This window comes from Microtus oregoni, unplaced genomic scaffold (genome assembly GCF_018167655.1).
Source record: "Microtus oregoni isolate MIOR12 unplaced genomic scaffold, Mior012 000012F_ref0000307, whole genome shotgun sequence".
Taxonomy (NCBI): domain Eukaryota; kingdom Metazoa; phylum Chordata; class Mammalia; order Rodentia; family Cricetidae; genus Microtus; species Microtus oregoni.
In genome coordinates this window covers 51,833,320-52,106,454 of record NW_024543071.1, presented here as the reverse complement: position 1 = coordinate 52,106,454, position 273,135 = coordinate 51,833,320, and the positions used below count along the sequence as shown (strand labels likewise).

At 49.6% G+C, this 273,135-nt stretch overlaps 24 protein-coding genes across 42 annotated transcripts in view; 10 read left to right on the top strand and 14 right to left on the bottom strand.

Annotated features, from left to right (window-relative positions):
* The window catches only part of Catsper1 (cation channel sperm associated 1), an 8,049-nt gene extending 3,042 nt beyond the window's left edge, over positions 1-5,007 (top strand). Inside the window, exons 5-14 of the mRNA XM_041662192.1 lie at positions 415-528; positions 639-792; positions 1,111-1,202; positions 1,353-1,496; positions 1,611-1,674; positions 1,828-1,900; positions 1,997-2,057; positions 2,952-3,027; positions 4,724-4,838; positions 4,981-5,007. Coding sequence (XP_041518126.1) covers positions 415-528; positions 639-792; positions 1,111-1,202; positions 1,353-1,496; positions 1,611-1,674; positions 1,828-1,900; positions 1,997-2,057; positions 2,952-3,027; positions 4,724-4,838; positions 4,981-5,007 — 920 coding nt within the window. The remainder of the gene's footprint in view (positions 1-414; positions 529-638; positions 793-1,110; positions 1,203-1,352; positions 1,497-1,610; positions 1,675-1,827; positions 1,901-1,996; positions 2,058-2,951; positions 3,028-4,723; positions 4,839-4,980) is intronic.
* A 4,067-nt stretch (positions 5,008-9,074) lies between these two features.
* On the bottom strand, positions 9,075-10,900 carry Cst6 (cystatin E/M). The gene is made up of 3 exons (XM_041662048.1): positions 10,252-10,900; positions 9,575-9,700; positions 9,075-9,229 (listed from the first exon to the last, which is right to left on the bottom strand). Exons 1-3 carry the CDS (start codon positions 10,489-10,491, stop codon positions 9,146-9,148), a joined length of 450 nt encoding a protein of 149 aa, XP_041517982.1. The 5' UTR covers positions 10,492-10,900; the 3' UTR covers positions 9,075-9,145.
* Positions 10,901-24,844: 13,944 nt separating this feature from the next.
* On the bottom strand, positions 24,845-27,645 carry Banf1 (BAF nuclear assembly factor 1). The gene is made up of 3 exons (XM_041660764.1): positions 27,504-27,645; positions 26,741-26,879; positions 24,845-26,234 (listed from the first exon to the last, which is right to left on the bottom strand). Exons 2-3 carry the CDS (start codon positions 26,861-26,863, stop codon positions 26,088-26,090), a joined length of 270 nt encoding a protein of 89 aa, XP_041516698.1. The 5' UTR covers positions 26,864-26,879; positions 27,504-27,645; the 3' UTR covers positions 24,845-26,087.
* Positions 27,646-27,714: 69 nt separating this feature from the next.
* On the top strand, positions 27,715-31,114 carry Eif1ad (eukaryotic translation initiation factor 1A domain containing). Of its 2 annotated transcripts, none has more exons than XM_041660763.1 (6): positions 27,715-28,080; positions 28,923-29,141; positions 29,241-29,349; positions 29,509-29,617; positions 29,777-29,824; positions 30,797-31,114. In XM_041660763.1, exons 2-6 carry the CDS (start codon positions 29,055-29,057, stop codon positions 30,948-30,950), a joined length of 507 nt encoding a protein of 168 aa, XP_041516697.1. In that variant the 5' UTR covers positions 27,715-28,080; positions 28,923-29,054; the 3' UTR covers positions 30,951-31,114. The 2 variants fall into 2 exon arrangements, with proteins under 2 accessions (XP_041516697.1, XP_041516696.1); XM_041660762.1 differs by having other exon boundaries at positions 27,717-28,149.
* A 3,515-nt stretch (positions 31,115-34,629) lies between these two features.
* Positions 34,630-43,598, bottom strand: Sart1 (spliceosome associated factor 1, recruiter of U4/U6.U5 tri-snRNP). Its single transcript, XM_041660760.1, has 20 exons — positions 43,221-43,598; positions 41,257-41,314; positions 40,837-40,892; positions 40,207-40,333; positions 39,996-40,101; positions 39,748-39,825; positions 39,541-39,640; positions 39,315-39,457; positions 38,997-39,203; positions 38,529-38,653; positions 38,318-38,448; positions 38,092-38,234; positions 37,561-37,734; positions 37,329-37,439; positions 37,063-37,150; positions 36,496-36,586; positions 36,235-36,370; positions 35,004-35,093; positions 34,792-34,913; positions 34,630-34,708 (listed from the first exon to the last, which is right to left on the bottom strand). The coding sequence occupies exons 1-20, from the start codon at positions 43,531-43,533 to the stop codon at positions 34,690-34,692; spliced, it is 2,418 nt and encodes an 805-aa protein (XP_041516694.1). The 5' UTR covers positions 43,534-43,598; the 3' UTR covers positions 34,630-34,689.
* Positions 43,599-45,294: 1,696 nt separating this feature from the next.
* Positions 45,295-58,308, bottom strand: LOC121453827 (testis specific 10 interacting protein). The gene is made up of 8 exons (XM_041660761.1): positions 58,180-58,308; positions 56,633-56,772; positions 55,839-56,551; positions 55,509-55,656; positions 51,257-51,427; positions 46,193-46,292; positions 45,877-45,995; positions 45,295-45,431 (listed from the first exon to the last, which is right to left on the bottom strand). The coding sequence occupies exons 1-8, from the start codon at positions 58,306-58,308 to the stop codon at positions 45,296-45,298; spliced, it is 1,656 nt and encodes a 551-aa protein (XP_041516695.1). The 3' UTR covers position 45,295.
* Positions 58,309-73,391: 15,083 nt separating this feature from the next.
* On the bottom strand, positions 73,392-75,581 carry Drap1 (DR1 associated protein 1). 2 transcript variants are annotated; one of them, XM_041661779.1, is made up of 7 exons: positions 75,322-75,581; positions 75,010-75,082; positions 74,829-74,922; positions 74,443-74,562; positions 74,230-74,344; positions 73,940-74,028; positions 73,392-73,617 (listed from the first exon to the last, which is right to left on the bottom strand). In XM_041661779.1, exons 1-7 carry the CDS (start codon positions 75,361-75,363, stop codon positions 73,509-73,511), a joined length of 642 nt encoding a protein of 213 aa, XP_041517713.1. In that variant the 5' UTR covers positions 75,364-75,581; the 3' UTR covers positions 73,392-73,508. The 2 variants fall into 2 exon arrangements, with proteins under 2 accessions (XP_041517713.1, XP_041517714.1); XM_041661780.1 differs by having other exon boundaries at positions 74,230-74,323.
* A 192-nt stretch (positions 75,582-75,773) lies between these two features.
* CUNH11orf68 (chromosome unknown C11orf68 homolog) lies at positions 75,774-77,911 on the top strand. Of its 2 annotated transcripts, none has more exons than XM_041661403.1 (2): positions 75,774-75,929; positions 76,567-77,911. In XM_041661403.1, exons 1-2 carry the CDS (start codon positions 75,808-75,810, stop codon positions 77,321-77,323), a joined length of 879 nt encoding a protein of 292 aa, XP_041517337.1. In that variant the 5' UTR covers positions 75,774-75,807; the 3' UTR covers positions 77,324-77,911. The 2 variants fall into 2 exon arrangements, with proteins under 2 accessions (XP_041517337.1, XP_041517338.1); XM_041661404.1 differs by having other exon boundaries at positions 75,774-75,928; positions 76,552-77,108.
* A 20,923-nt stretch (positions 77,912-98,834) lies between these two features.
* On the top strand, positions 98,835-107,213 carry Fosl1 (FOS like 1, AP-1 transcription factor subunit). Its single transcript, XM_041662034.1, has 4 exons — positions 98,835-99,223; positions 101,380-101,577; positions 105,384-105,491; positions 106,117-107,213. Exons 1-4 carry the CDS (start codon positions 99,119-99,121, stop codon positions 106,519-106,521), a joined length of 816 nt encoding a protein of 271 aa, XP_041517968.1. The 5' UTR covers positions 98,835-99,118; the 3' UTR covers positions 106,522-107,213.
* Positions 107,214-107,694: 481 nt separating this feature from the next.
* Ccdc85b (coiled-coil domain containing 85B) lies at positions 107,695-108,721 on the bottom strand. Its single transcript, XM_041662035.1, has one exon. It carries the CDS (start codon positions 108,543-108,545, stop codon positions 107,937-107,939), a length of 609 nt encoding a protein of 202 aa, XP_041517969.1. The 5' UTR covers positions 108,546-108,721; the 3' UTR covers positions 107,695-107,936.
* Positions 108,722-113,134: 4,413 nt separating this feature from the next.
* LOC121454387 (FGF1 intracellular binding protein) lies at positions 113,135-117,275 on the top strand. 2 transcript variants are annotated; one of them, XM_041661699.1, is made up of 10 exons: positions 113,135-113,288; positions 113,483-113,681; positions 113,870-113,996; positions 114,760-114,860; positions 115,371-115,504; positions 115,797-115,905; positions 115,981-116,044; positions 116,314-116,400; positions 116,492-116,589; positions 117,137-117,275. In XM_041661699.1, exons 1-10 carry the CDS (start codon positions 113,204-113,206, stop codon positions 117,204-117,206), a joined length of 1,074 nt encoding a protein of 357 aa, XP_041517633.1. In that variant the 5' UTR covers positions 113,135-113,203; the 3' UTR covers positions 117,207-117,275. The 2 variants fall into 2 exon arrangements, with proteins under 2 accessions (XP_041517633.1, XP_041517632.1); XM_041661698.1 differs by having other exon boundaries at positions 115,371-115,525.
* Positions 117,276-117,581: 306 nt separating this feature from the next.
* Ctsw (cathepsin W) lies at positions 117,582-121,054 on the bottom strand. Its single transcript, XM_041662119.1, has 10 exons — positions 120,977-121,054; positions 120,376-120,460; positions 119,293-119,406; positions 118,826-118,980; positions 118,647-118,743; positions 118,492-118,572; positions 118,282-118,407; positions 118,052-118,116; positions 117,770-117,973; positions 117,582-117,692 (listed from the first exon to the last, which is right to left on the bottom strand). The coding sequence occupies exons 1-10, from the start codon at positions 121,052-121,054 to the stop codon at positions 117,582-117,584; spliced, it is 1,116 nt and encodes a 371-aa protein (XP_041518053.1).
* A 4,655-nt stretch (positions 121,055-125,709) lies between these two features.
* Efemp2 (EGF containing fibulin extracellular matrix protein 2) lies at positions 125,710-133,731 on the top strand. Of its 4 annotated transcripts, none has more exons than XM_041661435.1 (11): positions 125,710-126,204; positions 126,888-126,914; positions 127,129-127,177; positions 127,808-128,014; positions 129,239-129,361; positions 129,570-129,686; positions 129,814-129,933; positions 131,666-131,785; positions 131,867-131,993; positions 132,168-132,363; positions 133,435-133,730. In XM_041661435.1, exons 4-11 carry the CDS (start codon positions 127,852-127,854, stop codon positions 133,594-133,596), a joined length of 1,128 nt encoding a protein of 375 aa, XP_041517369.1. In that variant the 5' UTR covers positions 125,710-126,204; positions 126,888-126,914; positions 127,129-127,177; positions 127,808-127,851; the 3' UTR covers positions 133,597-133,730. The 4 variants fall into 4 exon arrangements, with proteins under 4 accessions (XP_041517369.1, XP_041517370.1, XP_041517368.1 ...); XM_041661436.1 differs by having other exon boundaries at positions 126,877-126,914; positions 127,762-128,014; XM_041661434.1 differs by having other exon boundaries at positions 126,797-126,914.
* A 133-nt stretch (positions 133,732-133,864) lies between these two features.
* Mus81 (MUS81 structure-specific endonuclease subunit) lies at positions 133,865-140,533 on the bottom strand. Its single transcript, XM_041661432.1, has 16 exons — positions 140,203-140,533; positions 139,984-140,113; positions 139,107-139,192; positions 138,597-138,695; positions 138,392-138,460; positions 137,953-138,038; positions 137,399-137,539; positions 137,169-137,264; positions 136,947-137,071; positions 136,769-136,866; positions 135,864-135,980; positions 135,682-135,777; positions 135,401-135,529; positions 135,221-135,324; positions 134,867-134,950; positions 133,865-134,791 (listed from the first exon to the last, which is right to left on the bottom strand). Exons 1-16 carry the CDS (start codon positions 140,335-140,337, stop codon positions 134,725-134,727), a joined length of 1,662 nt encoding a protein of 553 aa, XP_041517366.1. The 5' UTR covers positions 140,338-140,533; the 3' UTR covers positions 133,865-134,724.
* A 1,868-nt stretch (positions 140,534-142,401) lies between these two features.
* Cfl1 (cofilin 1) lies at positions 142,402-145,878 on the top strand. The gene is made up of 4 exons (XM_041661280.1): positions 142,402-142,556; positions 144,484-144,791; positions 145,000-145,076; positions 145,229-145,878. The coding sequence occupies exons 1-4, from the start codon at positions 142,554-142,556 to the stop codon at positions 145,339-145,341; spliced, it is 501 nt and encodes a 166-aa protein (XP_041517214.1). The 5' UTR covers positions 142,402-142,553; the 3' UTR covers positions 145,342-145,878.
* Positions 145,879-146,881: 1,003 nt separating this feature from the next.
* Positions 146,882-163,715, bottom strand: Snx32 (sorting nexin 32). The gene is made up of 13 exons (XM_041661278.1): positions 163,555-163,715; positions 150,398-150,502; positions 150,038-150,148; positions 149,815-149,936; positions 149,543-149,666; positions 149,293-149,397; positions 149,053-149,158; positions 148,895-148,970; positions 148,662-148,701; positions 147,874-147,960; positions 147,619-147,778; positions 147,455-147,540; positions 146,882-147,246 (listed from the first exon to the last, which is right to left on the bottom strand). Exons 1-13 carry the CDS (start codon positions 163,591-163,593, stop codon positions 147,193-147,195), a joined length of 1,215 nt encoding a protein of 404 aa, XP_041517212.1. The 5' UTR covers positions 163,594-163,715; the 3' UTR covers positions 146,882-147,192.
* On the bottom strand, positions 154,817-163,669 carry LOC121454072 (non-structural maintenance of chromosomes element 3 homolog). Its single transcript, XM_041661279.1, has 2 exons — positions 163,555-163,669; positions 154,817-155,753 (listed from the first exon to the last, which is right to left on the bottom strand). Exon 2 carries the CDS (start codon positions 155,722-155,724, stop codon positions 154,870-154,872), a length of 855 nt encoding a protein of 284 aa, XP_041517213.1. The 5' UTR covers positions 155,725-155,753; positions 163,555-163,669; the 3' UTR covers positions 154,817-154,869.
* Positions 163,716-164,084: 369 nt separating the features above from the next.
* On the top strand, positions 164,085-214,370 carry LOC121453846 (micronuclear linker histone polyprotein-like). Of its 5 annotated transcripts, none has more exons than XM_041660790.1 (6): positions 164,085-166,130; positions 166,217-166,266; positions 176,839-176,955; positions 181,254-181,381; positions 213,610-213,719; positions 214,138-214,370. In XM_041660790.1, exon 1 carries the CDS (start codon positions 164,125-164,127, stop codon positions 165,649-165,651), a length of 1,527 nt encoding a protein of 508 aa, XP_041516724.1. In that variant the 5' UTR covers positions 164,085-164,124; the 3' UTR covers positions 165,652-166,130; positions 166,217-166,266; positions 176,839-176,955; positions 181,254-181,381; positions 213,610-213,719; positions 214,138-214,370. The 5 variants fall into 5 exon arrangements, with proteins under 5 accessions (XP_041516724.1, XP_041516722.1, XP_041516725.1 ...); XM_041660788.1 differs by lacking the exon at positions 181,254-181,381 and adding an exon at positions 205,608-205,734 and having other exon boundaries at positions 214,138-214,369; XM_041660791.1 differs by lacking the exon at positions 166,217-166,266 and having other exon boundaries at positions 214,138-214,369.
* Positions 177,747-178,002, bottom strand: LOC121453848 (small EDRK-rich factor 2-like). The gene has a single exon (XM_041660794.1). It carries the CDS (start codon positions 177,967-177,969, stop codon positions 177,832-177,834), a length of 138 nt encoding a protein of 45 aa, XP_041516728.1. The 5' UTR covers positions 177,970-178,002; the 3' UTR covers positions 177,747-177,831.
* Ovol1 (ovo like transcriptional repressor 1) lies at positions 206,864-216,352 on the bottom strand. 2 transcript variants are annotated; one of them, XM_041660792.1, is made up of 4 exons: positions 215,937-216,352; positions 209,483-209,700; positions 207,386-207,575; positions 206,864-207,165 (listed from the first exon to the last, which is right to left on the bottom strand). In XM_041660792.1, the coding sequence occupies exons 1-4, from the start codon at positions 216,034-216,036 to the stop codon at positions 206,870-206,872; spliced, it is 804 nt and encodes a 267-aa protein (XP_041516726.1). In that variant the 5' UTR covers positions 216,037-216,352; the 3' UTR covers positions 206,864-206,869. The 2 variants fall into 2 exon arrangements, with proteins under 2 accessions (XP_041516726.1, XP_041516727.1); XM_041660793.1 differs by having other exon boundaries at positions 209,483-209,696.
* Positions 215,952-228,289, top strand: Ap5b1 (adaptor related protein complex 5 subunit beta 1). Of its 2 annotated transcripts, none has more exons than XM_041660786.1 (3): positions 215,952-216,071; positions 225,447-225,618; positions 225,720-228,289. In XM_041660786.1, the coding sequence occupies exons 2-3, from the start codon at positions 225,469-225,471 to the stop codon at positions 228,201-228,203; spliced, it is 2,634 nt and encodes an 877-aa protein (XP_041516720.1). In that variant the 5' UTR covers positions 215,952-216,071; positions 225,447-225,468; the 3' UTR covers positions 228,204-228,289. The 2 variants fall into 2 exon arrangements, with proteins under 2 accessions (XP_041516720.1, XP_041516719.1); XM_041660785.1 differs by lacking the exon at positions 215,952-216,071 and adding an exon at positions 224,732-225,076.
* LOC121454775 (translation initiation factor IF-2-like) lies at positions 222,108-225,470 on the bottom strand. Its single transcript, XM_041662191.1, has 6 exons — positions 225,395-225,470; positions 225,178-225,281; positions 224,954-225,068; positions 224,784-224,863; positions 224,356-224,713; positions 222,108-223,422 (listed from the first exon to the last, which is right to left on the bottom strand). Exons 1-6 carry the CDS (start codon positions 225,468-225,470, stop codon positions 223,151-223,153), a joined length of 1,005 nt encoding a protein of 334 aa, XP_041518125.1. The 3' UTR covers positions 222,108-223,150.
* A 10,737-nt stretch (positions 228,290-239,026) lies between the features above and the next one.
* Positions 239,027-242,070, top strand: Rnaseh2c (ribonuclease H2 subunit C). 3 transcript variants are annotated; one of them, XM_041661956.1, is made up of 4 exons: positions 239,027-239,250; positions 239,374-239,552; positions 239,628-239,747; positions 241,765-242,070. In XM_041661956.1, exons 1-4 carry the CDS (start codon positions 239,079-239,081, stop codon positions 241,930-241,932), a joined length of 639 nt encoding a protein of 212 aa, XP_041517890.1. In that variant the 5' UTR covers positions 239,027-239,078; the 3' UTR covers positions 241,933-242,070. The 3 variants fall into 3 exon arrangements, with proteins under 3 accessions (XP_041517890.1, XP_041517891.1, XP_041517892.1); XM_041661957.1 differs by lacking the exon at positions 241,765-242,070 and adding an exon at positions 239,831-239,956; XM_041661958.1 differs by lacking the exon at positions 241,765-242,070 and adding an exon at positions 240,004-240,139 and having other exon boundaries at positions 239,030-239,250.
* Positions 240,213-248,238, bottom strand: Kat5 (lysine acetyltransferase 5). Of its 4 annotated transcripts, XM_041661953.1 has the most exons (14): positions 248,036-248,238; positions 247,870-247,936; positions 247,481-247,549; positions 247,257-247,393; positions 246,820-246,975; positions 246,656-246,730; positions 246,284-246,358; positions 245,559-245,807; positions 245,393-245,482; positions 242,798-242,938; positions 242,629-242,722; positions 240,999-241,158; positions 240,811-240,892; positions 240,213-240,723 (listed from the first exon to the last, which is right to left on the bottom strand). In XM_041661953.1, the coding sequence occupies exons 1-14, from the start codon at positions 248,045-248,047 to the stop codon at positions 240,589-240,591; spliced, it is 1,542 nt and encodes a 513-aa protein (XP_041517887.1). In that variant the 5' UTR covers positions 248,048-248,238; the 3' UTR covers positions 240,213-240,588. The 4 variants fall into 4 exon arrangements, with proteins under 4 accessions (XP_041517887.1, XP_041517889.1, XP_041517886.1 ...); XM_041661955.1 differs by lacking the exon at positions 246,820-246,975 and having other exon boundaries at positions 248,036-248,231; XM_041661952.1 differs by having other exon boundaries at positions 247,870-248,062.
* Between the last annotated feature and the right edge of the window lie 24,897 nt (positions 248,239-273,135).

Here is a 273,135-nt window from a genome sequence, read left to right as displayed (position 1 = left end):
ACCAGGTGGCGCATATGCCCTAAATATATTGCTCAGAGGGCGTGGTGGGAAAGTCCTGGGTCTAGGGGAAGAGCCTGGAGACCTCCACCATGAAGCCCTGGAAGGGTAAAAGCAGGAAGACTGAGAATGCTGGCCTCTAAAGCCCAGTAGAGCAAGATGAAGAAACCACAGGCCCACAGTCCAAGGCTGCAGTTTTAGGACACTTTAAATGCTTTTATGCTTACAATTTTCCAGGCCACCGGAGCTACCGAATAAGGCTTTGTCTAAATAAACAAAACCAAACCAAAAAAGAACCCAGCCAGGGACAGCCTGGGTGTTTGGCCTACATGAGGTTCTAGAGAGGAAGGAAAAAGCTGGGCTGTGGGGTCAGGATGTTGCAGATTGTCACTAAAAAAGCCTCTGGTGTCCCCACAGAATGGTACTTCATGGTCTTGGACTCCATTTTCCTCTCGATCTACGTAATAGAAGCCGTGCTCAAGCTAATTGCCCTGGGCCTGGAGTATTTTTATGACCCATGGAACAATCTGGGTGGGTGGGTAGGTTGTGGGAGGAAAGAGGGACAGAGATGGGACTCTGGCTTAGGAGAACTTGTGGGTCCCTTGTGCCCTTCCGCAACTCAAGCACTGGTCTACCCTCAGACTTCTTCATCATGGTCATGGCGGTGCTGGACTTTGTGCTTATCCAGATCAACTCCCTATCCTACTCGTTCTACAACCACAGCCTGTTCCGGATCCTCAAAGTCTTCAAGAGCATGCGGGCTCTGAGGGCCATCCGGGTCCTTCGGAGGCTCAGGTCATTGCCACCAAGGCTCCTTGTCCTGGCGTGGAAATTCTCAAGGGAAAGGGCACAGGGACCTGGATTTCCAGGGAGTCCACTGTGACCTGTTCCAGGGAGGATGGTGGGTTGGCACCGTGACCCCTTGCATGCTTGGGATGAGCCTCCCTCGTGTTCTTGCAAGGATAATAGCTCCATTTTCCAGGGGAGCATGGGGACAGGACTGAGTCCCCAGTGAAAAGGGACCCCCTAATTTTAGTATCCAGTCTGGTTTCAGGTGCAGCTTTCCACTTCCATCCCCACTAACTCAGACTCCGCCTTCACCACCACCCACAGCATCCTCACCAGTCTCCAGGAGGTGACAGGGACTCTGAGAAGATCTTTGCCGTCAATCACAGCCATCCTGACCCTCATGTTCACCTGCCTCTGTATCCTACGCAGTGGAGGTTGGGCGGCTGCTGACCTAGGGCAGATGGGAGCGGGGAGCAGCAGGTCTGGAAGGGACTAGGTGAAGCCTGGTGAGAGGTGGGTACAGTGGCCGGGGTTCTGATTCTGGTTTCACCCTGAGCAGTTGCTAGTCCTCTTCTCTGTGGTGCTCCGAGCGTTGTTCCGGCAATCGGACCCCAAGCGTTTCCAGAACATCTTCACCACCCTGTTCACCCTCTTCACTATGCTCACCTTGGATGACTGGTCCCTCATCTACATGGACAGCAGGGCCCAGGGTGGGCAGACGCTAGTGGTTCCCTTACATCTGCCATCTGGGGGCTGCTGATTCCTGCTGGAAAGGGTGGCGATTGGGGAATGCCTTTGGATTGACTGACGCTTTCCCTCCCCAGGGGCCTGGTATATCATCCCCATCCTCATGATCTACATCATCATCCAGTACTTCATTTTCCTCAAGTGAGGCACCTGTCTTACTGCCCAGCTTCACCATGGCTCTCTCCCTAATCCACCCCAGTCCTTACTCCACTTAGGCCGCACTGGACTCAGAGGCGAGTACGTGGCCTCTTCCCTGGTGTCCCCTTTCAGAGAACTTCACTGTCCCCTCTGCAGCCTGGTGATTGCTGTCCTGGTAGATAACTTCCAGATGGCGCTTCTCAAAGGCCTCGAGAAAGTGAAGCTGGAGGTACCACACATGGGGAGAGGGTGGGGATGGAGAGACAGTGTTCCCGGTGTGGGGGCCAGGGAAGAAACCCTGAGAGAACTGAGGCCTTTTATCTAGAAAGCTGCCCGGGTCCACGAGAAGTTGCTGGACGACTCTCTGACAGAGCTCAACAAAACAGGTACTGGCCAGTCCCTCCTTGGCATTCTTCCCGCTCCTGAGTAGCCAGGACGGTGAGTCTGAGATGTGAGAGGACTAATCAAGGTTAGGACTTCACTCCAAAGGCCTCTAGATTAGACTCTAAAAGTCAATTCAAAGGCCAGGCGGTGGTCGGGAGGCAGAGACAGGCGGATCTCTGTGAGTTCGAGGCCAGCCTGGTCTACAAGAGCTAGTTCCAGGACAGGAACCAAAAAGCTACGGAGAAACCCTGTCTCAAAAATCAAAAAAAAAAAAAAGTCAATTCAATTCAGTAATTTTGTTTTGTTTTATTTTGTTTTTTGAGACAGGGAAAATAGACACACAGAGAGAATAAAAATAAATACATTTTGGGGGGGGGGACAGAGAAAGAGAGAGGAAGAAAAAGAAATGAACACAGAACCTGAGCTTCAGGATCCTGCTCTGCGATCAGCAAAGCAGCCCCCCACCTATGACTGATAGGTTACCTTAAGTGGAAAAAATAAATGAATTGGAGCCAGGTAGCAAGTTAAGAACGCAGAGAATTTGGGGAGTGGCTTGACCAGTACTCGAGTGGCCATCAGAATCTGGAATCTGGTCTTCACTATCTCTCTTCTGTCCCCTTTTATATGGTTTGATATTTTTTTGGAGGGAGGAGTCAAGACAGGTTTTCCTCTGTGTAGCCCTGGCTGTCCTGGAACTTGCTCTGTAGACCAGGTTGGCCTCGAACTCACAGTGGTTTGCCTGCCTCTGCCTCCTGAGTGCTGGGGTCAAAGTAGTGTGCCACCACCACGTGGTTAAGATCTCCCTTGTACTGCCCTGACTGGTGGGATTTCCTCTGCCTTCTTGAATCAGTCGTTCGCCTGGACATCCTCCTGCCCACGCCCCTCTCTCCACACAGATGCTGAGGCCCAGATGAGCGACAGTGCCTTGCAGGTACAGTTTATTGAGAGGATGTTCAGCACCATGACAGAGAGGTGAGGGGATAGGAGGAAGGGGAGGCCTCGGGTCCAGGGCAAGAGGTCTGGAGGCCTGATGGTGGGTCTGAAGGAAAAAGAACATTGCCCACCTCTCCTGGGTAGCAGGAAGTGAGCAGACTAGACTTGTTTCCACACCCACAACTGGGACACGGGAACATAAGCTTCCCTGGGCAGTGAGGAGTGACACCCAGCTCTTAGAGAGACTCTTGTTGTCTGCACCGCAAGGACCACATCAGCAGCAGAGCTTTCTCCTCTCTCTGTTTTTGTTGTTTGTTTGTTTGTTTGTTTTTCGAGGCAGGGTTTCTCTGTGTAATTTTGGAGCCTGTCCTGGAACTAGCTCTTCTAGAGCAGGCTGGCCTCGAACTCACAGAGATCCACCTGCCTCTGCTCCTGAGTGCTGGGATTAAAGGCGTGCGCCACCACCGCCTGGCCTCTTTTCTCTTTATTAAAGAAGCACCCTGACCCTTGTCAGATTCAGGCTCCATGACAGTGCCAGGGACCCCATGAGAAGTCATACTGTATTACCGCCACTCAGCTCCACGCTCCAGAGTCTTTGCTGGTTCATTGGAGTCAGACAGGTTTCAGCCACGTGGAAGGTTGAAGGGGACTGATAAGCTCCAGTGGATGGAGGAGCAAGAGAGTAGTGAACATAGGTGGATAAAGTGGGTGGACAGATGGTTCTTTAGACTGAGTGGGTGGATCCCGGGGCGAACATGTAGCTACAGGGGTGGGTAAGTATGGCACGGTGCAATGGCTGGACAGACGAGTGATTGGCTGGGCACAGGATGGATAGGCAGGTGGTTGAGTGGGTCCATGTTTAGGCTTGTGTAGATGGATGGGCAAGAAGATGGGTATGAAAAATAAGTATATGGCAGGATGTGTGATTAAGAGGTAAACCGTGGCTGATGTCTTTATGACAGACAGGGATATTCTGGGGATTGGACAATAGGCAGACTCACTAAGTATAATGGTGTGCACTGGTAACCTCAGCTCCTTGGGAGGCTAAGGTGGAAGGATCACAAGTTCAAAGCCAGTCTGGACAACTCAGCGGGAACCCATCTCCAAATGTTAGGGGCAAGAAGAGATGGTGATGTTTGTAATGTGCTCTCCATGCAAGCGTGAGGACCAGAGGCAACACCCACGGATAACTATGGGTGTGGCAGTGCATTCCTGTACCTGCAATCCTGGTGGAGGCAGTAAAGTCAGCAGGATCCCTGTCTAGCCAATCAGTGAGCTCCAGATTCAATGGCAGACACCATCTTCAAAGATAAAGTGGAAGTCTGGCAGTGGTGGTGCACACCTTGACTCCTAGCACTCAGGAGGCAGAGGCAGGTGAATCTCTGTGAGTTCGAGGCCAGCCTAGTCTACAAAGCGAATTTCAGGACAGCCAGGGCTACACGGAGGAATTCCTGTCTTCAAAAACACAAAAAACAAAAAGAAAACAAACCCCAAACAACAGCAACGACAAAAGTGGAGAACTCTAGAGGAAGATAACCAAGGCTGACTTCTGGCCTCCACACACATGCACACATTCATGTGTGTCCACACGCACACATGTGCACAATAACATACACAAAATAATAATAAATAAAATCTATAAAAGAGGGGCACACTGGAGATAGAGGTCTAGGTCATGGCAAGCAGAGCCATGTTAGGGCCTAGGAACCCAGTCCTTGCCTCTGCCCGACTCCAGGCAGCGGGAGCTCCACTTCCAGTACCTACGGTTGGTGGCATCGGTGGAGCAGCACCAGCAGAAGTTTCGTTCCCAAGCATCTGTCATCGATGAGATTGTCGACACTGCATTTGAGGTGAACCAGGAAGGATGAGAGGGGGGAAGGTAGAGAGAGGGTTGGGGGAGGAGCTCTTACCCAGAGTGGTTCTGAGTAACAGGTGTGGCATTGGCAAAGGCTGGCCCTGGCTCTCTCACACACACCCTATCTGACCCCACAGGCTGGAGAAGAGGATTTCGGGAAATGACCCTGAGGAGTACCACCATATTGACTTGAGTCTTTGGCAAGTGGCAGACCAGGATGGGTTGGGACAAGTCCCTAACTCTGCTGGCATTCTTATCCAGAACCATGCTGGACTCAAGTCCCAACAGAGTTTTAAAAAGCCCAGGTGGCTCTGTGTCCTCACTGGTTAGCCTGAAGCAAAAGTAGGGGAGTTGGAGAGTGTGCTGCAGGCATACGTCAAGAGTTGCATGTGGAATTGGGGAGTGTGCTGCAGGCATACGTCAAGAGTTGCATGTGGAGTTGGAGAGTGTGCTGCAGGCATACGTCAAGAGTTGCATGTGGAGTTGGAGAGTGTGCTGCAGGCGTACGTCAAGAGTTGCATGTGGAGTTGGAGAGTGTGCTGCAGGCATACGTCAAGAGTTGCATGTGGAATTGGGGAGTGTGCTGCAGGCATACGTCAAGAGTTGCATGTGGAGTTGGAGAGTGTGCTGCAGGCATACGTCAAGAGTTACATGAAGAGTTTGAGTGTGCTGCAGGCATGTAAGAGTTGCATGCGGAGTTGGACAGTGTGCTGCAGGCATGTGTCTAAAGTTGCACACAGAAGGGCTCCTCTTGTATCTCTCCCAGCCTCACCAGGTCCCAGCCTCCCAGCTCAGAGCCACAATGCTTTCGAAGGGATCAAAAGGGTAACACAGAAAGAGGAGACTGTTGCTGGGTGGTGGTTCCAGGACAGCCAGACCATTACACAGAGAAACATGTGTCAAAAAAAACAAAAACAAAAAGCAAGAAAAAGAAAAAGAAAAAAAGGAGCCTGGGGTGGTGATGGAGGAGCAAATTCAAAGTCCTCTGCTAATTGGAGAAACGCCTGTCTGGCCTGAGGTCGGGAGAAAAAGAACAGACTGGAACATCCCAGAATCATCAGGATTTCATGAGACTCTAGACATGGGTGCCAGCACCCAGGAACTCAGGCTTACCAGGAGCCCCAGCATCTAACATAAGGGTACCTACCCAGTGGGAATATTAGGAACTCAAAAGGTCAATGGTGGCTCACGCCTTTAATCCCAGCACTCAGGAGGCAGAGGCAGGTTGACCTCTGAGTTCAAGGTCAGCCTGGTCTGACAGCCGGGGCTACCCAGAGAAACCCTGTCTTGAAAAACCAAAAATAAATAAAAATTAAAAAGAACCCAGAGGTTTGAAAAAAGTGGGGGAAGAGCTAGTGTGACAGCTGGGTGGTTAAGATCACTTGCTGATCTTCCAGAGGACCCTAGCTCAGCTCCCAGCACCCACATCAGACTGCTTACAACCACCTGTAATTCGGGTCTAAAGGACCTGACAGTTTCTTTTAGCCTCCATGGGCACTGTATTCACATGCCCAACCCACATACAGACACGCATGCATGCACATAAAATATTCCAAAAATCCCTAGAGGTTAAAGGTCACTGATATCCCCTTCCCCACCCGTGTGAGACTACAAAACCTAGTAAAGGGGTAGAGGAGACCTTTAACTTTCCTGGCCTCAGAGCCGATCAGGACAGGGCCGTGTGACATGGACCAACTACTGTTCAAAGAAGGACACAGAAAATGGCTGCTTCTGTCAGGCTGCTTTAGATGAGTCCTGAGCATGCATGGTCCGAGCCCCGGAAGGATGTCCAGAGAGAGCCCCTGTGTCCACATGGGACTGCCAGTGGGACACTTGTCTGTGCTAAGCATTGAGTAACGTGATGCTCACTCCTGGCCCAGGGTCTCCCCACCAAGGGTTAGCTGTCTTCCATCATTTATAGCAACCTTACTCTTAGTGGAGGCCAGTCCAGGGGTCACGTAGCCTGGAGGGACTCCAGAATGGGAGCTGGAGGGTGGTCAGACCAACACCAACCCTGACCACTGGCTTTTGCCAGGAAGCAGTGCAATCTCTGGGACTTTAAGACAAACATTGCTTGGTGGAAACTCTTCTCCTAAACTTGCTTAGTCACGCCTAGGCCCAGGAATACACCAAGCAGAGGAAATGTCATCTGGGATTTGGGCACAGGTTCCAGGGGTGGAGAAACCACTACATGGGCTTTCTGGAGTCCTGCCTCTCCCCAGACCTCACACACTGTACCGGCTCCAGCTCCATGCTGGTATCTCCTGCTTGGTAAACCCTGGGAAACCTTCCAAGCAGTGACTGCATAGCACAAACTGAACTGCTGTGGGTATCAGGTTCCAGCAGACGCAGGGCTGCAAGTGTCCCCTATGTCAGTATCAAATCTAGCCCCTCAGTGTGTCAGGCTTCCCAGGTGGCACTCTGTCTCCATTCTCTCCCTGATGTGGCCTTTGAGGGCTCTAGACAGGACCCTAGTTGTAACTGCTGCTCATGAAGCCATAGCGTGGGGAGGGAGGAGGGGGTCAGACAGGAACAAGAGAGGTGTGAGGCCTCTCTTAGCAAGGAGAAGGCATGAACTGTGACAAGCAGTGTCTGGTCACTCTCCACACCACCCTGTGACGCCAGCTTGAGCCTAGCACTTCCTAGTGCTCTCAAAGCAACCAGTGGCTATAGCCTGTCCCCAGGGTAGATGTGTGTTAGTGTATCTGAGCAAGACTTCCGGACACGGTTCAAGGGCTGACTTGCAGGGTTGGGGAGCTCATCTCTAGGTTACTTGCTGCACGTATTTTCTGCTTGTTGTCTCTACTTGTGTGTTTCTAGGTTGTGTTTCTAGCATTTTCAGGGCATGTCGCCTGAGTGGTTTATGTGACTGGCCCCACCTCTTTCATTTGACCATGTGTATGACAGGAATTGTAACCACAACGAAGCCCACAGAGAACGTAATACCTGTTTCCTCCAATCCAGCAGGACACTGGATGGACCCTGCCGCCTCCTGTGAAAGCCGCCCTCCAGGGTAGCAGGCTGGCTCTTGCTCCCTCCGGTGTTCCAGCGCCCAGGGCCCAGGTTTTTTTAGGAATCTTGCCCAAAGCAAAGCACTGAGAAAATCCCTCTGGGGAGGATGCGAGAGGCAGGTTCCTAACTTCACGGCCTCTTGGCCTATGGGGAGCTGATGGAGAGGAGGTCACTTCCTGCTACCAGTGTGCAGGAGAATATTTGTGACCTAGGAGCCAAGTGCCCTGGAGCCCACAGAGCTGAACATCGGTGCACGCCTTACACTACTCCCGAGTACTGAGAGTTTAGCGGGCTTGACTTCAAGTGTTTATAGTGTGGGCCTGACTGGATTGCAAACTGCCTGGAGGCCCCTCAATGTAGCCAGAATCATGTCCTGTAAGGCCAGCTCTGGACTAGTGCCAAGGCCTCAAAGGCTGAAGTTGGAACTTGACATTCCCCCTTATGTATGCGGTCAAACATTTCAGACACTGAGACATGAAGTGCTGTGTTTGCTGTCCCAGAATGTTCCTTGCTGAAGGGAGAAAAGATTATTGTGAGCTCCCTGTAATTCTGCTGTCGGACGCTCTGTACCACTCCCTCATGTGAGAACAATGAAAAGATCAACGTGCTGGCCTGGGTCATCAGCCCTTGCAGCCCTCCTGACGGCAGTTTCTGACTATCTTTTCTCATCTCCATCCACCCTGTCAGAGTTCCAGCATGAACCCAGGAAGAGATGCCAGTCCTGTTCACACAGACGTCCCTCTGTAACAGTCTCAGGGCTTCATCCTTTGTTTTTGTTTGATTGGTTTTGAGTTTTTTGTTTGTTGTTTGTTTTCGAACCTGGATTTCTCTATGTAACAGCCCTGGCTGTCTTGGAACTCACTTTGTAGACTAGGCTGGCCTCGAACTCCCAGAGATCTGCCTGCCTCTGCCCGCTGAGCACTGGCACTAAAGGTCTGTGCCACCACCACCTGGCCCATCATCCCTCTTCTGTGACATTCCTTCTCCCTTACTTCCAAGACTACTGGATGTGTCTGAAGAACCTCTTTCCTATTGAGGGACGCACCTTCAGTACTGCCTCAGGCCAGTCAGCAGGGGCTCTCTGGGGGTAAGGGCAGAGGGCCTGTCAGCTGAAGAGTTCTGAGAGTCACTAGGAGCTGAGTGAGAGCTGGGATGAGTGAATACACAGGAGAACTCAATGCAAGAAGCCATGCTAAGAATTTATTTCAGCAGATGGGGCCCATGGCCCTGAGGTCCCTCCACCACCGTGCTGGTTCCCATGGGAATCTCATCACTGTCCCCTGGGACAGATTACACCACCTTACAGTCATGCTTCAGAAGCTGAGTGGTGTTCTTCCAGGGGACTTCAAGGAGCTCAAAGTTGCAGCGCAGCTTCTGAGGAGAGAACACAGTGGCAAGGAAGGTGAGCTTGGTGCCAGCCTCCTCCTCCCAGCAGTCAGCCTCCTGCCTGCCACATCTCTCTGCATCCAGGGATAGATGACCAGTGATACCCAAACATGAAGTCAGATGTCAGGAGATGATCCCAGGTCTATCAGGCAACTCCCACCCCAAGAAGAAACCCCAATCTCTCCTCCCTGCACCCCACCCTGGCCTGAGTCACACAAAGACCAGACAGGACAGGTCCATCCAGGCCTTTGCCTGGCCAGATAGACAAGTCAGGATGGGCAAGCTAAGGGCCTCAGACGCTGCAGAGCGCTGGACTGGGGTCAATGTTGTTACCTCTTGCTGTACGCCTGCGGCCAGAGGGCAGGTGGTGAGGTCCATGTGATCTCCAGAGACTCTGGTCTTTCTGCACTCCGTGCTCTCTAAGTCCATAGTCAGATAGTACTTGAGGCCAGCCACCAGCTGGGAAAAGACAGGCGGGTCAGAGATACCTGGGAGCCCAACCGAGGTACGCGTCTACACTTTCTCTCCAAGTCTTCAACTTCCTCTGGCAAATGCAACACTCTGACCTAAGAATTCAGACCCGGAGTGGAGGTGGGGCTTCTAGGTGTAACCTGGGGTCGAGGCAAAGCTGCAGGCCTCGCAGGAGGTTGCAGAGCCCCTGTGTACACCTGTCTGTAACTGGGGCAGATGTGGAGAATGGCGGGCGGGTGATACCTGCTCTGCCTGGGGCCCCTCCCACTCCATCTAACACGGTTAGGGAAGTGAGGTTAGTGATGCCAAAAATGATTGAATCCTGAATTTTTTTTTATATTTAGATAACGCTGGTTGCCGTAGGTTTTGTCATTTGTCCGTTTTTGCTTGTTTTCAACTGTTTTGTAAAATGGGCTCGGCGTCATAGTTGTCTTAGTGCTGTTTGGTATCTGGCCATCAGCTCTCCGGCCTGTCCCTGTCCCTCTCCTTCTCCACAGCCACTCTGTCCCACTCTGTCCCACCACCAGCAGCCACTATACCTGATACGCTGCATCGACGATTTTGGTGTCTCGGAAGTAGTAAAGGCTGTTGCTGCCCATATTGTAGGTGCTCACAGCGACCTGTGCGGCCCTCTGCACCCGGGGATCGTTGGGAGACAGGTTTTGGCGTTCTCCGATCCTTCGGCTTCGCAGCTCGGCGCGGGCGTCCGGGGACAGAGTCAGGAGGCAGAGTGCGAGCAGGGCCAGGCCCATCGCCAGCTGGAAGTGAGGACGCTCCATAGCCACAGATGTCAGTGCCAGAGCTCCATCCTGCGCGGCTTTTACAGGCTCTCGGGGCCCCGCCCGGCTCCGCCCACCACCTGCCCTTTTCCCTTAGCAGGCCTGGGCCCGCTGCAGGTGCCTGGAGGCGGGTGTACCACCCCCACCTAAGTCCTGGAAGGACCAGGGGTGGCGCAGAAGTTCCAGAACCTCTACGTGTAAAGTTGCTGGCCTGTCATCCCTACCATCCAGGAAGGAGAGGACAGTGACAGTTCACCAGCGCCAAGGGCCACCCGCAGGGACAGGACCCTGAACCTGAAGTGTGAACTGCCAAAAGCAGCTATGGTTGAGATCTTGCTATGGCCGTCGCTTTCTTGCGCTGTAATTCTTAGAGAAATTGCAACCTCGGGCCTCCATTTCTTCTTCTGGAAAATAAACCTAAGGATTCAATGAACTGACATAAGCAAAGCGCCTCCAAGCAGCTGGGTGATGTGCAAACAGTAGGTGGGTAGACAGGAGTCCGTACTACCGAAGTCACACTACTGAATTCTCACAGCCACCACGACATGGGGCCACCAGAGCTTGCGCTTTGCAGAGGTGGGAACAACACAGAAGGGAGAACTAATTGCTTAAAGACATGAGCTGGTCCCCAGCAAGTGAGGACGTGTGTGTGTGTGTGTGTGTGTGTGTGTGTGCATCTGTGATAAAACAAGGTTTTCTATGTCCGAGGCTGACCTTGAACTTGTTGTGGAGTTCAGGATGACCTTGAACTCCTGATTTTTCTGGCCTCTACTTTCACATACTGGGATTACCATCATATTTTTACGTGGCACTGAAAAATTAATCCAGGGCTTCCCGCATGTTAGACAAGTGCTCTACCAAATGACGCTACAGCCCCATTTAGTTTTGTTGGGCTGGAACTTAGGATCTCGTGTCTGCTGGGCAAAACTTTACCACTGTGCTGTAATCTTCAGCCCTCTTTCTACTCCTTTTCAGACAGGGTCTTGTTCAGTCTCCCAGTTGACCTGACCTTGCTCTGTAGCCAGGCAGGCCTTCAATCTTTGACTCTCTAACTTCAGGTTAGGGATTACAAGCCTATGCCACCAGCACCAGCTCAAATCTGTGGTTTTGTTTTGTTTTGTTTTCCGAGACAGAGTTTCTCTGTGCTGCTTTGGAGCCTGTCCTGGAATTCGCTCTGTAGACCAGATTGGCCTCAAACTCAGAGATCCACCTGCCTCTGCCTCCCAAGTGCTGGGATTAAGGCTGTGTGCCTCCACTGCCTGGCTTCAAATCTGTGTTCTTGCCAGGCGGTGGTGGCTCATGCCTTTAATCCCAGCACTCGGGAGGCAGAGGCAGGTGGATCTCTGTGAGTTCGAGGCCAGGCTGGTTTACAGAGTGAGTTCCAGGACAGCTAGGACTATTATACAGAGAAACCCTGTCTTTAAAAAACAAAAACAAAACAAAACAAAATCTATGTTCTTAATCCAGAATGAATTTGAAAGGAGAGGGTGTCCTTCCAGTTGCCATCTTACTAACTGGGTGGCTTTGGATAAGTCACTCAGGCCTCAGTGTCCTGTGGGGAAAGGAGTGACAATTCTCACCTCCTAAAGCCGCTCTGACAACAGTGGTTCCAGGCCAGGGACACTGGGCATACCCTAGGAGTACTAGCAAATTCAGAAATCCTATAGTATTTTGGAAGAACCCCGTGACTGCTTGGGGATTTGGCACTGCTCCCTTCCCCAAGGGTCTTTTATTTTGTTTGTTTTTAACCAGTTCATTCCCTTTCTTGCCTCTTTTCTTTTTTTTTCCTGTTTTTGAGGAGGAGGAGGGGGGATGCTCATACCTCTCTGCATGGGGAGGAAGTGGACATATGCCATTGCATGTACATGTAGGTGGTCAAAGGTCAAGGTCATCTTTCCAGAGCTGGTTCCTCCTTCTATCATATGAGTTCTGATGTTTGAACCCAGGTTTTCAGCCTTGGTAGCAAACATCTTAACCCCCCCCCCCCCCCCCGAGCCATCTTACTGGCCCTCCTTGGCGATCTTAAATGGGATTTGGAAGGAGCAGGGCTTTCAGTTCCTGGCAGACGATTAGTATTTGACTAGAAACTCTGCTGTGGTAAGGATAACACACAGTACACCCTTCCCCCAATGCTAGACCCTCCGAATGCCAGGGTCAGGAGGCAGTGATTTCCCAGCCCAGAGTGCCATCTTCACCCCATCCAGCTACACGCTTGCTCCACCCGACAGCCCCTCACGAAAGACAAACTGCCAATGAGAGGCATGGTGTCTCCCACCTGTGATCCCAGCGCTGGGCAGCAGAAACAGGCAGATCTCTGTGAGTTCAAGGCCAGCCTGGTCTACAGAGTGAGTTTCAGGTCGGGGCTACATCGTAGACTTGTGAGGCTTTGTATCAAATATATATATGTATTTGATTCTTATAGTCTTAACCAGGCAGGGGCCCTGAGTTGAGGGACCCTGGTGAGGAAGTAGTACAAGAAACAGGACAACTCACAAGGGACTCACGAGTGAAGCAGCTCCAAGCGGCCAGGGAGCCTCCCAGCTCCGAGCTCACACAGCTCACCTGGCGTGGAGTCCAGTCTCAGTACCTCCTATGGCTCCCTCAAAAATCCCTCAGGTGGAGGGGCTGGGGAGATGGCTTGGTGCCCACCACACGAGCATGTGGATCCGAGTTCAGATCCGCAGCACCCACAAAGTAGATAGGGAGGTTCTTGGAGTTCATTGGCCAGCCAGGCTGGCAGAACTGTGCGCTTCCGATTTAGTGAGAGATTCTGTCCCAGAAAATAAGGAGAGCAAATGAAGAAACCACTACTGAGTTCTGGCTTCTACACGCGTTACTGACCCCTGAGAGTAGATGAGTCCCTAGTACTGACACCTATGCTACCTACCACTGCCAGTGAAGTCAGGGGGTCTTAGATACCACAATCTAGCAATTTCCAAGGACTTTTCAACACCCTGGCCTCTTCTTACAAGGTGGTTGGGCTTGTTTACAAATGCATGATTCAGAGAGTTTATCTGGGGTCATTTGACTAAACTTGAGTCCTGGAGGGAACGAAGGTGGGGGAACAGTGATTAACAATCCCGGGCTCTTGCTATATTCACCTGGCTAGCACCCGAGAGCTCATTCTTGGGGTGGCTCTGCAGGGCAGTGGCTATTGCTTCTTCCTACTAAGAAATGCACCCACAGGGGAAGGGTCGGTAGCGGGACCTGGGGTAGCATCCACATGCTAGCAGCATCCCGGTACATGAGCACCAGGCTGTTCCACAGGGATATGAGGTCCACTGCGTGGAGAACTGCTCCTAACGGGTACTGCCCCGTTCTGTGACCTCCCGTAAAGCTCATGATTGGCCTTCCTCACTGGCCACAGGACCCCCCAGAGACCCCCAACATAGGTTGTCTACAGCATTCTTCTCTAATACTAGCCCAGTAGATCTTGATACACCACATAGACCGTTCTTGCTGGGCTCAGACGCTCCAGGGCCTTACTGCTGTCCCTAGAATGCTCTTGCCTGGGCCTACAAGTAGGCGGAGGACTCTCCACCTGCCAGGCTCTGCTCCTTCTCTCTGTCACACCACATCCTGGAAAGAAAACTTTACAACAAGGACACCTGTGGCCCCACAGTGACTAAGGGACACCTGCGATCCAGCCGTGGCTTCACGAAGGAGTTCCCCTAAATGCCAGGGCCTTTCTCCCTTCTGCAGCTGGCTGAGGTTTCCCATCTGTGCTCTGTGGAACGGAAGAGATGCATCTCAGGGCAGTGGAGCAAATTGCTTCAGAACCCTGGGAGTAACGAGGGATTTGTTGAGCACAAGGCCTATCTCTTTATCCTGAGACAGCAGTGGCACACGGAGAGCCCTGATCTTTGTATGGCGGGGACACCTCGATCAGGATGGACACTGTCAGCTCCCACTGCGTGTGTCCAGTACTACTCAACTGCCACCTGGCAGGGTAAGGAAGGGGCTGTGGGTTATGTTCATCTAGGCAGCCCCTGCTCCTTCCTTCCCAGGGTGAAAGGAAAGATCCCCCAAGCCCTGGGATGCATGGGCTGGTTCACCAGAAGCTCCATGCCACAGCCGAGCACGAAAGACTGGAGGGGCTGAGGGGCTGAGTGCTGGCTGGGCACGAGGCTGAAGGAGAGGTTCACCCATGTCCTTAGGCCAGTGGGTGGGTAGGTCCAACCTGCAGGACACTGTATATAAATGCTAGACAACCTCCTCCTCTGCTCCCTGACCAGCATGTCAGCCTTGGTCTCTTTGGTAGGTCAACTGAGTTAGCTCTGGCCCTGTGAGAGGCCACTTCATTATTCTGTACACTCTAAAGGCTCTTTGTCCCCTGCTGCCCCAGCACTGATCCAGGAACTTATGTGGGTTGCAATACTGGGCGCTGATAAAAGGTTCATGACTTGCCAATCTGTCTCAGGCACAGCCCATGGCCCAAGGGATCCCTCAGAAACAAAGCCTGTGGGAGAGCCAGAAAGACAAATGATTAGGAAACAACCTGTCACACAGGGTCCCACCAGGGTCTAGGAGAGAGCCAGGAGGACAGAGCCAGGAGGACAGAGCCAGGAGGACAGAGCCAGGTAACCAATATAAACTGGAGCCAGGGAAGCGTTTGATAGAGGTCTTCACTGCTTGGCTCTGACTACAGGCTGGCAGAATTAGGGCTGCAGTGTGGACAGGCTATGGCTTAACCAAGGCCCTGCCTAGGCATACTGGGACTGTGTGACAGTGTCATGTATGCAGGTGAGGCAAGAGAGGAAGATAGGGAAAGTTCTAGACATGTAAAGGAAAAGGACTCCCTCATGCCAGCGTTAGATGAAGTCTTTGACCAGTTGAGGATCAAGGATTCTAACATAGTTAGCATCTTCTCAGGGCCTTTCTCCTTTCCTGGCTGTAAACTTACAGTTTTCTAGGAATTTCAGCAGAAATCCTATTTTAGTGACTTTCCCTGAAGAAGACCACACTCCTTCCCGAGAGACAACTCATAGGTAATGAGAACTTGTTTCTTTTCCAGGGACAGGGGTTTAGCTTCCACGCCCACGTGACAACTTACAACTTCCTGAAACTCCATTTCTAGCGCATGTAACACTCTCTTCTGGCACTGCACACATGTGGTACACAGACGTACATGCAGGTGAACACTCATACACATAAAAACTCATAAAGTAAAAACAGCTGGGTATAGTGGCATATGCCTTTAACCCCAACACTGTGGAGGCAAAGGCAGAAGGATATATCTGTGAGTTGGAGGCCAGCCTGATCTATATAGCCGAGTCCCAGGACAGCCAAAGAGACCCTGTCTCAAAAATCAAACACATAAAATAACAACAACTATTTTTATTTTATTTTGTTTTTGCTTTTTTGAGACAGGGCTTCTTTGTATAACAGCCCTAGCTATCCTGGAACTCACTCTGTAGATCAGGCTGGTCTCAAACTCACAGAGATCCTCCTGCCTCTGTCTCCTAAATGCTAGAATTAAAGTTGTGCACCACCACTGCCTGGTTTGTTTTTAATCTTTTTAAATTTATTTTATTTGTTCATTTATTTTTATACCCTGACCACCCTTCCCCCTCCCTCCTTTCCTCCCAATCCTTCCTCTCTTGTTTTTGATTTTTCTTCTGTGGCGACTATCTTCCAATAGCTCTCCACAATGACAAGACAATAGAAAGGGGAGAGGTACCCTATGTCCTCTAGGCCTTTTAGGAAACATGGAGCTGTTCCTTTGGCCACATCCTTGAGAATCCCCGAGAAGGGTGACACTGCAGATATCAAGAGCATGGCACTGACTGTTCATAAGGAAGCGGAGTGTCTAGGTCACTCAGCATACTGTTGGCCTCATTGTAAACAAGCAAGTGAAGGGCCAGAGTCTTGCCAAAAGAATTAATTTGAGGATTACGAAGGCAGCTTCCTGAAAATGGTGAAGGAAAACAATCAGGAGAAAAAAGGAAAGAGGAGGGAAAGGCCTTCAGGTTCAACTGCGGCACCAGCCTGCTCCACCCTAAATGAGGGCACTTAGTGAGGACCAGCAAAAGGAGCCTGAGCTGCGGAGAGGAGCTATTCCTCAAGTAAGACTGTGTTGCCTGCACACCACATGTGTGTCCAGTGACCTCAGAGGCCGGAAGAAGGCACTGGATCACCTGGGATTGGAGTTACAGATGGTTATAAGACACACGTGGGTGCTAGGGAAGAGAAACCAGTGCTCTTAGCTGCTGAACTATCTGATCAGCCCCCCAACACGGTATGCAAACACCAGGCATTCATGTAGCACACAGACATGCAGACAAAACACTCATACATAAAATAAAAATGAACAAAAAAACAAAAGTCAAACAAAGCCCCTACTCAACATTTAGGTGTGTCTTATCCTTTCCTTGAGCACCCACAACAGGCAGCTCCCCAATTCCTGTAACTCCAGCTCCAGGGGTTCTGAAGCACTCTTCTAGCCTCTCAGGACACCCACATAACGTGTGGCACAGAAACATAAATAAAAATAAATCTTCTTTAAAATTTTTTGTTTGTTTTTTGGGATAGGGTTTCTCTGTGTAACAGCTCTGGCTGTCCTGGAACTCACTCTGTAGACCAGCCTGGCTTCAAACTCACAGAGATCCACCTGCTTCTGCCTCCCGAGTGCTGGGATTAAAGGGACAACCACCCAGTTTATAAAAGTAACCGAATAAGCTTATTCTTTTTTTTTTTTTTTGATTTTTAGAGACAGGGTTTCTCCGTAGCTTTTGGTTCCTGTCCTGGAACTAGCTCTTGTAGACCAGGCTGGCCTCAAACTCACAGAGATCCGCCTGCCTCTGCCTCCCGAGTGCTGGGATTAAAGGTGTGCGCCACCGCCGCCCGGCTACACCTTATTCTTTCCCTGAGTGCCTTTTTATTTTTACTAAACTCCAAATCTACTTCATACTGGTTCCTTCTGAAATTCTTTTCCAAGTGGAAGCCAAAGCTACAGTTTTTTTCCCTGAGTTGATGTTCTAAAAGATTAGAGGACCTCTTCAGCCTGTTGGGCACCAGCATGGTGTGTCTGTCCCAGCCTCAGCTGATACCTGAACTGTGAAGGAAATGGCAGCCACATAAATGAAAGCCCAGAGAAGCTCATACCACCAGTTTGGACGCCAGGTGGCTGGGGACTGGAGGGTGGGGGGATCGGGGGTGGGGGTGGGGTCCTGTAGCCACAGCTGGTCTGGCTATGGCCACCTTCCAGGGTGAGCTGTACACACTGCCTGCTTCACTGAGCCTCACCTCCATGCAAGACAAGTGTTCCTGCTGTTTCTCCATAGTTTCTCTTTATACTTCTGTTGTTCCATGACAATGGCATAAAACATACGTTTCTCTTGACAAACAATTACAGATTCAACACAGATTTCTAGACTTCAGGCCAAGAAATGGAGCTGCTACAGCAGGTGTTTTTCAGCACACCTGTAATCCCAACACGCTGGACGTGGAGGATCAGAAGTTCAAGGTCATTCTCAGCTACAAAGCGAATGTGAAGCTAGCCTGGGCTCATGAGTCCTCTGAGTCAAAAGAAGAGGGAGGACAAGGGAAGAGAACAGAAGAGAAAAGGGAGGTGAGGAGAAAGGAGGGCAGAAGAGAAGGGAAAGAAAGGGAAGGGAAGGAAAGAGAAGGGACAAAAGGGGGGAAGAGAGAGGAAAGGAGAGGAGAGGAGAGGAGGGGAGGGGAGGGGAGGGGAGGGGAGGGGAGGAGAGGAGAGGAGAGGAGAGGAGAGACGAGACGAGAAGAGAAGGAAAAAGAGCTGGAGAGATGGCCAACCTTTAAGAGCACTGACTTTTACAGGACCCCATTTCAATTCCCAGCACCCACATGGCAACTCACAACTGTCTATAACTCCAGTTCCAGAGGATCCGACACCCTCACATGGACATACGTGTAGGGAAAACATGAACGCACATAAAATAATAAAAGGTAAATCATTTGGAGCTGGAGAGATGTCAGTGGTTAAGAGCACTGACTGCTCTTCCAGAGGACCTGGGTTCAATTCCCAGCATCTACAGAGTGGCTCACCACTGCCTGTATCTCCCCAGCTCCAGTTCTGATATCTGCAGCAAAGACACACATGCAGGCAAACACCAATGCACATAATATAAACAAATACATAATTTAAAAATAATATTTTTTAAAAATAATGAACAATCACATCTTTAAAAAAAAATGCTTGGGGCTGGAGAGATGGCTCAGTGGTTAAGAGCATTGCCTGCTCTTCCAAAGGTCCTGAGTTAAATTCCCAGCAACCACATGGTGGCTCACAATCATCTGTAATGAGGTCTGGTGCCCTATTCTGGCCTTCAGGCATACACACAGACAGAACATTGTATACATAACAAATACATACATACATACATGTCTTAATCCTAGCACTTGGGAGGAGAGGCTGGCAGATCTCTGTGAGTTTAAGGTCAGCCTGGTCTACAGAACAAGTTCCAGGACAGCCAGAGATGCTACACAGAGAAACCCTGTCTCGAAACAAAACAAATCAAACAAACAAACAAAAAAGTCACATGTAATGAATGACACAGGGACAAGAGGAGCCCAGGGCCTTGCTGGCCAGACAGCCTAACACAGTGGTTCTCAACCTTCCTAATGCTGTGACCCTTTAATACAGTTCCTCATGTTGCAGTGACCTCCAACCATAAAATTACTTTCATTGCTATCCCATAACTGTAATTTTGATACTACTATGAATTATAATGTAAATATCTGTATTTCCCAATGGTCTTAGGTGACCCCTGTGAAAGGGTCATTTGACTCCCACGGGTTGAGAACCACTGGTCTAAGAGAACCAGTGGTCTCTGAATTCAGTAAGAGACCTTATTTCAAAAGCTCTGTTGGAGAGTGATTGAGGATGACACATCACATTGATCTCTGGCCTTCCCAGAAATGTTCACGCACAGTAACACGGACACTTATCCACACAGGCACAGAAAGGGAAGACATGAGATCAGTCCTAGCCTATGCCTTTTTCCTCCTTGTACTTCCAAAAATAATAATGATGGATTTTTCTTCAATATTGACTTTTGTTTTGTTTAAACACTGTCTCCATATGTAGCCAAGCTAACCTGGTACTCTCTGTCCATCCCCTGCACCTGCTCCATGCATGCTGGGATTTCGGGCATGTGCAGCTATACCTGACACCGCTATTGGCTCTGCAATATGCATCGTCTTGCTTTTTATTGAGTTTTATCATACATGTTTGGATCACTAAGCAAGATTGAACTTCTTAACTTTGCGTGAAAGGAGCCATACTACTTTTCTTCATTTTCTCAATACTATCTCAATATTTACCTACTGTATTTGACTGCTAGGGCATTCCTCTCACAGCCTCTAGGATCCTAGCCTGGACCTGAAACTGTCAAAACCTAAGGCACCTGGTGACCGGGAGAGGACAGTTGGGGGATGGAAGCAGACAAAAGTGAGGTCAGAGGATTCTCTCAGGAGGAAGGGCATGGCCTGTGAAGAGGGAATGCTGTGGCATGATGCTCGGAGCCAAGTCTCTCACATTTTGAATCACACTCGCTGTTTAGCTGTGCTGAGCTGAACAGCCTTCTTGCCTCTTGGGGATCATTGCAATGCTGGCTGTGGTGGTCACAGAGTCCCCCGAAATAGGGTGCTTTTCATGCCACCCCTACACCACCAGCTTGGACAGACGTTACTGATGCTTAGTGCTCACAAAGCACTTACTCACTGTGTCCTGTCCCAAATGTGGCTGTGTGTCTGGGCAGCACACCTTTGGCAGGGGGCAAGAGGCTCGGGCTTTGAGCTTGGGAGCCATGCACCCATCTTTGGATTGTCTCTCTGGGGTGTGCCCTGTGGTGACTTTCCGTGGGTGTTGATTTGTTTGTTTCTTTGGGTTTTTGTTGTTGTTGTGATTTTTTTGTTTTTGTTTTGGGGTTGTTTTGTGTGTTTTGTTTGTTTTTGTTTTTTCACGACAGGGTTTCTCTATGTAGCCCTGGCTGTCCTGGAGCTCACTCTGTAGACCAGGCTGGCCTCAAACTCACAGAGATCCACCTGTCTCTGCCTCCTGAGTGCTGGGATTAAAGGTGTATGTTACCATACCTGGCTTGTGTTGATATTTTTGTGGCATGTCCATGGTGTCTCTCTCTCCGTCTGGGTCTGTGTGTGTCCACTTGTCTATCTATCTGTCTCTCTGTGTATCTGTCTGTCTGACTTTTGTGCTAAGGAATTCCTTTGGGAAAGGAATGAAGAAGGATTTCATCTGTCAAGTAAGGTGCTCACAAAATATTGCACTTGAGGGTAAAATGGCTCAGCAGGTAAAGATGCCGTCAGTCACCACTAAGAACTGAGCTTGATCCCGGGACTCACGTGGTGGAAGAAGAGAACTAACTCCCACAACCTGTCCTCTGACCTCTACATGAGCTTTGTCATGTGCCTGCCCTCCCTCACACTCAAATTGATAAACTGTACCTCTGAATGATATCTCTCCTGGGGACTCAGCCCACCCCTCCGGGTTCAGTAGATGTGATTTTATTCCTCTGGGGTTGTGTGTCCAGCTCCTGCCAGAGGTCTCTCCCAGGGCAAGACATTGTGCCTCTGAGGAGGATGGAAGGTGGACTGTCCTAGCCTTATGGCCTCCTGTGATTCTGAAGGACAGGCAGTCACCTCAAGCCATCAGCAGGCACAGGAGTGTTTATGGACTTCAGTGTCCTAGACCTACTGGGTTCATCCGGGACCAGGTGTACTCCTACGTGCTGAGATTATCAGGTACTGGTTCCCTTCAGAGTTCTCACAGATACCCAATGCCCGGGAAGTCTTAGAGCATCGTTGTCCCTCTGTGACTGTGTCTCTTTAGTCTCAACACATATGAAGGGCCCACTACATGGAGGTAGTCTGTGGCTCTGCTTAGAAGTGCTTGAGGGTGGTCCTCTCTGTGTGAGATTCTAGAATATTTGAGGGTCCATATCATAGGCTTGAACCCTGTATGTTCAGTACTGCTGGGGCCAGGACAGCAGACTGCCAGGGGTGACGTGGGTACCCTGTCAACTGTAGGGTCCTGGGAGTCACTGGGAGCAGAGTGAGGGTCGGGGTGAATGAAGCACACAGAATAAAGCAATGCAAGAAGCAGCGCTGGGCTGGGCGGGGCTGCCTAGCCTTCAGAATCTTGTGACTCTCTCAAGTCAGGCCCAGCCTGGTCCACAGAGCAAGTTCCAGGACAGTCAGGGCTACACAGAGAAACCCTGTCTCAAAGAAAAAGAAGAGGAGGAGAGAGGAAGGGGAAGGAGGAAGAAGAAGCCCATGACCTGAAGTGTCTCCACCACCACGCTTGCTCCCATGGGTCCTGCAGTCCCCCTGGAGTGGGTTACACGCGCACACAGTCAAGCCTTCTTTCACTGTTGTGCGCTCACTCGTGTCCAGAGTCAGTGCTTGATGCCACCACCAGCTGGCAACAAGGCAGGTTAGGTCAGGGGTATTTGGGAGTCCAGCCCGGTTGTCCACATCTCTCCCTTTAGCTTTTCCCACTCCCAGTCAAATATAGTAAGGGGGGTTCTTGTAGGGAGCTGCAGAGGAGCAGAGGCTTGGCCCCTGCAGGAAGCTGAGGCACCGATGCTCATCTTTCTGAAACAGGGGTGATGAAAGGCACCCACTATGCCTTCTGGCTCCCTACCCTCCTGGCAAGGAGAGGTGAGGTATTTGATTCAAGGCTGGAATCAGTTTTTAAAATTTAGGCAAGTTTTGGTCATTGATTTTGACAGTCATTTGACTTTGGAAAGATATTTTATGAAAAAAATTATTTTTCTTTTGAGACAGGGTCACAATAGGAAGTAGAAGTGTAGCCGCCTGCTGAGGGTACCTGAGACCCACTCCAGGGTGGGTTGGATACTTTGCCTTGACCCAGCTTTGAGTGAGCTCTCACCCATATCCACGTCAGAACAGTTTCTGACTGATCACCTGATTGGTCGAGCCTCAGATCGTGTTTTTGTTTCATGGTTTGTCTTGTCTTACTGTTTTATGAGACTATCTGATTATGGAGCCCAGGCGCGTCTCGAACTCTCAAACCCCGTTTCTGCTTCTCAGATGTTCAGATTACAGGCATGCCTGCCACACCTGCTACTCCTCGGGATGTCGTTTTTGTTTGCTTTTCTCCTATAGCTCTAAAATATCACCAATACACAGGACACCTGACACAGATGCTCGTTGTGTATGAGATGGTAGACATCGAACCCAGAATTTAACACACGCTAGGTAAGTAATAGTTCTACCATTTAGTTACACCTAAAAACCTGTTCAATTCAATAACTACAGACGATTTTATCACCTCAGAGATCAGAAAATGAGAACGCCCCCTATTTGCAAGGTCCTCCGTTATCACTGAACTGTTTTCTCCAAAGACGATGGCCATTATTGCTTTGGCGATTCCTCTCTCTTTCCTGCTGACAAACCCTTTGAGCCAGGGTTAAATCCAGGGTCTTGTGTGTGCTGAGCAAGCGCTACAGCAGCGCCACACTCCTAAGGCCATCACTAATTTTTTGCAATAAGCAGTTCCTTGGTTTTCTTTCTAGTCTTACCATCTACATAGAATTCCTAAGCAAGAATTTGCTTCTGATCGTGAACAGAAGCAGGTCAAGGTGTAGGACTGTACTCCTGGCATTCAGGAGGCTAAGGCAGAAATGCTGTGAGCTTAAGGCCATCTTGGGCTACACAGTGAGGACCAGGCTAGCCAAGACTACACAGCAAGATACAAACACAGAAATCCTAATAACAGAACAACATGGGGTTTTTGGTGCTTTTTTGCTTTTGTTGTGTTTTTTGTTTTGTTTTTGTTTGTTTTGCTTTGGCTGTTTGCTTTTTTAAGGGTTCTCAGTCAGGCAATGGCAGTGCATACCTTTAATCCCAGCACTTGGGAGGCAGAGGCAAGTGGATCTCTGTGAGTTCGAGGCTACTCTCACAACACCCCCCCCCTAAAAAAAAAGATAGGGTATATATAGTCTTGTCTGTCCTGAGACTTGCTCTATAGACCAGGCTAGCCTTGCACTCACATAGATCTGCCTGCCTCTGCCTCTTAAGTGCTGGGATTAAGGCATGCACTACCAAAGCATGGCAGACACATGGTTTTGTGTCCAATATCCCACACTGAGATTCTGAACTACTACTCTGGTTCACTTTCCCTGCCGTCCAGTTCCAAGAACTTACGCTCACACTGGGATCTGCCAGCCTACACTGCAGGGTCTCACAGACTAGGCAGCTGTGGGCATTTCTTGAAGTTCTGGTGCAGGTACTCAGGAGTCTTACAGGCACGGTCCTAAGAATGGAATCGATGGCTCACCGGGTGTGTCAGTTTTGCAAAATAACACTCAGCTGCTTTTCCACAGTGCTCATAGCAATTACTCCCACCAACTAGAGATCAGTTCCTGTTGCTCCATCTGCTCAACACTTGGTATTGTCTGACTTAGATTTTTGCCAATCAGCTAGGCGTTAATGGTACTTATTTTTCTGATTTCTGATGAAAGTGAACCCTTTCCACGTAGTTTTAAAATCCTCTCTTGTGGCTGCCTTTCAGATTTTCAACCAAGTTCCATACTATGCTGTCCTCTTCTTGCAATACTAGGGATTGAGTCCAGGGCCTCATGAATGCTAGGCATTCTACCACAAAGGTACATCCCCAGCCTGCGTTCCCCTTTTCCTTGTGTGTGTGGTGGGGGGTGATGCCTTTGTCTATGTATGTGGAGGTCAGAGGTCAGGCATTCTCCACTATCATTCTCCACCTCACTTGCTGAGAATTGAGCTGTCAGGCTAGAGGCCTCCTTGGATCCCCTGCTCTGCAATGATGACGGTGTTACGGGTATGTGCAGCCATGCCAGTTTTTATGTGGGTGCTATGGATTTGAACTTGAGCAAGTTTTACTCCCTGAGCTATCTCCACAGACTACTTTCTTTAGGAGATAGAATCTCATGGACCCTAGACTAGTTTGGGAACTTGTTCTGTAGGCGAGGATGACCTTGAACTTCAGATCCTCACACCTCCCAGTCTTGATTATAGAAGTATGCACCACCACAATCTACCAATCCCAGACATTCTGACAGCAGCTCTGGTATGTTATTAAAAATACTCTCACTCACTCTGTGCCCATCTCTTTATTCAAGTTTCAGATTAACTTTCTAGTATTTACAGAGACCATCTTATTAATATTCTCTTCACCATGAGATCATGAAGATTTTCTCGTCTGGTGCCGTCACCCTCGCTCTCCTGGGGGGTCAGCACTCGGATGAGCTGCATTTGTACTACCAAGTCACTGCTCAGGGATGTTTTATTTTTTTACATTTTTTCTTTTATTAAGAATCTTTAAATACAATTTTTTCTCATTTTACATAGTTATCCCCATTCCCACTCCCTCTCCACCCTTCCCTGCACTCCTCAGAAAGGGCAAGGCTTCCCATGGGGAGTCAACAAAGCCTGACACTTCACTTTGAGGCAGGATCCCCCCCCATCAGTGACACTTTCTGTTGGTGGAAAGAACACCAAGCAGGAGTGAGTGTAAGCAGGATTGTACCTGGTCCCCACAGCCCTCACCCATATGAGGAAGCTGAGCCTCAGAGATCATTGGTTCCATGACAGAACAGTCTACCAAATTACAATCTGAGTTCAAGTGGCTATTTTCTTGCAGCAAGTTCATGGGCAAATTTGCTTTTCTGAGCCCCAAATCTCTTCACCTCTCCAAAATGAAATAATTTAAAAATGCTTACAAAGATGTCAGTTTCAGGCTGTTCACATGAGCTTGACAACAGTGGGACAGGAATTTCGTTTTCACGTTTAACTATTTCATTGCTATGGTAGCTGGACAAACAGCAAGTGTCCCATCCGTTCTTCCCAGAGGCGGAGAGCACATGACATGATGACTGGCAGGAGACCTCTTACCTACATCCTATCCACCCTCTTCCTGGTAACTTTGACTCCTACTGACTTTTCCACCAGGTGCTGCTTGACCAACTGTTGACATCTGGAAGCCTACAGCCTACCTGGCTCCCAGGAAGAAATCAACCCACTGTCTCTCCCACATTATTTAGGAATTGGGACACCTAGGGCACCTGCCCAAGGCCCACATGGCTAGGGTGGCTCCCTCTTGGGAGGGGAAAGGGAAGCCACCAGTTTCGGTCTGCACTGATAAGAAGTGAGGTAGATGTGTTCAACCCTGGGGAAGACACAACTCCCAGTCCACCTGCTTTCCAACACAGAAGACCAACTAGGAAGGCCACTGACTTTATTAATCTAGAAATATTTAAGGAGAGTGACTATTTTTGCCAAAAAAAGGGGGGGGGGAGCCAAAGGACATCCAACAGATGGTGAAGGGAGGGAGAAAGGGGCCAGAAATCCATTCAGGAAAGCTGGTAGCTGTTGCCATCGACCTGCAGGGGGAGGAGGGGAAAGGCATGCAAGGGCAAGAATTCCAAAATGGATGAAAGGCTGTGGGGAAGAGAACTCCCAAAAGACCCCCGGAGTACAAAGGAGGTGACTGTGACAACAGCAATCTTTTCCTTCATGGGGACAGAGAGGAGCCCCACCCAGCGGCTGACTCTGGAGACTAGGTTCTGTGGCTGGGGGGACTGAGGAGTCCCCAGAGTGCACTACAAGAAGGCATCGCACCATTCTCGAAGGCACCCAAAGCAGTCCCGGGACTGCTTGGCATTGGCACCACACGTGTCTTTCAGCCATTCTCGGAAGAGGTCTTCGTCTTTCTTTAGCACCAGAAACTGGCCAAGAACCACATAAGCCTGCAAGACAGGAGGGCACACAGCTAAGTGCCTCGTGGGCTAAAAACAACACCCTAAGGGGGCCAGATCTCTGAAGCTAGGCAGGGCCAGCTGGTGAGTCCTTGGGAAGGCAAGGCCATTTTTAAGACAGTTCTTGCTTTGCTGCCTAGACTAGCATTAAATGCAATGCTCTTGTCTCAACCTCCCAAGTGCTGGGGTCAGAACCAGGACCCACTACACCTAGTTCCACTTTTGTGGCACTGAAAACACCCAAAAGATGGGACACAGTAGGGTACACCTTTAACCCCAGGAATTGTGAGGTAGAAGCCCTGTCTCAAAACAACAGCAAAAAACCTAACCACTAAAATGACCTTGTCTCCCAGATGCCCCCAAACCACTTCAAATTATCTACTACTGTCCGTGCCCTCCCCATACCCCTCTTTCCTCACTCCCAATTTTTTTGCTTGGAAACACCTGTTGCCAACTTTCACTCGGACCCCTCCCTGACGTTAGTGGCCATGCCACACCTTATCAAAGCCCCTTTCCTCCAGCTTCTTGCCCAGGACTTCACCAATCCCGGCCAGGCTCCCCACTGGCTTTTCCCCCATGGGCTCGGCCACGAAGTCTCGGTGCTTTTGGGAAGTTGTCATCTTGATCAGGTTTAACCTGGGAAATCCCCAAAAACAAAAACAAAAACAAAAACAAAAAAAAGCAGGTTAGGGCTGAAGACCACAACTCCCAAGGGCAATCTCCTAGGTCAGCTATTGTGGCTGCTTCCTCGATTCCTCTTATTTCACACCTGAGCAAACTGAGGGCCTGGGAAGTCTTTCCCCCGCTATTGGGGAATCTCCACTTTTTGGTTTGGGTACTGACCCGGTGGAGAGGACCAGCTTGCACTAACAGGTGGCGCACGCTGGGCACCGCAAAGATTCCCAGACACAGCGGCCAGGGCCTGCCCCGACGCTGTCCCTCTCGGTGACCTTGGCTAGGCACACGCCGACCCCGCTGCGACCACGTGGTAGGAATTGCAAACACGGAGTCTCGCGGGCCGTGCCGCCCTCCAGAGGCCAGCTAGCGCCGCGCACCCGCTCCGCCGGGCCGCAGGCTCCGCCCCGAGCGCGCCGCCCCGCCCCGCCCCGCCTCCTCCACGCGCCGCCGCACCGCCTCTCCCGCAGGGCCGGGCGGCTACGCTGCAACGGCGCGCCACGGCCATGAGTGCTCCTCGCCCTCCCGCCGCGGCGCGCCCCCTCCGCCCGGAGCCCAGAGCCCTGCCTCGCCGCTCACGCTCACCGGCAGCTCCGGCTCTGGTAACGGCTGCTCGCGCTACTCGGCAGCTCCCGCCGATACCTCAAGCTACTAGAACGTTCTTCGACTTCCGCTTCCGGGTCGCCTTATGAGCCGCCTTCCAAAAAATACCCAAATTGGGCGCGTCTAGCCACCCATAACCATAGAGTTGAGGCGCAACCGCTAAGCGCGACGCCCACAGGAATCGCTGTTTTCCGGTCCCTCACAGGAAGCCGCGCTGCTTTCTGCGGTCTTGTTTCTCCGGCCGCCCTTCCCACCTGGTGAGGCCGAGGAGACTACTACCACCTTTTTCCGGCCCGGCAACTGGAATGCAAAGACTTAGGTTTGCCTGACTAGCTCGAGGGACGAGTTAAAGGAACGGACAGCGAAGGGGCGGGGCATCCGGAGGGCTACTGAGAGCCCCGGAAGTGCAATTGTCGCGGGTTCCTCGGAGTCCGGGCTACCTCCAGCCTCCTGACGGAAGCTAAGGAACACCCGAAGTCTGAGGCCCGGCGTCCAGACCTGCGCCCCGTCGTGACCACCTGCAAGTCGCTCCCTCTGCTTCCGTCTAGCGAGGCTTGAAGTGAGTCGTGGACTAGCTGCTTCCAGCGTCACCCTGGAAAACCGAGCGAGCTTGTGTAACGCCGAGGGGGTGAGTGCTGCGATGGTCGCCGCGTCCGTCTGCTCCGCGGAGTGTTAGAGATCCGCTTGCCTCCGCCTCCGTGGGTTGGGATTAGAGTTTTGAGATTAAAAATTTGAGCCGGGCGGTAGTGGCGCACTCCTTTAATCCCAGCACTCGGGAGGCAGAGGCAGGCGGGTCTCTGAGTTCGAGGCCAGCCTGGTCTACAAAGCGAGTTTCAAGACAGCCGGGAGTGTTTCACAGAGAAACCATGTCTCAAAACAGCAAGACTGGACTGAGGTTAAAGGCTTGAGCCATCCCCACCTCCCAACTGAGACTATAAAACGTGTTTCGTGGTTTTGTTAAGATTTGCTGTGTGTGTGGCTACTCCAAGTGCCCTTGGAGGCCAGAAAAGGGCATTGGATTCCCCTAGAATTAGAGTTAGAGTGGGTTGTGAATCAGCTGATGTGGATGCTGGGTCATGTTTGCTCTTTTTGAGACAGGATCTCCCTATGTAGACCAGGCTGACCTCGAACTCAACAGTTGTCTGTCTGCCTCTACCTACCAAGTGCTAGGAATAACAGTGTACACCAGCATCTGGCTAAAGCTTGTGTTTGTTTTTTTGATTTTTTTTTTAAATGTGTATCAGTGTTTTTACCTGCATGATGTATGTCTCCAAAGGAGGGCGTTGGATCCCCTGGGGCTGGAGTCGGGGCAGTTGTAAGCCTGTGTGATTGCTGGGAACCGCATGTGGATTCTTTGCAAGAGCAAATTGTCCAGTACTGTAAAGCTCATGTTTTTAACAGGGCAAGGAGGTGCTTTCTCGCATAAGGCTGCTTCTCTTGAAAGCAGTCCTGGCTTCTAAGTGTGCCATCAGAATAACTCTGGAAGAAGAGCTGACCGTCTCGGCCCCCTAGCAGCCCTGGACAGAGCCCAGCATGTCTCAGGCCACCAAGAGAAAGCATGTGGTGCGGGAGGTGCTGGGGGAGCACGTGGTGCCCTCGGACCAGCAGCAGATAGTAAAGGTGAGTGGGCTGGAGCTGCGTGTGGGAGGGCTCGGTGCAGGGCAGTGTGTGCTTGCTCTAACTGATGACATGCCTAAGTCTTGGTCTTTCCTGGAGCAGGTCCTCAGGACTCCTGGGAACAATCTGCATGAGGTAGAGACAGCTGAAGGGCAGCGCTTCCTGGTGAGCATGCCCTCCAAATACCGCAAGAACATCTGGATCAAAAGAGGTTAGAAGCCATATCCCTCTGCAGTACAGGGCCAGGCCTTGGCTCTTGATTTTCTAATCAATCAAGAGAGGTTAGAAGCACCCCTCCACAGTACAGGGCCATGCTCGGCTCCTGATTTTCTCCCTCATGCAGGAACGCCTTTGTCTTTTTCACCTACAGGGGACTTCCTCATAGTTGACCCTATTGAAGAGGGAGAAAAAGTGAAGGCTGAGATTTCTTTTGTGCTCTGCAAGAACCACGTGCGCTCTCTGCAGAAGGAGGGGCACTGGTAGGATAATCTTGGGTTCTGGGGATAGTGACTTCCTTGCTAAGGAATGGGGCAGGGGTGGGGTGAGGTTATGCCTTCCCAAGAGGGACATTTGGAAACAGATGTTTGTTTGCTGAGAGTCTCTCTTTGTGTTCTGACCTGACTCTTCTCTTCTCACAGGCCTGAAGCGTTCTCTGAGGTAACTGAGAAACAAAGCAATATGAACAGGTGAGGAGCAAGCCCCAGCCCAGGGAAGACAAAAGTACAGGTTCACACCTTGGTGCCTGAAGGAAAAAGATGGTCCTGCTTTTCTCCTGTTGAGAACTTGAGCATACATAGTGGAGTGGGTAGCTGTGAGTGTGGCTTGACAGTCTCATGCTCCACGTTACAGGTTGGCTTACTAGGCAAGTGTCCTCAGGTGCGTTGTTTAATATCTTCAGACAGATTCCTAACTGGGTATGCTAGCACATGCCTGTAATTCTGGCAATTATAAGGTGGAAGCAGGAGTTTGAACCAGCGTGGTCTACATGTAACAGGTCCAAAAGCCAGCCTGAGCTACATGAAACTTTTTCTAAAAAAAAAAAAAAAATTAAAAAAAAAGACAACAAGTTCAACTAAGAGGATTATGTAGAGTAAGGAAGGCAATGCTGAGTGTATCAGTTCCCACCTGGAGGTCTCAGCCCCTTTGAGAGTCACATGTCAGATATCCTGCATATAAGACATTTACATTATGATCCATAAAAGGAAAATTAGTTATGAAGTAATTTTGTGATTTGGGTCATCACAGCATGCGAAACTGTGTGAAAGGGTCGGAGCATTAGGAAGTTGTGGACTTCTGGCTTAGCGCATCAGCTGTTGGAAATGGGGGCTCCCTGCGTCTCTGATGCTAGCAGAGTTAGTTTTTGCTTCCTTACTGAAACCAGTGATGGGGTGGGTAGGAGGTAATCCTTAGTGGGTTTTCCTGTTCCTCTTCTTCCAGAAGCCCCTCCTGTTTCCTTGTTTATTATGTAGCTCTCAAACTCATCGTCCTCAGCTTCCTACATCCCGGGCATGTGCTACCACATCAGCGTTTTGGACTCTTGGATTTTTCGAACCGTACCGGTTCCTGACAGTTTGAAATGCTGGTCCTGATTTTCAGAAACTCTGGGTCATAGGTCTGGTTTTCCCAGATGTTGCTTACTATGTCTTTCGCTCACACAGACAGAGTCAGCCAGAACTCCCCACTGAACCACAGCTGTCAGGAGAAGAGTCCAGTTCTGAAGATGATTCTGACCTCTTTGTCAACACCAATCACAGACAGTATCATGAGAGTGACGAGGAGAGTGACGAGGAGGAGGAAGAGGAGGCAGCCTGAGCCTAGGACTCACTTCTCTACTTGCTCAGGGACTACCCCTTGGCTTATCAGGGCTTGGACATTCCCAGGCTGCCCTGCAAGCCTTTTCTTTTGGATGGGGACAGGGCATGGCCCCTTTCTGAACTGACCTAGAAGAATTAAACCCCTGGTGGGTAATGACTTAACACTGGTGTCCGAGTGGCTCTGTGTTAGGGAAGCTCGTGGTGAAGCCCTCTTTCTTGGTGGAGGCCTTGGTCACCTGTGGGTAGAATGGAACTGGGGTTTGGCTGGAATCTGCACCGTGTGACTTGTTCATAGCACCTCTCTGGGCACTGGGTAGCTCACCCTGTGCTGTGCCTCCTTAACTAACAGCAGTCATTACCTGCTTACACTCAGTAGTGATCCAGTAGTTAAGGTTGCGGCCTAGGGCCTCTTAAGCACGGTTTAGGACAAATCCCATGGTGCCTTGTGAGCTGCTTCCCTTCCTTCCTAGTTACCCTTACTGTAGCACTGCTTACTGTCTGCTGCTGTGTAAATGACAGCCCGTGCACCTCTCTCCCTCAGCCACCTGTCATCTCCAAACGTGTCTGGTCAGGGTATCTCTGTCCTTGCCATGTCCTTGATTTTCAGAGTTTTGCTAATCTCCTGAGGCTATTAATTTTCCTATAGTCTTTTCTTGAGATGGTCTCTATAACCCAGGCTTGCTTGGGAATCATTGTGTAGCTTGGGCTCACCCACTCAACGGCTGTCCTGCCTCAATCTCCAAGAGCTGGGATTACGGGTATGAGCCACTGTCCCTGGCTGTTGTAGCATCCCCATTCCTTGTACCGCAGCATCAAAAGGCCTATTGTGCCTCATTCCTTTGCTCACAGCGGCCTCCCTTCATGTACTCATTTTAGAGTAGATCTCCTGTTACTTTAGCTAGAAGACCCTTCAGTGGTCCAGGCACTTGGCAAACTGCAAGCTGCCTCATGGGAGGCTTTTGCTTCTGGCTGTATACTGCTAGCATTAACCTAGCCTGCTGAAGACTGGGCTCACAGCTTAGTCTTCCCTCTGCTGGCCATCTGGCCATCCCACAGTAGAACCCTTCAGCCCTGTTGCCAACTCCTATAGTGCTTGTGTGCCGATTTCTGTTGTGAGCTAATGGGACTTATACTTTGGAGCTTTCCTCTTGTTTTCTGAGGATTTTTTTCTGTTGTGGATTGGTAGATGGTTGGTGGGGGTGTGGTCATTATGGGAGGTATACCTCAGGTATGCTATATAGAACCTCTTGTTTCCCAACAGGAAATCTTATGATCACGTCCTCCCCAACTCTGATCTGTCCATTCTTCGTGTTTATTTATTATGTATACAGTATTCTACCTGTGTGTATGCCTGCAGCCCAAAAGAGGGCACCAGACCTCATTACAGATGGTTGTAAGCCACCATGTGGTTGCTGGGAATTGAACTCAGGACCTTTGGAAGAACAGGCAATGTTCTTAACCACTGAGCCATCTTTCCAGCCCCTTCGTGTTTGTTTTTTATATTAAGTATCCTTGAGTATACATGTCTAAATATAGATGTATATATATGGAAAAATAGACCAGGTGGGTTAAAGCTAAATTTATCTTCTCTGAACTTTTGTTTTTTCAAGACAGGGTTTCTCTGCAGCTTTGGAGCCTGTCCTGGAACTAGCTCTTGTAGATATATATATGTAATTTAAATTTTAAAAACCATAATTCAAGCAACTCTGAGTTGTGTACATTTTGCTTTCTGAGTGTCTCTTAACCCTTATGCTTAAGATCTACATTTAAAATATCTTTTAATAAACTCTCTTTGGGGAGAGCTGAGAACTTGCTCAGCAGTTCTAAGCATTATCTACTCTTCCATAGAACCAGGGTTTCCATCCTCAGCAACAGTGTGGCAGCTCACATCTGTAACTCCAGTTCCAGTGGATCAACCCCTCTTCTGGCTTCTGCAGCCACCAGGCAAGAAATGTGGTAAACAGACACACACATGCGAGACACCCATCCCCATATAAAACAATAAAAACCCTCAATTCAAAAAAAAAAAGGAAGAAAAACTGTTAACAGAAAATAGAATAGAAACTATTAGTTCACATAGAAAGTGTTCAAGCAGAAAATATATTCTGTGGGTCATTTTAGGTCACAGAGGCATTTCTGGGGTCAGAGAACTAATCTGTTCCCTTTCAGAGCCCACCCCCAACTATTGTTGACTTTTATTTTTCAAGACAGGTTTCTATAGCCCTGACTGTCCTGGTGAACTCACTCTGTAGACCAGGTTGGCCTCGAACCCACAGAGATCCACTTGCCTCTGCCTCAAGTGCTGGGATTAAAGGCTGCACTACTACTACCCAGCCTGTTCTGACTCCTAATAGATATTAAATTTGCCCATTACATTGTAGATTGGAAGCAGGCACAATTCCACATCTGGTCACCTTCCATATGCATGAGATGCATACACATCCTTCATCCCGTCACAGAGATAACTATTTACCCATCTGTCAATGCCCGTGGATTATAGCATTGTTAGGTACATCCTTGCGCACTTTTTGTTGCTAAGCCAACATGTTTTTAGTTTAAAATGGAAATTTTCAAAATATCCAGAAACAGCAGAAAAACAGCCTCTCACACTTGCCACTGAGCCCTACACATTGTCAATTCATCAGTCATGCCTCATAACTGCTCCTTCTGGTTTTTATTTATGCTGGGATAATGTCATTGTCACATCCATCTATTTATTGGTGTGTATTACAGTAAATCTCTGTAACAGGTGGGCCAAAGCAGTAGGCAGAGCACCAGGCTGGAAGATGACCTTGGGACCTCAGAAGGATGCAGGCATATCTTGAAGGGACAAGGGCTCCAAACCAAGGAGCAAAGGTACAACTGGCACTGGACTTCTGGCCTGTGTTCCTGTCACCATACCCTGAGGGCCAAGATATACCTATGAAGCCTATCTGGATGGGGACACCCCTGCCTTCCCATGACATACCATGTTCAAAGAGACCTAGAGGTGACATGGCTTCTCAATGAAGCCTGAGCAGGATTCAGAGATCATGCCTTCCTCTTGCAGCTCAGAGCCCGAGACTCGGTAACTTCAGCTAAGTCACACAGCAGTAAACTGTGAAACTCAGAAGCCAAATCCAGTCCCTTGATGCTAGTGCCCTCCCTCCAGGTGACAGGAGGTGGCATCTCTGCCCTACCAGGAAAGGTAGGTAGTGCTGGGCACCCTAAAAACTATAACCAGGGAAATTACAGGGTAGTGGCTGGTCCAGCCCTAGCAACACCCATGTGACCAAGTCTCTACAAGTAACAACCACTTGGGATGACAAAGCCAACTCAGCCAAGGTGTAACAGGGACCGCACCATTAGGTGGAGGGGCTTCTTCTGTTCCCGCTCAGTCAGCTCCCATAGAGGAATGTCCTTTGAGGGCAGGGACTGGTTTCCCTTGTCACCTCTGCTACTTACTAGATTTCAAGTCACACAGTAAGGACCTGCCCCCATCTTGCTCCTCTATCTATAATCAGTGAGACTGTACTCACTGCAAGCTCATGTGGGAAGCAGGCATTCCCATTGTTCAAATGTCAGTACTGAGGCTAACGGAGGCTCAGGAACTCGCCAGGTCACAGAACCGACCATGACCTGAGGCACAGCCTGTCTTGCTTCTTAGGTTTGATCTTAGACTGAGCATGACCAGGAAGGAAAAAATAAGGAGGGGACTTTATTTAACATATCTGGGAGGGGAAGGAAGGAAGGTGGCTTCATTTGGTGATGGTGTTCCTGCAGGGGGAAGAGAGCAAAGGGGTGTGAGACTGGAGAGAAGGTATGCAGTGCCCCACCCCGCCACCAGGCCCTCTACTCACGCATTCATGCTCTTGCCACTGCCACTGAGCACGATGTATGGTGTCTTCTGGGCCTTCTGCTTCTCCTGGAGCAGTGCCACAGTGCCCAGGGGCGTATCACTGGAGCTCATCTTTTTCAGGAGCTGCGGAGCCAGAGTAAAGTCAGCACAGGGGTGCAGACAGAATATCCTACAGCAGCCAAAATGCAGAGCCCCCCACCTCCAGAGACCCACCGCCTCCTCATCCAGCTTCTTCATCCGCCGCTCAGTCTTCATCTTGCCTGAACCCTTCCCGTGGAAGCGGTGGGACAGTTGCCGGAAGGCCTGAGGATACAAAACACACAGGAACATCAGAAATGCCAGGCCAGGACACCAGAGACACACGCATCCACTAGGAGCTTTGCAACAGCAACTGCGAGTGCTGATTCCCCCAACCCAGGATTAGGCTCAAGTGTTAGGAAGAGAAGAGATGGGACAAGGACCTAGATCTGGGTATCATACGTGGGTTGTGTGCAACCCGGGTGCTAGGAATATAGGGTGAGACCTGTCTCTAGGAGCTGGGGCTGAGCCCAGCAAACGTGGAGCTAACATACATGATAGGGATGGGAGTCAGAAGCCTGGATACCGCCCCAAGGATGAACACCCTCAGGCTGGGGGCTTTGGGTACAGCAGGCAGCATGGGTGTCAAATCTTCCCAAGAGCCGTGGAAACAGCTGTGCTGTGCCCACCAAAGATAGCAATAGAAGCAAGGTTCTATCACCTCACTAGGTCCCCAACTGGTAGGCAGTCAGGCCCCCGGAATGTTTTTGCTCTTTCACTCTTTGGGCTTTGGGGGAGCCTACAATTCAGCTCCCAAATAAATCACACCCAGAGGCTTATTCTTTTTGCTGGTCTTGAACTCACAGAGATCCACCTGCCTCTGCTTCCCAAGTGCTGGAATTAAAGGTGTCTGCCACCACCACCAGGCCAGAGGCTTATTCTTAGTTATGAATGCCCAGCCTTAGCTTGGCTTGTTTCTTGCCAGTTTTTCTTAAATTATCCCATCTACTTTGGCCTTTGGGCTTTTATCTTTCTCTATTCCTGTATACCTTTTTTTCCTTCTTACTCTGTACTGGGCTGCGTAGCTAGATGGCTGACCCCTGAAGTTCTCTTCCCCTCATTCCCATATCCCTTTCTCCCAGATTTCACTTCATATTTATCCTGTGTGCCTACCAGCCCTGTCTAGTCCTCTCTCCTGCCTCGCTATGGGCCTCAGCTCTTTATTAGAGCATTGAGTGTTTTTTAGGCAAAGTACCACAGTTTCACAGAGTTAAACAAATGCAACAGAAACAAGAGTAACACACCTTAAAATAATATTCCCCAACACTGGAGTGTTGCCCTGCCTTGCTGGGGGTGAGGGTGTTTTTGGCTCCATCCTGACCTAGTCACCCTTGACGTGGCCCTGTCTTCACGGCACCCTGCTCACCTCCTTGGGAGTCAGTTTCCTGCCCGTCTCGTCCACGTACTCAATCTTAACATCAGGCTTGTAGCCGTCCTTCTCCTTGAAGTCCTGGGTGAAGCCCCTGTACTCCTCCCGCCGGCTGTACTTATCATCGATGGCCCTAGACCCAGGCAGAGGGGTGCCATGTGAGCTGCCTGCTGTCTACTGCGTGTTCAGAGCAGCCCAGCTTTGTGTCACAGACATGCTCACATCTGCCCCACTTCCTGCCCTCACTGCCACACTCACATCTTATCCTCGATGCAGTACACGGCTGAGGGCAGTGACTTATTGGGAGCCTTCACCCGGGCCACCTTTTGCACTGTGGTCTCCAGAAGCCCTGAGGACAGAGAAGTTGTGATACCCAGGAGGCCTACGCCTCAGGCAGACATAGCCAAGACAGCCTGAGTAAAGCAGGCCCCGGGGCCTCAGCTCACATGAGTGCTAACATCTCTCAGAGCCTTGCTCAGCATGTGAACATGTCACGTCTGGTTTACAGACCAAGAAAACAGACGTGAGAGACCGTCACCTCCCCAAGGAAACTGCAGAGCTGGGGTCTAGACCCTAGAGTATTGTCTAGCCCAGCGCACTTCTTCAAGGATCAGAGCCTTTAAGGCACAGAAGAGGAACAGGTGGTCCTACCCTGGACCACAGGCAAACCGAGGCTCAGGAGCTGGAGAGCTACTCAAAGCACTTAGTCTGAGAGGAAGAGGTAGCAGTGCAGACCCAAGGACATCATGCTGCAGCCATTGGCACCCACCCAGCCCTTCCCTACCATAGCACCCGACTGCCAAGGCTCCTAGCCTGAACCCACACCTTTGTTCTGACACAGGAGCAGGGCAGCAGCCAGCCCTCTGTTCACGATGGGTTCCTCATCCAGGATGGTGGTAGAAGAAGCGGAGAACTAGAGAGAGGAGAAATGTGGGGTAGAGGAACAGCCACCCCCACCAGGCCAGGCTATTATGACACCAGTTTTAACCAGCTGGCTCTTGGAGGTTTAGTGCCCTCCCCACAGGGGTGGAAGCTCTGGGACACTGGACAATGAGCCCGGGTCCCCACAGCCATGCCCCATCAGTGCTCACATCCTGTTGCTGCTTCTCCTCATCAAGGTTGACGGTGCTCCAGCCGATGTTCTCTTCCCCATCTGATTCAGAGCCACCATTGGCCGAGCGCTCTTCATCCCTTTCGAAGTCCTGGGACCAGAAGTTAGGGTCAGGAAGTTAGGGCAGCCCTAGCCCTCTCCTGCGACCTTTGAGCACTGGAGCAGAAGCTACCACTTTAAAGACACCAGGCCAGGGGAACAGCGGGACCCACCATGAGTTCCTCCTGCTCTTCCCGGTTGCCAGCCAACCCATAGGTGGGGATCTCCCCTAGCGTGCGGCAGAATTCAGAAGTGGCATTGAACACGATGGCCCCCTTCCGCTCAGGGTCCTCTTCCTCCTCCCAGCCACGCTGGCGAGACTCCAACTTCTTCACAATCTCCACCACCTGGGGGAGGGAGTGGCTGTGGGCAGACCCCAAGTTTCTGGGGTGATACCACATAGACTCAAGAGCCCACAGATCCTCCCTGGTGGCAATAACCCAGCTATTTCCACACACACACAATGGATCTTCTAACAGGGCTCCATGTCCCCTCTGGTTTCTGCAGACTTACTCTGTGCAAACGCAGCAATGGTTCCCTACAACCTAAGGAATCTACCACACTGGAGTTACCAAATCAAGAAACCTGGTCCTAACCAGATGTTACAAACACAGGAGACTCCTGAGGGAATGTGGGTGGCAGGCTCACATGCTCACAGGGAAAGGCCCCAAACCACACACATCAGCTTCCATGCTCAGCCTCACCTTCTCGCCGCTGTCTCGAAGCTGCTGTAGTTGCTGCAGCTGCCGCAGACGCCGCCCCTTCTCCAGCTGCTTCTGCAGCTCCAGCTCTGCTTCATCTTCTTCCAGCACCTCTGGGGACCCTGATGGAAGAGCTCCCCCATCCTCTGGTGGAAACATGGAGGACACCTGCTCACACCACCTCCTTGGCCCACAGACCCACCCCACTCCCTGCTAGCCAAACTCGAACCTTCATCACTGATATCCATGTTCTCTACTCTAGTATCATCTGATGGTGGGGGCTGGGCCACAGGGTCCTTCTCATCCTCCAGGGCCTCCTCCTCCACCTCAGGAACCCGACGCCGACCCCGGCCCCGAAGCCTAGGAGAACGGCACAGTTCAGTGAATGGTGTTCCCTAGGCTGGCCCAGCCCTCATACCCGCCACTGTGCAGAAGCACACCTGGATCCAAAGTCCCCATCCTGAGTCTGGTCCCCGAGAGGCAGTAAGTCATCTGCCCGCATTACAACTTCCTTCTCCTTCTTTCGGATTTTCTTCACCCTCCGCTTGGTCTTTTTGAAGGTTACCTTCAGAGAGGAGCACAGAGTAGTGGGATGGAGTCCTGGACACCACTACCTCCATTTTCCTATCACTCCTCACAGCAAGCCTCCAAAGACGGCTGCTGGCATCATCAGTCCACATGGGTGCCCAGGCTGTGAAGTGACTCACGCAAGGAACAAGCTGCTTTGGGGACAGAACTGGAACATAAACACAGGCCCACTGGCTCAGTGGTCCCTATTCATCAACACTAGCACTTCCGTGGGCTGCCATTCACTGCTCACCAGGAACCAAGTGCTATGCCAACACTCAGTTTCCCTCCCAAGATCATGTTGGCAGTGTATGACAAGAGGAGGAGAGAGAGAGACTCACCATCTCTTCAGGACTGAGATACTCAGAGGCAAGCCGGGGCCCTACAGAGCTCAGAGACTGAGCCTGCAGTCGTAGCTTAGCCCGGATCTCTTCCAGCTCGCGCTCCCTTAGTCCATCAGCCATGCCACCCTGCTCCAAACGGAAGGAATGTGGCCGCTCGCCCTCCAGCTCCTCATCGTATTTGGCCAGGATAGAGCGGGGCTTTTGCTGCAAGACAAGAGGGTGGCTGGGATCTAGGGTAACTCTTGGGAAGCCATGGAATTGTGGCTTTCTTAGCACCACACACCATCCGCCCCAGCTTCTGCCCCACAGGCAAACCTGTGCCAAATCATCCACACTCTCATCTTCTGCATAGGGCAGGTAGTCGGGCTTCTTCTTCCGCAGCTCCACATTCTTGTCTGCCCGCTCCTTGTCCACCATGTTCACATTCACCAGCACGTCCTCTCCCTCCTGCAGAACTCCTGAAACAGCACAGACGGCACAGTTCCCACCGCCCCAGCTTAACAGTGCCCACACCCCACATGGAGTAACCAGCTCAGCTCACCTTTGTCCTTTAAGGTGAGGACCACAGTCTCCCCTTCTCGAAAGGAATCGATAGCATGTTCCACAGTGAGGCCCTGCAAATCCCGGGCACTATACAAGTCCTACAGGCAAAGAACCAACCAAGTCAAAAGCCATAAGCCACCCAACCCTGGGATGCCCACATCAAGGCCAGCATCCACCAGAAAGTCTCTGGATGCTGCAGCTTCACCTGTCGCCTCTGCTCAAACTCCTCCTCCACTAGAGTGCTCACACCAAACTCTTGGTCCATCTCCTCCAGCAGCTTGGCCTGTGGGGAAAGGAAGGATGACCAGTAACCTCAACTCAGTGACCAAAAGGCACCCAGGACCCTAACAAGCTGCTGCACAGAAGGACAGGCTTTGCAGTGAAACTGGAGAACCCAAGTCCCTGAGCACAGCCCACCCCTGGCCACGCCCCCACACCGCCAGGGGTTCTCACCCGCTTCTCAGCCAGGTCCTTCTCCTTCTGAAGCTGCCGGCTCCTCTCGATCCAGGCTGCAGTGTCATCCAGCCAGGGGTCATCCTCCCCGAGAGTCTTTATTTTCCTGAGGTGGGAGGACACTTAGGATGGAACCCAAACGTGTTCTCCCAGTCTGACCCAGGGGCAAGGAAGCAAAGAGAGTCTTCCTGCTTGGCCAGAAAACCCTCACCCCAATTTTTGGTTCAGCAACCGCTTTTCCTTGGCAGCTGCCAGCTTCTCCCGTAGTTCTTCACGCTGTCGCAAGGCCATGGGGTTGATGACATCAGCTGCCACGGGCTCCTCCTTGGTGCCCGCCTCTGGAAGGGGGGCCCAGACGTGAGGCTATGCTTGCCCATGGCTGGTGGGGAGAGGAGGGAGCCACTCACCCTGCCCCTTCCAGCCCAGGGGCCAGAAGGGGCCAAGAGAGGGGAAGAACTTTCACCTCCCTATTCCTATCTCATCCCTTGTCCCCCTGTCACTCCACATAGTGTGACAGGAACCTCCCCTCTATGCCTTCCAAAGCTGCTCAGATCTTTTCCTGTCAGTTTGGTTTTTGGTGAGCATGCTTATTTTTATAAAAGCAAACCAACACCACTTAGACAGCCTACAGCAACTGTGCATGTCCCTTAGCCTGCCTAAAGCCAGGGTGAAGGTACCAAGACCACACAAGAAAAACATATCTCAGATTCCCCACTAAGACACAAAGGACAAGTCTTGGCCCTCTGACAAAACATACGGAAGGCTACTAAATGAAGTTGCCTCTGCATGCTAAGCCCCACTTCCTTCCCACTTAGATGCCCCAGTTCAGCCCGACACTCACCTTTCTTGACAGCATTGACCTCCAAGGGTTTCAGCCCCAACTTTGCACGGAGTTTACTGAAGACAAGAGACAGAAATATTAGGGTCTACCTGAGAAATGGGTAGCAAGTGCATTTATGGATAGGCAGGAGGTGAAAACAAGGCAAGAATGAGTGTCCCTAGGGAGACAAGCAGAGGCCCTAATCCCAGCAGCCTAAGGCGTGAAGACACAGGCTTCCAGATCAGGGAATGCCTAATTGGGGAAGGCCCTCCTTCCTCTTGGGTCTCAGTTTCCTCCACCGTAGCTCCCACGCTGGCTAACTGACTCATGCGGCTACCCCAACTCTAACTGGCTCCATTTGCAGTGCAAGGGTTTCTGTAGGTGACAGTGCCGGGTGTACCCGCTCTCAGAGGAAAACCAGACAGCACACGGGCTACTTACTTGGTCTCCTCGATGCTAAGTGATGAGGCATCTCCAGAGCTAGTTTTGGAGCTGACAGCTAGAACAATAAGGAGGATGGCTTAAGGGACCCATGAACATGGGACCAAGAAGCAACACCAAGGGCTCCAGCTGCAAGGTCGAAGACAAGGGCCCTTCACCAGCACCTGGGTAGATGACACCAGAAAACAGCAGCCTTCTTTCCCCAGATCCCCAGCAGCTGCTACCCTGTCTAGCAACACTGCCTCTTCCCTTTCTTTCTGACCCAAGTGGTTCAACCCTCTGCATCCTTCACTGCCCCTCCAAACCTCTGTACTCTACCTTCAGCCTCCACTGTCCCCTCTGCTCTTGTTCTCAGGAAATTCTATCAAAAGATCAAGCATCAGCTCCATGAAGCCGTGTTCAATTACAGACAGAATGAGAACTCCACCTTGAACTGCACAGCTCTCTCTGCTCACAGCAGCATGTGCAGTCAAGGAATACTGACTAGGGTGCCTTCCAGGTCAGATGTTGCAGACACAGGTAAATAAGCCCTCTGGACTTGCTCTACCACCCCACCAACAGGAGGGAACTTCAACAAACATCACACAGAGGAAGATGCCACCAAGACATCCAAGTCCCCTACCCCTCACTTCTTGCAGCTCATCTCCTGTTCTTTAAACCTAACAGGGCCTTCCTCCTCCACCTAGGCTCCGGATCCCATATTCTATATGGACTCGGGAAGTCCCAAATCTCCCTTTTTCCAATTAGATTATTTTCAAAAAGTTTCAATTTGGGGCTGGAGAGATGGCTCAGTGGATAACAGTACTTGAGGTTCTTACAGAGGATCCAGGTCTAGTTCCCAGAATCTATATGGCAGTTCACAACCTAACTCAGTTCAGGGGACCTAATGCCCTCTTGTGACCTCCATAAGCACCAAGTATGCACGAGGTACAGATCCACACATGATGGTTTAAAAGGTTTTTGTTTAATGCCCTGTGGTGTGTGGCGCTGTTAATCACTCAATCTTTTCAGCAATTATCTCTTTGCACAGGTCCTACGACCCAGCTTAGTTTTCCTCCCATTTGGCTACTCTTTATTTTTTAAGTATGATCCTTTCCCCACAACTGAGCTACTGGTATTTATCAAGTCCTATTTCTGACCCTAGTTCCCCCTCCACACATTCGAGGGCACTTCTTTGCTTTCCTGAATACACTCTGATCCAAATTCATTCTATCCCGCTTCAACTGCAGGTTTTCCCATGTGCACCAACCACAAAGCTCTCAGAAACTGTGCCATTCTCCCTTGCTTCAAATCTGCTAACCTTCTAAATGCAATTTCAACAGACGACCACACACAATTCAGCAGGCCGATGAGGTCAAAACTCAAGGGGACATTCCCTAATCCTCATCCCTCCCATCCTCGGTCCAGGCACTAAATTTAGTTCATTCCACGTCCTAAACACCTATATCAATCTGTCCACTCCTCTCTACCCCGCAGCATGGAGAAACATGCATACTCACTATAATCCTCACCTGGCTGGGCTGACCTCCCTCATCTCTCAGTCTCTACTATTTGTGACAAGCTTTCAGTTCAGTGATCCTTTTAATCATACAAAGTAAATCAACTCACTTCCCTACTCAAACCCTCGGCTCCCTGCCATCTTCACAAAGCGCAAATTTCTCAACAGTGTTTACAGCATAGGGTCCTTGGTGTTCAGACCCAGACGTATCTTACTGCTTCACGACGCTACCACAAGCCCAACACATTCGCCCACGGTCAGGTTTCCCTTGCCGCTGTGCATGCTCGTATCTCATGCACCCACCCAACACAGAAGACACAAATCTTCACGAAGCTTAACATGGGGAGTCAGTCTTTAATCCCCAACAACCAGAGGGAGTCTTTAGCACGAAAGGCAGAAGGCCCTCGGGGTCACCCTGCACCCTCCGTCCCGGGCACCCCAAGACCCTGCCCCGCCCCGCCCTCACCGGCCTCGTAGCCGTCATCGCGTTTCTCCCGCTTCACGCGCCGCTCCGAGGGCTCCGCTTGACTTCGTTCGCGACCGTGGGCGCCGCCGCGGGCCTCGGCTTCGGCCCCGCGCCTCCCGCTCCCGCGCTCGCCCCCACGCTCGCGGCTCCGCTTCCGTCGTTCGCCGCCGCTGCTGCCGCCGCCGCTGCTCCGGTGCTTATGTTTCTTATGCTCTCGATGCCGCGGCGGCTGCTCGGTGGCGCTCCCGGTACCGGCCGCCGCCGTCGTGCCGGCCGCCTCCTTCTCTCCGCGGTGCTTCTTTGACGACCCCATGATTAGCGCGTCGGTCTGGAGCCGGGCCGCCACCCGAGCCCAGGCGACGCAAAATGGGAACACTTCCGGGTCGCGCGGCTGCCGCCGACCTGTTGCCGGAAACTAAGAGCGGCTGCTTCCGGGGCCCGCCTTGGAACCTCCTAAGACGGCGCGTTCCCGGCTGCCAGGTATTGGTCTCTGCGCTTGTGCACTTGCCGAGGCTCCGGAACCGCTTCCTCTCTGTCGTGCTACCCCCGTGTTCTGTACCTCTAAGTCTCCGTGGGCGGCCCCTCTCCAGGATTGTCCTTCTAGTAGGCTCCGGGGCCGAGGTTGCATCCGGTGCTGGAAGATACCTCATGTTATCTTCATAAAGAAACCAGCTCCGAAGGCCCAGCCTTGCAACCCTAATAAACTAGTATTGCCAGCGAGCACTGCTGTCGTCCTTCGTTCCCTGGATTGCTGGTGGATTGGGCCTTTTTAACCTGCTCTCTGGACTGCTAAGGAACGCTCTATGAATTTGTGCCTGTGAACCCCACGAAACTGAGTGGGTTTTTTTTTTTTTTTTTTTTTTTTTCGAGACAGGGTTTCTCCGTAGCTTTTGGTTCCTGTCCTGGAACTAGCTCTTGTAGACCAGGCTGGCCTCGAACTCACAGAGATCCGCCTGCCTCTGCCTCCCGAGTGCTGGGATTAAAGGCGTGCGCCACCACCGCCCGGCCTGAGTGGGGTTTTGTTGTTGTTGCTTTGTTTCTAGTTTTTATTTTTCGTTTTTAAAGATTTATTGTGTACACCGTGTTCTGTCTGCATGTTTACCTGCAGGCCAGAAGAGGGCACCAGATCTCATTATAGATGGTTGTGAGCAGCCTTCTACCCGGGCCCATTTTTCTTTCTAAGATAGGGTCTGTATAGCTCTGATTGGCCTGGTAGCTGGTCTCAAACCCACCACAGTCCCTCTGTTTCAGCTTCCCTTGTGCTGAGAGTCCCTGGGATTTCAGGCGTGCACGCCCACACCGAGCTCGAGTGCAAATTTGGCACATCCGTATTTTTTTTAAGGCTGTCCAGTTAACTATGGCCCCAGTCTAGGATTACAAGCGCAAGCCACCATGTCTTGCTTTCCCGCCTTTTCTCTCTTCCTGGTCTTTTTGTTTGGTTTGGTTGCTTTGTTTTGGTCTTGAGGAGGACTTTAAAGTTCAGGGCTCACACACCCCTTCTGATAGTTGTTGTTCCTCTGGGGGCTTCCTGTATCGCACGTCTCGGCACGTTTTGGTGTGGTCTGTGTGCCCCTTTAAAGCTGTTCCTAGCCGGGCAGTGGTGGTGCACTTACGCCGATACACAGCACTCCAGAGACAGAGGCAGGCAGATCTCTGTAAGTTCAAGGCCAACCTGGTCTACAAGAGCTAGTTCCAGGAGAGGCTCCTCGGAAAACAAAGACATAAATAAGCAAGCAAGCTTCACTCCAAAACTATCTCAGAGAACAAAAAGATATCAATAAATAAAGCTCCAAGACCGGGCGTCCTCAGAGGCAGGGTCCTGTTCACTAGGATTTCTAGTCCCCAGGTATATGTGTATTGGAGAAAGCATGGGAAAGTCTCACCGATTCCTTTCCAGGTGTCCCACTGCTCAGTAGCAAAGACACAGCATGTGTTTGCTGAGGAACAGGGTGCAGCCAGGGTTCCCAACGGATGTGGGAAATAGCTAAGACGAGGCCACCCACTTGCCACTACCTCTCCCCCAACGCATAGCCAACTTTCCTCAGAAATCTCACACCGTACTTGCCATAAAGCATTTAATTTTTATCGCAGGGACCGTGTTCTGGGTCCAGGGTCGGGGAGGGAAGCCTTCCAGGTGGGCTGCTGGTGGGTTCTATCTTTGGAGGGCTCTGAGAAGAGGAATCCATTTCTACTCCAAATGACCGGTGGCTCCTTAAAGACACAGATGGAGGTCAATGGGCTCCACAGTGCCCTACCCCATGCTCAGTGCAGTCTTTCACCCCATGCGTCCAAATCTAACTCCTCTGCTTGGTGGCTGTGAGTCTCTGGGAAGTGACATCCCTCCTGCAGTCACGGGGTTATTTTGGACTGTTTTGTGTTTTACCATAAACTGAGTCTTATAATTCCTGCTCTATACCATATTATTTATTCTAAGGTGTCAGGGGCGGTATCGGGTGACAGTATGGCACCAGCTGCTTGGCGTCTTCTTGCTCAGGGTTGCAGACTAGCTTTAAGACTCATTTGTTCCTGTGTCCTGAGTAAGGCCCTACTCTGGTCTCATTGGGAGGTGGGAATAATAACCTCGGCCCCCCTTCCGGGTGACATGGAGAACACTGGGAGGACCAGCGGCTGGAGTGGCTGCCCTGTCCCGCCTCACCTGTGTTTCTGAGAGAGGCCCTGCACGTTGCCTGCCTCTGCCAGCAGCTGTTCCTCGTCTACTCCCAATGCTGACAGCACCTGGGAGAAGCGCCGATTCACTGTGAGTCTGGCGTTGGTCTGACAAGAGAAAAGAAAGGTTCCTCTTCTTCACCAAGGCTGTTGGGGCCACTGCGGGGCTCTGATCATTAAGAAGGGGGTCCCAAGTCTTCTGGGGGAATCCTCAGGGCCCCACTCCAATTTTGTTTCATTGCAAGGCAGCTCCTTTCGGGGAGCGAGGGAGGGGGCTGTCTGCCTACACAGGTGTTAGCCCTCACCTGCATGGCCTGCTGGAACAGGAAGGGCCGGGCCTGCACCCTGTGCTGGATGCCTTGCAGTTCTGCCTGGTACTCAGCAAAACGCTGTCGCTCCTTGCGCCTGTAAGAAAGGTGGGCCTCTGGGTAGCTGCCCATGGACACACCCCAGGCCAGAGGCTGCTGGTTCTCACTGGAGCTTAGTAATATAACGGTTCCTCCTGACGCTCACAAAACTATTCCATTCCCATTCTGGCCCTGTATTTCGTGGGTAGGATTATTAGGGTGGGACTTATTTGCCCCATTTTACTGATGGCTCAGGAAGGTCACATGAACTTGTCCAAGATTGTAGGATTGAGCACCTGTCCCAAGTTTAGGTTGTGCATCCGGGGCTTGCCCTACCTTCTGGCCACCGCCAAGGAGGGAACCAGTTCTGGCTTCTGAGCTCTTTCTTGCACAGCCTCCTCCAACCCCTTTTCTCCCCCTCTTGCAGGTCAGGAAATGATGAAGAGTATTGTGCAAAAGGAGCATCTCCCAGAGCTGGTGTCTAACATTTGGGAAGCCGAGCAGTAGAACTGCCTGAACTCAGAGCTAATCTGGGCTACAGAGTAAGCTCCAGGCCAGTCTGGATTGCAGAGTGTGATTCTATCAAAAACAAAAAAGATCTGGGCTGCATGAGAGAAAAACTTACTGTTTACAAAAATCAGCCTGAGAATGTTAAGATGGCGCAGCAGGTCATTGTACTCGCCACACTTAGGGCTGGCAGCTTTCGTTCAAGCTCCAGAGCCCAGAGTTGTCCTCTAACTGCCATATCTGTGCTTTGACAAGAGCTCCTTTTCCTTCCGTATGACCCACAACCCCGTAATTCCAGCATTCGTCAGGCAGAAGTGTTGGGATAATCTTTATGAACACTGTGTGAAAATGTGTCTGTGCCTAAGGCACCTTCTGATTGGTTTAATGAAGAGCGGAGTGGCCAGTAGTTAGGCAGGAGAGGGTAGGCGGGACTTCTAGGCAGAGATGGGAACTCTGGGACAGAATCTGAGGTGGGAGAGGCACTAGTCAGATGCAGAGGAAGTTGGACACACAGTACTGAGGTAACGAGCCACCTGGCAGAGTGTAGATGAATACAAATGAGTTATTTTAAGTTTTAAGAACTAGTTGGGAACAAGCTTAAGCTAAGGCCAAGCTTTCATAATTAGTAAGAAGTCTCTTGTCTTCAGGAGCTGGTGGTTCAAAGAAAGACCTGCTACACAGGAGTAGGAAGATATGAAATTCTGTCTGCTACATAGTTCTAGACCAACCTGGGCTAGCTGAGACTACAAGTCTGCTCCTCCAGCCCAGTGTTAACACTGCCTCTGACCTCACTCCTCAGAGGACTAGACATCTGTCAGTTAGTGCACATAGGACGTGCCCAGCATGGAGTGGCAGAATCCACAGATGGGATGAGAGGGATAAGCAGATAAGGCCTGAAACTTGTGCTAGGCTCTCAGGTATGTACATCAGACACCCAGGGAAGGCCCTCCCGTGCTAGGCCAGGGAGCTTCCTCACTGGAGGATGACAAAACAACATCTGCTAGGAAAACCATGCCAGGACCACAAGCTCCGACTAAGAAGAGCCTTCACCAATAAGAAGAGACTGAGAGGTTACAAGTGTGGAGGCATTAGAACTCTGCCTTTTGCTTGATGTCCTGTGAGCTGTTGTTCTTGTATAGTTTGGGGTTTTGTTTTTTGAGACAGGGCCTCACTATGTAAACCAGGCTAACCTGGAACTCATTCCCAAGAGCTGGGACTAAAGGCATGTGCCACTGTGGAGGCCATCTTCCTTTTTTAGATAGGGTCTCTCACGACGCTGGAGCTCACCGCCTAGGCTAGACTGGGGGCGGTCAGCAAGCTTCCGTGCCAAGCACTGGGGCTGTAGGGCCACACAGCTGCACCTGGGTTCACTTTGTTATTTTTTAATTAAAAAAAAAAAAAAAAAAAAAACATGAGTGCTAAGGATTCAGCCAGGCCTCATGCAGTAAGCACCTTGCTGGCTAAGCTGTCCCCCAGGCTTCTACTCATTCAGGTTCTAGAGACTGGATTGCACTTTGTAGTCTAGACTAACCTGAAGCACAATCCTCCTGTCTCAGCCTCCCAAATACTAGAATTACAGGCATATACCAACATGCCAAGCTTTTTTTGTCTTTGAGACAATCTGGCTATATTGCCCAGGCTGGACTCAAATTCCAGGCCGCAAGCTATCCTGCTTCATCCTTCTAAGTAGCAGGGTGAATCGTGTACGTCAGTACTTCTTGCTGGGTATCTACTGTCATTACCGTCAGAAAGGAAGTACATGTCTTAAAGTCCACACCAAAAGAAGAGAGGGAGAAAAAGGACAGAGAGAGAGAGAGAGAGAGAGAGAGAGAGAGAGAGAGAGAGCTGGTGCCAGTAGGTACCACCGCTGGGAAGCAACGAGTCTTGGCTGTAAAGCTGAACCACCTCACGGGGGAAAAGCGTTCCTTTGTGGCACTTGTCCCAGCCAGGCTGGAGGACTAGCAGGGAAGGTCTGTGCCTTCACCCTAAAGGGAGGAAGAAGGGTCTAGCACTCCTCTCGTGCACCTGTTGGCTGGAGAGCAGACCTTATTCTTACCGCTTACTCAAGAACAGATGCCAGCAGGGCATGGTGGCACAAGTGCTTGTCATCTCAGCTCCTGGGAGACGGAGGCAGGCAGATTGCCACAAATCTGAGAGCAGCCTGAACTACAGAACGAGACCTATCTCAAAAGAAAAATGGGTGGGGAGTGCAAGACGGCCTGAGGGCCTGAGTTCAGTCTCTGGGACCCGCATGGTAAAAGGAGAGAACCTGGGCTCCTGCAGGATGTCCTCTGACACGCTTTAAAAAAAAGTTGCTGGGCGGTGGTAGTGCACTCCTTTAATCCAGCACTTGGGAGGCAGAGGCAGGCAGATGTCTGTGAGTTCAAAAAAGCTCCTTATAAGGAGAAACGAGGCAGCACATGTCCCTAAAAGACACTCTGTCTATAGAGTTATCTATAAGGTTGAACTAGCCCGGTGCGGTGGCACACTCCATTAATCCCAGCACTAGGAAGGCTGAGACGGGGTTCTCTGTGTTTAAGGGCAGCCTGCTCTACACGGCAAGTTCCAGGCAGCTAGGACTACATAGAGAGATCCTGTCTCAAAGTAAAAATAATAATAATAATTAAAAAATGAAATTGACACAAGAAGACGGACTCAGCTTAGGTGACCTGAGCCCTGCCAAGTCCTTGGTGCCGTGCTGCAGCACCAGAACCCTCTTCCCACATCTCCTGAGCCAAAGAAAAGCAGGCCTGGAGAGGGCCCACAGGTGGTCAGGTCACGGGCTCAAACGACTGTATTCAGTCACGTTGTCTATGGCATGAGGTTGGGCCTTTGCAGGGACTCCCGTGTGTCCTGTCACTGAAGATCAAGTACTAAGGCACCCAGTGTAGCCAGGTAACTGGTGGCTATAAAGCAAATGGCCCTAAGAGAGACAAATATGGACCCGCCTAGGAAGGAGAAAAAGACGGGATCTCCTGAGTAAATCAGGAGCACGCGGGGCAGAAGGGAGGGTAGAAGGGGAGAGGGGAGGAAAGAAGCGGAGTGGGGGAAAATGTATAGCTCAATTAAAAACAATAAATATTTTAAAAAGAAAGAAAATGGTCCCCAAAGAGAGAGGCACTATTAGGAGGGATGGCCTTGTTGGGTAGGTGTGGTCTTGGAGGAAGTACATCACTATGGAGTCAGGCTTTGAGTTCTCAAGCCACGCCCAATGAGACAGTGCACTTCCTGTTGTCTGCACAAGATATAGAACTGTCAGCTACTTCTCCAAAACCATGTCTGCCTACCTGCCGCCAAGTCCCGCCATGGCGATAATGGACTAAACCTTTGAACTGTAAGCCACCCTCTTAAATATTTTCCTTTATAAGAGTTGCCATGGTCATGGTGTCTCTTCACAGCAATGCCAACCCTAAGACAGTAACCAAACAACTGCAGGGCTTCCTTCAGGCCTCTGTAGCACTGTGTGGGTACTGGCACTACCTAACTCATGGCCCATTAGGAAGAATGCCTGATTTGTGAAGTGGCTTCCTAGAAATATAGTCTAAGTTAGGTGGAATGATACAAGCCTTAATCCCAGCACTCAGGCACAGGAGGATTACTACATATTCAAGGCCAGCTTGGTCTAGATAGTGAGTTCTAAGACAGCCTGGGCCTCCAGGATGCAAAAGAGAAAGAGCTGGGCAGAGTGACACCTTTAATCCCTGTACTTAGGAGACAGTGGAAGGATTTCTGTGACGGCCAGGCCTGCATGTGTACCTGCATGGCTCCCAGGCCCACCAGGGGTACATAAGAGACCCTATCTCAAAAAGGGGGCAGCGAAAGCATGGAAAGACATTGAAGCTCATTATCCCAGCTGGCCATGCATACTGTCTCCAGGAGGGGAGCCCCTGGGACTATTTATCACATAACTATCTCTAAAATCTTCAACATTTTAAATATGTATATTTTATATGTATGAGTGTTTAGCCTGCATGTATATAAGTGTACCATATGTGTGCCTAGTGTTTGCAGAGGCCAGAAGAAGAGGGTGTTGGATTCCCTGGAACTGGAATGACAGACAGTTGTGAGTTACCATGTGGGTGCTAGGAACTGAACCCAGGACCTTTGTAAGGGCAGCAGACTCTTAACCACTGAGCCATCTCTCCAGCCACTCAACAATTTATTTTTGAGACAGGGTCTCCCTGGCTTTCCTATGATTCACTAGACCAGGCTGAGCTCAAATCCCAGCAATCTACCTGCCTCTGCCTCCAGAGTGCTGGAATTAAAGGTGTGAGCCACCATGTCCAAACATCCTGGACTTTTATAATAGGCGTGTCTGGCCCCAAGAAACCAAAACATAAGACTTGAAATCATGACTGTGCACAGAATTTGAGAATCTAATATTTGAAGGGGTTACTATTCACCCACCTCTTCTCCAGGGGCCTCAGCATCTCCATTTGTAAAATGCAGCTGAGGGGCCTGGCCCGCCCGCTGTGGGGTCCTGCAGCCTGCCGCCCAGCTCAGCCTCCCTCCTACCTCAGCTCCTCTAGTTTGCGCTGAGCGGTCAAGGCCCCTCGGCTCCCTCTGGGCGTGTAGGCTGCCAGACACCGCGCCACCTTCTGCTGCACCTGGTGCTCCCGCGCCCTGCGCATCTCAGCCTGCTGCCGCTCCTCCAGCTGCTGCCGTTCCCAGGCCTGCAGAAGGTTTCTGGGAAGGAAAGGGAGAGGTTCATGAAGTATCAGGAGATTCAAGGAAGATCAGGGAAGCATAGAGGAACACGTAAGCCTTGGAGTGGGAGGAAGTCTGTGTCCTGGGAAACAAATGGCATTTCATGGAAGCCAGGCTCCACGGAGCCTGCAGTCAGCTTAAAGCCTTTCCCTCTTCTTCAGCAGAGAGATCCGGTTCTTTTGTTTGTTTGTTTGTTTGTTTGTTTATTGTTTTGTTTTTTCAAGGCACAGTTTCTCTCTGTAGCCCTGGCTGTTCTGAAACTTGCTCTGTAGATCAGGCTGGCAGGCTGGACTCAAATTCAGAGATTTGCCTGCTCATGAGTGCTGGGATTAAAGGCATGCGCCACCACCATCCAGCTTTAGATCCAGTACTTAACTCTTGGCTCAGGCCTCCTGAGCACTGTAGAGCTCAGCCGAGGCTTCCTGGGTTGTGAGGAGCTCAGCCCACAGCCTAGGACCCTTTCTGCATCGCTCCATTACCTTGCCCAGCAGCTGTCTTTGAGAAGGGCAGGTCTCTAACCCTTTCCTCCACAGCAGCAAGGTTAGTCCCTAACAGCTCAAGGCACAGATGGATGGATAAATGTGTGGGAAAGAATAAAATTGTTGAAGGGATCAAGATGTGAACATGTGGGCAAAAAGTGTGGATAGCTGAACAGCAAGTAGACAAGCCTGGAACATTCTTTCCCAGATATTATGGACAGTTTGCTCTCATCAGCCTTGTCTGTAGTGAAATGTCATGGCTCCCAGAAAGACTTCCCCTTGGCTACTCTGTCTCCTTTCTAGGAATCTCCATCTCTAGCTACATACTTCGTTCTTTCATTTCTTATGTATCCCTGGCTGGCCTCAAACTCTTTCTATAGCTAAACCTCATGCCTCCACCCCCAGAGTGTTGGGATTACAGGCTGTGCCACCACCTGGGCTTTAAAGCTTTCTTAGCAGAAGAAAGGACTGGAAATATCATGTGTCCTGGTTTGATAAGAAACCATTAACTGCCAGGCGGTGGTGGGTCACACTTTTAATCCCAGCACTCGGGAGGCACAGACAGGAGGATCTCTAATCTGAAGCCAGCCTGGTCTACAGAGCAAGTTCTAGGACAGACAGGACTACACAGAGAAACCTTGTCTCAGAAAACCAAAATAAGAAAAAAAGAAAGGAAGGAAGGAAGGAAGAAAAGAAGAGAATGATCCTGCCTCAGAGTGGTAGGAGAGAACCAGGGAACCAGGTACTGCCACTATCCACACATGCCTACACTCACACAAAATAAATTTAAAAACAGTAAATAAAAAAAGGTCAAGCATTGTGATATACACCTATAATGCTAGAACACAGGAGGCTGCAGCAGGAGAATTACAGCGAGTTCAATGCCCTTTGGAATACATAGCTAGTACCAGACATGGCAGTTTGTGCCTAAATGGCAAGACTTCCTTCAAACAAAACATCTGACAAAAGAGCGTCACTGTCAGCAGGGGTCTACAGTAGGTGGGAATACAAAAATAGTACAGGGGGTGGGAGTGGTAGAGCACTGGCTTCTCTTCCAGGGGCCCCGCTCACAGCCATCCACAACACTCATTCACATGAAATAAATAAATCTTAGGGCTGGGGAGATTGCGCAGTAGGTAACAGAAGAGGTAGGTTCAATTCCTAGCACCCACACGCTAGCTACTTAATAACCAACTCCAGTCCCAGAAGATCCAGTGCCCTCTTCAGGCCTTCCTGTGCATGAAGCACATTCATGGTACATGCACCAGACATGTATGTGGTACACAGACATACATGCAGTCAAAATACCCACACACATAAAATAAAAATAAATTGTAGAGCACAATAAAAATCAATAAAATAAATAAAAATTAATTTAGAAATAGAAATATTTTTTAAAAAAATACTACAAAATCTTTGTGGTTTTTTTTTTAATTTATTTAACTTTCTTTTATGTGGATTGGTGTGATGGTATCAGATCCTGAAACTAGAGTTACAGACAGTTGTTAGCTGTCACGTGGGTGCTGGGAATTAAACCCGGGTCCTTTGGAAGAACAGCCAGTGCTCTTAACCGCTGAGCCATCTTTCCAGCCCCTTAAAAATAATTTTTGTTTTGTTTTTCTGGACAGGGTTTCTCTGTGTAGCTTTGGAGCCTGTCCTAGAACTCACTCTGTAGACCAGGCTGGCCTCGAACTCACAGAGATCCGCCTGCCTCTGCCTCCTGAGTGCTGGGATTAAAAGTGTGCGCTGCTACCACCTGGCACTAAAGAATAATTTTTTAAAATATTTTTTAAGATTTATTTATTATGTATAGCGTGTTCTGCCTTCATGTATGCTTACAGACCAGAAGAGGCCACCAGAGCTCATTACAAATGGTTGTCAGCCATGTGGTTGCTGGGAATTGAACTAACTGCTGAGTCATCTCATCAGCCATAAAAAATAATTCTTAAAAAAGTATAAAAACAAACCAGCCAGGTGTGATGGCACACACTTTAATCTCAGCACTTGAGAGACAGAGTCTGAAGCCAGTGTGGTCTACAGAATGAGTTCCAGGACAGCCAGGGCTACACAGAGAAACAAATCTACAATATAGTGGTTATGATTTTTCACAAGATTTACGGTGGATTTGAAAATCGCTAAGAGATTAAATTTTAAGTGTTCATTTTAGAAAATATGTATGCTAATACACATTTTAATTAGTTTGATGTAGCCATACATACACATAATTTTAAACTAACAAAGAGTAAATCTGTAAGAAAGGGTTATTAGGGTACTCTGAGACTCTGATGACCAAGGGTGGTGGTGTAGATCTGTAATCCCAGCACCAAGACAAAGGCAGAAGGATCCAGAAGGATCAGAAATTCAAGGTAGCTCTAGCTGCATGATAAATTCAAGGCCAGCCTGAGCTACATGAGACTGGGCTTCAATACTTCCTCTCATCAGAAAAAAAAAATGCTGAGAATATGAATTTGAATTTTCCCCAACCTCACATGTCACTTCTTTTTTTTTTTTCAGAATGAGTTTGGATATTTATTTAGTTATAGAGGGGAAGGGGAAGGGGAGAAGGGAAAAGAGCAGAGAGGCAGAGAGAGAGAAAGAGAAACAGAGGGACCTCACATGCCACTTCTAATCGGTCCCCAAGGCCCACTAAGTCAGGGTCTAAGAATCTCAGGGCTGGGCAGCAAGATGGCTCAGGTCAGGAACTTGCTGCCAATCCTGACAACGTAAATTCAATCCCCCAGGCTCACATGGTGGAAGGAGAGAGCTAAGTCCCTCAAGTTATCTTCTGACCTCCATATGCCTGCACATGTAGACAACAGACAAAATATAATAATTTTTTTTAGATTTCATGACTGATGATATAGCTCAATAGTAGAGCCTAGCATTCTCGAGACCCTACCCCTCAACACACACAAACTAGGTTTCTATAGAACTCTGGAGTGGGTCCTCTTCTCTCCATCCACACCAGCACATGGTTCTGGCCCTCATCATCCCTTGGCCAACAGTTGCCTCCAGGCTTCTCTGAGCCGGTAGTCTCTTGTTCTAGCCCAAGTGTAGCAACTGGAACTAAACACATTGGCCATCCATCTTCTTTTGTAGACCTTGGACTTGAGACTGGCCCAAGTCTTCCCTCCCTCCTGTCCTGAGGACTCACAAGAAGACAATATATGTTACATCAATAGGCTGAAGGATGGGGCTGGAGAGATGGCCCAGAGGTTAAGAGCACTGGCTGCTTTTCCAGAAGTCCTGAGTTCAATTCCCAGCAACCACATGGGGGCTCACAACTATCTGTAATAAGACCTAGTGCCCTCTTCTGACCCGCAGGCAGAACACTGTATATATAATAAATAAATCTTTTTAAAAAAAATATAGGCTGTCGGATGGATAGGAGAAAAGAAAGGCTGAAAAGTGGCGTGTGTCAATGCAGTAGGACAAGGAGACAGATGGACATTATCAAGAGAAGGCTGGGTGGATGATCAGGAAACCTGGTGAATGGGTGAACTAGGAAGAGACTCACATGTAAAACTGGTCTCTTCCTACCCTCGCCCTCAGTTCTTGCTCTCCTTCCTCTTTTCTCTCACCTGGTGGCCTCCTGCCGTTTATGGAAGGTGCGATTGGGGAAGTTGGTAGATAAGTAACTTTCATCATCTCCCAAGATAGGGGTCCTCCTACCCCTGGTAGAGGCCTGGACAGCTGCCCGCAATGCGTTCCAGGTCTGCTTTTGAGGACCTGTGAATGGGGAAATCAAATCAAGATCACGTCGTCTCCTGGGTCACTGGGAGTCCTATCCAGCAACCAGACAATCCCTAGCTCACCCCAGCCTCTACTACCTATCCCTACCACCACCCCAACCTTCCGAGTGCCGGTCTCCCACAGCTTCCAGGCACCTCAAGCCTCCTGGCTGCGCTCACCACAATCCAATTCCTCCTGTAACTGCCGGTGTAGCCGCTCTAGGTCCCAGGGCCCCCTCAGGTCCTTGGCCCTTGACTTCTTCTGCAGCTTTCGGAGGCCGTTGGAGCTGGAGCTGCTTCCCTGGCTGTGGCCCTGCAGCTCCCCTTCCGAAGCCTTTTCTCCAGAATTCCTCCCCTTATTATGAGAGCTGCCTTTCCTCCTGTGGGGGGCGCTGTGTTCCTCCCCCTCCTCGGTCACCTCTGAGATCCACTCCTCCTCCGAGATCAAGCCCCGCCCCAGGAGCTGGGGCAGTTCCCCAGGGCTCAGAATCTTCTCTGTCTCCTCTGTATCCTGGCCTTCCACCTCCGAGGCATCCTCACATTCTGACCCTGACCCTTTTCCTGGTGGCCAGAAGCCACCCTGGCTGCTTCGCTCCAGCCCTTGGCTCTCTGCTTTGCCAAGAGGGAGGGTATTGCTGCCCCAGGCCCCTATCTGATTTCTCCTCTCCAGGTTTTGTACTTCTGTCTTCTGGCAGAAGCCAAGGTCTTCTGAGAGGCTGCTTACTGACTTGCGCCTGGACTTGAGCTGGAGCCCAGCTGGGGGCAAAAGCAGGGCTCGGTAGCCATGGGCCACGCAGGAGCTTGGCTGAAGCAGAGCCTGACCATCTATGATGAAGCTCTCCCAGGCCCACTGGAAAGGAAAGGAAGGTTTCCGAGCAGGTGAACTGAACAGACTGAAGGAGAGGACAGAAGTCAGTGAGGGTCCCTAGTCCATCCACACACACCCCCACCCCAGTCCATCCCCAGTCACTTACTCCTCGGCCTCAGCTGAGCCTTGTCCTTTCTTGTTCCGCCTCCGGGTCTTGCGTTCTTTCTTTGTCCTCTGCCCTGCACTCTGAGACCTCTGCAGCTGGCAGCTCTGACTCTGAAGGCTATCGCCACTTCCAAGACTTGCCTGGGCAGGACCGGGGAGAGGACAGCTTCTGTACCACTCTGCACCTCCCCAGGGGCTTCCTCCTTTCCATGCTGTCCCTAAAACTCACTGCCTCTTCTGTTAAAATAGCAAAAGCTGCAGACAAAGCTGGGGAGGTGACTCACAAGGTAAAGGCAATTGTCACTACGCCTGACAAGTTTGATCCCTGAGACCCATGTGATAGGAGGGAACCAACACCTACCTGTTGTTCTCCGACCTCCACTTGCACACACACACACACACACACACATACACACACACACATACATACACACGTGCGCGCAAATAAAATAAAAAGCTGTAGCTGCTAAGGCACCACACCTTTAGGGAGTTACACATTTGACCTTTCCAAAAACACCCAAGGAAGTGGGGCTTGCTATTACCCATTTGCAGGCAGAGTTAGGCTCTTGCACTTCCAAGAGGAGAGACCACATGACTGGTGAGTGGTGGGGCTGGGACCAATACATGTTGTCACTGTTTCCAAATCCCAAATTTGTCACCATTGAACTCTGCTGTGAGAGAAGCGTCCAAATGTTCCCAGCACAGAGATAATAATTTACCTGACTTAATTATTGTGTATATAGGGTTATCATACTGATCCCCATCAATAGATCTTATATTGTTGTTGTTAGTTTTTGCTATTTTGTTGAGATAGGGGCTAAGGATGGTCTCAAACTCACTGTGTAGCTAAGGATAGCTTTTGTTTTGTTTTGTTGTTTGAGACAGTTTCTCTCCCTGTAGTCCTGGCTGTCCTGGAACTCGCTCTGTAGACCAGGCTAACCTCGCTTTCACAGCGATCTACCTGCCTCTGTCTCCTGAGTGCGGGCATTAGCAGGCATGTGCCACCCCTGCATGGCGGAGGGTAACTCTGACTACTGCTTCTCGGGCCTTCACCTCCCAAGTGCTGGAATGACAGGCTTAGGCTGCACCAGCATGTCTTCTTTAAATCTAGGAAACTGTCTGGGTGTGATGACACATGCCTGTAACCCCAGATACCAGGAAACTGAGATGGGAGGCTTGTGAGGTCTAGGACAGCCCAGATAATTTGGTGGGAGCCCACCAAACAAACAAATCCTCCACCACCACCTCCCAAACAAAACAACAACAGCCAAGGCTAGCATTTTTTTGGCTGTCACACAGGGCTCTGGACTTAGTGCAACAAAAGTGGAAGAAAGTGATTTATTTCCTAAAAGCCCTTTCTGTTCTGCCATGTTCCCAAATTGCTCCATCTGTCTGTCCTCTGTGTACCTGCCCCAGGCTTTCCTAACTGTTACCAGAATCTTAGCTCTAGTTTTATGTTTCCTCGAGACCTCAGGCAGCCCTAGCTTCTCTTGGCCGAAGATGCTGCTGAGCAGTTGGAAGTTCCCCAGCTGGGCCTGCCTCCCTCACCTGTTCCTCCGGGGAGATGCTTGATAGAAGTTTGAACAACCCTGTGGCCGTCCCTGGAGCCAAGGGCTCTGTGCTCTGCTTTGGTCTCTCCGATATGGTCCTGGTCAGCAATTGGTCAGGGTTTAGCATATTGGTACCCTGCCGTCTCCCACGTCCATCTGCCAGCTCTGGAACTGCCCTCTCTGCCATCTCCATGACAACCAGGCTATGACCAGTCTGAATGACTCTAGCAAGAGTACTAGGTAGGGGTCAGCCAGGATGTATGATGCTGACTTCCTTCCAGAGATGGCGTTCAACAGGACCCTGCACTCTGCCTCTGCCTCCTGGGCTGGTGTAAGCTCCCTACCTCTTTAGGCCTATGCTTGCCTATCTGTTGTGAAAGGAACATCAGAACTTGTCATCTCAAAGGGCCCTCAAGTCCTGTGAAGATGTCTACACAGTTGATACGTGAGGCATGTCATGTTCCTCAGCCTGCCTTCAGCTTGGTTGAGCCTCATCAGTGATGTAGGATTCCCCTCTGTATGCTGTGAATATGTTTTATTACCATTGGTTAATAAAGAAGCGGCCTCAGCCTATGGCAGGGCAGAATAAAGCCAGGTGGGAAATCCAAACAGATATATAGAGAGAGTAGATGGAGTCAGGGAGATGCCATGTAGCTGCCAAAGGAGAGAGACGCCACCAGAGCCTTTCTGGTAAGCCACAGCCTTGTGGCGATACGCAGATTAATAGAAATGGGTTAATTTAAGACATAAAAGTTAGCTAGAGGACACAGTCAACAAGACAAAACAACAGCCTACAGAATAGGAAAAGATCTTCACTAACCCCACATCAGACAGAGGGCTGATCTCCAAAATATACAAAGAACTCAAGAAATTGGACACCAAAAGAACACATAATCCAATAAAAAAATGGAGTACAGACCTAAACAGAGAACTCTCAACAGAGGAATCTAAAATGGCTGAAAGACACTTAAGTAAAATGTTCAACATCCTTAATCATCAGAGAAATACAAATCAAAACAACTCTGAGATTCCATCTTACACCTGTAAGAATGGCCAAGATCAAAATCACTGATGACAACTTATGCTGGAGAGGTTGTGGGGAAAAGGGAACACTTCTGCATTGCTGGCGGGAATGCAAGCTGGTACAACCCCTTTGGATGTCAGTGTGGCGATTTCTCAGAAAATTAGGAAACAACCTTCCTCAAGACTCAATAATACCACTTTTGGGTACATATTCCAAAGGATGCTCAATCTTGCCACAGGACATGTGCTTAACTATGTTCATAGCAGCTTTGTTTGTCATAACCAGAACCTGGAAACAACCTAAATGCCCCTCGACTGAAGAATGGATAAGGAAAATGTGGTACATTTACACAATGGACTACTACACAGCAGAAAAAAATGATGACAGCTTGAATTTTGCAGAAAAAATGGATGGAACTAGAAAACATCATTTTGAGTGAGGTAACCCAGACACAGGAAGACAGTTATCACACGTACTCACTCATAGGTGGTTTAAACATAAAGCGAGGAAAACCAGCCTATAAACCACAATCCCAGAGAACTTAGACAACAATGAGGACACTAAGATTATTTGGGTCTGGGCAGCCGAGAAAAGAATGAATGGTCTCCATTTACACATGAGATCTTATACAATTACTCTGCTCTCCAAGCCTCTGGCTGAGCCAGTCCACTGGATAGCATGCCCTCCAGAGGCAGCAAGTCAGAGCTGAGAATGGCTGTGCTTTGATCTTAGATTTTCTGGGTGTGCCTGTATGTATATGTGCTTTGCTTTTGTTTTTATTTTTCTATGGATTTTGTTTTTTTGTTTATATTTATTTTATCTTAGGCAGTGTCTCACATGTAGCCCTAGCTGGTTAAAAGTCACTATGTAGACCAGGCTCTCCTTGAACACACAAAGTTCTGTCTGCCTCTGCTTCAATAGCACTGGGATTAAAGTCTTGTGCTACCATGCCCCCAAATTCTCAGCTTTCTCTATGTGGATGCTGGGAATCTAACTCAGGTTCTTATGACTGGGTAGCCACTGAGGCATCACTGCAGCTTCATCCCCCTTTTTATTTGGTTTTAGGATTGGAACACAAAGCCTCATGAATCCTAAGTGCACACTCAGCCCTGAGCACAGCCACAGCCCCCCCACTGAGTGCACACTCACTCAATCCTGAGCACAACCACAGCCCCCCCACTGAGTACACACTCAGCCCTGAGCCCAGCCACAGCCCTCCCACTGAGTGCACACTCAACCCTGAGCACAGCCACAGCCCTCCCACTGAGTGCACACTCAGCCCTGAGCACAACCACAGCTCTCCCACTGAGTGCACACTCACTCAGCCCCTGAGCCCAGCCACAGCCCTCCCACTGAGTGCACACTCAGCCCTGAGCACAGCCACAGCCCCCCCCCTGAGTTTTTTGTCTTTTTCTTACTGTTTTGTAGGAGATTTTTGTTTGTTTCTTTAAGCAGTGTCCTGTATAGCCCAGTCTGGCCTCATGCTCTACGTGTAGCTGAGGATAGCTTTTTTTTTAAAATATGTATTTATTTATTTATTTGTTATGTATACAACATTCTGTCTGTGTATGCCTGCTGGCCAGAAGAGGGCACCAGACCCCATTACAGATGGTTGTGAGCCACCATGTGGTTGCCGGGAATTGAACTCAGGACCTTTGGAAGAGCAGGCAATGCTCTTAACCACTGAGCCATCTCTCCAGCCCCTGAGGATAGCTTTGAACTTGTTCTTCCCACTCCCTTCCTGAGTACTGAGATTACCAGCCAGCATCACCGAGTCCGGCCAGTATGGCCGTGTCTGGGTGGAGTCTTAGCCTATAACTTTCTTCATTGGTTTTGGAACAATTGAAGTTTGTATTATTTTGTGCCCAGTACTCTAGAAGAGCAGTCAGTGTTCTTATCCTCTGAGCTGTCTCTTCAGTCCTGTCAGTGTGACCCACATTTTGCCCCTTTTGAAGTCCTTGTCCTTGTCAGAAATATAAACAAATTAAAGTTGAACTTTTCTTCCTTTCCTTTTCCTTCCTTCCTTCCTCCCAGAAAGGGTCTCATATCTTCCTGGCTAGCTTTGAACTTCTTACACCGACAATGATAAACTTGAACTTCTGAACTTGCCTCTACCTCTCTGCTCCAGCTTACAGATGTGCACCACAACGCCTCATTTATTCGGTGCTGAACATTGAACCCACAGTTTTATACATTCTAGGCAAACATCCTACCTACTAAAACATGCCCCCAGCTCCAAGGGTAGATTTATTTATTTTTATATGATTGTGTATGTAGGGCGGGGTGTGTGCCCTGGGACACACGTGAACATAGAGGACTTACAGAAGCAGTCACCTCTCCCCTTCCACCGTGCAGATCTGGCAGTTAAACTTAGGTCATCAGGTTTGGTGGCAGACACCTTTGCCTGCTGAGTCATTTTGCCAGTCCCCTGTGGTGGATTTTGAGGGAGTAAGTTGGTAACAACATTGATTTGGAAAGAAATGGTATCCTGCTGAGATCCTAGGTCTGCCCTGCACTAGTGAACCATTGTCTCCGTTTTCTTCCTCCTCCTCTTCTTTTTTTTTTTTTAATGATTTTCCCAGCCAGGGTTTCTCTGTGTAGCCCTGACTGGCCCAGAACTCACTCTGTAGACCAGGCTGGTCTTGAACTCAGAGATCTGCCTGCCTCTGTGGAGTGCTGGGCTAATGGTATGTGTCACATGCCCTGCTGAATTGTCTGCTAATTCCAGATCCAGTACTGAATGCTTCAAGGAGACTCAAGAGGCTGCTGCTGTGGTGGTGGCCCAGGGGGTCAGCAGTGCAGATGACCTCCATGGAGGATGGGCCTAGCAGTGAGAACTGACTGGCTCTAGGGTGAAAATGAATGGACCCTACCAAGGGAGCCCAATAGGATGGGTCTGTGTGTGCCGCCAAGTGGAAGAAAAGCTAGCAGTCAAAGCAGAGGCGCTGCCCTTTGCTTGAGCTGAAGTTGGAGCTGATCTGTAAAGGTGGCCAGAAAGCCAGGCAGTACCTGCAGACAGGAGCAGCATTTTCTATTTTTCACTTTTGATATCTGTCTGGTTATTTTGTCTGAATGTACGTTTGTGCACCATGTGCCCAGGGAGGCCAGAGAGGATACCGGATTGCCGACACTGAAGTTACGGAGGGTCAGGAGCCACCATGTGGGCACCAGACACTGAACCCAGGTCCTCGACGAGAGCAGTGCATTCTGCTGGAATAGCTTTCCTCCACCGTCTGGAGCGGCTACTGCCGACTCCTTACCACTTTCCTGCTTCTATCCCTGTGCCCCACAACAACGGGATAGCAGAATGGGATGGGGGGGTAAGAACAGGGAAGCCTGGTTTTCCCACTCCTTGGGAGTAGGGGCTCCAGCACCAGGAGAGAAGCAACTGTTCAGAGAGGTGAAACACCAAATACAAGTGAGTCAAGCCCAGAGATCTGACTACTCATAACACCAGCCATTTCTTTCCAGTCATTCATTCACTTATTCTGTTTATTAATTATTGTTGTGTGTGAGTGATAAAGCTTCTGACAGAGCCTGTGTGTGGAGGTCAGAAGACAACTTTGTGGAGCCTCCTCTTGCTTGTCACCTTTATGTGGCTTCTGGGAATGCCGCTCAGATCGCCACACTTTCACAGAAAGATTCTACCCGTTGAGTCGTCTTCCTAGCCCCTATGTTGTGGTTTAGGTGGTTACCTCTACCATTTTATGTAAACGGAGGCTGCTCTTTCGTTCCTGAATAATCACAGAAACTATATTAATCGCAACACTGGCCTATAATAAGCTCAGAAGCTCGGGGGTTTTTTGTTTTTGTTTTTGTTTTGTTTTGTTTTGTTTTCTTGAGACAGGGTTTCTCTGTTGCTTTGGAGCCTGTCCTGAAACTAGTTCTTGTAGACCAGGCTGGCCTCGAATTTACAGAGATCTGCCTGCTCTGCCTCCCGAGTGCTGGGATTAAAGGCGTGCACCACCACCGCCTGGTTTAGCTAAGACTTCTTAATAACTAGATCTTACACCTTAAATTAACAAATTTCTATTCATCTGCGGTATTGCCATGAGGCTGTGGTCTATCGGGTAAGGTTCTTTTCTGGTGTCTTCTTGGGCAACTATATGGTGTCTCTTTGACTCCACCTACTCTTGCTCTATATCTCTTTCAGCCTGGCTGTATTCTACCCCGCCATAGGCCAAAACAGCTTCTTTATTAACCAGTAGTAATACAACATATTCACGGCATACAGAGTAGAATCCCACATCAGTCTCACTCTGGAGCCAGGCTAGCCTCAAATTTTCTTTCTTTTTTTTTTTTTAGATATTTATTTATTTATTATGTATACAATATTCTTTCTGTGTGTATGCCTGCAGGCCAGAAGAGGGCAGCAGACCTCATTACAGATGGTTGTGAGCCACCATGTGGTTGCTGGGAATTGAACTCAGGACCTTTGGAAGAGCAGGCAATGCTCTTAACTGCTGAGCCATCTCTCCAGCCCCCTCAAATTTTTTTTAATATTTATTTATTTACTTATTATGTATACAATATTCTTTCTGTGTGTATGCCTGCAGGCCAGAAGAGGGCAGCAGACCTCATTACAGATGGTTGTGAGCCACCATGTGGTTGCTGGGAATTGAACTCAGGACCTTTGGAAGAGCAGGCAATGCTCTTAACTGCTGAGCCATCTCTCCAGCCCCCTCAAATTTTCTTAAAGGTGTGAGCCTCCACACCAGCCTAGCAGAGATTTTTTTTTTTTTTTTTTTTTTTTTTTTTAGTGACTTCAGGTGACCACAAGACTAACTGCTAAGGGAAGTTAAGTGGGAGATTCAGGAAAGACACTTGTTAGGGAGACAATTAGGCACTTGAGCTGAGAGAAGGGATGGAGCAGAAGTCAGAATACTTCGGGGTCAGGAGAGGTCAGGGAGATAAGGCATGGAGACCAACAGATTAAAGTGGTCAGCAAGAACGAAGATTGTGATTGAGTGAGGTGCCACACATCTTTAATCCTGGCACTTGGGGGCAGAGGTGGGCAGATCTCCTTTATAAGTTCAAGGCCAGCCTGGTCTATATAGTGAATTCTAGAACACTCAGAGACTCTGTCTCAGAGACAAACAACCAAAAAAAGAGTGAAGATTGCTGAGTAAGAGAGAGCTCCTAGCCAGAGCCACAGAGAGATCAACCACAGCAAGGCCAAGGATTAGCAGGGAGCTTGGCAGCCTTCCTTGGTCCCTAGACTCATTCTCTAAGGAGGCAGGAGGAAGACGTATCACAGATTTCTGCAAGGCAGACTAGGGATGCAGCTGGGGCGGCTGAACAGCTCGGTTGGTAAGGGTGCTTGACCTGATTTTGATTCCTGCATGGAAGACAAAGGACCCACATAGTAGACGAGGACAGATGCATGCTCCTCTGATTTCCGAGTGCACCATGACATGTATCCTGCCTGCCTTCCTTTTGGTGGCACTAGGGTGTTGTAGGACATTATCTCTAAGGAATATAAAGAAACATCTTCTCATCCCAGACAGAGAACCAACACTAGTATGGATGTGGGTGAGGGGTTACTTACTGGAGCAGAAATGAGTCAGAGACAGCTGCATTAACAGAACCCACCCCAGCATGGGAGGCCACTCACAGAAGCTGCAAACCAGAGCTCACTGCACAGCCTGCAGGCAGCTCACATGTTAGAAACTGCTCTTTCAGGTAACTTGGGTGCTTTCAAACAGGGTCTCACTGTGTAGCCATGTCTGGCCTGGAACTTGTTACATAGACCAGGCTGGAACTCACAGATCCGTGTGCCTTTGCCTCTGGAGTGCTGGTTAAAGGCATGCATCAGGCAAAAATGTAACTCTTAACCAGAAGGGAAGGCATCTGTTCCTAAAACAAGCCCAGAGAGAAGCAATCTCCACAAAACAATTCTGCTAAGTCCCTGTCAAAATCTCAGCTGACGGGCTGGTGGGATGACTCAGTCATTAAAGGCTCTTGCAGACAAGCCTGCTGACTCAGACTCCATCCTGGGAACCCACGGGGTAGCAGAGACCTATGCATGCTGCACCACACCCCACACACGAAATACATAAGGTTTTAGAAAACAATACCTCAGTTGTCTTTCCAGGTCTTGATAAGCTGACTTTAAAATTCACATGGAAACCCAAAGGACTCAGGATAGCCAGTCTCGAAACAAAACCAACAACATATCAGATGACATATTTTACATTTTCTGATCTTAAAGTCTTGATAAAAACTTCATCCAACAGCCAGGCAGTGGTGGCACACGCCTTTAATTCCAGCACTCAGGAGAGGCAGAGGCAGGTGAATCTCTGTGAGTTTTCAAGGCCAACCTGGTCTATAGATCGAGTTCCAGGAGATCCAGGACCACACAGAGAAAAAGTGAGGACGGTGGTGGCATACATCTTTAATCCCAGCACTTGGGAGGTGGAGACAGGTGGATCTCTGTGAGTTCGAGGCCAGCCTGATCTACAGAACTAGTTCCAGGGCAACTAGGACTTTTACACAGAGAAACCCTGTCTTGAAAAAAAAAATCTTACCTTTTTCAAGTTGTCCCCAAGCCTTGTGCAGAATGCTAGGTCACCCTCTTCCTGCCCTAGGCACCCCCGCTCCTCCCTATGTCCCCACAATATGAATCGCCATCTGACTTGCTATTTCTGGGAGTCGTCAGCTGTGAGCTGTCTCTCCTCTTCAAACTCCAAGAACATTTTGTTTGCAGAATTACCACCATTTAGAACACTCCATGTGGCATAGATAGGTTCTTAGGTTCTTTTTTTTTATTATTGATATTTATTGAGCTCTACATTTTTCTATGCTCCTCTCCCCTCCCCACTTCAACCCTCCCCCAGGGTCCCCATGCTCCCAATTTACTTAGGAGATCTTGTCTTTTTCTACTTCCCATGTATATTATGTCTATGTAAGTCTCTCTTAGTGTCCTCATTGTTGTCTAAGTTCTCTGGGATTGTGGTTTGTAGGCTGGTTTTCCTCACTTTATGTTTAAAAACCACCTATGAGTGAGTACATGTGATAATTGTCTTTCTGTGTCTGGGTTACCTCACTCAAAATAATGTTTTCTAGTTCCATCCATTTTTCTGCAAAATTCAAGCTGTCATCATTTTTTTTCTGCTGTGTAGTAGTCCATTGTGTAAATGTACCACATTTTCCTTATCCATTCTTCAGTCGAGGGGCATTTAGGTTGTTTCCAGGTTCTGGCTATGAAAAACAAAGCTGCTATGAACATAGTTAAGCACATGTCCTTGTGGCACGATTAAGCATCCTTCTTTGGACATATACCCAAAAGTGGTATTATTGAGTCTTGAGGAGGGTTGTTTCCTAATTTTCTGAGAAATTGCCACACTGACATCCAAAGGGGTTGTACCAGCTTGCACTCCCACCAGCAATGCAGGAGTGTTCCCTTTTCCCCACAACCTCTCCAGCATAAGTTGTCATCAGTGTTTTTGATCTTGGCCATTCTTACAGGTGTAAGATGGAATCTCAGAGTTGTTTTGATTTGTATTTCTCTGATGATTAAGGATGTTGAACATTTTACTTAAGTGTCTTTCAGCCATTTTAGATTCCTCTGTTGAGAGTTCTCTGTTTAGGTCTGTACTCCATTTTTTTTATTGGATTATGTGTTCTTTTGGTGTCCAATTTCTTGAGTTCTTTGTATATTTTGGAGATCAGCCCTCTGTCTGATGTGGGGTTAGTGAAGATCTTTTCCTATTCTGTAGGTTGTCATTTTGTCTTGTTGACTGTGTCCTTTGCTTTACAGAAGCTTTTCAGTTTTAGGAGGTCCCATTTATTAATTGTTTCTCTCAGTGTCTGTGTTACTGGGGTTATATTTAGGAAGTGATTCTCTGTGTCAATGTGTTCAAGTGTACTTCCCACTTTCTCTTCTATAAGGTTCAGTGTGGCTGGCTTTATGTTGAGGTCTTTGATCCATTTGGACTTGAGTTTTGTGCATGGTGATAGATATGGGTCTATTTTCATTCTTCTACATGTTGATATCCAGTTATGCCAGCACCACTTGTTAAATATGCTTTCTTTTTTCCATTTGATTTTTTTGCTTCTTTATTAAAGATCAGGTGTTCAAAGATGTGTGGATTGATATCCAGGTCTTCTATTTGGTTCCATTGGTCCTCCTGTCTGCTCTTATGCCAATACCAGGCTGTTTTCAGTACTGTAGTTCTGTGGTAGAGTTTGAAGTCAGGGATTGTGATGCCTCCAGAAGTTCTTTCATTGTACAGGATTGTTTTGGCTATCCTGGGTTTTTTCTTTTCCATATGAAGTTGAGTACCATTCTTTCGAAGTCTTTGAAGAATTTTGCTGGGATTTTGATGGGCATTGGGTTAAATCTGTGAAATTTTATTTTTTAAAACTCCATTTAAGGGGTTGGAGAGATGTCTCAGAGGTTAAGAGCACTGGCTGCTCTTCTAGAGGTTCTGAATTCACTTCCCAGCAAACCACATGGTTGCTCACAACCATCTTTAATGAGATCTGGTGCCTTCATTTGCCTTGCAGGTATACATGCAGGCAGAACATTGGATACATAATAAATAAATCTTAAAAACAAAACAAAAAACTTTATTTAAAAGCATTACATCTCCTACTGTACTTGTTTGGCTCTTTAGGTTAGGTTACCATGATCTTTAAGATTTATCTGTTGTAACAAAGACTCTTTTTTTTTTTTTGAGATAGGGTCTCAATATGTGACTCTAACTGATCTCAAAATTGCTATATAGACCAGCCTTTCACTCACAGGAATCCTCCTGCCTCTGCCTCTGCCTCCTGAGTGCTGGAATTAAAGGTATGGCCATATCCAGAACTCTCCTCACTCTATTTCTCTGTTTTCCATGTTCTTGTCACATGCACTTACTACTGTGCATCCATGTGTTCACGGAAGACCTGGGAGCGGCATCAAGCTATTCCAGGGGAGACTATAGGCATCTTTTTCCTTTTTTTAATATTTAAGTTTTTGTGCATGAATGTTTTGCCTACATGTATGCTGGTGCCTGAGGATGACAGAGGAGGGCACCTGATCTGGAACTGGAGTTACAGACTGAAGTAATAAGGGCAGCAGGGCTGCGTCCCCAGCACCCCGGCCGCCTGCTCGGCTAGCTTATGCCCCAAAATAATTACACAGACACTGTATTCTTTTAGACACTGCTTGGCCCATTCTCTTCTAGGCTAATTCTCACATATTAATTTAGCCCATTTCTAATCATCTGTGTATGGCACCCCAAGGTGCGCTTACCGGGGAGATTCTAGCCTTTGTCCATCCTGGGTTGGAGCTTCATCCCGGGAGCGGGGCATGGCGTCTCTCTCAGGCATCTGCTCCCGAGAGGAGAGCTGTCGGGACTCTGACCTCACTTCCTCTTCCTCCCAGCATTTTGTTCTGTTTACTCCACCCACAGGGCCAAGCAGTTTCTTTATTGGCCAATGACCTTCCTCCATCAACAGACAATTGTGAGCCACTGTGTAGGTGCGAAGAATCAAACCAGGGTCCTCTGGAAAAACATCCAATGCTCTCAACTGCTGAGCTATTTCTCCAGTTCTTTGTCTGTTTTTACATCGTATCTCTTGAACTCCTGGTCCTCCTGCTCCCATTATCAAGTGTCAGAAATACCCTAGTCTCCCTCCTCTGGCTACCACGCCCAAATGTGAGTGTTATTGACTTAGTGAACACCAGCCTAGACCTCTCTTGGGAAGAAGTCTAAGGAGACCAGTGGATTATGGGTGAAAGAACCATGGCAACAGAGTAGATTTTTCAAAGCGGGTTCCCCACTGACGTACCCACCAGCAGGATATAATTTCTGTGCCCAGGAACCTTCTCCAGCAATGGGTGAGGTTAGACTTGCCCCTTAGGCTTCTTTCTGGTGGGGACTTAGAAGCCCATCTCTCTTCTATTTTGTAAGTTTGCTGAACAAATCTTGCAGTGAGCTGCAGGGGGCTTTCCAGTTGGCAGTGAGAGTCATAGCCTTTGGCTGACACTGGTTGTGCCACACCCAAGGCTGAAGCCTTCACACAGGTCTTTTCGCAAGGCTCTCAGATAGCTCAAGAACAGAGGGAAAAAACTGGACCGTGATGGCGGCACACGCCTTTCATCCCAGCCTTCAGGAGGTAGAGGCAGGCGCATTTCTGAGTTCAAGGCCAGCCTGGTCTACAAGAGCTAGTTCCAGGACAGGCTCCAAAGCTACAGAGAAACCCTGTCTTGAACAAAACAAAACAAAAGAACAAAGGGAAAAATGGTCAACAGACCAGTAAGATATAGACTGGCCCTTCTAGATATTACCCTGAGCTGTTTTATTCGTCCCCACTCTAGTAGGCATCCAAAGACCTGGCCCTGCTGGAAGCACTGCCCTTCTGAAGCCTCTGTCCTCTGACTCAGGAGGCTAGCCCTTTCCCATTGTTCTGAGGCCCTAAGATAGGAATTGGCTGATGTGGGGCTGGAAGGGTGGTTCAGCGGTTAAGAGCACGGACTGCTCTTCCACAGGACCCAAATTTGGTTCCCAGCACTTACAACAGACATCTTACTGCTGCCTGTATAGCCAGGTGGTGGTGGTGCACGCCTCTAATCCCAGTACTCAGGAGGCAGAGGCAGGTGGATTTCTGTGAGTTTGAGGCCAGCCTGGTCTACAGAGTAAGTTTCAGGGCAGGCTCCAAACCAAAGCTACACAGAGAAATCCTGTCTCGTAAACAATACAAAACAAAACTACCTATAACTCCAGTTCCAGAAAACCCAACACTTCCCATCTCTGAAAGCACCTGTGGGAATAACTCCCACTTTTTAAAACAAAGATTTATTTATTGTGTATACAGTATTCTGCCTGCATGTATGCCTGCATGCCAGAAGAGGGCACCAGATCTCATCACAGATGGTTGTGAGCCACCATGTGGGAATTGAACTCAGTACCTCTAGAAAAGCAGCCAGTGCTCTTAACTGCTGAGCCATCTCTCCAGCTCCCATAAACCCTACTTTTAAAATTATTTTTTTCTCATCCAGGTGTGGTGGTGCACACCTTTAATCCCAGCACTCTAGAGGAAGCGTGGATCTCCTGAGTTCAACCTGGTCTACATACATAGTGAATTCTAATATAGCCAGGGCGCATAGAGAACCCTGTCTCAGAAAACAAAATCCTTTTATTAATTCTTTGAAAAACATGTATCTTAAAAAATAGCTGATGGTCACCTAGGTTAAGTAGACTTTGTGTTCCAACACTTTTTTTTTTTTTGAGACAGGGTTTCTCTGTAGCTTTGGAGCCTGTCCTGGAACTAGCTCTTATAGGCCAGGCTGGCCTCGAACTCACAGAGCTCCGCCTGCCTCTGCCTCCCAAATATGTCACCACTGTCCGGCTCTGTGTCCCAACTTTACCCAGGAGTGGACAAGCACACCTGTGCTCCCATAGCTGGAGAGCTCGGGCAGGATTGTTACTATGAGCTCAGGCCTGGGCTACCAAGCTTCTATCAGACTAGTTGGGCTATGTATAAAGACCTTGTCTCAAAAAAGAAAAGTTTAATCCCACCAAAGCCAGGTCAGCCTGGTCTACAAATTTAATTCTAGACCAATCAGAGCTACATAGTGAGACCCTCTCAAAACTCAAACCTTCCAGGGGCTCTGAACTTCCCTGTTCCAGTGACCTTCAAAGTACTGAGGATGGTGGGGCCATAGGGCTAAGGCCCTAAAGTTATTAAAGACCAGGTAAAGCCCACCGTGAACCTTAGGTGGGCAGGAGACAAACTCTAGATTTGTGGCTGTTAAATCATTCCCCCAAATACAGGTAAATGTGTGTAGTACACACGGCTAGCACAGGTGAGCTCCGAATACAGGTAATCTGTGTAGTACACACAGCTAGCACAGGTGAGCACCAAATGCAGGAGGAAAATCAGGGCAGAGGCGCTGCAGACCTTGTGAAAGACAAGTGAGCGCAGGTGAGCCCAGGGCCCAGCTGCACAGGCTCCAGCTCCCAACCTAAAGGTGAGCTGCCAGTCCCAGAACAAAGGGGCAGGAGAACTTGCAGGCACGGTCACAGGCTCCTGTGCTTCCCCAGGTCTTCTGTCTAGAAGCAAGGGTTTTCCAGCACCCTGGTTTCCCTAACTTCTCATCCTATGAACCCTGAGCTCTTGGGAGACAAGAGTTGCATTATGCTGCCCAGGCCAGCCTCAAACTTGAGATCCTCCTGCCTCTACTGGGCCCAGAACCCACTTACTTTAACATTTTTATTTTATGTGTATGTTTGCCTGCATGAATGTATGAACATGTGTGTTGTGTTGCTGGAGGGCATTGGGTCTCCTGGAACCAAAGTTACAGATGGCTGTGAGCCTCCATGTGGGTTCTGGGAACCAAACCAGGGTCCTCTACAAGAGTGTCCGTGCTCTTAACTGCTGAGCCATCTCACCAGCCCCAGAATCCTCTACTTTGATGGATTCTACTTGACAGGCTCTCAGGGTCTTCTAACTCTTGCTTCTGTTAGGCATGGCCTTTGCTATGGTGTCCTGTGTGTTTACCTTCCCTGGGTTTGTCCCCATCTGCAGCTAAAAATCAGTGTTCCTATGACCCACACCCTCTTCACTCCTCATGCTCCCCAGGTGTGGGTGGAGTGGGAGGAGATCTCCTGGTTTATGTGCCTGGGAAATGTGGGCATGGCAGGCCCCTGATGGGACTGAGGTGTTCCAATGTCCTCGGGCCCAGCGCCTGTGCTGCTCTCGTTCTCAACCCTAGGAGTGGGCAAAGTAGTTCCCAGCAGCTCCCAGCAGCATCAGCAGCTCAGGTGCTGGGGGTCAGTGCCAGCTCTACAGCCGTCACCATACCCAGAGTGTTGCATTGACTGACCAGGCTGCACCATGCCCATTCAGTCCCAGAAGTGGGCTCAGCTGCCTACACCTCAGGTTGGGTGGAGGAGTTACAGGAACATTATAACCAAACTGGGAGTGGAGGAAAGACAGACAGCACCCAACCACTGTCGTCAAGTCCTCCCTCTTAAACCCTGCCCTAGCTTGTCTTCTCACACGGCACGGGTGACTTTGCCTCCCACTTCACAGTGCAGTCTCCATTAAGCTACTGGCTCTTCATGCTCCCTTCAAAACCCCATCCCCACCCTCTCTCCCTCAGGTTCTGCTATTCCCCCATCCTGTCCTGTGCCCCTTCCTCTCTGGAAACCTAAGGTTCTGTCAATTTTAAAATACATACATACATACATACATACATACATACATATATATATTAGTGCTGGGGATCTAACCCAGGGCTTTGTGAGCTTTAGGCAAGTTCATACACCTCTCTCTAGGCGTCTATAACATGGCCAACTCATCCTTTCTTCAGTGACCTCAAGAGCACCCCAAATTCATCACAGCCAAAATTGAGATCTTCAAGCCAAATCTTCTCTTTTCCTCCTGTGTCCTTCAGCTGGAAAAGGGTCCCGCCCTTGCCAAAGAGCTAAAGAAAGCTAGAAGAGGTGCTTACCAATACCCTCTGCAGCCTGTCTTCAAGCCTAAGGTCAAACAGGCCTGGGTCTCCTCTGCGGCCACCAGCAACCTCACCCACATGCCCAGCATGTCCCCAAGGTCCCCTGAATGTCTCCATCAGGAAGAAGCTTGTTAGTAGATGGACCTACCATCTCCCTCTAGGCTTCCTAGACTTCGGAACCCCAAGTGGCCACTACCTCCCGCTTTCCTCACCATTGCAGCTCTTGCAGGATGCAGCTCTTGCCTTTGGCACTGAAGCTGCTCCACAGGCCCTCGGCTAGCTATCTCTCATCTACCTGCAGAGCACCACCGTTTAAGGCCCAATCTCAGTCCTGGTCCCATCTGTCCCTTCTCAGCAGCTCAGAGAAGGGTCCACAGCACATGAGGAGTTAACCTTCAACTGTCTCAGCATGTGTCACTTGGTCCTTAGACACCTTCCTCTCTTCAGTGCCCCCCCTTTTACTCAGTCACTGGCTGGCCCACCACTGTCCCCGCCTGCCCCCACGTGGGGAGGTAAGTAGGGGGGGCAATAAGAATGCAGCCACAGCTGGGTGATGGTGACGCACACCTTTAATACCAGCACTCGGGAGGCAGAGACAGGTGAATCTCTGTGAGTTCAAGGCCAGCCTGGTCTACAAGAGCTAGTTCCAGGACAGGCTTCAAAGCTACAGAGAATAAATAAATAATGCAAGCCACAAATCCCTGGACACAAGCTGAAAAGAAACCAGAATCCTCTTCCTTTTTTTAATAAATGTATTTAATAAATTTAACAACAATTCCATCTTTCTTTTCTCCCCAGAGCAGCTAATACTAACTAAAAGGGGGCATATAGCCTGGGGTCAGGGCAGTGAGCGCTAGGAGTCATAGTCTTCTTCATCCTCTGCATCAGGTGCTGAGGGGCCAGGGGGCACTGGGGGCAAAGGCGGAGGAGGAGAGGTGAAGGGCATGAAGGGGGTTGGAGGGCTGTGGGACAGAAAATGGAGGAAATCAGGGCACGCTACTGCACTGCACACAACCCACAAGGCCTTCCACCATCCTCCAGCCCCCAGGAGGGAAGGGCCCAGTGAAGAGCACTATCCAGGTTCTCTCCCAAGGGTGGTGGGAACAAGACCATCTCAGAACAGGCTCTGTGTTTGTTTCCACCCCCGCCCCACTCCCTAAGTCAGCCACCGCCACCAACCACCACCACCGCCACCAACCACCACCACACCAAGTGGCTAGGAAAATAAACCGGGCGCTGAGGAGTTTGGCATTGCCTCCTGCTGGTGTCCCTGGGGTTGCTTACCTCTGAAAGTGGGCAGGGGGGTGACTGGCTTGGGGCGGAGGCTGTGGTGCCTCTTCTTCTCCATCAGTGTCTGTATCCTCAGACTCATCCTGTGAGGACAGCAGGGGTCAGGGTTAACGAGAGAAGGCCTGGGCCATCACTGGGAAGCCCAGACCCCTGGGAGAGCAACGGCAGATAGGTCTATGAGGATTTAGACATGCAGACAGGGGTACCAGGGGTCGTAAAGAGCAAGCCTCAGCCAGCTTTGCCTAGCACAGGCTGCCTTTCCCACAGTCCCCCCCCTCACTCACCTCCTGTTCCGAGTCTGTCCCAGACAGCTTCTTGTCTTTGCCTTTGCTTCCAGTGCCTCCGTTCTTCCTACCACTGCTGCCTGGTTTCCGGCCCCTTCGGGAAGGTACAGTCCATCTGCCCAGAGGACTCTCTCCTCCTAGTTCACCCCCCAGCCACCCCCAACCCTGTGGCCTTGGCCTTTCCCACCTATATACTTGGTCTTGGCTACCCACCTTCGAGGACCCTTGTCCCCATCCATGTGGTTGTCTTCCCCATCTCCCTGCATGTCGGGCACGGATGCCACCAAGTCTTTCAAGAAGTCAAACTGCTGCTCCAGCTCAATGCACTGTTTCCTGAAAAAGTGGGAGAGGAAGGCGTCCAAACGGACCCCAAACACTTAGGCGGGACCCTAAGGATAGCTTTTCATGTCACGGCACCCCTCCCCACTGACACCCGGTCTGGCGAGCTTGGCTCCGGTTATGCCCTCTACCTGGAACACCTAATCCCTCCTACAGCAGTCCAAACCCACCAAACTGGCTCAAACTCCCTCAGCCTCGCACCACTCCCCCATGGGGACACGGCCTCCCCAGAAGCCCTTCCCAGCTCTGCAGCCACTCACAGGTGGGACGTGGTCATGGTTTTGGCATTTCGAGACTGGGTCACCTGGCAAGCCTTCTTCAACAGGGACTCCAGGAAGAGCTCGAGCGCCCGGGCTGAGGGGCGTCAAGGAGAATCTGAGAAAGGGGAGTGCCGAAGTCCTGCCCCACGCCCCTCATCCCAGCCAGCCCCTAGCAGGATACAGATGATGACAGGCACAGCTGCCGCCACCTTCCCAATCTCTTCGTCTGTCTGCATGATCTTCTTGATCCGCGCCTGCCGAAGGAAGGGGACAGAGCTTGGACGCCGTGGCCTGCGACCCTGCAGGAGGGCTGGGGGCAGCCAGGGGGTACCCCGAGAGAAGGGGCGGGAGGCACCGAGCCAGTGTAGGGCATGGAAGGGGGCGGGGCGTCAGGCCGCGAACACCTAAAGGCACCCGCCCCCCCACAGCAGGACCAGGGCCCGAGCCTCCCGGGAGTCCAACCCGCCGAGGCCCAGCTTGGCCACGTGCTCACCGGCGGAAACCGCGCGTTGTACTTCTTCTTCTTGCTAGGCATCTCGGGGCCTCTCTCGCCGAGCCGGGCCCAGCGCCGCCGCCCGCAGCCTCCCGGCTCCGGGCCTGTTCGCCGCCGGCCCGCCGCGGTTCCCCCGGGTCCTGCTGCCGCCTGCTCCGCCCCCGCCGCTGCCCGCAGGGTCCTAGCGCCGCCAGTCGACAAGCAGCGCCCCAAACCCCGGCGCTCTGCTTTTGGAGCCTCCGGGGCGGTACGAGTCCTTCTCAGGGATCACCCGCCACTCCCACCCGCCCCCAAGGTAGAAGTACGAACGTTAGCTCCGCCCCGCGCAGGCCGGCTCCGCCCAGGAATCTCGAGCTGGCCCCGCCCCTGAACGCGTCCCGCCCCTTCCCCTGGAGCCCCCGCCCCCAGTCAGCCGGTTCCGCCTCTAGCCCCGCCCTGTGACTGCGTTTGTCTATAAAGTTGTTGTTGAGGTGGCGGGACCCTAAGATGGCGGCGGCGGCGGCGGCCGTGGCAGGGGCGGGGCGCGGCGGGGGTGGCGGCGCAGACCCCGGGCAGGAACGGAGCCGGGCCCGAAGTTGGGTTGGCGCGGAACGGAGCGAAGGCCGGAGGTGACTGCGGGGCGGCGAGAGGGGCAGCCCCGGGGCGGGGGCAACCCTGAGGCTGTGGGCACTAATGGCGGCGGGTGTGGTAGGACCGGAGCCGGGCCCTCCTGCAGGCTCCGTCTGGAGCGGGTTCGAGTCTGACGCCCCCCTTTGACCCCAGGTGGGCCGCTACCCTCTCCAGGCCGCCGTGTTTTGGTCTTTGAGTGTGCCCTAGATAGCTGGCCGGGAGGCCCAGCCCTCCACAGCCACCTCTAGGGTTGGCCGACTGTGGTGCCTACATCCCTGAAATCGCAGCGCCCTGCTGCCTGCCGGTCTCCAGGCCAGAGTCCCGTGCCAGCTCACACGCCACAGCTATTCCACCCCTAAAGACGTGACCTTGGGCGAGTCCCTTTTCTCAGTTTCGGTTTCCTTGTTTGTAAGTGAAAGTACTAACGATAGCAACTCCACCTCCTGCATTTTATTCCAGAGACAAATCTAGGCAGGATCAGTTGTATCCCATTGTAAAGATGAAGCAACTGAGGCACAGACAGACATTAAGTCTTGCCCAAGGCCACACAGTTTAGCCAGTGCCTGGCATCCTAGAGGACCCAGCACTTTGTGGTTACTTTCTCAAACCTCCCCTGGCTCTGTTCCCTCACAACAGGATGGAACCAAACGAGGAGCTGGAAGAGGAGGACTCTCCAGGTGGCCGAGAAGATGGCTTCACTGCTGAGCACCTGGCTGCAGAGGCCATGGCAGCCGACATGGATCCCTGGCTGGTATTTGATTCCCGTACTACACCTGCCTCAGAGCTGGATGCCTGGCTGGCCAAGTACCCACCATCTCAAGTTACTCGCTATGGGGACCCAGGTTCACCCAACTCTGAACCTGTGGGCTGGATTGCAGCCTATGGGCAGGGTTACACTCCCAATTCAGGGGATGTCCAAGGGCTGCAGGCGGCCTGGGAGGCTCTGCAGACCAGTGGGCGGCCCATCACACCAGGTACCCTGCGCCAGCTGGCCATCACCCACCGCGTGCTCTCTGGCAAGTGGCTGATTCACCTGGCACCTGGCTTCAAGCTGGACCATGCCTGGGCTGGCATTGCCAGGGCTGTAGTTGAGGGCCGTCTTCAGGTGGCCAAGGTGAGCCCACGGGCCAAGGAGGGTGGGCGCCAGGTCATCTGTGTTTACACGGACGACTTCACGGACCGCTTGGGTGTGCTGGAGGCAGATTCTGCCATCCGTGCTGCAGGCATTAAGTGCTTGCTCACTTACAAACCTGATGTCTACACCTACCTAGGCATCTACCGAGCCAATCGCTGGCACCTCTGCCCCACTCTCTATGAGAGCCGTTTCCAGCTTGGAGGCAATGCTCGTGGCTCTCGAGTGTTGGACCGTGCCAACAATGTAGAACTGACCTAGTGGGGCCTAGTGGGCAAGACCACCTTTTGCTCCCCTGCGGGGGATGGATCCTTCTTTTTTTCTCTTCCTTGTCCCAAGAAGGCCACGCTCCTTAGCTCTGAGGACTAATTGACTTGGGAACTGCCTATACTCAGTCCCTTTGAACTTCTGCTCTCTGTGCCGGGTTGACTCCAGCCCCCACAGGCTGGGGGCTTTGGCTCACCGAGGGCCGGGCCCTCAGCTGCCCTCTTTGATGCTGCTCCCCGCCACTGCCCAGGACCACAACTTGGGTGCAGATACTCAAGAAGCCTGCCCTGGCCACCTCTATCCCCTACTAGACTCACCCTGCATCTTCCTTTTCTTTGCTCCCTCGTAAGGGAGAAAACTTAGTGCTTCCAGTCCCTGCCCTTGGAGCCATCACAGCCCAGGTGGCAGGGCTCCTACAGGACTGAGCATGTTGTGGGCCCATATATGTTCTGGCCAAGAGCGGGTGCAGGGTCATGGATGTAGGCCTGCTCCTCCCTGCAAACTCATAGCCTGCATTATCAACGTCCCTTCCCTGACTACATGTGCCTGCTCCTGGCATTTCAATAAAACCCAGCTTGGGTCCGTGTCTTGAGTGTTTTTTAAAAATACTGTCCTGGCCGGGCGGTGGTGGCGCACGCCTTTAATCCCAGCACTTGGGAGGCAGAGGCAGGCGGATCTCTGTGAGTTCGAGACCAGCCTGGTCTACAAGAGCTAGTTCCAGGACAGGCTCCAAAACCACAGAGAAACCCTGTCTCAAAAAACCAAAAAAAAAAAAAAAAAAAAAAAAAACTGTCCTGGTGGTTACCTTCTTTAGCTCTTGAGGAAGGGCAGGGCCCGAAGAGGCAACTCTGACCTGACCAGGCTGATGTATTCTTCCTCCCTTAGCAATGAAGATGGCGTGTCACTTCTGAGGCTAGGCTTCATTTCCAAGAACTTCCACAAAGTTGAGCTCCCTGTGCACCCATGGATCAGAATCAGTTTCTTAGTCTTTTCAGGAAGGCCCAAGGGACTACTCTTTGACCTAAGGTGTATTTGTTTTAGACTTAAATTTTATTGAGACAAGGGCTCACTATGTAGCCCTGGCTGGCCTGGAACTCAAAGAAATCCATTTGGCTCTGCCTCCCAAAGTGCTGGGTTTAAAGGCCTGTACTACCTCCCCCACCCCCGCTTTTAGGTTTTTAAAAAATTATATTCATGGTGGACATGCTTTAATCTTAGCACTTGGGAGCAGAGGCAGGTGGATCTCTGTGAGTTCAGGGGTGGGGTGGGGAGGGGAGTTAAAGAGGCTGGGACTTGGATCAGCACTTAAGGGCACTAATAATTCTTGCAGAGGATGGTAGGTTTAATCCCCCAGCATTCCTGAGGTGGCCAGGTAACAGCCTCTTAACTACTCAGTTGCAGGGGATAAGATGCCCTCTTCTGGCCTCTACAGGCATTGCACACATAGGTTAGAGACATACAGGCAAAACAGAAAAATCTTTTATACACAGAAATATCCCAAAGCTACAGAGAAGCCCTGTCTCGAAAAACCAAAAAAAAAAAAAAAACAAAAAAAAATATCTTTACAACATATTGGAACCAATACAATATAAAATTACATTTTTATGGTGTGCAGAGGCTAGTTTGTCTCATGTACACATATGGAGGTCAGAGAACAACTTGGAGAAGTCAGTTCTCCCTGCACGGGTTGGGTCCCAAGAATCCGACTCTGGTCAGGCGAGCACCTTTATTTACTAAGCCACCCCAGTTCAGACTTTTTGTTTTTAAAAACAGGATTTTATTATGTGGCTCTGGCTGTGTGGACCAACTTGGCCTTGGACTACGGCTGCCCACTCACCACGTGCTGGGATTAAAGGCACACTCATCTTGAGCTTATGATCCTCTGCCTGTACCTGACTCCTGGGCGTGTTGGATTACAGGTGTGCACCATCACATCCAGTTTACTACTGCCCAGGTTTATGCAGTGACCAAAATTAAACCCAGGGTTTAGCGCCTGCTAGGCATTTTGCCAACTGAGCTATACCCACAGGCCCTCTGCCCTCACAGTTTTCTCCTTTTTGAAACAGTAGTGTAGCACAATCTGGTCTCAGTTCTGGTCCTCCTGACAGCTTCTGGAGTGCCAGGATTGCAGGTCTGAACCACCATGTGCATGTCTCAGGACTCGCATGAAAGCATTCTGTCCCTGCAGTTCCAAGATGGTCACACTGGAGCAGCCTAGCCAGTGAACAGCCTGAATATCCATGGGTGGCATCTCCAGAAGCCCTGGCATGGCATTCACTTCTTCCACCCTATTCAGAGGCCACTGAATAGTTTACAAAGCACTTCCACGTGTAGCGCTCAACACTCGTGACCTCATTAAGGAGATGCTAGCCCAGTCCTGTTGTCAAGCAATTGCCACCAAGTGTGGTGGCACGCACCTTTAATTCTAGCACTCAGGAGGCAGAGGCAGGCAGATCTCTGGGAGTTAGAGGATAACCTGGTGTTACATAGCGAGTTCCAGGACAGCCAGAGCTTCAAGACCCTATCTCGGGGAGAAAAAAAAAGAATTGAGGCCAATGGGAGAAAAGATAATGCAGGGTGATTCAGTGAGAGCAGAGCTGGGACTTGCCTCTGATCCCTCCCTTCTTGGAGGGTGGTTTTGACCTGGAGAGACCTTATAACCCACAGAGCATAGGCACTCACATGACCTGGCCGTCCTCTCCTGTGTGGCTGCTGCAGCCTCAGATCCTCACTGCTGCACTGTCCTGTCTCGTCTGGCCTGGCCTTGGTTGGGGGTTAGGGGTGTTGGCAGAAAGCCCCTTGAGATGTTGCTCTCGTGCCGTGCCAGCGCTGACTCAGCCTCCAGCAGCCTCACCAGGTTGGAATTTGGAGCAGGGGAGCGGAAGATGCCACTGGGCTGACTGGGTGGAAGTGGCTGAGTCATGAGGCGCTGGCTTAACCCCCTCCCCAGCTTCCTCCCTACCCTGAGTTTCTCCAGGACTGAGTCCACCTCAGCTCAAACCTGGGAAGTCCCCCGAGCTCAGAGTCAGAGCCAGGTGCCCTGCCCTGCCTGCCTGCCTGCCTGCCTGTCGATGCTTTGAACTTGACAAAAGTGGGCCAACTTTCCCTAGGCAGGGGAGTGGCATCCTGGCAGAGTCTTGTGTTCTCACAAAGATGTCCACATGGTATGGACACCCCAGGTTTTCTTCCTGTACAAAGCCTGACACATCCCTCTTCTCCATCTCTATGGCCCTGCCTGGCCACTTGCCAGGCCCCTTGCCCTTCCTCGTTGTCTCCCAAACCATGACAATACCCACTAACTCGGCCTTCCACTCTCCACCTCCTTCTCTGCCCTGCCCCCAGCCCAGTCCACAGATCCCTCTGTAGAGATGCTCACACTTTTGTCCTACTGAAAGGCCTTCTGTGGTCTCTACAGCTACGAGGAACAAGGTCTGCTCCCCTGGGCTGGCACTGAGCAGATCCCCAACAGCTGTCTGTCTCTGCACCCCACTGAAGCCAGCTGGCACATCCTCTACCACCCTGGCATGGAGCAGGGGGCCTCAGGCCTTCCTCCGGCTTGAACACCTGCCGTGTGGTACTGATCCCAGAATCAGCAGCTAATCAGCAATCACCTGGTTGATAGCTGTCTCCTGCTGGTCCCCAAACCACAGTCCCAGACTAAGGCAGGGGCAGCACCTACATTTGAGCTTCCAGCCCTGAATAATCCTCTCCAGAGGGTTAGATGAAAGAAGTGATTGCCTCAGATCCAGCTCCTGTGAGTCCCTCCTCTTTTATCTCTCCACTCTGTTCATTTTGCTTTAGAATATGACTTTTCCCCCACATTTCGACCTTTCCCATTTTGGTGCCTTTGTTGATGGGTAGCCTGACACCAGCTCTCCTAGCAATGGTGGCATCTCAGGCCCAGCTCCCTAACGGTGCTCCACTTGTGGCTCTTTATGGGGACTCTAGGACAGCGGCTGTGGTTTATTCTTGGGGCATCTAAAGCCCCAGCTCAGCATCAAGCCTGGTGTAAGCTCCAGACAATGTACTTTTTGAGGAAGGGATTCAAAACAGGGTTTCTCTGTGTAGCCCTGGCTGTCCTGCAACTCACTCTGTAGACCAGGCTGGTCTCGAACTCAGAGATCTGCCTACCTCTGTCTCCCATGTGCTCCGGCACAAATAAGGTTCTTGAGAGCCATCCTTGGTCTGCGGGCCTCAGTTTCCTCAGACTGTTCACAAGAGCCTGACACTGGTTTCGGTGTTTACCTACATTATCTCATCTATGCTCCATTTAGTTCTTGTAATTTTAACAGTTATTTTATGTATGTGAGTGTTGTACCTGTGAATATGTCTGTGTGCCGCATGTGTTCATGGTACCCAGGGAGGCCAGAAGATGATGTTGGATCCCCTGACACTGGAGTTACAGATGGTTGTGTTCTACCATGTGGGTGCTTGGAATCAAACCTGGGTCTTCTGGAAGAGTAACCAGTGCTTAACTCCTGTATGTCATCTCTCCGGCTTCTAGCTCTGTTGTTATTACATTTTGCAGAAGGGGAAACTGAGACCCAGAGAATTCCAATTAATTGTCTCAAGGTTGCAGAGCAATCAGACAGCAGAGCCATGATTTCAACCCCGATCATTCAACTCTAGGGTATCTGATACATGGTTAAGTCTTCCGAATGAAGTGCTGTAAGCCGTGTGGTGGTGGCACACGCCTTTGATCCTAGCACTCCGGAGGCAGAGACAGGCAGGTCTCTATGAGTTCAAGGCCAACATGGTCTACAAGAGCTAGTTCCAGGACAGGCTCCAAAGCTACAGAGAAACCCTGTCTCAAAAAAAAAAAAAAAAAAAAAAAGTGCTGTTGAGGGCAGGGGTGCTGCAGGAAGAAATATTACCCTGAAGGGACAGAGGATCAACTTGTGGATGTACACACGGGGAGGTTCTCAGAGTCACTTGGGAGACAGCCTGGGCCCAAATAGATTCCTTCCAATACTAACCAAGAAGCTGAGGTCCTGGAAGAACAACCTATCTGAAAAGGAAGGCTCACTCCAACCTACCTGGAGGATGGCACCCCGACAAGCCAAGGGCTTCCCAAAACCTGGCCAGCATGGCTTCTCTTGCTTAGTCAGCTCCTGCCTACATGGGAGTACAGAAGCGCCCGGGTGTGTAGGGGCTGACCAAACTTGCACAAGCCCATGTCAGCTCCCTTAAGAAAACTGAGAAGTATGGCAGAGGCCAGAGAGACAAAAAGATCTTCTGGGACTCCAGCCTGGACCTGGAGCAGAATTCAGGAGTACTAGAAACAGCTGAATAGGAAGATGTTTTGGCAGGATTTGGGGGATTTTCCTGTACGCCAGCTGCACCCTGCTCCTGCTGACTGGGAGGGGCCTGGGTAGGGATGAAAATTGGGTCACATAGCTGATTCACTGAGGAGGGGAACTCCCCACTTCTGTGACATGCATCCCCAGACACTGAGGGGTAAAAGTAAGGGCACTAGTCTGAGAAACCTTCTACCCAGTTTTTCTTTGCCCACTGGCCTCCTCGGCGGGTGCAGTAAACCTGAGGTTAGGCAGAAGGCCGTGCAGGCAGGATGGCAGGCTTGTGGGGACAGCTTTCCAAGAAAGGAAAGCAGAGCTTGCAACTGGAATGAAGGCTGGACAGGATACCTCAGGTGTCTTTTCTTATGTATTTTATAAGTGAGGCAACCACGCTTACCGTAAGAGCTAACGTGGGTAGAGGCCTGCTCTTTACAGGCACACACTGGGCACCTTCCCCACGTTAACTCGCTCCACCCCTTACTGCACTCCTTTTGTAGATGAGAAAACCCAAGCCAAAAGATGCTAAGTAAACTAGTCAAAGTTGAGCCAGGCGTGGCGGTACGTGTTTATTATCTTAGCGCCTGAGAGGTAGAGGCAGCGAGGTTAGGAGTTTGAGTTCAACCTCAGTTACACTACAAGTTTGAGGCCAGCCTGGGCTATATGAGACCCTGTCTCCAAACAAAACAAAATAAAAACTTGGCCAAACCAGGCGGTGGTGGTGCACATCTTTAATCCCAGCACTCGGGAGTCAGAGGCAGGCAGATCTCTGTGAGTTTGAGGCCAGCCTGGTCTATAGAGCTAGTTACAGGACAGCCAGGGTTGTTGCACAGAGAAACCCTGTCTTGAAAAGCCAAAGTGGGGGTATCTTTGGCCAAAGTCAAAACTATGGATGCTCTGGCAGCCTGTACAATCCTGTCTTGTACCCTGGGGTGTTAGGGCATTCTGTCCCCAGTCCCTGAGCAGCTCTAGCTCCTAAGGTCAGAGGCCTCCTTGGGATGAAGTCTGATTGGTTTTTGTGGGTCTTCTACCACTGGCCCCACGCCTGCCTGCTGGAGCCCCTGGAAGATAGCTGTCAGGCTCTGGCTCCACCTCTGCGGCCCCTAAAGGGAGAGAAAACTGACCGCCACAGAAAATCGGTCAACTCTTCAGAGGCCAGGAGAGGGCAGTGAAGCCTCTGAAGATCCCTTCAGAGTCTCTCCAGAGCTTTGACTTTTGAATAACTCCCAATCCTGTGCCCAGAGCTTCCCTTTTTTGTCTTGATGCTCACCTCCTGCATCAAGTACACACACAGACACAGACATACACACATGTACACGGACACATACAGAGATACACACACATGTACCCATGCACACAGAGAACCACATAAATGTACACACGCACACTGACATACATACACACATACAGACATGCAGACACATACAGAAATATATACACATGCACATATGCACACACATACCTACACCCACAGAAACACGATCAGACACGTACACACACAGACATGTACACACATGCACACACAGCCACAAAGTGATAGTCTAGCTTTACTGCCCATTGCCACAGAGGGTCCTGTCCTCCCCCGCCCCGCCCCCGCCTGAGGCCAGGGGACTGAAGGTCCCCCAGGAGGCCTAAGAGCTGTGACTCCATGAGGTGTGGCCAGTGGCCCCACGCAGGCGTGCTTTGCCCCACTTGGCTCTCTCTCACAGGGTGCATGACTCACTCCCTTGCCCCCCATGACTCAGTTTACACCGGTGCCTGGAGGTCCTCACAGCTCGGGTGGGGCGGTTTATGGGTAAAGCCCAGGCCCGCCAGCCTTTCATCCCAGGATGAGCGTTTCATCCCACTCCTGGCCTAAAGCAGGAGTTGGCACCCCTGGGATCAACAGGCACCCTTGGGAGCCCGGGGACAGGAAGTGTGTTTGGGGAGGGAGATCCTAGGTCTGGGCTTTAGAAGGAGATGAAAAACTGGGTGCCGAGCACCAACCTTCCTTAGCTTGAGTTTGAATGGAGCAGGGCCACTCTGGTCAGGCCAGTCGGGCACAGCCATTCTGGACACACGAAAGAGGAAATGGGTCCCATGGCAATATCAGTAAGAGAGCTCCTTACCATGTCTCCTGCCTTTCTAGGATTCTCCGACTGTTATCCACACTTTACCCTGTCTACCCAGAAGAGCAGATGCGAGTGAAGAAATGGAGCGCTAGAAGTGGAAGGAACTGCTGCGCTAACCCGTCAGCAAGTCCCCACAGGGACAAAGGAGGCTTTGCAGAGGACTTAATGCACACAACTGCGACTGCACGGCGCATCTGTGTGTCTCTCTCACTATGAGCCTCTCGTGTGCACACAACTGCCTGACGGATGACTGCACAGCGCGTCTGTGTGTCTCTCTCACTATGAGCCTCTCGTGTGCACACAACTGCCTGACGGACGACTGCACAGCGCGTCTGTGTGTCTCTCTCACTATGAGCCTCTCGTGTGCACACAACTGCCTGACGGACGACTGCACAGCGCGTCTGTGTGTCTCTCTCACTATGAGCCTCTTGTGTGCACACAACTGCCTGACGGACAACTGCACAGCGCGTCTGTGTGTCGCTCTCACTATGAGCCTCTCGTGTGTTCAGTGGTGAAAAAGGACTCTGACTATCCTGACCAGCCTTCACTCCAGGCACAGTCTGTTTCCTTCTCTCAGAGCTATTCCCACAGCCCTGATACCCTCCAGGCCATTTCACACAATTATCTCCTCCCGCCTCCCCAGTTGTTTGAGCGGAAGTGGGGCTGAGAGACCCAGTGTTCCCCTCCACCTTATAGGTCTCCATAGGAACTCCTGGTTTTAGGGAGCACAGTATGTGATGTACGAAAAGGAGAAACAGGCTGGAGAGATGGTGGCTCGGTGGTTAAGAAAGTGTGCTGCTCTTCAGAGATCTAAGATTCCTAGCACACATGCTGGCAGCTCATAATTGCCATAACTCTAACACCAGGGGACTCAGTACTTTCTTCTAGCCTCTGCAGACACAGACACACACACAGACACACACACACAAACACAGACATACACACACAGACACACACACAGAGACACACACACAAACACAGACACACACACACACAGAGACAAAGACAGATACAGAGATAGAGAGATCTTTAAAGAATGAAATAAGAACCAGGCATGGTAGAGCATGCCACAGGCACAGATACAGACTATATTTTAAAATAAATCAAAAATTGTAAAATCGTTAAAAAGAAGACAGCAAGGATCCCAGAGAGGACAGCGTGACATGAAGTCCTAGAACACTCAGAGGCCCAGCTGGGACTGAGCTCATTTCTTGGATTCTGGAAAGCGGCATGAGTGACAGTGAAGGAGGAGCCCCTAACCTTGCCTACGGCTGCCATGCACCCCCCAGGAGCCCCTAACCTTGCCTACGGCTGCCATGCACCCACCAGGAGCCCCTAACCTTGCCTACGGCTGCCATGCACCCCCCAGGAGCCCCTAACCTTGCCTACGGCTGCCATGCACCCCCCAGGAGCCCCTAACCTTGCCTACGGCTGCCATGCACCCCCCAGGAGCCCCTAACCTTGCCTACGGCTGCCATGCACCCCCCAGGAGCCCCTAACCTTGCCTACGGCTGCCATGCACCCACCAGGAGCCCCTAACCTTGCCTACGTCAAATAGCCAGGTCACAAAGTCCTAGGTCCAGCAAAGGGTTCAATCCCTTCCCCAGACTTCAACCACATCCCTGTTTAAATATCTACCCTAGCCATTTTGTCCCCAAGCCTGGGCCAAGCTCCTAAGCCTGCTGTTCCAGGGTCAGCCCACCTTTCAGCTCATGCCCTAACCGACATTCTGCTGGGTACCCTGAACCTTGGCCAACAAGGCCTTCCCTTCTGTCCACCCACAGGCCTTTATGCTCACTGCCTCCAACCCCAGGAATGTCTCTCCTGACCTTCAGCACTCTGCCGGGAAGCCTTCTCCCACTGGCCCCCACCCCAGCTAAAAAGAATGTTTTCTTCCTTCCTGGGGGCTCTGGGAATGTCCCTCTTATGCTCTAACCACCTCTCCAGGATGTCAGTGTCTGGGGCCAAGGCCAAGTCTTAACAGCCCTTAGTCCCTGAAAATTGACCCCATTCCACTTCCTCTAATGCAGCCTTGAATTTGCCACCTGGTAGAGGATAACCAGAGTCCCTGGTCCTCTTCGCCTCTCCCTTCCGGGTATTTGAATTACAGCCATAAATACCTTGCCTGATGTTTGTTGTGACAGGCTCTGACTATGTAGCCCAGGCTGGCCTGGAACTCACTGTGTAGCCCAGGCTGGTCTTGAACTTCCAGTGATTCCTCTGGCCTGAGTTCTGGGGTTCCAGGGTTGCAGCGCTAGACCAAGTCCATTCCACCTTTAGCTCACTTCATCTGGGTCACAGAAGCTGAGTATACCTACGGGACATTACACAGAAGCTGAGTATACCTACGGGACATTACACAGTCCTAAGAGAGAGTCGAGAGGAGCTACACACAGTGAAGGAACTGCACAGATGAAGGCCAGAGCCAGAATTAAAAGCACATGCGGGGTGACTCTGTTGATAAGGAATTCCAGCAGAGAAGAAACTAAGCTATGGCCATGGAAGTGAGTCAAGCGATTTCCTGGGGTGAGGGCATTGGCTACAGAGGGGCAGGAGGGCTTGGGGGGGCGGTGCAGACGTGTCTATTTTGATTGGAAGATGGCTATGTAAGTCAAAACACATGACCAGTACGCTAAAAAAAAAAAAAAGTGCAAGTTGTGTAAAACAAACCTCAGCCAAATGGATTAAAAACAAGGTCTTGCTTTGTTGCTTGCAGTGAGATTTTCCCTTGGGCCGTCAGCTCATAAATAACCACATGGAGACTTCTTATTACTCACGAAAGCTCACCCTTAGCTTAGGCTTGTCCCACTGGCTCTTATAACTTAAATTAACCTGCTTTTTTTTTTTTTTTTTTGGTTTTTCGAGACAGGGTTTCTCTGTGGCTTTGGAGCCTGTCCTGGAACTAGCTCTGTAGACCAGGCTGGTCTCGAACTCACAGAGATCCGCCTGCCTCTGCCTCCCGAGTGCTGGGATTAAAGGCGTGCGCCACCATCGCCCGGCTATAACCTGCTTTTATTAATCTACACTTTAACATTTGGCTCTTTACCTTTCTTTCACCTTGCACCTCCGGTTTCCTCTCTGTGTCTCCTGGTGTCCCCAGCACACCTAGATTCCTCCTCTTCCTTTCTCTCCCCAGAAACCCACCCATACCTCCGGCCTAGCTACTGGCCATTTAGTGGTTTCCTTGGTTTGTTTTGTTTTTCAAGACAGGGTTTCTTTGTAGCTTTTGGAGCCTGTCCTGGAGCTCGCTCAGTAGACTAGACTGCTTTATATGCAGAGATCCACCTGCCTCTGCCTCCTGACTGCTGGGATTGAAGCTGTGTGCCACCACCGCCTGGCTGGCCACCAATCACAGCAACACACCTACACACAGTGTACAGACTCCCACAACACACCTACACACAGTGTACAGACACCCACAACACACCTACACACAGTGTATGGACTCCCACAACACACCTACACACAGTGTACAGACACCCACAACACACCTACACACAGTGTATAGACTCCCACAACACACCTACACACAGTGTACAGACACCCACAACACACCTACACACGGTGTACAGACACCCACAACACACCTACACACGGTGTACAGACACCCACAACACACCTACACACAGTGTACGGACTCCCACAACACACCTACACACAGTGTACAGATAGATTCCCACAACACACCTACACACAGTGTACAGATAGATTCCCACAATGGTTGTTCAGGTTTGCCTCAAACTACTGGCTAAAGCAATCCTCTAGACTTAGGTTCCTGAGTAGCTGGGACTACAGGTATATTAATTCCAGCCCTCATTTAAAAAAAATAAGACTAATATAAACATATTTAGAAGAAGCCTTTCAAAATATAAAAAGATAGTCAGACATAGCTGCACACACCTTTAATCCTAGCATTTGGGAAGTAGAGACAGGTGGATCTCTGTGAGTCCAAGGCCAGCCTGGTCTGTACAGTGAGACCCTGTCTCAGAAAACAAACAACAATAAAAAAGTAGGGCTAGAGAGATGGCTAACTGAGTAAGAACACTGACTGCTCTTGCAGAGGACCTGGGCTCAGTTCCCATCACCCACACAGTGTCTCTGTCGCTTTCTTCTAACCTCCACGCCCACTGCATACACATGGTACACATACAACATGTAGGCAAAATACTCATAGATTAAATGAAAATTAATAAAAAATGTTATTTTTTTAAATAAAAATGACACAAAAAGTTGGACATAGTAGCTCACACCTGCAATCCTAGCACTTGGAAAGCTGAGACCAGAGGATTGCCATGAGTTTGAGAACAGCTTGACCCTGGTCTACAAGGTGAGAGCCCACCTCAACAAAACAAACAACCAAAGAAAACACAAAAAATAAACCACCATCCCAGAGAACTTAGACAACAATGAGGACATAAGAGAGACTTACATAGATCTAATCTACATGGGAAGTAGAAAGTAGAAAAAGACAAAATCTCCTGAGTAAATTGGGAGCATAGGGACATTGGGGGAGAATTGAAGGGGGGACGGGAGAGGCAGGGAGGGGAGCAGAGAAAAATGTAGAGCTCAATAATATCAATAAAAAAATGTAAAAAAAAAAAAGACTAGAGAGATGGCTCCACACTTAAGAGCACTGACTGCTCTTCCAAAGACTGGGGTCAGTTCCTAGCACCCACATGACAACTAACAACCATCTGTAACTCCAGTTCCAGGGAATCCAACACCCTTTCCTCACCTCATTACACTCACTACATGCATGTGGTTCACAGACATACATACACACATATAAAACATATATTACATGTACAATAAAAAACACAAAAAAATAATATCTTCCTTGCAAGGCAGTGGTGGTGCATACCTTTATAATCCCAGCACTCAGAGGCAGAGGCAGGTGGATCTCTATGAGTTCAAGGCCAGCCTGGTCTATAGAGCAAGTTCCAGGACAGCCAGGGCTGCACAGAGAAACCCTGTCTCAAAAAACCAATCATCATCATCTCTTCCCTGTGGCCCTTTTGATGCCCCCTCACCTGGGAAATATAGGTAGACACAGGCAAAGACACTACATAAATCCCTCCAGATTACCACACTTTTAGAAGACATTCTAGGAAGTTTTTTAAAAGTGTGATTATTCATAGAATCAGAGAGCTGAGCTGTATTTCACGAGGGATTTGACGTAGAAGGGGCTGAGGAAATGGTGGGGAAACTGAGTGCTGCAGGATGGGCGTGGCAACGGGAGAAGGAGAGAACCTGGCAGAGGAGGCAGCCTGTGAGAGGGAAGAGACACAGCAAGAAAGCCAGGGCACAGGAAGCTCAGAGTGCAGGAAGGCCCAGCTTTCATCCGCAGGGAGAGACACACGTCAAAGACACCTATGACCTCTGTGCACGGGAGGTAGCAGCAGGAGGTTCAGAAATTCAAGGCTAACCTCACACAACAAACTTGAGGTCAGCCTAGGATATATGAGACCCTGTTTTAAAATGGGCTAGAGAAGCCGGGCGGTGGTGGCGCACGCCTTTAATCCCAGCACTCGGGAGGCAGAGGCAGGCGGATCTCTGTGAGTTCGAGACCAGCCTGGTCTACAAGAGCTAGTTCCAGGACAGGCTCCAAAACCACAGAGAAACCCTGTCTCGAAAAACCAAAAAAAAAAAAAAAAAAAAAAAAAAAAAAAAAAATAAAATGGGCTAGAGAGACAGGTCAGTGGTTAAGGGCCTAACTGCTCTTGCAGAGGGCTGGAACTGGGTTCTTAGCACCACATGGCAGCCCACAGCGCCGGTAACCCCAGTTCCAGGGGATCTGACGCCATCTTCTAGCCTCCCTGAGCACGACATGCATGTAGTGTAAGACATATATGCTGGCAAACACTCATAAACATAAAATAAAGACAAGACAAGCGGTGGTGGCACACGCCTTTAATCCCAGCACTTAGGAGGCAGAGGCAGGAGGATCTCTGTGAGTTCAAGGCCAGCCTGGTCTATAAAGCTAGTTCCAGGACAGGAACTCAATACAGAGAAACCTTGTCTTGAAAAAACTAACTACATACATACATACATACATACATACATAAATACATACATACATAAATTTTAAAAAGACAAACAAATCTTTTAAAATGAATGAACCAAACACAATAAAAGTAGTCAGCAGATGGCTGTAGGCACTAGTTTGGAGAACACCTGGAGAAAATCCAGCAAAGCCAAATAAATTCATACCCTCTGGCATCACCATTCTCTCCCTGACACACGTCCAAGAGAAATGAAAATGAAAGTATCTGGCCAGCGAAGTATATGTCAGGCATGCTTGTGACAGCCTTATTCCCCGGGCCCTACACCGGCAGAGCCCTCAAGCCAGCTGCACGAGACTAGGAAGACTTTGAGGACTCTCCTCTATTTTGCTCTGACAGCTGAGGGGGCTTGTGTATGTGTGAGATGTCAGTGAGATACACACATTGGATGCTGTGGTGTCCTTGTTAAACTTCATTTTAATCAATGGCTTAACTTTAAGAGCTAACTTCTAGGGACTGGAGAGATGGCTCAGTGGTTAAGACCTTGTGCTGCTCTTCCAGAGGACCGGGGTTCAATTCCCAGCACCCACACAGCAGCTCATAACTGCCTGTAACTCCAAGATCTGACACTCTCACAGAAACATACATGTAGGCAAAACACCAGTGCACATAAAATTTAAAAAATTTAAAAAAGAGTTAACTCTATAGAACTCCTAATAAAAAAGTGATGACTTCCTGACTTTGGGTTGAACAACAGATTCCTAGAAGTGCCAGAAACATCATCAACAAGTGGAAAAATAGATAAATTGCATCAAACAAAAAGTTTAAACTTCTGCGCATCAAAAGGACATCATTACTGGGCATGGCGGCTCCAGCCCAGCCAAAATTACATGATAAGGCCCTGTCGTGCAAAGAACAAAGGATATCATCAAGCTGGGTGTCAAAAGCAGGGCTGTAATGACAGCATTTGGAAGACTGAGGCAGGAGTTCAAGGCCAGCCTCTGCTATATGCAAGTTTGAGGCCAGCCAGAGCTACATGAGACTGTCTCCAAAATGAAACAAACAGCAACAAATGGCCATTACCCCAGACATAGTTACACACACCTGTAATCAGACATTCTCCCAGACATAGTTATACATACATGTAATCAGACATTCTCCCAGACATAGTTATACATACATGTAATCAGATATTCTCCCAGACATAGTTATACATACATGTAATCAGACATTCTCCCAGGCATAGTTACACACACCCGTAATCAGACATTCTCCCAGACATAGTTATACATACATGTAATCAGACATTCTCCCAGGCATAGTTATACACACCTGTAATCAGACATTCTCCCAGGCATAGTTATACACACCCGTAATCAGACATTCTCCCAGACATAGTTATACATACATGTAATCAGACATTCTCCCAGGCATAGTTATACACACCTGTAATCAGACATTATCCCAGGCATAGTTATACACACCTGTAATTAGACATTCTCCCAGACATAGTTATACACACCTGTAATCAGAAATTCTCCCAGACATAGTTATACACACCTGTAATCACACATTATCCCAGACATAGTTACACACACCTGTAATCAGACATTCTCCCAGGCATAGTTATACACACCTGTAATCAGACATTCTCCCAGGCATAGTTATACACACATGTAATCAGAAATTTTCCCAGACATAGTTACACACACCTGTAATCAGACATTCTCCCAGACATAGTTACACACACCTGTAATCACACATTCTCCCAGACATAGTTACACACACCTGTAATCAGACATTCTCCCAGACATAGTTACACACACCTGTAATCAGACATTCTCCCAGACATAGTTATACACACCTGTAATCAGACATTATCCCAGACATAGTTACACACACCTGTAATCAGACATTATCCCAGGCATAGTTATACACACCTGTAATCAGAAATTCTCCCAGACATAGTTACACACACCTGTAATCAGAAATTCTCCCAGACATAGTTATACACACCTGTAATCAGACATTCTCCCGGGCATAGTTATACACACCTGTAATCAGACATTCTCCCAGACATAGTTATACACACCTGTAATCAGACATTCTCCCAGACATAGTTACACACACCTGTAATCATACATTCTCCCAGGCATAGTTATACACACCTGTAATCAGACATTCTCCCAGACATAGTTATACACACCTGTACTCAGACATTCTCCCAGACATAGTTACACACACCTGTAATCAGACATTCTCCCAGACATAGTTATACACACCTGTAATCAGACATTCTCCCAGACATAGTTATACACACCTGTAATCAGACATTCTCCCAGACATAGTTATACACACCTGTAATCAGACATTCTCCCAGACATAGTTACACACACCTGTAATCATACATTCTCCCAGGCATAGTTATACACACCTGTAATCAGACCTTCTCCCAGACATAGTTATACACACCTGTAATCAGACATTCTCCCAGACATAGTTACACACACCTGTAATCAGACATTCTCCCAGGCATAGTTATACACACCTGTAATCAGACATTCTCCCAGACATAGTTATACACACCTGTAATCAGAAATTCTCCCAGACATAGTTATACACACCTGTAATCAGACATTCTCCCAGACATAGTTACACACACCTGTAATCAGACATTCTCCCAGGCATAGTTATACACACCTGTAATCAGACCTTCTCCCAGACATAGTTACACACACCTGTAATCAGAAATTCTCCCAGACATAGTTATACACACCTGTAATCAGACATTCTCCCAGATATAGTTACACACACCTGTAATCAGACATTCTCCCAGGCATAGTTATACACACCTGTAATCAGACATTCTCCCAGACATAGTTATACACACCTGTAATCAGACATTATCCCAGACATCGTTATATATACATGTAATCAGACATTCTCCCAGGCATAGTTACACACACCTGTAATCAGACATTCTCCCAGGCATAGTTATACATACATGTAATCAGACATTCTCCCAGGCATAGTTACACACACATGTAATCAGACATTCTCCCAGGCATAGTTATACATACATGTAATCAGACATTCTCCCAGGCATAGTTATTCACACCTGTAATCAGACATTCTCCCAGACATAGTTATACATACATGTAATCAGACATTCTCCCAGGCATAGTTATACACACCTGTAATCAGACCTTCTCCCAGACATAGTTATACATACATGTAAACAGACATTCTCCCAGGCATAGTTACACACACAGGTAATCCTCACATTCCAGAGCCTGAGGCAGGAGAATGTGAGTAACAGAAAACCTGAACTTTATAAACAGATCTATCTAAAAAACACCAAGGGCATCATCTACAGATATATGTGCACAAATACACATGCACACCCATAACTGTATTCCAGTACGGTTTCACTGTGTAGCCCTGACTTGCCTGAAACTCACTATGTACAGGCTGGCTTCAAACTCAGAGATCTGCCTGTCTCTGCCTCCTTTAAAGGTGTGTGCCACCAACCTGTGCGCACACATATGCATGCATTATCAAACTCGACAGTGTGCTTATGTTTAAAGAAAGGGCCGGTAAGATGGTTCTACAGATAAAGGACCTGCTGCTGTGTCTGATAACCTTTGCTCAATCAATCCTAGGATCCATATGGTGGAAGGAGAGAGGAAACCCAAGCTCTCAGGTTGTCCTCTGACCTCCACACAACGCTGTGCCCACAAAATAAACACAAGTATAATATAAAAGTGTGACGACAGGTAACGCAATCACCAGTGAAGTGGAGGGAGGAGAGTTATGAGTCAAAGGTCAGCCTGGGCTATATATTAGGACCCTGCCTTTCAACAAACACAACAGAATGAGAAAGAAAACATTTGCAAATCCTAAGGGTTTATACTCAGAATCTCAATTTAAAAAAGAAGAGCAAAACCAAGCATGGGGTCCCACAGCCATGACCCCAGCACTTGGGAACTAGAAACAGAAGAATCAGACATTCAAGGTCCCTCCTAACCTACTTAGAAAGTTAAAGGCCAGCCTGGGTTACATCAGACCCTGCTTTACAAAAAGAAAAATTCTCTGATCGCAGAAATAAACAAAAGACTTGAATAGATACTGTATATAAGAAGTCAACAAGCTAGGCGGTGGTACAACTGAGAGGCAGAGGCAGGTGAATCTTTGACTTCAAGGCTAGCCTGGTCTACAGGGTGAGTTCCAGAATGGCCAGGGATACACAGAGAAAGCCCATCTCAAAACAATAACAAAAAGAGGCCAACAAGCATGTGGGAATACTCCCTGCTCACTAAAGAAATGCAAATCAAAAGCCAATAAATGCCACTAACTGCCACTCTGTAGCCACTAGTTTTTAATTTCTTAAATTTCATGCATTTACTTTATGTGTTTGGTGTTTTGTCTGTTGTGTGTCTGTGCACCACATAGGTCCCTGGTGCTTGGTTTCCCTGGAACTGGAGTTACTGACTATTGTAAGCCAACCTGTGGGTGCTGGGAATTGAACTTGAGTCCTTTGGAAGAACAGCCAATGCTCTTAACTGTTGAGCCATCTCTCCAGGCCCTATTCTTTAATTTTTAAAACCCCAACTGAAAACTAACTAGGGCTGGCCATGATTTGGAGAAATTTGAGGTCCTGCACACGGCTAGGGAAAATGCACAGTGGCACAGCCACTGTGGAAATTTGTCTGGAGGTCCCCGAGGGAGATGCACCCTAGGCAAATATCTGAGAGAAATGAAAGGCTCTGTCCTCGCAAAGACTGGTGCTCCAGTCTCCACAGAATTACTATTTGTACACAACCCAAAGTGACGGCAAAACAAAGTCCAGGAACTTATGAATAAGCTGAGGTACATATGTAGCATGGAATGTTACTCAGTCACAAAAAAAAGGACAAATTATCAAATTCAAGGCAAAACACAAATGAGCCTTGAAATCTTATGCTGAATGAAAAAAGCCAGACAGAAGAGGTCACATAGTGTGTGACTCCATGGACGTAAAATGCCCAGAATAGGCGAAGCCACATCCACAGAAAGATTAGTGGTTACCAGGGGATGGGGCAAGGGGTAAATTGGGAGTGGTTACTTAATGGACCTAGAGTGTTTTTCTAGACCAATAAAGTTCTGAAACCAGAGAGAGGCGGTGGTTACACAACATCATGAACGTCCTCAATGACAATGAACTGTACCCTTAAAATGGTTAATTGTATGTTATGTGAATTTCACCTCAGTTAAAAATGTAAACGTCAATTTAAAAAGAGAATAGAAACTACAAAACACGAACATCACCTCCAACTCCCTGGTGGCCCTGAGAACCTAGAGATGCCAAAGTTCCACCCTTTGCCTCCTTTGGCCTCACTGCAGCTCAAGAGGTGGGATCCTCTGGGCTCACCGATGGGAAGTCACTGAACCAAGCACACACAGAAACCCAGGGACAGTGGCTTCCCCGAGTCACTGCGCAACCTGGGGTTCTCCTCAGGCTCCCTGCCTGGGAGCTGGTGAGGTCAGGCATGGGGAAATGTCTGTGCAACCGCAAGGCAGGAGTTAATGACTGAGGAGCTTGGAATGTACTGCTTCTGGAAGGGCGCCTTGTGGCTCCACGCTTCGAGCAGGAAGGGACTTTCAAGTCACGTACACACACTGCACTGGGGACCTGGACCCTGCTCAGCTGCCACAGGCAGTTTGAGGAGAAGGCAGCCCGAGAGGTATGCAGTCAAGATGGACTCGCGTCAGCTCTCCTAGGTGCCACCACCAGGCCGCTTGCATCATCTGTCTAGCTCTGGTCAGCCAAAGAGTTCAAAGACCAGTCGTGTGTGAGTGCACTCAAGCGTGAGTGTGTGCGCATGCAAGAGCGCATGTGCCGCAGCACTCGAGGAGATCATGAGAAGCTTTTGGGAATCAGTTGTCTCCAGGGTGCAAACTCAGGTTGTCAGGCCTGTTGTGGCAAGCACTTTGACCTGCTGAGCTATTTCCGCTGCCCTGTTTTGTTTCTTGAGACAGAGACTCCTGTAGCCCAGACTGTCCTTGAACTCCATTTTGTAGCAGCTGCAGACTCTGAACTTCTGTCCTCCCGCCTTCACCTCCAGAGCTCTGGCACCACAAGCGTTCACCACCACCACACCTGTCTCTGTGACGTTGTTGTATGTATATATCTCTAGCAATCCTCAAATGTAGCTATCACTGTGTCCGCATTTCACAAATGAAGAAACTCAGAGTGGCTGGGTGAGTCATCCTGGACACACAGCAGATGGTCAGTCTAGCCAGAATTCAAACCCAGAACCCAGAGCTTTCTGAGTCCACCACGTACATATTCGGATTCTTTCCCTGGGTCTCACTAGCCCCAGGACTCTCTCCGCATGGGTCTCACTGGCCCCAGAACCCCTTCATACACACCTGCATTCTCTTTTGGAAAACTGCTGCGGTCTCCCAGAAAGACAGGCGTTTGTAGACTCAGTAAGGGACCGGCACAGGCTGGTGACCTGAGGATGCTGTACAGCAGAGCACTTTCACACCTGCAGTCCCCTCTGGCCCCATAGCAGCCCTGTGACAACAACAGTGAGGCCCAACAGAGACTCAGGAAGGTGACCTGCCTGGGTCACGCAGACACAAGGTACAGCTCTATGACTAGAAACACAGGACCACTCTGGCTGCCCAGCCTGAGTCCAACCCTGGCCTCTGGTCCCAAAGAAGACAGTCGAGGACCTGTTTCCCTGAGGGCGAACCTCTTCAGTTTCCATTGAGATGGAAAGAAGCCAAGGAGGGAGCTTTGGGACCGTTCTCCCAGCCACATGGTCTACGGAGATGGGCAGTGTAAAGGCTAGGAGCCCTGATGGCCTGGCTCGGTCACCAGACTCAGCCACTTACTTAGTAGCCTTGGGCAACTCATTTCAATACCTGTCAACCTCGGTTTTCTCCATGTGTAAAATGGGGGTTAGGATGGCACCTACCTCCCCAGCACACTTGGCCAGGCCTCACCCTCACAGAGACCTTTCACACAGTTCCAGAGAAGGCTGGTGACGCACACGGTACCAGAGGAGTGCCTCCAGACAAGAAGTCTCATTGACTGCGTCTCAGGACATCTGTAGGCTCTCTCTGCCTGCAGAAGCCTGGATTAAAACTTGTGCTAGCTCCGGAGACTGCTTGATTATAGTGCTTTCTATCTGTGGGTACCCAAGTGCCACTTCATTTAATGTTGAAATGTTTTGTTTTATGAGACAGGGTTTCACTGGTAGCCCCGGCTGTCCTGGAACTCACTCTGAAGATCTGCCTGCCTCTCCCTCCCAGGTGCTGGAATTAAAAGTGTGCACCCCACTGCCCCCTTTGGTCAACGTTAAAATAAATATAACTTTTTTGTAACCCCGGGGTTTGTCACTTATGCACTTTTTAGTCTATCAGAGGCCTTGACACCAGTTGAAGCTGGGTGTGGTGCCACACGCCTGTGACAGCTGCCCTCCACGCAGGAGGTGCAGGCGAGAAGACCAGCAGTTCCAGGTTATTCTAAGCTAGCTACATAAGGAGTTCAAGACCAACCTGGGCTATAGGAAACTCTATCTAAAGACAAAAAAAAAAAAAAAAGCCAGGAATGATGGTGGCACATCCCAGCACCTGAGAGGTGAAGAATTAGGAGTTCAAGGACAGCCTCCACTAAGTAGCAAGTTCAAGACCAGCCTAAGATACCCGAGACACTATCCCAACCATCCTTCCTCGACAAACAATAAACTCAGCTAAACTTTCCACCCCATTACAGAAGCCAGGATGACAGACTCGGGAGACCGTTGGGATGATTCCTGCCAGGTATATAATGATGCCAGCAATAATTCATCATATCTATAATTCACTTCAAGAGTCTCCAGCTAGTTTTCCCGTTCTTCTAAGTCCCCTAGCGAGGACAATCGGTTACCCGACTGTTTCGTCCTGTTTTATGGGCGTTGGGAACCTTGGCTAGCCCAGACGGGGCGGGGCACAGTTGCAAGCCCCAACCTCAGCTAGGTGCGTCAGGGGGAATCCTCGCTGCACCTGGGAGCGGCGAGGAAATTGCACCATGTATGGGCAGCTGCGTCAGAGGGGGCGGGGCCACCGCAGAGGCTAGGGGACGCCAAGCCGGTCGCTTTCCTCAGCAGAGACGGCTGGTCACCAGAGCAGGGGGTCGTGAAGTTCCGTGCGGACCGGCCCACAGCGGCTCGTTTGGAGAGGTGGGTCCCCGGAGAGGTGAAAGACGCCGCGGCGACACGCCCCCTACCCCCCGCGCTGCAAGTGGTTCAGCCCGAGAACTTTTCATTCATAAAAAAGACAAGACTCCGCGAGGCGCGAGTGAGTCAGAACCGCAGCCGCCGACGCGGACCCCACCGAGCATCAGCCCAGGGCATGTACCGAGACTTCGGAGAACCGGGACCGAGCTCCGGGGCTGGCAGCGCGTACGGTCGCCCCACGCAGGCCCCGCAAGCTCAGGCGCAGGCCGCCCAGCAGCAGGTGAGGCTGGCCGGACCCCCGAGAGGGACCTGGGTTTGAAAGGCATTAGAGGTGCTGGAGTTAGTCTGGTTTGCTTCGGGTTTAGGACCGCGACCCCGAGCAGCGTCTCCCTTTGGTGGTCGCGACCGTGGATCCTGTATGTTCTGCGCGGTCCAGGAACCGGTGTTCCCCGTGGCCAGGGGGACAGGCGCAGCAGGAGGAGCGACGATCTACGAATCCCCTTCTTGTCCTCCCGCATCTCCCTAGCTGACTGTCAATCTGCCCCTCTGTCTCCGTTAGTCTTTATTTCCTCTTGTCTGCCTCTAAATACTGGTTTCTCACCTGCCCCATCCTACGACTGAACAGGATCAGAAGAGCGCTCTGTCCCCAGCTTAATAACCGGGACCTGGACACACCGGAGAGATTGGGGGAGGGGAGTGTCCATTAGAACCCGGCCGGGTCAGCGAGTCTTTAGCAGTCTGTCTGTGACTGACCATGTGTCGCTTCCAGTTGTCCGTGTCCCTCTGCCCCGGTCAAGTCCCTATCCTTTTGAACTCAATATAGTTCTGTGGGCCCCAGGTAGTGGCTCTGAGGGGTTCCCGGAGACTGACTGTCCATTCCCTAAGCCCAATGGAGACCACGAAGTGTTGGGACATGCGCAGGGTCATCCACCAGGCCACTCTCGCGCCCCATACTCTCGGCACCCGACGGTTCCCACTGCTGGCTAGAGGCACTCGAGAGGTTGCAGGTGCCCATTTCCTGTCGAGGGGCCGCGAGCACGTGTTGCCAGGGGAGGGAAGGAGCTGCGTCCGTTCTGCCGAGTCACAGCGAACCGAGTCACTGGGGCTGAGTCACCCTGGGTGCCCCTCCCTTCCTGGCCCCAAACGGCCCCCAGGACCGAGGACCTAGGAGCGGGAGGTGCTCCTGGAGATACTTCTAGCCCACAACTGGGGTCACTGAGCTTCTGTGTCCCCCAATACTGGGCTGGGGACATAGTTGTCCCAGGCATGCCTAGGCATGTGAGGTGTTCCCTGGACGGAAGGAGCCCCGCACCCTTAGCTCACAGGTCTTAAACTCGTTCTCTCCCCTAGAACACTCACGCCCCTCCAGATTCCCCCACACACACACCTCCCCGCCCAATCCCAACAAAGCTCAGATTTCTGGTTTAAAAAAAAGAACTAAAGAATGCCAGGCCTCCGATGGAGGGTTTTTCATCTCTTTAACTTATTTTACGGACTCCAAAATCCCATCAATTTTGAGCCTTCAAAATTTTAAATTGACAATTGGGCATGCCTTTAATCCCAGCATTCAGGAGGTGGAGGCAGAGGCAGGTCAATCTCTGGGCGTTGGAGACCAATTTGGTCTACAAAGTGAGTTTCAGGACGGCCAAAATTACATAATAGAAAGATCCTGTCTCAAAAAAAAAATTAAAAGCCAATTCAACTCCGATTTCTGAGTCGGCATCTCAACAGCAATGAAATATTGCATGGTATCAAGAACAAAAAAAGTGACGTAACACTGAGGCTAAGTAACTTGCCCCAGTCACAAGTTCAGTAGATGAGCGGATACTTGAGACATAGCCCTTGTTCACATATCGGTCACCTGACTCCCCTAGGATGCTCTGTTAGACATTCTAAGCCAGGTGTGATGCTACCTGCCTAGCTTCAGTGTTTGGGAGGTGGAGGCAGAAGGGTCAAGAGTCTAGCCTAAGCTACGTGAGATCCTGTCTCTTACCGGATTCTCAGAGTTGGCTGGGGAACTAGAAGCTGGATTTATGCTCTTTTGTGAGGGTGGGCACAGGAATGGGTGAGAGCCAAGCCATTTGGGCTCAAAACTCAGTTTCTATTTGCTGGCGGTGGGTCTGTGGGCAACTGTTATCCTGTCTGAAAATGAAGACAGGATTGTGCCAGCTGTGAGTCACCGTTTATAAAGCGGTTGGAAGAGTGAGGGGCCGTTCATACTTGGTAAGAATTATCTGATGGGGAAATAGAGGTAAAAAACCATTATGTGACCTGCCCAAAGTTACCCAGCTCATGAACAAGTTTCTGATTGCCAAACTGTGCTCCCTGTGACCTCCCAGGGCCAGTGTCTGCATTGAGAGTAGAAAGGGCATGGCCTCTGTCCCCTGGAAGTCCCTCAGTTCCCCTCATCACCCACCCTCTGCTCTTACTCCTCAGAAATTCCACCTTGTGCCAAGCATCAATGCTGTCAGTGGCAACCAGGAACTGCAGTGGATGGTGCAGCCTCATTTCCTGGGGCCCGGTGGCTATCCCCGACCTCTGACCTATCCCCAGTACAGCCCCCCTCAGCCCCGGCCAGGAGTCATACGAGCCCTAGGGCCACCTCCAGGGGTGCGTCGCAGACCCTGCGAGCAGGTAAGGAACAGAGGTGTTGCACTTTCGATAGCCCTTAGGGGTCCAAAGAGGCAGGGGACAGGATCTTGCTATAAGAGACCTTCCATCGCCCATAGGAGTCCCTGGGAGGCCAAGAAAGAGGCAAAAGGTCACTTGTGAGTCAAGGAAGGCTTCCTGGAGAAGGGCTGCATGTTAACCTAAGCCACAGATGGGATGAGTATAGAAAGCTGAAGGAATCTTCTTGGGAATGGGGTTGGAGGAGCAGGAATGGAGGTGGGGAGGACGGAGTGTAATGTAAGGTGGGTATGTGGAAAAGAGGGGGACTCCATTGTCTGACATGCATGGAATGGGTAGCCTTATGCTGCCTACGTGCCTTGGGGTGAGAGAAGAGTAGGAACACTCTCTGAATCTGTTTCTTTTAATGCTCACAAAAAGTGAATGGGAAGCCAGGCGGTGATGGTGCACGCCTTTAGTCCCAGCACTTGGGATGCAGAGGCAGGCAGATCTCTGAGTTCTAGACCACCCTGGTCTACAGAGTGAGTTCCAGGACTGCCAGGGCTACATAGAGTAACCCTGTCTTGAAAAATAAACAAAGCAAAAGTGAATGGGAAATGTATTTCAGTTTTTCCATCTCCCAGCAGAGGAAGTGAGAGCCTAGACAGGGAGTCACTTGTCCGAGTCCCTACAGTAAGTAACGGGGCAGGAGTGGCCTTGGCCTCAGGTCTGCTCAGCTCCATAGTCAGATCCTCCTGAGCCACACTGTCTCAGTGGGAGCTCACACAATGTTCCAAAGTGAGCCAAGAACTTCTGCCTCCCTGAAGTCCTTTCTAAATAAATAAGGGTATGTTTTTGCTTATTTGTGCTAGGGTCTTGTTATGTAGCCCAAGCTAGCCTTGAATTTGAGATCCTCCTGTCTCAACTTCCCAAGCGCTAGGTTCCACATGTATACTAGGACACCTGACAGAGACAGAGGACCCTTAAGGCCTAGCACTTCCTCCCTAAATACTCCTGGAGCACTATGAGAGTGTCATGGGGAGAGGTCTCCCTACTCAAAGCTGGCTTGCTGGGCACGAAGGTGCATGCCTGTAATCCTGGATTTAGGAAGTGGAGACAGGAGGATCGATTCAAGTACAATCTCAGAAACACAGGACATTTAAGGTCAGTCTGGGACACATAAACCCTGCCTCAAATAACCAAACAATAAAAGAAAACTTGACTTAATTATTGCCTAGGAAAAAAAACAAACCTGACTGTGCTGGTGACTGTGGAGAAGAGCCGCCCTGGACTCAATCCCCAGTGCGTTCACATGTTCCCAAGCGAACAGACACAAATCTTGGCCATGATGGCTAAGGAGAGGATGAAGTGGGGGGGCAAGGCCTTGGGAGGTATGTGAGATGGAGCAGAGAACAGCTAACAGCAGGCTCCCCACAAGAATAGCTTACCTCTGTGACCATAAGCAAGAGGCCGACCAAGGGCAAACCCTTCCACACTTCCTTCCCTTAGCCCTGTCCTGAGCTGTCACCTTTTGATCATGGGTGCTGCTGGGCCGGAGCTGTAGTGGGTAGGGTCCTCCTGGGGCAGGTGGCTCCATCAGATGGCCTTTCACTCAGTGGACATTAAATCCTGGTCTGGAACTTTAACCAGTTATTCACCTCTCTGAGCTCCAGGTCCTTATAGGTCCTTACGTGAGAGTCTGCTGAGGTCCAGAGAGATGACTCAGCAGTTAGCACTGGCTGCTTCTGTAGAGGACCACGGCTCCTTCACCAGCACCCATATGGAAACTCACTTCCCCTAATTCCCTCCAAAGGTTCTGACTCCCTCTTCTGGTCTCTACCAGCACTGCATGCTTGTGGTGTTCATACACACACATAGGCAAAACACTCATACACACATTTTTTTAAATCTTTTTTTGTTTTTGTTTGAGACAAGATTTCTCTCTGTAACAGCCATGGGTTCTTCTGGAACTTGCTTTGTAGACCAGGCTGGCCTTGAACTAAATTTTTTAACCTTAAAAAAAAAAAAAGAATCTATGTAGGGAGTGTGGATGAGATGGCTCCGATGGCTCGGGGTAAATGTACTTGCTTAATGATCTGAGTTCAGTCCCTGAAACCCACATAGTAGAAGGAGAACTGACCTCCTTCAAGTTGTCTTCTGATCTCCACAGTGCTATGGCACACTTGTGTCACACACACACACACACACACACACACACACACACACACACGATGTTTTAGGACTCTAGCAGGCATGGTGGCACATCCTTTAGACCTAGCACTTAGGAGGCAGAGAGATCACTGTGAGTTCAAGGATAGTCAGGGCTTTTACATGGAGCAACCCTGTCTTGAAAAAACAAAAACAAAGGGCTGGAGAGATGGCTGAGCAGTTAAGAGAACTGACTGCTTTTCCAGAGGACCTGGGTTTGATTCCCAGCATGTGGGTACATGGCAGCTCACAACTGTCTGTGACTCCAATTCCACGGGATCCAACACCCTCACACAGACATATATGAAGGCAAAACACCACTGTGTATAGAATAAATAAACTTAAAAAAAAAAGCAAAAACAAACAAAATAGACTATGTAGGAAGACAGGCAGATGGTTTGTCAGGCGAGTGACTATCCTGTGAGGATGGGTCCCTAGCACCCACACAGAAGCCCAGAGTAGCTATTGTAACCCCAGCATGGGAAAGGGGCAGGCTGAGACAGACAGTCCCCAGTAGCTCACTGGCTAACAAGTCCAGCCAAATGGATAGACTCCAAGTTTAGTGAGAGACTTTGTCTCAAAAAATAAGGTAGAGAATTGAGGAAGACACCCAGTGTTACCCCCAACACACGAACACACACAAAAATCAGGAGGCAGAGGCAGGTGGATCTCTGAGTTCCAGGACAGCCTGGTCTACAGAGTGAGTTCCAGGACAGCCAGGGCTACACAGAGAAACCCCGTTTCAAACAAACAAAAATCAAACAAGAACAAGCAAGACCCCATGCAGGGAAGCACGGCCTTTCACCCTCGTGCTTTGGAGGTGGAGGCAGAGGATCTATCAGGAATCTGAGGCCAGCCTGGGATACAGGAAACCTTATCTTTTTTAAAAAACAAATAAGATAGGTATGGTGACATACATCTTCAACCCCAACACCAGGGAGGCAGAAACAGGTGGATCTCTGTGAGTTCCAGGCCAGTCTGGTCTGCACAGGAAGCTCTAGGCCAGCCAGGGCTACACAGGGAGATCAGGTCTAAAATACAAAGAAACAAAGCTACAAAAAGCAAAAAGAATCTGTGTAAGGGCTAGGGGTATAACTCAGCCGTACAGCATTTGCCTAGCTAGTGTACTAGGCACTGGGTTTGATCCCTAGCACTGAATCAAAGAAAAAAAACCCTATAAAATACTTTGTTGGTACAGTAGATTCCCAGTAACTTTTGACACTCATGAGCACCTCCTGTGATTCCTAGCTCCTCTGGGAAGGAAGAAATTCCATCGTCTAGGCTGAGGGTCTTATAAAAGGAGATAATGGTGTATCATAGACTCAGGAGGAAAGGCTACTTATGCCTGGGAAATAAGGATTTCAACATCTTAGCGGAGCTCTAAGCTGAGGAAGTATAGGAGGAGGGTCAAAGCTGACGGAGCGGGAAAACATTACAGGAAAGAAACCAGCAGGAAAGCTAGAGTGAGCAGGCGACAAGCCCCTGGGACGGAGAAGCAGTTGTGTGATGGCGGTACCCAAACTACAGCTGAGGGAAAAGCCCCCAGTTTGATGGTGAGCCCAGGGAGGGCAGCTGGTGGCCCAGCATCTGCCTCACTATCCCCCTTCTCTTCTCTCCCAACCCAGATCAGCCCTGAGGAGGAAGAACGCCGCAGAGTGAGGCGTGAACGCAACAAGCTAGCGGCGGCCAAGTGCAGAAACCGGAGAAAGGAACTAACAGACTTCCTCCAGGCGGTGAGCACCAGCTGGGCTAGAGGGTTCCCAGGAGCACGAGAAATTACTCCTCCACATCCCACCCTCCTCCCTGTCGCGGGGAAGACGTGGGAAAAGGATAAGGAAATGGGGATTAAAAATTATTTGCCGCCGGGAGGTAGTGGCGCACGCCTTTAATCCCAGCACTCGGGAGGCAGAAGCAGGCAGATCTCTGAGTGTGAGGCCAGCCTGGTCTACAGAGCAAATTCCAGGACACCCAGGGATATTACCCAGATAAAGCCTGTCTCAAATAATTTGCCGTGGGTCTCGAAGCAGAGATGATGTTGGCAGGCAATTCTGCTGAAGCCCTGGACCTGCCAGGCCATGGTGGTGCATACTTTTAATCCCAGCACTCGGGAGGCAGGAGTTCCATGCCAGCCTGGTATATAAAGCGAGTAGAGAAAACAGAAATCTTGTCTTGAGAGGGGAAAAATAAAAAAAATAAAAAGAAGCAGCCCTGTGCCTGATAGGAGTCATGCCCATTTTCTCTCAGGGTCTCATGGGAGTTGCAGTTCAGACTTACTGGGGACTCCAGGCACAACCCCCACACTCTAGCCTGAGGCTTGGCAATCTTTCACACTCCTAAATTTCTCCTAATCCTCTAAAGGAGACTGATAAACTGGAGGATGAGAAATCGGGCCTGCAGCGGGAAATTGAAGAGCTGCAGAAGCAGAAGGAACGTCTTGAGCTGGTGCTGGAAGCCCATCGACCCATCTGCAAAATCCCTGAAGAAGATAAGGACACAGGTGGTACCAGCGGCGCCAGCAGCCCACCAGCCCCCTGCCGCCCTGTACCTTGTATCTCCCTTTCTCCGGGGCCTGTGCTTGAACCCGAAGCACTTCATACCCCCACGCTCATGACCACACCCTCTCTGACTCCCTTTACTCCCAGCCTGGTTTTCACCTACCCTAGCACACCAGAACCTTGCTCCTCAGCTCATCGAAAAAGTAGCAGCAGCAGCGGTGACCCCTCCTCTGACCCCCTGGGTTCTCCCACACTCCTGGCATTGTGAGATACCCAGCCACACCCCTTGCCCATGCTACCCCAGTCATCTCCTTCCTTCCATTGATCCAGCAGGCCTGGACCATCCGCACGCCCCGAACCAGCAGGTCCTTTATCTCTTCAGAGTAGAACAAACTGTTATGCTTCGATGTGGAGCCAGCTTGGGGGGGGGTCCCCAAAGCTGCTCATTGTATCTCTAGAGCTGGCCTATCATAATTTGCACAAAATCAGAGACAAAACATGTCCCCTTTGGGCCTGGAGCCCTAACCCCTTTCGGACAGACTGCTCTCACACTATGTCACTTTCTTCATCTGATCCAGCCAGCCCCGCTCCCAGACAGAAGGTGCCCTCCCACTAGAACACTAACTCACACAGCTCCACTGCCAGCAGCACCAGGGCATCCTGCAGGTGCCTCCTGCATGGCTCAACTCAGGAGGCACCAGTGGCTTCTGTGATGAGCTGAGCTTGCACTCCCTAGCTTTGAGAAGCCTTTAGTTCCAGGGTATCCAAGCCTCCACATCAGGGGCAGCTGCTATTTATTTTCCTAAAGAGACTATTTTTATACAAACCTTCCAAAATGGAATAAAAGGCTTGAAGCTCTAGTCTGAGTTGTCATGTTGGATCCAGAGGCTAGAGGAGACCGTTTGGAACAGGAGCTCTAGGTTCCAGCCTCAGCTGTGACCTTGAAGAAACCACCATATATATTGAACTTCTATATCCCATCTGAAGAATGGGGATACCTCTGCTGTGCTTCAACTCCTGTACTTAGACTGAGAATGCTCCGGAGTACAAGCAAACAAGATTATCAGCCCCCCCTCCCCCCGGGAGACCCACACTGCTCCTATCTTAAGGACTGGGGGCAGGGAGGGGCTGTGTTATACCCTTCCACCTTCCGAACAGGCAGCCAGTGGGCTTGAGGCCCCCAACACCTGCTTCCTGCCCCATTGTTTTTGACAGGAAGGAGCCTGGAAGGGAGCTGGAGCCACTTCAGGGGCCGGATTTGGGGCTGTGTCGGCGCCCGTGGGGGAGTTAGTGGTCTACCACTGTCTTAAATCCCACCCCAAACTCCAGGTAATGAGGAGTTCTGCAGTCCCTCAGGATGGGAATTGCACCCGCGTCTTTGGGTTTCCGCCCTCTTCCCAACCCCGGCGATTTGCAGATATAGGCTGGCCAGGCTTCGGGCTCTGCTTCCTTCTCAGTTTATTAGTCCCCACCCAACCACCCATTAAGTCCCTCCACTTCAGCCTCCATTCCCCTACTGCCCTGCCAGCAAGAGCAAGGGGCCCTCCTCAGTGCCAGGGCTTTTTCAGTCCATGCCAGCGCCCTGGTGCTCAGCCGAAGCAGCGACCAGGTCTGGCGGTCCACAGAAGTCACCGTGCTCAGGGAGCAATTCAGGCAGGCGTTGGCGTAGAAAATGTGGCGCCCTCAGTCATCAGGGGAGCAGGCTAGGGGCAACTGATCTGGGCTGCCCACACTGCCAGTGCTGGAACTTCCATCGCCTAAGTCGCGGGGCCCGCACGGGGGCAGGGCGAGCTCGGGTGTTGTCCCGGCGCCTGAGCCCACTGCACTGCCGGGGCCACCGCGGGGGCCCCACTCTTCGCCCAGTGCCAGGCAAAGCTCCTTAAGCGCCAGGTTTTCCCGCAGCAGCTCCTCCTGGCGGCCTTCCAACTCGGCTAGCTTCTGCCAACAGCCACCCAGGTCCTCGCGCACAGCCCGGGATGCTTGAGTCCCGAAGAGCTGCCACTGGCGCGCTGCACGCCGTCCCCGCTGGCGCTCCGAGTCCAGGAAGCAGCAGAGATCCCGCAGCTCCCGGTTCTCCGCCTGCAGGCGCCGGTTGAGCTGTTTGAGCTCACGGATCTCGCCCAGGTGCCCCTGCAGCTGCCGATTCACCTCCTGCATCAGGCGGCCGCGCTGCACCAGCGCTGCCAGGCGCGCCGCCTCCTCCCGCCGCAGGCGCCGCACCAGCTCCTCCTTACCCAACGCCGCCATCTCCTCGTCCGTCAGCTCCTCCAGGCCTCCTGCTTCGGCCTCCATGGCTGATCAGGCAACTGCAGCATCGCCCGCCCGCCGCCGAGGCTCCGGAGCCCCTCCTCGGGCCGGTTGCCGCTCAGGCTCCGACCCGGGCTCTGGCTCTGAGGATGGCAAGCTGTGGAGGAGGCAGCGTAGGATGCAGCAGCCACCCCGGGGTGGGCACGAGGCAGGGCGCGCGCCGGGGCGGGGCCTCTTGATGTTGAAGAAGGACAGCCAATCCGGAAAGTCTCTTGGGAAGGGGCGGAGCCTAAGGCTATAGCGCTCATCTCTTCCCACTCCGGACTTGGGTGTCACGACCCTCTAAAAGTAGGGACCTTTTCTGTCCTTCCCTTCTATGGTCATCTCCGCAGAACATAAAGGCGTTGTGGGATTCCATGTCCCAAATCTCCTCAAGCACTTTTTGAGAACCGATGTTCGGGTGTCTGCCTTTGACTCCTGCCCACCCAGCAATAGAACTTAAACAGATGGCTTCCCAGGCTCTTCTTCCTTGGCCAGAACTCTCAAGCATCACTCCCAGCTACTCCGAATCCAGAGTCCAAAGGTCCTGGCTCATTATCAACCAACCCTCCCTCCCACCGAGCGTTTCCTGTCTGCCATATGGGCCATACAAAGAATTTGTTTGTTTAAAAAACTTTTGTTGTGTGAAAGGCCTTGTGCAGAAATAAATTTGACCAGAATCTTCATCTTGACCAAAAAGGTCAAAATCTGGCAAAAGAAGAAAAAAAGGAAAGAGCTGTGTGTGGGGGATGGAGACAGCTCAGAAGTGCTGCTTCCGGAAAGAACCAGAGATAATCCAGCCTTCACTCCTCCCGGGGAGGCTCACAGCCAGTTGTGAGGGCTGTGAACCTCCATGGGCACACACAAAAAATCTGAAATAAGAAAATCTTTTAGGCGAGGGGCGGGAGGAGAGCATCCAAGTTCACACTGAACACATGGCTCAGCGCTAAAGCACTTGCCTAGCAAGGCCCTGGTACATTTGCGAACCACAAGAGAAGGATGTGATGTAGAAGTGGTCTCTGGGAAAGTATTTCCCAAGGAGGAAATACCTGAAAGATGCCTAAGACTGTGAACAGAGTTCCAGGACAGACAGGGCTATGTAGAGAAACCTTATCTCAAAGACAACACAAAAGATTGCCAACAGAGAGAACGGATGTGAGAGAAGAGTGTGGTAAAGGCATCGATGCCCTAAGAGCCCGGCTGCGTGAGGAACAAGTGAGGATAGTTCTGAGATCTTGATAAGTGTAGGGAAACGGAAAGTGGGGAGATGCCGGGGCTCCGAAGAGCTGGGTGTGCTGCCTAGAAGTCAAATTCTTAAGGACTTGCAATGCTAAACTGGAGGCTTTCCAAAGACCAGTAAAAATTTTAAACAGGGAGCCAGGTAGTGGTGGCGCACGCCTTTAATCCCAGCACTCGGGAGGGGAGGCACAGGCAAGTGGGTCTTTGTGAGTTCAAGGCCAGCCTGGTCTACAGAGCAAGTTCTAGGACAGCCAAGGACTACACATAGAAACCCTGTCTTGAAAAATAAAAACACACAAATAAATAAATTTTAAAAAGGGAAATCACATTTTAAAATGTTTTGTCTTGTTTGATATAGGGTCTCAATATGTAATCCTGGATGGCCTGAAAGTGTCTATGTAGACCAGGCTGACCTACAAGTCACAGGAATTACAAGCATGAGCCACCTTGGAAAATATACATTTTTAGAAGACTGTTAAAAGAAGCCAGTCGTATTGGCAAATGCCAGTAATCCCAGCATTAGGAATGGAGTATGGGGTGGGGAGGGAGGAGGCAGGAGCCTCAGGAATTCCGAGTCATCCTTCCCATAGCAAGACCAGTCTGAGCTGTAGGAACAGACTTTGTCCCCCCAACCCCAAAAGAAGCCTTCAACTGCGCTATGTTGGGTAGACTCTGGCGGCAGGGTGTATACAGGATGAATAACTATGTATCAATGAACAGAGAGAGCTGTGTAGGAAGACTAGGCTGCCAGTCAGTGGGCAGAGAGGAAGAAGCAGATACCAGAGGCACCCAGCAGGCACGTGACAGCTCTGAGTGCTTCCAGAGAGGAATCTGGGAAACAGCCCAGGTTTCTAGAACTGATAGGATGCTGACTGGGGGTGAGAGAGATCTCTCTAGAGACCCTAGGGGACAGAGGTGGAGGGAAGAGACCTGGCCTTGTTAACCAGGACGTGCAGAACCTCCTGTCTTCTAGGGTCTAGCTAGACTGGCTTGTGTAGAGCCTTTTAATTTATGTTTTCCCATGACAGGATTTCTCTGTGTAACCCTGACTGCCCTGAAAAAACTCACCATAGGCCGGGCTGCCTCTGCTTCCGGAGTGTTGGGATTAAAGGTGTGCGCCACCGCATTGCTGTTATGGCTGACTTTTTGCCCCCTCTGAGGTAGGATTTCTCTGTGTGTACCACAGGCTGTCACAGAACTCACTCTCTCTAGACCAGGCTGGCCATGAACTCAGAGATCCACCTTCCTCATCATGAATTCACAGAGCTGTGCCCTGGTCTCTTCAGGGCTGACTCTTTTTTCTTTTCTTTCTTTCTTTTTTTTTTTTGAGTATAATAGGGGGTTATTTATTTGGGGATAGACTCACGGATCATAATCTTCTGCTGGAACAGAAAACAGCAACCAAATCCTCACTGATATATCTTCTGGTAGCAAGATCAGATCTCCTTGCTGGCCAGGTAGCTCGCAAACAAAAGGCCTACCTTCCAGGACTGACTCTTTTCTTTTGTTTGTTTCTTTGTTTTTGGTTTTCAAGACAGGGTTTCTCTGTGTAACAGCCCTCGCTGCCCTGGAACTAGCTCTGAAGATCAGGCTGGCCTCGAACTCACAGAGATCCGCCTGTCTCTACCTCCCTTAATTTATTTATTTATTATGTATATAGTGTTCTGCTTGCTTGATGGCTGCTGGCCAGAAGAGGGCATTCCAGATGGCAGTAAACCACCATGTGATAGCTGGGAATTGAACTCAGGACTTTTGGAAGAGCAGGCAGTGCTCTTAACATCTGAGCCATCTCTAGCCCCAGAGCTGATTCTTCTTTTGTTTGTTTGTTTTTTATTTTTTTTTTCAAGACAGGATTTCTCTGTAGCTTTGGAGCCTGTCCTAGAACTAGGGCTTGTAGACCAGGCTCGCCTTGAACGCACAGAGATCCGCCTGCTTATGCCTCCTGAATGCTGGGTTTAAAGGCTTGCACCACCACTGCCCCACCCAGGGCTGACTCTTATCTTAAACACTGGGTATTTGAAAATAAAATGAGTCCTTTTTTGTTTTGTTTTGGTTTTGGATTTTTTTTTTTTTTTGAGACAGGGTTTCTCTGTGGCTTTGGAGCCTGTCCTGGAACTCGCTCTGTAGACCAGGCTGGTCTCGAACTCACAGAGATCCGCCTGCCTCTGCCTCCCGAGTGCTGGGATTAAAGGCGTGCGCCACCATCGCCCGGCAAAGATAATTTTTTTTCTTTTTCTTTTCTGGCTTTTTTTTTTTTTTTTTTTTTGGTTTTTTGAGACAGGATTTCTCTGTGTAGCCCTAGCTGTCCTGGAACTCACAGAGATCTGCCTGCCTCTGCCTCCCAAGTGCTGGGATTAAAGGCGTGCGCCACCACCGCCCAACTATTGGTTTTGGATTTTTGAGACAGGGTTTCTCTGTGTAGCCCTGGGTGTCCTGGAACTCACTCTGTAGGTCAACCAGGCAGGCCTCAAACTCAGAGATACACCTGCCTCTGCCTCCTTAGTGGTGGGATTAAAGATTATTTTTTTTTTAGTAATTAAAAAAGTAAATTATACTTAGGTGTATGTGTAACAGTGCATGTGTGGTGGTCAGACGACAATTCGTTGACGTTGCTTTTTTTACACAGTGTGGGTCCTGGAGATCGACCCGTCAGGTTTGGTGGCTCCTGTGTCCAACACAAAGAAGACAGTGGAAAGCCTTAGCAGATAGATGGCCCTGCAGATGCCTGCTTCCAGGAAGAAAGACTTTAAGAGAAGTCACAGCTTGTGTGGGGGTGTAGTAAGTGTTGAAAAACCATAGTGGGGGCTGGAGAGTTGGCTCAGTGGTTATGAGCAAGAACTGCTCTTGCAGAGGATCTGAGTTCAATTCCCAGCACCCACATTGGCGACTTCCAGTTGTCCGTAATTCCAGCTCCAGAGGCTCTGATACATCTGGTCTCCCAGGGCAACTGTACTCACATGCATATACCCCCCCCCAGCATACACATAGTTCAAAATAATAAAAATAAGATACATGGAGGGAACAAGAAAGATGCTCATCTGTCTGATGGCTATGCAAGCAGAGCCATATGCACTCAGCGATTTAGGATAAAGCCTCAGAAAGATTCTAATTTAGGACACAGGCCAAAATTGGGAGACTCTGAGAGAGCTGAGAAGATGGAAGAGACAAAAGGAGGAAATGGGAGAATCTGTAAGACAGGCGAGACTGGGAAAAGGCTTTCCGGAGTTCTACAGAGAACCTCCAGCAGGGGAGAGAAATGAGGGCAGAGCAGCTTCCTCCTACCACTTCGTCCCGGAAGTGGTCCTTCGCTGGCTCCGGGTGCCCGGAGCGAAATCTCCGCACTCCCGGAAGTGGCTCTGTGGCTGCTTGCCCGGCCCAGGGCCGTGCTAGCTCCAGCTCTGGACGAACCCGGCCCGGGCATCGCCATGACCAGCGAGCTAGACATTTTCGTGGGGAACACGACCCTTATAGATGAAGACGTGTATCGCCTCTGGCTGGATGGTTACTCAGGTCTGTGTAGCGCCCTCCCGGGATCGGGAAGCGGTTGTTTTGGGTGGGAGAGGGGGCGTGGCCAGGATTTAGGCTTCACTTAGGGAAGTGGACTGTCTGCTGGGAGTCAGGGATGGAGAAAGATTGGAGCTAGAGCCCCTGGAGGGCCCCTGGGTACAGCAAGGTGGGACCTTATGGTAGTGCCCTCTCCCTAGTGAACGATGCAGTGGCGCTGCGAGTACGCTCCGGGATCCTGGAGCAGACCGGCGCCACCACAGGAGTGCTACAGAGCGACACCATGGACCACTACCGCACCTTTCACATGCTCGAGCGTCTGCTGCACGCGCCACCGAAGCTGCTGCACCAGCTCATCTTCCAGATCCCTCCCTCCCGACAGGCGCTCCTCATCGAGAGGTGCTCACCTAGGGGACGGCGGGAATGTCAATCAGTTCGACTTTATAGCCACTTTGCAGGGTGAAACTGAGGCTCAGAGAGAATAGAACACACCCTGGAAATCAGAAAGTTAAGAACAGAAGGAACCAACCCCAGACTTCCTTCCCCTTTCTTAATGGATCACCAATAATGTCCTATGCCTCCACAAGGTACTACACCTTTGACGAGGCCTTTGTTCGGGAGGTCTTGGGCAAGAAGCTGTCCAAGGGTACCAAGAAAGACCTGGATGACATCAGCGCCAAAACAGGAATTACGCTCAAGAGCTGCCGGAGGCAGGTGGGTTCCACATATCCCATCCCCCACCTAGCCCACCACTTGACCTTCTCCTCACTGCCCTAGCTCCCAGTGCCCTGGCTCCACTTCCAGCCTGTGATTGTGGAAGCGGCTTCTTCCTGTGGAGTCTCTTCTCCATCCACTTCCCATCTGGCCAGAGTGGCTTTCACAGTCTCAGTTCAGACCGTGGCTTTCCCTTGCTTATACGTGGTTTTCATTGACTCCTGTTATCCTCGACCTTCAGACTCTGGGTGGGTCCCCGCAGACCTCTCTAGGCTTACATTTCTCAAACCCCAAGCTTGTTTTTGTTCATGGTGCTCCTGTCTAGAAGGTACTCTTTTCTTCACCATATCTACCCCTTGGAATCCACCGCAGGGAGCTAGGTGCTATCTTATCTTTGCACCTTTTTGGTAGCATCTGTGGTAGTATCCATGAGCCTTTTCTTCAAGGGAGAAGTACCAGGATGTAAAGTGGTCTCAGGTGACTGTAAGTCTGACAGGCAGACCTCTGTCAGTTTGAGGCCAACTTGGTCTATATAGTGAGTTCCAGAACAGCCAGGACTACACAGTGAGACCTTGTCTCAAGACAAACAAAAGCCCAAGTCATTTGTTGAAGGAGTAACTAGTGTGAAATCAGTACCTGCCCACTGGATAGGTGGAGAGGAGAGGGAGAAGTCCCGCACCATGCCCAGCACCCTGACCAGCCTCCTCCTTCCCAGTCCATGCCCAGCACCCTGACCAGCCTTCTTCCCTTAACTGCCCTACAGTTCGACAATTTTAAGCGAGTCTTCAAGGTGGTGGAAGAAATGCGGGGCTCCCTGGTGGACAACATCCAGCAGCACTTCCTCCTCTCTGACCGCCTAGCCAGGTGAGGGGCAGCCCTCTCCTGCCCGCATCGCTTCCCTGAGCCCTTAGACTGGCACACCTTCCCCATCCGTACCCTTTCACCTTCTGACTGTTTTGGAGGAAGAATTATTCTATTAATGACCTGTAAACTGCTTCAAATTGGTCAGGGTTAAGGCATTTGTAAAGCATTTAAAACATGCTTGGGCCAGACAGTGGTGGCACACACCTTTAATCCCAGGAGGCAGAGGCAGGCAGATCTCTGTGAGTTCGAGGCCAGCCTGGTCTACAAGAGCTAGTTCCAGGACAGACTCCAAAGCTACAGAGAAATCATGTCTCAAAAACAAAACAAAAAAAGTTATTTCTTAAGCTTACTGTGTATAGAGAATGTATTTGTATGACAAGGTGACATTTCTAGTCCTGAGAGAGCCACTGTCCCTGTCTGCAGAGATTACTGTGTATAGAGAATGTATTTGTGTATGACAAGGTGACATTTCTAGTCCTGAGAGAGCCACTGTCCCTGTTCCATCTGCAGAGATTATGCAGCCATCGTCTTTTTTGCCAACAATCGCTTTGAAACAGGAAAGAAAAAGCTACAGTACCTAAGCTTCGGTGACTTTGCCTTTTGTGCTGAGCTTATGATCCAGAACTGGACCCTTGGAGCCGTCGGTGAGGCCCCTACTGACCCAGGTGCCTGAACATTCCCTACCCTCTTGGGGACTGATTCCCTGCCAGCAGCTCTTCCTGTAGCTTCCTCAGTAACCAGCATCCTTCAGCCCTCAGCCCCGGGCACCTCTCCATATAGTCCATTCACTCCGCATGCACCTTGTCGCCACTGTGTGGCCTGGGGCATAGCATTCCCCTCTATCTCTGAGATCCCAAGGGAGGGAGTGCCGAGGGAGGTTCAGGACCTCAGAAGATGGGTTCTCATCACCCACAACTTCTTTCATGGTCTCCGCAGACTCCCAGATGGACGACATGGATGTGGACTTAGACAAGGAGTTTCTCCAAGACTTGAAGGAGCTCAAGGTTCTCGTAGCTGACAAGGACCTTCTAGACTTGCATAAGAGGTGACTTCGGGGATCCATGAGACAGGGTATAGAATGGTCTCCAGTGGCTATAGGTGTGACCATATCTTCCTACAGCCTGGTGTGTGCTGCCCTCCGGGGAAAGCTGGGTGTCTTCTCTGAGATGGAAACCAACTTCAAGGTCTGTGACCCTGTCCAGGCCCTTCCCCCTAAAGTGTCAGGAGCCTTCTGTGTTCTGTCCCTGCTGGGCAACTCTGCTCATGCCCGAAATTGACCAGCAGGTGGCACTGCTGCTCTCTGCCTATGAGGGGGAACCAAGCTCATAACCAAAGGGACTTGATTGAGGGAGGTGGATAGATTTGGGGAGGGGCCTGGCCCTCCCCCAGTCTCAGTGCTCAGCCTCCAGCTTCTGGGGCAGAAGACAGAACTCCCAAGATCCCTGCCCCACAGAATCTGTCCCGGGGGCTGGTGAACGTGGCTGCCAAGCTGACCCACAATAAAGATGTCAGAGACCTATTTGTGGACCTTGTGGAGAAGGTGAGCAGTCCCATCTCCACCCCACCCCATCCCCAGCCTGTCCTGTCTCTGAGCATCTCTGCTGAGGTTACTTGTTCCTTCGGGCCTACAGTTTGTGGAACCCTGCCGCTCTGACCACTGGACACTGAATGATGTGCGGCTCTTCCTCAACCAGTATTCAGCGTCTGTCCACTCCCTGGACGGCTTCCGGTGAGAGGTGCCAGGCCTGCTGGCTAACTTATTTGCCCCCCAGTAGACTCAGAGTTTGCTATTGAACTACCCTGTGGGTGGAAGTTCCCACTCTTCTTTGTCCCCTTCCTTTTTGTCCTTCCTTTCTCAGATGTAAACTGAGGATAAACCAGGAGGCTCATAAGACTTTATGGACACTAAATAGCCTAGGGTGTGACGGTGACAGTGTGCTCATCCACCGTGCACAAGGCCTGAGTTCAGTCCTCTGCACTGTACGGGGAGTGGGGAGAAGGAAGCCAGGCATAAGGGCTCAAGTCTGTAATCCCAATACTTTGGAAGCTGGAGCATGAGGATTGCCACTGTTTTCCAGGCCAGCCTGGGCTATAGAATGAGACTCTGTCTCCAAAAACAAACTATTGAAAAAAAAATTTGCGTGTGTGTGTGTGCGTGTGTGTGTGCATACACACATGACTTCTTGGTGTGCGAAGGTCTAGAAAGCACTCGTAGCAGTGTGTCAGGCACGGTGTTGAGTGAACATCAACTATCACTGTTGTCATTTTCATTGCAGGCACCAGACCCTCTGGGACCGCTACATGGGTACCCTCCGTGGCTGCCTTCTGCGCCTCTATCATGACTAAACATAACTCAAAGCCCTTGCCCCTCCCCCCTCCGGCATACCCTGACAATAAAGTTGCCATACGTTTGGAGACTGGTTCTTGTTCCAGGTTGAGGAGCTCATGGGGACTTTCACAGTGTGCACCGATGTGTTCCAAGGGCCATTAGTGTTGAGGATGTTTGTACCAGCACCTCAGGGACTGACTGGATCGTGACCTGATGAGATCTTCATACCACACCCTCCCTCTCCACATCCCAGCTGAAACCACTCAGGAGCCAGGGATCATATCTGGGTTTATGAAGCCATACAGAGAGGATGGAGAAGTCAGGGAGAACCTCAGGGTCGGGCTGATGAGGGCAGTGGCCAAGTGGGAGAGGCTGAGGGATTGCTGCTGGCCTCAAGGTGGGCAAGAGATTGGTGACTTCTTAACCGGATGGTCCACATGAGCGGTGATTGGGTACTTGGTGATACCACAGCTATTGTTTCCCCGGTATAGCCTGAAGTAGCCCTAGGAAATTAGGGGGTGTCAGTGCCAGAAGGCAGAGAAGAAGTTAGCCTGCCCTTCCCCCACCCCGCTCCCCTCACCTTCTCGCCCCATTCAGCTCCCCAGGAGTTCTTCAGGATCCAGTATGGGACAGAGCGACGGGGTTTGCGAGCCTGGGACGAGACTGTCCCTGACTGTATACCCTCCTCCTTGTCTCTGCCAAAACCCACCAACAGGACAGAATGGTCCACGTGCTGGGGATCACAGTTAGTGTGCGTGGCCTTGATCACACCCTTCTGGTAACCCTGCAGGGGTGGGAGATAGAGGAGCTGAGTCCAGGGCCCACTCCATTCTGCCCCTTCTCTGCCCCCTGCCCCACCCACCTGGAGTAGCTTCATGTTGATAGTCACGGTGATGGGGCCATGGAGGGCCAGGTAGCCTGCAATCACTGGAAATGGGTAATTACTAGAGATTCTTGAGTGTGCCACCAAGCCCTGCCTGCCCTGAGGCTGCTGCTCTCCTCACAGGGGAATGGACTTTAATTGTGTCTCCCATAGCCAGGCCTCCAATCTGCTTTCTCTGCCCCCAGTACCCATGTCCACCCTGACCATACCCTGCTCGTTACTCTTTAACATGGTGAAATCCTGGATCCAGGCCACCTTCTTGTACTTCTTGGCTAGACACCCACGGGGGCTGGGGCGCCCCTGGAATGGGTAATCCTTTTTGCTGGCCAGGCCACCTGAAGACAAGCAAGACCAAGAAGGAGTCTTGGCTACTAACACCCTCCATCCCCATGGTCTTCCCACGAGTTCTGGTACTCAACTGTTGTTGAGGACAGTCACATATGCGTCCCACACAAAACCACCCTGGCAGCCATTTCCACAGCGGTCACAGTCCAGGAGCTCTGGGACAGAAAGGGACAGTTATGTGAGCAGGCCCCTAGGCCATCTTTCCCTGTCACCCATCTCCCTGCCATACCCTGCACAGAGACTTCCACAAGCTGGTTGTGTTTGATGCGCCACAGGGCCTCGATGTTGTCCGCTGCTGCCATGGCCCAGCAGCACCTGCAGGATTCCTGAGTGGGAAGAGGGTGGGGCGGGGTAAGGTATCAAGGCCTGGACCTCATCCCCCTCCCCCAGGGCAGGTTGAGCAGATACCTGATTCTTGATTGATGAGATGATGTTTGTTGCCTTACGCCAGTCACAGCTGGGGGGCACCAGTCCCCCCGACTTTTCAGACCCTGCCTTTTTGACCATTTTGGGGATCCTTTCAGGCACCCTCTGATGCCCATAGAGCTGGCTAAACTCCTCCTCTGGGGACAAACAAGGTCACGGAGGTCACAGATTTGACGCTTATATATTATCCCTTTCCAGCAGTCACTACCTTGGTTTGTCCCATCCCTATGAAACGTTCAGAGGCAACAGGCAGGATGAGGCCTAGAGAGGTCCAGCTTGCATCTTCCACCTCTGGCCTCTGAGCCAAGCTGGGGCACAGGCCATCGAGTTCCTGTCTTGTGCTCTGAGATTTGGGGCAGTCACCCAGGCTGCTCTTTAAAGGGGGAGACTTGCTCTGTCCATCTGCCAGACACCCCACTCACCCACTCTGGGCCAGGAGGGTCTGGTACCTGTGAGGTCACTGAATGGAGTCTCCCCAAACTCTGCTGTGCCCAAGTCTTCCTCCTGTAGTCTTTGAGCCTGGGCCAAGTTGTGGGCAAAGATGTCCAGACGGCGAGCATATTCTAGACCAGAAAGGGGTTTTTGCAGGCTGGTCTCAGGGCAGGAAGTGGCCACTGGTTGGGTTACCCACACCCACCCAGGTGAGTGCTGGCTCTTTCCTATAGCCCCCACGACTACCACCACTGTGAAAAACTGATTATCCAGCCCACATGGGGTTAGAATTTCCCCCAGTGGCACCAAGAGGCCCACTCTAGGGGGAAGTTGAATAAAACCTTTATAGGCAGTATCTCAGAAAGGAAAGTTAGAGGGCTGGAGAGATGACTCAGAGGTTAAGAGCACTGGCTAGTCTTCCAGAGGACCTGAGTTCAATTCCCAGCAAACACATGGTGGCTCACAACCATCTGTAATGAGATCTGGTGCCCTCTTCTGACTTGTAGGCAGACATGCCAACAGCATGTTGTATGCTTAATAAATAAATAAATCTTTAAAAAAAAGGAAAGTTAAAATGGCTGGAGATGGGTTTCCTGTACCTGTGGTTATACCTTCCCTGCCACCTCTTCACACATCTGACCACAGGTGGGGGTGAGTGAGTGGGGTGTGGGGATGGAGCATAACACATGCACACAGATACAAACACACACAAAAAGAGAGAGAGAAAGAAAGAGAGAGAGAAAGAGCCTTCTGTGGGAGATGAAACCCCAGAGTGAAGGGGAGAACAACCAATAAACAGGGCGAGAATGGGGGACAGGGAGTTGCCACCTTGGAGACAAAATGAGTGTCCTTGGGGATGTGCTGACTGAAATATGACGGGACGGTGGTCCTCCACACCTGGCCTGGAGTCACAGGTGACCAGGTGACAGCAAAGTGAGGATCATGCTGTGCCCATCATACCTTGGGGCAAGCCAAGGCGTACACTGTGGGCCCTGCTTCCCACTCTGGCCTGGGCCAGGTCTTCTCCCCTTCCCAAGCCATAAGGTCATCTCTTAAGCAGACAGAGGGAATGGGACTGGAAACATCTGTGATCATGATACCTGCTTCGTTTGAGTAAGTCCGGTTGTATTTGATCTGGAACAGCTTGAAGACTTCTGTCAGCTCCAGTGGTCGGGGCCCTGCATCCTGACAAGGAGTCAGAGTGTGGGAAAGAATCATTGTAAACCCAATCTGGTACCCAACCAAGGTGCAAAGACGGCTAAGGGCTCCCCGGGCGTTCTCTTTCCTCAGTGTGAGCAACCACCTGTTAGCCTCATCTGCTCCCTCTGAGAAATGGGAAGGAAAAGTCACACAGGACAGTTCACCCCTGTAATTGAATGCTCATTCCAGTATTTAAGAGGTTGAGGCAGGAAGACAGCTGAGAGCTTTAAGCCAGAGAAGAAGGCCAATCTGAGCTACAAAGTAAACCCCCCTGCTTTTTTTAAGACAGTGTTTCCCTGTATAACAGCCCTGTCTGTCCTGGAACTCACTGTGTAGACCAGGCTGGCCTCAGACTCACAGAGATCCTCCTGCCAACATTCCCTGTAAAATCTTGTCTTAAGAAAATTAAAAAGAAAGAAGAAAAATATACCAGCTCATAAAGAGAAGACCCCAGGCACGGGTTGGCAGGGAAGGGCATGGTGAGCAGGTTAGAGCATTTACCTTGAGGAGGGAGTTGCTGTGGCCTTGGCCTGCTGCCAACAGGACCAGAAAGTAGGAGAGGTGGACAGTCAGTGTCATGGTGCAGCCGAGAGTGCTGGGGGGCAGGAAGCTATGCAGACCAAATTGGAAAGGGCAGGGCTAGAGAAACCACGAGGGGAAACCAGGTTGGGGTGGAGGGTAGACCCTCCTCCACCCGCCTGGCTGACTAACTGTACCCCAACAACTTCTTTTCAATAGCAGCTCCTGACTACCCTGTTCCAGACAGTTCTAGGGATGTAAAGACAAATCTTTCTTTAAGGAGACAGGGAGGCAGATCTAAGTGGACAGTGATGATGCCCACATGATGGGAAACTTAGACAGCAGCCACAGTGCCCGGTGTTTGGACAGGAATGAGTGGTGATGGGCAGCCTTTAGGGACTCACTCTTGCTTTCCCTGTGAAACTCAGTCAGTGTAAGGGCCACCTTCTTAAAGAAACCTCCTCTGCTTGAGACCCCAGCCTCAGGTTAACAGATTATAGGCCCCCTGAGCCATTTCAAACTTCTGCCCACTCATCTCCTAACCACACAGAAGTATCCAATCTGTCTGCATCTAGATCACCCGGAAATGTGGGGCAGGCTCAATGAGTATTCAGTTTGTTTGGGTTATTTTGTTTATTTGATGTTGTTGAGACAAGGTCTCACTATGGAACCCTGGCTGACCTGAAACTCGCCAGCTGTGTAGATCAGGCTAACTTTGAATTCACAAATACTTGCCTGTCTCTGCCTGAGTCCTGGGATTAAAGGCGAGTGCTACCATGCCAGGAAGTTTGGGGGTTCTTTTGTGAGGGAAGGAACAGAATCTCATGTAGCCCAGCCTGACCTTAAACTCCTTAGGTAAATAGGGAAGACCTTCAATTCCAGGCCTTCCTCCTTAGACTGAGCACTTTGGTTACAGACATCAGTGCATATTAACTGACTGAAAACTTGTAGTTAGCTTCTGTCTCATTTTTCTTCCTTCATATGGTCTACGAATGAGGAGAAAGAAAGACGACAGAAAGTACCACAGAAAAAACAAACCCAAAACTTGTGTGGCTGGGAGCTGGGCAGCGCCTTCAGACCTGTTAGCTGCCACCCCCATATTGAGTGTGTCCTTGGGCTAAAGAAGCCCCCCAACCGATCTCCAGACTGGGAAGCAACAGCCAAGACCAGAGACAGGTGCAAAGAGCTGGCTTTCCAGGGCCCATGGTTGGGGTGAAAGGGGAGGGGTCTGGCCCTGGGACTCACCCATTTTCATGCTTCCCACCTTCTCTCTTCTTTAGGAATTGCCTTAGAATTGTTATGTTCCATTAAACTCCATATTTCTCCTGGGGACAGGAAACTGAGGGACTATTTAAAAAATAATGCTGACAAGAAAGGAAAATAAATACGTAAAAAAATAATGCTGTGTCCACGGATGGTTAACCCAGTGACCCTGGAGCCCAGTTATATGCCCCCAAGTGGGTCTTGTGCTGTGTGGTCCCCATAGGTGCCCTGTGTTGTGGAAGGCTAACAGGAAGTGGCTGGGGGCTTTTTTGCTTGTCCCCTCCATCTCTCAGACATGAGCTCTGCAAAGGACAGGTTTTGATGTGTTTTGGTCAGTGCTGTATCCTTGGTGCCTGGGACCTCTGATCGTCAGTGGCCACTCAACAAGCCCTTGCATGGGTGAATGGCTCTCTCCCTTCTGACCACTTGTTCATATGTATCCTCTTGCTCCTGCCCAGCAACCAGCTGTGGCTGGGCTGGGAGCCCAGAAACCTCACTACTCATTCTTGTTTTTTTTTTTTTAATGTTCATTGGTGTTTGACCTGCATGTATGTCTGTGTGAGGGTGTCAGAAGCCCTGGAACTGGAGCTACAGACAGGTGTGAGCTGCCATGTGGGTGCTGGGATTTGAACCCAGGTAGGTCCCCTGGAGGAGAAGCCAGCGCTCTTATCCGCTGAGCCATCTCCCCAGCCTGTTCCTTCTCATTCTAACATGGGACAAGGTTCAGTCTTAGAGTCAGGGGGACTTGATTCTAACATTGTTCTTGTTACTTTGGTGGCACTGAGGACAAATCTGCCAGCCCCTGTCATCTGTGGAGTAGAGTAACAATGGTGTCCCAGCTCTGGCTTGACAAGAGGATCACAGAGTGTCCTTGCCAGTGCCTGCCTGGGATGGTTAAGTCTTGATAATCAGGAGTTTTTATTTGAATTAATAACAGCTTTAGTGTGTGGTTATGGTGGCTCATGCCTGTAATTCCAGCACATGGGAGGCTGAGACAAGAGGCTTGCCATGAGTTCAAGGCTAGCCTGGTTACATAGTAAGTTCCAGACCAGTGTGGGGAATGTGAGACTGTTTCAAACAGCACTAACAAACATATTAAATGAGATATAAATCACTTATTATGCAATTTATCTGTTTGGTTTTGGTTTTGTTGGTTTTTTTTGTTTTTTGTTTTTGTTGTTGTTTTCAACAGGGTCTCACTGTGTAGCTCTAGTTGTCCTGGAACACACTACGTAGACCAGGCTAACCTTGAACTCAGAGATCTGCCTGCCTCTGCCTCCTGAGTGCTAGGATTAAGTCATGCACCATCACTGTCCAACTGCGATTTATCTTTAATATTAAATATTAAATTTAATATTAAAATATTTAAAAGGTTTATATATTATATATGTGTATGTATTTATATATTTGAGACAGGATTTCTCTTTGGAGACCAGGCTGGTCTCAAATTCACAGAGATCTGCTTGCCTCCACTTCCCAAGTACTAGGATTAAAGGCGTGTGGCCAGGCCTTTTTTCTTTTATTTATTTTTCTTTCTCCTTCTGTGTCTCCACCAGCAGGGCTTTGAGACTGGCCTGATTGGGCAATGGGAAATGAAGAAATAGCAGACATGCACAGTGAAACCCTAGGGATCTGGTGGGCCATGTGTTCTGAGGGGACACACCAACAGCCTTGGAAACTCAGGACAGTTTATCTCTTGAGCTGGAGGAGGAAAGTTAGCTAATCTCCTCAGGGGTCTCTGCAGGGGAGTAGTCTCAGGACGCAGTCATCTGGGCTTGCAAAATGCACACAAGGTCAGCATCTGCACTCGCTCACAGAAGGCCTCTGTCATTCCTCTGAGCCTGACCTGGAGAACGCCCTGCCATCTCCACGGTTCTGACATGGCTGGGGTAATATCAATAACACGTGTTCACTGGGGACTTCATCCGTTCCCCACACTTTTTCCTTTCCCTTTCCTTTTCTTTTCTGTGCTTTGTTCTACTTCAGTGTGCGTGTGTGTGTGTGTGTGTGTGTGTGTGTGCGTGTGTGTGTTACTGGATTTGAACCTTGCGTCCTGGTCATGCTAAACAAGCAGGTGCTACTGAGTTACTCTAGCCCTCTACTGCGTAAAAGACAAACTACGACAGGACTGAAGAAATGACTCCAGTCTTCCTCTCGAGGACCTGAGTCTGGTTCTCAGCACCCACATCAAGCAGCTCACAACTGCCTTCAACGCCAGATCCAGGGGACACCTCTGTCCTCTGTGGACACCTGCACTCGGGGGTACACACCTGTACATAGACGCACACATATACACATCATTAAAAATTTATTCATTTATTTTGTTTTTTCAAGAAAGGGTTTCTCAGGCCGGGCGGTGGTGGCGCACGCCTTTAATCCCAGCACTCGGGAGGCAGAGGCAGGCGGATCTCTGTGAGTTCGAGACCAGCCTGGTCTACAAGAGCTAGTTCCAGGACAGGCTCCAAAACCACAGAGAAACCCTGTCTCGAAAAACCAAAAAAAAAAAAAAAAAAAAAAAAAAAACAAAAAAAAAAAAGAAAGGGTTTCTCTGTAGCTTTGGAGCCTGTCCTGGAACTAGCTCTTGTAGACCAGGCTGGTCTCGAACTCACAGAGATCACCTGCCTCTGCCTCCCGAGTGCTGGGATTAAAGGCGTGTGCCACCACCGCCCGGCTTTTTTTTTTTTTTCTTTTTTCCTAAAAAAAAGGCAGTGGAAGCTGGGGAGATGGCTCAGTGGGTAAAGTGCTTGCCACGAACACGAGGGAGGGCCTGAGTTTAGATCCCCAGCACTAGCATAATAGCCGACTGTGATGATGCCTGTCTGTAACTCCAGTGCTGGAGGGCCTGGGAGCGGGAGACTGGCAGGTCCTGAGAGCACATTGGCCAACCAGTCTCCTAGCTGACATAGTGAACTCCAGATCCAGGGTCAAACCCTCCACAGAAGGTGGAGAGCAATAGCCTCCACTTGTACATAGGCACAAGAATATATTACACAGCCGGGCAGTGGTGGCTCACACTTTTAATCCCAGCACTCGGGAGGCAGAGGCAGGCGATATCTGTGAGTTCGAGGCCAGTCTGGTCTACAAGAGCTAGTGCCAGGACAGGAGCCAAAGTTATAGAGAAACCCTGTCACACAGACAATTTAATGAAATGAAGCAGATTTTTTTAAATTATTAATCATAGCAGAGTCGAGCATGGTAGCGCACACGCCTTTCATTCCGCAAAGGACTCTCCTCCAAAATAAAATTGGGAAGAGGTTAGGTAAGGGAAAGGAAGGTAGGGCTATTGCCTCAAGCAGTCCTGGCCAGGCACAGGAACCCTGGACACGCTGTCCTTTCCCGTCTAGTCCCGCCCTGAGACGTGGGCAACGCGAAGTCCCTCCCATTCGCCCCTTCCTGGGAGCTAAGGCACCCAGACTCCGCCTTCAAGGCATGATCTCTGCTGGGGACGGGGGCGGAAACTGAGTGGGGGACCTGGGTGGGAAGAGGGTCGGGAAAAGGCTGGCACTGGGCCCTAGTGTCCTCCGGGCCCAAGTTCAAGTCGGGGGCTTCCATTCATTTCGGGCCAAGACAATTACTGCCCTCGCCCCATCCGAGGGTCACTTTGCGCAGGCAGGCGCAGGGGAAGCAGTGCCCTGAGTAGATAGATCACCTGGAGGACCTGGAGCTCCTGGGCCGAGGGAGAAGGACAATTAATTTTATGCTTGGGCGAGAGTCCGGAAACCTTGGATGAAGTTATAAGACCATCTAAGGGGGAGCACAGGATAAAATTCTGAAAGCAGGATTTGGACGTTTGAGAATTAAGTGCCTCGTAGGTTCTGAGAGGCGCAGAATCAGGGTCAGGATGCTTAGCTACAACTGAGGTGCACAGTATGGGAGTCTGGAGACCCAGGCTAGATAGGGTCTAGGTGGACAGGATAACATTTTGAGTGAGGGTCTGGGGTCCCCAGGTGAGTTTGGGGGCCAAACATCAAGGTCAATTGCCTAAGGACCCAAGCGTTGGCGATCTCTGGCTAGGCGCCTGCAGGCCGTTGCAGGCAGCGCCGCGGGGGACCGGGTGGGGGCCTGTGGCCGGGCCCGGGCGGAGAAGCCGGGGGGTCGGGGTCCCTCCCCCTGGCGCGGGCTCAGGAATCCGCCGCAGGGCGGGCGGAGGCGCCGGGGTGGGCCGCGGCGGGCGCGCGGGCGGGCGGGGGGCGCTTCCTGGGGCCGCGCGTCCAGTGTGCTGCGCGGTCCGTCCGTCCGCCCGCAGGCACCGCCGGAGTCAACGAGTGAGTGGCCGCCAGCGGAGGGAGGGCGCGGGCCGGGTGGCGGCCCAGAGGCCTGCGCTCCACGACTCGCGGGGCGGGGGCGGGGCGGGGCAGTCCGGGATTGCGGGCCCGAGCCCCAGGCCTGCGAAAGGACTCGGTCTCCAGCTCTGGAAGACTCCGGTGCTCCCAACGCAGTCCTGAGACGAGACAGCTGGGAACCCCGGCTACCCTTCCTGATACAGGGAATGGGGGGTGTCGTGGCAGAGGCCCCTGACCCCTGCCCACCACCTCCCAGCCCCAAGATGCTCCCTTTTGCCTCCTGCCTCCCCGGGTCTTTACTGCTCTGGGCGCTTCTGCTGTTGCTCTTGGGAGCAGCGTCTCCACAGGATTCCGAAGAGCCGGACAGCTACACGGTGCGGACCGTGGGGTCACCAGTTTGGGATGGCATGGGAAGGACAGCGAGACCAGGGTGCCTGCTTCTGGGGAAGATTCTCCTCTGCTTGGGGGATGGAAGGCTGGGGGCCATTGTGTGAAGCTGATCTGAGCATAACTGAGCTCAGGCCCTGGCCTTGGCCTGGCTGGAGAAGACTGCCAGGGTGGTCACTGGCCACTTCGGTTCCTTTCCAGGAATGTACGGATGGTTACGAGTGGGACGCAGACAGCCAACACTGCCGGGGTGAGTATGCCTGGGGTACTAGCCATCTTCAAGAACCGGGAAGGGGACTATTGTTTCCCAGGGACACCTTCTCCTAGAGCTGCTTCAGAAACCTGGTGGCCTTTTCAGTGTCCAGCTTGGCTGCGCCAAAGCCAGCCGTGGTTCTCTTGTGCCACTGAGTTAGGAGCCCTACCCATTCAAGAAGCCCAACAAACCCTGCTTCTCTCTGCAGTAGGCAAGAGAGCACCTGGCGATCGCCCAGAGAAACGGCAATATGCACACCTTCCCTGAGTGTTCTCTACTCTCCTAGCCCAGCTCTCTATCCCAGTGCAACCTGGCAGGGCAGTACTCGCTCTGTGGGGCAGGAGGCCTGCAAATTACTCTTGGGCAGAGGTAGAGGTGGGGTTTTAAGGAGGAATGGAAACTCACTTGGAGGCAGGGGAATAGGGACAACAGTGGACATAGGTGGCCCTACCCCCAGTCCTGCAAATCCCTGGGAGGGGCTCTGGGTCAGCAGCCTTGGTTTGCTGAGCAGAGAGAAAGCTTTGCTCTGTGGCTCAGCTTAGAGAGGGCCAAGTCAGGCTTCTGCCTCCCACCACCTCCAGGGCCAGCCCAGGTGACTGGCTGTGCCCAGCAGGCCCCTCTCTGCAGATGTCAATGAGTGCCTGACCATCCCTGAGGCCTGCAAGGGTGAAATGAAATGCATCAACCACTACGGGGGCTATTTGTGTCTGCCTCGCTCCGCTGCCGTCATCAACGATCTACACGGTGAAGGACCTCCGCCACCAGTGCCCCCTGCTCAGCACCCCAATCCTTGCCCACCAGGCTATGAGCCTGATGAACAGGAGAGCTGTGTGGGTAAGTGGGGAGCCATGCTGGCTGACACCTCGGCTTCCACACCTCTTACCTGCCTTTTTATTTTAATTAATTTTGTATTTAGTATACAAAGTAACAGGTTTTGCTCATGGTATCATCCTCCTGACATACTTCATATTTAATTTGTTTTAATCCTCTTTACTGCCCTCCCTAGTAATTTTTGTTTTGTTTTGCAAGAAAGGTTTCCTTGTGTAGCTCTGGCTGTTCTGGAACTTACTCTGTAGATCAGGCTGGCCTAGAACTCGGATATCCCTGCCTCTGCCTCCCAGGTGCTAAATGCTGGTATTAAAGGTGTGTGCCACCTCTGCTCAGCTATGTGTACTTTGTTTTTTGAGACAGAGTCTCTGGGTTTGATCCCCAGCAGCACATCAAACAAGCATGGTGGTGCACAGTTGTAATCCCACCACTAGGGGGGTAGAAGCAAGACAATCAGAAGTTCAAGGTTATCCTCAGCTGCACAAGGAGTCTGAGGCCAACCTGAGCTCCTAGCTCAAAAGTATTACCTAATTAACAACATTAAAGTAACTTTTCATACTAAATACTGCAAACTGCTCATTTCTTTGCTGAGAGGCCTCTGACTCCTCAGAGAAAGATCCAAGCCCTCAGCTGCTGCAGGCCCAGGTCTGCTGGCCCAGGAAGTCCCTAGCAGCTCCTTCACTTCCTGTGCAGACATGCAAGAGCTCTCCTCCCAGCCTCAGCCGGCTTTTTGATCTGGACTCAGCCTTGGGGACCACTGGCCTTGGAGGAGGGATGGTCTTAGGAGAGTCAGCTAAGGGGTGTAAATGGACAAGGCCTTATTTATTTATTTATTTATTTATTTATTTATTTATTTATTTTTAAGACAGAGTCTCACTATGTAGCTCTAGCTGGGTTGGAACTCTGTAGCCCTGGCTCACAGGGATCCTCCTGCCTCTGTCTCAGCTATGTGTACTTTATGTGTAATTCTAGCCGAGTGCTAGAATTAAAAGTGTGTGCCACCAGACCCGACTTCTTGTTTTATATGCTCACCTGATGGGTGCCTTTCCTGGTGGACTGTTTTTTGTACTATTGGGAGGACCTATATCACATGTTCATGTTTTGGGGCTAACTACCCATGTGCCCACGTGAATGACGTCTGGTATAGGCCACTTTCTCCCAAACTGAGGTGTCTGACATGGTCAGTAGCATGTGGGACTCCAGGTAAGGGCTGAATGGTGTCTCCCACAGATGTGGACGAGTGTGCCCAGGCTTTGCATGATTGTCGCCCTAGCCAGGACTGTCATAACCTGCCTGGCTCCTACCAGTGCACCTGCCCTGACGGTTACCGAAAAATTGGGCCCGAGTGCGTGGGTGAGTTCAGAGAGTGACTTTCCTAGTTCTTGCTTTGTGACTAGCTCTCGACATAATGTCTCATCCTTAGCCCAGTCCTCTGCTGCTGGTACCCTCTTGTCACTAGACACAGGAGGCTACATGCAGGGAGCTGAGGTAGGCATGAGCATGGGTGTCCTGTTTTCCCCACCTGACTCGTGCCCTGCTTTCCCTCCCGCCTCCATCTTAGACATAGATGAATGTCGCTACCGCTATTGCCAGCACCGATGTGTGAACCTGCCAGGCTCTTTCCGCTGCCAGTGTGAGCCTGGCTTCCAGTTGGGACCTAACAACCGCTCTTGTGTGGGTGAGGCTCTGGGATCCCGGGTAGAGCGGTGTGAGATGGGGGCAGGATCTCTTTCCTGAGCCCAGTAGTTTGGGGCTCTGGGCAGTGCCTCTGCTTTCACCGTTCCTCTTTTCTCTGGCACCCTCAGACGTGAACGAGTGTGACATGGGAGCCCCATGTGAGCAACGCTGCTTCAACTCCTACGGGACCTTCCTGTGTCGTTGTAACCAAGGCTATGAGCTGCACCGGGATGGCTTCTCCTGCAGTGGTGAGAGTCCACTTGTGTTACTGGGCTTGCAACATAATGGACCAACTCCGGTCATGTGGCCATTCGCTTGAAGCTTCCATGTCTGATTCTCTGGACCTACAGACCTCCATGCATGCCACCCTGAGCTGGTTGCTGGTGGGGATGGTATGTCAGGCCCTGCTGAAGTTTGCTAGAGATAGGGAAGGTGTGGGTGCCAGTCTTCATGGAAGTTGAGCTGACTTGCACTGGAACCCTGCACTAGGACAAGTCTTTCTTTTTCTGAGCGTATGTCTGCTGTAACCAGGTTATTTGGACTATGGAGAGGGTCCATGGTACAGGCTCTATCCAGTCTCGGGCAGCAAAATGGGAAGCACTGCTTCTTTATAACGTACATGCTTAGTCTCACTTAACCTGGTCAACGATGACTTATCTCTGCAAACAGGACACTAATACTCCTCCAGACGTGTCGGCAGAATTGTAAAAAGCAAGCAGAAAGTCCAGAGGAAATGGTGACTCTCATCTCTCCACTTTCAGAGATGGGGTGACTTGTCACAATTTAGACAGGGAAGGATGAGATCAGGCCAGGGCTTGACATCATTGGTGTTCAGCTGTGTGAAAGGAACAAAAGAGACAGTATGCTGTATGTGGGGCGCACACAGCAGAAGTCTGGATAGTGTGACTGTAGATTGCAGGACTTTAAAAACCAGAGCAGCTTAGGTCCACAGGACTCTTCAGTCCAACCCACTCCTTTGATTGGCATGCAAATGGACCTTTCCTAGAATTAGTTAGTAGGACTTAGGCCAAGCCTTTGGATCCCTGGTGCCTTTTGTCACAGTTTATGTAACCCTGGGCTATCCTGCAGCTGTCTGTGTAGACCAGGCTAGCCTACAGAGATCTGCTGAGTGTGCTGGGATCAAAGGCATGGGCCACCATGCTGCGCTGGTGCGTTGTTTAAGTATTCTTAAAGTCCTGGGAAAGAGGTTCCCTCTAAGCTGGAAGGTCTGCTCTTACTTTGAGACAGAGTCTCACTCTCTAGCCCTGGTTGGCCCACAGTCTCTTTTGTAGACCAGGCTGGCCTCTGCCTTCCAAGAGTTGTGATCAAACACCCATTTGGTTTTTTTTTTTTTTTTTTTTTGAGGCAGGGTTTTGTTATGTAGCTCCGGCTGGCCTTGAACTTGCTATATAACCCTGGCTGGTCTTCTTGTGTGGACAAGATGGCTTTGAACTTGGTGTAATACTCCTGCCTTGCCGGGCGGTGGTGGCGCACGCCTTTAATCCCAGCACTCGGGAGGCAGAGGCAGGCGGATCTCTTTGAGTTTGAGGCCAGCCTGGTCTAGAAGAGCTAGTTCCACGACAGGAACCAAAAGCTACGGAGAAACCCTGTCTCGAAAATCAAAAAAAAAAAAAATACTCCTGCCTTTACCTCCCAAATGCTGGGATTATGAACATACAGCATCATGCCAAGCTTCTATTCTTTCTCTTTTCTTTTTCCTCTCCCTTTCTGTGCTGGGATGGAACCTAGAGCCTCCAGCGTGTTAGGCAAGTACTCTCTACCACTCTACCACTGAGCTCTAGCCCCAGCCCCTCTAACCTTTGAAACCCCCAGTCCGCCTTCTGAGCTTTACTGGGTTTATCTCATCCCTTCTCTTCCACATCAGCTTTTGGGGGGGCTGGGCTCTCTCCATAAATGACTATGGGACTCAGTTGCGAGGACTACCTTTGGCCCAGGGTCCTCATCCCCACCCTCCCTCAGATATTGATGAGTGCAGCTACTCCAGCTACCTCTGCCAGTATCGCTGTGTCAATGAGCCAGGCCGCTTCTCCTGTCACTGCCCACAAGGCTACCAGCTGTTGGCTACGAGGCTCTGCCAAGGTACAGGTGCTGCTGGTGGGCGGGCAGGATCTTAGGGTCTGGTGTCAGAGCCAGAATCCAACCTCACCTCCCTTGGCACAGACATTGACGAGTGTGAATCAGGTGCACACCAGTGTTCTGAGGCCCAAACTTGTGTGAACTTCCATGGGGGCTACCGCTGCGTGGATACCAACCGTTGTGTGGAGCCCTATGTCCAAGTGTCGGACAAGTGAGTCAACCTGAAGGCAGTTCCCGAGGGCTATGGGGGCTAACTGGTTCAATCAGGCTGGTGAGTACCCATGATGCCTCATGGGAGTTAGTCTTATGTGCTTGGGTTTTCCTCTTTAGAAGATGAGTATTTGGGAAATGGGCCCTCATTCTGGTCCTGTCTTGGGGTCTCTAGCCGCTGCCTCTGCCCTGTCTCCAACCCGCTGTGTCGGGAGCAGCCTTCATCCATTGTGCACCGCTACATGAGCATCACCTCCGAGCGAAGTGTGCCTGCGGATGTGTTTCAGATCCAGGCAACCTCTGTCTACCCTGGCGCCTACAATGCCTTTCAGATCCGTGCTGGAAACACACAGGGGGACTTCTACATTCGGGTAAGGTGCTTCTCCGCTCACACACAGTTGACATGGATAATCTAAAATAGAGTGCCTGCCGGGCGGTGGTGGCGCACGCCTTTAATCCCAGCACTCGGGAGGCAGAGGCAGGCGGATCTCTGTGAGTTCGAGACCAGCCTGGTCTACAAGAGCTAGTTCCAGGACAGGCTCCAAAACCACAGAGAAACCCTGTCTCGAAAAACCAAAAAAAAAAAAAAATAGAGTGCCTGCAGCCATTTAAGTGGGAGCTGCCCTGCCTCTTCTCTCAAAGCCCTGTCCTCATGTTCAAAGTCAAGATTTCTGCATCCTCAGTACACGGGTCCCAGGCAATTCTAACAGGCAGTTAGTTAATGGGGTTTGAGTCCTAGCATTGGTTTCTCCTATCTGGCTTTGACATCCTTATCCATAAAACAAGAAATATAGTTCCTGCAGGGCTGGGATCAGAGCTTGAGTTTTGCTGGTGTGGATGTGAGGACCTTATGCTGTTTTCAGCATTGAGGTGTTTGGCATCAGAACTTATTTCTCCTTTCAAAATTGCTTTGGGATTAGCGGCACAGCTCCATGGCAGAACATGTGCTTACCATTCAGGTCCCCAGTCCCTTCCCCAGCATCAAAACAGTCAGACACCTGGGCGGTGGTGCACGCCTTTAATCCCAGCACTCGGGAGGCAGAGGCAGGCGGATCTCTGGGAGTTTGAGACCAGCCTGGTCTACAAGAGCTAGCTCCAGGACAGGCTCCAAATCTACCGAGAAACCATGTCTCAAACCCTCCCCCCCCACAAAAAAAAATCAGACAGAGAGAAACAGAGACTTGGATACTTTGAAAGGGGGAAGTGGGCCAGCCTAGGTCACTAAAGGCCAATCATTTCTAAAACTTGAGTCTTTAGGTAGTCATGATGGAGGGAAGATCGAGGTGGGTAGGGTCAGGGGCCAGGGGGCTTGGGCACTGGAGAGGAAGAGAAACGTCAGAGCTGGGTAAGAGCTTGAGTGCCCAGCCTCACGGGCACGGGCAGGGGGTGAAGCTGGAGTAGGGTCCTGACTTACAGGCTAACACAGTCTCTATGTTCTGCAGCAAATCAACAATGTCAGCGCCATGCTGGTCCTTGCCAGGCCAGTGACAGGACCACGGGAGTATGTGCTGGACCTGGAGATGGTCACCATGAACTCTCTTATGAGCTACCGGGCCAGCTCTGTACTGAGACTCACCGTCTTTGTGGGAGCCTACACCTTCTGAAGGAGACCCTCAGGGAAGGGTTGGGTGGGGCCCCCTTCTTTCTCCCCCCCACAGCTTAAGGAGCCTGGGGTTTAGGGATGACTGTTCTGCTTAAAGAGACAATGATGTGAAGGACAATAAAGGGAGAAGGAGTCCTAGTGGCTGAGGTGGGTGAGTAACCTCAGCCTGGGAAGGCACTGGGCTTGTGAGAGAAGCAGGCAAATTTCACCCAAAGGGTCCTCTCTGCATTCAGGCTGAGAAGGTTCCAGAGCTTAAGTGTCATTCATCAGAATCAACCTGAGCAGGGAGTTCTAAGGAGTGGACACTTTAGGCCTTAACCCCAGAGCTCGGCAGATGCTAGGCCCCAGAAACCATGTTCAGGTCAGTGCCAAGAGGTCTGGGGCTACTATCCCAGCCCTACACCAAATTACACGTTTGGACAAGCCTACTGTTCTCCAGTCACCAGGATGAGGCAACTGGACTGAGAACATGTTTCTATCCCAACTTGTGGTGCTTTTTGTCACAGAAACTTACTTGATCAGGGGCCACTTAGTTGCAAAGCTAGAGTGCCCCATTGACTCCATCTCCCGGACCAGGGAATGCCCAACCTCTAAGGAGCATTATCTAGCTGTCTATTTAGTTTTGCATAGGGTCTAGCCTAACACAAGTTAAGTGTACACTCTGCACAACCATGCTTAGCCAAGAGCTTGCCTTAAAAAAAAAAAAGGAACCATATGGGCCAGGTATAGTGCTCCACACCTTTAATTCCAGGACCAGGAAGGTGGGCCTAGGAAGACTGGGAATTCTAGGCCAGCATGGGTTACACAGCATGTTCTAGGCCAAGCTGGGTTTCAGGAGTGGGTGGAGAAACACTGTACAAGGCTGCAGATCATTGCTGTGTGGAAGAGGAATTGCCTGGCATGCACAAGGCTATGGGTTCCACCACCAACACTACAAAACAAAAGCCACTGGATCACAAGGTGTAGTCTGCCTGTTCCTGCATATTTCATAAGGACCTTGGCATTGCTTCCTTAACTTCTAAGACCACAAACGTTCAGATTTTGATTATAGCCCAAAGAATCCTAGTTAAAGGGCTGGCTAGCCTTGGTAGAAGTGAAGATGGCTCTGGGATGTGTCTCCAGGTGGAGCTCAAGTCAGAGGGCAGTGGCTGCAGTATAGCTGGTACAGGGTCCTGCTCAGAGCAGGTCCCAGATTTCTGTAAGAGAATCAGAAGGTTGGCCTGGTGCCTCGGGCCACCCAGTCTTCTCCCCAGGGTGTGTCTCACCCTTACCTCTGCAGACGCCCGCACTTGATAGTGCTCAACAGCATCTCCTGCTCCTTAGGGGTGGCACAGGCATCATAGGCAGCTAGGAGACTGGGGGTGGGACATGCAGTGGCTGGTTATGTGGGCCAGCATCATGACAGCTAAGGCAGGCGGGTTCAGCCTAGAGGAGTCTGGACACTGCATGTTTCCTGATCCTGGCAATAGAGGCCCTCCTCCATCCTGTCTGCCCTCCCTTTCTGGGAAACACTGGGACAGAACCTTCCAAGGCTCCCACACAGAGCCAAGCTCTCTCTCCAGAAGCACTGCTTAAGTTGAACACACAGGAAGGGTAGAGGAACCCAGTGGCTCTCTGGGGTGTACCTGGCTGGTGTGCTGTATCGATCCACCAGGGCAGCTGCCTTCTCCCCACTTAGTCCACGCACCTGCATCAGCTGCCGGGCAAATACTTCTCGTACAGACTGGGCCTGGGATTGGGACAGGCCTCAATCAGGGGTGGTCTAGGACCAGGTCACCTAACCATAGGCAAGGCAAGGGTAGTACCTTGTTCTTGACAGCTTCTGCATTGAAGTCATTGAAAGTGAGGAGTGAGCAGAGAGGATCTGTGGAAGGCCTTGCTCCTGATTCAGCATCCCCTGGGGTTTCCCAGGGGCGGCTACGTAGGGTGTGGCCCTAGTAGAAGAGGGGACTGAGGCTAGGGTAGGCTTTAGGACTTAACCCCCAGCTATTCCTTTCCCAGGCCTCAGTGGGAAACCTGAGTAACCAGGTTCCTTGGGCAGCAACCACCAGGTGAGGGCCCAGTGCTGAAAGAGGCATCTGCTCACCTGATACAGTCTTTCTAGGCCCTTTGTCAGAAGGGCCAGGTAGCCAGCTGACTCCTTAATATCCATCGTGCGCTTCACAAAGAAGCCATCAATGACCTGGAGAAGAGGACCCAAGGGAGGTGGCTCCAGGTCTAATCCATGGAGTACAAAATCTGCCAGCCTGGCCCTGTCCTCCAGCTCACCTGGGTGTTTGTGACAGCCTGTAGCAGTGTACTCTCAGGAAGGCTGAGGTTGTGGACAGACCCATGTTCCTCCACCAAGTATACTCGGTGCCCCAGGCCACAGCGCTTCAGGCGGAACTGGGAAGGCAGGCAAAAGCAGGGTAGGTCAGGCCCAAATGCCTACATGTCTGGGCCAACCATATATCACATTAAGATTGCAAGGAGATGGAAATAGAGAGATGGCTTAGAGGTTAAGAGCACTGGCTGCTCTTCCAGAGGACCTGAGCTCAATTCCCAGCAACCATACGGTACCTAACAACTGTCTGTAACTCCAGTTCTAAGGGATCCGACACCCTTGCATAGACATATATACAATCAAAACACTAATGCCCATAAAATAAGTAAATCTTTAAAAAGAAAAAACATTGACTATTCTAGAGGACCTAGGTTTAATTCCCAGCACCCACATGGCAGCTCACAACTGTCTGTAACTATTAAGCTCTGACACACAGATTTAACAACACACTTCATTTAGTTATATACATATTTATATATATGATTTCAAGGAGACCCTGATCCTACAGTCTTATCTTTACTGGCTCCTCTTCTGTCTCAGAGGAGCAAACCGGCTCTTGCTATGACTCCTGTAGGAGTCCTGAACCTCTGGACATTACATATTCTCCAGGCCTCCTTCGGCCTATTACTGACCTCTGTGACCCTATGGTGAGCGCACTGCTAAGACTTGGGCATAGCTTCTGCATTTCCAATGCTATGAGATCTCTAGGGTTAGGCACTCAAGGGGTCTTTACGTTTCTCAGGCCAGCCTAGATAACTGTGGGTTCCTACTTGCACCTTCATGGCTTAAAAGGGGCTCAGAACAGGTGTGACTAGAGGCCTCTGAAGCGAGGCGTGTGCAGGCTAAGCACCTTCTGCTCTCGAAAGCGGCCGTCAATGATGCTGCTGCACAGGTCATCCAGCCGCTTGCGTTCCACAATGTGGTCCAAGACTAATTCCTCAGGTCTCGCTGTCAAGGAGTCAAAGAGTCTTACTGTCTTCCTCTGACCCACCCAGGCCAGCCTCCAATGCCTGCCCATGACCTTTTACCTGGGTCTCTGGGCCTGGTCTCCTGTGCTATCCACACAAAGTCCCCAACATGCAGCTTGCGTACTGTGTGGGGCACATGCAGCCGCTGTAACTCTCGGAGCATTTCTGGCCTGTGTCGTCCTGCCCTAATATTTCAAGAGAGAGGGCCAAGGCGAATGTGAGCCAGCACTCACCGCCCTCCACATCCTCCAGGTGTTCTCGCGGCCGCCCCACTTCACTCACCCTCTGGTTTCCCCAGTGTCCACACACAAGAGCACTCTGTACTCGCCAGGCCTCAGCTCCAGTGGCGGCTGCTGGACGCCACCTTCACTGGCGCCACTGTAAGGAAGTGGGGGCTTACATAAGGCCAGAACCCTTAGTGCCAGGGTGGTCCCCACAACTCACGGGGACAACTGCGGCTCAGCAGTTACAGGTCCCTGAGATATGGTCCTCCATTTCTCCCTCCTCCTTACAGTGCTGACAAAGTGGCCGCTGAAGCTGCTGACTCCTCTTCATGGGGCTCCTCTGGCATAATGCCAGTGTTCGGCGTGCTCAGGCCTTCTGCCTTGGCCAGCCTTTGGGCCAGCTCCAGGCCCTCTGGGGTCAGTGCATACCTGGGGGGTGGAGGATACAATTTTACCTTTATACCTGGCAAACTCTGCTGTCCCAAGCTAGGTGAGCATTACCCTCGTTGGTACCCCACCTCCTGCTCCATCCCTCAGACCAGCTATCCTCAGGACCTCCCGATCGCTGCCTCAGCTTTGCAATGCATGTCCTACAGCTCCTCCCTATTTTCACTCGGAACCATACTTCCCCCCCTAGAATATTCTGGAATCTTTTTTTTTTTTTTTTGATTTTCGAGACAGGGTTTCTCCGTAGCTTTTTGGTTCCTGTCCTGGAACTAGCTCTTGTAGACCAGGCTGGCCTCGAACTCACAGAGATCCGCCTGCCTCTGCCTCCCGAGTGGTGGGATTAAAGGATTAAAGGTGTGTGCCTGCCTCTTGTGTCTCCTGCAGCTTGCCCGTACCTGGATGGCCGATGTGTTCTGAGGACCAAGTTCCTGTGGAGGAGGCCTCGGAGGGCAGGCCATGATTTTGAACTTCCAGGAACTACCTGTGTAAAGGAACGGAGATGGGCTAGAGGGATGGCTCAGAGGTTAGCTCTTCCAGAGGACCCTGGTTCAATTCTCAGCACCCACGTGAGAGCTCACAACTATGTGTAACTGCAGTTCCAGGGCTGCCGACACCCTTGCACAGACACGCATGCATAGCAAATAAAAATTAAAAATAAAAAAAGAAAAGGAAAGGAGACCCTCAGAGAGGCCCTAGTACTCCCAAGCCTAAACATCCTCTGTCACTAGCCGTGTTCCATAATTGGATCAGATTTCATACCAAGGCTGCCTGCCTGTCAGGCAGGCAGGAAGACTGTAGTGGGCTCTATCTGCCCACTGTCAGCTGGATGCTCACCCTGGGGGCTTTCTGGGCACATTTCTGCAGCAGCTCCTCCTTGGTCAGGAAGCTGTGACCATCAGGATTCTGAAACCATGGTAGATATGAGGGTAGGTTCAGGGCCAGGGCTCCTCAACCTGCTACGGAGTGGCCAGCATGAACAGTGCCCAGGACTTCTGTGGGTCTGCCTCACCCAACGTAACTGCCTTTTGGAGACATTTACCAGGTGCTCCTTGTAGAGTTGCAGCAGGACGGCCCGGGCACCCGAGTTCTGTGCTGGCCAATAGCCCCCGGCGCTTCCTGCTTGAGGCTGGGTGGGAACCTGAGACAGACAGCGGGGCTCAGAATTCAAATGCCTGCCAGTGTCCGCTGAGGTTTCAGCAGGCTACGTGGGCCTGGGAGGGAGATGCTACGAAGCCCTGTAAACATGGACTGTAACATGGCTGGCGCAGGGGCAAGGTTGGGGGTATATGCCAGGCCTAGCCTCCAGCTACGGCTACTGGGGAACAAGGACACGGTAGAAGTCCCCCAACTTTCTGGACTAGGTCTCTCAGCAGCTTTTTGGAACCTCACCTACAGCTATCTCAGTAACCCTACTCAGGAGTTAATGGAGTGCCGCTTAGCGAGGGTAAGAGGCTGTCCCAGGCCAGCCTAAATCCGGAAGAGCCGGACACAGGGCTGTTAAACCCCTCAAACCTCCCCTTTAGCTTTCCACTCCCTTCCCAGTCCTCACTGGCGCGGGAGAGTCCTGGCCTTGAGCAGGTGGCCCTTCACTGGCTTGATTCTTCTCTCCAGCTGGTAGGCTGGGGGCATGGTCACCTGCAGAGAACAGAAGTCAGTCCTGCACCCAATTTGGATGCCAGGAAGAGCCTGGATGCTTCTGCTCACTTTGTGAATTTTGGTGTCATATTTAAAAAACATTTTTTAAAAATATTTATTTATTTATTATGTATACAATATTCTGTCTGTGTGTCTGCCTGCAAGCCAGAAGAGGGCACAAGACCCCATTACAGATGGTTGTGAGCCACCATGTGGTTGCTGGGAATTGAACTCAGGACCTTTGGAAGAGCAGGTAATGCTCTTAACCTCTGATCCATCTCTCCAGCCCCTAAAAAACATTTTTTTCCTCCTTTTCTCAATAAAAAAAAAATTTTTATGGTACGTAGAGGAGTGTTTGGTCAGTGCACCTCTGCGCATCACTGACATGCAATGCCAGAAGAGGCCAGAAGAGGGGGCTGGATCCTCTGGGTGTCATTGGGTGACGTCCTGGTTGGCCTCGAACTCATAAGATTCTCCTGCCTCTTCCTCCTCTGAGTGTTGGGACTAAAAACATGCATCACCATGCCCTACCCCTTGTCATTTTTGAGACATTCTCAAGTAGCCCAGACTACCCTTGAATTCCCGATCCTGTTACCCCCACCTCCTAAATGCTGGGATTACAGGCATGTTTCATTGGCTAGCTTCGTACATGGGAACTATGAGGCTAAAGGGCGTCAATCAGTAGCCCTGGGTCCAACAGCAACCACACTGAGAGTGGGGAATTTGAAGCCAAGGTAGACACAGCCTGCATCCGGGAAATTTAGGGATCACCAACTCCCCGAGGCGCTCACCGCCTGATGCTAGGTGCTGCTTCAGCCGCTCGTCCAGCATTCGGCAGAGCCTGTCTCCGAAATGCTGAAGGATCTTGGCTTCCTTCCCGCTGCGCAGAGGTAGCGGGTACCGTCGGAGGGAGCGCAGAGCCTGGGAAGGGTGAGGGAGAAAGGAACTAATCACGCTCGGATACATGGATCATCTGGGTCCTGTCTCCAGAAGACCCAGCTGTGACTCACCTTTTGAAACACAAAGCGCGTCTGGCGCCCTCTGCTGGCTGCCTCATCCCGCCACTCAGTCAGCCAACGAACGAAGAGTGGGTTGGGGCAAACCGGCAGCGGGCGCTTCCGGCCCAATCGGACCGGTGCGGCCATCAGATCTAGACTGGCTCTTTTGGAATTTCCAAAATACCATGAGATTGGGACCCCGACAGTTCTGCAATTGGTATAGGAACACCCGATTGAGAGTAGGACCTCTCTAACCCAGCAGGGCACTGGCTCAAGCAACCCTCTCCCTCCCCGGAGGCCGGAGAGAGTTAGGTCCGTACCACCTTTCCCATCGCCCCCCCCATCGCCCCCCCCCCGCACCAGCCCTTTGGATAGGCCCCACCCAGGCTATGGAGCTTTGGCCCGCCCCTTCCTCTCACACCGAAATTCGAGAGTAGGATCATTTTGTACTGACAATTAAAAGGACGGACAGCGCCCCCTGTGACCGGGAGGGCTGGCTCGGGAAGCACGTAGGAGCCTGAACTTGGCTTGCTTCAAGGTCTCAAAAGGCGATTTCAGGAGAGGCTGGAAAACGAGGGCTTGAGAAGAGTGGGGGAGAGGGTCGGACGCAAGTGTAAGAATATCTGTGGGAGAGACATCTATGAAGGGATGCAAGGGACGAACTAAAAGTAAGGCAGGAGTAGCAGAAAGATCTCGAAATGCGAGGGTGCAAAGTCGGGGATGCACACAGAAGGCTCAGGCTAAAGGAACGGCGAGGGCGTGTGTCGGTGTGAGGTGCAAGCTGGCAGATGTGGAGGTCGAATGTAGGCACATGGTTGGCGCCTTCGCTCTTGCGGCTCACTGCAAGCGGAGGAGCCCCAGGGAGGTTTAAGGTGGGCACTGTGCGAGGGGACGGACAGCTCGGGTTGGGGCACACAACGATCAATACAGCACAAGGGTCTCTTCAGGGATTGGAACAGCCCACGCTCTCCAGCTGTCATGCCGGAAGTCGTCGGCCGCCGCACGGACAGACCCTCTTCTCAGTCTAGCTTTCCGCACCCTCGGCCTTCCTCAGGCAGCCTTATAAGGAGCCTGAAGCTGGCGCTCGGGCTGGGCACGCCCCCTGGAGTCTCATTCCCTAATAAGGACATCTAGGGCAACCCGCGGCCGGGGGCGGAAGGAGCGCGTCTCCAGGGTAACTGCGTGGCCCCACCCCCCAGTTGCTCTGGGAAACCGCGAGGCTCGTAAAAGGTGGAGCTAGCTTTTTCTTTAGGCGGGGCGCTTGGGCGAGGGGGTCAAGCTTTGGCCTCCACCTGGAGCTCAGCGGCTCAACCCTTAAGTGCTGGGAGAGGCTTCTGACTACAACCCCCGTCATGCCTCACTCCCCGGGTTGCTCCTCACTAACACCCTTTATTCGGCTTACAGGGAGGTCAAGGGACACAGTTTCTTTCGCCTCTAACTTGCTCGCGATCTTGTCCTCTTTTCCTGCAGAGTGTGAGACCATGATCATTGTTCGAGGTCAAAGAAATGTTCCTGGAGTTCCCACCCCAGTTTATTTTAAGCTCTTGCTCTCAGATTGTCTCTGTTTTTGTGTCAAAATAACCATAAACCTACCAACTCGAGAGCTAAGTTCAAATAAGTATTTCTTTTCTCATCGCCTGGAAAAGGAAATGTAAAGAAGTCTTTAATACACAATTCTCCACCCTTCCCCCATGAATTACGTTTGATCCGAGAATTTGCCAACTGTCTTTAACAAAACCAAAGCTCTCAAACTTTTTATTGTAACATTTTCAGTTTGTTAAAATCCTATTCTTTTGTTGAAATTTCATACGACCTCTTAGAAGTCACAGTGACTTTCCACATGGAGGGACACTTTAGGGAAGCAAGTCTACTGGCTTGAAGACACCGTTGTACTTGGCGATCCAAGCGGATTCCAAGCCAGTGATTCATTAAGGTCTTGATCATCAGGAACCATAAGTAACCAAAAATCACTTCATTTGGGAATAAGTAGAGACTCAGGACAGAATTATTTTCAGGTCATCTTATCAAGCGATGGGCCTCTGCTCAGCCAAGAGCGTTTCCTGGTCCATCGCACCAATAGGCTCACTCCCCGTGCAACAGCCCCGCCTCTCGGCCTCGCCTACTCCCCCGCGCCTCAGGCTCCGGAATCCGGGAGCGGCTAACTCCCCTTCGGTGCAAAATACTGGGACTTCATTTCCCGTCGGCCCGCGCGGCGAGCGCCGGAAGCTCGCCCCGCCCCTCATTGTGCGGCTCCTACTAAACGGAAGGGGCCGGGAGAGGCCGCGTTCAGTCGGATCCCGGTAGCAGCTGCGGCGGCTTAATTCTTCTGTAGCTCTCCCCGTCTCCCTTTCGTTTCCGGAAACATGGTGAGCACTAGGCCACTGTGCCCGAGGGTGGCGGTTTCGTGATCAGTGGCTTGCGCGCCGGGTGGGGTGGGGGTGGCAGAGAAGCGTTCTCAGTATCCCCTCCCCCAGCGCCCCGAGCGAGACTAAGGGTCTTGCCATGAAGGGCAGGCCGCGCGTGCGCGCCCGTGGGCACTGGGAAGGGCCGATTCGGACGTCGCTCGCGCGCCCCCTGGCTCCTTTCCCTACCCCCATTCCGCTCGCGCGCCCGCACGGACACTGGCCGTGGGGGAGGGGGCCAGTGTGCAGAGCCTCGAACAACGCTCGCCGGTTCTCGATGGCGCGCGCTGGTCCAGGGCACGCGGCATCCAAACCTTGCCCCGGGGCCGCTAGGGAAAAGCGCGCGCGAGATGTCGGCGCGCGCCCCACCCAAGGGCTGTTCCTTTCCTCGCATCACCCTCCCTCTGCTGATGGGTTTGTCTCCACAGCAGGTGGCAGGGATGCCGCCGTCTGGGAGGGGCGGGGGCAACTGGCCGGAGGGTGGGGGGGATGCTAGGGTTGAAGCACTGGCTCCTGAGACCAGGACCTTGCACCGCCAGTAGAGCGGGTCCTATTCAGGCTTTAGCCCCTGTTCTAGAAAGAGCGATTACACAGCCTTCTCTGTTCACTCTACTTCGGACTAGGGCTGGAACGGCGCTGTACAGCAGCGCGTGCGCACAGACCTGGGTCCTGCCATCCCGGCCTCTGCGTTGGACGAGCTAGGCCTTTGACTGTGCCGGATGGGGCCGAGGGTGGAGCCGCGTTTAGGGAAGTGACCCAGGCGGGTACCGCCCGGAAGCCACCCAGCTCTCATGTTCAGCCTGAGGGCCTGGAAAACTGATGCTTGTGTGAATGGCCCGTGCTACCTCTTAAAGCTGACGGCCTTAACGATTATTCCTAAAAGCGATCTTTAGGCTTTGAGACATCGTAGGTTCTACTGCTTCTGGGATACGAGCGTCTCTTGGGGAGGCCCTGCGCCCAAACCAATCTCCTTTCCCCGCCTACTCCGGAAGCGGGTGAATCACGTGGCTAGCTTCCTCTGCAGTTCCATGGTTGGGGTGTTGGTTACACATTTCTGATTGGGTCGTCCCCCCAGGGCCATACAAAGTAGAAAGTTTTGACGATTTGGGCACTACAGCGTGACCTATTAATTGGTCAGTGATCTTTAGGACTCTAAACCACTATTGGATGGTAGGGAGTTGTCCAGCAGGGCCCTAATTAGGGGCTGTAATTCTCGTGTCTGGGAGCTCTTGGCAGGGCAGTATCGTTTATGCCATGGGTGCGTTGAAGGCTCTGGGGACTTAAATGAACTGTTGAGCAGCTGTTGTCTTTGTGAAGTTCTGATCCCCTCTTCCCTGGAGATGAGTCTATGGCCCAAGTGCTTGGTCTTCCTTTTGTATCTAAGTCAGCATTTTAATCTAGCGGCAGAGTGGTGTCAACCTAATCAGTAGCTTTCAAATTCTTTGCATTTGCCGTTCACAACCCAGCAGTTCTCAATGGTTTTTGTTTTCTTTAGGGTTTTTTTGTTTAGTTGGTTTTTTTGTTTTGTTTTGTTTTTTTGAGACAGAGTTTCTCTGTTTCGCTGTGTCACTCTGAATGTCCTGGAACTCAGGAAAGACATGTTCCGCCACCCCTGGCTATGTTTCTTTTTAACAAATGCTGTTTCTAACCTTTAATGCCAGTGTTGAACTAGATAATTGATTTTCTCACTTGCAGGGAGTTTGTCCCAACTAGTCCTTAGGTGATGGATTTGTGGGGGGTGGCAGCACCATCTTGTGTCTGCAGGGACATTACTAGCTCTGTGGGGCTGAGAGCTAGCTCTCTTGGTGTTCTGACCGAGGTTTCCTGTAACTGGAGAGAATACCCCAGAATCTTTTCCCTCACAAGGTGTATTATTTGGCTCGTCCTTCAGGCCTCTGGTGTGGCTGTCTCTGATGGTGTCATCAAGGTGTTCAATGACATGAAAGTGCGCAAGTCTTCGACGCCAGAAGAAGTGAAGAAACGCAAGAAGGCGGTGCTTTTCTGCCTGAGTGAGGACAAGAAGAACATCATCCTGGAGGAGGGCAAGGAGATCCTGGTAGGAGATGTGGGGCAGACTGTGGACGATCCCTACACCACCTTTGTCAAGATGCTGCCAGACAAGGACTGCCGCTACGCTCTCTATGATGCCACCTATGAGACCAAGGAGAGCAAGAAGGAGGACCTGGTGTTCATCTTCTGGTGAGCTCATTATCCGAGCTCTCTTGCCTGCCACCTCTTCCCTCTCTTAGAGCTTAGCAGAAATCATCCTAGGTTTGGGGTCAGGGCTGTAACAAAACTAATGAGGAACGTGGGGGTGGGGAAACACACTGTTGAGTAGGGGTACTTTTATTCTTGAGTCATCCGTTGTCTAGGGGAGGCTGCAGCAGTTTCCTTGTTTTGTCTTCAGGGCCCCTGAGAGTGCACCCCTTAAGAGCAAAATGATCTACGCCAGCTCCAAGGATGCCATCAAGAAGAAGCTGACAGGTAAGGGTTCCTTCTTCGTATGCCCTCTTGTTGTCATGACTGCTGTGGGGAATGGATGACAACAACGGGGTCCTCCATTCTGCCTGCTGGGTGGCACCTTCCTGCTCTGAGGGCTGCTTCCCAGTCTTCCGCTCACTGTTCTTTCTCCGTAGGAATCAAGCATGAATTACAAGCAAACTGCTACGAGGAGGTCAAGGACCGCTGCACCCTGGCAGAGAAACTAGGTGGCAGTGCCGTCATCTCCCTGGAGGGCAAGCCTTTGTGAGCCGCCTCCAGCCCCCTGCCTGGAGCATCTAGCAGCCCCAGACCTGCTCATGGGTGTTGCAGGCTGCCCCTTTCCTGCCAGACCTGAGGGGCTGGGGGGATCCCAGCAGGGGGAGGGTAATCCCTTCACCCCAGTTGCCAAATGTCCCCCCCACCCCCTGGACCGTCCTTCTCCCTCCACCCTGACGGTTCTGGCCTTCCCAAACGGCTTTTGATCTTCTGATTCCTCTTGGGTTGAAGCAGACCAAGTCCCTTCCCAGGCACCCAGTTTGGGGGGAGCCTGACCTATTTTTTTTTTTTTTAACGACACCCTACTCCTTATCCCCCCATCCCATGCTGCCAACTTCTAACCACAATAGTGACTCTGTGCTTGTCTGTTTAGTTCTGTGTGTAAATGAAATGTGGAAATGACCCTCCCTTGCCAGCTGGTTGCCCTCCCCTTCCCCTTGTTCTCAGCCACTCATGAAAGCAGGACCAGTAAGGGACCTTCAATTTAAAAAAAAAAAAACAAAAAACCAATAAAAAGGCTAATTAACAAGGTGGCTTTTCAGGTTTGAGATCTGGGGGACCCTGTGTTGGGGGATGATAAGTGTTTCTCCTATGCTGCACCCCTAGCCCGGACCTCAGTGATTGAGCCTCCTTTTTGAGGTGGGGTGCCACAGTTGGTAGCACCCAGGAGGTTGGGTTCAGAGTGTCACACCTGAAACTCACTGGATCTTCGTGGTGGACAGTGTGCACTGAGCCGCTTTCCACCTATGGGTTAAATACAGTTCACTCGGGTGGCCTATTGAACTGTTTCCTTTTGAAGGTTCTGTTAGATCTTTGCCTTTCCATACCCGGAGGTGACTGGCTTACCCTAGTGCCAGGATCAGTGGTGCTGTGAGCACCTAAGTTGAGCCTTTGGCCTACTGTACCTATGGCTGGAGTCCATTCAGGGTGGGTCAGCCAGGTGGAGCCCAGGACTTCAGACCCAGGTGTCTGGAGCCCCACCTCCTCCTGTTACCAGAGCTAAAGCTTTGAGTGTTCTGCTGGCATTTCTGTGGACTCCAGCCTGAGCCAAGGACTGAAACTGCCCTATGGCAGGTGAACTGGAGTAGTAGTCTAAGTTAGTCTTCCCCAGTTAGCTAAAGGTTCTTTCCTTAGCCTCATTCAAACTGGGAATGATGCAGGAGGGGCCATTTTTTTCCCATTTATTGAGGTTTTATGCTACATGTTTGCTGATTTCTCAGGAAATTTCTGTAAGATAAGACAGGCAGAGAAAGACTACTGGACAGTAGCTTTGTTTTTCTGCGGTGCTGGGCATTGAACCAAGGGCCTCATACATAGTAGCCGAGCATTCTACCTTTGAGCTTAGAGCAACCAACAGATTGGGAATTGTGTTCTATGGTAGAGCTAAGAATGATACAACCCCCCCCAAAAAAATAAACCTGTTGTCATTTGATAAAGAGCTGTGGTGCTGCAGGACTGCCTCTGAGTCCCCAGTGTGTGGTGACTTGGTAAGGGCGTGCACTGTGCAAAGTGAAGACCAGCAGACCCCCAGCTATATAAAACCAGGCTCTTTATTTGGAATTCAAAAGCCAGAAGTGGGAAGGGGTGGAGAATTTGACTCAGCCTGCTGTGGGGAGGGCTAGGGTCCCTGGAAACTGCTTACCTGTGGCCAGGTGTGTTCCCCCATGCTGCCCTGCCCACGTAGGAGTGGGGAACAACCACCTTTGGGCCTTGGTTGGGGCAAGGAAAAATGGGTTCTGCTGTGGGCGTGTGGCTAGTGGCAGCTTTGGTAGAGGGGGCATCTCTGTGGGGAGGGTAGGAGGTGAGGACGCCGCTGAAGGTTTCAGAGGAGCATCTGATTTCACTAAGGCTCTCCCTTAAGGGCAACAAGGGCGTTTCGGAGAAGCAGGGTGCTGGCCTGCAGAAGAAAAGCGCTTAGAGTTCTCTGAGGGCTGCTACTGTTGTATCCACTGCTCAGCCTGCAGGCCCTCTTCCTAGTACCCAATGAAAAAAGAAAAATACTGGCCCCAGGAGAGGAGGCATTACCTTGACCCTGGGCCTGACTATACATACACTGGGAAGAAGATGGGAGCAGCACCAGTCAGGAGGGGCCTGTGAGTGCTCACCTTGGCATGCTTGAGCTCCAGCTCTGCCAACTCAATGAGATTCTTACGGAAAGAGGAGACGCGGCGGGACTTGAAGTCCATGAGCTCTGGGGAAAGAGTGAAAAAGTAAGGACAGTTGGTCAGGGTGGATTCTCACTGGGACCATGCCAGGCTTCAGGACTCACCCTGCTTGGCAGAGTCAGAGAGGCGCTCAAAGCGCTGGCAACACAGCTGTTGGTGGCTCTCTGCTGGTCGCACTTCCCGGTTCCTTGTACGAGCTTTGTCCAGCGCTTTGTTAGCGTTCTCATAGTCGGCCAGTGCCCGAAGCCGCCTGTACAGCAGGTCCTAAGGTCATCAGCACAATCCAGTTGCCATGGATTCTGCTGCCTGTCCATCCCACATGGCCTCAATCCCTGAGAGTGCCTCGGGCCACCTCTCACCTTGGCTGCTTGTGAGTCTCGCATGTAGTATCTCAGCATGTCAGACAGCTTCAGGTCCTCATCAGAGGCTACCCGGCCTTCCAGCTTCTGTGTCAGGAAGATGAGACTGGGAAGGGGCCCTTCCTCTATGTTTCCAGGAGAGAACTGCTTTGGAACTACTAGAGATCAGGTTCTGAGTTTCAGAAGGCAGGCCAGAGAAGTGTGTGCATGTGTGCAAGCTTAGTGAACCACAGACTCAGTAGGTTACATAGGCAAAGCAGAGTAGGGTGGCCAAAGGGCAAGCTAAGGGCTTTGTATCTTTGGTAGGCTTGAGTGGACAAGGCCCCTGCAGGTTCTTGAACACACCTTGCAGAGAGATTGGTATACTGCATGGACTTGTTTGGAATAAGAGTTTGGGAATTATGTATCTCAACAGGATGTTGGGGGCAGTCTCCCAGAGGTGTGGTACACCCTCATGCCCTTCTCCCACCCCACCCATCTCAATGGCATGCTTTCTGCATGTCTTCATTAATTTTGTTTTTTGGGTTTTTTTTTTGTTTTGTTTCTTCGAGACAGGGTTTCTTTGTAGCCCTAACTGTCCTAGAACTAGGTCTGTAGATCAGGCTGGCCTGAACTCACAGATATCTCTATGCTGCTGCCTCCCAAATGCTGGAATTAAAGGCACACACCACCATGGCCTGGCTCCATTCCATTTCTTTGTAATTCCATTTCTAGAGTGGGAGCCACCAAGCCCACCCATCACGGAAGGCTCTCTACAGAAGACCCTGAGTGTAGAAGGCAGTACTTACCCTCAGTCGTTCAAAGAGCTCTGCCAGCTTCAGGAAGCTCCTGGGAGGTGGAAGGCAGGGATCTGGGGCAGCTCAAGGCCTCTGCCCTCAAACCCTCCTTGGAATCTTTTCTCCCCTAACCCCTTGAGAAGCTTCTGCAAGCCCCTCCCCCACCTGGTTTCTATAGAGTGCACACCCTCTTGGGTACACACAGTATTGCAGGCATGGGAGAGGACAGAGAAATGCGTCCTTACCTCTTCAGCTGGCTGACTTCCCGGGTTCCAAGACTGCTCAGTGCAGCAGACAGAGGTATATAGTCGTCTGCCAGGCCTGTTGGAGAACAATCCCAATCAGAGCCCCTAAATCTACATTCAAGCCCCACCCATGGTGAGAGCCCGTCAAGCCATCATACACTTGTGGGAGAGCATGAGACGGTCGGCCCTGTGGCAGGTGTCTCGGATTCGGGTGTGGTATTCTACTAGGAAGGTCCTCTCGTGCTCAAAGAAGTCATCCACCTCCTACAGGATGGAAAGAGAACACGTCTTACCCACTCAACAGGAGCATGGTAGTACCAACACCCAGTGTGCCACCATTTCCTGGCAGTCCACAGCAGGCCCAACCAGTGGCTTCCCTCCCACAGCCAGAGGGTCACCTTGAGCCCCGATATGCCGGTGATGAGGACTTCGTCTGCAGATCTGACGATGCTCCTCAGGAACCCTCCCAGGACCTCCTTTCTGTTCTTCTCTCGAACACTCAGCTAAGGAGAGGGTGAGATGCTAGGGTGGGGCATTGGACCTTCTACCATGGTCAAATGCCACTCACACAGGGAGCAAACTGGGAGAAATTCTCAGGCCTGGTTCCCCAACCCTGGTCTCAGATGCCAGCATCCTAAATCAACTCACATCCTGGCTGTATTCCAAGAAGACAGAGAAGTTGTGATCCTGCCGCAGGGTGGGATGGGCTGCCAGACGCTGCAGGAAGACTTCATGCATTGCAACCGTCTTCTTAAAGATGGCCAAGTACTCCCTGTAGACAACCACAGTGAGCTCCCATTATCATGGTTCCCCCTCTTTCTCAGCAGACCTGGGGCTAGAGGTCAGGCTCTATGGACATCTGTCATAGTCAGGGAAGAAACCCTAGAGCGCTGGGGTGGGGCTGGGGTTTGGACACTCACGCTTCTAGCTCCTGCTTCATCTTGGCAAACTCTTCCCGGGTGATGGAGCTGTCGCCCTCACCCAACTTCTGCAGCTTTTCCCTTGAAGCCTCGAAGTCTGGCCTGGGAGGGGCTGGGGGAATCTGCTCAAAGGAGGGATGGATTGCCAAGGAGGCCATCACAGCCTGGGTCCTAACCCATGTTTCCAGCCTGCCCCTCACAGCCCAGCCCAGCCCCTCCTCACGATAAGGCCGGCGTACTCCTCGTTTTCCACATAGGTGTCATGTAGCCAGATGAATTCCTCGTGCTGCCGAACCACTGAGAACTCAGGCTGGGCAAAGTGAGGGAGGCCACTCTGGAAGCCCAGAGACACGTAAGACCTCATCTCCCCCAAACCTGCCCTCACCAAACCTGCTAAGCAGCCACTTTTTAGCATTCCCATCCTGCACCCCATTTGAAACCCGTAATTTCATTCAGGAAGGTGGGGCTTCAGCCAAAGGCAATCAACTCAGGGCTGATGGCTTCCTAAGGGGCAGGAAGCTATACTGGTTCTGCCTCCCATCCCAGGCCATCTGCCCATCTCCTGGCCAACAGGCCACCGTACCTTGGTTTGAACAGTGAACTTCACCTTGTCCCGTTCACTCACTGCATCAGAAATCTCCACCTGTAAGGAGCTCTCTCCCTGCAGATCCACCGGCATGGAGGAAGGCTGTGGCGTGAGAGAGCAAAGTGGCTAAATGAAGGTGCTTTGTCCTATCTCTCTGGAGACCCTGCTCAGAGTGGTACCGCTACCAACCAAACACTTCCCCAGCTCCCATCCTCAGGGGCAGGCAGAATGCTTTCATTGTTCTCTTTGGAAGGTCCTAAGTCCTCACTTCTGTCAGATACGAGAACTGCTTCTTTATAGAACCTGCATGGGTTTTAAAATGCCTTTGTGCGTGGTGGTAGCACACGCCTTTAATCCCATCACTTGGGAGGTAGAGGCAGATAGATCTCTGAGTTTGAGAGCAGCCTGGTTTACAGAATGAGTTCCAGGCCGGGCGGTGGTGGCACACGCCTTTAATCCCAGCACTTGGGAGGCAGAGGCAGGCGGATCTCTGTGAGTTCGAGACCAGCCTGGTCTACAAGAGCTAGTTCCAGGACAGGCTCCAAAACCACAGAGAAACCCTGTCTCGAAAAAACAAAAAACAGAATGAGTTCCAGGACAGCCAGGGCTACACAGAGAAACACTATCTCAAAAAAAAAAAAAAAAAATCCTCCATAAGCCTGGCTTGGTGTCTCATGCCTATAATCACAGTATTTAGAAAACTGAAACAGGAGGATTGCTGTAAATTTAAGACCAGCCTGGCATTAGATAAAATAATGAGTTTCAGTCAGGCCTGGACTACAGAGTAAGATCCTTCCCCAAGCAGAGGAAAGCAGGAGTGGAGTTACATCTGCAGAGGGACAAGAAGCAAGGCCGGCAGGTGAGTGCTAGTCTTTGCTTTGGCCGTGTTAGCAGTTACCAGCATGCAGTAGGGTTTAACTTTCGTTACCCACTTAACAACATATTATGCTCTTACCAGGGATTTGGATTTTATTAGTGCTATTTATTTATTTAGGTGTTTTTAAAGACAGTATCTTACTATGTAGCCCTGACTGGCCTGGAACTCGATATATAGATCAGGCTGGTCTTTAACGCCTAACAATTCTTCTACCTTGGCCTCAGTATTAGGATTACAAGCAATGAGCCACTGTGCCTGGCTCCCTAAAGTATCTATTATCACTATTATTTACTACTACTATTCTCTTTATTTCTTGTGGTACTGGGCATGGACTCATGCCTCGCTCTGACAAAGCAAGTGTTCCACCACTGATCTAAATTCCAGTCCTAGTTATTTTATTTTGGTTATATACTTACTTATTTTTGAAAGAGAGTCTCTGTTACTCACTGTCTGCCTGGAACTCTATGTAGACCAGGCTGGCTTCAAACTTGCAGAGATCCATCTGCCTCTGCCTCCCCAGTTCTGGAATTAAAGGCATGTGCTACTATAACCAGCTCTACTTATTTTTATAAATAATTACAATTCATTGCTAAATTTGTCATTAGTTTTTAAGATTCTTCTAGATTTACTACTGATATAATCCTATAACTTAAAAAGCTTTATTCTTTCCTTTCCAGTCTTTGTTCCCATTCCTGACTTCCTAGTTGTAGACTACAGTGCTTAAGAGAAGAGATAGGCATGGTGATAAAGGAAACCCTTGGTTGTTTCCGATCATAAACAATGACTTTCCAGCTGGGTGTGGCAAAGCACACCAGCACTTGGGAGGTACAGGCAGGAAGATCAAGAGGTCAAGCCCGTAATAACTTTTAGAAACCGTAGTCAGAATTCAAGGCCAGATCTGACTAGGTAGTGAGTTCAAGGCCAGCCTGACCCACAAGAAACCGTGGCTCGTGAAAAGAGAGATCTGTAAGTTCGAGGTCAGCCCCTAGTCTACAGAGCGAGTTCCAGGACAGGTTCCAAAAGCTACAGAGAAACCCTGTCTCAAAAAACAAGAACAACACTAAAAGAAAAAACAACAAGAAAGGAAGGAGAGCTGGAGGGTTGTTGGGACTGCTCAGCTGGGAATGCCACCTGCTGCCAAGCAAGATGACTCCAATGTCACCTCCAGGAATCACACAGTAGAAAGCAAGAATTGACTCCCTCAAGGTTTCCTCTGGCCTCCACATACTTGTGGTGATTTAAGAGAAAATATCCCCCAAGGGTGTGGCACTATGTGCTGGGTGCTTCTGTAGGTGTCAACTTGGCACAAGCTAGAGTCATATAGGAAGGAGCCTCAGCTGAGGAAATCCAGCTATAAGGCATTTTCTCATTTAGTGATCAGTTCTGGAAGGTCTAGCCCATTGTGGGTGGGGCCGTCCCTGGGATGGGTTCTATAAGAATGTGGGCTGAGCAAGCCATGGGAAGCTAGTCTGTAAGCACGCTGCTCCATGGTCTCTGCACCAGCTCCTGCTTCCAGGACCCTGCCCTATTTGAGTTCCTGTCCCAACTCCCTTCAGTGATGAACTGCAATGCTGAAGTATAAGCCTAATTAACCCTTTCCTCCCCACTGGCCTTTTGTCATGGTGTTTTGTCACAGTAGTAGAAACCCTAATTAAGACACACTGTCAGGCCGGGCGGTGGTGGCGCACGCCTTTAATCCCAGCACTCGGGAGGCAGAGGCAGGCGGATCTCTGGGAGTTCGAGGCCAGCCTGGTCTACAAGAGCTAGTTCCGGGACCGGCACCCAAGCTACAGAGAAACCCTGTCTCGAAAAACCAAAAAAAAAAAAAAAAAAAAAAAAAAAAAAAGACACACTGTCAGGAGGTATGGCATTGTTGGAGTAGGTTGGCCTTGCACATGGAAGTGTGTCACTGTGGGGACGGGCTTTGAGGTCTTTCCAGTATCTCAGACCACTTCTTGTTGCTAAGCTCCTTCTCCATTCTCAGCTAATCCAGCATCATGTCTGTCCCACCATGATGACAATGGACTAAACCTCTGAAACTTTATAAGCCACCCCAATTAAATGTTTTTCTTTATAAGAGTTGCTGTGGTCAAGGTGTCTCTTCACAGCACTAGGAACCCTAAGACAGAAGCCGGTTTTTGTTTGGAGGAATTTGGACTTTGGTACTTTGGGATAGAGAGGCACTGGAATGGCTTTGAGCACTGCCTGATGGGTTACACTAGTAGGAGCACGGAGGATGTGCTGAGGATGAACTGCGCTGTGAAGGCTGGGTCCAGAGGTTTCCAGGGAGAAGAATTTGTTACCTAGAGACGGTTCTTGTGACAATTTGGTGGTGAAAGTGGCTGTCTTTTGCCCACGTCCCAAGAGACTGCCTGAGGCTAAGTGAAGAGAATTGGATTAATTCCACTGGAAGAGAGAATCTCAAAACAGCCAATTGTGTGGTTAAATGTGCAGTTTTAGGAGAAAAGGAGCACCAGAGGTGGAATGGAGCTAAATTCTGTGTTCAAGGAGATAAACAGATTAAGAAATGAAATAAAGGCACTGTTGACCTCAGAGCAATATCCCACTCTGCTAAATTTCTGATTTGTGAAAAGGAGTTAAAGAAAAGCTAAGAGCCACCAGGTGCTGGTGGTTTGAAAGCAAAAGTCTCCCAAAGGGAGTGGCACTATTTGGAGTAGGTGTGGCCTTGTGGAGGCAGTGTGTCACTGTGGGGATGGGCTTTGAAGTCTTCTTTGCTCATAATCCCCAGTGTCTCAGTGTCTGTTGTCCTGTGGTTTGAGCCCCTTCTCCATTCTCAGCTCCTTCTCCAGCACCATGTCTATCTGCATGCTCCCATGTCCCACTATGATGATAATGGACTAAACCTGTGAAACTGTAAGCTGGCCCAATTAAATGGTTTCCTTTATAAGAGTTGCCATGGTGATGGTGTCTGTTCACAGCAATAGAAACCCTGACTAAAACTCTTGTCATGGCACTCCCCTCTCCCAAATAAATAAATAAAAATGTAGTGGTGCATGCCTTTAATCCCGCACTTGGGAGGCAGAGGTAGGCAGATCTCTGTGAGTTCGAGACCAGCCTGGTCTACAGAGCAAATTCCAGGACAGGAACCAAAGAGAAACTGTCTCAGAAAAAAAAAATCAGCGCTGGTTCTGCAAGCTATAGCACTTGTTTTGAAAGTTCAAGGAAACCATGTAAAGGGGGAAGGGAAGAAATGACTACAAAGGTGTCCTCTGACAGCGATACATGCTATGACACTCACATGTGTACATATATGCACACGCAACAGACTTTAAAAAACAAAAACCAAACATATCCTTAGATGATGCTGATTTTTATTAAATGTCTCTCCCTTTCTCAGGATAGTCATGTGCATGTTATCCTGCCTCTGCCTCCCAAGTGCTGGGATTAGGCGAGAGCCACCACCACGGCCCAGCTCAGGTACGGTATCATAGAATTATATCAGTTCTAAAAGAAAAAATAAACTGAGACACATCTTAAAGATAATACACTTTAATTATTGTGGAAATATGCTTCTCCCATCCCCATATTTCCTATTCTTCCTCCTTGAACTTGAGAATCCCAAGCATTTATTTCAAGAAGCCGCGACGGGACCACTGGGTTCCGGTCCGACCCTGCTCTGCTCGTCTGCCAAAGCCTCACAGTACTGCGTGGGCCAGTTCTTGGGATCTTGATTGTGGACTTTGGCCACAAATTTAAGAACTTTCATCTTGCTGGTTTCCAGATTCGCTCGAGGACCCCACTGGAGCTCACAGTCCACGGGATCTGTGTGGGGTATCCGTCGGGACTCCAGGTAACGCTGTCTCACAAAGTCTTCAGTAATGAGTTTCTTCGGATCTCCGAAAACTGAATGCTTCTTGGTGGGATACACCCCCAAACGACGAAGAAAATCCCAGACTTCGGTTTCCGGGATGCTGTGGCCATTCATAAAGATGAGCCCTAAAATAATCATCAGGAGGCCAGTGGTGGGCGTTCCCTGGTCGCCTCTCATCTCAGCATCCTCCTCCACGGGCTCCAGGGTGTTGATGAGGATGTAGGCGTTGCTCTTGGGTTCGAGTTCTACCAGTTTGTACCCGAACACATAGTGGAGCCGCTCGGCAGCTAGCTTGAGCAGGTCTGGGAAGATGTCCTTGTAGTCACGGATGACGTGCTTCAGGATACCGGTCCGCTTGATGGGGATCTTCCGCTGGTCCTTAATCAGCAAGAACTGCACCAGCTCTGCCACCTTCAACTCCAGCTGCTTCTGGGTCCGGAGTTCCGGGGCGGGAGTTGCCTGGGCCGGGCGGGAGCTCGGCGACAAGGCACTGCCCTGCGAGGCATCGGGGCGTCCGGGCCCACTCGGGACCTCTCCAGAGGCACCCAGATCACGGTCGCTGCCGCTCCCGGGCTGGGCACTAGGTCGGCTCCTGCTCCTCGGCTTTTGTAACATGACCAGGCGGCGGAGAGATGCTCCTGTAACTGGCAGCACCGGGCGATTGGGGGTCGTTTGCACCGGGCGCCCGCGAGAGGGGTAGGGGGCGGGGGCGGCGGCATGGGGGGTGGTGTGCGCGAAGACAAACCAAGCTTCGGATCTCATTGGCTGGTTCCAAATGCCAAGTACCTTACATTCCTGGAATACTGCCTTGCTAAAGAACTACCATCCTGACACATTAATTTAACTTGATCATATTTTACGGTTTGCGTCCTGATATATCTTTCTCCTTTCTCTTGCAATGTTGCGGATGGACCCAAGGTCCTGCACAGGCTAGCAAGCAGCTATCGTTAAGGCTTAGTTTTCTGTTTGTTTTTGGTTTAAAAACTATTTTAAAAATTTACATTCACTTATTTATTTATGGGAGCAACATGTGATAGTCAGAGGACAACTTGGAAGGAATCAGTTCCTGCCTTCCACCAAGTGGTTTGGGGGCTTGAACTCAGGTCATCAGGCTTGGCAGTCTGAGCCAAGCGGCTGCCCTGTCTGTCTAACCATTTAGAGTGGCTGGGTTTACTGCATGAGCCATCGGTCAAACTCTTCTCCTTTTCTCTCAATGGTTTTGACAATTTGGGAGGGGTGATAAAATATATGCAAGTTTTTGCTTTTGTTCTTTGGAGACAATGCCCTGTGTAGCTGACGACAGCCTCAAACTCTTCACCATGCCAATATATGTCATTTAGAATGGCTCAGTGGGGAAAAACACTTGTTGCATAAAGCCTGCTTTCTGGAACTGGAACCCATGGGGGGAAAGGAAAGAGAACCCCAAGGCTGTCCTCTGACAGTCACACATCTCCCGTGGCAGGCAGGTGTCTCTGAGGGGTTCTGCCCAGCACAAGCGTGGCGAGCAGGAGCACGGCTCTAGCAGGCCTTGTCCTGCCCCCATTCCCTCTGTCTAGCTAAAAACCATGAGATTACATTCCTAAAGCTAACCCCCAAGGACCGTTCCTTTATCTGGTTACTCCTCCTTCTGAGGTTGATGGCCAAAGTCTTGCTATTAAAGTATTGAAGTCCAGCCTGGTGGTGGTGGTGGCCCACGCTTTTAATTGCACTCAGGAGGCAGAGGCTGGTGAATCTCTGTGAGTTTGAGGCCAGCCTAGTCTACAGAGTGAATTCCAGGACAGTCAGGGCTGTCACACAGAGAAACCCAGTCTCGAAAAAAAATAAAACAAAACAAAGAAGTGTTAAAGTCCAGCAATCTAAAGTCCCCTTTGGTTCACCTAATTAACATATTCAATCAAAATATACCACCACATCCACATCTTAAACCAAACACAGACCTCCCCTTTCTCTCTTTTTAAATATTACACCTGCAAGGCCATTTGCTGCTGTTTTGGGGCCTGAGCCAGAAAGCAGCCATTTTAACTTTTCTTCCATACTTAATAAAGGATCTCTCTGTAGAAAAAAAGGTGTTTGAGTGTGGTTTGTGCCTAATCCAGAGTCAGAGAAGAAGCCCCTGCTTTGCCGGGGTACAGAGTGTCTCCACTCTCTTGCCAATGCTAGATCTTCAACGGACTCAGTTCTCAGTGTAACTCCAGTGCTAAGGATCTCATGTCTCTGCTCTCAGAGGGCACCTGATCCACACGCAGACACATACACACATTATATTGAAAATGAACCTTAACATTTAAAATTTAAAACAAGCTGGGCAGTGGTGGCACGTGTCTTTAATCACAGCATTTGGGAGGCAGAGGCAGTTGGATCTCTGAGAGTTCAAGGTCAGCCTGGTCTACAGAGTGAATTCCAGGACAGCCATTGCTGTACAGAGAAACCCTGTTTCGAAAAACCAAAAAATAAAAATAAAACAAAACAATAAAAACAACCCTACTAGAACCATCATTTTTCGAGGTACAGGGACATTCGTGCTGTTGCTACCTTTCAGTTCTCCTTTTTCTCTTTTTCCTTTGTTTTGTTTCTCGAGACAGGGTTTCTCTGTAGCTTTGGAGCCTGTCCTGGAACTAGCTCTTGTAGACCAGGCTGCCCAGGCTGGGGCAAGTGGATCTCTGTGAGTACAAAGTCAGCCTGGCCTACAGAACTAGTTCTGGGACAGCCAAGGCTACACAAAGAAACCCTGTCTCTAAAATCAAACAACAACAACAACAAAAAAATTAAAACAAGCAAAACATTAAAAACATTTGTATGGCAGAAATGATGGTCCATACTTTATTTATTTATTTTTAATCAAAGGCAGGCAGAACTTGGTGAGTTCAAAGCCAGCTTGAACTTCTGGACTCCACAGCACTTTTACGCACACATGTACATATACTCAGACAGACAGACATACGTGGAGACATTTACATAAATAATGAAAATAAATCTTTATAACAAAATTAAAAAGGAGAAGTAAGGTACATTAAGCATAATGTAGAGGCATGAAATCCCAGCAATTAATATTTATTTATTTATTATGTATACAATGTTCTGTCTGTGTGTATGTCTGCAGGCCAGAAGAGGGCACCAGACCTCATTACAGATGGTTGTGAGCCACCATGTGGTTGCCGGGAATTGAACTCAGGACCTTTGGAAGAGCAGGCAATGCTCTTAACCACTGAGCCATCTCTCCAGCCCCCAATCCCAGCAATTAATAGGCAGAGAAAGGAGGACTATGGAGAATTCAAGGTAACCTGGGCTACACAATGAGTCTGGGCTACATTCTGAGAAAGACAAGCAGAGGCTGAAGAGCTGGTTCAGCATTAAGAGTAACTTGCTGTTCTTCAGAGGAATAAGTACGGTTCGCAGCATCCACATCAGTGGCTTATAACCCTTTGTAACTCCAGCTCCAGGGGACCTGATACCTCTGGACCCTGAGGACCTCTGCACTCACAGGCACATACCACATGCACACACACACACACCACATGAAGACACACACACACTTACACACACCACATGCAGACACACACCACATGCAGACACACACACACCTACACACACCACATGCAGACACACACACACCTACACACACCACATGCACACACACACCTACAAACACCACATGCAGACACACACACCTACACATACTACATGCAGACACACGCACCTACACAAAGTTAGAAGTAATTTTTAAGATCTTAAAAAACACAAAACAGGTGGGAGGCTGGGAGACAGGTAAAGTGCTTGCTCTATAAGCAGAGGGCAGGGCCTCCCAGAAGTCAAAAGAGCCAGGTAGGCATGGTATACTATTTATAACCCTAGCTATGACCGGAAGAGATGGGATCTCCAGAGCAAGCCGGCTAGCCAGGCTAGCTCAAATGGCAAACTTGGGGATCAATTAAGAGACATCAACATGGGCCAGAGAGATGGCTCAGCAGTTAAGGGCATTTGGCTACCCTTCCAGAAGATCCAGGTTCAATTCCCAGCACCCACACGATGGCTAATGACTGTCTATAACTCCAGTTCCAGGGAATTCTGACTTCCCCCAGCACTGATTGCACACGGTACACAGACATACATGTGGGCAAACAATCATAGACATGAAATAAAAGTAAATATTTTCAAAAAAGAGACATTAATCTCAGACCTCCACATGCACAACTAATACACACTTGAACACTCATACCATACACACATAGCAAGCAAAAAAATGGGATCAAGAAAAAATACAAAATAAGATGGTAAGTTTTTAATATACTATATGGGTAATTTAAAAAACTGTAAATGTCCTAAACATTTCAATTAAAAGCCAAGCAAAAAAAAAAAAAACAAAAACAAAAACAGCCAAGCATTTCAGCTGGGTATGGTGGGTCAGACATGTAATTCCAGCATTTAGGAGGCAGAAGCAAAAAAAACTTACCAAAGTATGAGGAAAAGAGAATTATATAAGGAAACCCTATCTCAAAAACACTAAGAGATTCGGAGAATTTGCAGCTCTTCCAGAGGTCCTGAGTTCAATTCCCAGCCACCACATGGTGGCTCACAACCATTTGTAATGAGATCTGGTGCCCTTTCTGGCATGTAAGCATACACGCAGAACACTGTATACATAATAAATAAATAAAATATTTAAAAAACCACAAAAATGCCGGGCGGTGGTGGCGCACGCCTTTAATCCCAGCACTCGGGAGGCAGAGGCAGGCGGATCTCTGTGAGTTCGAGACCAGCCTGGTCTACAGAGCTAGTTCCAGGACAGGCTCCAAAGCCACAGAGAAACCCTGTCTCGAAAAACCAAAAAAAAAAAAAAAAAAAAACCCACAAAAATGACTTTCTCTACTTTAAAATAAGCTAAGACTTTTTTCTTTATATATATCATATATGTAAACTATTATTTTATTTTATGTATATGAGTGTTTTGCCTGTATGCATGTCTGTGAACCTTGTATGTGCCTGGTGCCTGGGAAGGTCAGAAGGGGCTATCTGATGCCCATTTACATACACAATAAATAAAAAGATAATAAACATAAGAAAAATTTAAAAATAAACAAAGTGAGGAAAACAAATATGTGGTCTTAAAACTTTAAATTTATTTTTATTTTATGTACAGTGGCATTTTGTCTGCATGTAGTCTGTGAGATAGTGTCAGATCCCCTGGAACTGGAGCCACAAGTAATTATAAGCTGCCTTGTGGGTGCTGGGAATGGAACGCATGTCCTTTGGAAGAGGATGTTGCGGTTTAAGTAAAATGGCACTGTTCCCTGAGTGGCCCATGAGCCACAAGGGGCAGTGGATCCCAGGCAGGGAGCCGTGTGGTGGGTGAGAGACCTAGACGGACAGGCACGCCATGCAGAGTGAGATTGGATATTTATTTAGTGGGTTATAGAAGGGATGGGGGAAGGGGAGAGGAAGAGAAGCAGAGAGAGAGAGAGGAGAGAGAGAGAAAGAGAGGAGAGAGAGATAGAAGGAGCCACAGCAGCAGCTACCTCTTTGGGAGAGAGAAGGAAAAGTAAGGACTCAGGCTAGAAGCAGAAGGAAAATCCACCTGCCTCAGCAGATTGGGAAGAGAGTTGGCAGGGCTTGTCTCTTAAAGAGACAGGACAGACCATTACAGAGGAGCCATTTCTCCAGACCCCCCAAAAATGTAAATTTAAAGAAATATTAATACACTAGATAAAATCCTAGTAAGGTGAGAAAAAAAAGAGAAAATATGGAAGACAAGAGGAGAAAGGGAAGAGGGAGACTCCCAGTGATGATCCAGCAGATATAAGGAAGACAGTAGGTAAGGCTGGAGAGATGACTTACTGGGGAAGAGTGTTTGCTGCCCAAGCATGAGAATCTGGGTTCAGATGTAGCACCTATGTAGAGATCCATGATGTGGAATTTTACTGTAACTAGGCAAAGATGTGCTATTTGTGTATGCTGCGTTTGTTTAACAATGTAAGTAAAGATGTGTTGCTGTTTCTCCTTGCCTGCCTAAGGCACCTGACTGATCTCCATGTCATGAATTGGGAGCTGGTTGGTGGCCCAAGAGAAAGCCTGCTACAGATCCAGGTTGTAGTAAAGAACCACATTAAAGCAGGAAGTGGAGACACGAAGACTGCTTGGGCTTACTGACTGCCTGTTTAGCTCCAGGTACAGCGAGGGTCTAAGGGTAAGGCAGAAGGGAGAACAGTGCACCCTGTTTGCACACTTGGTTTCCATGCGAACACATGTAAGACACACTCTCACACACAGGTAGTCCATAACGGAAACAGCAGTATGTATCTGTAATCCCAGTGCTCAGAAAATAGGGGCAGGAGGACTGCCCCTGAGCTGAGGCCAGCCTGGCTCTCGTAGTGAGTTCCAGATCAGCCTACAGAAGAAGACCTTGTGAATCAGGATGGTTGATCAGTCTAAGATGCTTCATTCAGAGAGAGACCTGTCCTGGAACTAGCTCTGTAGACCAAGCTGGCCTTGAACTCACAGAGATCCACCTGCCTCTGCCTCCCAAGTGCTGAGATTACTATTTATTTTCCTTGTCTTTAATAAGATTAATCAAGTATCTTTTATTTTTACACTTCCTCCCCACTATATTTTAGCTTGTATTTATTATTACTGATAATTTTTTTAAATATTTATTTATTATGTATACAATATTCTGTCTGTGTGTATGCCTGCTGGCCAGAAGAGGGCACCAGACCTCATTACAGATGGTTGTTAGCCACCATGTGGTTGCTGGGAATTGAACTCAGGACCTTTGGAAGAGCAGGCAATGCTCTTAACCTCTGAGCCATCTCTCCAGCCCCATTACTGATAATTTTTGAAGTGCTAAGGATCAAACTGGGGACCTTGCTAGGCAAGCAATTTACCACTAAGTCACACTTTCCAAGTTTTTTAGTGTTCCTTTTAATGTCTCTACATTTAAATTTTAAAATTTATCTGTATGTGTGTGTCCATGAGTATGCACATTTGCCTGAAAGTAACCAAGGAGGCCAGAAGAGGGTCTTAGAGCCCTGTAGCTGGAGTAACAGGCAGTTGGGAGCCTCCTGATGTGGGTGCTGGGAACCAAATTCAGATCTTTTGCAAGAGCAGCAAAAGCTCTTAACCACTGCACCATCTCTCCAGTCTGCATCTACATTTGTGAAGACAGGATCTAACCTAAAGGACTTTCAGAAGATGGCTTCTATATCTGGGGTGCACTCAGCAGTGAAATGGTTCAGCGCACTCTCAGGACATATACAACCCGTAAGATAATAGCAACAACAGTCACCCCAACAGCACCAATCAGCAACACTATGTCTGGCCTTATAATATGCTAGGTATTGTTTAATAATGAAATAAATTTATATTCATGGCAGAGTCTCACACTGTAGTTTAGGCAGGCCTCAAACTGGTAGTAATCCTCCGGCCTCACCCTCACAAGTGCTGGGATTACACCTGGCTTCTAATCACTTTATAAACATATTACAAGTGCATATATGTATAAAAACAACATATATGTGTATACAGTAACAATATGTTTACATGTATAAATTAATATATGTATATAAAATAACACATATATGTATAAAAGAATGTGTATAAATAACATATATGTATATGTGTATAAAATAACATATACATATAAAAAAAATATATTCTTCTGCTTTTGAGATAAGATCTCCCTGATAGCCCTGACTGACCTTGAACTCACAGAGATCTTCCTGCCTCTGCCTCTGGAATTCCAGGATTAAAGATGTGCATCACCACACCTGGTTACTTATACATATTTTCTAATATGAACATACGTGAACAGGCTCAGCCCCTTTTATTCCTCCAGATTCCATTTGAATCCCACTCTCAACTTCTTGGATTCTCGTCAGACCATCCCTCACTCTCCCCACTCCTCCCCTCTTCAAACCCAGGCAGCTTAGCTCCCTAGTCCCTGGCTTCCTTCTTGATGTCTATCTTTCTACTCAAATCTACTTTATTTGGTGGCTGCTTGAGGAAAGTGTGACTTCCAGAATGGACCACAGAGGTTCCATCTTTACCTCTGCCACAGCTCACCAGCGCCTTCAACCCCTACCTCAAGTGTGTATTTCTGCAAGTCCCAAGACAGTGAAGATCTTCAATAACTATTGAATGGCGGACGGGGAAAGATGAAGAATGAATGGATGCTTTCCTAACTATAGAAACACAAACACCCAGGTGAGCCTGTGGACCCGACAGCAGTCCCTCCCCCCGCCCCCCACCCCCGCAGTCACTCGCACACTGCCTTGTTCTCCCCAATTCCATCCATGGAGGCTGAGGTCAAACCCTGGTTATCTTTGTTATCCTCAACTGGCCCTCTGCAGGGGACATAGAATCGCTGCATTCTCTTGCTCACGTCTTGCTCCCTGCTTGGTATGTGATGATGGGGTGAGGTGGAGTAGGAAGGGGTTTGCTTCCTTCCTTTACCTTGCTCTCTTTCCCAGCCTCCTGATGAAGCTCCTCCATAGTGCTCCTTAGCTGGGACACACAAGAATCCTACAGCTGGCCACGGCCTGCGCGTTCCAAGAGCTTGGATGAGGGGACCCCGTAGGGATCCTATCAGCTGACATTGACACACGCCGCCACCTCTCTGGGTGGTTCCTCTAGCCTGCAGCGCTCCTTCTGATTGGGCACTAGGTTTGCCACGGGAGCTGCTATTGGCTGGGAGGCCTGTCGATCATGTGCCAACTTTTAAGCGGCACCAGAGAGCCGGTCCAGGATAGGCCAGAGCCTGAGGAGCTCTAAGGGTCACAGGGGTCACGTGCCGGTCCCGCGGGGGTTGGGGGGACCCTACAATCGAGGCGGTTCCGGGCCCAGTCTCCATCCGGGCTCAGGCTGACGCTCACAGTTGCACATGCGCACTAGAGCATCTTGGCGCCACCAGGCGGTGGGCGGGGCGAGGAGTCCGGAAGGGGGTGAGGGTGGAAGGGAGGGTTGGGTAGGGGGGAATGGGGAACCCGAGTGAGTCAGGGGGGCTAGGGCTAAGGGCAGGCAGCAATGTCTGTGGAGAAAGAGATTCCATTCAAGTTGCCACACCCGGGCCCGAAAGTACGGGGTAAGCAGTTTAGGAAGCCGCGGGGCCGTAGTAAGGCCCGGGCCCGGGGCGCCCGGAGCAAGGCCCACGTCCACAAGCGATCGCAACCCGAGCCGTACTGCAAAAAGGCGCCAGTGCGAGAGAAAGAGAAGGTGTGGACCCCCTGGAATGGACTCATCGTGATTGGGAAGAGAGTGGAACTCTTGGACAGAAACCTGCAAAAGTCTAAAGTGTGGGACGCAAAGTTGGAATCTGAGAACTGGAGGCTGGAAGTCGTGGGGAAGAAGATCTCGAAAGAGAGATCGGGCCTGCATCAGGAGAAGGTGGACACGAAGCTCTTGAACAGTGTAGAAAGGACGTCACAGGCTCCAGCAAAGTTGGAGGATAATATCCCAGAGGAGATTTGGGGACAGCAAGAGGACAGACCCAAAGCTGGAGCTGTATCTAAGAGTGCAGAGATGACAGCAGAGCCTGAAGAAAGATTGAAATCTAAGGACAAGATGAGAACCAGTGGAGGGAACTTGAGATCCAGAGGGGATCAGCTGAGGCAGAATGAGGAAGTGGAGTCAAGTGGAGAGAACTTGGTGCAAAAGAGAGAGAAACGGGTGTCCGTGGGAGAGAAGGTGGTGGGCAGGGGAGAGAAGCGGTCTGTTGTAGAGAAAATGGACAGTAGAGAGAAACGGGGGTCCATCAGAGAGAAGGTGTCAGACAGTGGCGAGAAGCGGGGGTCCATCAGAGAGAAGGTGTCAGACAGTGGCGAGAAACGGGGGTCCATCAGAAAGAAGGTGTCTGACAGTGGCGAGAAACTGGGGTCCATCAGAGAGAAGGTGTCGGACAGTGGCGAGAAACGGGGGTCCATCAGAAAAAAGACATCCGACAGTGGAGAGAAACGGGGGTCCATCAGAGAAAAGGTGTCGGATAGTGGAGAGAAACGAGGGTCCATAAGAGAAAAGGTGTCAGACAGTGGAGAGAAACGAGGGTCCATCAGAAAAAAGGCATCCGACAGTGGAGAGAAGCGGGGATCCATCCGAGAGAAGACATCCGACAGTGGAGAGAGGCGGGGGTCCTCCAAAGAGAAGGTGAAGTCAAGTGATGAGAAGCTGAGATTGAAATCAAGTTCCAGTAGAGGAGAGAAGCTGAGGACTGGTGATAAGAACCTGAGATCCACGGAAGATAAACTGGAGTCAAATACTGAGGAAGCACAGTCCGATGAGATGGAACTGGAAGAGCATTCAAGACCGGGAAATACAAGCGAAGAGGACCTTGAGAGAGTGATAAATATTACTGGTGATGAAAGTGCGATGGAAGAGATGAGTCTGGAACTACAAATTCCTGAAAGTCCGGAAGGCGGAGATGAACAAGAAGGAGCAGAGAAAGCGGGGGAGAGTGACAGTTTTGTCTTGGATAACGTGGAAGATCCCGCCTATGAATCTGTTCCTATGGAAGAGAAAGATGAGATTAGAGAAGGCTCCAGGGAATCAGGTGGATGAAGACTTGAAGACAAAGGAGATTGGAGAAGTATTGAAAGTCAGAGAGGAGCTCGAGCAAAGCCAAGCTCTGCTGACCCCGAAGGGTAGATATGAGTGAGCTTGGGACTGGAGGAGAGTTACTGGGCATGAGGCCAAGCCAGTATCGACAGAGTGAAGAGTGGAAAAGAGGGAGTTGGGATCATTTTAAGGAGAAAAATATTTGGGAATGAATGCTAAGAAGAAGGAAACTGGCCGCTATGTTCTTGAAGAACTGTTTGAGGGCGGACTGGATTTTGGCAGACATGTACATGGCTGGGGTGTGAGATGAAGGAGAATATCAGAAAGAACAGATCATTGCAGGGCAAAGGGTGGGCACTGAGGATTGTGGGAGAAGCAGCCAACAGGTGAGGTGTCTGAAACTGACACCAAAAACTGAGGGGCTCCAGCAGGAATGAAACGGGAAGAGGAGTGGTCGAATAAAACGGTGGACCAGTGACTAGGTTTGTTGATATTTTTCTACAGTCCTTGCAACCAGTTTTCCCATCTGTTTTGACAATCCTCACCAGTCACTAATCCATCTTCACAGGTTCGCTCCACCCTCGCGTCTGATTTGAACTGCACATATTCAATGTGAAGGTGAATTCTATTTCTACTTGAATTGTCTCCATTCACTTTTTCTTTTTTTTTTTTCTGGTTTTTCAAGACAGGGTTTCTCTGTGTAGCCCTGGCTGCCCTGGAACTAGCTCTGTAGACCAGGCTGGCCTCAAACTCAGAGATTTGCCTGCCTTTGCCTCCCGAGTGCTGGGATTGAAGACATGTGCCACCACTGCCTAGCCAATCTTTCACTTTTAGTTATTTATCTGATCACGTGATTGTGTGTGTGTGTGTGTGTGTGTGTGAGAGAGAGAGAGAGAGAGAGAGAGAGAGAGAGAGAGAGAGGAGAGAGTCTAGATATGTACCCCTAGCTGGCCTGGAACTATATGTAGACCAGGCTGTCCAGGCTGGCCTCTCAAATACAAAGATCTACCTGTCTTTGCCTTCCAAGTACTAGAATATTTGATTCTTTTTTGAAACAGTGGCTTCCTTTTAGCTCAGGCTCCTTCTGAATGTAGGTAATACAGTTTTGTAGCACTTGATTTAAGCCTTTTATATCTTATCCATAATTTACCCTCTTCCCAAGGAACAGAAAAGGCCTCAGGTATCTATTGTCAAGACTCTGTTATTGGGCTGGAGAGTTGGCTTAGTGGGTAAGGGCACTTAGTGTTGTTGCAAAAGACTTGGGTCTATTCCCAGCACCCACATGGAGGCTCACCACCTCCTCAGGCACCAAGCACAGATATGGTGCACAGACGAAGACACATTAGAAAATAGAAGACTCCATTGTCAAGATAGATGCTGATGTCCCAACAGTGGAGGTAGGAGAGTGGATAGGAGAGGAAGAATCTTCCACCAAGCCTAGCGTGGTGGCGCACACCTTTAATTCCAGAACTCAGGAGGCAAATCTCTTAGTTCTAGGCCAGCCTGGTCTACAGAGTGAGTTCTAGGACAGCCAGAACTACACAGAGAGACCCTGTCTCTTAAACTTTTTTTCACCCCCATTTCTCCTCTGGTTATTTTTTAAAAGCACAATTTCCAAATATAAATTGCATATTATAAGTGTTTTGTTTTTTTTTTGTTGTTGTTGTTGTTTTTTTTGGTTTTTCGAGACAGGGTTTCTCTGTGGTTTTTTTGAAGCCTGTCCTGGAACTAGCTCTTGTAGACCAGGCTGGTCTCGAACTCACAGAGATCCGCCTGCCTCTGCCTCCCAAGTGCTGGGATTAAAGGTGTGCGCCACCACCCCCCGGCCATATTATAAGTGTTCTAAGCTTATGATAACCTCATGTCTTTTGTCATTGTTGTTATTGATGTTGGTGTGAGTGTGTGCATGTGTGTGTGTGTGTATGTGTAGATGTAGCAGCCCAGGCTGACTTCAAATTCTGGAACTCAATACGTGGCCAACAATGACCTTGAATTTCTGATCTTCCTTCCTCCACCTCCGGAGGGTTGCAGGTGTGAGCCACCATGCTCCACTTATGTGGTGCTGAGGATGGAACCTGGGACTGTGGTTCATGTTAGGCAAGCACTCTGCCAACCCTGATACATCTCCAGCCTTCATTTGTGCTTTGAGAAGGTCTCAGTCTGTGCCCAGGTTTGCCTACAATTCACAATGCAGCCTAGGCTGGCCTCAAACACCAGCACTACTCCTGCCCCAGCTGGGATTACAGATGTGAGCCTCCACTCTTGGCTGCCTTATGCGTTTCCTTTAAGTTTCCTGAGTATAGATTCTTGCCTAAATTTTCCCACAAGACTCCAAAAGGTTTTTAAGCCCTTTGCTGTATTTTTGTGCACATGGTTAACCCTAAGATAATTTCCCCATTCCTCCTCTCCTTAATTTGGTCAGTTGCATCATCTGATAGCTTCCAGAGAAAGTGACTATTTGTGCCAGTCTCCTCCTCCTCCTCCTCCTCCTCCTCCTCCTCCTTCTTCTCTCTCTCTCTCTCTCTCTCTCTTGCTCTCGCTCTTTCTCGCTCTCATCTTACTGTGCTCAGTCTGTCTCAAACTCCCAATCTTCCTGATTTAGCCTCCTGAGTGTTAGAGTTACAAACCACACCATGCCTGTAACAGTTGTTAATTACCGGTCTTTCCGCTCCAGCATGTAAGCTAGAGAACAGACATGTGTGTCTGTGTGTCTTTGGAGGTTGCCCTAGGCCTAGCACATAGTATACATTAAGCATATAGTATACATTAAGCATGTATTCATGGAATCGGGCTGAGACATTCGTTGACTTTACCCATTTCAGTACCATCTAACATCAAGGGATAAATCTTTGCAATAATTTCCCTTCTCAGACTGTCTCTTGGCTCTGTGTGTTCCATACCTGAACCCGAGCTTTGTCTGGGCACAGGACATAAACTCAGCAACTTGAGGATGTGCTTTGTTTTTCTCCAGCATGGCTCCCAGGACACCAGATCTATTTTTATCCAGTTGCACAGCAAGCCATTCTATGGCTATGGCCTGTTTTCTGCTCTCTGTCCCTGATATTTCTGCCTTTCCCTTTGTCCGAAGCTAATTAGTTGCTCTTTCCTCCATTTTCTGAGAACTCTGATCCCGTAGTTGGACAATAAAGTGGAGGTGGTGGGACGGGTGGAGCCGTAAAGATAAGCTTCCGATGACAAGCCTGTGAACAGGATCTTTTTTTTCCACTTTCTTCTTTTTATTTTTTTTCATTTTTTTATTGATTTATTAAAGATTTCTGTCTCTTCCCCGCCACCGCCTCCCATTTCCCTCCCCCTCCCCCAATCAAGTCCCCCTCCCTCGTCAGTCCAAAGAGCAATCAGGGTTCCCTGCCCTGTGGGAAGTCCAAGGACCGCCCACCTCCATCCAGGTCTAGTAGGGTGAGCATCCAAACTGCCTAGGCTCCCACAAAGCCAGTACGTGCAGTAGGATCAAAAACCCATTGCCATTGTTCTTGAGTTCTCAGTAGTCCTCATTGTCCGCTATGTTCAGCCAGTCTGGTTTTATCCCAGGCTTTTTCAGACCCAGGCCAGCTGGCCTTGGTGAGTTCCCAGTAGAACATCCCCATTGTCTCAGTGTGTGGGTGCACCCCTCGCAGTCCTGAGTTCCTTGCTCCTGCTCTCTCTCTTTCTGCTCCTGATTTGGACCTTGAGATTTCTGTCCGATGCTCCAATGTGGGTCTCTGTCTCTGTCTCCTTTCATCGCCTGATGAAGGTTAATATTCAGGAGGATGCCTATTTGTTTTTCTTTGGGTTCTCCTTCTTATTTAGCTTCTCTAGGATCACTAATTATAGGCTCAATGTCCTTTATTTATGGCTAGAAACCAAATATGAGTGAGTACATCCCATGTTCCTCTCTTTGGATCTGGCTTACCTCACTCAGGATAGTGTTTTCTATTTCCATCCATTTGCATGCAAAATTCAAAAAGTCCTTGTTTTTTACTGCTGAGTAGTACTCTAATATGTATATATTCCATACTTTCTTCATCCATTCTTCCATTGAAGGGCATCTCGGTTGTTTCCAGGTTCTGGCTATTACAAACAATGCTGCTATGAACATTGTTGAGCATATACTTTTGTTGTATGATAAGGCATCTCTTGGGTATATTCCCAAGAGTGGTATTGCTGGGTCCAGGGGTAGGTTGATCCCGAATTTCCTGAGAAACCACCACACTGCTTTCCAAAGTGGTTGCTCAAGTTTGCATTCCCACCAGCAATGGATGAGTGTACCCCTTTCTCCACAACTTCTCCAGCAAAGGCTATCATTGGTGTTTTTTATTTTAGCCATTCTGACAGGTGTAAGATGGTATCTTAAAGTTGTCTTGATTTGCATCTCCCTGATCGCTAAGGAAGTTGAGCATGACCTTAAGTGTCTTTTGGCCATTTGAACTTTTGGCCAATTGTTGAGAATTCTCTGTTCAGCTCAGTGCCCCATTTTATAATTGGGTTGATTAGCCTTTTATGGTCTAGTTTCTTGAGTTCTTTATATATTTTGGAGATCAGACCTTTGTCTGTTGCGGGGTTGGTGAAGATCTTCTCCCAGTCAGTGGGTTGCCTTTTCAATCTCAGGAGGTTCCATTTATTCAATGAGGCCCTTAATGTTTGTGCTGCTGGGGTTATACATAGGAAGTGGTCTCCTGTGCCCATATGTTGTAGAGTACTTTCCACTTTCTCTTCTATCAGGTTCAGTGTGTTAGGACTGATATTGAGGTCTTTAATCCATTTGGACTTGAGTTTTGTGCATGGTGATAGATATGGATCTATTTTCATTCTTCTACAGATTGACATCCAGTTTTGCCAGAACAATTTGTTGAAGATGCTCTCTTTTTTCCATTGTATACTTGTAGCTCCTTTATTGAAAATCAGGTGTTCATAGGTTTGTGGGTTAAAGTCAGGGTCTTCTATTCGATTCCATTGGTTGACTTCTCTGTTTTTATGCCAATACCAAGCTGTTTTCAATACTGTAGCTCTGTAATAGAGTTTGAAGTCAGGGATGGTAATGTCTCCAGTCGATCCTTTATTGTATAAGATTGTTTTGGCTATTCTGGGTTTTTTGTTTTTCCATATAAAGTTGATTATTGTCTTCTCCAGATCTGTGAAGAATTTTGATGGGATTTTGATGGGGATTGCATTGAATCTATAGATTGCTTTTGGTAGAATTGCCATTTTTACTATGTTGATCCTCCCAATCCAAGAGCAAGAGCAAGCACATTTTCTGGTGTCCTCTTCAATTTCTTTCTTCAAAGACTTAAAGTTCTTGTCAAATAGATCTTTCACTTCCTTGGTCAGAGGTACCCCAAGATATTTTATGCTATTTGTGGCTATTGTGAAAGGTGATGCTTCTCTGATTTCCCTCTCTGTATCCTTATCCTTAGTGTATAGGAAGGCAACTGATTTTTTGGAGTTGATCTTGTATCCTGCCACATTACTAAAGGTGTTTATCAGCTGTAAGAGTTCTTTGGTAGAATTTTTGGGGTCGCTTATGTATACTATCATATCATCTGCAAATAACGAAGGCTTGACTTCTTCCTTTCCAATACGAATATCCTTGATCCCCTTATGTTGTCTTATTGCTGTTGCTAGAACTTCAAGCACTATATTGAAGAGGTATGGAGAGAGTGGACTTCCTTGTCGTGTTCCTGACTTTAGTGGGATGGCTTTGAGTTTTTCTCCGTTTAATTTAATGTTAGCTGTCGGCTTGCTGTAAATAGCTTTTATTATATTTAGGTATGACCCATGTATCCCTAGTCTCTCCAAGACCTTTATCATAAAGGGGTGTTGAATTTTGTCAAATGCTTTTTCAGCATCTAATAAAATGATCATATGGTTTTTTTTTCTTTCAGTTTATTTATATGGTGGATTACATTGATAGATTTGCATATGTTGAACCAGCTCTGCATCTCTGGGATGAAGCCTACTTGATCATAATGGATAATTTTTCTAATGTGTTCTTGGATTTGGTTTGCCAGTATTTTATTGAGAATTTTTACATCGATAGTAAGATAGGCCTGTAATTCTCTTTCTTGGTTGGGTCTTTGTGTGGTTTTGGTATCAGGGTAACTGTAGCTTCATAAAAAGAATTTGGCAATGACTCTTCTGTTTCTATATTGTGAAATACATTAAGGAGCATAGGTATTAGCTCTTCTTGGAAGTTCTGGTAGAATTCTGCATTGAAACCGTCTGGTCCTGGGCTTTTTTTGGAAGGGAGATTTTTGATAACAGTTTCTAGTTCTTCGTGACTAACAGGTCTATTTAGATTGTTCACCTGGTCTTGGTTTAGCTTTGGTATATGGTACTTATCTAAAAAAAATGTCCATTTCTTTTGCATTTTCCAGTTTTGTGGCATACAGGCTTTTGTAGTAAGATCTAATGATTCTCTGAATTTCCTCTGTGTCTGTGGTTATGTCCCCCTTTTCATTTCTGATCTTATTTATTTGCGTGTTCTCTCTCTGTTGTTTAATTAGTTTGGATAGGGGTTTGTCAATCTTGTTGATTTTCTCCAAGAACCAACTTTTTGTTTCATTGATTCTTTGGACTGTTTTCTGTGTTTCTATTTTGTTGATTTCCGCCCTCAGTTTGATTATTTCCAGTCTTCTGCTCCTTCTGGGTGTGTCTGCTTCTTTTTTTCTAAAGCTTTCAGGTGTGCTGTTAAGTCCCCAATGTATGCTTTCAAAGGGCACTTAGTGCTATGAACTTTCCTCTTAGCACTGCTTTCATCGTGTCCCATAGGTTTGAGTATGTTGTCTCTTTATTTTCATTAAATTCAAGGAAGACTTTAATTTCTTTCTTAATTTCTTCCTTGACCCAGGTGTGGTTCAGTAGTTGACTGTTCAGTTTCCATGAGTTTGTCGGCTTTCTGGGGGTAGCATTGTTGTTGCCTTCTAACTTTAATCCGTGGTGATCTGATAAGACACAGGTGGACACTGATATTTTTTTGTATCTGTGGAGGTTTCCTTTGTTTCCGAGTATGTGGTCAATTTTCGAGAAGGTTCCATGAGCTGCAGAGAAGAAGGTATATTCTTTCCTATTTGGGCGGAGTGTTCTATAGATGTCTGTTAAGTCCATTTGCTTCATTACCCCTGATAATTCTCTTAATTCTCTATTAGGTTTCTGTCTGATTGACCTGTCCATTGGAGAGAGAGGTGTGTCGAAGTCTCCTACTACTAGTGTGTGTGGTTTGATGTCTGCCTTAAGTTCTAGTAATATTTCTTTTATATAAGTGGGTGCTTTTATATTAGGGGTGTAGATATTCAGGATTGAGACTTCATCCTGATGAATTGTTCCTGTTATGAGTATAAAGTGTCCATCTCAATCTCTTCTGATTGATTTTAGTTTGAAGTCAGTTTTGTTAGAAATTAGTATGGCCACACCTGCTTTTTTCTTAGGACCATTTGCTTGAAACACTTTTTCCCAACCCTTTACTCTGAGTAGATGCCTGTTTTTGTGGTTGAGATGTGTTTCTAGCAAACAGCAGAATGTTGGATCCTGTTTTCGTATCCAATCTCTTAGCCTGTGCCTTTTTATAGGTGAATTGAGACCCTTAATATTAAGTGATATTAATGACCAGTGGTTGTTTACTCCAGTTATTCTTATTGTTTTTGGTAGTAGAGTTTGCGTGTCTCCCTTCTTTGAGTTGTGCTGGTGAAGGGTCGCTAGATGCCTGAGTTATTGTAGGCAGTGTTGGCAATGTTGGATTCCTTGGGTTGCGATTTTCCTTCTATTACTTTCTGTAGGGCTGGATTTGTGGCTACGTATTGTTTAAATTTGTTCTTATCCTAGAATGTCTTGTTTTCTCCATTGATAGTGAACAATAGCTTGGCTGGGTATAGTAGTTTGGGTTTGCATTCATGGTCTCTTAGTGTCTGCAGTACCTCTATCCAGGACCTTCTGGTTTTCATGGTTTGCATAGAGAAGTCAGGTGTAAGTCTGACTGGTTTACCTTTTTAAGTTACTTGGCCTTTTTCCTTTGCAGCTCTTTATATATATATATATATATATATATATATATATATATATATATATGTATTTGGTTTTTCGAGACAGGGTTTCTCTGTGGTTTTGGAGCCTGTCCTGGAACTAGCTCTTGTAGACCAGGCTGGTCTCGAACTCACAGAGATCCGCCTGCCTCTGCCTCCCAAGTGCTGGGATTAAAGGCGTGCGCCACCACCGCCCGGCTTTTACAGCTCTTAATATTCTTTCTTTAACCTGTATATTTTGTGTTTTGATTATTATATGGCGAGGGGATGTTTTTCTTTGATCCAGTCTGTTTGGTGTTCTGTATGCTTCTTGAATATTTAAAGGAATATCTTTCTTTATGTTGGGAAAGTTTTCTTCCATAATTTTGTTAAAAATATTTTCTGGGCCTTTGAGCTGTGACTCTTCTCCTTCTTCTATTCCTATTATTTTTAGGTTTGGTCTTTTTATTGTGTCCCATATTTCCTGAATGTTTTGTGATGAGAATTTGTTGGCTCTGCTGTTTTCTTTGATCAGTGTGTTTATTTTCTCTATGGTGTCCTCAGAATCTGAGATTCTTTCTTCTATCTCTTGTATTCTATTGATTATGCTTGTTTCTATAGACTCTGATCGTTGACCTAGATTTTCCATATCCAGCTGGTCCTCAGTTTGTGTTTTCTTCCTTACTTCCATTTCAGTTTTCAATTCTTGAACTGTTTCCATTACCTGTTTGATCATTTTTTCTTGGTTTCCCAGGGTATCATGTACATATTTACTCATTTCTTTAAACTTTCTGTTATACTTCCCATCCATTTCTATAAGGGTGTTTTTTACATGTTGTTTAAGGGACTATTGCTTTCATAAAGTCAATTTTTTCCACTTCTTATATGTTAGGGTGTTGAAGTCCTTCTGTTGTAAGATCGTTGGGTTCTGGTGTTTTCATGTTGTTTTTCAGATTATTGGGCGAATTCTTGCCTTGGCGCCTGCCCATCTCCTCCTATCGATGCTATCTAATGGGTCTTTTAAAACCGGATCAGGTTTCCCTGCTGGCCAGGGGCTTCTCTTACAAAATGCCCTCGCTCTGTTTCCTGGCTCCTGCCGGGGGCCAAGATTCCTCTCACCCCTCAGAAGAGTCTTCAGGAATAGGACCAGGCTCCCCGTTTGCCAGGGACCTTGCCAACAAAAGGCTACCTCTTTGATTTAATTGTAGTGGGGCGTCTACGGCCGCCTGCGTCTGCCCGAACAGGATCTTTTCATGCATTCATTTGAAAAATGTAAAGAGTTTTATTTACATGTGTATGAGTGTTTTACTTGTGTGCATGTATGTGCAGCACATGGGTGCTGTGCCCACAGTGCCCAGGGAGAGAGTGTTGGACCCTTTGGAACCAGAGTTACAGATGGTCAAGAGCCAGATTCTCTGCAAAACCAACAAGTGCTCCTAACCCCTGAGTCATCCCTCCGGCACTCAACTAGTGCTCCTAACCCCTGAGTCATTCCTCCAACACTCAACTAGTGCTCCTAACACTGAGTCATCCCTCCAGCACTCAACTAGTGCTCCTAACACTGAGTCATCCCTCCAGCACTCAAACTAGTGCTCCTAACCCCCAGTCATCCCACCAGGGCTCCAACTAGTGCTCCTAACACTGAGTCATCTCTCCAACACTCCAACTTGTGCTCCTAACCCCTGAGTCATTCCTCCAGCACTCAACTAGTGCTCCTAACCATCGACTCATCCCTCCAGCACTCAACTAGTGCTCCTAACCATCGACTCATCCCTCCAGCACTCCAACTAGTGCTCCTAACTCTCAGTCATCCCACCAGGACTCCAACTCGTGATCCTAACACGGAGTCATCCCTCTAGCACTCAACTAGTGCTCCTAACACTGAGTCATCCCTCCAGCACTCAACTAGTGCTCCTAACACTGAGTCATCCCTCCAACACTCCAATTAGTGCTCCTAACACTGAGTCATCCCTCCAACACTCCAATTAGTGCTCCTAACCACGAGTAATTCCTCCAGCACTCTATTATTATTATTTTATTTTGAGGCAGGATTTCTCTGTATATCCTAGGCTGGTCTTGAATTTATGTAACCCTAGCTGTCCTCAACCTTTTGATCCTGTCTCAGTTTTCTTTTTTCCTATTCTTTTTTCTTTTTTGTTTTTTCAAGACAAGAGTTTCTCTGTAGTTTTAGAGCCTGTCCTGGAACTAGCTCTTGTAGCCCAGGCTGGCCTCAAATTCACAGAGATCCGCCTGCCTGTGCCTCCTGAGTGCTAGGATTAAAAAAAAAAGGCGTGCGCCACCACCGCCTGGGCCTGTCTCAGTTTTCTATATGCTGGGATTACAAATGTGCGTGGCCATGCCTGCCTTTCTTTGGTTATAAGATCTTGTTGCTGATGAACCATGCTGATAGCATTTTCTGACTTATTATGGTGCAGGCCGTGCACTATGCATGTTCCCGATCGTCTAACCCTTTGCTCAGTTCTTTGCAATGGAACTACTCCGCTACCCCATCTACCAACTCCAAACTGCCGAAGCCAGGCTGTGACTCAGACAGCCTGACCTCAGAGCCACTCTACTCAGAGGGACATTCAGCTCTGGACTTCCTCATTTGCCAATGCAAGCTCTGCTTGGGGTAGCGAGAGCCTTTCCATTTATTCAGTGAAGCTTGCAAAAATCATTTCAGTGGCAAGTTTTGTTTTGTTTTCTTTTTTGAGGGGCTTTTTTATTTTTGAGACAGGGTTTCTCTGTATAGCTTTGGAGCCTGGCCTAGAACTCGCTTTGTAGACCAGGCCAGCTTTGAACTCACAGAGATCTGCCTGCCTCTGCCTCCCAAGTGTTGGGATTAAAGGCATGCACCACCACCGCCCATCTGTGACAAGTTTGTAAGAACATAAACTCAGGGGCTGGAGGTAGGGCTCAGCTGTTAAGAGCACCAGTTGTTCTTCCCAGGGACTGGAGTTCAAATTCAGTCCCCACATGGTGGTTCACCACCATCTGAAATTCCACTTCTGACGCCCTCTTCTGATATCTTCGGGCACTGCATCCATGTGGTGTACAGATACACATGCAGATAAAACACTCATATATAAAAAAGAACCTAAATGCAAAAAGCAGTATTTACTTTCTCCCCTAGACCTGTGTCTACGTGAGACCATCATTTGAAGATTCCCCTGAGCTAAGGTATTGTCATCTCTTTCAGAGACTCCTTCTTGGGCACAAGATCAAGACAGCATTTGCCCTTGTATGGGAAATGACCTACATACACATCAGGAAATACAGATTCTGACCAATCGTCAGCTTTCTCTTCACTGGTTGGGTGAGTTCTTTTCCCGAGTTGTCAGGTGCATTCTCCCAAGACCACAGACACCTGTGAAGTCTCTACGGCACGTGCTGACTGCCCTTCACATGCAGATGTGCCCAGCTTTCTAGTTAGCCAGGAGGTCTATTTGCTTATTTGTTTAGACAAGTTCATGCTCTGTAGCTCAGACTGGCCTGCAACTGCAACTGCAACTCGACTAGCCTGGCCTTGAATTAACAGAGCCCCTCCTGCTTCTGCCTTCAACAGGCTAGAACTAAGAGTGTGCATTGCTATACCCAGGCCCCCATTTTAGTTGGAAAGTTCTTGCTATGTTCCCCAGATTGGCACTGAACTTATGATTCCCGTGTAGCTGAGATAACAGGTCCACAAAAATCTCACCTGTCTGGGTTTTGTGTGTTTAATAACCTTTTCTGCTTAAGTTAACCAAGATGGACATATTTCTGGGAGTTAAGAGCTTCTGAGTGGATTTCATGTGTCCCTGATACCTTTTTTTTTTGTCTTTGTATCTTTCCAGTAGTGTTACTTTTCATTTTGTTTTTGTTTTTTGTTTGTTTGTTTTTGTTTGCTTCTTTTCTTTTCTTTTCTTTCTTTCTTTCTTTTTTTTTACAAAGCTACTTTTAATACTTTGGGGTGTGCCCCACAGGAATAAAAAACACTGGGAAGGGGTAACCCCCTCACCCCCAGGAGTGGCCCAGGGGTAGAGAGGCTACCTGAGGGGAAGGAAGCACAAAAGGAACCCGCTGCAGACTCAGGGCAAAGGGAATGCCATCAGTGCTGGGACCTGTGAGCACTACAGGAAGAAACTCGAGCATGGTGGGACTGGCTCCAGGCACATAGGCGTAGGGCAAGAGGGTTGGACATGAAGCCACAAAGCTACTTGGGTTCCTCCTTCTTCTTGTTTGCCTTTTTCTGCTTCTGCTGCATGATCTCTGAGTACCTCTGCTTGCGGGCGGCAGCAGAAAGCCCATCATCTTGGCTCTTTCCCTTAACCGAGTCGCTCTGCTTCTTCATGTTCTTCTGGTGGGCAAGCTCTCGCTGGTTACCGCGGGTCCTGGCACGACAGAGGCTCCAACCTGCCTCCGTTGCGTACCCTCGTTCTGGCCGACCTGTTTGCTTGTTTTCAAGACAAGGTCTCACTATGTAGTTCTGGCCATCCTGGAGCTCACTATGTAAACCAGGCTAGCCTCGAACCCGCAGAGATCCACTTGTCTCTGCCACTTGAGTGCTGGGATTAAAGGCGTGCACCACTATGCCCAGCTAGATCTGTTTTTCTTATAAAAGGATTCTGAAAGTAATATAATCATCATTATTATTTTGGCTCTTGTTTCAATAACCTAATTCATTCAGCGAGCAATGAATCCTCGTATGCTGGCTGGAAATGTAGGGGAAAATAGGACCAGGTCCTTGTTCTTTGTGTTTTTTCTTACTCTGGGACAGATGTATCAGCAAGTACATTCTAAGGCATGGTGAGATGGGGTTAAAGAGGCTGGGTGGGCCCAACTGCAGAGGCAAGTCAGTAAGACATCAGAAAATGCTCTGCAGCACAGATGTCCATTTGGGGCTGGACTTAGAAAGGTAAGAAGGGCCAGGTGCAGTGGTGCACACTTTTAATCCCAGCACTCAGGAGGCAGAGGCAGGTGGATCTCTGTGAGTTCAAGGCCAACATGATCTACTTGGAGAGTTCTAAGCTAGCCAGGGCTATATAGTGAGATTATGAAAAAAAGTAATAAAGAAAGAAAAGAAGAGTAAGAAGGAACAGGGGCCTTACAAGTGGACAGGGAGGGCAAATGATAACAGAAAGAGTAGCCCGCTGAGGGACATGATGGGAAATGGAATGTCTTTCGGGAAAAGGCAAGGATAGATAGGTAAGGCTAAAGTAGGAAGTCCAAGGTAATCAGATCTGAGCATGGGAAGAGCCTTGATGAAAGACTTTAGACTTTGCTCCCTAGGTTATAGGGAGAGTGACACCATCAGATCTGTACTTCGCTTATGTGAGTGACTGGTCACAGGTGAGGGGCAGGTGTGACATCGGATAACTGCAGTAGTTCAGGGTGGAGACGGCAAAGCTATGACTGAGGCAAAGAGTGGGAATAAAGACAAAAGAGGGTTTTGACAGGTTTACAAATCCTATTCAAAGCTGGATGGCGCATGCCTTTAGTCCCAGCACTTGGAAAGCAGAGGCAGGCAGATCTCTGTGAGTTCGAGGCCAACCTGGTCTACAAGAGCTAGTTCCAGGACAAGCACCAATAACTACAGAGAAACCTTGTCTCAAAAAAAAAAAAAAAGCTGGACGAGGCAATCTAGTAGGAAGAAAAGGGTCCCAAGTGCAGGCAAAGTCAGAGACACCCCCACTCGCACTGTTGGGAGTCCCATAAGAACACCAAGCTACACAACCATAACAGACATGCAGAGGACCTAACTCAGATCCATACAGGGTTGTGACTGACACTTCTGTCTCTATGAGTCCCTATGAGCCCTGCTTAGTTGATTCTGTGGTCTGTGTCCACATGGTGTCCTTGACTCCTCTGGCTCCTACAATCCTCCCCAGCTTCTGTGGGGATCCCCTGGATCTGCCTCGTGTTTGGCTGTGGGTCTCTGCATCTGTTTCCATCAGTTGCTGAGTGACGCCTCTCTGATAACAATTGGATGAAATGCCGATCTGTGAATATAGCAGAGTATCATTAGGAACACTTGGAATCATTTAATTGACTTTTTTGTTTGTTTTGTTTTTTGAGACAGGGTTTATCTGTGTAGCTTTGGAACCTGTCCTGGAACTTGCTTTGCCTGCTTCTGCCTCCGAGTGTTGGGATTAAAGGCATGCGCCACCACCACAAATATTTTGTGTCTAGGTTGATGCCCCAGTCCCACAGCTTGGAGCCTTGCCAGGCTGTAGAAGATGGCCAGTTCAGGCTCCATATCCCCGTTACAAGGAGTCTTCCCTAGGGTCACTCGTGTAGATTCCAGGGAGTTTCCACTGCACTAGGTGTCCACATTATTCCCCAAATGCCCCTTCCATTCTAGTCTCTCCCAGGACTCTCTGCCTCTATCCCAGCTGCCCTGCCCCCACTCCTCCTGCTCCCATACCTGCCCCAGTTCTCCCACAAAATCTATTCTATTTCCCCTTCCTAGGAAGATCCATGTGTGCCCCCTTGAGCCCTCCGTGTTATTTAGCCTCTCTGGCTCTCTGGATTGTAGCATGATTATCCTTTACTTAACAGCTAATGTCCACTTCTAAGTGAGTACATACCATTGATAGTATCTGTGCTGACCCTGCCCTTAGGGTCCTGACAGGATATGTCCTCGGCTGCAGCCACTAAGAGCACCTCCTGTGCACATGCTGTGTTCCCCTTTAAAAGGTGAACTTCGCCCACCTTCTGTCTGTTTCCCTCCTCCCTCCCTCCCTCCCTCCCTCCCTCCCTCTCTCTCCCTCTCCCTCCCTCTCCCCCTCTTCTGCCCCTCTTGTCCCCAGGGACTAGTTTCTACCTCCTTCTCTGCCCTTTCTCTCTCCTCTTTCAATAAGCCTCCCAGGTGAGTCTTGTTGCATGGCATGACTTCTCTTCGTGGTGTTTCTTAAATTACAGCAACCATGTTTGTCTTTCTGGGTCTGGGTTGCCTCACTCAGGATGATTTTTTTCTTGCTCCATGCATTTACCTGTAAATTCATGATGTCATTGTTTTTAACAGCTGAGTAAAATATGTAAATGTAGCACATTTTCTCTGTTTTTCAGTTGAGAAACATCTAGATTTCCAGTTTCTGGCTATTATGAATAAAGTTACTATGAACATAATTGAGCAAGTGTCCGTGTGGTAGGATGGACCATCTTTTGCATATATGCCCAAGAATGGTATAGCTGGGTCTTGAGGTAGATTCATTTCCAATTTTTCTGAAGAACCACCATATTGATTTCCATAGTGACTGTATAATTTTGCACTCCTACCAACAATACAAGAAGGTTTCCCATGCTCCTCATCTTCACCAGCATGAGCTGTCACATGTGTTTTTTATGTTAGCCGTTCTGATAGGTAAGATGGAATCTCAAAGTAGTTTTGATTTGCATTTCCCTGATGACTAAGGATGTTGAACATTTCTTTGTTTCTCAGTCATTTGATATTCCTCTGTTGAGAATTCTTTATTTAAATCTGTCCCCCATCTAATTTTAATTGGATTATTTGGTTTGTTGATGTCTAGTTTCTTGAGTTCTCTTTATATTTTGAATATTAGTCCTCTGTCAGATGTTGGTGAAAATCTTTCCCCATTCTCTTTTGTCCTATTGGCAGTGTCCTTTGCCTTACAGGAGCTTCTCCGTTTCATGAGCTTATCAAGTATTTGAAAGTATATCAGGGCTACCGTCGCGTGGGACAGATGGTCCCATTTTCATATTTGTGTGAGTTCGCCTGCTCCCTGGAGGCTGCCCTTCGACAGGTAGGCTGAAGCAGGGGAAACTCAGAGTTTGTTGTGCTGCCTGACTCAGGGACTGGAGAAGGAGGTCACTGGCCATGATTCTGGGTGACCCCTGCATCGCAGAGACTCATTTTGTATCCCACAATGGCTATCTCCCCTGTTGTAACACGCTGTCCAACCTCCAGAGGCCAGCCCTGCAAGTTTTCCCAGTTCGGTGTCAGGAACTGTCCCTGTCCAGATCACATGGGTTTTGTGAGGCCATGCTCGATCCTCTCCGGACTCTGAACCCTGTCCAGTGTCCTCGTCCTTCCTTCCATTCTCTTATGATGCCCGACTCTCAGAAACATGCTTAGGCTTTCCTTGCAGGGGTTCTGTCCTCACACGGATACTTTCTCACAGATGTAGACAGGAGACCACCGTGAGGAGTTTAATGATGATGAGAGCTGGGAACAACAGGAACCCAAGCGAGGGCCGACTGAGGCAGAGCCATCTCTCAGTCTCTTAACAGCTGGGTTTTGTTTGTTTGCTTTGTTTTTTATCTCAGTCATATTTTGTTTTGGGGGCTTTTATCAAAGTCTAGCCCTCTCTTCCAAAGATCTGGACAAGTCCGTGGCAAAGCTCCCGCCTCTGCGTGTTTAACAAGAATTCATACTGTGTCGTCAGGCTCCGTTCAAGACGTCAGGACATTCATAACCTAGAACCACACTGACAAATTGCTGTATTCTGCCTCAATTATTGTCCTCAACAGCAGGCTGGAGAGCTGACTCAGTGGTTAAAAAGCATTTGCTCCCAGCTGGGTAGCACACCCTTAATCCCAGCACTCAGGAGACAGAGGCAGGCAGATATATGTGAGTTCGAGGCCAGCCTGGTCTACACAGTGGGTTCAGGACAGGCTCCAAAGCTACAGAGAAACCTTGTCTTGAAAAACCAAAAAAAAAAAAAAAAAGGAAAAGAAAAAAAGAAAGAACATTTGCTCCCATAAGTACTAACCACATCCAGACCCAGCCCTGTTTAGTTTCCAAGATCAGGCAGGTTCAGGTTACTTATTTATTTATAGATGATATTTATTTATTTATAAATATTAAAAAAGAAAAGAACATTTGCTCCTTCAACCAGATGTGGTGGCATTTGCCTTTAATCCTAGCACTTGGGAGGCAGAGGTAGGCGGATCTCTGTGAGTTCAAAGCTAGCCTGGTCTGCAAGCCAAACAGCTCTAGGGTCAGCCAAGGCTACATAAAAATACCAAACAAACAAGCCTTAAACAAACAAGAGAAATCAGGCATTTAGGCTGAATGACTCGGAGGAAGAGATCTTCCTGATGATGAGACAGAATGAGAATGAAGTGGGGGCAGCCAAGGGCCATTTGTGGTAGTTGCTTCCAGGCAGAGGAACAAGGGCAGAGCATTTTATAGCGTGTGTGTCTAGGTCCAGGAGACTAAGAAGTCAGAGTTATCTGTCGTTCTCACTTTCCCTCTGTGCATGTGTGGCTTGCTGGAGGGGCTCTCTTCAGTCAACCATTTGTGCAAACCAGGAGGCTGCATGAGAGAGAGCTGAGCTCTCTGTTGACTTCATCAAAGACCTGTAATGCTTTAACGACCAAGAATCATAATTATTATATTACAATCTTGTCCTTTCATTTTTTTATTATTGAGATGGAATTCACATAACATGTAATTAGTCATTTTTAAAGTTATAGTCCAAGTGGCATTCAGTGCATTCTCCATGTTGTGAAATCAGCTCCTCTCAGGTTTCAAAACATGCTTTAGACTCTAGCTCAGAATGAAAGCCCTGCTCTTCTGTCTGATTTTTTATGTTGATTTTGCAGTGTTCGAGACTGAGCCCAAGGCATCACACATGCTAAACATTTGCTAGACATCACACATGCTAGGTACTCAACCATGGAGATACCTCCCCAGCCCCATAGTTTTCTTTTCTTTTTTTTTTTAAAGATTTTTATTTATTAATTATGTATACAGTTTTCCCTGCTGCAGGCCAGAAGAGTGCACCAAATCTTATTACAGATGGTTGTGAGCCACCATATGGTTGCTGGGAATTGAACTCAGGACCTCTGGAAGAACAGTCAGCGCTCTTAACCTCTGAGCCATCTCTCCAGCCCCATAGTTTTCTTTTTAAAGTATTTTAAAATGTGTTATTAGTGTGTTTGTGTGCACATGTGCCCCACCCTGTGTTTGCCATGGCGCACATGTGGAAGCCAGAAGACAACTCAGTTCTCCCTCCCACTTGGGTCCCAGGGATGCAGAAGTGGAATTCAGGTTCTCAGGCTTGCTCAGCCAGAGCTTTCAACGGCTGAGCCATCTCTTTAGCTCCCTCATGGTGCTCAATAGAAATTTATGCTGCCACTTTTTTAGTGGTGGTGGGGCGACAGGGTCCCACCATGTAACTCTGGCTGGCCCAGAACTCACTCTGTAGACCAGGCTGGCCCAGAACTCACTCTGTAGACCAGGCTGGCCTGAAACTCACAGGGATCCACATCTACCTGCTGCAGCCTCCCAAGGACAGCGATTAAAAGCGTGTGCCACTATGCCTCTGCTCTCGAAATAGAATCCTCCCTCCCAATCTATCTAATTTTGTTCTTTCCATTTCCAGCTGTTGTGTACCAGTTCCTATGATTCATCTGTGTGTTGATTCAACAGATGTTTATCAAGTACCTGCACACAACACCTGGGTACTGTGGTAGGTAAATCCTAAGGACACAGGAACAACAATGTCGAATAGGACCGTGTGTCCAGGGAACACGAAGCTAGTAGGGTTTTAGATACTGAGCATGTGACTGACAGTCAGTTAAATTATGAGATATGCTGGCAGGGAGGTAGCTCAGTTGACAGAGTGCCTGCCTTGCGTGCATGAAGCCCTGGGTTTGATCACCAGCCCTCGCAAACTGGCTGTGGTAGGGTATGCCTATAACCCCAGCATTTCGGAGGTGGGGCAGGAGGAGGACAGGTTTAAGGTCATATTTGGCCACATAGCAAGTTCAAGGTCAGCCTGGGATACGCAACACACTGGGAAAGGAGGAAGGAAAAGAACAAGGAAGGAAGGAGAGAGAAAGAAAGAAGGAAATTGTGTCAAATACTTGTGAAAGCCAGTGAAACGGCTCAGCAGATAAGAAGTTCTGTTGTGGGGTGCTCATCAGAGCAGCCTACTCAGACATGGGCTTAAATCAACAGAAAGCCTTTACCAGCTGCCTATCCACTACACAGAGTGTTCAGGATCCCAGTGTAGCCCCCCATCCTTCCTCAGAGTGAGTTTCTAAGCACAAACACCATGTTCTGGGTCGGCACTTCAGTTAACCAGAACAGCTAGCCAGAGCAGAACTGCGGAAGCCAAAAGGCGAGGTCAGTACATTAGAGACTTTCCCAGAGCTGTGGGCTTCGGAGGATTAGGCAGGTGGTGCTGTCTGTGTGCTGAGTTTCACAGCCTGAACGGCACTTCCACCATGGAGTCAGTTGTACTAAGGTCTCGGGGTCTACTAGGGTCTGGGAGTCCTGTTACAGTTTTATTCCCAAGACCCACACGATGGAAGGAGAGAATTGATTTCTTTTTTTTTTTTTTTTTTTTTTTTTTAAATATTTATTGATTTATTATATATACAATATTCTGTCTGTGTGTATGCGTGAAGGCCAGAAGAGGGCACCAGACCTCATCACAGATGGTTGTGAGCCACCATGTGGTTGCTGGGAATTGAACTCAGGACCTTTGGAAGAGCAGGCAATGCTCTTAACCTCTGAGCCATCTCTCCAGCCCCCGAGAGAGAATTGATTTCTATAAACCACAGCTCCAGATAGCAGCAAGCCCCACCACGAACCTTTCCTCCAAACAAAGATAGATTTTTTTTTTTTTTTTGGTTTTTCGAGACAGGGTTTCTCTGTGGTTTTGGAGCCCGTCCCGGAACTAGCTCTTGTAGACCAGGCTGGCCTTGAACTCCCAGAGATCCACTTGCCTCTGCCTCCCGAGTGCTGGAATTAAAGGCGTGCGCCACCACCACCTGGCCAAAAAAAAAAAAAATTTTTTTTTAAGAGAATACTTGTGAATGTGTCCCAGCTGTGGGGAGACCGGTGCAGGCTGAGTTTCAGAGCTGCTTGTCCAAGAAAAAGAAAGCGGGGGTGGGGGGTGGGGTGGGGTGTGTGTGTGTGTGTGTGTGTGTGTGTCTAGCTCAGCCATGGAGTGCTCACCTAGCGTTTGCTAGGCGCTTTGCTCAGTCCTGTGGGGGGCAGATTGTCAACAAGGAAATGAGTGGGGTCTTGTGAGGGTGGAAGTAGGAAGGGGCGGGTAAAACAGCATTTTCATGTGGAGAACAGACTCTGACATAAACGGGGCCAGTGGTGTGACCACCATTATAACTGTGCCTGTGATACTCCCACCCCCAATGTCGGATTTTGCCTAATGCCACCTAGCAGGGCTTATAACCTAAGGCCTGGTGAGGGTGGAGACCGATTTGTTCAACAGAGGGCAGGCTGGGAAGGAAGATTGCAGAGGAGCAGGGTGAGCCCAGCGTCGCACCAGCCTCGGGTGCGGTTCGCAGTCGTCCAGCAGAGAGCGCCGCGGAACCGTCTTGGCTCCGCGGGCTGCGGTGCTCTGGTCCCTACCCAACCACACCTACTAGGACTCCAGTACTCCTGACCCAGCAAGCTCTCGGCGCCCCCGGGCTTTTTCTTGCACACTAGCGCCTTCTTATGTTTTGCTAGCTGCTTGTTCCTTAATCAAACTATGGAATAACAAACCACGGCAAGTCGCCTAGAAGAGTGAGCCAGTAACCACAGACACATGGACCTGCCTCATCCAGTCCCCAAGTTCAATCCCCATGCAAGGAGCCACAAAAACTGCCACTGTGCCATATGGCGGCACGTCCCTCATGTAGGCCCAATCTCGGGTTTCTTCAGGCAGGATGACCTGGCAGCAGCTGCACCGCACCCACAGCTGGTTTCGCTTTCCTCATGTTAGAAGTGCCTCTAACTGAAGGAGGGTGGTGGAACAGGTTTCAGCGTTTTCCTTATTATTCTTTTTATATATGATCATTTGTTTGATTTCTTCTTTCTGGTGAGTTCCTCCCCTTTCTCTCAAAAGATGCCCAGAGCTGCCCTTTTTGGCACTTGTCCAAAGTCCAGGTGCTAGTTTAATTTTAACTATAAAGCCGTCTTTTGGAATAATTACTTTTTAATCCGGAAAGAGCCAGTTTGATACAAGACCATAAGAACCTCCTGCTCAGCGTTAACAGATCCAGAGTTCCGTTCATTTACTGCTGCCATATCTCTTCAGGGAGGAGCTGACGGGGGGGGGGGGGGGGGTGTTAGAACGGAAATTGTGATAGATTGATCATCTCGAACTGTTTCAGTATCCGCTTCAGTGAACTTAATGAACTTGATGTCTAAGGTTGGAGAGAATGAGGAGAGGAAACGTGAAGGGCCTTGTGCTGTTTGAGCTGCAGGTGGCAGAGTGACCCTTGCCAGAGCTGCCTGTGCACAGTTAAGAGTCCTCTGATTCCTGGGACAGTCTCTGCTTCTCAGAAGACACAATGACTATTGTCAGGTCTCCCCTCCGTTGTCAGTTCTAAAAATGTAGTCACCTAAGAGACCCATCAGCAACCACAGACCTTTCCTGCTTAGGAGTGGCCTGGTGCAGGCAGGCTGGTAGAGGTGTCCCCAGAGCGCCGCAAGCTACCTGGAAAGCTTTTGATTCCGTTTCTTCCCTATGACCCCAGTCCTTTGTAATAATTACTTGTGTTTATAAAACCTTAAAGGATTTTTGATGTTTCAGACTAGAAATCAGTCTTCCTTTTTGTTGTTGAGGTGGCAAACTTTTTATTTGGCAATAAAAAAAATCAAAGCTGAGAAGGAGAAGAAAATGAGGTGTGTGAAGGGGCTGATCTAGAAAAAGGGCTGGGTGTGCTGAGGCAGACAAAGTTGGGAGAACAGTACTTTATAGAAATTGTCTTTACTGTTGACTCATGCTGGCCTTGCTCGTATCCAGGGCTCTAATGGAGCACTGGAGAAGAGGGAGAGGAGGAGACCAGATAATAGGTCTGAATAACTGTTAACAGTGGCAAATCTCGAATGAAAATCGGGGGTCTAGTCCTCTAGTTGGAGATGAGAACACTTTGACATCAAGGGGCAGCTTGGTGGCAAATCGCATGTGTGTAATCTCAGCTCCAAAGAGGTGGAGACAGTCAGGTTAGGAGTTCAAAGTCATCCTTGGCTACATATGGAGTTTGAGATCAGCCCGGGTTACATGAGATCTTGTTTTGAAAAACAAAACAAAACCAAGCAGTCCCTCCCCAACATAAGGGCAGATGCAAGAAGTCAGTGTGCATTGCACTGTTGGTCCCTAACTCTCTGAGAGGCAGCACCTGTAGCTGTGTTTGGACACATTTGATGTCTACAACAACCCATCCATTGATCCATCTGACCTAAACTGGAACAAAGCCGAGCCTGGTGCTCTCCTCCCACTGAAAAAAGGACGAAAGCAGAGTAAGTGTCAGTTTCCCACCTAAAGAAATGTTTGCTATGACAGTGACTTGGAAGGGAGCAGCAGGCAGTGGACCATGGAGTTCAATGAGTTTCTGTTTTGTCCTTTAGTTCCTAAGACTCCCAGATTAGGCTCGCTCCCCAGGCATTCTCTGACACCCCTTCCACGCACACACACCTGGGCTGTGTGTCACAGGAGCCCTTTCCTCAGTCTTCCCTCCGCATCAAAGGTAGGGAGTGGGGTAGCACTCTCTCCTGGGGGGAGCTGTCTCCCCAAGGCTATTCTTAGTGGTGGCTTGAGAAGCCCTGAAGGTGACTGCTGGGCTTTAGTCCAGCTGGGAGGGAGGACACAGATCCCACATGCCTGTCTCATGCCACCTTGCGGAAGGGACAGATGTATCTCATCTGGTTCAGGAGTGGGGGTCAGCAACTTTTTTGTCATGAATTCTTAGCATGTCCTGATTGTTTTCCAAAATCTAGTACATACAAGATTAGGACTTCTCTTTATCTAGGTTCTATTCTGTTAAAACAATTAATAGTGTGTGTGTGTTTGTGTGTGTGTGTGTGTGTTGGGCAGAGGGAAATATTCGGGAGTCGCTTTTCCCCTTTCACCGCATGGGCCGTGGGGACTGAACTTACCGTCGAATCAAGCCTGGCGGCAAGCACCTCTACCTACTAGACATCTTGCTAGTCCCTACAGTCTACTCTTGAAGGCACAGGGAGTCCAATGAGAACAGCAGAGTCTGAGAAAACAGAAGATTACAGGGAAAGCTTGGGTTATTGGGGCAGATGCCAGAAGTCCTGGTCTATTCAGAGCGGGTGTAGACTAAAGAGACTTTTAGGGTTATGAGAAGACTGTTTCTACATTGGACCATTGAGAAATTCCCTCTCAATGCTCTAATCCTGGAGAGAAAGGAATGAAACCAAAGGCTCAAATCAGAGTACATGTAGCTGACCTAATTATAAGGTTTCCTGGCTTTTTAATTAGTAGGTATTAGTTGCATGGTGTTGGGCAGCAAGGTAGCCCATAGCCCTGAGTAGCAGCAGCGCTGTCCCGGGGCTCCGGAAAGAGCTGTCTGAGTGCTCAGCCGAGGCTCGCTCTGGCTCCAGCATGGTCAGAAGCTGAAGGCGGTAGTGAAGCAGCACCCAGATTTTAACTCTGGGAAAGAAAATGCAAATGAAGACCTGGAAATCCAACTGCAGCCAAGGAAGCCACAGACAAGTTGCTTCACCCACTGCTGCCTCCAGCCCCAGAGGCTGTGACGAACTCAAGTCCCATGAGTGGAACATGTGGGACAGTGCTGCTAGGGGGTGTTTCCTGCCCTAGACTCGCTGGTCAGCAAGACTCTGTGCATCTCTGTTAACTCGTTAGATCGGAGAAGCTGAAGAAAGAACTAGACAAACTCGATGCCCGAGATGAGAGTATCAGAGAGCGTGTGAACTAAGACGCTTAGCCTAGACTCACACTCTTCTGAGAAGATGGAGGCCTGGCGGGGTACCAGAGCTGTGTGAGACTCTTGGTCAGATGGAGGGAGGGAAGGAAAGGTTAAGACACGAGCAAACATTTTCTTGTACCAAGAGGTATTTTCTCCTCCACAGACATTGGAAGTTCGGTTGTCTAGGCCAGTCAGTTACCTGGGCAGAAGAATAGGCTGAGGGAGAAGCCACAAGTAGGCTGGAGGAAGTGGTCAGGGCTGAATACCATGTGTAGGTGCTTTGATGCTGAGGTGGTTGAACTCTAGACCTCACTATAACATGTGAAGAGTCCCTCCACGTTTACAAGCTCATTAAACTACTTGTATTTTTGACTGTCTACATGTTTGCCTTAGAGAAAATACACAGAGTTCTTAAACCACACCTAGCCCTTCTCAGAGCTCTTGGCCGGCAGCCTCTTCTAATTACCGAGTGAGCGTCTCTGTCATTCACAGTCCACAGAAGACAGGCCGAGTGATTTCTGCTTTGGTGTCTTTTGCAGCATAGGATGGGGGAGTGGTTCAGGTTCAGGTGAAGTCCTGACACCAGTCTGAAGCGTCAGAGAATGCCAGAGTTGAGGGACAATCCTCCCACCCCCGACACACGCTTCTGTGTTCTTTGATTGTAGAGCCAGGAACGGGGCTTCCTTTGTCCGTCTTCCCCAACTTTATAATAACAGGCGACTGGTCACCAGAAGGCTCGTCCCCCTTCCTTCTGGACTTTTTAACTAACAAAATGTGTGTGTGAGGATATGCGTGTGTGCACTTGTGGGCACATGTGCCACAGCACAGGCGTGGAGGCCAGAGGTCAGTTCTTTCCTTTTTACAGATGGGTCCCAGGAATGATTCTGGTTGCCAGTCTTGGCAGCAAGTGCCTTTACCCACTGAACCAACTATTTGTTTATTTATATTATTTAATAAGAACAACACACATTCGTATATGTTATGAGCACATTTCTATTTTTTTTTTTTTTTTGCTTTTTCGAGACAGGGTTTCTCTGTAGCTTTGGAGCCTGTCCTGGAACTTCCTTTGTAGACCAGACTGGCCTCGAACTCACAGAGATCCGCCTGCCTCTGCCTCCCGAGTGCTGGGATTAAAGGTGTGCGCCACCACCGCCCAGTTTATGAGCACATTTCTATAATATCATTTATTTATTTAGACAGAGTCTCACTTTGTAACTTTAATTGGCCTTAAATTCACTATGTAGTCAGGCTGACCTTCAACTCTTCAGCTTCTGGCTCAGCCTCCCAAGTGTTAAGATTATAAGTGTGGCTGGGCGGTGGTGGCGCACGCCTTTAATCCCAGCACTCTGGAGGCAGAGGCAGGCAGGCGGATCTCTGTGAGGACTCTACAGGAAGGAAGGAAGGAAGGAAGGAAGGAGGGAGGGAGGGAGGGAGGGAAGGAGGGGGAGGGAGGAGGAGGAGGGGGAGGGAGGAGGAGGAGGGGGGAAGGAGGGAGGAAAGAAAGAAAGAAGGAAGATTAAAAGGGAAGAAGGGAAGAATGCAGAAGAGAGAGAAGAATGGAAAGGAGGGGGAGGGAAGGTGGAAGGAAGGGAGGAACTGAGAGAGGGAGGGAGGAACGTAGGAATGGTGGCACACACTTATAATCTTTTTTTTTTTTTTTTTTTGGTTTTTCGAGACAGGGTTTCTCTGTGGTTTTGGAGCCTGTCCTGGAACTAGCTCTTGTAGACCAGGCTGGCATCAAACTCAGTACGTAGCAAAGGATGACCTTCAACCTCTGATCTCCCAACGCTACCTCTCAAGTACTGAGATTATAGGCTTGTACCAGTATGTAGAGGTTTATAGAGTGCTGGGATTAAACCCGGGGTTTTGTGCATGCTAGGGAAGCCCTGTGTCAACATCACCCACGGCTTGGGACTCGAGGTAGTCCTTCTGCCTTTGTGTCCCCTGTGCTGGAATTACAAGGCATGGGCTATCATGCCCAGCCCCGTCGCCTTATAATTTGGGAAAATGAAAAGACTTTTGCCTTTTTACTTCTTCAATCCTTCCCTTTTCTTCTTATCCCCCCTCCCTCCTTCCCTGCCTCCCTTCCCTGGATGTCTGTGAGATCACATGTGAGTCGGTGTTCATAAAGTCCTTTGGATCACTTCAAGAAGGGTGTAGCCAGGCTCATGATCATACCTGGGTCTGCTCATAGTCCCCACTAGATTTTCTATCTCCTGGCCTGGGAATGGTGCCCAAGACAAGACAGGTATGCCACCCAGCCGGTTACAATCGGTCCTATGCCAGAGTTGGTTTTTCCTGACTTAACATCAGCAGCCTTATCTCGCAAGGGGCTAAGTGCTCCAGCGACTCCTGTTCCTTACCATCTCTGAGGTGAGTGTACTTCCTCCCTGTCTCTGCAGCTAATAATAGTGGGATCAAAAGCCTGTGTCCTCTGACGCACCTTTATGAGATGTTTTTAAAGAGGAGGCAGCAGGAAAACGGTTAACCTCTTCACCCGGCATCCTAGTGAGGCAGAAGGCCCTCTTTCCTAAACATAAAGGCAGTCACAGGCCTTGTAACCTCCATGCCACTGGACTTTGTGGGTCAGGCGGTCTGACCACAGCAAAACAGGTCCACCATCAGAGGTGCCGATGCTTGGACAGGCACCTCTGTCTATAGCAGCTCCCTTTGGACAATGGCCCTCCATTCAGCCTGGGACATGTAAAGCCTGTCAGATGCCTCCTTCACCGGATACCTCAGGGGTAGTCAAGGAGCTGCACTTAAAAAATATTTCATTTTAGTGACATGGATGGGTGTGTGCGTGTGAGCGCAGATCCCTGCAGAGACTAGACATGTCAGATCTCCCTGGAACTGGAGCTGCAGGTGATTGTGAACCGCCCCATGTAGGTGCTAGGAATTGAACCCCGGTCCCCTGCAAGGGCAGCGGAGTCTTTTAACCACTGGATCTCGAGTCGCCCCGCACACCCCTTTGTTCGCATTTCAGTACGTGGGTTTACTCTAGGGCCTGGAACGTGTTAAGTGAACATTATACCAGTGAGCAGTATCCCAGACTTCTTTTTTGTTGTTATTATTACATTTAAAAATTGGGGTGGGGTGGGACTGGAGAGATAGCTCACTGGTTAAGGGCATGGCTGTCCTTCAGACAATCTGAGTTCAATACCCAGCAACTATATGGTGACTCCCAACCCTCTTTAATGGGATCTGATGCCTTCTTCTGTCATAAAGTCATACGTGCAGATAGAGCACTCATACACGTAAAATAAATATTTATAAAACCTGGGGGGGGGGCTGGAGAATTGACCCAGTGGTTAAGAGCACTTGCTGCTCTTGTAGAGGACCCTGGTTTGGTTCCCAGCATCCACACAATGGCCAACAGTCATCTGTAATTCCATTTCCATGGGGTCCAGTGCCTACTTCTGCCTTCCTTTGCACCAAGCATGCATGTGGTGCACTTAGTCAAAACACTCATACATATAAAAAGTAAGTAAATCTAAAAAAGTTTTTTAATGTGTGTGTGTGTGTGTGTGTGACGTGTGGTCAGAGTACAACTTATGCAGTCAGCTCTCTCTTTCCACTGTGTAGATTCTGGGGTCATCAGGCTCTACAGCGGGAGCTTCCAAATGGGTCAAGACCCACCAAGCCATCTCACAGTGCCTCTTTCTCTCCTTTTATTTACTTACTTTCTTAAAAATGAAGATCACAACGTCTTTCCTTCTCTGTTCCGTGTGGATGGGTTTGGCCTGCATGTATGTCTGTGCACCACATGTGTTCCTGGTGGTACCTGATGAGGTCAGAAGAGGGTGTTGGCTCCTCTGAGACTCCAGTTACAGACAGCTGTGAGCCACCATGTTCTCTGGAAGAGCAGCCAGTGCTCTTCACCACTGAGCCATCTCTCCAGTCTGATAGCTGTTGTTCGAGGCAGGGTCCCTCATGTATCTCATGCCGGCCTCAAACTCAACATGGAGCCAAGGATAACTTTGAACTGAATTCCTCTGCGTGTGTGTGTGTGCATGTGTGTGTGTGTGCGTGTGTGTGTGTGCATGTGTGTGTGAATGTGTGTATGTGCATGTGTGTGTGCATGTGTGTGTGCATGTGTGCGTGCGCGTGTGTGTGCATGTGTGTGCATGTGTGTGTGCATGTGTGTATACGTGCGTGCGTACGTGTGCACATGTGCGTGTGTGTGCATGTGTGTGCGTGTGTACATGTGTGTGCGTGCGCGTGTGTGCATGTGTGTGCACGCGTGTGCGCGCACATGTGTGTGTACGTGCACGTGTGTGTACGTGCGTGCGTGCGTGTGTGTGTGTGTGCATGTGTGTGTGCATGTGTGTGCGTGTGTGTGTGTGTGCATGTGTGTGTGTGTATGTGCGTGCGTGCGTGTGTGTGTGTTTGAGAGAAAGAAAGACCCTGGGAAGTTGGTTCTCTCCTTTTATCATGTGGGTTGCAGAGAGGTAGCCTAGCTCTTCAGTCCTACTGGCAAGCACTTCTATCTGCCTGGGACTTGAACTCTGGATCCTCCTGCCTCTACCTTGTTAGTGGTGGGACTAAAGGTGTGGACCACTATACACAACTCTCTTTTTTTCTTTTTTTGTTTTTTCGAGACAGGGTTTCTCTGTGGTTTTGGTTCCTGTCCTGGAACTAGCTCTTGTAGACCAGGCTGGTCTCGAACTCACAGAGATCCACCTGCCTCTGCCTGCGCCACCACCACCCAGTCCATACCCAACACCTTTTTGGGGGGCTTACCAATTTTCTCTGGGTGGCCTTGAACTCACTTTGTAGAACAGACAGACTTGAACTTATGATCTTCCTGATTCAACCTCCTAAGGAGCTGAGTAGAGACTTGACGCACCCGATCTGGTATGCAGTTGGATTTTGTCAGAGACAGGTGTTGTGGCTAAGGATGGAAGAGTCACCGCATCCGTAACGGTCATTCACAGCCGAGACTGAAGACAAGGAAATCCAGAGACAGGGTTGTGGGGAGGAGACATTCTCGGGAGACTCTGGGAACCCCAGAAGTCTGAGGAAGCTCACTCTGTCTGTTGAGAGGAGTCTGGCAGTGGTCTAAGAGAGGAGTGGGCAGTATTGAAGGCTGGGGCAGACTGTGAAGACGGTGCAGCGGCTCTGGAGCCTAGGAGGAGGGACACCCCATGTGGGAGTCCATTAAATCACCACCATGGCATACTGCATTCATTTAGGTGCCAAAAGCTGTTCTTAGGAAGATATTTGGCCTGGACCTGGTCCTATAAGTCTGACACCCAGGAGGTGAAGGCAGGAAGGTCAGGAGTTCAAGGCTAGCCTTAGCTGCATAGTGAGTTAAGGTTAAGGCCAGATTGGACTGCAGGAGTCACTGTCTTAACTTTTTTCTATTACATTTATTTATTTGTGTGTGTTTGTGTATGCGTGCTGGTAGATGAAGGCACAGTTTGAATATGGGAGTCGGGACTACTCGCGAGACACACATGAGATCTAACTCCAACCGTTAGGCTCGTCAGCTAGCACCTCTAAATACTGAGCCATCTGGCTGGCCCAACTCTGTCTTAAAAAGATAAAAGTAAATAAATGAAAAATACAAAAAAAATTGTGAGTGGCCACTCTGGAGATGGACAAGAGCATGGGAGCCAAATGCTTGGTCACAGGGAAGCCAGCAAGCCACCCTAGACACATGCCATTTCTGGGCTTCTGCCACCGAGTACCATCCTTGGTGGTGACAGGGGCTTTTTGAGTTTTGTTTAGAAGTTGAAGCCAGAGGTTAAGCAAGTGTCTTCTATTTCTCTCCAGTTATAATAACAATTTATTTTTAAAGACAAATTCTCATCTCACCCTAGCCCAGAACCCTCTGTTTGGATGAGAATTTCAGATCTTGTCTCTGCTTTCCCAGCACTAAACAGATTAAAGGTGTGCACCCCCCACCTGACCTTTTCCCCCTTTGTGGAGTAATGGAGCCTCACACATGTTAGGCAGTTGGCATATAGCTAAGGTATTCTCCAGCTTATTTTTATTTTTGTGGTGCTGAGGATTGACCCTAGAACTTGTGTGTGCTAGGCCAGTGCTTACAGATCTATAGTCCAGGCTATATTGTGTGTGTGTGTGTGTGTGTGTGTGTAATGGTGGTGGTGGTGAATAAAAATATGTTGGCAAAGCTAATAACCACAATTCCACCAAGGTGTTAGTCCAGGAAGATGAGGACCTACACCCTCACCCCTGTCCTTTCTGTGTGGCCCTTCCTCCTTTGCAATCACCAGGAGGCACACTTGGAATGAGAATGGATCTTTCCACTTGGACACTTCCTGTGCTTCTGGAAAGCCAGGCACTTGTCTTTGGGGCACGTGTCCATGCGAATGCACACACACGAGGGGTGGAATTCTGCTCTCCTGCAGCGGTCACCACACGACAGTTGAGTGAGGACTGAGATACCGTGTGCTGGAATAACAGCCGGCAGTGCAGCAGGTGTTTGCCGCTGGTTTCTGGGAACAGAGGAGATGGCTTCATTTCCAGCTAGTGGCATCCACCTTCCGAGGGAGGGCGACAGGAACCTCTAGGGCAGCCAGAAGTCCACTTGTCTGCTGTGCTTTCATTTGCATAAAGGGGCTGGCTCTTAGCTGGGCAGTTTTGGTGCATGCCTTTAATCCAGCAGAGACAAGCTCTGCAAGTCAGCAGATCTCTGTAAGTTCGACACCAGCCTGGTCTACAGAGCGAGTTCCAGAACAGGCTTCAAAGCTGTAGAGAAACCCTGTCTCAAAAAACAAAAGGGGGGGGGCTGGCTCTTTGGGAACTGGTTGCATAAACAAGGCTTTGAGTAGTACAGAGGTTATTTTTGGCTATATAGTGAGTTAGGGGCCAGTCTGGGTTTTATGGGACTCTGTCTCAAAACAACTAAACAAACAAGTGTGAGACCGTGAACTGTCTGACATGTTATGTTGGCTAGGACATGATGCAGAGATGATGTTCTGACTTCACATCACTCTCAGGGTCGTGTTTTGTGGACAATAAGCTTGACCTAGAGCCACAGTGTGGCCGTTGGGGACAGACCCAGGTTTGTGTTTACTGTAGATGCTGCTCTGGGGTACGGGTCTAAAAACCTAAGCTGCTAAGCCAGAGGTGGGAAATTAAAAGGCAGACAAGCTCCCATTAGACACTGGGGAGGAGGGTCTGGTCACTCCCTAGAGAGAGTACCCCATGCAGACTGACCTGTAGCTGCTGCCCCAGGGGAGTAATATGGCCATTCCTCTGTCTTCGCTCCATCCTACCTGGTTTTCCTTCTTAGAATAGGAGGCAGGGAATAAGGTTGTTTCTCTAGACGCTACTTAGTATACTTAGTAGAGAGAGTGTTGTACACAGGAGTGTCCTTGGGCCCAGTGCCAGGCCAATCCCACCTAGCGTCTCTATTCCTCACTCAGGAGTGCTGTGATCAGTGGGTTGATTCAAAACTGGGAGGGGCTGGGAAACCCCTCTGGCAGGAGATTTCGAAATGAGATTTGGATTAGAAAAAACACAGTGAGTAGGGTTCTAAGGCACAAAAGAGACAGGAAGAACTCCTTCCCATCCAGGTCTCCGCACTCCGCAGGATAGCGGGGTTAAACAGGAGCGCCTGGAGCAGAGGGGCAGCAGCCGAATAGAAGAAGACAAGCAAGCTCTTAAGAGCTGCCTGTCCCCATCCTTGACAGCAGCACCCTGTGCTGCTCTGTTCACCAGGCAAAAGCACACCTGCCACAGAGCTCACTTTCGGTCTAGGGCATGTCAGCACCAGCAAGGGGTAGATTAAACCCAGGACTCCCATGGGAGAGGCAGCAGTGGGAGAGCAGGGCAGGCAAACTGGGAGAAAAGTGTAGCCTCACTGTGTGAGCTGGGAAATGGAGGGGAAGGAGGCGTGGGTACTCACAGCCTTGGCGGCCCCAGACCAAAGGGTAGCACCTCTCTCTGCTGACCACTGCACCCTGTATCACATGGTCTTTCCTGTGCTTGAACTCAGAACATCTGGCATGGCAGGTTGCAAGTCCCTGTGGCATGAGGAGCATGGAGGAAGATACTGGCTGGATCGAGAGGGAATTAAAAGAATTCCCAAATAGGAAAAGGTGGATGGGACATCATTGAAAGAGCAAAAGGAAAGAGGAGTTTGAGGCTGGGTGTGGTAGCTTCTCACCTGAGCACACTCGGGTGGCAGAGATGGGAGGACAGCCACATGTCCAAGGCCAGAGAAACTACAGCAAGACAGCCTGAAAATACATACATATATACATACATACATAGTAAATAAATAAATACAATTTAAGAGAAGAGTGAGTCGAGGCTCGTGCTTCTCATTTAAAAGATGTGGCGTGCCACAGTTGAGTCTCCAAGCGTGTTTGTCCTGGCAAATCCGTTTCAGCTGGGCCAACTGAAGACAGCTGGACTTTAGAAGGCCATTCAGGACCATGCCGTGAAACTGACAGTGGGACTGAGAGAACTCGCCCAACGGCTCCAAACAAGAGGGGCTTATGATTCACTAGCATGCCTACCTGCCTCGTGCAGGGTGGGGACCCATCTAACTGGAATCACCGCCCAGCCTCTCCCAGTTTCCTTAGATGACAAGCCTTGGCATCCTTGGTCCACCCAACTCAGCCCCCAAGCATTTTGCCAAGGCATCAGTAAACAAGCATAGGTGAAGGAGGTCATAGGTCTTTGAATTTTGTGTTGTTTTTCTTCTGTGCCCAGTCCATGACTCGCCAAGATGTCTCATCAGGAACTTTAACATTCTTACCTCAAAGATTGCCAAACAGTCTTCTAAACTCAGGGCAAGCGTTTTATTTTACAACACTATGGACCTGGAGATCCAAAAAATTTGCCTGAATTGTATATGAAAAATTGTCCCTCGTTGCTTACGTCCCCAGTATTCCCAGCAGCTCCTGTAAACCTGACTTCAGCAGCTTGCTTGCCTCTCTTGCCAGACTTAAATAAAAATGGAAATCCTTAGTTGTAACATTCAACATGTGTTTTGGGGTTTGTAGTTCCAAAGCAGGGGGCTCCTTACTCCCTCCAGTTCTGCACCCAGCCACTGCAGTTTATAGATTCCGAGTCTCGGGAGAGCAAAGCGTCTTCCTCAGTGCCAGCGGCCGACCTTGATGGATGAACTGGTTGTAGCCCGGTGTCACCTAGTGTTTGTTTGTTTTTAAACACGGTCTCAAGGTGTCCCAGGTTAGCCTTGAACTCACAATGTAGTTCCTACTGCATTCCTCAGGCCTCAGCCCAGGATTGTGAACCAAAACCCAACCCACCATTACTTTTGATGCTGTTGTCTTTCAGACTAGGTTCATCTTAACCTGCCTCTCCCTGAGGACGTCCTGATCCTCTCACCTCCGCCTCTCAAGTGCTGGCACACAAACTCCTATTTGTTTGGTTTTCTTTAGTTCTCATTTTTGTTTTTCTTGGGATAATATGTCACTAGGTAGCTCAGGTTAGCCTGGAAATTGCTATGTAGCTCAGGCTGGCCTTAAACTTGTGACAATAGTTCTTCCTACCGCATCCTGGGATTACAAGACTATACCATCACATTCATCTTGTCAACAGTTATGATGTTCTTTTCTGATAGTAAAATGGAAAGCCAGCCATGTGACACACACCTTTTCCCAGCACTTGGGAGGCAGAGGCAGGTGTAGTGCTGTAAGTTCAGGGCTGCCCTGGTCTACATAGTGAGTTCCAGACCAGCCAGGACTACAGAGTATGAAACTGTCTCAAAAAAAAAAAATCTAATTTTATTTTTTTGATTATAAAGGAAGGAGAATTTTTTAAAGACTTATTATTTAAAGCTATCTCATGAATAGCTTACTCACATTAATTTGCTAGTTTTCTTACCTCTTTTTTTTTTTCAAGGTAGGGTCTTATTATGTAGCCCTGGCTGGCTTGTGACTTGTCATGTAGGCCAGGCTAACCTCCAACTCACAGACTCATCTCCCTCTGCCTTCTGAGCTCTGGGAATAAAGGCCAGTCCCACCACACTTAGCTTTAATTTTCTTTATTATTGGTTGATTTTTTTTTTTTTTGAGATAGGGTATTGTAGAGTTCTGGCTGGCCTGAAATCACTCTGTAGCTGAGGATGACCTTGAATTTCTGATCCTCCATTTCCAAGGGCGGAATCACAATTGTGAGCTACCAAATGTGACTTTATTTGCGAGGCTTGTTTGTTTGTTTTTTTTTAAGACAGGGTTTCTCTGTGTGGCCCTGGCTGTCCTGGAACTTGCTCTGTAGACCAGACAGGTCTTGAGCTCAGAGCGATTCACCTGCCTCCATTCCCAAGTGCTGGGATTAAAGGTGTGCACCACTACCACCCAGCCTAGGGAGTGTGTGTGTGTGTGTGTTGTGTATTTTATTTTTCTTATGGCTATGTAACATCTCTTCCCACCCTCAGCCCTGCTAGAGGATTTTACTCAACTGCCATCTTGGTTTGTCCAAGAACTTGTCATAGTAAGACTACAAACGTTACCTGCCAAACAAATGGAACATGTGTGGTGGCTCATACCCGATCTGACCCCGGGCTCCAGAAATAACAAACTAACAGACAGCAGAAATATGCCTAGTGTTGAAGTACTTGGAGGACAGGGCCAGGCAGACATCTCTAGGAGTTCAAGGTCAGCCTATTCTACACAATCAAGTTCCAGGCCAACCAGGACTACGTAGTGAGATCCTGTCTCAAAAACAAAACAAACCAAAAGAGAAAAAGGTGCATGCCAGAGATACATGTTGCTGCCATATTCTAGGCCTATCCACCACATGCTGATTCTAACAGGAATCAGCTCTAAGAGCTCCTTCAGGGAGGGTGGAAGTGTAGGGGTATTATGTTTTTATGGAAGTGAAACAGAGACCCCATGTCCGCTGGTCCCTCTTGCTTCTAGGAAGGCCTTAAGTGGCAGTGTTGTGCAGGCACTGGCTGGGGTGGCCAGCTTGCCCTCTTCCTCCGAGTCACGAGTCACGAGTCACGGGGAGGCCCGGTCCTTTGCTCTGCTATTACCGCTGGCAGATTGTTTGTGCCGTTGGCAGAAGGGACTCAAGTCTTTCCAGTTCTCCTGGTCTCTTCCAGCGACTCATCCATCCGCTGCTGCGCGTGGGGAGGGGAAGGTGCCTCAGCCTGTTACCTAGAGTCCCCCCATAAGCGGAGGAGGCAAGGAGAGGGCCAGGCTCGAGCCGGCTGGACTGGCTGGGCTGAGGAAGTGAGCACGGGCTGAGTTTCTTACATGGTTATGGAAAGTGCACTGGAGGGAGGCGGTCAGGGTATGTTGGGGGCGGATGTTGGGAGTTCACCCGAGCCCCGATAGGGAACATTCTGACCTACTCTGCAGCTCCCAAGCACCTTCCCTCTGCTGTCCCCTCCTGTCGCTTAGAGGGGCAGACCAGTAGCAGCCCTGCCACTGTCACCAGGACTTTGGGTTTCTCTTGGAAGTTGGTTTCACGTCCGCACACCTCCAGGGAAGCCAGTGCCCTAGAGAGAGCACACAATGCATGGGGCTTGGCAAGCCCATCTCTCTGTGTCTGTGAAGTGACAGTAAGGGCTCTTCAGAGTAGAAGGGCTCGGTGAGATGCCAGGTGGTAACACAGGCGACGGCGGGAGGCATGGTTAGCGTGGATGCTGGGCCTTCTGTTCCTTCCTTATTCTTTTCTTCAGTGTCCACACGGAGTGGTGCCAGGGAGCTTGAGAAATGTCTGCTTGAGGCCAGTGTCCATGGAGGACTGGATGGCATCCCTGGACCTCAGTGCACCTGCTGTCTTCTCGCCACGGGTGTGTCCACCCTTCTGTGGCTGTGAACTTCCGGAGGGGTGCTCTCATTCATCTTTGGACCCCCATAGCTGTCACACCACACCTGATGTGGTGCTCGGTGGCCACAGAACCATCAAAAGGAAATCAAAAGAACCTCTGATTTCAGAAACTGAGAAGTTTCAGAGACAATAGCCAAACTTTGGAGTGCGGCAGACCCAGCTCAGATGGTGGCTCATCACTCACAAGTGTGACCTAGAGCAAGATGGTTCATCTCCCTGAGCCTCAGTTCTCTGGCCAAAAATAGACACACTAATAACTACCTCTGCAGGTTGTTGTGGGGATTAGAGATGACGTCAGAGACAAACCCCAACACGCCATAGCCCAGCGCATAGTAGGAGCTCGGTAAACGGAAGCAGTGAATACCTGTGGCACAGGATTGTTTGTTCTGCGCTCTCAACCAGTGACACATACGCAGCGCTTAGGGCCCCAGGGACTTTTCTTGCTTTGTTTTTCACATGAGTGTGGGGTCTTGCCATGGTTTCTTCTGCAGTGACAATATCAGCATCTTGACTTAGTAGCCTCACCCGCCGTCTGCTGTGGGCAGCTGCTGCCTGGACTTCTTGTCTGTGGATGATGGGGGCTGGGGTAGAGATGGGAAGGGCCATGTCCTGTCAGCTCAGGTCAGCGGCTGGAAGTGAAACAGATGATGACACGGTGACCCAGTCACCGCCACTCACAGCTCTGGCCACCTTTAACATTCCTGCTGACATTTGAGACAGGGTCTTGTGTTTTAAAAGTTTGGCTGGATAGGAACGAATGCAACCATTTTATAGAAGTCCCTCCATGGCTTTACGGTCCATGGTTTCAGGTCCCAGGTTCACTACAGTTAAAAGAATTCATGGAAAATGATGTATCTTGAGATGAGAGGGAGGAGAGAGAGAAGAGGGAGGAGAACAAGCACATGTCCATACAACTCTGTAGATCAGCAGAGACAACTGGTAACAAACACTGTGACCCCAAAAGAAAGATAAGACGATCCAATTTGTTATGTTTTTAAAACTACATTTATTTATTTGTGTATGCATGGAGGTCAGAGGACACCTCACAAGAGCCAGTTCCCTCTTTTCTCTGTATTTGTCCTAGGGATTAAACTCAGGTGGTCAGGTTTGGTGGCAAGTGCCTCTCCACATTGAACCATCTTCCTGGCTCCGGAGATGCAGTCTGTAATGTGCCTGCCTTCTCCAGCCTGGATCTCTGTTCTCCATGAATCCTCTGCTACTGGTTCTGCTGTGGCCCCCTTATGCCTCCAGCCTGGTGTCTGCAGGGGGGGTATAGGAGGGGGAAGAGTGGAAGACATTGGTGCATCAGAAGAAGCCAACATGGCCCTTCCTGCCTATCAGCCTGGGCAAGAGAACAGCTGTCCAAACAGGATCCAGTAACTTAGGGAGGGGCTGGCAGGGGCGGGAAGGAAGCATGTTGGTTTTGGACAAGAGAATGGGACAGCTTAGGCTGGGTGTCTGCCACCACCTGAGAGAGTAGACCCAGAGGATGGGTCATAGAACCTCTTCCCACAGGAAGTCAGGCCCTCACCACCCCAGCCACAGCCGGGCACAACATCCCCACTGATCCCACACTTTCCTTCTCATTTTGTCCATTCACCAACATTTCCTCCCAGGTCTGCCTTTTTAGGGATGGCCATTGTATCTGGAAGTCATGGCCACGGTACTTTTACCTGGTCCCATAGGATTGTGGGTGAAGGAGCCTTGGATATTACTTTTGCCCTGCCTGTAATCCCTGGACCGGGGCCTTGTAGCCGTTCCTGACCACGGCTCCCCAGGCATTCTCGGCCAACACTCCCATGGCCAGGCCAGGGCTGGAAGGCTACGTTCTTCAATCGTGTCGGCACCCAGCTAGCTCTGGAATCTCACTGGTCCAGACTCTGTGGTAGGAACCAGCTGAAGACACTTTACCTCCTTGGGCTGACAAGCTGGTTCAGAGAAGGTTTGGTCACCAAGTCTGAATACTGAGTTTGATCCTCATGATCTATGGCATGGTAGAATGGAATGGCTGGCTCCTGAAAGTTGTCTTTGGGGCTCTGTGTACCGCCTGTGCACATGCATACATATGCACACAAATAAGTAGGTAAAATATAATAAAAAGCTAGGAGTCGTGGTACACACCTTTAGTCCCAGCACTTGGGGGGCAGAGGGAGATGGGTCTCTGTGAGTTTAAGGCCAGCCTGGCCTACAGAGTGAGTTCCAGGCCAGTCAGAGATGCATAGACTCTGTCTCAAAACAAATAATAATAATAATTTTTAAAGAGACTTTCTTTCCTCCCAGTGACATGACGTTTTCCTAGCCTACCTCTCCTCAAGGGCCTTTTCCCCAGTGTCAGGCAGCCTCCTCTCCGCTGTGATTTGTCAGGATGCTTTCTTCAGAGGATCCCTGAAGCAAGGCCTCAGACTCTTCTGAGCAGAAAGGGACTTTCAAACTTTGTAGATGAGGAAACTGAGTTGCTGCCTAACGTCTCACAGAGTGGAGAGGGCTGAACCTGCCCTGCCTCTCGATTAAGGTCTCACAGAGTGGAGAGGGCTGAACCTGCCCTGCCTCTCGGTTAAGGCCCAGGAGGCATTCAGAGTTGTGGCAGCAATGCTTCATCTTGCTTTGTTTGTTTATTTTCTAAGAGTTAGGCACAGCCTTCCAACTGAGCCACACTTTCTAGTCTTTCCTTTCCGTGAGTTCATGAGCATTCACATAGCCCTGCTAACTTGGAAATGGCCCTTAGACCCTGAAGTCATGACCTCCCTTCATACCAAAGCCTTGAATTTATCTCCTGCTCTCTCACACTAACCCTGCTGACCAGGCCGGCCTCCAATTCCAAATCCTCCTGCTTCAGCCTCCAAATGTTGGGATTATGGGTGTGTGACCCTATAACCAGTGGAGACCACATCTTTTGTTGTTGTTGTTTTTGTTTGTTTGTTTTTCAAGACTGGGTTTCTCAGTAGCTATGGAGCCTGTCCTGGAACTTGTTCTATAGACCATGCTGGCCTCGAACACAAGAGATCTGCCTGCCTCTGCCTCCCCAGTGCTGGGATTAAAGACATGCGCCACCACCGCCAGGTGAGACCACACTTCTGAGGTTGCATTGTCTGTTTTTTATGGGGAGCCCACATCTTATTAACCTATTGAATGTTGCCTCATTTGCACCATCATTTGCACCATCATTTGCACCATCACTTACACCACTGTGCAGTTCTCTGCCAGCAGTCTGTAAAGACTTCCTGGCACAGGCAGGGTTGGGCTGGGTGACGCTGATCTGACCCTACTCCAGGCCGCAAGACTCCCCTTTACTGGGCTTGAGGACAATGACAGAATCTACCTGAGGCTGCCTAAGGAGTCAGGTGAGGTCATCTGAGTAAAGTACTTCCTGTGCCGGGACCAAGTGCTGTGTGGTTTCCTGGATTCTTTCATCCCATCTTTGGGGATATGTGGTTCCTTTTCCTTTGGTCCCACCCTGACAAGCAGTTGGGAAGGGGCTAGGATAAATGCCCCCAGTGTTCATCCAGAGCTAGAGACCCCAAGCCCATGCAGACCCTCGGTGGGATACCTGAGCATTAGGCAGATGAAGAAACCCCAAGAGAGGCCCCTACTGCCATCCCCTAGATCAGAACAGGCTGCACTGGGGTCAGAGATACATACTGACCACCGGAGACCTAGCTTCGTCCTGCTGGATTCCTTTTTATTGTTATTGTGAGACTGGGCCTCACGTCACCGTCCAGCTTCAGCGTCTGATACACCTGTGTTGTTTTGTTGTTGCTGCTGCTGCTGCTGTTGTCTGAACTCCTAAGAGATTACAGGTATCACAGCTCCCAGCTCAGGATAGGGCAGGCTCTCACTATGCAGCCCTAGCTGGCCTAGAACTCCATCTGTAGATCAGGCTAGCCTCAAGATCCAACTGCCTCTCCATCTCCTGAGTGCTGGGGTTAAAGGGCTTGTCGCCAAGCCCAGCTTAGGTCAGGGTCTTGTTTTGACATAAACCTAGGCGACTGAGAAAAGGCTTGGCAAAACGCAGCAATTGTTTTAATGAATTTCTCTGCATGGAGGAAAAAGAGGTCCAAGAGGAAAACACAAACAAATCCCCAGAAATCCAGAAAATATTAGTTATCTGACTTACTAGTAGAATAGGTTATAAAACAAGACAGTGACACTAGCTTACGGTGGCCTCGGACTGGCAATGAACTTAAGGATACAGAGATGTAAACACAGTGCTTCCTGACATGGGATTCTCACACTCGAGAACGTAGGAGGATAAGCAGCCAAGACACACCAAGGAAAAATAAAGCGAGTCTCCATATCAATCTCTACTACGTCCAGAGATAGTCTCAGAAGATTCTGTCCTCCGAGGCTGGGGCAGATCCTGGGTTCGAGCACACTGTACAGAGAAGGCAGGGAGGTTGGACTGTGTTTGGCGTTCGGGGGCTTCCCAGCCTGTCATGTTCTGGGCCTGTCTTGTGCGTCTGTCTTTCATTCTCTGCAGGTTGCCTGTAACTCCTTGAACCCATAAAACACATACCCCTTTGACCTACAACCCTTTTCTGGTCTCAACAGGACACCCAAACACACCAGGGGACGAAGACCCCCTCCCCCAGGAGCCACTCAGTCCAAAGGCATTTGGGAAACAAGACGACAGAGACATTTTATTAACTATCCACCCGGCTCCCTCTCAAAGTTTCTGGTATGTGGATTATTATTCTGTCTCAAATTTTGTTGCTGCTGAAGAATTTTTGACTTAGCCAGGAAAAAAACCCAGAATGCTGGCCTGTTGCTGCCTTTGTCTTAGTACTTCAGATGGTGGACTTGGACTTGGTGTCAAAAAAATCACTAGCGCATCTGGCCGAAGAGTGTCAGTAGGACCTGCCCCAGACGTAGCCACACCCAACAGTCAGCTGTCAGCAGGCTTACCAGGAAAACTGGGGCCTGGAGAAGGATGTGGAAGGAGGTGATGCCAGGGAGGGAAGAGAGAGAGGTGAGGCACTGTCCATGGGCAGGGCAGGAAGAAGGTCTTTAATGGAACATCTCAGAGAACAGGGAGGGTCTGCATCACCACCCCCAGATCCTAGGCACAGAGGAGGTTTGAAATGTCCAGGATAAATAGAACCAATGGGGTTGGAGAAAAAGCCAGCTCCATCCCCTTTAAAAAACAGTCTTACTGTGGGCACCAAAAATATATTAATATCTGTACATTTGTCATCTTTTAAAAAAAAGGCAATAAAACCTCCTTGGTACCTTGTAGTTGGCTTGTTAAGAATGAGGTGATATGGAAAGCCATGAGTGCACATTCAGACGTGACTAAGTCACACATAAAGCCGCGTGACACACACACAAGCACACACATGGGGGGCTCTGATGTAAAGGCAGAGCCCTTGGAACCCTGAGAATTAGCCCTGCAGGCATGTGAGCCGCCGCCAGCCCCACCGCCGCCCTAGTTAGCGGGGATGCTCTTTGCTGGGGTCGGCTCTGCAGTCCACGGGGATCCATTGCCCGGCTTGTACTCCAGCTCGCCTCTCGACACGTCTCCAGCATCCTGCCACAAGGAAGCAAGGCCTGGCTCTGTAGGCAGCTGTCTCTAATCACTTGGCCTCGCGCCCGCTCAGACACAGGCACTCATCGTCCTGGGCTCAGAAGGACCCTGCCTGTAAAACAGACTTCCCAAAGTGAGCACAAGACAGTGCCTGACCACGCAGGTGTGCTTGGCATGAGGCACTAGGGCTCTGGTCCTGATCCCTGGTGTTCTGGCAAGAGGCTGCAGGAAGGTGAACCCACTAGGCAGTGGGGAGGGAACCCCCGTCCTTCCTGCAGGCCTGTGCTGCTCAGAGGTGGGGGCTGCCCTGCAGCAGGGAAGTGACAGTGTTCTGTAGGGCCACAGCTACTTTCTTGGAGGTCTTGCGTAGCAGTGGGCTGTCGGGGTGGTTCTCCTTGAGGTGCAGGACGTGACCCTCCTGACTCTCAGAGGTGCAGCCGCACTCCTCACACACGTACAGCTTGGCCCGGCGCTCCTTGTACGCGTACTTCTGCTGCACGCCGTGGATCTTCTTGAGGTGGGACTCCAGAGAGCAGCGCTGGGTGAAGGCCTTGTCACACAGGCTGCACTTGTAGGGCCGCACTCCTGTGGACAACAGGGGGTGGCATCAGGACCTGACAGGGACTGTGGAGCCTGTCTGAAGCCTCCGTACACACAGAAGTCAGGACACCTGAGTGCCAAGTAACCAGGTGACTTGGGAATCAAGTCCTTGTCTATGAATTCAGGACACTGCCCTAAACTTCAGGATGTGCCTCCCAGGTCCCAGGCAGGTCGGAGGCATGCCCTCTGGACAGACTTCACTTACCAGTGTGGGTTCGGACATGTCTCTTGAGGTCAAAGGTGTCATTGAAGCCCTTTCCACAGTATGTGCAGAGATGCCTCTTGACATCGTTGTGACATTTCATGTGTCGGTTCAGCATGCGCTGGTAGGTGAAGGCCTTCTGGCAGATGTGACAGGTAAAAAGGTCCCCATTTGGACTGTCCCCCAAGGTCACCTGTGAGTGAGGACGGTATTTGTGGCAGATATCTAGAAATCAGCGCTATAGGCTGGCACATATGCCAGCCCCCTTCCATCCCCACAACACTCTCAAGAAAAGCAGGCCCACCCTCCAGAGCCAATAACCCGTGATGTGACATTTGCTAAGAGGAGATGCAAAGAACCTCTGGGTATTGGCCCAGTTTCCTGTTGGGTCCCCCTTTGGAGGCTGTCACCTTGAACTTCCCATCCTCCTGATTTTATCTCCCAAGTGCCGGGGTTACAGGAGTGTGCCATTATACCTGGTCCGCGAGGGGCTGAGGGTGGAACTCAGGGTTTTGTTAACACAAGGCAAGTCCTCTGCCCACTGAGCTAAATCTCAAGCCTTAGAAATAGTTTTCTATCTTTGTATAAAAACTTATTTTATGTCTATGGGTGTTTTCCCTGCATGTATATGTCATGCCTGTGTGCCACATGCTTGCCAGTGCCCATGGAGGCCAGAAGTCTTATCCCTTGGAACTGGAGTTACAGACAGCTGTGAGGGGTGCTGTGGGTGCTAGGAATTGAACCCAGGTCCTATGGAGGAGGGCTGGAAGACTGATGAGCCATTTCTACTGTTCCATCATTTTCTTTATTAATTATGGAAAATTTCAAATTTATGCAATGGCGGAAAGACTAATGTCATGATTCCTTGTCCATTACCTGGTGCAGGTCTTCTTACTCAATCTTTATTACCCTCCTGCTCCTTGTCTGGGTCATGTGACACACCCTGGTGCCACCACCAGACACTGTTTAGAGCGGCTGTGACAGCATTCTGGGTGTGACCACAAAGGTGTGGCTGAGCGACCAGGTCTCTTCCTTGACTTCACAGTGACTGGGCTCTGTCAGGGGCCTGCCACTAACCATTCCTCCTGAGATCCTGGACATCTGTCATACCACACTTCCATTGGCACCCCTCCCTTTATCCTGCTTTTGGTGTTCGGAGAATTCCCTGTCTCTTGCCAATTAAGATCCTTTGAGCCAGGCGGTGGTGGTGCACGCCTTTAATCCCAGCACTCAGGAGGCAGAGGCAGGGGGACCTCCGTGAATTCGAGGTCAGCCTGGACTACAGAATGAGTTCCAGGACCTATGTCATGTCTCCTATGTTGTCCTGTCCTGTGTTCTTTCTCTCCCTCCCTGTAGGGATCTGAAGGGTAGAGGAAGGCCTGGCAAGGAGGTTGAGCCTAGTGACTGTGACCAACGTAACCTCTTTGCCGTTACCCCTGGCCTTTGCAGGTAGGAAGAGAAGGGACAGAACTATCCTTCCAGCCATAGCTAGTCTTTGACATGAGGAATGGCCCCAGAAGAACACCTTTCCGCTAGATCTCCACTGGCAGGTGCTCCCAGGCCTTGGGGCTTTGAGGAGTGTCCACCCAGCCCGGGCAGCCGGCTGCTTCCTCTCCTCTGTGACAAGCCATCTGTACTGCCTCATGTAGTGCTACAGAGCAGGAGAGAGGGTGGGGTGTGTGCTGCCCCTGCCCCGTGCACACCCTGCTCACTGCCATATACTTAAGGAACAGCAAACTGCCCCACTGACCCGGACCTCTTGCTCCCTGCCGCCCATATTGGACTCTACAGATGCAGCTGGGCCTGGCTCCCGCTTCTTCACCTTGAGACCTGGTGTAAACATGCGGCTCTTCTTTAGCTCTCCTGGCTTTGCGGCCAGAAATGAGAGAGATCACTTGCTGATACAGACTCCAAAGGGTTGGGTGACCTCACTTCCTATCTGTTTCTTTCCTCTGTGTGCTCCAACTAAGTGAGTCTCTGTAAAAGTCACAGTCCACGACTCGGATTGGTCCCCTGTGTCATAGCTGTGCCCCTAATCTGTGGGTTAGACATGGTCTCTACACATGCCCCTGGACCTCGAGAAAGAATGGAAATTATTACCTTCATCTTGGTTCTTAGGAAAGCCTGGTCTCTGCTTTGCGAATCTGTCAGATGGTCCACATCTTCAGGGGGTAGCTGGGCCACCACACAGGATCCTGAGGCCACACTATAGCTGGAGTTCCGAAGACTCATGTCCAAAGCCAGAGGGCAAGAAGGGGGTTCGGCCACAGATGGCTCTGGTTCCCGGTAGGGTGGGGGTGGACAGAAGCCCAGGCTGACTGGAGAGAGAGAGAACAGCCAGATGAGGGTGGGCGGAAAAGACCCATCAGAGTTCCAGGAAGATTCCCGAGCAAGAAGAAGACTAGAATCTGCGGCCTCCCTTCCTCCTGCTGCAGGCATGTGGCAGAGCAGGGCAGGCCCCTGGGCCTCGGATGCTGCACCTCCCTCCTGCCCATTCAGGTGATTACAGGTGACACCAGCCAGGAGCCACGGGCTCTGAGTAGCTTCTCTTAGCGGAACTGGGAGTACTGAATTGCCCAGCCAATTATGCTGCCAAGTGTCTGCCTGCCACACCTGGGCCAGTCGCTCTGGATTCCAGCATGCCCTTACTCCTCTGGGGACAAAGGGCACCACTGGAGGCCTTGGCAGGAAAGGCTCCTTCAGACTCATTCAAGCCCAGATGGTTCCTGGCCAACTGGACCCTTCTGGGCCTATTCTACAGGCAGACCTTTGGGGTTTGGGTGGTCCTAGCCTTTCCTCCCTGACCTGGCTAATCTCTGCTACTGTAGCCCATCAGGATCCTGGGCTCAGACTGGGCACAGCTCTGTCAGCAAAGAGGCCAGGTGGGTGGAGAGGGAGGAGGCCAGGGAGCAGCAGGTGGATGCTCGTAACAGTCTCTGGGCGCCCTGCCCAGGGCTTACACAACCCTGCTCCACTGCAGGACCGCTCACTGTGGCAGTCAGGCTGGGCGCCCTCCGGCACTGCAGTGGCATCACCGATACCTGGCAGCCCTTTGACAAGGCCGCTCCCCTCAACAAACACCATGAACTCAACGGGCCAGGCCTTCCAGGCTGAGCTGGGACCCTGAGCCCCGGTCCTTATAGGACAAAGAAACACGGGTAGCAAGTCTCAAGGCCCGCAGAGCTGGGACAAGAAGTATAATTTTCCAATTAGTCAGTACAACCTAAGCTCTGTACTTAAAAAGCTATAAATTAGGAAGTTTCCTAGTTTCAGAAGGAAAAAAACCTCAGGAGGGGGGCCTTATACAGAAAGGATGAATGAATAGGATTTCAGGGCCTCGAGCCCTCTGAATACTGTATTCCAAGCAAAAGATGTCAATGTAGGGCAAGGACCCAGGCTATTACCCTCACCTCTTCTAGGGGACCGCCAGGGTTGTGGGGGAAGGAAAATATAAAAGTACCTGAGTTTCGGGAGAGGCCCAGTTCTCGCCCCCTCAAAACACAACAAAGTCTCACAGAGGGAGAATGCGCCTGCCTGCCGCCCAGAACCCGTTCTTCTGGCGCTGGCGTCCGTCTGTCCAGGGGGTGGGGGACCTTAATGAACCATCTCATTCTAGGAGTTGATTCACTAGCGCCTGGCCCCAGCCTGGCACCTGAGCTGGCATACCACCTCTCTCTGAGCCATGCTGACTGGTGTCAGGCTCAGAGACCAGTCTCCTGTAGTGGAGCCTGTGTAACAGCCAGGCCTAGGACCAGGAGAGTGGGGTCAGAGTAGTGGCGACTCTGGTGCCCACTCAGATAGGCCTTGGCTGAAAGTCCAAAACTAGATGACAATTTCCACTTCTCAGCCCAAGTAGAGGAAAATGTCACTACCACCATCCTCATCCTGTCACTTGGGCTGGTGTGAGGGACACTTCTGAGAGGCAGCCAGCCACATGGCCTGGGTGGAGGATCAGCCTGTGAGGTGAGCTGTCACACTTGGCTCCTTGGCCCTATGGAGGAAAGGCTGGGCTAGGAGTCTAAGGCCTGCAGTCTGCTGTAGAGGACGAACCCTGGCCTTTCTTTCCTCCTACACAAACCCGGGGAGGTTGCTAAGGACAGCAGACAGGACACTCCACGCTGTCTCTACCCGAGCAAAGGGCCAATACGACTGCCAGGGTGGGGATGTTTACCTCAGTTTACCCACCCCACCAAACCTGTCTCCCTGCCACCCCCACAAAAGTGTCTCTACAGGGCTGCACGCACAGGGAGTAGCCACTGGCATCCTCTCCACCTATCCCAAGTGCCACTGAATGGCAGGAGGCAGAACTGGTTGCGCCTTGCTGGTGCTCCTCTCTGTCCCTCTAATTAGATGTTTCCTGCAAGGCAGTGGCCACGGTGGCTACTACTCATTGCCCCCGCCCACAGCCACTGAGTGTGGCAAGGCCAGTCTGGCTAACCCTCTCCCTCCTCCCTCAGGGACTGGTAAGTTCTCTCCTGTTGCCTTTACCTGGGTGATGCTACAGAGCTGGCCTGGAGCAGCAGACCAGATTTGAAAAGGCCTTACCCTCCGCAGGCCTCCTTTCTTTCAGTCACTGGCCCAAATACCAGGCAGACTGCCAGGTCCTAGCCCATAAAAGACCTCAAGACAGGGCTGCACATAGGCCTGACCCTCAGCTTTCTGGGGAGAGCCTGGACTTCCGGCTCCCCAGCTGACCTAACAAGTGCTGGTGAGCGAGCGTGAGTGTGCACACCCAGGCTGGCTTTAGGCTGCCTTGTACACTGATCTGGAAGGGCTGGGTCCCTTGTGTTCAGCTCTCTCAGTCCTGCGCATCAGCCAGCCATCACCTGAAAGGGACAGCAGCAGCCAGTGGGCAGGCGCTGCAGTGCCAGAGTGCAACAGGCCTGTCTCTTCGCCTTTTGTTGCCCTTCCGCTGGATACAGCGTTCTCAAGGCAGGGGCCGCTTCCTTTCCCAGTTGCTTTCCTTTCATGCAGCGTCTGTGCTGAAGTTAGACTCAACTCTCGGCCCTCGTGCCAGGGGGCCAGGCCCTGAATGGACGAGGAGCCTACTGGCTGTGTGTGGCATCCTTTACCCTGTCACCCGCACAGACTGGGGGCCACCTGCCTCTCATGTGCTGTGCGCTGAAAATGAACGACGACACAAATATCCACAGTGGCTGAGCTGTGCTCCCTCCTCTCCTCCCCAAACCTGGAGCACTGTCTCCACCATCTTCTCTGGGACAGTGCAGCAGCATCTGCCTTAGGACTCCAAGCTTGGGTACAGAGCAGCTTGCAAGACAGTATCTCATATGACAGTTGCATTTCCAGCTGCTCTTCTATGCGTGTCCTGCCCAGGGCGCTCAGCAGTCGCTAGAATGCTCACAAAACTCAGCCTTCCCACACATGCTACATGAACTGGGGGTGGGGGACACAGCTGATGTTACAGCCAATCCTACTCAGCCTGGAAAGAACAGTCAGAGTCAAGCAGATCTCTGAGTTCAAGGCCAGCCTGGTCTACAAAGTGAGTTCCAAGACAGCCAGGCAGGGATACATAGAGTAACCCTGTTTCAAACAACAACAACAAAAGCTGGTCAAGTCCCCGCACTGTCTAGAGCAGTGTCAGGCTGGGCCGTGTTGTCTGGAGGAATACCGGCACTCTTGCACTTCAGCCTCCTTGATCCGGGTCTTCAGTTTCTTTGAGACAAGGTCTCAGACCCCGTTTGCAGCTGACCTTGAACTCCAGATCTTCCTGCTTGCCCTGTCCAAGTGCTGAGATTATAGGTGTGCCCTCAACGTAGCCGCCAAGCTTTGGACATGTGCTGCCAGAACAGACCAGCCAGCCAGAATATTGCCGGGGGAAAGCTTGGACGTGGGGGGCCTCAGAGCCTAGAAGAGGCTCCTGGAATTCTCCTGGAGTTCCAGTTTTCTGGCTCAGTCCAACCCCAGGTCCCTTCCCGACTGTTGCTTCTTCACTCAGCAAGGACAAGCTGTAGAGAAACTGTCCCACTACAGCGCCTTCAGCCCTTCCACAGTGCAGGACTGGAATTTACCCCCTGCCAAGGGTACCTGCCTCAGCCTACAAACAAAATAAAAAATCCCTCCCTGTCACCACAAAGTAAACATACTACCAACAGACTCTGGTACCAAGAGAGATGGTGGATGGAGAGAGGAGCCGAGTGAACCTCTAACTTGAGCTGTCTTCAATAGGGAATGGGGTCATTTCCTCACTTGCCTGTCTTCCATTGTAGGCTCTCAGCTGTGCCCTCAGCAAAGGTGAAGGAGTGACCGCCCTGAAAGAAGACCCTCTGGAAGCTTGTGTAGGGAGCAAGGCTGACGTGATTGTGAAGGGCAATCCCAGGTCAGGCCCAGCAACACACCATCCTCTGTGTGTGGTCAACCTTCCCCTCCAGGTAGTCTCCATGAAACTTTGAGGGTCTCAGGGATCCTTGGCGGGAAGGTCAGAACGTACACGCTCCCATGTTCCCCAGTCCTCCCACTGGGGATGGGGTCATTGCTTAGCTGGTCAAAATGTGCCCCAAGAATCTGTGAGGTAGGGTGACAGAAACGTGCCTAGCCGGCTCCTGGGGTCATGGCTGGCTGGTGATGGAATGGCTCAGCCAGGAGACAGAACCCACCCCCTGCACTCCAGTCATCTGAGGCACCCAAGCGTGGACTGAGGCCGTTCCCTTTTCATTTCCAAATCTGTGGGAAAACTGCGGCTCCTGTGGACCACCTAATTTAGAGGAGGAAAATTGACCCGTAACTTCTACCCACAGGTCTTTCTCTTCACTCAACCAACGAGGGGAAATTCTTCTAAGAGCGTATTTCCCAGCCTGGGCAATCCTGAAAGAGGGAGCGACTACCTGCACTGCATGGCTCCTCATCAGGACAGCCGTAGTAGGTGGCAGCGACCACCCAGAGGCCGCCTATCTCCTCAACTGGACAGGCTGCAAGGCCAGGTCTGTGGTCTTTGTGACCCTCAGATCTGTGCTAACCCCAGGAATCTGAATGATTTGAACAAACGGAGTATCTTTGTCCTTCGTGAAAGTCAACATATGATCTGTTACTGATTGGGATATGAAATAAAACTAAAAATAACAGCACTCTGAGCCTGGCTCAGACACCGCTCACCTTTAGCACAGTCCAAGTTCAGTTTATCAGATCCCAAGGAGCAGCTAAGCAGCAAGTCAAACACAGATTGGGGAGGAGGCTGGAGCAAGGAAGGGGCTGTGTCCCTCACTGGCCTTCCGGAGGTGGAGCGCTGGACAATTGGCCAAAACACTTAGCCAAGCAGAAATCACAAAATCCCAAGCCCATACCTCAGGTGAGGAGGCACCCTTCCCTTTTTGCCTCCTATTTTCTCACACTGGGGATTCTAGGACCTTCTGGCCATTGCCTTGTTTAAGAAGCCTTCAGAACAGCCTTATGGCCCCTTGAAATAAAGTTAAGTTGTAAAACATCCTACCACCACTGGATCCTGGCAGGACTCACACAAAACACTCACATCCAAGACACTAACAGCTTATTCAAGAGGGAAACTGAGGCAAGAGCCCACACAGGGTCCTCACTCACCACCCCCATTCCCCCACTTTCTTAAAAGCCTGGGTGGTGCCAGAGAGCCTGCAGATCAAGGGTCAAAGTCGGTTGGTTAATTACCACCTCCCCCCCACCCCCGCTTGGAGGCGCAGGGCAGTACGCTCCTGCCCCACCCCCAAGCAGGGGAGGGGGAGTTGAGAAAGCGCTTGCCTCCCGATCTAGGGATCCAGGGTTTTTGTACCGGGAGCAGAAGTGTCCTTGGGCTCTGGAGGAAGATGCTGCCGGAGGAAGAGACAACTCCGGTTACTAATTCTAAGATGACACGCAGGCTGTCAAGGCGTCTTCCCTAAATAAACTAGTACACCAGCTTCCTGGAGTGTGTACCTTAGGTGTGGAGTGGGCTCCAGAACTCTCTTTTGCTTAGTGTCCTCTGCAAGGGTGAACAGAGGTGGGACCCAACACCACCTTGACTCAAGGGCAAGCAAGGTGCATCAGGTGTATTTCTCAGCAACTCCTGGACCATCAGGCTGGAGACCAGGGAAACTCGGAAGCCCTGAACCTCGGCTCTCTTATCTTAAGCGAGCAGTGTTGTGTGGGCGACTAAAGCTCCAAGTTTTCCTTTACAATGTAGCCCAAGTCTTAGCGGAAACTCCAGCTCCTTTCCAGTCCCCCGCCCTCCCCACCAAAGTGGCATCGCTTCAGTGATCCTCAACTGCCTCATGAAAGAAAGTCCAGGTTTTCTGGATTTACGATGCGAGAGCCCGGGGTGGGGGTTGGGGGGCGTCCCCTGAGCCGTGACACACCCCGCTGCATCCCCGGCGGCGCGGGCCTGCGATCCCTAGTCTGGGACATCGGCCGAGCCTCCCTAGTCTGGGACATCGGCCGAGCCTCGGCTTGGAGCTCCATCCGCCTTACCGTGCTCCTCCCGCGCCGGGGGTCGGTCTGCGGCGGGAATCCGCGTCCCCACGCGCACTGACCGGCGCCGACCGCTTGTCCGTGCGCCCCGCCCTCCCGGCGCCAGGAGCCCGCGATGCCTCACCTGGCACGTAGATCTCGCCGCGCTCCTCGTCTGGGAGTTCGCTCCAGTTCCTCTTGCACGTGGAAACGCATGGCTTCTTCACCAGGAATGCGCGGGGCATCTTCGATCCCTCCTGGACCGGCGCGGTTCGCTCCCGTAAGTCGAGTCCGGGTGGTCGTCCCACCTTTTCGGGGCTGAGGCGCGGGAATGGGGACAGTTCAAGAAAGGAGTTCGCCGAGGCGTCCCACGTTCTGAGGGAAGAGAGTACCAGGGACGGCGCGTGGAGCGTCCAACTCCGCCGAAGGCCGCCGGTGCCGGCAGAGCGGGTGCAGCCAGGTGCACCCGGATGGAGAAGCGCCAAGCGAGCGTCCCCTGGCTCGACTGGCGTCCCTGCGGCCGCTCGCGAAGTCTTCAAGTGCGAGCTGGACGGACGGGTTCACGCTTTATTGGCTCGCGGCGGTGTGTGTTGGTGGCTCGGGCGGGGGTGGGGTGGGGGTGTTGATCTGATCTAATTAGCTTGGAGTGGCCAGGAGCGCGATGGCGCATGCGTTGGGAAATAACGGTGACAACCCACCTATTTGTTACCTGTCGAACCGGTTTCCATTCCGCTGCGGGTGAGGTGGCCTCGCGGCCCGGGCGGGGCGGCACGACGTGGGTAGGAAGTGGGGGGGTTGGCGTCCCGATAGGGGTGGGTTGGGGGGCGGGCTCCGGTACCCACACCTAACAGCACCCGACCCGACCCGGACCTCCCTTGCCCGGCGTCGTCAGGTTTGCAAACTAGAGTTTCGGAAGGAGCAGGCACGGGAAGGGAGGGCAACGTTATTTGCACCGTCGCTAGCACGCTCTGTGAGCGATGACATAAAACTCGCCCAACAGGCCTGGGCCCAGCCTGACGCGCCCCAGGCACCCGGAGAGGTACAAAGCCGCCGGGCGGGAACAGGCGGCCCATGCCCGCACCCAGCGGCCCTGGATCCCCAAGGCCGGGCTGAGCAATTCTTGATTCAGCACAGAGGTATTTGCTGGGCACCGGCTTCCTACGGGAAGGCACGCCAGGCGGCAGGAGCGCGTAGACTGGGAGGCTCCGAAGCGCCAGTGAATCCAAAAGCTCGAGCCCGCCTTTCAGTTGTGCCGGTGTTTAACCGACCTGAGTCCAACTTAATTGAGGCCAGCGCCGTGGCATATAGGCGGACGCGGTTTTCCAAACTCAGAAATAGCCGGTTTTGGGATTCTGAAAATCCGTGAGAGACCAGGTGATGAAGACCCCAGCTGAGGTCTGACCTAGTCCTCTTTGCCTGTTGCACCAGTATCCTCCCTGGGTGGGAACTCAACAAGCAGCTACTCCCCATCCACCCTCCTGTGTTCAGTAGGCCCGGTTGGAGTGATGCCCCACCCCCATTGGACTGCCCGGGAGTGTTCCGTGGCCTTCATTCAGCCACTTCACTGTGACACTTTGGCCGTGGCTGAGTTTCTTTTACTGGCTGACCTATTAAAGGCAGGGATGGGACCTGCAGTTAAAGGCTACTAACATTTTAGACTCCAGACCTCAGTGCAACTTTCTCACAGTGTTAAATGTTTGCTGGAACAGACTGTGAAGGAAATTAGTCTGATAAATGAATTCACACAGTTCAAAAGTCAGGAGGCACAGGTCATAACCCAGCACGTGGGGAGCTGAGGCAGGGAAGCTGAATGGTAGAGGCCAGCCTAAATTCATCATGAAATCCTGCCTCAAACACAAAACAACAAGAGGCCAAAGAAATGAAGGCCTTGGAGCTGGCTGAGAGGTCAACGCCCAGGACTCACATGGCGGAAGGGATAACTGATCCCACAAATTGTTCTTTCACCTGTACAGACATACTGGGTAACTGGTGCCACGCACACATCTGCACAAGATAAGTCAAAAGGAAAGGGAAGTGGTTAGGATGGACTCAGAGGCATTCAGAGGACATTTCAAACATGGAGATACTTGGAGAGACCCTGTACATCTCCCCAGGATCTTTGTGAAGATAGGTGGGTGAGGAGAGACACATCAGCCTCCCTCTCACTGAGCAGGAAGTAGTTGGACCAGGAGCCTGAACTCTCTATTCCTGGAGAATCACAGAGTTACTGGGAAGGTGCTGTGACCCTTAGGGCCATTAAGGTTTGCCACCTCCCTTTGCTGTCCCTGGAGAGCTGTCTGTCATAGTCCACTCTTCCCTATCCACCTCTCATTCTGATCTTGGACCTTGCCCTTCAACTAGCATTAAGTGAGCAACTACTGTATGCTTATCTTTAGCAATAAATCCTGGGGTAGCAACATGGATTGTCTAGGAGGCAACTGAACTTAGCTCACTTTCTTTCTTCCTTATTATTATTGTTGTTGTTGTTGTCATTTTGAGACAGGATTTCCCTGTGTAGCCTTGGTTATCCTGGAACTTGCTCTGTAGACCAGGCTGGCCTTGTACTCAGAGATGCCTGCCTCTGCCTCCCAAGTGCAGGAATTAAAACCGTGCCCAGCTTCCACAGTAGGCATTGAGCCCTTTTGTGGTGCCATCCCGACAGGCTGGTCCCAGGGAGTGCCCAGGAGAGTCTACGTGAAGTCTTCACAGGTGACCCTAGATACAGAGCCAGGCTTTCTCATCAGACTAGTTTGGATGTCCAGAAAGCCAGGTGGGGAGCTAAACTGGGCGAAGCCAGCCAGTCCAGTATCCCTGCTGGTACATAGTCACAGCGAACAGAGCGAGGTCCAGGAGACTGGGGCCTTTGTGCCATCTCTCTGCTGCTGCAGCTCCTGTGGGATAGCAATACTTATGGAATGAATGGTCTTTACATTTTTGCTTATCTCTTTTATACGTATGAGTGTCTGCGTCTCACATGCATGCCTGGTATTTGAGAAAGCCAGACGTGGGCAGCAGTGCACTGGGACTGGAGTGGCAGGTGGGTGCTGGGAATTGATCTCAGGGCCTCTGGAACAGCAACAGGTGCTCTTAACTGGTGAGCCATCTCTACAGCAACTCAACCTTATGTTTTAAGAAGGTGTCTCTCCAATGGGGATGTTCTATCGGGAACTCACCAAGGCCAGCTGGCCCGGGACTGAAAAATCATGGGATAAAACCGGACTGGCTGAACATAGCGAACAATGAGGACTACTGAGAACTCAAGAACAATGGCAATGGGTTTTGATCCTACTGCACGTACTGGCTTTGTGGGAGCCTAGGCAGTTTGGATGCTCACCTCACTAAACCTGGATGGAGGTGGGTGGTCCTTGGACTTCCCACAGGGCAGGGAACCCTGATTGCTCTTTGGGCTGATGAGGGAGGAGGACTTGATCGGGGGAGGGGGAGGGAAATGGGAGGCGGTGGTGGGGAGGAGGCAGAAATCCTAAATAAATAAATAAATAAATAAGGTGTCTCTCGCCGGGCGGTGGTGGCGCACGCCTTTAATCCCAGCACTTGGGAGACAGAGGCAGGTGGATCTCTGTGAGTTCTAGGCCAGCCTGGTCTACAAGAGCTAGTGCCAGGACAGGCTCCAAAGCTACAGAGAAACCCTGTCTCAAAAAAAAAAAAAGGTGTCTCTCCACCATCAGGCGTGGTGGCACAAGCCTTTAATCCTAGCACTGGGGAGGCAGAGGCAGGTTTTTCTGTGAGTTCAAGGCCAGCCCGGACTATATAATGAGTTCCAGGGGAGCCAGGCTATGTAGAGAGAGTGTCTCAAAAATTAAAAAGAAAACTTAAAAAGCTAGGTCCTCTCACTGGACCTAGAACTCGTGGTTTCAGCTGGTTTGCTTGCTCATCAAGCGTTTTCCCACTAAGCCATATGCTAACCCATAGAATAGGGAAGGATTAACTGGGGTTGTGATGGTGGTAGGTGGGGTTGCTGAGGTCTGAATGAGAGGTGGGAGCCAGCTGGACAAAATGGCCAAGAGCATAAATCAGAACCAAAGCTGGCGCCAAGGCCCATGGTAGAAAACAAATCTAGTGTGTGCAGCTGTGGTGGCTGGATGCTGGGAAGGAGGGAAGCTGAAAGCTGGGTCCCTGGCATGACCTGTGATGCTGGATGGAGAAGGAACAGGGAGGTGGCGGTAAGGAGACCAGGGCTGTGTTGGAGCTACTGCAATGGTCCAAGTAAGAGATGGTGGCTTGAGTCACAGTGAAAACCAAGCCATGAGTCAAGTGTTTTGAATGACATCACCTGTTGGTATAGAGGACAAGAGGATGAAAGGAAGTGGAGCCCGCAGCAAGCAAGAACCATGATGCCGACTGTGAGCTGTCTGGATATGGTACACAATCCCCATCCCAAGGAGCCTGAGGAGTTAGGAAGGGTACTGGATGGTGAGTGGAACTACTCCTTCCTGCTATCACAGTTCTTAGGAGCCAGGATAGGATGGAGGCATGGAAGGAGCTGTAAACCTGGAGGTCTAAAGCACAAAGGATCATGGGAGATACATACTGAAAAGACACAGAAAAGAATACAGCTGCTGTCAGTGCCTGTGGATCTGGGCCAAGTCATCTACCCTTTCAGGGCCTCAGTTTCCCTAGCTGTGATCTCGGGCTCCTAGTTCTAGCTCTGACCTTTGGCAGTCGAGATTCTGAAGAATGACCTTTGCCTGGGAGACAGCAACTCTGCAGTGGACAGCCCTTCAGAGCGGGCTAACGGGGTCCTTTGTCAGCCACCTGAGCAGGTTCCCCTGCACCCCCTCAGCTAAGACAGGTGTCAGACACCCCAGGTTGGCCTCTACCTCCCTGTGTTGCTGAGGATCACATTGTTCCTCCTGCCTCCATACCCTGCCAACCAGCAGCTTTTCCAGACCGGCTTGGGAATAGACCCATTGAATCTGCAAAGCTCCTGATAAGGGGCCACCCCTAGCCAGATGGCAAAAGGCTGGGGACCATGGTAGAGGAGATGGTTTTTAGCCAAGGTCTGTGGAGTGGAGCTGGTTGCTCTTGGTGGGTACCAGAGCGTGGGGTGAAACTCCACCACAGTAGCCACAGGTCCCATCTGCCAGTTTCAGGCCCAGCTCACAGACTCCACATTCTGGCTCTGCTGTTGAAGTCATCAGCCTCCAGATGAGAGTCCCACAGCCCCAAGTCACTGCCTCTCTCTTCCCCACCCCTCTCCCCCTAGCTGCCACCTAGGCCAAGTCCCTGCCACCCTTCACCTGCTCTGGGCTCCCTACTAGCCCCACAACCAGCCATAGATGTTATGAAAATCCATACCCTCATCTCCCTTCAGTGGACAGAGCCCCGAGTGCCCTGTTCCTAAGGGCCTCTGCCTCCTGCCGTTTCCCCGTGTGCCCAAAGCACTCCTTCCTCCACCCCAAGCTCTTCGCCATCTTCTCATTGTAGCCTCTCCTGTGACCATATTTTTCCCCATCTGGAAAATGACTGCTCCTCATCCAGGTTTCTGACCAATGTCCCTTCTTCCTAGAGCTGATGCCCCCATTGTCATCTCTACCACCGGATTCTGTTCTCTTTGTTAGCGATTTGTCATTGCCATCCCACCAGTATCAGGTTTTCTAGGACCTGTTTCTTTTTATCTTTTATATTACTTTTGTATGTATGCATGCACACTAAAGGTGTGTGTGTGTGCTTACAGGTATGTGACGGCCAGGAACTGAAGTCAGGTGTCTTCCACAGTTGCTCTCTACACGTGTTTTCTTCCTTGCTTCTCTCTCTGCTTCTCTCTCTGAACTGGCTCAACTGGCTGAGCTCCCAGAATCCTCTTGTTTCTGCCTCCCTAGCACTTGGATCATAGGTGCTCCCTGCCACACTCAGCCTTTGTTTGTGCAGCAAGCCCCAGCCCCAAGGGTCCCTATTTACAACACTATTTTTAAAATTATTTTACCATACCGTGGTACCACACCTTGGTCATGCTAAGCAAGCCCTCCACCCATTTCTCTCTTACTTCCCGAGTCGTGGTCTTGCTAAGTTGACCTAGTTGACCTTAATTTTCTGTAGACCAATCTTGAAGTTTTGACCTTTCTGCCTCTGCCTCGGGTTCTTGAGTGGTTGTGATTTCAGGTTGGGAGTAACATCTTTTAAAAAAAAAATTAAAGACAGCCTCACTGTGTAGCCCTGGGCCTGCCTAGAGCTCATTCTATAGACCAGGTTGGTCTGAAACTCTTCTCTGCACCGAGTGCTGGGATTAAAGGTGTCTACCACCATGGCCAACCCAACAAACACCATTTTAAATAGCTTTATTATTATCCATGTTCCATAACCTTCATCCTCACAAAACATAATTCAGGGGTTTTAGTCTCCAGGAAATTCTACAGCCATCACCTTAAGTCCAGAGCTTTCTGTCTTAGTTAGGGTTACTATCGCTGCAATGAAACACCATGGCCAAAATCAAGCTGGGGAGGAATGGGTTTATTTGGTTTACACTTCCACATCATAGTCCATCACAAAAGGAAGTCAGGACAGGGACCTGGAGGCAGGAGCCTGCTGCAAAGACCATGGAGGGGTGCTGCTTACTGACTTGTGCAGCCTGTTTTCTATAGCACTCAGGACCACCACCCAAAATGGGCTGAGCCCTTCCCCATCAATCACCAATTAAGAAAATTCCTTACATTTGGATCCTATGGAAGCATTTCTCAACTGAGTTTCCTTCCCTCCTTTCAGATAACTCTAACTTGTGTCGAGTTTGACATAAAACTAGCCAGAAAAAAAAATCCCTGCGAAAAGAAACTCTGCACATTGGCAGCTGCCCTCCACTCCCCAAACCCTGCCCTGGTACCTACTATGCTTTCTGGTCCATGGACTCCTTTTGTGAAGCATCCTTGTATCCACAAACCCAGTGCTATGGGGAGGGGGTTCTTTTAGGTCCCATTTTTACAGATAAGAAAATGGGAGGGGGGATACAAGGGTGACAGGCAGACCATGGAAGAACTGGGAAGTGAGTGGGATTGGGTGCACGAAGTGAAATTCCCAAAGACTACTCAAAGTTATATTTAAAAAAAAATCAAGGCCCAGGGCCATTCAAGGATTAACTTCTCCTTTTTCCAGTGAACTCTCATGCATGGGGAGGGACAGAAATGCAGAGGAGGGAGACGTGAGGGAATAAATGGGAGCTCCTGTCTCCATAGGCCTGATGGTGAGCCAAGGACACCTCTGTCCTTAGACCTGATGGTGAGAGCCAAGGACACCTCTCTCCTTAGACCTGATGGTGAGCCTAGGACACCTCTCTCCTTAGACCTGATGGTGAGAGCCTAGGACACCTCTCTCCTTAGACCTGATGGTGAGCCTAGGACACCTCTCTCCTTAGACCTGATGGTGAGAGCCAAGGACACCTCTCGCATGCCCAGTCTGTTTCGTAGAGGACACTTGAGCAGGCAGGTGAGAACAGGGCCCATTCAGGAACTTGGACATCAAGAGTTCCGAGGGTCGCAGAGCCGGCACGCAGCAGAGTCCAATTCCACTTGCAGGAGGTTCTGGGGCTTCATGCAACAGACTGCACCTTTTCTTTTTTCTGGGCTTCTGAAAGTTCATGCGTGACAGGCACCCATCCTCAGTACCCAGGGTTGCCAGGAGCCCTGGTGAGTTTAGGAAGACACATCCATCAGGTGCTAGAAACCACACATGCCACCTCAAAGAACCCAAGCCCAGGGAGGCAGAGACTAGAGCATCAGAAGCTTGGGACACAGCCAGAGTTCCAGCCTGACCCCTGGAAGCCTCTCTCCTCTACTGTAACAGGATTTAATAATCCTTGGCTCCTGGAGAGCTGGGAGACAGGACCTGCAGTTATCAGCGCCCTCTGGGCCTCCGACAGGGAAACCAGACAGGCTCCTACTCCAACCTGCCATCCCAGCTCAGGGCTGCTCTCACCCTGGCCTCTTTCATCTTAGGCCTAATTAGCCAGGCGCCCCACCCCAAAGCTCCTTGAACAGGAGTCATCACTCCCAGTTTATAGATGGGGAAACTGAGGCACCTAGAGGGAAGTGGTTTAGAGCTGTCGCCTGTGAGTCAGCTGTGGAGCCTGAGCCCAGAGGAGGCTTCTAGCTGGACCTGCCCCTCTCCCCGCCCCCATCTCCATCCCCTCTCTCCTATCCTTGTTCTGGAGGCCCAGGCACCCTTCCTTTTAGGGTTCTTCCTCACCACTCTCAAGTGTGGCAGGGAAGGGCATGGGCAGCCAAAGGGGAGACAGACAAGTTGCCTGAACGTAGCAATGGGGGCTCAGGTGTTTAATCCTCACAGACTCTAGCAGAAAGCTTGAGGGCGGTGGGCAACGAGATTTGGACGCCAGTAGTTCTGTGCCCTGGAAACTAGCGGCCAACAGATACCCACAGTCTGGGTCTCCTGAACCACAGGCCCATTCTAGGAGCGCAGCCTGGATCTAGCCCTCTGGACTCCAGGACGGAGCGCACTACTTGGCCCTAGCAGTCCGGTCTCTACTCAAGCCTTGGTTTCTCAGTCCACATTAGTCGTGCTACGAGCTGAGTGACCTTCCAGGCCCCACCAACACGTACATCCAAAGTCAGGTTCCCGTTGTTTTTCGGCTTCGCGGCGTCTTAAGGCCGGTCCAGCCCGCAGTACTCTAGCCTGCCCGACCCCTATTCGCAATCGGTGTGACTTCGGGCACAGGTCAGCAGCTACTACACGGCTGCGACCCCGGCGCCGGCTCCTCGCCCCCAAGCAGAGCCCGGTCAGCGTGGAGGACGCCAAGCCAAGCCCTGCGGCGCCGGTCCGACCGGTCCCACCGTGACCCGCGCCTGCTCTTCCTGCTCTGCCCTGGATGTGCGTCCCGCGCGCCCCCCAGCGGCCGCTCAAGGACCCGCACCGAGCAGCCGGGCAGCAGAGCTCAGTCCCGAGCGCCGTGCGGGGCGGCTAGGGGACGCGCTGGCGGCCTTCCCCGCCTGCCCAAGCCGCCGTTCCGCTCGAGGGCCTGGGAACGCACCCCATCGGGGAGCGGGCCGGGAGCTCGGCCCACCAAACCCCGCCTCTGCCCGTGCCTGCGGCGGTTTCGGGGCAGGGGGCCTGCAAAGCGAGACAGTTACTCAGACCTGGCGAAACCGGCGTGTCGGCACCTGCCGGCCCGGCAGGCGTGGCAGGCGGAGGCTCCGTTACGCCCCGCCTCTGGGCTCGCCCGGTCCCGGCCGCCCACGCGCCGCGCGCCCCGCCCCGGCCCGCGCCGCCAGCCTGCCAGCCCGGAAGGAGCCGGCCGAGCGCCCGCGGCAGCTGACTCAAGCGGTGAGAGGCCGGCCCGTTACCACGGGCGCCAGGGGCCCCGGCGACGCTGTGGTTTCGGTGCCCTTCGTAGGCGGGCGGCCTAATGAGCTCTCGGCACGCACCTCCCGGGTACCCCCACCCTGATCGCGGCGGTTCCCGTCCCGCAGGGGCTTTGGGCTGCTGCTTTCGGTCTCATCCCCGGAGCCTCCAGATTTCAGCTTGGGACCTTGGGCCCTGGGGACTCAGTTGGGGTCTGCAAGATGGCCCTAGGGTGACAGCAGCCCCCTCTGGGACGGTGGAGGACCCGGGCGCCCTCTGGCGGCCGCGAAAGCCTTGCACGTCCTCGCCGCGGTGTCTGCGGCGGAGGGCCTGATGCTCCTTTCCTCTGCAGAGAATTTAGTTGATGACTGGCCATGGGGCCCCTGAGTCGTGAAGCCTGGACCCAGCGCCTGGGGGCCTTCCGAGCCAGCCCATCGGCCTTCCTGGCAGGTGCGGAAGGTGAGGATTTGGGTCACGACCTGCTGAGTGACCTAAGGAGTGAAAAGCTAAGCGAGCAGACTAAGGTAGGTACTGCCCGTGTGCCCTGCTACGGCCCACATGCTTGCTCCCTGCCACTGCAAGCTGAGCTTCGTCTTCACGAGTCCCTCTTAAATCCGCCATCTAGGTTTCCTTACTGACACTGAGCTTGGAGTACTCTGACAAACTGTGGCCTGATGCTCCTGCCGCGGAGGCTGCTGCCACCTCCTTGTTGGACACTCTTATCCTCCTGCCCTCAAAACCTTCAGCTCTCCGGAGGCTCCTGCTTTTGGCAGCCACAACAGTCCTGGTGTCAGGAGGTGCCGTGGGACCCACTTCGGGAGCTTCCTGCCGGCTGCTGCCCCTTCTGCTTGGTTTAGCCTCAGGCCCGGACATGGGACGAAGCTTTGGAAGCGCCTCGGAACAGCGCCACCTACAGGCCACAGCATGTGAATGCCTTGGAGAACTTGAGCGCTGCAAGCCTGGGCTGCTGGCCGGCTCCCTGGCGACGCTGCGTAGCCTCCTAGGGCAAACGGGTCCCATCCAGCCTGTCAGCCTGCTGCTGGCCCTTGTTCTGCACAACACCTTGGTGGTACCATCCAGGGCTGCAGCTGGGGCTGGGCTGCAAGGCCTGCTTGTGGCTGGGGTCTCCTCCGTTGGGAGTTGTCCCTGGGACTGGACACGAGCTGAAGGGCCGGATGCCCATCTTCAGCCCCAGGCACCCAGCTGGCCCACAGCTGAGCAGGAGCATGGCTTTCCATTGCTAGAGCCCAGCCCTGAGGAGGCCCGAGAGCTGAAGGCTGCAGTGGCCCAGCTTCTGGACACCTCCTACCTGCTCACGCCTGTGGCTCAGGCTCAGCTTCTGTGGCTGTTGGGCTGGGCCCTTCGGGGTCTTCGGGGACAGCCACCAGTGCTTTTCAAGCCACAGCTAGTTCGGCTGCTGGGAACAGCACAGCTCACCCTCTTGCACTCAGTCCTGGCTCTCAAGGCAGCCTTTGGCGAGGCTCTGTTCACTGCTCAGGACGAAGCCCTGCTGCTCCGCAGGCTCACCTTGGTGGCCCAGCACCCGGCCCTGCCCTCACCCACACACCTCTTTTACCTGCAGTGCCTCCTGCGCTTCCCAGAGAATTGCCCACTGGGTCCGGAAGGGGAAGAGGCTGCCCCACTGCTGTTGGGTCCCCAGCTATGCCAGGGCCTCATGCCCAGTCTCCTGCATGACCCGATGGTCCTGTTGGCCCGCCTGCATCTGCTCTGCCTGGTCTGTGCTGATGCTGAGGAAGAAGAGAAAGACCAGGTCCAGAGCCCACAGGGGTACCTGCAGGAGCTGATGGCTGGCCTGCAGCAGAGAGCGGCCCTAGATGGTGGTCCCCAGGCCTTGGCCACTCTCTGTTTCCAGGCTTCATACCTCGTTGCCAGGTGCCTGCCTGGGCAGCCTATAGTACGGACATCTTTGATCCATGGACTGGCCCAACTATACCGAGCTCGGCCTTCTCTGGCTCCCCACTTTGTGGACCTCTTAGATCAGGTAAGCCCTGAGCTGAGAGAGCCCCTCAGGGTGGTGCTGCAGCAAGAAGTGGTAGCCAGGCCAGGCAAGAACGAATCACTTTGCTGGCACCTGAAAATGCTGGCAAAGGTGGCAGAAGGAGATGCTCAGGATGCCACCCTCAGCTTCCTACAGGCTGCAGCCGTACACTGCACGGACTGGGGACTACAACAGGCCCTGCTGCGGGTATGCCGAGCTCTGCTGCGGGCAGGAGCGGGAGATGGCCTGGCAGACTTGCTGCAGGTACTGGCCAGACAGCTAGAGGATGCCGATGGACGGGACCATGCCCGACTATACTACATTCTCTTTTCCCACCTGTCAAGTCCCAAGCTGGGCGTGGCCCTGGGCCCCTCTCCTGCTGCACCTGCCCTGGCATCCTCTCTAGTGGCTGAGAACCAGGGCTTTGCATCAACACTGATGGTGCAGGAGACTCCAGCTCCGATTCGGTTGTGCGTGGGGCCTCAGAAGGCCAAAGGCCCGCTCCTGTCGCTGCCTCTGCAGGTGGAGGCAGTGGAGGGTCCTGTCTACTGTCTGGAGCTGCGCTTCCGTGTGGAAGGACAGCTCTATGAGCCTTTGGAGACTGTCCATATACCCTGCTTGTGTCCAGGATGGCCTGCCCGTCCTCTGTACCTGCCCTTACGGCCCCGCCGCCCAGCCCCTGCCTGCCTACATGTCCAGGCCCTTTATACCACACCTGCTGGCCTCACATGCCATGCTCACCTGCCACCCTTGTCCGTGAACTTTGCTGACCTCTTCCTGCCTTTCCCCCAACTCCCCAAAGGCTCTGAGGTGTGTTTCTTTGATGACCTCTGGAACTCCTGCCTGCCAAAGGGTGTAGAAAGTCGTATGTGGTGCCCACTTGGGCCACAGGGCCTGGAGGCCTTGGTGTCCCAACACCTAGAGCCCTTTGTTGTGGTGGCTCAGCCCCCCACCACCTACCTCATAGCTGTCCGCCTGCCCCCTGACTCCATGCTGCTGCTGCGGCTTGAGACAGCTCAGGTGGATGGTGTGCCTGTGGCCCTCAGGACTGACAACTGGGCCGTGCTGCCCCTGGTAGGGGACTACCTCCGTGGCCTTGCAGCCCGTTGAGTCAGGACATGCTCCTGGGGGCTGGTTCAAGGGACTGCCGAAGGAGCATGTTCTTGTAGCTCCTGCCCCATAAAATCTCGTTGATCAACAGCACTCGCTGGCTTGTCTTCTTTTGAACCCTTGTTAGGAGCAGACTTTCTGGGGTTGGGTCTTAAGCCCCCAAAAGATCCAGGCTAGTCCCAGTCCTGCAGCCCTCCACAATCCCTGCTCAGACACTCCGAACAATATGTTTCCCGTGAGGTCTGGCTTAGCCCAAGGTGACTTCGTGTGAAGGCTGCTGGAGCTTCAAGTTGGGCCTCCTGACGCCGCCCCAGCTGAGCTCAGACTCCATGGCACAGTAGGCTAGCAGCCTGGACTCTGGAGAGAAAGTTTGGTGAGTAGATGGCCCCTTCCTGGGCAGTTCTGGTAGGAACCAACTGTAGAGAGGGTGTGCCGGCGAGGTTCTAAGCAGATGGAGGGGCCCACATGGTTTTTTAAAAGCCTAGCTTTTATGCCCAGGAATCCTCTCAGATGAAAACATGCTCTCCAGCTTCTTTCTCCAAATGTGCAAGACCGTGAGGATGCAGACACACCGAGGGCAGGCAGCAGGCTGGTATTTTCCACACATTGCTTCATGCCGTCCTTGCCACAACCCTGCAGGTCTCTCCCCACGGCTGAGGAAATCTCCAGCTGAAGGAGTTAAGTGACTTTCCTGGGTCACTCAGCTGGGAGGGAGTAGTATTCTGTCAGCCCATGGCAGCCACCATTGCCCCACTCAGCAGAGACGCGCAGGGCCAGTCTCTGGCCCTTTCAGGCCTGAGAAGCCCTGGTAGGATGCGCTGAAGCAGCAGTCAGTTCCTGCTGAGTGGAAGAATGACCTTGGCCTGAGTTGTTCTGGGGAAAGGGTGTGCGTGTGGTGTGTGTGCACATGCGTGCATGCGTGTGGTGTGTGTGCACACGCGTGCATGCGTGTGGTGTGTGTGCACACGCGTGCATGCGTGTGGTGTGTGTGCACACGCGTGCATGTGTGGTGTGTGCCTGTGGTGTATGTGTGGTGTGTGTGCACACGCGTGCATGTGTGTGGTGTGTGCCTGTGGTGTGCGTGTGGTGTGTGTGTACACGCGTGCATGTGTGTGGTGTGTGCCTGTGGTGTGGTGTATTTGATGCCCCTGCTCTGGTTTCTTACAATTAAGTCTCGAGAGTAAAGAAGGCTTGGGCCAATTTGCGGCGAAAGGCCAGGTTCAGGAGCAAGCCATGGTAATGCCTTGTTCCTGTTGAGTGACTTTTCATCCCAGATAGGGACCTACAACAGAACAAAGAAAAATTCCGTTCAAGTCTAGTTAATGAGCCAGTGAGTGGATTGGAGTTACTTACAGGAGTACGGGTGACTCAAAGACAGTTGTAAAGGCCACTCTGGCATGCGTGACCACCGCGGGAAGCTGGAGCTTTTTACAGGACTTGCAGACAGCTCCCCCTAAGGTTCCCCACATCAACTGTTGACTGTTTTTATAACGGGAGGGATGGGCCTCACCAATCCTGTAACTTTCTGAGCTTTCAGATCCTCAAGTTTCTTGAATCGTCTGAGCCTGAAGAAATATTTCAGTGAGGAAAAAGCCATATCGTACCATTCGCCTTGGGAGCCATTGCCAAATCAGGAAGGTGGTCATTCTAGAAACTTCTCCACCTGGTTTGAGCTGAGAAAGAATATAGGTCAGTTCCTTACACAATTCTTAGGAAACAAGAGAAGTAGGCTCCCCAGAAGCCACCACTGGAGCTGTTCATTCCAGAACAAGCTCCCCTGTCTGCAGTCCAGCATGGGGAGTGGGTGCCATCACTGCCCCCCCGCACCCACTGAGCCAGAAGCCTGCTGCTGCTAGAGAGAGCCTTGCCACCTCCGCGTCTAATGCAGAGGCCATCTCGGGGGTGTCATCCAGTTCTCGTCATAGCAAAGGGACTCTGAAAGCCGTTCTTCCCTGCAAACCAAGCGGTGCTTTAAGCCTGCGGCTAGGGAGAATTGATCAGGAGGCTAGGGAGATGACTCAGCACCCACAGAAACAAACATGAGGACTTGAGTGGAGCTCAGCACCCACGGAAACATGTGAAGACTTGAGTGGAGCTCAGCACCCACGGAAACAAACATGAGGACTTGAGTGGAGCTCAGCACCCATGGAAACAAACATGAGGACTTGAGTGGAGCTCAGCATCCACGGACAAACATGAGGACTTGAGTGGAGCTCAGCACCCACGGAAACATGTGAGGTCTTGAGTGGAGCTCAGCACCCACGGAAACATGTGAGGTCTTGAGTGGAGCTCAGCACCCACGGAAACATGTGAGGACTTGAGTGGAGCTCAGCACCCACCAAAAGCCAGATGAGGGCTTGTGCTCTCACCACACAGCTGGGAGGCAGATGTGGGGTCTCCAGGCTCCCTCCCAAAAAAACCCACAGGTTTCTCTGTGTAATCCTGGCTGTCCCAGAACTCTGAGAGTTCAAGGTAGACCAGGCTGACCTTGAACTCTCAGAGATCCACTTGCCTCTGCCTCACAAGTGCTGGGATTAATAGGGTGCACGACTATTGCCCCAGCTGGAGCTTTTGAGCAAGCAGTGTAGCTGAGTCAGCAAACCCCAAGTTCATCGAGAGACCCTGCCTCAGTAAGGTGAATAGCAGTTAGACCCAGTGTCCACCTCTGGCCTACTACACACATATGCACATAAACCCATTTACACAGGACCACAGACACATGCATACACGCAAAGGGATAGCTGGTCCATGTGATTGATGATGAAACCTCTATCTTACGCCCATCTTCCTACCCATCCATGGTCCTCTTTTATTCACCCACTCCTTCAGTGCTGGACACCTTATGAACAATTCCGCCCACCAAAACAAGTTACGTGTCCTGTGTCACAGTTCAGACACCAATAGCAAGTCCCAGGTTGTGGCCTGTGATTCTGACTAGCAGGCTAGTCAGGGTTTTCATAACCACTTCTCTAGTTTTGCTTATTTCTAAGGGACACTTTCTTACCTTCACCTGCTTATTATATAAGATATTACATTGCCAGATCTGGTGGTGCATGCCTATAATCCTAAAGTCCAGAGCCTGAGGCTTCAAGTTCAAAGCCAGCTAATGGGTTCATATTTTTTTTTTTTTTTGGTTTTTCCCAGACAGGGTTTCTCTGTAGCTTTGGGGCCTGTTCTGGAACTAGCTCTTGTAGACCAGGCTGGCCTCAAACTCACAGAGATCTGCCTGCCTCTGCCTCCCGAGTGCTGGGATTAAAGGCATGTGCCACCACCACCACCCAGCAGTAAGACTGTCTTAACAAGCAAAAGTATATTGCAGGGGACTAGAGTGTTCAGTTCCCAGCAGCCATGTCTAACAGCTCATAGCTACCTGTGACTCGAACTCCAGGGGATCCTATACTCTTGTCTGGCCTCCACAGATACCTGCATGCGTGCATACATTCCTATATAGATACCGATAACTAAATGGAAGGGACACATAGGACAAAGTGTGTGGAGGGCAGTTCATTTCCATGTCCCATGTCCCCTCTGGGAACTGCGAAACTGCTGTCCTCCAGCTATCTGAACAAGGTTGTGGGGTTTTTTGTTGTTGTTGTTTTGTTTGTTTTTTTGTTTTTTTGAGACAGGGTTTCTCTGTGGTTTTGGAGCCTGTCCTGGAACTAGCTCTTATAGACCAGGCTGGTCTCGAGTTTTGTTTGTTTTAAGACAGGGTTTCTCTGTGTAGTCTTGGCTGTCCTGGAACTCACAACTGGCTCTGTAGACCAGGCTGGCCTCGAATTCAGAGATCCACATATCTCTGCCTCCCGAGCTCCCAAGTGTTGGGGTTGAAGGTGTGTACCACCACCGCCCAGCCTGTAATATATATTTACAGAATATATTTTTTCAGTGATTTTCATGAGATAAGGTTTGCCCTTGAATCTAGGATTTCCTTACTTCACCCTCTCAACAGGAGGTTTCAATGCACACAGTTCAAATCTAGGGTCTTACACATGCTTGGTCAGTGCTGTATTACCAAGTTATGGCCCTCTCTCTTATTTCGCCAAACTTTGTTGTAGATGTCTACATCTGTGTTCATGACAGATACTGTTCTGTGGAGTTTTTTAGAAATTGTCCTTATTTGGTTTGGGTATGAGGCTAATGATCGTAGCAATGTGGTCCCCTTGCTTCTAACTTCTAGAAGATACTTCAGAGAATTGGTATACTTTGTACCCTAACTATTTTTGTTAAGCTCACAGATAAAGTCACCAGGTCAGGCAGGTATTTTATGAACTGGAAGATAACTGACGACCATCGTCTGTGTGCTGGTGTCTCCCACTCCAACTCCTACAGTGAAAGGTCTTCTTTCCTGAAAATCTCTTATTCTGAAGAGTGAGTTTTAATATAGCAAATTACACTGCAGAATTGTGAGCCAGAGTTTTCACAGCTTCAATATATCTCCTGAATATGTAATGAGCTGATTCACAAATCTACAGTTAACTAAAAAATGATCCTGGGGCAGGAGAGATGGCTCAGTGGTTAAGAGCTCAGTGGTTAAGAGGACCTCTTCCAAAGGTCCTGAGTTCAATTTGCAGCAACCACATGTGCCCACAACCATCTGTAATGAGATTTGGTGCCCTCTTCTGGCCTGCAGGGACATATGCAGGCAGAACACTGAATATATAATAAATAAATAAATCTTTAAAAAAAAAAAAAAGATCCTTAGCAGGGCATGGTGACACACACCTTTAATGTCAGCACTCAGGAGGTAGAGAGGCCAAGAGAGCAAGCTGTGGAGAGACCATGTCTTGAAAAATAAATAAATAAATGATTTCCGAGCCAGGCGGTAGTGGCACACGCCTTTAATCCCAGCACTTGGGAGGCAGAGGCAGGCGGATCTCTGTGAGTTCGAGACCAGCCTGGTCTACAAGAGCTAGTTCCAGGACAGGCTCCAAAACCACAGAGAAACCCTGTATCGAAAAACCAAAATAAATAAATAAATAAATAAAAAGATCTTCGTTGATGCCTTTAGAACTTAAAAGAAAAAACAACAACAAGGGGGCTGGAGAGATGGCTCAGCAGTTAAGAGCATTGCCTGCTCTTCCAAAGGTTCTGAGTTCAATTCCCAGCAACCACATGGTGGCTCACAACCATCTGTAAAGAGGTCTGGCGCTCTCCTCTGGCATGTGGGCATACATGTAGGCAGAATGTTATATGCATAATAAATAAATATTTTCAAAAAAAAAGAACTTAGTTTTTGAACACCTGTTTTCTTTACATAAAATTATCTTTAATGGGGGGGAGCTGGAGAGTTGGTCTGGTGCCCTCTTCTGGCCTGCAGACATACACACAGACAGAATATTGTATACATAAGAAATAAATAAATATTTAAATATTTAAAATTAAATATTTAAAAATTTAAATATTTAAAATTAAAATATTAAATATTAAAAAATTATCTTTAATGGGCAAAAGCAATCTGAGAATTCTACATAGTTATACAGTGGCTAAATCCACAATTTACATACACACACACACACATCCACATTAAAGCCAATGTTCTATTCTCTGCTTCTCTCAAAACAGAGCAAAATAATTAAGATTCGATCACTTTGGGGACTGGAGAGATGGCTCAGCAGTTAAGAGCATGGTTGCTCGTCCAGAGGACCTGGGTTTGATTCTTAACACCCACATAGTGGCTCACAACTGTCTGTAACTCTAGTTTCAGGGCATCTGACACCCTCTTCTGACCTCCATCTGTGCTAGATACTAATATGATAGACAGACATGCATGTAGGCAAAAAACTTATACACATAAAATAAGTAAGTAATGATAAATATATGTATGGAAAAAGTTTCTCCACTCTACTTTGAGGTATAAATTTGACTATTTACCATAACAATGTAAAATGTAAACATCTCCATACTTTTATTCTTCCTGAACATCTCTGGAGGAATGCAATGGAAAATTACTATGAAATTATTTTCCTCAATGGTCATATTGCTGTAGGTACAGGAGTTGTTTGTTCCAGGGCCTTGGCTCTTGTTGCATACCAGGACAGGATATGATCACCAGAAAGACTGCTCTGAGACATCCTCTTCTGAGTTCCAAGAGCAAAAGTCTTAATCTCAGCACTTGGGAGGCAGAGGCAAGTGGAACTCTGTTCTACTTAGTGAGTTTGAGGCCAGCCAGAACTGTTTAGTGAGACACTCTTAAAAAACAAAAAAGATTAATGTGATATGATACCAACACAGAGAAAAGATGTGACAAAACCTTGCACTATTCATGATTCGGAAACAAAACAACTCCCAGCAAACTAGTACAGAAACTTCTTCCGTTCCTCATTCTGATAAAGAATTCACTACACAGACGGCTCAGCAGATACAAGAGCAGTGGCTGCTCTTGCGGATGGCCTAGAATGAATTCTCAGCACACGTGGTAGCTCTCAACCATCCATAACTCAAATTCCAGAGGATTCTTGTGGTGCACGTGTGTATGTATATGTGTATATATATATGAGTGTATTTGTGCATGTATATACATGTGTGTTTGTATGTATGAGTGTATATGTGTATGTATATATGAGTGTATTTGTGCATGTATATACATGTGTATATGTATATGTGTGTGTATATATGTGTGTATGTATGTATATGTGTATGTATATATATGTGTGTGTGTGTGTGCATATGGCCCGAACTCATAGAGATCCGCCTGTCTCTGCCTCCTGAGTGCTGGGATTAAAGGCATGTGACACCTTTATATTATATATAAATATATTACTATGTATATTATATGTTATATATATATATATTTTTGGATTTTCGAGACAGGGTTTCTCTGTAGCTTTTGGTTCCTGTCCTGGAACTAGCTCTTCTAGACCAGGCTGGCCTCGAACTCACAGAGATCCTCCTGCCTCTGCCTCCCCAGTGCTGGGATTAAAGGCGTGCGCCACCACCGCCCAGCCTGTAATATATATTTACAGAATATATTTTTAAAGATATATATATATATATTTTAAAAAGAACTTATTCCTATAAGTGGTACCAAATGATGAGGTAATGGTAAATTACAAAGAACTATATGAAAACATAAGCTCTGGGACAGGCCTATAATCCCAACTAATCAGGAACCCAACTAATTAGGCGGGGGGGGGGAATCATAAATTCAAGGCCAATTTAGTGAGACACGGGAGTGACAGGGATATGGGGACACAAGAAAGGACCAGGATCTGGTGAATGTCACAAGAAAAAGCCCTGAAGATGGACAAGGAAGGAAAGACTGACACAGAAACAGAGTGGGGCAGGAGATCTGGTAAAGCAGCTGTTCCCGTTTCCTAGAGGACAGCGCCCCTCTCCCTGCCCAGTTAAACATCTGCATCCTCGAGAGGACAGTGCCCCTCTCCCTGCCCAGTTAAGCATCTGCATCCTCTAGGGGACAGTGCCCCTCTCCCTGCCCAGTTAAACATCTGCATCCTCTAGGGGACAGTGCCCCTCTCCCTGCCCAGTTAAACATCTGCATCCTCTAGTGGAGAGTGCTCCTCTCCCTGCCCAGTTAAACATCTGCATCCACTAGCACATCTCTGTCACCTGTAACTAGAACGAAGTGTTATATTGAAGTCTGTCGTACATTGTAATAAACATTTTGTAAAAGTAATAAAGCTGGCTAGTGGTGGCTCTCGCCTTTAATCTCAGCACTCAGGAAGCAGAGGCTGGCGGATCTCTCATTTCGAGGGCAGGCTGTCTTCAAGTGAGTTCCAGAACAGTTAGGGCTACACAGAGAATCCCTGTCTCGAAAAGCCAAAACAAAAAACAAAAACAAAAAAACAAAAACAAAAACAACTGAAAGTAAGTAATGAGGCTGGGCTGAAGCAGGAGAATTACAGCAAGTTTGCAGCCAGCCTGGCCACTATCTAAACACACCAACCAAGCAAACAAAACCCAGAAGCTCTTGGGATATGGGGTAGTGTAGAGTTCTGGCCTACTGCGTGAAAGACCCTGAGTTTGTCGCCACAAAAGGAGATGAGGAAAAGAACATTTTAAACAATATTTAAAAAATTGTTTTTATGGGGGGCTGGAGAGATGGCTCAGTGGTTAAGAGCATTGCCTGCTCTTCCAAAGGTCCTGAGTTCAATTCTCAGCAACCACATGGTGGCTCACAACCATCTGTAATGAGATATGGTGCCCTCCTCTGGACTGTAGACATACAAGCAGGCAGAACACAGTCTATATAATAAAAAAATGAATCTTTAAAAGATATTTAAAAAGTAATATCTGTATACAATATTTAACTGTCTTCTAGCAATGTTTGTTTCTTTTCTATAAACTAATAAACCATATACTTATATAATAAATTATATGGTTCATCTATGAATTAATTTAACTTGAACAACTTTTATAGTTTTTTTATTTCAAATATTTATTTATTTATTTATTATGTATACAATATTCTGTCTGTGTGTATGGCCTGCTGGCCAGAAGAGGGCACCAGACCTCATTACAGATGGTTGTGAGCCACCATGTGATTGCTGGGAATTGAACTCATGACCTTTGGAAGAGCAGGCAATGCTCTTAACCACTGAGCCATCTCTCTCCAGCCCAACTTTTATAGTTTTATATCTATTTATTTTGTAGAAGAATTCGACAACATTTACCAGTGTTGGGTATTTGAACCAATAAACATTACAAAGAGCTGAACAAAATTAAAACAAACAAACAAACAAACAAAAAAGCTGAACTGAAAAATGCAAAGCATTTTCAAAAACAACAGACATGAGAAAATGTTGAAAATATGACGACATCGGGCTGACAAGATAGTCTCCAGGTGAAGGTGCCCACTGTGATTTGAGTTTGAGAACTCAGGAGCTGCACGGCAGAGAAACAAGACCCACAGTTAGTACTCTGGCCTCCATGGTGTCCAAGGCACACTCCTCCCCAAAAAACAGTGATTTCAAATTCAAAAAAAAGTGTGAGTGGAGGGATTCTCGCTGACTGGAGCATGGCAGACATGGTTCTGCCAGGCCTTGCCCTTCCCCATTTCCTAGGCTTCCCTAAATCCATTAGCTCACCATTCCTAAAGCAAGCCCCCTAAGGTCTGTGCCCTTATTTCGCCACTCCCTCCTCCTGAGGCTGACTACCAAGTTCCAGCTATCAAATCATTGAAGTCGAGCAATCCAAAGCCCCCTTTGGCTGACCTAATTAATACGTCCAATCAAACTTAAACACCTCATCCTAACACAGGGTTTCCCTTGTACCTTTATAAACTGCCTTTTGCCTAGAGTCACACCCACCTCCTCTCTATCCAGAGCAGTCCTTTGTCTCTCTCCTGGACAATATCCCTCCCTCCTCTCCCTTGTTCCCCTCCCCTTCTCCCTCATCCTCTATCTCCTGTCTTTGTCTTAGTCCCTGCCCTCTGTCCCTCTAGGGCGAATAAATCTCTGTGCTGAGAACTTGGTCTTGGGGTCCAGAACTAATACCAATCTCTTACAGTGGGTATAAGAAGTTTTCTTTCCTGGGTGGTGGTAGCATGGGCCTTTAATCCCAGCACTTGGGAGGCAGAGGCAGGTGGATCTCTGGGTTCAAGGCCTGCTTAATCTGCCTAGTCAGTTTCAAGGAATATGCAGAGAAACCCTGTCTCAAAACAACAACAAACAAAAAAAAAACAAAAACAAAGAAAAACAACAAACAAAAAGGTTTCTTTATAGCAAGACTATTTATTATACAAAGGTCTGCAAGACAAGTCACACAGGGAAGAATGCATTCGAGGAATCGATCGATGTCCCTCGCTTTAAGAAACAAATAAGCAGGACTGGGGTCTACATGTGTTTTCCTGGTGGCAGATGCTTCTGGACAGAGAGACAGCAGAGGGTTGGGGGAGGAGAGGGCTTTCATAGGGTTTGTGGACCATAACACAGTGCACTAGTAGAAAAGTTCGGTGGAGCTGGAAGTATTGCTTGGCTACCAACTTTGAAACATTGTTTGGCCAGAGAGTCACGGGATTTTCAAGTCTTGGGGCTAGGAGACAGCAGGGGCAAGGTGTTCATTTGTTGGCCATGGTTTCTGGCTCGAGGGTCAAGTCAGAGGTAGGCTGTTCTTTCCGTGGTCTCTTTCCTGCAGTGTTGTGATTCTAGAGCATTTGCTTAGTATGTCCAAAGCCCTGAGTTCAATCCTAATCACCATCAAAACCCAGTAATTTACCAGACAACCTATATAAATAGGACTGTCACAGGAATCCATTTAGGTTTTTTTTGTTTTTGTTTTTTTGGGTTTTTTTGTTGTTGTTGTTGTTTGTTTGTTTTTTCGAGACAGGGTTTCTCTGTGGTTTTGGAGCCTGTCCTGGAACTAGCTCTTGTAGAGCAGGCTGGTCTCGAACTCACAGAGATCCGCCTGCCTCAGCCTCCCAAGTGCTGGGATTAAAGGCGTGCGCCACCACCGCCTGGCTTCCATTTAGTGTTTTTACAACCAGAAAAACCATAAAAATGTTAGGGCTCACCAGAAGGTGGTGGCGCACGCCTTTAATCCTAGCACTCTGGAGGCAGAGACAGGTGGAAGGCCAATCTGGTCTATAAGAGCTAGTTCCAGGACAGGGTCCAAAGCTACAGAGAAACCCTGTCTTGGAAAAAAAGAAAAGAAAAATGTTAGGGCTGGGTATGGTGGCACAGGGCTATAAACCCCAGCACCGGGGAAGTGGAGGCACGAGGATGAAATCACACACCGTTAAAGATTTAAAAAATAAAAATAAAAAAGCCTTGACCACAGGAAGGCATGTCCTCGCAGACAGCGGCCTCCGGAGAAAAGACTACGAATCCCACAAGGCTCTGCGCCGAGAGTGTTCGGTCTCCCGACAGGCCTCGCGCGCTTCACCCGCCAGGTTTTGCCTGAGCCCGCGAGCGTCTGGTGATGGAGAACCCAGACGATGCAGCGGACGGCAAACAGCGCGTCCACTTGCGCTCTAGCTCGCTGCGTGGCGCCGCGCCGGCTACGCTGCACCTCCTGCCCTGCGAGGTTCCGGTGAGCCGGCCCGCTCCGGTGGAACGCTTCTTCACGCCTGCCGTTCGCAGCGGTGCAGACGGTGAGTCCCGTCAGGCCCAGCGCAGGCCACAGCGCTCACGGGCTTGGTGGTCCGCGGGAGAAGCCGCCAGCCCGTTCCCCGGGGCCAGGCCCGCCTGATGGGCTTTGCGTGTTCCTCCCGCAGGGCTGCAGGTGTCGTTTCGGGGTCGCTGCCTGCAGGGCGAGGAGGTGGCTGTGCCTCCGGGATTTTCGGGATTCGTGATGGTGACGGAGGAGATGGGAAAGGGGCTGATAAGGAAGCTGAACTCGGGGGACGCGGAAGACAAAACGAACAAGGCGCAGGAACCGCTAGCGCGCGATTTCGTGAGCAGAGGGAGAGGGTAGACTCGGGACGAGGGTCAAAGCCGCGGTGCCGGTTCTCAACTCGGCCTTTCCTAGGACCGCTCCATCGGAGCCACGGGCAGCTTTAGCCACTTCACACTGTGGGGTCTGGAAACGGTCCCCGGTCCGGATGCCAAAGTGCACAGGGCCCTAGATTGGCCCAGCCTCGCTGCAGCGGTGAGTACACATACGGGCCCTTTTCTCCTCGGTCCGTCCTCCCACCCGGTTTGAGTCGTCCGTAGTGATTTTGGGCTTTTTAGGCAGTGAGCACCATGGGAACCATGACTCTAGAGGACCAGACTGCGGAGTGGTGGGAGGCACTTCCATCTCCGTCGTCCGGGCTTCTTAGAAGGAACTATTACCCTGAGTAGCTGGGTCCCCACCTAAATGCTTTGTATTAAAAGTCACGTAGTCGAAGTGACTCCTGTTGCAGATTCACGCACAGGTGCCTGAGGACTGAGAGCCAGAGCATGAAAACGGAAGCCACGGATCCCTTCACACCAGTAAACCAGCAATAGGTTCACTTTGGAGCCACTTTTTCTATCCCAATAAATGAGCTCTTCCTAGCACCTGTGAGTCTGTGGGCACCTTAGCACCTGGAGGCTGGCATGGTATGACACCCAGTCGGGCAAGAACTTTTGATAACTCTGCATATATAAACAATTTATTGCTGGGGGCAAGAGGGGCCAGAATTTTACAACCAGCAGCCACCCCACCCTCCAGCTGCTCCTTTACAAAAGAAATGTTTACAATCACAGTCCTCTGTACAGAGCGTTCCCACCGGCTCAGTGTACACGGCCACCTGGATCCCTCTGGTCCCTGTGTTCAGAGCAGACCTGGGCCCATGAACCAGCTAGCCCTGAGCTGGCCTTGGTACTGTCCACTAGTTGGCCCCTCCTAGGCCTCTCCTTTTGGAGCTGTCCTCAGCCCTGTCTCCCTTGGCGTGCCTCTCGGAAGGGATGAGAGCCTGTAAGCTCCAGTTCTGCCAGCTCTCAGTGTTGCAATGGGCAGAGCCTGGTCACCACTTTCCTCTCTTGCTCCAGTCTTTGGGAGTGAAGTGCAGACACTTGGAGTCAATTCGAAGGAGACGCTTGAGCATAGCCCGCTCATGGCCATCCACGATGTCCTCTGACAGAGTGAGGATATACTGGCCCTAGGCAAGAGATAGACCCAGCATGTGGTCAGCGCATAGGGTCTGCCACCTGTACCCCATTCAGTATCCCCTTAGGTGTCTCCTGACCTTGTAGTAATTGATGAGATTGAGATACTGTAGTGTGGAGATGACGTCTTCTTTCTTGATACTGGTGATTTCACTGATCTCACTGTGGGAGGGAAAAAGTTAGGTCCCCTGAGGGTATCATCTGTCCCCAGGAGCCCCAGGAACAGACAGGCCGTACCATGCACCCCCAGCTGGGCATTCAGGCTCACTTGATGGTGATCTGTGGCCTCTCCCCGCTCTCCGACTTCAATCCCATCAGGATCTCCAAGATGGTCTGGGACCAGTAACTTCGATAGGATAAGAGGCCAAGATCTGACAGGGGCTTCTCAGGAGTCCCTGTCTTTCCTTCTACTTTAGAGAGCTCATAGCCTAAAGCAATGGAGCACAGAGGCTGAGTAAGCATCAAGGTATGCACAGGTATAGGTAAGAGCAGATACTGCAGAGCTAGGCTGCCTGGTTTCTGTCTCTCACTTACTCTTGGTAATGGGTGAGTAGCCTCCCTGCCTGCTGAGTGGGTAGAGGAGCTTAGGCACCTAGAAAGCAGCTATGACTGGGTACTTGCCAGCCAGTGGAAGCTGGTGAGATGAAAGTGCTAGATTCTCCTTTGCCATCCCAGCCTGTGTCTGGGGGCACTGGAAGGGTGGTGAGGGAGGCCTTTGTGACCTTAGGATACTGGAGCCTTTTCAGGGTCATCAGTTTCTCTAGCTGTGATCCTGGGAATGTTAGTGCTTTTAAAAATCCAGAGGTGCTTCCTCGGAGCCAGGTAACTGACCTCTGTAACTGTCCTTTCCCTCTTGTGTTGACTACTGGGCAGGCCAGACAGTTCACAATGAGACCTTTAGGAACCGCAGAGCTGACAGTTCTTTACTCTCTTGTCAGGGCCCTGGGGATGGCCCTGTTGGTTTGGAGAAAGCCTTCCTTACCCTCAGCTATACCTCCAGCCTCTTAATGGTTCTTGACATTCTCTGCTCCTAGCTACATCGCTGTTGGCCAGTCTTTGCTCAATCATCCCTGGACAAGATGGATCAGAGAGGCTGGTGTCTGGAAAGGCAGCCAGAAGTGCAAGAGGGTTTCCTACTCAGCCCTCCTGGATGCACATGTGTATGGTCCCATGAACCCATTAGATGCCATACTTTCCTCTAGTTCTGAGTTCCTGACCCTGTTCAGTGATTGCCCCTCCCTGTATCTGTCTCATGGTACTTCTATGGTCAGTCCCCCGAGTTTCTAGAGAAAGTAATTCCTAACTTGAAACCACCCAACTAAAAAATACTCCAAACAGATCATGACTTTCAACAAGTAAAGCATCTGTGTTTCACCATCAAAAAAGCTAACCCTTCTTCCCTGACTCCTAGATCAGAGAATATTTGAGAGAATGGGATGGGGTGGATGGGGTTAACACTAGAAAACAATGTGACTGCAGAGTTAAGAGCCTGTGCGAAGGGGCCAAAGCTCTCCTGGGCTTTAAAAGACTAGTGTGACAAAGAACAGGGGCAAACTCATCCTTTAGTGGGTTAAACAGCCTTTGCACATGTGCCTGCAAGGCTCAGGGGATACCCGGTGACGTAACCGAGAACGTGTTCCAGTACACACCTATAGATGAGCATGAGGAGCTGAGCTGCTCCACATGAGAACAGATGATTCCAGCTTGGAAAAGTATGGGAGTACTTAAACCTTTAGCCAAAGAGAAGTGAGGGTTTGAAACCTCCAAGGAATAAGGCAGTTACTCGAGGAAAGAACTTGGGAAAGTGACCCTTTCTTTCTGGCGGCTCTTGGTGATGGGCATGCCTGCATGTGACGCAAAGATGATGAGCCCGTCAGCCCCCAGACTCCAATACTCACTGAACTCAATAAGCAGCTTGCCATAGCCCCGGCGCTGGTACGGGGGCAGAGTCAGGATGCAGGCCACATTGTAATCTTCCGTAGATTCCTTCTCCTGAAAGAGGGGTGAGTTGTAACAAAGGCCTGGCTTGGGCATGGCCGTCCAGGCACAGCTGGGGTGAGTGCTGACCTTGGAGAAGTAGCCCACAATGTGGAAGCCCTTGCAGTCGTACTCCGTCATCACATAGAAGAGGAAGGGGTCTGTGTCGTAGTACAGCGTCTTGTGGTCCAGGAAGCACTTGGCCAGAAGACACAGGTTTTGTGAGTAACTCTGTAAAGACAAAGGCCGGTCAGTCACTACTCTGGGTAAAGAGTTACGCTTTGTTTGGTTTTTTGAGACAGGATTTCACTGTGTAGCAGCCCTGGCTGCCCTGGAATTCACTTTGTAGACCAGGCTGGCCTCAAACTCATGGCTATCCACCTGCCTCTGCCTTCAGAGTGCTGGGATTAAAGATGTGCGCCGTGTGTAGCACCACCGCCCAGCAAAGAGGTACATTTTGTTGTGGCATATGTGGCTGTGGCTGCAGGTGCCCATAAACCACCACATGCATGTGGAAGTCAGGAACCTTTCGGAAGTCCATTCTCTCCTTCTGGTATGGGTTCTACAAAGTGAACTCAAGTGCCCAGGGTTGTGTGACAAGGACTTCTACCCATTGAGCCATCTCAAGAACTCTGGGGAACACTTCTTTGTGCTGCTTCAACTTGACAAGTGATGAGCTTCCCTCCTAGGACCCTGACCCCACCAGTCAGGCCATTACCACTGTTTAAGTAAGGGGCCACCTCCTCCCCCAGCTGTCCTGGAACTCACTCTGTAGACCAGGCTGACCTCAACTTCAGAGATCTGCCTGCCTCTGCCCTCCAAGTGCTGGGATTAAAGGCGTGCGCCACTGCTGCCACTTAAGTGTCCAGGAGCATGTGCCTAGCTGCCTGCCCCTAGGTGAGCTACACAGCTTCCTGTATACCCAGCAAAGCCTGCCCTGGGCCAGCATTGCCTTCTGTTCCACTTAACAATAGTCAAAAATGTTCCAAGCCAGGCATGGTAGTGTATACTTATAATCTCAGCACTCGGGAGGCAGAGGCAGGCTGTAAGTTTGAGGTCAGTCAGCTAGGGCTACATAGTGAGACCTTGTTTGTCTGTTTTTCGAGACAGGGTTTACCTGTTTAGTCCTGGCTGTCCTGGTACTCATTCTGTAGACCAGGTTGGCCTCAAACTCAGATGTCTGCCTCTGCCTCCCGAGTACTGGGATTAAAGGCTAAAGTGGGTGTCATCTGCCTGCCCACCTCCCCTTTTAAAAAAATTTCCCCATGGAGTTAGCCTCAAATTCAGTCTCAGAACACATGGCTGTCCTTGGGTGTCAAAAACCCTCTTGCTCTAGCCACAGTGATGCCTCCTGAGAACTGGTCTGGTATTCTCCAATGGAGGGTTAAGAAAATGCCAGCCTTGGTGGTTCTTCCTGCAAAACTTTGGACTGGCTGCTTTACTATACACACGATTTGTAGGGTAATATTCTAGATAGCTTTACTCTTAATACACATTAGTGTGGCTGGGTGGTGGTGGCGCACACCTTTAATCCCAGCACTCAGGAGGCACAGGCAGGCAGAGCTCTGTGAGGCCAGCCTGAACTATAGCACAGCCAGGAATACCCAAACCTGCTCCTCCAATGATCTTGTTCCTGCTACCTGACCTCTCACCTTCAAAGTCTTGCTTTATCCCCTCTCCCTTCCCTTTTATTTTTCATGTATACTGTCCTAGCATGTCAGACAACTACTTAGAATTGCCTTAAAAAATGTTCTCTCCTGGGCTGGAGAGATGGCTCAGAGGTTAAGAGCACTGCCTGCTCTTCCAAAGGTCCTGAGTTCAATTCCCAGCAACCACATGGTGGCTCACAACCATCTGTAATGGGCTCTGGTGCCCTCTTCTGGCCTGCAGGGATACACACAGACAGAATATTGTATACATAATAAATAAATATTTTAAAAAAAATGTTCTCTCCTTCATATTCAGGCTCATAGGTCAACCTAGAAACTTTTTCAAAATAGGGCTTCACTGTATACCCCTGGGTGGCCCAGAACTCCTACAGACCAGTAGACCGCCTGCCCCTGCTTCCTGAGTCTTGGGATTACAGCATATGCCACCAACCCATCTAAAATCTTTTTTGTTTATTTGGTTTTGAGAAAGGGTCTTAGTAGCTAGCCTTGAATTTCAAATGCTCTGGCCTCAGCCTCCTGGATGTTGTGATTACAATGCTAGGCTAAACTGTTCAAACTGCCTCTAGTTTTACATTTGACTTTTGCTACCATAAGTTGTTATCTGTTTTGCTCTTGGCTCCTCGAAACTAAGTCCTTCTTACTTTATAGCCCATGTTGGCTTGGAACTCATTATAGCTCAGGCTGACCTGGAACTCAGGAGCTTTCTGAGTGCTGGGATTATAGGCATATACTACCTAGAGTTCTGGTGATAACTTCCTTTGAACTCTGCTAACTTATGCTTCGTTTCACGATACTTCTCCATTGGGATCTGAGTAGCCGTGGTGTGTCTGCTTCTACCGTCAAGTGACCTATCAGAGAATAGCTTGTCTAAATCTTAGTGTCTTGTGCACTCCCACCGCCCCTGCTTTACACCAGGAATTCAATGAAACAGGCTGAATCAGAGTGGTCAACTGTTCTGAGCAAGAAAAAGTTGTTTATGTGGCTTATTCTAGGCCCTACTGCCCCAGCCACTAACCTTGTTTTTCCGTCCATCAATCTCAAAAAAGGAGATGGTGCCCTTGCGGTAAATTTCATTGCCTGGAGGGTGCCGAAGGTCACATTTGGTCTAAGGACAAAAGGAGGATCAGGCGGGGACTGCTGTGGGCATACGGGAGAGGCAGGCCTCCCAAGACCACTCATACCAAGTGGCGCTGTAGACACTTGAGGCTACGGCCATATTTGAGGCAAAATTCGCACAGGTAGAGGACAGGCAGTGTGGTGAGCTCTTGTGGGTACGGGGAGAAGTACCACGGCTTGAGGCGATGCCGGCCAAGCTCAATACACTCAATGTTCTTCATCCGGGTGACAATGTCGTCGTGACTCCGATCAGACACCAAGCTGCCAGTCATGCGTGGCGCTGATGGTATTCCATCTGAGCTGTCCTGAGAGTCCTGCCCAAGGCAAGTTGGAAGTGGTAGATTATAGCAGACAGTTAAGCAGAACATGGCTCACAACCCTGCCATAGATTTCTTCAAACCTAACGTTAACTAAGGGGAAAGCATCATAATCCTCTTATCAAAATAAACCAAAACTGAGAAACTGATATGATGAAAATCACCTAATGGCTAATCTGCCAGGCTCTTACCTCATCACCATCTACTGCCTACCACCTCGTTTCTGGTTTTGGTTTTTTCCTCCCTCAAGACAAGGTTTCTCAGTACAGATCTGACTGTCCTGGAACTCACTCTGTAGACCAGGCTGGCCTCAAACTCAAGAGATCCGCCTGCCTCTCCTGGGTTCTGGGATTAAAGCATGTGCCACCACTGCCCAGCTTTTATGATTTTAAATTAGTCATTGAATGAACTCTCCTTGCCCAAGTCCATTCCCTTCACCCAGCTTTTCTCTTCCTCTGTTCTTTGATACCCACCTCATCAGTTCCCAAGCAATTAGACTTCCTCTTCCGTCCTGGCTGTGCTGCCACTGCCCTACGGGCTGATCCATTCTGTGAATGAGACGGAAGAGAAAGGATGAGCATTAGACGAGCCTGAAGGAGGGCGCTAGACTGAGAAAAGATGAAGGGGTAAGACTGGAGGGGCTGTCAAGGCGGCTCCTCTTCAGAGGACATGTGTTCCCTTCCCAGCATGTATGGTGGCCAAACATCTCTAACTCCAGTTTCAATGGACCCAGTGCCCTTTTCTGGCCATGGCACCAGGCAGGCAAATGGTGCACATACAAAATGCAGACAAAACACTCATACACATAAAAATAAATCTTTAAAAAACGAAACTGTAAGACACACCTGAGGGAAAACTGAGGCTGGGGCTGTCTCGCTGGGCACTGGAGTTGCTGGTGAAACCACTTCCACCTTCCGTTTCTGCAGAGAGAAACCAGGAAAGGTGGGTCAGAAGGTAGAGAAGGTGGGACCTGAGAAGAAAGCAAGGTCCCTGGAATTGCTGAGGGTACCGTTGAGCGGTGGTTGGGTTGCAGGCAGGAGCTGGAGGAGAGCGGCTGGTCAGGCTCGCCACCGGGAATGGCCTCCCGCTCCTTGGGCAGGTTGAAGCGGAGTGTGATCTGGACCGGGATTGGCAAGGTCTTCCCGCTGGCCTGGGCGGAGGCCGGCTGTAGAGATAGGTCCAGTCTTCCTCTGGGGTGGGGATGGTGGGATGGCGAAGGGGCAAATGGGCCCCTCAACATGGAATGGTCAAAACCCACCCTCTGCCTTCCCTAAAGCAAGGCAATAGTGGACTCTGGAGCTACACCTGCAATTTGGCCCCCATCCTTTTGCAAGTTGAAGTCATGGCAGGAGAATGCTGCCTCCTGCCCGTTCAGGAACCCCTGAGGCCAAGAGATGCCAGAAGGAAGAGGCAGCAGAGAAAAGGTGAAATGGGGGACCTACTCACCACCTCTCTTTCCGGAGAGCCGGGGCGGGATCCAGGAAGTCCGTTCTTGGTAGGGGTCTTGGCCTCTTTCTTGGGGAACTGGATCTTCTTCAAGTCCAGCCGTTCGTGAGTCACCCATTCATCCAGACGTTTGTTGACTGCAGCAGTGGAAATGGTTCAGGAGGAAGGCCAGAAGCTGCCCTCAATCCTATCCAACAACCCCACTTTCCCGGCCCAGTACTCACAATCAATGTAATGGACATAGAAAAGCTTCCGGCCACTGATGTCCTTCACGCTCAGGATCTCAGCCAGGGCTATGGGAACAGCACAGACAGGGGGTCTTAGCCTAGCCAGGTCATGAGACTCCACCCTTCGACCTGAATTCCACCTCCAGGCTGGATCCCTATACCCCAGCACCTAGAAGGGTTGACTCAAGACCTCTTCAGTCACCAAATGACACCTCTCTTCAAGCCCCGCCCGGCTCATCGCCGCACGTCTAAAAGTCACGCCCCTCCTCCCGAGTATCTGCGACCGCCCCAGGACTGCAGAAGCCCCTCCCCCTCCCGTGTGCTCGTTGACTCCCTCCCGCCCCTCGCCCTCTGGTTCCTTGGACCCGCCCCCCGACGTCACTCACGCCACTCATCTTCGTTGTCCTGGTTGCGCCGCAGCACGGGCAGGCGGCAGCCCTCGATTATCTCCCCCTGGGGAGACAGCGCGGCGCCAGGGTCGGCTACTGGGGGGCCTCGGGCTCTACCCACCTCCCCTGGCTCCCTCCGCCCCGCCCCGGGCACCGGACTCACCACCTCCGCCATCTTCCCTCCCTCCACTGCCACTTCCGGCCCCTCTGGGAAACGTCACTTCCGGAATTGAGTGCGCTACAGGCCCAAGACCCTCGAAGCTAATTAAGAAAAAGAAACACTTGAGAGTCACTGCTGGCTCGCTGGTGGCAAGGAGCAAGCCCACTTCGGGAATGGAAGAACAGGGTGTTGTAAGCCTGAGACCAAGTAATAGAGAGAATCCCCACAGCTCGCACTGCGATTGGAGGAAGACCGAGTCTGTCACGTGACGCCCACTGGGTGCGACGCGGGTCACGCAGATCAAGTGGTTAGGCTTTGACCTGTGCTTTGTTCGGGCGCCTCGTAGTGGCAGCAGGAAGCGAAACCCTCAGTAAGAAGCTGGGAAGTGAGATTTTGGACCCTGGAGAGTCAGTGGGGCTGAAGAGATTTGAAGACCCAGCCACATGTTTGCATATAGTTGCACAGGCATAGGGACTTACCAAGAGTTTTTTTAGTTTTGAATATTGGGTTTCTCTTTTTAAAATAGTATAAGGCCGTTTTAAAGGTCTGATGGCGTATGCCTTTAATCCCAGCACTTGGGAGGCAGAGGCAGGCAGATCTCTGAGTTTGAGGCTAACCTGGTTTACAGAGAGTTCCAGGACAACCAGAGCTGCGCAGAGAAACCCCGTGGGGGGTGGTAAAATAAAATACAGATGTCACTCCACCTGTGTGACTATTTGTCTTACCTATACTGCTATATCCTGGGCTGCTCTAAATACCAGTGTGGGGGTTCCACAGGGTGGGAGCAGCCAATCTGTGGTCTTCGTTTAGTTGTGCTTTCCTTCAGTATCCGAAGTGAATTTTACTGTGGTGCTCTTTTTTTTTTCTTTTTTTTCTTTTTTTGGTTTTTCGAGACAGGGTTTCTCTGTGGTTTTGGAGCCTGTCGGAGAACTAGGTCTTGTAGACCAGGCTGGCCTCGAACTCACAGAGATCCGCCTGCCTCTGCCTCCCAAGTGCTGGGATTAAAGGCGTGCGCCACCACCGCCTGGCTTGTGGTGTTCTTTGGAGTTAGAAATTTCCCTGACGATACTGGATGCTATCCCAGGATCCAGGACGGTGCCATTTTCAGGAGAGCACTGGAGATAGAGGTCAAATGCTGACAGTGCAGATATTTCTCAGAGACACTGTCAGCCGCTTGACTCTGAAGTTGTGTACCTAAAGAGGGAGGCCTGCAGGCTAGTCTTGCTTTCTTTCTGTCTTCTGATCTAACTTAAATTATTTATTATTATTGCTTTTTGGAGATACATTTTTGTTTGTCTGGTTTGGATTGTTTTGAGACAGGGTTTCTCTGTGTAGCCTTGGCTGTCCTGGAACTTGCCCTGTAGACCAGTCTGATCTCAAACTCACAGGGTTTGCTGCCTCTGCTTCCTGCACCAACACCACCCAGCCTTTTTTTTTTTTTTAAATTATAAGTGTATCTACACGTGCTTAAGTGTGCAGGTGCCTGAGGAGGCCAGAAGAGGGCATTAGATTCCCTGAAATGAATCACAGGTGTTTGTGGGTGCTGGTAACTGAACTCATTTTCTCCACAGAAATAGTGTGTACTGGTAACTGCTGCACTAACCCTCCAAACCCAGAATCGAAACAACTGCTGGTTGCCTGGCTACGAAACTTGAGGATCTTGGCATGACTAAGCAGCAGCCATGGGCTCCTTGGCAGAAGCATACTTTCATCCTTGGTAGAAATATCTCTCACTGCCACCCGAAACCAGGAATGCTCATCCAGAAGGGTTGAGCACCATAAGGACAGGGAACACAAGTTGTTCAAGAGAGCCATTGGAAATGATGACAGACACCATTTCTTTTTTTCTTTTTCTTTTTTTTTCCCTTTGAGACAGGGTTTCTCTGTAGCTTTGGAGCCTGTCCTGCAATTAGCTCTTGTAGACCAGGCTGGCCTCAAACTCACAAAAATCCGCCTGCCTCTGCCTCCCGAGTGCTGGGATTAAAGGCATGTGCCACCACCGTCCAGCTAACAGGCACCATTTCTAGCTGCACAGCTAAGTTCTCCAGCCTGGGTCTCTCCAGCATCCTATCAAGTCAGTGGCATCATCTTTGGGTGGTGATGTGGCCGTTGCTTATACTTTTGTAAAAATCAGTGCCAGTTTGTAGAGCAGGTGAGCCTTTACAAAAGGATACAAGCAGAGAAGGAGAATCCATAGCCTGCTGAGTCCTTGTGTGGCTGTGGGAATTGACTTGACTAGAGCATCTAGAAAATGAAGAAAAAACAAAGGCCCAGACAGAAAATCTGGGATCAGGTGGCCTGGGCTGTCTGATGGAGAATCCTCAGTACCCTGGAAGCTCAGAGTGTTTATATCTTACTTCGTTGAACAGATAATCAGGGTTATTACTTACAGGTGAGTCAAGAAGGTGGGTTTTATGGTTTATGCTCAACCAAAGATAGGGTTAGCTAATTTCAGTCAGAGCAGTCTCTGCAGGGGAGCAGTGCTAGGCTATTTTCTGCACACACTATCAAGATCAGCACATGGACGGGGAAAGGCTTGTCATCCCTCTGAGCCTCCTCCTGGGAGAAGGATTTGCCATTTTCCCATGGCTCTGAGGCAGTTTTCCTTGACATGGCCATGTCAACATCAGCAGCACACATTCACTCAGGGCTTTCTCCACTCCCGGCAATTCCCACAACCCACTGGTTTCACCATGAACCAATCACAGACTCCCTAGAGCAGATGGGACCTCGAATGTGATTAACTTGCCACCATCAGTGATCAAGCCATATACACCCTGCATCTCATGTTGTCATGGTACTACACTTAAGGATAAATTGTGCAACGTAAGAGTGGGCCCAAAAACCAGCTGGCCAGCATCCACACTAAAGAGATGAGACTCGGGCACACGCTGCCATCATTCTCCCAGTACAACTTGAGTAGCTCTTCCCCATGTTCATTTGCCTGTGCTCGCTCAACCTCTCCCTTCCAGGCCCCTGACTAGCGTCTGCAGTATCCACCCTGCTCAGGAGTCCATACCCCCTCTCTAGGTCACTTCTTTCTCCTTCCACGCCAAGTAGATGACCAAGTCTGTTGCTTGAAGTTGTACACATTTGCTTCCTCACTGCTGTTTTTGACCCTGGTTGAGACTGAAGAACCCAAGCAGACCATTTTTGGCCCCTTCTCCTTTCTACTGGCCCATCCTAAGGTTTTCTTCTCTATTAGTTGGTCATAGGAAACTCCCAAGAGTTAAGGAAGAGGTATCGAGGCAACGCAGACAGGTAGAGCTCAGGCCATACAGCTATGAAACTTGTGCCTTTTGGGTCTTCCTGAGCCTGATGCAGTACATTGAATCCGGTGAGACCAATAGTTCCTGGTTTGTGATGATTTGGGGACCAAATGCCTTCTGAATGTGAGCAGAGCTCTTTTTCCTTTGGGTCCTTCTCAAATTTGGCAGTTTCCAGGGAATGAATCAGAGTAGGATGCCAAAGTATGACTTAAACTGTTGTCTAAATACAACAAAACAAAACCCGAGGAAATGGCAGGACATGCCTTTAATCCCAGCTCTGGGGAGACAGAAACGTGGATGGGGCTGGTGAGATGGCTTAATAGTTGAAAGCACTGGCTGCTCTTCCAAAGGACCTGGGTTTGCTCCAGCACTGGCGTGGCAGCTCATCGTCTGTAATTCCAGTTCCAGATGATCTAATACCCTCTTCTGGACTCCTCAGAAGCCAGGAGCACGTGTATCCACAGACATGTGCGGGCAAATTCACAAAAAAATAAACAACTTTTTTGAGACAGGGTTTCTTCTATGTAGCCCTGGCTGTCCTGGAACTTACTCTGTAGAACAGGCTGGCCTCGAACTCACAGAGATCTGCCTGCTTCTGCTTCCCGGGTGCTGAGATTAAAGGCATGTGCCACCACTACCTGGTGAAAAAAAAAATTTAAGAGGGAGAAAAAGCAGAAACTTCCTAGACTAGGCCAATATGCCTCAAATGTGGCCAGACCTATCTGAATACCTAAGGAAATGCAATATATTGCCACTGAAAGTGGCCCTGTTCTTTCAGGCTGGCCTCAAACTCACCAAATTTGGCCTCTGCCAAATTCTTTTTTTCTTTTTGGTTTTTCGAGACAGGGTTTCTCTGTGGTTTTGGAGCCTGTCCTGGAACTAGCTCTTGTAGACCAGGCTGGTCTCGAACTCACAGAGATCCGCCTGCCTCTGCCTCCCAAGTGCTGGGATTAAAGGCGTGCGCCACCACCGCTCAGCACCTCTGCCAAATTCTTACGTGACCTTGTATTGTGTTACTAAATCTACCTGTGCTGTCCACTACACCCTTGCTGGTTTCTTCATTTTAACACCGTGATAAAAACTAGTGCTCTCACCAATGTTATTTCTCTTGCCTTAGAAACATACTAGTTGCCTGTAATTGTAGTTTGTAATTCTTTTAAAAAGTTGTTTGGGGGTGCTGGAGAGATGGCTCAGAGGTTAAGAGCACTGCCTGCTCTTCCAAAGGTCCTGAGTTCAATTCCCAGCAACCACATGGTGGCTCACAGCCATCTGTAATGGGGTCTGGTGCCCTCTTCTGGCCTGCAGGCATACACACAGACAGAATATTGTATACATAATAAATAAATATTTAAAAAAAAAGTTGTTTGGTATGAATGCCAAGATATGGGCCTTAGAAAGACTTAATAAAACAGATCATAGAGATATTAAAATCCAAACAGAGGAATTTAATGGAGAATCAATTTCAGCATTGCAGTTTAAGAATAGAAAGGAACAGCCTAAGGTTTTCAAACAACCAACCTTAATATATCCAGTAACCGTACAGGAATTGCCAAATGGTTGACATCCCCAAGACTCTGTAAGAGCTGAAGGGACTCCTGTGGCAATGTCAGATTTAAGGAGGCTCCAGGAAGTGATAGTCTCAGATGGCCTGCAATCACCATTTGTGAATTAGATGTTAAACTCATGCTCAACTTGTAATAGGATTTTCCCTCAAGACCAGAGAGATTTGATTACAGTAGCCTTGGAGCCTGATCCACAATTACAATGAAGATCTGGTAGAAAGAAGAGGCTAAGACCACTTAACAATGGAGTAGAACTAGAGGTATGAAAATCTCCCAAGATCAACTTCTTGGAGAAAGAGATTATGCTACTATAGAAAGGTAATGCCCCTAAACCATGAGAAATATACATAAGCCATTGAATGACCAAAACCCACCCCCCCACCTCTTGGGAATGTGGGGAATGTGGGCATTGTGTTCTTCAGTTTACTTCCTGCTGTCTGGGGGTGAGGGCAACTTTAGGGGATCAGGTTTAGATTCAATGGTCATGCTTCTTTTTTTTTTTTTTTTTTTTTTTGGTTTTTGAGACAGGGTTTCTCTGTGGCTTTGGAGCCTGTCCTGGAACTAGCTCTGTAGACCAGGCTGGTCTCGAACTCACAGAGATCCACCTGCCTCTGTCTCCCGAGTGCTAGGATTAAAGGCGTGCGCCACCATCGCCCGGCCAATGGTCATGCTTCTTGATGAACTATCATCTCTATTAATTAAGAGGTCTCTCTTGGTCAAATCTAATCTTTATCAATTGTGATGGTATCCATAGCTTTCCTTCTCCTTTCCCCAGTGTAACACATGTTCTGGTTTCCATTCTGAGGCCAGTGCATCTTTATATCTACCGATTCCTTCTCTCCATCTTACACCAGTCAGAATGGTATAGTGGCATAGGATTTGTGTTTTAATAAACAAAGCTTCCTGAAGATCAGAGAGCAAAGCAGTCACACTAGTCAGCCATACAGGCCAGCCAAAGAGTGGTGGCACACACATTTAATTGTAGTACTTGGGAGACAGAGGCAGACGGATCTCTGTTAGTTCAAGGCTACCTTGGGCTACACAAGATTGAATCTGTCTAAAAGAGAAACAGCTCACACAGAGAGGTGATCCCAGCACTTGGGATCCCACGCCTTTAATTCCAGCACGAGGAAGGTGGAGACAGGAGTGATAGGACTGGGCAGAGAGGAATATAAGGGGGAAGATATAGGAACTCAATGGAATGTAGAGTGTGGGTGTAGGGTGTAGAGTCTTAAGGATTCATGGAGACAGGATCTTGCCTATTTTTGGTATGAGGCAGAGGTAAGAGCAAGTGGCTGACTGCTTTGCTTTTCGGATCTTCAGGTTGATCCCCAACATCTGTCTCTGGGTCTTTATTATTTGTGTTACAGAATGGCTAAAATCAGAAACAATGATGACAGTTTATGCTGGAGAGGATGTGGAGTAAGGGGAGAGAACACTCCTTCATTGCTGGTGGGAATGCTTATACAGCTACTGTGGAAATCAGCATGAAGATTTCTCAGAAAATTAGGAGTCAGTCTACCTCAAGACCCAGCAATACCACTTTTAGGTATATACCCCAAAGAGGCACAATCATACCACAAGAACATTTGCTCAATTATGTTTATAGCAATATTATTTGTAATAGTCTAAACCTGGAAACAACCTAAATGCCCCTCAACCAAAGAATGGGTAAAGAAAATGTGGTACATTTACACAATGGAGTACTATTCGACTGTAAAAAAAAAATCTGTAAATGTGCAGACAAATGGACAGAACTAGAAAAAAACATCCTGAGTGAGGTAATCCAGACCCAGAAAGACAAATATAGTATGTACTTGCTCATAAGTTGCTGTGGGACAGTGGTTTGTACCCTGTCAATTGTATTTTAATAAAACGCTGACTGGTCAGTAGCCAGGTAGATAGTATAAGCAAGGCAATGAGAATTCTAAGGAAGAGGAAAGTTCTTTCCTGCAGTGGTGACCCAGCCACAGAAGAAGCAAGACATGACTGCCTTGCCGAATAAGGTACTGAGCCACATGGCTAACATAGACAGGAATAATGGGCTAATATAAATTGTAAGAGTTAATAAGAAGTCCGAGCTACTAGGCCAATCAGTTTATAACTAATGTAGACCTCTGCGTGGCTTCTTTGGGACTTAACAACTGCGGGAACTGGGCAGGACAGAAACCTCAGTCAACAATAAGTGGATACCAGACTTAAAACAAAGGTTAACCTGCCTATAGTTCACAGCCCCAGAGAAGCTAGAACCCTCTTCCAGAAACAGATGGAAACAAATGCAGAGGTCCACAGCTAAGCACTGGGCCAAACTCCATGTGAGGAGAGGGAGGAACGATAATATGAACAAAGGGATCAAGACCATGATGGGGCCGGGCGGTGGTGGCCACGCCTTTAATCCCAGCACTTGGGAGGCAGAGGCAGGCGTATCTCTGTGAGTTCGAGACCAGCCTGGTCTACAGAGCTAGTTCCAGGACAGGCTCCAAAACCACAGAGAAACCCTGTCTCGAAAAACCAAAAAAAAAAAAAAAGACCATGATGGGCCATGATGGGGAAACCCACAGAATCAGCTGACTTGAACTAATGGAAGATCATTGACTCCTGACTGACAACTGGGGAACCTGCATAGGACCCAATTAGGCCCTGAATACAGGTGACAGTGGTGTGGCTTGGGCAGTAGATGTGAACATTGGCAGTGCGACCTGGATCTAACTCTAATGCATGAACTGACTTGGTGGAGTCCATCCTCTTTGGAGTGATACCTTACTCAGCCTAGGAAATGGGGGGCGGGGCTTGGTCCTGCTTCAGTGACATGATAGGACAGACTTAGTTGACTTCCCAGCAAAGGCCTTATCCTCTCTGAGGAGCAGATGGGGGCGCGGTGGGGGGAAGAGAGAGAGGAGAGGAGCGAGGAGGAACCGGGATTGGTATGTAAGTAGATAAATATTTTTTTAAAAAAGATGTTTTAATAACATACATTCTTTTTTTTTAAAAAATGACAATGAGATATTTCTGCTCCTGGCAGCATGGAGAAGATGATGGGCCTCAAAGAAACTTCACATGGAGTCTGCTTTCTTTTCTTTTCTTTTTTTTTACATTTATTTATTTTTTTTTAATTTTTTTTCAAGCACAATACTTATTTTTAATTAAAAAAAAACAGAACACACTCAGAGGAAAGAAAGGACTACAATTTAAAAAACAAATATAAGAGGATATAAGGATAGTCACTCTATTGAGTACTAAACCTAAATCTGGTCTTCTTGGAAGCCAGAATAAATGAGGAAGCAGATTGCAGTATATTGCTCTCCTGTTTTTAAACAACATTATACTCATAAGGAAATGCCATTTATTTATTTATTATGTGCACAGTGTTCTGTCGGCTGCGTGTATACCTGAAGGCCAGATCTCATTACAGATGGTTGTGAGCCACCATGTGGTTGCTGGGAATTGAACTCAGGACCTCTGGAAGAGCAGGCAATGCTCTTAATCACTAAACTATCTCTCCAAACCAGAGTCTACTTTCTTTGTGGCAAAAGTAAGGCACTGGGTACTATTGCCTTGACCCTTGATGGTGTGCTGTTCAAATTAGACAAGCAGGACACAAAAGAGAGTGGCTGCAAAACCTTGTCAAGACAAGGTAGGATAATCCTTCGAAAATCCTGCTTCATAGAAAAGTCTGTTAAATATTCTAGGCCTGTGGGCTATGGATGCCCCAACATTGCAGAGGAACCCTTGGGTGGTTGTCCAGGCAGCCAGCTGTTTCTGTCATTTCTCACATTTTTTGGAAGTCACTTGCTCATATTTCTTGCTTACTCAGTTAATATTATTTCCTTTTCAGGTCTCTGAGGGAATTGAAGACTAGATAGTTATAGTTTTTCTTGTTTACCAGACTCAGAAAAGAAACTCCCTAAAGAAATGTAAAGTAAACTGGACGGTAGTGGCGCACGCCTTTAATCTCATCACTCAGGAGGCAGAGGCAGGAGAATCTCTGTGAGTTCAAGGCCAGCCTGGTCTAAAAGAGTGGGTTCCAGGACAGCTAAGACTGTTACACAGAGAAACCCTGCCTCAAAAAAGCCCCCCTAAAAGTAAAGTATATAAGGTTGAGAGACATAAAAAGATAATTTTGAATTGGTAATGCAAATTATGATAGAAAGAAAATTAGGTATAAGACTTTGGATTCACCAAGATAGGATAGATAATGGAGTATTTTCTCTGAATTTGCCAAATAAAATTGATAGGACATTGTTTATGTACTTATTGCCCGTATATATTGTATATAGTTATTGTACTTATTATATATAGTTTTTCTTTTTTTAATATTTATTTATTTATTATGCATACAATATTCTGTCTGTGTGTATGTCTGCAGGCCAGAACAGGGCACCAGACCTCATTACAGATGGTTGTGAGCCACCATGTGGTTGCCAGGAATTGAACTCAGGACCTTTGGAAGAGCAGGCAATGCTCTTAGCCACTGAGCCAACTCTCCAGCCCCTATAGTTTTTCTTATATTAGTTACAGCCTTCTTTTTTATTTTAGATTTAAAAAAGGAAAAATATAGTGATATTTTATGTTTTAACAATAAAGTTTGCCTGAAGATCAGAATGCAGGACTTAGCCACTAGAGCCCAGCGGTGGCGGCTCACACTTTAATCCCAGTACTTGTGAGTCCCATGCTTTTAATCCCAGCACGAGAGAGGTGGAGACAGGAGTGATATGGCTGGGTGGAGAAAGGAATGTAAGGCAGGAGGAGACAGGAGCTCAGTGCAGTCTGAGCAGTTTGAGGATGCAGTCTAAGGACAGAATCGCCCCTTTGGTCTGAGCATCAGTAGAAGTACAGGGTCCCTGTAGTGACATGCCGTCTGCTTCACTGATCTCTCAGCCTTTACCCAATAATATCTGACCCTGGGTTTTTATTAAGAGCAATTAGAATTTGTGTTACAGGTTGGTCCTGAACTCAGTGTGAAGCCAAATATGACCTTGAATTTCATCTCTCGAGTTTATGTGGTGCTAGAGGGGCATCCAGTTGACCAACCTCACCAAACGGGTTTTCATGTAGCCCAGGCTGGCCTCAACTCACAGTGCTGCTGAAACGACCTTGAATTCTGAGGCTGAGATATGGAACGCATCACCATGTTTTTTCATCCCCAAAACATTTCTATTTTTCACTTTTTAGTGTCCGTGTCTGTGTGTGTGTTCATGCACATGTATGAGAGTGTACTGACCCGTGTGTGTGTGTAGTTTAGACGTCAACATTGGGTTGTTGTCAATCTCCACCTTATTTTCTATTTATTTATTTTCTTCTTCAAGATAGGGTTTCTCTGTAGCCCTGACTGTCCTGAACTCACACTGTAGACCAGGCTGGCCTGAAACTCAGAGATTAGAACTCCACCTGCCTCTGCCTCCTGAGTGCTGGGACCAAAGGTGTGTCACCACCACCTGGCTTCCAACTTATTTTATTTGTTCCTTTTCCTTTTTTTTCCATGTGTGTTCAAATGTGTGCCTATGTGTATATGTGTTTTCAAGTGTGTGCCTATGTGTATGTGTGTGTTCATGTGTGTGCCTATGTGTATGTGTGTTTTCAAGTGTGTGCCTATGTGTATGTGTGTGTTCATGTGTGTGTCTATGTGTATGTGTGTGTTCAAGTGTGTGCCTATGTGTATGTACGTGTTCATGTGTGTGTATGTGTGTGTTCAAGTGTGTGCCTATGTGTATGTACGTGTTCATGTGTGTGTGTATGTGTGTGTTCAAGTGTGTGCCTATGTGTATGTGTGTGTTCATGTGTGTGTCTATGTGTATGTGTGTGTTCAAGTGTGTGCCTATGTGTATGTGTGTGTTCAAGTGTGTGCCTATGTGTATGTGTGTGTTCATGTGTGTGCCTATGTGTATGTGTGTTCATGTGTGTGCCTATGTGTATGTGTGTGTTCAAGTGTGTGCCTATGTGTATGTGTGTGTTCAAGTGTGTGCCTATGTGTATGTGTGTGTTCATGTGTGTGCCTATGTGTATGTGTGTTCATGTGTGTGCCTATGTGTATGTGTGTGTTCAAGTGTGTGCCTATGTGTATGTGTGTGTTCAAGTGTGTGCCTATGTGTATGTGTGTGTTCAAGTGTGTGTATGTGCGTGTTCAAGTGTGTGTATGTGTGTGTTCAAGTGTGTGCCTATGTGTATGTGTGTGTTCATGTGTGTGCCTATGTGTATGTGTGTTCATGTGTGTGCCTATGTGTATGTGTGTGTTCAAGTGTGTGTCTATGTGTATGTGTGTGTTCATGTGTGTGCCTATGTGTATGTGTGTGTTCAAGTGTGTGCCTATGTGTATGTGTGTGTTCAAGTGTGTGCCTATGTGTATGTGTGTGTTCAAGTGTGTGCCTATGTGTATGTGTGTGTTCATGTGTGTGCCTATGTGTATGTGTGTTCATGTGTGTGCCTATGTGTATGTGTGTGTTCAAGTGTGTGCCTATGTGTATGTGTGTGTTCAAGTGTGTGCCTATGTGTATGTGCGTGTTCATGTGTGTGCCTATGTGTATGTGTGTTCATGTGTGTGCCTATGTGTATGTGTGTGTTCATGTGTGTGCCTATGTGTATGTGTGTTCAAGTGTGTGCCTATGTGTATGTGTGTGTTCAAGTGTGTGCCTATGTGTATGTACGTGTTCATGTGTGTGTGTATGTGTGTGTTCAAGTGTGTGCCTATGTGTATGTGTGTGTTCATGTGTGTGTCTATGTGTATGTGTGTGTTCAAGTGTGTGCCTATGTGTATGTGTGTGTTCATGTGTGTGCCTATGTGTATGTGTGTTTTCAAGTGTGTGCCTATGTGTATGTGTGTGTTCAAGTGTGTGTCTATGTGTATGTGTGTGTTCAAGTGTGTGCCTATGTGTATGTACGTGTTCATGTGTGTGTGTATGTGTGTGTTCAAGTGTGTGCCTATGTGTATGTGTGTGTTCATGTGTGTGTCTATGTGTATTTGTGTTCATGTGTGTGCCTATGTGTATGTGTGTGTTCATGTGTGTGCCTATGTGTATGTGTGTGTTCATGTGTGTGCCTATGTGTATGTGTGTTCATGTGTGTGCCTATATGTGTGTGTTCAAGTGTGTGCCTATGTGTATGTGTGTTCATGTGTGTGCCTATGTGTATGTGTGTTCATGTGTGTGCCTATGTGTATGTGTGTTCATGTGTGTGCCTATGTGTATGTGTGTGTTCATGTGTGTGCCTATGTGTATGTGTGTGTTCATGTGTGGGCACATGCTTGTGGAGACTCTAGGCTGGACTGAGGATTTTAATTGCTCCTTCACTTTATCTTTTTTTAAAGAATATTTTTATTTATGTGTGCTTGTGTATGTGTATTAATGTATGCTTGTGTATGCAGGTACCTTTGGAGACCAGAAGAGGGCATCAGATCCCCTACACAGATGATGCTCTGGTTCTCTGCGAGAACAGGGAGAACCTCTTAAGAGATGAGGCATCTCTCCAACCCTCCACATTATTCTTTGAGACAGAAGGTCTTTTCTTTCTTTGTTTTTTAAGATTTATTTATTTATTTATTTATTATGAATAATGTTCTGCTTGCATGTGTCCTTGCAAGCCAGAAGAGGGCACCAGATCTCATTACAGGTGGTCAGGTGGTTGTGAGTCACCATGTGGTTGCTGGGAATTGAACTCAGGACGTCTGGAAGAGCAGTAAGTGCTCTTAACCTCTGAGCCATCTCTCCAGCCCGAGGCAGAAGTTCTAAAACAAACCGAGACTTGTAAACACTAGCCAGGACTCTCCAGGATACCCTGTCTCTTCCCTCCTAGGCTGGAATGCAGGCGACTTACCACACACACCCGATAGCTACTCGGTTCTGGAAATCAGAACTCTGGTCTTTCTTGCTCCAGAAACGCTTTAACTGGGCCGCCTTCCCAGCCCCTCTGCCTTACTTTGTATTGAGACAGGGTCTCTTGCTGAGATTGAACAGTGACTTCCTGGGATCTTCTGTCTCCATCCCCATCAGTGCTGGGTTTACAGACACAGCCATGGCCAGCTTTGCCGTGGTCTCTGAGAATCTAACCCAGGCCCTCATGTTTGAACAGCAGGCCCCTCACCTCTCTAACTCAGGCCCTCATGTTTGCATAGCAGGCCCCTCCCCCCGTGGAGTTATTTTCCCAGCCTCTGTACCTCGTCTTTTTTTGTTGTTGTTGTTTTGTTTTTTTTTTTTGTTTTTCGAGACAGGGTTTCTCTGTGGCTTTGGAGCCTGTCCTGGAACTCCCTTTGTAGACCAGGCTGGCCTCGAACTCACAGAGATCCGCCTGCCTCTGCCTCCCGAGTGCTAGGATTAAAGGCGTGCGCCACCACCGCCCGGCCCCCGTCTTATTTTAGACTTTATTTTATTTTATATGTATGAGTGTTAGGTTCTCATCCATAACCCTAACCCTAACCCTAACATTAACCCTAACCCTAACCCTAACATTAACCCTAACCCTAACCCCCTAACCCTAACCCTAACCCTAACCCAGAACACCATATAATAGTGGCCTGTGGAGGCTAGAGGAGGGCAGTGGATCCCATGGGACTAGAGTGACAGATGGTTATAAGCCACCATATGGGTGCTGGGAATCAAATCTGGGCCCTCTGCTAGAGTAGCCAGTGCTTTTAACTGTTGAACCAGCTCCCCCAGCTCCCCTCAAATATAATAAATAAAAATAAGAGAGTAAAACAGCAGGCTTTTCTCTTCCAATATGACAACAGCAGGAAAAGCCCTCCTAAAATGCCAGTGGATCAGATTCAGTAGTGATCAACACACCTCGACCAGTTGTGACCATCCCAATTATACAATGTAGCACTCTTTGTGCTATGAGGACAATTCTGTCATTCTCCACAGGAGGCAGTAAACAAGGAAAGCACCACCCTCTGTGGATAGAGGGAAAGTGCTTAATAAAATCAATACTCATTTTATCACCAGCATTCTTTTTTATTTTTCTGTTTTATTTTTGAGACAGGCTGTCTCTGTTGCTTTAGAGCCTGTCCTGGAACTAGCTCTTGCAGACCAGGTTGGCCTCAAACTCACAGAGATCCATCTGCCTCTGCCCCTGGGATGCTGGGTTTAAAGGCGTGCGCCACCACCACCCAGCTTCACAAACTTTTTTTTTTTTTTTTTTTTTTTTTGGTTTTTCGAGACAGGGTTTCTCTGTGGTTTTGGTACTGGAACTAGCTCAGTAGACCATGCTGGCCTCGAACTCACAGAGATCAGCCTGCCCCTGTCTCCTGAGTGTTAGAGTTAAAGGCGTGTGCTTGGCAATGCTGCTCATCTTTTTCCAGAAGAGCTATCTTATCCCTCAGTGGCTGCAGTTTTCTAGTCCCACTCACCGTCAGTGAGGTTCAGATCTCCTACCTCCTTCTTGTCATCTGTTTCCGGGTAATGTCATCCTGGCAGGCTTTCAGTGGGCTTTGTCTCCCTGATAGCTGATGTTCTTAACCATCTTTCCATGACCTGGTGGCCATTTATGTGCCTTCTTTGGAGAAATGTCTGTTTACATTCTGCATCCATTTTTGAATATACAGAGGTGGTGTTGGTCTTCTTGTCAATATTAGTTCTCTGCATTCTGAGTAGTGAACTGGAGACATAGCTCAGCAATCAGGGAAGAGCCCATCCGGCTCTCACAGAGAGCTGGGTTCAGCTCCTAGCACTCACCTTGGGTGGCTCACACTGACTGACTTCGTATCCACATCGGATATCCGGTCTGACCTTGCGAGGGAATCTCAAAGGGCGCGCATCCACGTCGGATGTACGGTCTACCGTGGGAGGGAACCTCAAAGGGCGTCTCAAAGCCAAAACAATCTGAAAAAGAGAACAAATTTGAAGAAGTAGCACTTCCTGATTTCAGCCGGTCAACAAGAGGGCGTAGAGGCGTAAAGGACGTGTGTGGCGAGCTGGAGAGGTGGCAGGCTAGAGCACTTGCTCTCACAGGAGACCCTTCTTCAGTTCCAGTCACTAGCGTTGGGCGGCTCACAAGGACTGTGACTCCAGCCCCAGGAGCTCTGCGCTTCTGCCCTGTGGGGGCCAGAAGTGTGTCTACTCCCACACAAATAAACAAAGACCACGTATACCCACACCTGATTTTGTTTTTGAGACGGGGCCCCACTGTCTCATAGAACTCATAGAGATGAGTCTGCCTCTGCCTCCCAAGTGGTGGGGATTAAAGGTGTGTGTCACGGTGCCTGACAGTCAAAAACTAAATAAAATAAAGCAGGGCTGGGTGTGGAGGCACAAGCCTTTAATCCCAGCACTTGGAAGGCAGACATAGGCAGGTCTCTGTGAGTTTGAGGCCTGCTGAGTCTACAGAGACAGTTTCAAACCAGCAAGGCTACACAGGTCATACTACGTAGCTCTGCCTGGCCTGCTTGCTGTGTGGCTGAGACTGGCATTGAACTTACAGAGAATTCTGCTCCAGTCTCCCATGTGCAGAAATTAAAGGTTTATACCACCAAGCCTATTTTTTCCCTTTTTTTTAATACCCTGTTCTCCCCGCCTCCCCCCCTCCTTTTTTTGAGACAGGGTTTCTCTGTAGCTTTGAAGCCTGTACTGGAACTAGCTCTTAATGACCAGCCTGGCGGCCTCAAACTCACAGTGATCTGCCTGCTTCTGCCTCCCGAGTTCTGGGATTAAAGTCATGCGCCACCACCGCCCGGCTGCTAATTTTTTATTAAATAAAATTTACCTATTATTTTCTTTGTTGACTTGCTTTTTGATATAGCCAAGAAATTATTGCCAAATCTATTTGTTTATTATTTTGAATATTGTCTTATGTTTTTACCGCTGTGATGAAGTACCATGACCAAATATAACACAGGACAATAAGGGTTTATTCCATCTTACAGCTGCTTCTTTCTTGTCTGTCATCTGGAGAAGTCAGGCAGGAACCTGGAGGCAGGAACTGATGTGGAAATCATGAAGGAATGCTGCTTACTGGCTTGCTTCCCATGGCTTGTTCAGCTTGTGTTTTTACAGAATCCAGGACCACCGACCGGAGGTGGCACCACCCACAGTGGGCTGGGCCCACCCACATCAGTCAATCAAGAAAATGTGCCTCTGACTTGCTCACAGGCCACTCTTAGGGAGGCATTCAGCTGGGGCTCCCTGTTCTCAGCTGCGTCTCCAGCTTGTGTCAAGCTGACAGAAAACAAGCCCTACACGTGTTGTATTCAGATGCCCAGGCAGGCGTGTGTGTGCACAGGTGCACTTGAGTGTGCAGGCGTATGGGGATTGGCACGGTGTGTTTTCCTTGACCATGCTATGTTGGGGATCCTCACCCTGCCAGCTGCATGGGCTGTGGAAGGAGCAAGGGGGGGGGGGGGAAGATGATCTGTGAGAACTGAAGGGTGAAATCTGGGACAGTACTGTGTAGACACTGGGCCGCAGCCTTCCAGAGGCTGACCTTGGCTTTACTTCCCTTATGCACAAGTTCCGTGACCTTCACAATAAAAATGAGTTCTATTGGCCGGGCGGTGGTGGCGCTTGCCTTTAATCCCAGCACTCTGGAGGCAGAGGCAGGTGGATCTCTGTGAGTTCTAGACCAGCCTGGTCTACAAGAGCTAGTTCCAGGACAGGCTCCAAAACCACAGAGAAACCCTGTCTCGAAAAACCAAAAAAAAAAAAAAATGAGTTCTATTGGCCGAGACACAGAGCTCAGGGCTAGGGCCCAGGGAAGGAGCTGTGTTAAGCATAAGGGTAGATTTTTATGGGTGGTGAATGCAATGATCATGGGCCTCTTTCCCAGGGATGTGTTCTATTCCCGGCAGGGCTAGGACCTAAACAGTGCCCAGATACTGGGGGGATTCGGGTGGAGGCTGACCCGAACAGAATAGCAAAGCATCACCGGGTTGATAGACCACTTTTCCCTCTGGTATTCCAGGTGACTGGGCGTCATTCATGTCCTTCCCCTGAGGACAAGGCCTGTGTGACTGACAGTCCTGGTTTCTCCACTGCAGTCTAAGTGTGCTTCCTACGCCACTCCCTTCTATATTCAGGCTGAGACACACCTGAACCAAGAGCTTACCCCTCAGGAGGTCAGTCTAGGCAGCTGGCTCCAGGATGCCTTGTTCTTGCCTCCTGAGTGCTGCGAGCTAGAATTACTGTTAGGCCTCCATTCCTGCCCTGAACTGATGTGAATCCAAACTCTGGTCCTTACACTTGCATGGGAGGTGTTTCACTTGCGGAGCCATCTCTCTGACCTCATCTAACTGTCTGTGTAGTCGGAGACTGCTCTTTAATTTCCCAGACGCATAAACCCGAATAATCACACAGAAACTATGTTAATTACAACACTGCTTGGCCAGTTACTTATGCATATTTCTATCTAGCTCTTACATCTTGAACTGACTCATTTCTATTAATCTGTGTTTCACCATGAGACTGTGACCTACCAGTAAAGGTTCTAGGTGCCTTTCTCCTTCAGCATCTACATGGTGTCTCTTTGACTCTGCCTACTCTGTCTCTCTATCTCTGTTCTGATTTCCTACCTGGCTTTACTCTGCTAAACCATTGGCCAAAACAACTTCTTTATTAACCAGTGATAATAAAGCATCCCCTCTGCATGCTATGACTATGTTTTATTTATTTATTTATTAACGTACATCAAAACCCATGGAGATGGAGTCGCAGGCCATGGTGAGCAGCCTGATATGGGTGCTGGGAACTGAACTTGGGTCTTCTGCAAGAGCGGTACCTGCTCCTAATTGCATTCTCTTTTTAAATAATTTATTTGTATGTTACGTACATTGGTATTTTGCCTGCATGTATGTCTATAAGAAGGTGTCAGATCCCCTGGAACTGCAGTTATGAAGAAATTTGAGCCACTATGGGGGTGCTGGGACTTGAACCCAGGTCCTTTGGAAGAGCAGTCAGTGTTCTTAACTGCTGAGCCATCTCTCTAGCCCCCGACTGTTTTATTACCATAGGTTAATAAAGATGCTGCCTCAGCCTATAACAGGGCAAAATATAGCCAGGCTGGAAGAGTTATATATAGAGAGTAGGCAGAGTCAGAGAGATGCCATGTAGCTGCCAAAGCAGAAAGATGTCTTAGAACCTTACCAGTAGACCACGGCCTCTGGCAATACACAGAATAATAGAAGTGGGTTATTTTTTTTTTTGTTATTGTTGTTGTTTTGAGACAGGGTTTCTCTGTAGTTTTGTTTGTTTTTTTTCTAGACAGGGTTTCTCTGTAGCTTTGGAGCCTGTCCTGGAACTAGCTCTTGTAGACCAGGTTGGCCTCAAATTCACAAAGATCCGCATGCCTCTGCCTCCTGAGTGGAAATGGGTTAACTTAAGATGTAAGAGTTAGTTAATAAGAAGCCTGAGCTAGGCCGGGTGATGGTGGCGCACGCCTTTAATCCCAGCACTCGGGAGGCAGAGGCAGGCGGATCTCTGTGAGTTCGAGACCAGCCTGGTCTACAGAGCTAGTTCCAGGACAGGCTCCAAAGCCACAGAGAAACCCTGTCTCGAAAAAACAAAAAACAAAAAACAACAACAACAAAAAAAAGCCTGAGGTAATAGACCAAATTGTGTTGTAATCAATATAGTTTCTGTGTGATTACATGGGTCTGGGCAGCTGGGAAACAAACAAGCTTACAGTTTTAGTTATGGTTGCTATTGCTGCACTGAAACACCATTACCAAAGCAACTTGGGAATGAAAGGGTTGATTTTTATCTTACACTTCCAGGGAACAGTCTATGATTGAAGGAAGACAGGCCATGAACTTGGAGGCAGGAGCTGATGCAGAGGCCATGGAAGGTTACTGCTTACTGCTTGCATACAGTTCACAGTTTCAGAGGTTTAACCCATCATTACTGTGGTGGAAAGTATGGTGTTACACAGGTGAACATGGTGCTGGAGAAGTAGCTGAAATTCTACATCCAGATCCACAGACAGTAGGAAGAAAGCAACACTGGGACCGGCTTGGGCTTTTGAAACCCCATAGCCCACCCCCAGTGACAGGCTTCTGCATAGATAGGCAATCTTCAACCACTTCAAAAAACTGTAAAACATGGCATTTAAATAACTTAGGGTTCTGTTGATGTGAGGCACAATTGCTCCTGGCAGCACTGATCTATTTCCCCCAAAATGTTGAGCACTGAAGATACTCGGCTTGGAACTTGTTTTCTTCTTGGCAGAACAGGCCTTTGGGCAAGGAACTGCCCATGTTTCAACCACTGACAAAATGCACAGTGTCCAGACTGGACCAACAGGACACAAGAAAAAAGACTGCCAAACCTTACCAAGACAGGGTAAGACGGTTTTGAAAATCTTCCTGCCTCTGAAAATTGTCAGTTACTCAGGCCTTAGCCAAAGCTGGTTGCTCCAATGTTGCAAATGAGACTTTGGGTGATTGCCCAGGTAGCCAATTGTCTCCATCATCTACTGCATATTTTGGGAGCTGCTTGATTGCACTTCCTGATTACTCAAGTGATATTATCTCCTTATGTCTGCTTACTCAAGTGATATTATCATCTCCTTTCTCAGGCTTTCAATGGGGTTAAGGATTAGGTAGTCATAGTTACTTTCCTCTTATGATTTAGCCAACCCATTTCTAATACAAGATTTAGACTCCTTAGGATAAAATAATTTTGAAGCTGGGCAGTGGTGGCGCATGCCTTTAATCCCAGCACTCGGGAGGCAGAGGCAGGCAGATCTCTGTGAGTTCGAGGCCTGCCTGGTCTACAAAGGGAGTTTCAGGACAGGCTCCAAAGCTACAGAGAAACCCTGTCTCGAAAAACCAAAAAAATAATAATAATAATAATAATTTTGAAATATTTAGCATATGTTTCTTGCTTAATATTGTTTATACTGGTTGTAATTCTAATTTTTATACTTGATATCTGTTCTTATTGTATGTAGTTTTGTATTGGGTTTGGAAGTCTCTTTTTTAGACAAAGGGGAGAGGTGATGGGGAACCTCCTTCAGCCCATGGCCTTTGAGAGGCTGGACCAGGTGGGGCGTGGCTTTGGGTACCAAAAGGCCAGCGGAACTGCCCTTTTGTTCCCCCTACACTCGCCACACCTGGATGGATTCCGTTCCTGGTTCCTGTCATCTCCTCATGATGATCCGTGAGTTCCCTTTCAATAAAGAAAAACTTTAGTATACCCTATTCGCAGCTAGTGTAGGGTTATTCGATTCGTGTTCCCCGCATCTGACACTGCTGTAGGAAGTCTTCCAGCCGGTGGTTACCTGCCCACTGGGGCGTGGCATATATATGCGCCTCTCTTTTCCGGCTGCGGGATCCGCTTCTGATCTCCATTTCAGCAGAGGATTCTGATTTGTGAGTCTACCCCTAAATAAATGTCTATTTCTCAATTCTGAGCTAGTGTGGGATTTCCCACATGACACATTCCGCTTCATTCCCCCTCTGAAAACTTCTTGACTGGCCCTCAACAGTTCAAATCCCCTGAGCTCTGCTTGCCATGCTCCCACTAAACTGCTTAATCCTTTCAACTGCTTTCCTAATCCAAAGTCCGCATCCCACTGTCACGCAGCCTGACTTCAGGCCTGTCACAGCAACACCCCGCTCACGGGTACCAGCTTTTGTCGTCAGGCTTGTCAGTCACAGCAACACCCTGCTCACGGGTACCAGCTTCTGTCTTCAGGCCTGTCACAGCAACACCCTGCTCACGGGTACCAGCTACTATCTTGGTCACTATTCTATTGCTGCACAAAGATATAATGACCACAGCAACTCTTCTGAAGGAAAACATCTAACAGAGGTGGTGGCCTACAGTTGCAGAGGTTTAGTCCATTAGCATCATGGTGGGACATGGTAGCATACAGGCAGACATGGTGCTGCAGACAGCTGAGATTCTACATCTGGATCTGCAGGCAGCAGGAAGACAGCCACTAGGGCTTGGGCCTTTGAAACCCAAAGCCCACCCCCAACAAGGCCACACCTACTCCAAGAAGGCCACATGCTAATCCCTTTCAAGTAGTTCCACTCTGATGGCAAAGCTTTGAGATATATGAGACCATGGGGGCCATTTTTATTCAAACCACCACACTAACTTAAAACATTTTGTATACTTGGGGGCTAGATTGGCTCAGTGGTTAAGAGCATTGGTTGCTCTTCCAGAGATCCTGAGTTCAATTCCCAGCAACCATCTGTAATAAGATCTGGCGCCCTCTTCTGGCATGCGGGAACACATGGAGGCAGAATGTTGTATAATTAATAAATAAATAAATAAATAAATAAAATTAAAAAAAAATTTGTATACTTATGTATTTAGTGGAAAGAGAGAGAGGGAGAGAGAGAGAGAGAGACTAGACCTAGGACCTTAACAATATAGGCAAATGCCCTATACTGAACCACACATTTCCAGAGTCTTACTACATTATCCAGGCTGGCTCTGAACAATTATGTAGCCCAGGCAGCCTTGAATTTTAATCTTTCTACCTCAACCTCCCTAAGTAGCTGGAATTACAGACCTGCACCACCTTACCTACCTGTTGTTGTTGTTTACAAAAATGAAATGTTTAAAGTAATTGAAGGCACTAGGAATGCAGCTCAATGACAGAGCACCTGCCTAGGACATATAAGGCCTGAGTTTGACCCACAGGACCACAAAAGTAAATGCATAGAGAAACAAATAATGTTGAGTTAAACTGTAGTCTGTAGTCATAAACTTGATGGACACTTGATGTACTGTAGAGTGATTCTAATTGATCTTGGAGTCAGATATGGGGTGGGGGGTGAGAGCTGAAAGATCAGAGAAGCAGAGCAGCCAGCCACTGGTTCTTACATCTATGAAATCCTCAGACGGAACTGGGTGTCCTGTCTCTAGAAGTCCTCAGACTGAATGCAATCCAGCACTGGATCCAAATGATCCACGTGTGTATCCTGTAATTTCTTCTCCACCAAAGTCAATTTTCTTTCAGCTTCAGCTGATAATTCTCTTGGACTATTTAAGTCTTTGTCACCATCTAAGGTTTTGAACAAATTACTCAGTTCATCATTTTTTACTCCAATAGTGGGCCATAGACAGGAAATATCTCCTAGAAATCTTTGAAAGTCATTAAGAGTCTGCAATCGATCTCTCCTAATTTATACCTTTTGGAGGCCAATTTTTTGTCATAGCCTAAATAATTAATAGAATCTCCTTTTTGTATTTTTCAGAGCAATTTGTAATTGTAAAGGCAAAATTTCCTTTAGTTCCTCAAACATTCTTTCTAGAGTATCTAATTTGAATCAACTAGTAAAATGTCATCCATGTAATGGTAAACTATAGATTGAGAAAACTGCTTATGTATCATTTCCAATGGCTGATTTACAAAATATTGGCACAGAGTGGGGTTATTTAACATTCCTTGTAGAAAGATCTTCCACTGATATTTCTAAACAGGCTGAGAATTATTATAAGTAGGCACCATGAAGGCAAATTTTTCTCTGTCTTTTTCTTGTAAAGGTATAATGAAGAAACAATCTTTTAAATCAATAACTCTAAGAGGTTATCCTTTAAGCTATAGAGAAGGCAATGTATTCCAGACTGTAGAGAGTCCATTGGCTGAATCACCTTATTAACAGCTCTTAGATCTGTTACCATTCTCCATTTTCCAGATTTTTTAACAACAAATACAGGAGAAATCCAAGGGCTAGTTGATTCTTCAATATGCTGAGCATTTAGTTGCTCCTGTACCAGTTGTTCTAAAGCCTGCAGTTTCTCTGTTGTTAAAGGTCACTGCTGAATCCATACAGGTTTGTCGTCAACTGTTTCAAAGGTAGGGCTGTTGGTGCCTTTGAAAGATGGGCAGCTGCTGTGGCCTTTTTTGTATAATCTGAATGGTTTATGATTGTTCTTTATAATACCTTCTGATATTTTTCCAGAAACATATGTTAATCTATAGCTTGTTTCTGAGATTGGGGGAATGTTAATCTGAGTATTCCATTGTTTTTTTTTTGTTTTTTTGTTGTTGTTGTTGTTGTTTTTGCTTTTTCGAGACAGGGTTTCTCTGTGGCTTTGGAGCCTGTCCTGGAACTAGCTCTGTAGACCAGGCTGGTCTCGAACTCACAGAGATCCGCCTGCCTCTGCCTCCCGAGTGCTGGGATTAAAGGCGTGCGCCACCACCGCCCGGCCTGAGTATTCCATTGTTGTAACAAATCATATCCCCATAAATTTATTGCTATGTTAGATACATATAGTTTATTTTTCCTCTCTGATTTTCTGGCCCTATACATTTGACCCGTATTGTGCTCTGTTTTACTACTTGAGATAAAGTTCCAATCCCTAAAAGTTGAACATTTGCTTCCAATTTGGAGGCCAATTTGGATGCCAAGATTCTGATGCAATTATCATTACATCCTCACCTGTATCTACAACACTGTCAATGACAATAGTATTTATTCATATTTTTAATTTTGGTCTTTGTCCATTTATAGAAATTTGCTAAAATATCTGCTTTATGGTTTCTCCTGAATTTTGTATTCTCTCTTCTGTAGCTGGTCTGTCATCCAGAGCAGTATGGTTTCTTACAATAGGCATTAGGTTCTTTAATTGTTCTAGGAAGGAGTTTCCTCCACGATGACAGGAAACTACTGAACCAAATTTGTTATGGGGCCTGCGAGAGGCCCCTCAAGGTGTTTCCCAACAACACAGAGTTACCTTGATTGTCCCTTGTTGATCTAAAGTCATCAGTCCAATGCCTGCCTTTGCCACACCTCTGCATAATTCAGAAGGGAGGGCCTTTCTGCTTGGATTGTGCTTAGAAAAAACATTGATTCTGGGCCGAAGAGATGGTTCAGCGGTTAAGAGCACTGACTATTCTTCCAGAGGACCTGGGCTCAATTCCCAGCACCCACATGGCAGCTCACAACTGTCTGTAACTCCAGGTCCAGGGGATCTGACACACACGGCAAAACACCAAGAAAAAGAAGGCCGGGCGGTGGTGGCGCACGCCTGTAATCCCAGCACTCGGGAGGCAGAGGCAGGCGGATCTCTGTGAGTTCGAGGCCAGCCTGGTCTACAAAGGGAGTTCCAGGACAGGCTCCAAAGCCACAGAGAAACCCTGTCTCGAAAAACCAAAAAACCAAAACCAAAACAAAAAAAGAAAAAGAAAAAAAGAAAAGGATTGTTTCTAGGAATGTCCTGTTTACAATCCCATTTTAGGTGACTGTGTTTACCACAATTGAAACACTTGACACTTCTGTTTTTCTTCAAACCTCTGGAAATCGGCTCTCCTAGCCAAGTACCATCATGGTCATGAGATTCAATATTGAATATCTCAGATCCAATCATCCAAGGGTGTTGATCTTGCCTTTAATGGCCTAATTACACTTTTGCATTGTGCACTAGTATTTTCAAAAGCCAGAGATTCAACTATTACTTGTCTAGCTTCTGAAGTTGGTATCATTCTATTTACTGTTGATGTCAATCTTTGTAAGAAATCTGTGAAGGTTTCTTTTGGGCCCTATATTAGCTTCAGTAAATGACTCAATTTTCTTTCCTACTTCTTCAGTTCTGTCCCAAGCCTTCAAAGCTACTGCATGGCATAGATTGCCTTTCTACATTAGCATAATCTCCCTCTCCAAGAAGTTGGTTTTGGGAGATTTCCATACCTCTAGCCCTCCTTCACTGTTCAATGGTCTTAGCCTCATCTTTCCACCAGGTTCTCCATTGTAACTGTGGACCAGGTTCCAAGACTGCTGTAACCAAGTCTCTCTAGTCTTGAGGGATAATTCTATTACAAGCTGATCCCAAGTTTAAAATTGGCTTCACAAATGATGAATGCATGCCATATGAGACTATCACTTCCTTGAATCTCCTTAAATCTAACATTACCACAGGATTCCAGTAACCACTTAAACAGCCTTGGAGATATATGTCTTCAGCAGTTGTAATTCCTCTCTCTAGATTTGAATATCTCTATGATCTGTTTTAATAAGTTTTTCTAAGGCCTGTATCTTGGCATTCATATCAGCCAACTTTTTTAGATATAAACCAAGAATTATCAACATGATAATTAACAGTCTTTCTATCCCAGTTAAGTTGATTATCCCTTCATTTAATTGATTTATTTGTTCCATTTTTTTTTTATTTTCAAGACAGGGTTTCTCTGTAGTTTTTGGTGCCTGTCTTGGAACTAGCTCTTGTAGACCAGGCTGGCCTCGAACTCACAGAGATCTGCCTGCCTCTGCCTCCTGAGTTGTTCCAATTTTAAATCATGCATTGTGTAACATACAGCGACCTAACTTTCTGTACCGTAATTGTTTTTCCCATTTTTTAACATGGGGGAAAAAAACCTCTCTCTGTGTCTCTCTCTCTCCCTC

Excerpts from the sequence above, each read along its gene's own strand:
- Ctsw (XM_041662119.1), bottom strand. The coding sequence starts at position 121,054 with ATGACACTGACTGTCCACCTCTCCTACTTTCTGGTCCTGTTGGCAGCA. Across the intron at positions 120,461-120,976 it reads ACAGCAACTCCCTCCTCAAG|GATGCAGGGCCCCGACCACT; the intron begins GTAAATGCTCTA and ends ACTCCTTGTCAG. Across the intron at positions 118,573-118,646 it reads TGTGGAAGTCTCTGTGCAGG|AGCTCCTGGACTGTGACCGC; the intron begins GTATGGCAGGGA and ends TTTCTGTCCCAG.
- LOC121453846 (XM_041660790.1), top strand. The coding sequence starts at position 164,125 with ATGTCTGTGGAGAAAGAGATTCCATTCAAGTTGCCACACCCGGGCCCG.
- Banf1 (XM_041660764.1), bottom strand. The coding sequence starts at position 26,863 with ATGACAACTTCCCAAAAGCACCGAGACTTCGTGGCCGAGCCCATGGGG. Across the intron at positions 26,235-26,740 it reads AGGAAAGGGGCTTTGATAAG|GCTTATGTGGTTCTTGGCCA; the intron begins GTGTGGCATGGC and ends CCTGTCTTGCAG.
- Drap1 (XM_041661779.1), bottom strand. The coding sequence starts at position 75,363 with ATGCCTAGCAAGAAGAAGAAGTACAACGCGCGGTTTCCGCCG. Across the intron at positions 74,563-74,828 it reads ACCATGACCACGTCCCACCT|GAAACAGTGCATTGAGCTGG; the intron begins GTGAGTGGCTGC and ends CCACTTTTTCAG. Across the intron at positions 73,618-73,939 it reads CCCCCTGCCCACTTTCAGAG|CCCTCCAACCCCCTTCATGC; the intron begins GTAAGCAACCCC and ends TCTGTCCCACAG.
- LOC121453848 (XM_041660794.1), bottom strand. The coding sequence starts at position 177,969 with ATGAAGAAGCAGAGCGACTCGGTTAAGGGAAAGAGCCAAGATGATGGG.
- Snx32 (XM_041661278.1), bottom strand. The coding sequence starts at position 163,593 with ATGGAGGAGCTTCATCAGGAGGCTGGGAAAGAGAGCAAG. Across the intron at positions 148,702-148,894 it reads GAAGTCAGCCAGCTGAAGAG|GAGCTTCCTGAAGCTGGCAG; the intron begins GTAAGGACGCAT and ends TCCACCTCCCAG. Across the intron at positions 147,961-148,661 it reads AGCTCTTTGAACGACTGAGG|AAGCTGGAAGGCCGGGTAGC; the intron begins GTAAGTACTGCC and ends TTCCTGACACAG.
- LOC121453827 (XM_041660761.1), bottom strand. The coding sequence starts at position 58,308 with ATGCTAAACCCTGACCAATTGCTGACCAGGACCATATCGGAGAGACCA. Across the intron at positions 56,552-56,632 it reads GGCTCAGCTGAGGCCGAGGA|TCTGTTCAGTTCACCTGCTC; the intron begins GTAAGTGACTGG and ends CCTCTCCTTCAG. Across the intron at positions 55,657-55,838 it reads ACAGGAGGAATTGGATTGTG|GTCCTCAAAAGCAGACCTGG; the intron begins GTGAGCGCAGCC and ends CCCCATTCACAG.
- Kat5 (XM_041661952.1), bottom strand. The coding sequence starts at position 248,047 with ATGGCGGAGGTGGTGAGTCCGGTGCCCGGGGCGGGGCGGAGGGAGCCA. Across the intron at positions 245,483-245,558 it reads AGTGTCTACAGCGCCACTTG|ACCAAATGTGACCTTCGGCA; the intron begins GTATGAGTGGTC and ends TTTTGTCCTTAG. Across the intron at positions 240,893-240,998 it reads AGGCCACAGATCACCATCAA|TGAGATCAGTGAAATCACCA; the intron begins GTGAGCCTGAAT and ends TCCCTCCCACAG.
- LOC121454387 (XM_041661698.1), top strand. The coding sequence starts at position 113,204 with ATGACCAGCGAGCTAGACATTTTCGTGGGGAACACGACCCTTATAGAT. Across the intron at positions 115,906-115,980 it reads CTTCTAGACTTGCATAAGAG|CCTGGTGTGTGCTGCCCTCC; the intron begins GTGACTTCGGGG and ends ATCTTCCTACAG. Across the intron at positions 116,590-117,136 it reads CACTCCCTGGACGGCTTCCG|GCACCAGACCCTCTGGGACC; the intron begins GTGAGAGGTGCC and ends TTTTCATTGCAG.
- Ovol1 (XM_041660792.1), bottom strand. The coding sequence starts at position 216,036 with ATGCCCCGCGCATTCCTGGTGAAGAAGCCATGCGTTTCCACGTGCAAG. Across the intron at positions 209,701-215,936 it reads CGGCGAGATCTACGTGCCAG|TCAGCCTGGGCTTCTGTCCA; the intron begins GTGAGGCATCGC and ends CTCTCTCTCCAG. Across the intron at positions 207,576-209,482 it reads TCCTAAGAACCAAGATGAAG|GTGACCTTGGGGGACAGTCC; the intron begins GTAATAATTTCC and ends CCTCACTCACAG.
- Ccdc85b (XM_041662035.1), bottom strand. The coding sequence starts at position 108,545 with ATGGAGGCCGAAGCAGGAGGCCTGGAGGAGCTGACGGACGAGGAGATG.
- CUNH11orf68 (XM_041661403.1), top strand. The coding sequence starts at position 75,808 with ATGGCGGCGGCGGCGGCGGCCGTGGCAGGGGCGGGGCGCGGCGGGGGT. Across the intron at positions 75,930-76,566 it reads GAACGGAGCGAAGGCCGGAG|GATGGAACCAAACGAGGAGC; the intron begins GTGACTGCGGGG and ends CCCTCACAACAG.
- LOC121454775 (XM_041662191.1), bottom strand. The coding sequence starts at position 225,470 with ATGGCCAGTCATCAACTAAATTCTCTGCAGAGGAAAGGAGCATCAGGC. Across the intron at positions 224,864-224,953 it reads GGCGAGCCCAGAGGCGGGGC|GCCCCCTGCCCCGAAACCGC; the intron begins GTAACGGAGCCT and ends CTCGCTTTGCAG. Across the intron at positions 224,714-224,783 it reads CCGGCCCGCTCCCCGATGGG|CCGCCCCGCACGGCGCTCGG; the intron begins GTGCGTTCCCAG and ends CGCGTCCCCTAG.
- Fosl1 (XM_041662034.1), top strand. The coding sequence starts at position 99,119 with ATGTACCGAGACTTCGGAGAACCGGGACCGAGCTCCGGGGCTGGCAGC. Across the intron at positions 101,578-105,383 it reads GTCGCAGACCCTGCGAGCAG|ATCAGCCCTGAGGAGGAAGA; the intron begins GTAAGGAACAGA and ends CTCCCAACCCAG. Across the intron at positions 105,492-106,116 it reads TAACAGACTTCCTCCAGGCG|GAGACTGATAAACTGGAGGA; the intron begins GTGAGCACCAGC and ends AATCCTCTAAAG.
- Mus81 (XM_041661432.1), bottom strand. The coding sequence starts at position 140,337 with ATGGCCGCACCGGTCCGATTGGGCCGGAAGCGCCCGCTGCCGGTTTGC. Across the intron at positions 137,072-137,168 it reads GACACTGGGGAAACCAGAGG|GGCAGGACGACACAGGCCAG; the intron begins GTGAGTGAAGTG and ends TTGAAATATTAG. Across the intron at positions 135,981-136,768 it reads GCCGCTTTCGAGAGCAGAAG|TTCCGCCTGAAGCGCTGTGG; the intron begins GTGCTTAGCCTG and ends CTGCCTTCCCAG.
- Eif1ad (XM_041660763.1), top strand. The coding sequence starts at position 29,055 with ATGTCTCAGGCCACCAAGAGAAAGCATGTGGTGCGGGAGGTGCTGGGG. Across the intron at positions 29,350-29,508 it reads GAACATCTGGATCAAAAGAG|GGGACTTCCTCATAGTTGAC; the intron begins GTTAGAAGCCAT and ends TTTCACCTACAG. Across the intron at positions 29,825-30,796 it reads AAACAAAGCAATATGAACAG|ACAGAGTCAGCCAGAACTCC; the intron begins GTGAGGAGCAAG and ends TCGCTCACACAG.
- Cst6 (XM_041662048.1), bottom strand. The coding sequence starts at position 10,491 with ATGGAGCGTCCTCACTTCCAGCTGGCGATGGGCCTGGCCCTGCTCGCA. Across the intron at positions 9,701-10,251 it reads TCGTCGATGCAGCGTATCAG|CTGGTGGCTGGCCTCAAGTA; the intron begins GTATAGTGGCTG and ends GTCTTTTCCCAG. Across the intron at positions 9,230-9,574 it reads CCGCAGGCGTACAGCAAGAG|AAGCTGCGCTGCAACTTTGA; the intron begins GTAACAACATTG and ends TTCTCTCCTCAG.
- Sart1 (XM_041660760.1), bottom strand. The coding sequence starts at position 43,533 with ATGGGGTCGTCAAAGAAGCACCGCGGAGAGAAGGAGGCGGCCGGCACG. Across the intron at positions 40,102-40,206 it reads TTGCTGAACCAAAAATTGGG|GAAAATAAAGACTCTCGGGG; the intron begins GTGAGGGTTTTC and ends CTCCCACCTCAG. Across the intron at positions 39,641-39,747 it reads AGTTTGAGCAGAGGCGACAG|GACTTGTATAGTGCCCGGGA; the intron begins GTGAAGCTGCAG and ends CTTTGCCTGTAG.
- Efemp2 (XM_041661433.1), top strand. The coding sequence starts at position 126,747 with ATGGGGGGTGTCGTGGCAGAGGCCCCTGACCCCTGCCCACCACCTCCC. Across the intron at positions 129,687-129,813 it reads TAACAACCGCTCTTGTGTGG|ACGTGAACGAGTGTGACATG; the intron begins GTGAGGCTCTGG and ends TGGCACCCTCAG. Across the intron at positions 129,934-131,665 it reads GGATGGCTTCTCCTGCAGTG|ATATTGATGAGTGCAGCTAC; the intron begins GTGAGAGTCCAC and ends ACCCTCCCTCAG.
- LOC121454072 (XM_041661279.1), bottom strand. The coding sequence starts at position 155,724 with ATGTTACAAAAGCCGAGGAGCAGGAGCCGACCTAGTGCCCAGCCCGGG.
- Cfl1 (XM_041661280.1), top strand. Across the intron at positions 144,792-144,999 it reads GACCTGGTGTTCATCTTCTG|GGCCCCTGAGAGTGCACCCC; the intron begins GTGAGCTCATTA and ends TTTTGTCTTCAG. Across the intron at positions 145,077-145,228 it reads CATCAAGAAGAAGCTGACAG|GAATCAAGCATGAATTACAA; the intron begins GTAAGGGTTCCT and ends CTTTCTCCGTAG.
- Rnaseh2c (XM_041661956.1), top strand. The coding sequence starts at position 239,079 with ATGGAGAACCCAGACGATGCAGCGGACGGCAAACAGCGCGTCCACTTG. Across the intron at positions 239,553-239,627 it reads AACCGCTAGCGCGCGATTTC|GACCGCTCCATCGGAGCCAC; the intron begins GTGAGCAGAGGG and ends GGCCTTTCCTAG. Across the intron at positions 239,748-241,764 it reads GGCCCAGCCTCGCTGCAGCG|CTACATCGCTGTTGGCCAGT; the intron begins GTGAGTACACAT and ends CTCTGCTCCTAG.
- Ap5b1 (XM_041660786.1), top strand. The coding sequence starts at position 225,469 with ATGGGGCCCCTGAGTCGTGAAGCCTGGACCCAGCGCCTGGGGGCCTTC. Across the intron at positions 225,619-225,719 it reads AGCTAAGCGAGCAGACTAAG|GTTTCCTTACTGACACTGAG; the intron begins GTAGGTACTGCC and ends TCCGCCATCTAG.